The 288,358-nt window shown below is 43.7% G+C and overlaps 1 protein-coding gene and 1 pseudogene across 1 annotated transcript; one reads left to right on the top strand and one right to left on the bottom strand.

Annotated features, from left to right (window-relative positions):
* Positions 1–48,409: 48,409 nt before the first annotated feature.
* LOC103015330 (myelin expression factor 2-like) lies at positions 48,410–220,374 on the bottom strand (annotated as a pseudogene).
* Positions 220,375–237,716: 17,342 nt separating this feature from the next.
* On the top strand, positions 237,717–287,976 carry GLRA1 (glycine receptor alpha 1). The gene is made up of 9 exons (XM_057540402.1): positions 237,717–237,724; positions 237,815–237,942; positions 243,439–243,506; positions 264,648–264,871; positions 267,846–267,928; positions 269,158–269,295; positions 271,761–271,975; positions 281,429–281,575; positions 287,686–287,976. The coding sequence occupies exons 1-9, from the start codon at positions 237,717–237,719 to the stop codon at positions 287,974–287,976; spliced, it is 1,302 nt and encodes a 433-aa protein (XP_057396385.1).
* Positions 287,977–288,358: the final 382 nt, after the last annotated feature.

The following is a 288,358-nucleotide window of genomic DNA, read 5'->3' as shown; positions in this document are numbered from 1 at the left end:
TGGAGAGATCATCCAAAATGAAAATAAATAAGGAAACAGAAGCTTTAAATGACACAATAGACTAGATAGATTTAATTGATATTTATAGGACATTCCATCCAGAAACAGCAGATTACACTTTCTTCTCAAGTGCGCACAGAACATTCTCCAGGATAGATCACATCTTGGGTCACAAATCAAGCCTCAGTAAATTTAGGAAAATTGAAATCATATCAAGCAACTTTTCTGACCACAACGCTATGAGATTAGAAATGAATTACAGGGAAAAAAATGTAAAAAACACAAACACATGGAGGCTAAACAATACGTTACTAAATAACCAAGAGATCACTGAAGAAATCAAAGAGGATATCAAAAAATACCTAGAGACAAATGACAAAGAAAACATGATGATCCAAAACCTATGGGATGCAGCAAAAGCAGTTCTAAGAGGGAAGTTTATAGCTATACAAGCCTACCTCAAGAAACAAGAAAAATCTCAAATAAACAATCTAACCTTACACCTAAAGGAACTAGAGAAAGAAGAACAAACAAAACCCAAAGTTAGCAGAAGGAAAGAAATCATAAATATCAGAGCAGAAATAAATGAAATAGAAACAAAGAAAACAATAACAAAGATCAATAAAACTAAAAGCTGGTTCTTTGAGTAGATAAATAATTGATAAACCATTAGCCAGACTCATCAAGAAAAAGAGGGAGAGGACTCAAATCAATAAAACTAGAAATGAAAAAGGAGAAGTTACAACAGACACTGCAGAAATACAAAGCATCCTAAGAGACTACTACAAGCAACTCTATGCCAATAAAATGGACGACCTGGAAGAAATGGACAAATTCTTAGAAAGTTATAACCTTCCAAGACCAAACCAGGAAGAAATAGAAAATATGAACAGACCAATCTCAACTAATGAAATTGAAACTGTGATTAAAAATCTTCCAACAAACAAAAGTCCAGGACCAGATGCCTTCACAGTTGAATTCTATCAAACATTTAGAGAAGAGCTAACACCCATCCTTCTCAAACCCTTCCAAAAAATTGCAGAGGAAGGAACACTCCCAAACTCATTCTATGAGGCCACCATCACCCTGATACGAAAACCAGACAAAGATACTACAAAAAAAGAAAATTACAGACCAATATCACTGATGAATATAGACGCAAAAATCCTCAACAAAATACTAGCAAACAGAACCCAACAACATATTAAAAGGATCATGCATCATGACCAAGTGGGATTTATCCCAGGGATGCAAGGATTCTTCAATACATGCAAATCAATCAATGTGATACACCGTATTAACAAATTGAAGAATAAAAACTATATGATCATCTCAATAGATGCAGAAAAAGTTTTTGACAAAATTCAACACTCATTTATGATAAACACTCTCCAGAAAGTGGGCATAGAGGGAACCTACCTCAACATAATAAACACCATATACGACATACACGCAGCAAACCTTATTCTCAATGGTGAAAAACTGAAAGCATTTCCTCTAAGATCAGGAACAAGACAAGGATGTCCACTCTTGACACTATTATTCAACATAGTTTTTGAAGGCCTAACCACAGCAATCAGAGAAGGAAAAGAAATAAAAGGAATACAAATTGGAAAAGAAGAAGTAAAACTGTCACTGTTTGCAGATGACATGATACCATACATAGAGAATCCTAAAGATGCCACCAAAACTACTAGAGCTAATCAATGAATTTGGTAAAGTTGCAGGATACAAAATTAATGCACAGAAATCTCTTGCATTACTATACACTAATGATAAAACATCTGAAAGAGAAATTAAGGAAACACTCCCATTTCCCATTGCAACAAAAAGAATAAAATACCTAGGAATAAACCTACCTAGGGAGACAAAAGACCTGTATGCAGAAAACAATAAGACACTGATGAAAGAAATTAAAGATGATACCAACAGATGGAGAGATATACCATGTTCTTGGATGGGAAGAATCAATATTGTGAAAATGACTCTACTACACAAAGCAATCTATAGATTCAATGCAATCCCTATCAAATTACCAATGGCATTTTTTATGGAACTAGAACAAATCATCTTAAAATTTGTATGGAGACACAAAAGACCCCGAATAGCCAAAGCAGTCTTGAGGGAAAAAAATGGAGCTGGAGGAATCACACTCCCTGACTTCAGACTATACTATAAAGCTACAGTAATCAAGAAAATATGGTACTGGCACAAAAACAGAAATATAGATCAATGGAACAAGATAGAAAGCCCAGAGATAAACCCACACACCTATCGTCAACTAATCTATGACAAAGGATATACAATGGAGAAAAGACAGTCTCTTCAATAAGTGATGCTGGGGAAACTGGACAGCTACATGTAAAAGAATGAAATTAGAACACTCCCTAACACCATACACAGAAATAAACTCAAAATAGATTAAAGACCTAAATGTAAGGCCTGACACTATAAAACTCTTAGAGGAAAACATAGGCAGAACAGTCTATGGCATACATCTCAGCAAGATCCTTTTGACCCACCTCCTAGAGAAATGGAAATAAAAACAAAAATAAACAAATGGGACCTAATGAAATTTAAAAGCTTTTGCACAGCAAAGGAAAACATAAACAAGATGAAAAGACAACCCTCAGGATGGGAGAAAATGTTTGCAAATGAAGCAACTGACAAAGGATTCATCTCTAAAATATACAAGCAGCTCATGCAGCTCAATATCAAGAAAAACAAACAACCCAATCCAAAAATGGGCGGAGGACCTAAATAGACATTTCTCCAAAGATATACAGATTGCCAACCAACACATGAAAGGATGCTCAACATCACTAATCGTTAGAAAAATGCAAATCAAAACCACAACGAGGTATCACTTCACAGTCATCAGAATGGCCATCATCAAAAAATCTACAAACAATAAATGCTGGAGAGGGTGTGGAGAAAAGGGAGCCCTCTTGCACTGTGGGTGGGAATGTAAATTGATACAGCCACTATGGAGAACAGTATGGAGGTTCCTTAGAAAACTAAAAACAGAACTACCATATGACCCAGCAATTCCACTGCTGGGCATATACCCTGAGAAAACCATAATTCAAAAAGAGTCATGTACCACAATGTTCATTGCAGCACTGTTTACAATAGGCAGGACATGGAAGCAACCTAAGTGTCCATCGACAGATGAGTGGATAAAGAAGATGTGGCACATATATACAATGGAATATTACTCAGCCATAAAAAGAAACGAAACTAAGTTATTTGTAGTGAGGTGGATGGACCTAGAGTTTGCCATACATAGTGAAACAAGTTAGAAGGAGAAAAACAAATACTGTATGCTAACACATATATATGGAATCTAAAAAAGCAAAAACAAAAAACAAGGTTCTGAGGAACCTAGGGGCAGGACAGAAATAAAGACACAGATGTAGAGAATGGACTTGAGGACACAGGGAAGGGGAAGGGGAAGCTGAGACAATGTGAGAGAGTGGCATTGACATACATACACTACCAAATGTAAAATAGATAGCTAGTGGGAAGCAGCTGCATAGCACAGGGAGATCACCTCAGTGCTTTGTGACCACCTAGAGGAGTGGGATAGGGAGGGTGGGAGGGACACGCAAGATGGAGGAGATATGGGGATATATGTATATGTATAGCTGATTCACTTTGTTATACAGCAGCAACTAACACAACAATGTAAAAGAATTCTACTCCAATAAAGACGTTAAAAAAAAATAAAATGTAACCTTCTTTTCCCTGGTTACTCTCTATTAATTCCATAAACTTGTAACTTTAAGCATAAAAAATCATTGACTAGCACTAGAAGGAAGTTTTTAGAAGATAAATGATAGTGTATTGAAGCTTAGATCAGAGAGGGACTATAGCAATTTTTATCCAGACTTTTCCTTTCCCCTATAATCTCATGATCTTGAAAGGTGTTTGGTCAGTGGCCAAGAAAAAGAACAAAACTAATCTACATCTCTACCAGTTGCCTGGTGCCTTTCAGATGTCCCCTAGAGAAAGGATTGAACCAACTATTCTAGAAGCTGATGATCCAACAGTGAACAAAATAGATAAGGTTCTTGCTCTGAAATGCTTATATTCTGGTCAGAGAGACAGACAATAAATACGCAAATGAATAAATGGACAAAATAATGTCAGGTGATGTTAGGTGATGTGAAGACAATAACATAGGACAACGTGATACAGAGTATGCAGCTGGTTGAGACAGCAGCAGACTTTTGGGAGAATTTTAGATGCCTGGTTCCCACTCTGGTTTCTGACTTAGTATCAAATCTAGACAGATTTTTTATGTTTCTCCCCGTGGAATAGTGTTCAGTGTCTCCTCATGGGAAATCCCTATGACCCTGGTACCCAACCTGATTCATTTCAGAGATGAGAAACGAAGCTTGAGTTCCAGCTCCTACTTGTGACCCAGCATGTCCCCAACTCCATTTAACACCAAATCCCACTGCTCAGGGTGTAATACATATGAGGGCTGAGTTCACATATTTGACCTTGTTATGTTGCCCATTGATCTATTTACTTATTCTTTACACACCTAACTGAACCTGAGGTTAGTCTGCCAAATGTCTCTGGCAGCACACTTGGCTGTGACCCAGACCAGCAAGGAAAACAGGAGGAAGCACTGATGTCTCTGCTGTGTTGAAAAGACTCTCACGTGCTCCTGCCCCTCCATCTGCCTTGCCCAGAAAAGAAGGGTTGAGTGTATTGGGACAGAGCAGGATCTGCTCCAGGGAGAATACACAGAAATAATAGTGTTTCACCCATGAACATCACAAGCAACCCTCATCCAGAGTTCTTCACATCTTTGTTAGACAAATCTTTTGGAGAGACTATATTTATAAACATGGATTTGGACATCATACAAATTTGGGTTTGAAACCCAGCACTGCCACTTATCAGCCGTGTGACCTTAGACCATTCATTTAATTCTTTAAGCCTCAATTCGTCACCTATGCAATAGGAATAATACATATACCTGTCAAATCTATTGTGAGAATGGAATAAAATAACATATCTAAAGCACTTAGAGTGTCAGGGCACATGTGTCACTCAAGAAGAGCTTAGACTTTTGAAGCTAGAAGGAAATATACACATCATTTACTCCCATGTCCTCACTAAACAGGTAGGGAACCTGAGACCCAGAGATGGGAAGGGATTAGCCAGTGGGAGAGTCAGTGTTGGGTTGTACCCTGCAGGCCTACAAGGCCTGTGCTTGCCCAGCTTCAAGACCGAAGAAAGAGCCTGGAGTTAACAACAGAGACATCAATGGTTTAATGGATAGGGAGCTTACGTGTCTGAAGCAAGGTCCTAGAGAAACACCCCACCGTGTGTGGCAGACAGCAAACAGGACATGGTGGCAGTCTTTGCTGGGGGTGGGGGGTGCCATTTATAGGGGGAATTGAAGTCAGGTTGGCTCATCGGTTACCAGGGAAACTAGCAGAGGGGCACACCCCTCACCACCCCTTTGATAAGAACAATCACTAGCTGGGGCCTGGGGCAAGTATGTAAGAAGGTCAGTCATGCGCGTAGGGTAGAGGTACAGCAGGTCCCGGTCGGGCAGGGGGTGTACAGAGACCACGAGAACAGCCATCTTGAGTGGCCTTACCATATAGTCAGAAAGAGAACCACCAGCTCCTGGATCCTACATGTCACGCTGCCTTCCTAGGGCTTATCCACAAAGAGAGAGAGGGCCCAGTCTTGCAGGTCCTGGCTCTAGCAGCACAGATTGGACAAAGCAATCAGAGTCTGCAAGGTCAAGTTCTCGCTGTTCCATCAACTTGCTAGGTAACTTGAGTCAGGAAATGATGTTGCTCTATACTCAGGTTCTCTACTTCCTGTAGAAATGGCAAGGGACCATGGTGAGACTTGCCCCAAGACTATGAGATCTAGTTGTACATGCTGTGTAAATTCAATTCAACCACACCAATCTCTGCTGCAAGATCACTCTGAATCCTCATCATCCAAGCATTCATGTACTTGCAGGCTCAGGGCTAATGACACAGTGAGTTGAATTCCCTCTATAGAAGGAAGTTTATAAAACATCCAACACTACCAGAATTTACCTATGAATTTCTGAGACACTGAATGCCAACTTTCTTGGGATGCTGTGTCCTTCTCAGCCTTCATATTGGCCCTCTGATCCAACTTCTAACTTTTGGTAGTTGTATATATACCTCTTCTATCCCTGTTCCCCAGTCAGAACATTCTCCAGAGAATCAGAACCCTAGAGAAAGATGCCTAAGAGAGAGTGAATCACAAGGGTAGATGATGATGATGATGGCACTGGTGGTGGTGGTGACAGTAGCTAATACCTAGTGATATGTCTTCTGGGCCAGCACAGCACTCAGCACTAAGCACCACCTCATTTAATCCTCACCACAAGTCTAATGATAAAGGCATTGTTAAAACTCCCATTTTGCAGGTGATGAACTTGAGACCCAGACTAGTTAAAGTAGCTCACTCAAGGTCATTAAGTGGTAAGGCTAGGATCCCAACCCACTATGCCTAAATCCAGACTCCAGTCTCTTAATTGCCACTCTACATTTCTGGAAGAGCCTCAGAGAATCTAGTTAGACCAACATCCTCATCTTACAGAAATCAAAACTGAGACCCAGAAAAAGACAGATCATTCATTCACCCACCAAATACTTAACTGAGCACCACTGTATGCCAAGTACTACATAAGTGCCAGGGAAACATCAGTGGGGAAAGGCAGTCCTTGCCCTCAAGGAGTCTAGAGACTGACCAAGTTCACCTAACTGGTTAATGGCAAAGTCAAGACAAGAACTCCTGTTTCCAGTACTCTTGTTCCTTGCTAGGCAAGGGTATCAGTCAGGCTTCTCCAGAGAAACGAATCAATGGGGCCTGTATGTGTGCATAAAAAGATTTATTTTAAGGATTTGGCTCACACAATCACTGAGACTAGTAGGTCCTACATCCGTAGGGCAGGCCAGCAGGCTGGAAACTCAAGCAGGAGTTGAGTTGCAGTCTTGAGACAGAGTTTCATCCTCTGTGTTTTTGCTCTGGAAATGTGTTTTTGCTCTGAAGGCCTTCCACTTATTGGGTGAAGCCCATCCACATTGCCAAAGGTAACCTCCTTTCCTTAAAGTCAACTGATAGTAGATGTTAACCACATCTATAAAATACCTTCAAATATACCTTCAAATACCTAGATTAGTATTTGACTAAATAGCTGAATATTTAGCCTAGCCAAGTTGTCACAGCAAGTCGGTCCATCATCCTCTCATAATTAATTAGAGCTCTCTCCAGACTACCCCCAAAATACCTCCTCCCTCTGCGGCCTTCCTCAGTTACAAAATGAGAAAATTATTTCTCAGGTTCCTTTTAATAAATGTAAACCTGACTTACTTCTCTCCTACCAATCTGATGGAGGTAATCATTCTGATATATGTATATAGAATGAGTGATCTGTCCTTTTCTGGCACTCAGTTCCTTGTACAAACCTATTAATGGCACATCAATGATTTAAAACTTGATTAATAAAAAAATATGAAGTCAGACAAGGAGCAATATAATTTATATTATTGTCCTGGCTTGACTGTATTTTACTGCCACATAACCTCTCTTATCCTTGGTTTCCTCCTCTTAAGAACAGGGAGAGTGGGCTTCCCTGGTGGCACAGTGGTTGAGAGTCTGCCTGCCAATGCAGGGGACACGGGTTCGAGCCCTGGTCTGGGAGGATCCCACATGCCGCGGAGCAACTGGGCCCGTGAGCCACAACTACTGAGCCTGCGCGTCTGGAGCCTGTGCTCCGCAACAAGAGAGGCCGCGATAATGAGAGGCCCGCGCACCGCGATGAAGAGTGGCCCCCGCTTGCCGCAACTAGGGAAAGCCCTCGCACAGAAACGAAGACCCAACACAGCCATAAATAAATTTAAAACACCCAAAGTTTAAAAAAAAAAAAAAAAAGAACAGGGAGAGTATTTGGAATATTAGGACCTTTCCAACTCCAAATGTCAATCATTCTACACCCCATGAGATAGAAATAAAGAGGCACAAGCTCTGCCAGTGGGCAGGCAGCAAAGACAAAGCTACCCAATCTCATAACTCTGCCAGAGGCCAGCTTACCTTCTTCAATCGAGGGGCAGATTACCTAGGTTGAACAATACTTATCAAGGTTGGGTTGGTCGGTTGGTTAGACCTTAAATGCACAGAATGAGATTAATCATAATTCCTGGTCTCATCATTGGCCCTAACATGGTCTGCTTCTATGTATTTGGTAATTTTTTCAAGCTTTATTGAAGAATGATTGACAAATGTAACTGTATATATAGTTTAAATAAAAAGAAGATGATTTTATATACATAATCATTATATTATGAAATAATTACCTCAATCAATACATCCATCATATTGTATAGTTAACTCTGTGTGTGTGTATGTGTGTGATCCTCTCAGCAAATTTCAAGTGTACAATATCATATCATTAACTATAGTCACCATGCTCTACATTAGATCCTCAGATTTTATTCTGCTTATCACTGAAATTTTGTACCCTTGGACCTACAACTTCTCATTTTCCCCTTCCCCCAGCCCCCCAGCAACCACCATTCTACTCTCTATTTCTATGAAATCAGATTTTTTCCCCCCAGATTCCACATATAAGTGATACAATGCAGTATTTATCTTTCTCTGTCAGACTTATTTCACTTAGGATAATATCTTCCAGGTTCATCCATGTTGTTGTAAATGGCAGGATTTCCTTCTTTTTTATAACTGAGTAATATTCCACTGTATATACATACCACGTTTTTTTATCCATTTATCTATCAACAGACACTTAGGTTGTTTCCATATCTTGGCTATTGTGAATAACGCTGCAGTGAACATGAGTACAGATATGTCTTTGATATACTGATTTTGTTTCCTTTGGATACATACACAGAAGTGGAAATGCAAGATCATATGGTAGTTCTATTTTTAATTTTTTTAGGGACCTCCATACCGATTTTCATAGTAGCTGCACCAATTTACATTCCCTCCAACAGTGTACAAGTGTTCCCTCTTCTCCACATCCTCACCAACACCTATTGTCTCTTATCTTTTTCATAATAGCCATTCTAATAGGTATGAAGTGGTTCATTGTGGTTTTGATTTTGCATTTCCCTAATGGTTAGTGATTTGAGTGCCTTTTCATATACCTACTGGCCACTTGTATGTCTTCTTCAGAAAAATGTTTACTCAGGTGAAGATATTTGCAAACCATATATCTGATAAGGGGTTAATATCCAAAATATATAAGGAACTCACAAACGCCATAGCAAAAAAAAAAAAAAACCCACAAATAATCCAGTTTAAAAAATGACCAAAGGACATGCATTTGGTTATCTGTAATATATTTTTAATGTATTTAGTATCTCCAAACCATCACTCAAAATAAAAAATACACATTTTATATAACTTACATCTAATCACATGAACCCCATCTTATCCTGCTTCTCTTCTCCTATCTGAGATAAGCATCACCCTAAATCTTGTGTTCATAAGCCGCTTGCTTTCTTTTTTACACAGTTTTTTAATATCTACATGAATTCTTTAAAAGTATTTTATTATAGTTACTTTTATTTTATAAAATGATTATCAAGTTGCATGAAAATGTGAGTACTTGCTTTTCAAATCCTTTACATTAAGTTGCTAAGATTCATCCACACTGTTTCATGTCCCTGTACTTCATTGCTTTGACTATTGTATAAGGTTCAACTCTGTGAATATAACACCATTTATTCATACACACTCCCTCAAATGGCCATTTGGGCCATTTCCAGCTTCTTGCCATTATGAGCAGTGCTGCTGTGAACACTGTTTTACATTTCGTTCTGTTCTTCTTCTACAGAAGTGTCCTGGCTATTGTCAGCCCTTTACTGTTTCATATAAAATTTAGAATTATCTTAATCAAGCTTTGTGAGGGAAAAAAAAAAACCCGCTGTAATTTTCATTGGAAATCCACTGAAGCTGTAGAACAAGCTTAGGAGAACTGACTCTATGATATTAAGAATTCCTATCCATGAATGTGGTATATCTCTCCTAAATAAATATCTCATTTATTAAGGTATTCTTTAATATGTCTTTAATAAGTTTTACATTTTCTCTTTATAAGCCTTTCACATATTTTGTTAGATTTGTTTCTAAGCCTTTGATATTCTCTAATACAATTATAAATGGTTTCTTCTCTTTACCTATCAATTTTTGTATCTTGTAAATTTTTTATTCCAAATTCATGCAAATTATAATGACATCTTTAATACAAAGTTCCCCTCATCTACAATCAGCAAGGGAAGATTTTTAATTTTTAGCATCAGGTGAAAGGATTTGGAACTGAGACTGTGTCGGAAGGTGGATTTCATCTTTTATGATTTTTGTTCTAATCCCGGCTCTGCCATTACTGGCTCTGTGGCTAAGCCTTTGCCTTCTCTGGGCTTAATATTACCCATGGTAGGTTGTCTTAAAATGGCTACCATTAATATCTTCCCTCCCTATACACAAGTTATTTCCCCATTGAAAGATAGAATTTATTCCCTCACCCCCTTGTATTTGGACTGTTCTATTATTTCTTTGACAAATAAAAATGGTGAAATTGATATTGTGTAATTTCCAAAGACAGGTCACTAGAAACCTTGCAGCTTCTGTCTGGGTCTCTTGAAATGTTCACTCTGGGGGTCCAGCCACCATGCAAGATGAGACCAACATGTTGTGAGGAAGCCCAGTCTAGTCATATGGAGAGGCCAGGTTAAAATAGAGCTACCCAATCAACCCTTAGCTCCTTTAGCCATCCCAGCTCAAGCCAGAGATATAAAAATGAAAAAGTCTCCCAATGACTCTAGCTACAGATGCCATCTGAATGCAACTTTATGAGAGACCTCAACGAAGAAATACTCAGCTGACCCTAGTCAACATACAAAACATGAGAAATAATAATAAATTATTCTTGAAGCCACTAAAAGTTGGATCGCTTATGTATCAATCAAAAACAACAAGCAATATGTAATGGAAACTAATGTTTTTTCAGACTGTGTTTCATAGAACAGTGGAATTCAAAAACAAACAAACAAAGAAACAAACAAAAAAACCCTGCTGGGGAATAGATTGGCCTGTCAGGCTCTATGCTTTCCTCGTCACCCACTTCAGCCAGGGAAGCTCCTTTCTTATCTCTTATAATTGCAGTCCTACAAAGAATTTCTTTTGAAAAGAGGAGAAAGATAAGGAAGGGGGTTCTGCTGCTATTAGTCTGATAAACACCAGATCAGGTGATGCCTAAGTTTCCTTCTGTCATTATCTTTCTATGATAATATCACTAGATATCATCCAGAGTAAAGGCAATAAAGACAATGTCAAATCAGAAATAATAATGAGAATTAGGAATGTTTGACCTAAAGGGAAAAACAACACAGCTCAGATACTCTAACAAGGACTGGAGTTGTCTAATACTGAAGAGATGTATGCTGTGAGGAGGTATCTCCTATCCATCCACCCCACCTCATTCTTTGCTTACTATCTTCCTACACCGAACATGATTTTGGTCTAGATTACATTTCTCACACTTAACTCAAGACCCACTTTGTGTGTGTGTGATCTTCGTCATCTAATATGAACTTTAATTTGGGATGAATCCCTCACCTTCTTGGTAACTATGTACGCTTGCCATATCTTTTCGGTCTGCTCTCCTCCTGCTCAATTATCCTTCTAAAGAGAGGTCTCATTTTTTAATTCTGGGATTTTTGGCTGCCATTTGATTCTGAAAGAGTACAATAGAAAAAACAGATTTTTCATTCCTACCAACTTAAGCCTTCTCTAAACAGAGCATAGAGCACAGCTCCCCATCCTCAGGCCAGCGTGTATTCATATTCCCAGAGAATCCACTGGACTTCTGGATGCTGAGTCCATGCTGCCCATCTGGAGTCTCTCCACTTGCCATCTGTATGACAGTAACAGTGCTTTGCCTGCTACAATTTCATCATAGAAACTCCATCCAAACACCCTAGAGAAAGGCTCAAGGATGTTCAGGAAAATGTACAATAATCCTTGGCTGATTAATTTAATATCCTTTGGAGACATTCTATAGAGCACTAGGCTGCTGGAAGCCATAACCTCCACTTTTATTCTGGAAGCTATAATCTCCACTTTTAAATTTTGCCAGTACTATTATTTACTCAATATTTCCTTTAAATTAGACTGCTTTTTCATATAAATGAATTTGGAGTTGATTTTCCCCTAATACACTCCAAAGTATATGCACAATCATTAAAGTGATATTCAGCTGTAGACTAACTAAAATCACCACATTCCTCAAAACACTGGACTAGATGACCCTTTCAACTCTATGGTCAAATAGTCTTCAAAATGTATTAGCTTATTCAAAACTGCATTCATTCCAGAGGTCTGAGTCCATTTTCCCCATTTATTTCAAGGTCTTCCTCATGTCCTTTTCTTCTTCCCTAAAACTTTCACTTGCTCTCTATATTGACAAATCCCCAATGGTAAAATATTCAGTTCCCTTTAGAATAAAAAAATTATAACCTTTATTGAACACTAACTATATAGTAGGCCTTATACAGAGTGCTTTACATGAAGCCTAGATATTAATTTTTTTAAAAGCAAAATATAAGGGAACACTTATATTAGCCCAGCCTTGTGGGTTTCTTTAGTTCCCATGCCTGGTTCCTTTTTGCTCTTGGCCACATAATAACAAAGAATGATGTTTCATTACTTAATGCTCTAAATGAGATGGCTGTGAAGATCCTTATTTTGGAAAAATGTCAATCCTATCTTGCCAAAAGCTAGCCACATGGCAGCCTTATAATAAAAAAAGGGAAAAGTTCCCAGCTTAGCTTTTCCAGAATGAAATTAACTGTGAGAATTCAACTCTTTCTAAGTCTCTGGGCACTCATGCCTTTCCCCCTGAGAGTTAGTTATAAATGATTTTGCACTTTCTGTGCTGAGTAATGTGGACAAAAATTTACAGCCTGGAGAGGGGGTAGAACATTGAAATATGGCTTAAACTTCCTACTCCAGGGACTCTCTCAGGGCTACCTGGGCTGGCTCCTTCTGCTCCAAGAATCATTAATAGTCCCTGCACCCATCATTTATTAGCCTTGACCACTCACTTGAGCTTCGCATTATTTTTTACATGCCTGTACCACTGAGAGGTTATTAAAGTTGCCCACGAAAGCATCTTCTTAGCCAAATAGGCCTAAAATCTTACCTGCCTCTGTCTCTGAAACACTGCCTTCCCACATCCCAGCTAATAAGACATTCGTTTCGAGTTTGTTAATTCAACAGATATCTATCAGTTCCTACTGTGTGCTGTACATTGTATGAGATTGTGTGGGGGATACATCAGTGAATAAAATACTCTAACTTCAGAAAGCTAAAACGTATAGAACCAAAGAGTTAAAAAAGATGATAGGCTAAGCTCCCTCCCCAGCCTCCAATCACTGAAATGTTAGTATCATGAAGACAGAAATTATGTTTTACATATTATATTCCAAGCACCTAAAAGTGTGCCCAGCCCATGATAGCAGTTAATAAAATATATTTTAAATGAATAGAAAGATGATGTGAAAACTCAATGAAAAGAGAAGTTATTTTTGTGAGGGATATCAGAGAAGGTTTTTTGAAAGGAATAGCAATTGAAGTAGACCTTGAAGAAGAGACAGAAAATAAAATATGTGAAATGTCTTTTTACTTATAAAAGTAATATACATGGCAAAGGAAATCATCAACAAAATGAAAAGGCAACCTACTGAATGAGAGAAAATATTTGTAAATAATATATCTGATAAGGAGTTAATATCCAAAATATATGAAGAACTCATACAACTCAACAGCAAAACAATAAATAAATAAAAATAACCTGATTTAAAAATGGGAAGAAGATCTGAAAAACATTTTTCCAAAGAAGACATACAGATAGCCAACAGATACATAATAATATGCTCAATGTCACTAATCATTTGGGAAATGCAAGTCAAAACCACAATGAGATATAACCTCACATCTGTTAGAATGTCTACTATCAAAAAGACAAGAAATAACAAGCATTGGTGAGGATGTGGAAAAAGAGAACACTTGTGTACTGTTGGTGGGAATATAAAGTAGTGCAGCCACTAATTAGAAAACAGTGTGAAGGTGCCTCAAAAAATCGAAAAAATTATAAATATCATTTCTGGGTATTTATCCAAAGAAACCAAAAACACTAACTCAAAAAGATATTTGCATCCCCATGTTCTTTGTAAGCATTACTTATAATAGTCAAGATGTGGAAACAATCTGAGCATCTATTGATGGATAAAGAAAATGTGGTACATACACACACACACACACACACACACACACACACACACACACAAAATGAAATATTATTCAGCCATAAAAAAAAGAAGAAAATCTTGCCATTTGCAACATGGCTGGACCTTCAGGGCATAATGTTAAGTGAAACAAGTCAAACAGAAAAAGACAAATACTATAGGACCTTACTAATATGTGGAATCTAAAAAGGAAAAAAAACAAGATTATAGATACAGAGAAAAGATTGGTGGTTGCCAGAGGCAAGGGGTTAGAGTATGAATGAAATGGGTAAAGGACATCAAAAGGTACAAACTCTCAGTTATAAAATAAATAAGTCATGGGGATGTAATTTACAGCATGGTGACTATAGTTAATAATACTGTATTGCATATTTGACACTTGCTAAGAGAGTAGTTCTTGAAAGTCCTAATCACAAGAAAAAAATTTTTTGTAGCTATATATGGTGACATGTTAACTAAACTTACTGTGGTGATCATTTTAAAATATATACAAATACTGAATTATTATGTTATAAACCTGAAACTAATATAATGTTATATATCAATTATACTTCAATTTAAAAAATTAATTCATTAAAGTAATACAAGCTTATCTTGAAACACCTGGACACATACAAATGTTATTTTAATGTTTAAATTATTCATAAATAAAACAGCCAAGAAGTCTAAGTGGATATGGCAGAAAAAGTATTCCTCTAATACTTAGAAAGTACCCCAAAATTGTAAAAATCAATAAACATGTAAAAGGTACGAGTATCATCCAGGCCTGTGAGGTGGTAGGAAGGGGGAAAAGTTCTATAACCTCCCTGCCATCCTGTGAAAGAGTTTTTCTTATTTTCCTCCTTCTGATTTAAAGAATATGGAGGGGACTGATGTAAATGATTGATGGAAAGTGAGGTTGAAAACTGAGTTAACTTCCTTTTTCAGAAGAAAAGATTCAAGTTACCATGAGAAATTTGAGAAACAATTCCAGTTCCAAGAGTACATTCTGCTATCTGGCCATCATTTAAAACTCTACAGATAAATTCTAGAGAGGGTGTGGAGAAAAGAGGATCCTTGTACACTGTTGGTGAGAAGGTAAATTGATGTGGACACTGTGGAAAATAGTGTGGAGTTTCCTCAAAAAACTAAAAATACACTTACCATATGATCCAGCATTCCCACTCCTGGGCATACACCCAGACAAAGCTATAATTTGAAAAGATACACGCAAACCTATCTTCACAGCAGCACTGTTTACAATAGCCAAGATATGGAAACAACCTAAGCATCCATCAACAGATGAATGGATAAAGAAGATGTGGCACATATATACAATGGAATATTACTCAGCCATAAAAGGAAACGAAATTGAGTTATTTGTAGTGAGGTGGATGTACCTAGAGTCTGTCATACAGAGTGAAATAAGTCAGAAAGAGAAAAACAAATACCGTATGCTAACACATATATATATGGATTCTAAGAAAAAAAAATGGTCATGAAGAACCTAGAGACAGGATGGGAATTAAGACGCAGATCTACTAGAGAATGGACTTGAGGACATGAGGAGGGGGAAGGGTAAGCTGGGACAAGGTGAGAGGGTGGGCTGGACATATATACACTACCAAATGTAAAACCGATAGCTAGTGGGAAGAAGACACATAGCACAGGGAGATCTGCTTGGTGCTTTGTGACCACCTAGAGCGGTGGGATAGGGAGTGTGGGAAGGAGAAGCAAGAGGGAGGAGATATGGGGATATATGTATATGTATAGCTGATTCACTTTGTTATATAGCAGCAACTAACACAACAATGTAAAGCAATTATACTCCAATAAAGATGTTAAAAAAAAATTACTGGACCCACCACCCTTCAAAAAGGACAAATAGATTATATTTGTGGAAAATATATTCCACATGGAAAATTCATTCATGTTATATCAAGCAACTAGAAGACTAACTAGAACTTCTCCCACTAAGTATAAGCAACATTTTTAAAAATAACAAAAGAGTATGGCAAATGTACAAATATGCTATAGTAAAATATTAAAAGAATGGATGGTGGTATACAAAAGACAGTTGAAGAACCCCATCTGGAAGAAAACATGCTCTATGAAACAGGAAAATTGCCCGCAAGTGCTTCATGTGATTTAAAATTTGAATAAGACTTAAAATAAGAACTCAGATGCCAAATGATGAAAAAACAGAATGAGACTAAATGGCTGTTTATATAGCTATGGAAACAAACTAAGAGCCAAGATGCCATTATTAAAAAAACTGTTAAGTAAATTAGAAACAAAAGAAAGCAGATAAACACAACAATAAAATGAATTACTGACATGAAACAAAGGCTTAATGTAACCACAATGAATGAAAAAAGAACAAAATCAAAACAATTACAAGATAATCAACATGGAGGACAAAGGTGATCTAACTTGGGGCTAACTAGTATCCCTGAAAAGATATTCAACCATTGAAAATACCATAAAATCAAAAATTATTCCTTAAATGATGAAGTAAATCTGTATACTGAAAAAACACACAATAGTAAAACAAAAATTGATGCATACATATCAAAACCCAGGTGTTAATGTATATGTGTATATGCATATATATATTATGTAAAATATATATTACATAAAATTACATGTAATGTTATGTAATACATGTAATGTACTTTCTACTTTTTTTCTTCTATGAGACAAAAAAAAAAAAAAAGTCAAGCTCATTTAACAGTTCTCCCCAGCAACATCCATTGCCAGAAGCTAATAAATGGGTATATACAAAGTTCTAAGAAAAAAAAAAAATCAGGACCGAAGAATACTATATCCTACCAACTCATCCCTCAAGTATAAAGGCAATTGTTTTTAACATGGAAGAATTCAGGGAGTACAAAACCTGCACGTCCTTCTTAAAAAAAAAATAATGTAAGTTTAAATCCAGCCACCAATGACATGAATTGAGGCCCAATAAGACTAATGAACCATCCAAAGTCAGAAGATACTTCAGCAAGGTCCACAAAGTTCTGAGAGAGCTGAATTTAATACACATTTGTTGACTGACTGACTAACTGTCTTCACTCAGGTTAAGAACAAATAAGCAACCTTAGACGTTATCATTTGACTTGCCTTTGCAGCTGGCAAGATATTTTGACTTGTCCCTCAAGAACACGTCTCCATTCTGCTACCAAAATTTCATTTCCCAAAATATACAAAATGACCTACAGAATTGATTCCCATGTAAGGCCTATTCTTTTCCACTCCCATGATATGACTCATCTAATTCATCTTTCCCCAAATGGCTCTTATCTACATTTCCAAACCCTTCCTGTAGATTACCATTATAACCAATTCAATACTGTATTTCAACGGCTTTAAATATCTTCATATATTTTGATCCAATAAATTCTCTTCCAGATATGTGTCAAAAAAATCATCTGAGATATAGGCAAATATGTATGCTTATTATAGTATTTGTAACTACATTTGCAAAATTTTACAAGCAATATAAATGTCCCTAAAGAAATGATTAAATTATGATATATAAAAGGAATGTTAATATTTTGAAAATTGGCTGTGATATCAGAACACGAATATAATAGAATAATATCCAAAACAATGAGGGGGTCTTCCCTGGTGGTGCAGTGGTTGAGGGTCCGCCTGCCAATGCAGGGGACACGGGTTCGAGCCCTGGTCTGGGAAGATCCCACATGCCACGGAGCAACTGGGTCCGTGAGCCACAACTACTGAGACTGTGCGTCTGGAGCCTGTGCTCCACAACGAGAGAGGCCGAGATAGTGAGAGGCCCGCGCACTGCGATGAAGAGTGGCCCCCACTTGCCGCAACTAGAGAAAGCCCTCTCACAGAAACGAAGACCCATCACAGCCAAAAATTTAAAAATAAATAAATAAATAAATTTATTTTAAAAAAATGAGGGTACAACAAATGTGGGTATATAAATATATATGATAAGGTTCAAAATGTGTAAAAATATATGTTTATGAATGTAAAAGATAATGGAAGGAAACACACTCTGATTTTCCCTGGGTTGTGGTTTTAAAAAATAATTTTGTATTTAGTAATTATTATGATGAAAAATTCAAGGTGTATAGTAAAAACAAATTAAAGAAAAAATAGCTACCTAAACTCCACTATTACTATATATTATCATTAACATTAGATGAACATAATTCCAGATATTTCTATATGTATATGACTTTCTGTGTGTGTGTGTGTATATATAATATGCATAGAACATAACTTAATAAAAATGATTATAATATAGACCTATGTTTAAAATGAAGTGTAGTAAGTATAATTATACTAGAATTTAACAGAAATAATTAAGCAATTATGAGGAACTATTAAACCATAGAAAACAGATTTTTTTACTCCAAGAAATGATATCTCTTAAAATATCTTTCTTAATTGGGAAAGTATGAAAGATCATTTCGAAGTTATGATCTTTTTTTTTTTACAACCACGTTTTAATTTTGGATAGTGTCATCTGAGTCTCTATGATAAAAATGTCAGAATTCACACTCTTACGCTTTATTGTCCCCTTCCACATTCTAGTTTTTTATAGTTTCATTATTTCACATTGTCAATGTATGTAGCATTTCTATTGCAATTTATAATCACAATTTCCAGTTACTTAGTCTTCTTTCTATATTTATGCTCACCACCTGTCATTTAACCAGGGCTTCTCTATAGCCAATTCTCTTCTTTTGATTCATCATTTCATGGGCTAGATTTTATTTTTCCCAACCAGTACTTACAAATCTTGTTTCCTTTCATTCTTACATACTTAAGGTAATGAGATTGTTTGATGTATACCCAAAGAACAACTTGACTGAATATTTATTGGCTATAATTGAGTTGCATTACTGTGACTTAAAGTCTAAGACTTGTTCTCCGCTCCCTAAAATTTTTGTCCACATCTAAACCTTTTCACATACGAATTTCAGAATTTATCAAGTGAGAACTTAATTCTCTGGATTTTTCCTTTAAGGCTTGGGAAGTGTCTTTGTGTTGGGGCCAGGGATGGGACTGTATTTTAGGTACTGGGAATACAGTAGTAACCAAGATAGACAAGGTCACTTCTCTCAAAGAGTATGCATGATGAATTAGAAAATGAAAAGGACAATAATAAAAAGCAAAGCATAGACTGGCAAGGCCTATGATGGGGGTGATACATGGCTATGTTGTGAAGCAGGAATTCGGAGACCTCACTTCTAGGAAAAACTTACTGTTCATCCATGAGAAACACTTAACTTTCTCTGGGCCTTGATTTAGTTCTAAATTGAACATATTAAACTAGGTTATATCTGAGATCATTTCACTATCCCTCAAATTTCCTCCCATAATTTATTCATGTGACTATCTTCTGTCCATACAAATCCTATACTGGTCTAGTCCTACCTCTTTCTACAGGAAGGCTTGGCAAACCACTTAAGCTCACTGATGTTCTCCACTCAGTGCAATGAATGATGTCAGTTCTACTTATTGTACACTTATCATATACTTTGTCTTCTCAACCAGATATAAGTTCCCAAAAGAAGAGACCAGGTCTTAAGCTTTATATTCCCATAGCACTGAACATGTTGCCCAGAACTTCCAGTGAAGTACAACTTAAATTCACAGAGACACTGCCTGAGTAGAAGTATAGACCAGCAAGGAACATTGGTATATTAGTCCTTGGTGAGAAAACAGCTTCTATTCCTGCCTTTTTTATAAACTATTATGTTAATACCACTCTGTGATATACAAGGTGGGGTGTCACAACTTCTAACAAATGTTTATATTGCAAATATTTGAAACATGATATACTACAAATACTAAATATACTTAGAAGTTTTAAAGGTCCATATCTCATCCCTAGTCCCAGCTCTTAGTGGACCTCTAAAGAGCATGGTACAAACTCAAATGCCTAAGCAGTGTACCTGGATGAGGTAACTGAGTTTTACTGCAGTAGCATCTTAACTCATAATTTATCACACAAATTAAATATTTGCTCTTTATTTCCATAAATAATCTATGTTCTCCCATTTTTCTTGAAAATTAGCCCCTCTCAATCCATCATTCACTTTCCCACTGTGATAAAGAAATATATATAATAACTATATTCTTTTTAACTCTACTACAAAAAAAGCACATGCAAAATGATAAATGTCACTGCCACTCAACCTCAATGTTGGCAAGACCAAACTGAAGACTGAGGCCCCACCTAACCCACTCAAAAGAGGCAGCTGCTCCTTACTTCTAATGAAATGTTTCCAGTTCTATTTGTTTTGTTTTGTTCCTGCAAGAGAGGCTGGAAATCTGCATTTTTGTGTAGCATCTCCCAATTTAAAAATATTAACAACCAATTTAAATATTTTAAAATACTCTACAAACAAAACAAAAATGTCTATGAATATGTGGCCCACAGACTTAAAGTCTAAAATTTCTTTTCTAAAATTTCTCTAACTCTGACATGTAATGAATTTCTTTACTCAAGGTAGAGGTAGAGGGTAAGCTCTATGCAGGGTTATTCTGCTATTAGTGGTGTTGAAATTTCTGTTCTTACACGGCACTGCACTGTGCAGATGACCCTATCTGATCCTTCACTGAAGAAATGTGCTGTATGCATAGAACATAATAGTGGGATTCCAAAATGGTCTGTGTGGCAAAAAGAATAAAATACCTAGGAATAAACCTACCTAAGGAGGTAAAATACCTGCATGTAGAAAACTGTAAGACACTGATGAAAGAAATCAAAGATGATACAAACAGATGGAAAGATATACCATGTTCTTGGATTGGAAGAATCAACATTGTGTAAATGACTATACTACCCAGAGCAATCGAAGATTCAATGCAATCCCTATCAAATTACCAATGGCATTTTTTACAGAACTAGAACAAAAAAATTTACAATTTGTATGGAAACACAAAAGTCCCTGAATAGCAAAAACAATCTTGAGAAATAAAATTGGAGCTGGAGGAATCAGGCTCCCGGATTTCAGACTATACTATAAAGCTACAGTAATCAAGACAGTATGGTACTGGCACAAAAACAGAAATATAGATCAGTGGAACAGGATAGAAAGCTCAGAGATAAACTCACACACATATGGTCACCTTATCTATGACAAAGGAGGCAAGAATACACAATGGAGAAAAGACAGCCTCTTCAATAAGTGGTGCTGGGAAAACTGGACAGCTACATGTAAAAGAATGAAATTAGAACACTCCCTAATACCATACACAAAAATAAACTCAAAATGAATTAAAGACCTAAATGTAAGGCCAGACACTATCAAACTCTTGGAGGAAAACATAAGCAGAACACTCTATGCCATAAAATCACAGCAAGATCTTTTTTGACCCACTTCCTAAAGAAATGGAAATAAAAACAAAAATAAACAAATGGGACTTAAAAAACTCAAAAGCTTTTGCACAGCAAAGGAAACCATAAACAAGATAAAAAGATAACCCTCAGAATGGGAGAAAATATTTGCAAATGAAGAAAGAGACAAAAGATTAATCTCCAAAATAACAAGCAGCTCATGCAGCTCAATATCAAAAAAACAAAAAACCCAATCCAAAAATGAGCAGAAGACCTAAACAGACATTTCCTCGAAGAAGACATACAGATTGCCAACAAACATGAAAAGATGCTCAACATCACTAATCATTAGAGAAATGCAAATCAAAACCACAATGAGGTATCATCTCACACCAGTCAGAATGGCCATCATCAAAAAATCTAGAAACAATAAATGCTGGAGAGGGTGTGGAGAAAAGGGAACCCTCATACACTGTTGGTGGGAATGTAAATAGATACAGCCACTATGGAGAACATATGGAGGTTCCTTAAAAAACTAAAAATAGAACTACCATATGACCCAGCAATCCCACTACTGGGAATATACCCTGAGAAAACCGTAATTCAAAAAGAGTCATGCACCACAATGTTCATTACAGCTCTATTTACAATAGCCAGGACATGGAAGCAACCTAAGTGTCCATCAATAGATGAATGGATATAGAAGATGTGGCACATATATACAATGGAATATTACTCAGCCATAAAAAGAAACGAAATTGAGTTATTTATAGTGAGGTGGATGGACCTAGAGTCAGTCATACAGAGTGAAGTAAGTCAGAAAGAGAAAAACAAATACCATATGCTAACACATATATATGGAATCTAAAAAAAAAAAGGTCATGAAGAACCTGGGGCAACACGGGAATAAAGACGCAGACCTCCTAGAGAATGGACTTGAGGACACGGGGAAGGGGGAGGGTAAGCTGGGACAAAGTGAGAGAGTGGTAGTGTATATATGGACATATAAACACTACCAAATGTAAAACCGATAGCTAGGGGGAAGCAGCTGCATAGCATAGGGAGATTAGCTCAGTGCTTTGTGACCAGCTAGAAGGGTGGGATAGGGAGGGTGGGAGGGAGGGAGACGCAAGAGGGAAGAGATATGGGGATATATGTATATGTATAGCTGATTCACTTTGTTATACAGCAGAAACTAACACACCCAAAAAATAAAAATAAAAAATAATAAAAAGGGGCAAGAGGAAACTTTTTGGGTGATACATATGTTCACCTTGTACCTTGACTGAAGTAATGGTTTTATAGATGTGTACATATGGCAAAATATATCAAATTATACACTTAAAATACATAGTTTATTATATATAAATTATACTTCAGGTTTTAAACAAAAGTGTTACCACAACAAATCCACTCATAACCACAGTCCAGTAAGGGCTCGTTCTAAACAGGATAAACGCCACATATTAGGATTATTTTAAAAATGAGTTATGGCAAGTTTGCAAAAGTCATACATCAAGTCTACACCAGTGCCAAGCTGGAAAACATCTAATCCACACTCCACTTGGAGGACTGGATTGGTTTGGATATTAGCTATTGCCAATTCTTCTTATTAACATTAACACTTTCCAAAGTAAGGTTTGAATAAGACTAAACCTGCAGGTGGTTAGTAAGTGTCATGCAAAAAAAAAAAAAAAAAAGATCTGTAATCAAAAGGATGGGAAACTTTCAAACTGTATTCTCAGTATTCTCCACTACAGGACTTCCCCAACCTTTTCATATGCCAGAGTGGGTTTTAACTCTGTAAGGCCATGATGTGTATACAGTGGTTCCCAAGAGTATTTGATCCTGGTGTCCATGTTTTCAGAGACCTTTTCCCAGGAGTATCGTCCCATTGAACATTCTAGGGGCATTCTTTGAGAGCATTTCCAGGTCCTCTTTATCCTCTAGCTCCTGACTGGATAGTGCTAAATGGAGGGAGATCAGAGGTGGACATAAAATAAGGGGCAATCATATGCATACAGGCTGTTCCCAATAGTTCAAAGCATGACGATTCTGAACCCGAGAATAAACTGCTTTTGCATTTTTCATTGTTCCATTTTTCCAGGACACTAACATGAAAGATTTCTTCCCAGCATGATGGCACTCCCCTTTATGAACACAGATAATCAATCAGTAGTTGGCTGTGCTCAAAGAGTGACAGACTCAGCAGAGGAACAAAGAATGCCCATTAGGGGAGAGAGAGAAAGGAGGGGGCTTGGGAATCATCCCTGTTAAGAGAGGTGATCCCCACCGCCAACAGCTATATCTCCAGGGGCCCCATTTATTACCATAACCTCCTGTTTCAAACACGAGCTCACAGTCTGGGTCCCTCCATCCATCTTTCAGGTGACGAATGGCATCATAAATCTTCCTTTCATCTCTCAAAAGGGCCACAGCTGAGCTAGGGCACCTATTCCCCAGTCTCTCCCCACCTCCTGCCTCTTCAACCTGGGCCCCATTCTTCTGGAGCAATTAAACACAATCAAGCTTTTCCACCCAGCAGTAATAGAGCCTGACCTTCTCCTAAAGGAGCCAGGGGCTCAGCCCCAGGAGACGAGCCAGCTGGGAAGACTGAACAGTGCAGTGGGCAAAAGAAAGCGCATGAATATTCAAGCATGGCCAGGGGCACTGAGAGTCACTTACCCTAAAGGGAAGCCTGACTACCCCCTCCCACCGCATAAAGGGCTAAGAGGACCAGCCAGATAACACTGAGCCCTTCTGACTGCCAGCAGTAACCAGACAGAACTCCAATGGTCAGAGATTGCTCAGATTCAAGAATGGAGAGCAAGAAGCCCTACCCATAGCCTCCCCCTGCCCCAATTCCTTCTCCCAGGGCTTCTCTGAAGCCTAGGGTTTGAACTGCACTATCCACATCATCTTGAGTCATCCCCTGATTCTAAAAATAGAAAAATTCATGCTCAGAGAAGGGATTTCCTCAAATACACATAGTGGGTAATTGGTAAAAACCAGGGCTAGGACCTAACCACCTAACTCTACATTCATTATACATTCCACTAGATGAACTAGAGGCTTCTAAGGGCCAAAGGACCCTCTGTATAGGTAAACTTCAGAGATATGTGCATACTTCCCAGAAGAGATTCCACAGTTTTCATTACAAACTCAAGGGAGTAGATAATGAAAGTGAAGAATCATTGCCTGTAACAGGGAATAATTCACTTCCTAAAGCACAAGGAATGGCAGAAAGAAGTTGGACTCAAATAGCAGGTGCCAATTTCCGGGACAGCAGGAAAACCAAATAAAAGAAAGTATTTGGGGGAGGGGACATTGGTAGGGCTGCCCTGAAGCAACCTATGAGATGGGGGATATGGGTTTTGCCTTCTCCCATCTCCCCTTTTAGCTTGATATCCCTAATCTAGTCTTCCATATTCTTTATCCCTATCTTCATTTATCCTCCATAATCAAAAATATATCTGTACCATATCTCATGCCCTCAGGCTTCAAGTTCTTTTGAAAAGCAGTCCATACTAGAGTATTAATGACGTCCCGAGGGTTTTCTTCACATGAGTCTTTGTTGCCTTAAACAAGGGAATAGCAATGGAATATCAGACACCAGGGTAGTCTGGCTTAGGAGCCATTTGGGCAGCAAAGAAAGTCTTTCTGGGATACTCACAGATGGAGTTAATTTCTGAAGTTAGAGAAGAGAGTGAAAACAATGATTAATCAAAATTATCTTTGAAAACCCCATAAATCTCTCTTTAAATATAATATAGCAAATGTGATCTTTTATATCAACACTGGATGATAATGTGTATAGGCAGCAACCATACTATACGTAAAAATTCAAATCTTTAACCACTGGCATATCGCTTAGTGTGGCAAAGTTTACACTAAGAGAAACTGTAGAAATCAAGACCGGCTGAACCCGTGTCTCTCACATCTCCCATCTCATGTGTACTCTGGAGCATTCCATCATAGGAGGGAATGGTAGTCAGGTTGCCTTGACTATTGAAATTGTTGTTTTCTCATGTATGCCTCTATTGTTGTTGTGACTGTCGTTTTGGCTATTTTGCTTTGTTTTGGCTAAGCGTGTTTCTCAGTTTGCAAGATGGATCTCTGATGCAATTCCACATTGAGAGAGTGGATTGTATCAATAGGTTTCTGCCCACATAATGATTGGCACAAAGACTCACCTGTTTTTAAAAGTACCCTTGGGCTTCCCTGGTGGCGCAGTGGTTGAGAGTCTGCCTGCCAATGCAGGGGACACGGGTTCGGGCCCTGGTCTGGGAGGATCCCACATGCCGCGGAGCGGCTGGGCCCGTGAGCCACGGCTGCTGAGTCTGCGCGTCTGGAGCCTGTGCTCCGCAGCAGGAGAGGCCGCGGTGGTGGGAGGCCCGCGCACCGCGATGAAGGGTGGCCCCCACTTGCCGCAACTGGGGAAAGCCCTAGCACAGAAATGAAGACCCAACATAACAATCAATCAATCAATCAATAAATAAATCTAAAAATAAAAAAAAATAAAAAAATAAAAGTACCCTTTATTAGCTGTCTCATATGTGACCTTAGAAGAGAGAATTGGTCACTTCTCTTTTGCTCTCTCGTTTCTTAGGGAGGTGAATGAGTAAGGAAGTCACTGAGTCTGGAATTATCTGGACTTGGGAGCCTAAGTGAAAGAAAGCACTGGTGGATCTTTAGGAGACGTGAGTTCACAACCTAGTTCTGCCAGTGACTCACTGGGGGATGGACCTCAGAACAGCCTTACCCTTTCTACATCCCGGTATCTTCACCTACACAAGGAGGAAATGAATGCTGAGGAGCCCTAAATTTCTTGCTAGCTCTGAAATTCTGTGCTTCTGACCCAGCTCTGTCACTGGCTGGATACACTTAGCCAACAGCACACCCTACCTGGGCTCAAATTTTGTCTCTTCCACTTCTGGCTGTGTGACCTCAGATCTTACTTAACCTCTTTATGACTCAAGTCCCTCATCTGTAGAGGACGGAGTAAAGGTCCTGACTTCACAGAATTACATGAGATAATGCAAGGGAAGAACACAAGCATCACGTGCACATAGTAAGTGATGAATACACCGAAACCAGCCTTACAATAAAATGAGAGAGCTGGGCTAGGTGACCCATAAGTCTCCTCCAACCCCGCTCTTCCCCGGGTCTATTGCCCATTTTCTGGTCAGTCATGTTTGTCAGTTGTGGATCAGCATCATGTCATTGAGAATCAGTCACTTGCTCAGACTGCTGTCCAGGGCAAACAACTGTCTGTGCCAGGGGCAGCAAGGAAATTTTTGCCCTGGTGCAGAAAAGTTCACCATTATTCAAGAGCTTAGGATGACAATATTACCTATCGGGTAGAGCCCCATTGCCAAGGACTGGAGGTTGGGATTCTGGTCACTGCCCATCACAAAGTGGGACCTGGCCAATTCATTCTGGCTCTGTCATTACCTGTATAAGACCCCACCACCGATGCAATGCCTCATGAGGGGCACAGGTGAATCCCAAGTTGGGGAGGTGTGACATTTCTCTGATCCCAGCCCTCTCTGTTAGTCACTTTACAGTTTTCCACAAAGAACAAGGTGTGGGATTTGCCACGTTCACGATGTTATACCAAATCTCTGTTTGAGATGTGCTTTGCTTGATCTTTGTGTCAACCCTGCGAAGGAAGCAGTGCAGCTAATATCCCGATGGCAGATGGCTCAGGGATGTGACATGATTCACTCAGGTCACAGAGCAAATTAGTGCAGTGGCAAGAAGGCAAACCTCATTCTCTTAACTCCAAATTTAGTTCTTAAGGCACTTATTTTACTTTCCCAGATGCCAAACATAAAGGATGCTTGCCCCTCCCCATCACCACCCTTCAATCCAAAATATCTGAGGGTCTCTATGGCGACTAGAAAATGCCCTAATAACCCAAGTCATGGAGGTCACCCATTGCTGACGTCCTCAGCTCTTGCTTGATCCTTGACCTCTGCCTCATTCTGAATCATCCCAGATCTACGGGAATAATGCTCTGTCCCACCCCCACCTGCCTCCTACCCCATAAAAGAAAATGGGTTGAATGATCACACTTGCTGACCAGTTGTCCAGCTCCTGAAAGGTCACCCACCCTCTCTGTTCTGTCTGGCTCCACCTCCAGCATGAGAGCCCAGGGGACTGCCTTAGCCGCCTCTTCATTGCGACGGTCCTCTCTCGCCGTCTCCCAAACCACGCATCGCTGGGAGCGGAAGAACCAAACACTCTCTTCTGCCTCAACCAAGGGCTGCAGGGCTGCCAGATGGGGGTGAGGGGACTCAGCTCTCCGCTCGACCCCAACTGCAGCCCAGCGACCTCCATCTGCGACATCCCCGCCGCCACCCAACCCATGCGTCCTCTCCGGCGCGCACTTGCGCGGCTGACTCGCCTTGGAGCTGGGGCTGCTCAATAGCCCTCGGCGAGATGGATGGAGATCCAACCCCCTCCCTCTTCTCTGGATGGAAACTGGACTCTTGGCCATGAGGCTGGGTTGGAAAAGTATCTGTGCAGCAGGAAACCCAACTTTTCAGAGAGAAAAGTGATTCAATGCAGAAAAAGGTGTGCAACCTTAAATGAAACGCGTTCCCAGTTAAAATTGTGCAGCCGCAGATTTGACGTCAACCCCCCAGAGCCTCCGCCTTCGGTGCAAACTCTCTGCAATCCACCATGTCTTCTCCTCCCACCCAGGGACTTGATGTCTTCATGTTGTCTTCCTCTCCCTTTATCAAAGACTGCTTTCAGAAAAGGCATCTCATATCTGTCCTTTCCAGCAAAGTGAGAATGTCAGTCACCATATTTTCTCTGCTATAAATATCTTCATGTCCAGCCTCATCTCTCAGTGACGAATGGAACGTGGTCATTCTTTGGGGCCGTAGGATAGGTATGGATGAATGACCAGGGACTGACGAAGGAAGTGTAGAGTCCGGTGGGACCCCGAGTAAGATATTTCACTTCTCTGAGCCTCCACTCTCTCATCTGATGGGTGGCCAGGGTAAGATCAGACAGAGCTAGCTCATGGGGCTGTTTCATCAGTGAAGAATTTGTTGACAAGCTTCAGTGATTAGAAACCTGGGCTTCAAGTCACTCATCCCTGAGTTTAAATCCTAGCTCTAGCTGTGTGACCTAAAGCAAGTTACCTACTTTCTCTAAGGCCCAGCTTGTATATCTGTAATACCAGGGCAATTATATTTTCAATACTTCACAGGGTTGAGAGAACTAAAAAAAGACAGTGGAGCCTATATAATGTAGTGGTTAAAAGCATGGACTCTGTCATCAGATTATATGGGTTCAAGCCCAGCTCTACTCTTTACTAGCTGTGTGACATTGAAAAAATCACTTAACCTCTCTGTGCTTCAGTTTTATCATCTGTAAAATGCTAATAATAACAGTGCCTACTGCAATTGATCGTTATAAGGATTCAGTGATTAAATATATATGTAAAGTATTTACAAGGGTACCTGGCTGGCACTGGTACCTAATAAGCCTGAATAAGTATTAGCTATTATTAGTGTGGTTATTTAAGTAAACCCCTTGGTACCATTCCTGATACATATAAGTATTCAATAAATGATGGTCTTTACTATAAAGTCCAACTATATAATAGTGTCATCCTTACAGTATTATCTTTATAATGGTGACTAGCCCCGACACCCCACCATGTAAGGATGACTGTGGTCCTTAAAAATCAAGTGACAGGGTTGGTACTGAGGCAGACAGGATTTTCAGTGACTTGCAGGTCAATGCTTAAGAGGCAGTGGGTGGAATCAGTCACTTGTTCAATGTGCTGGGGGTAGAAGGAAGGAAGGGGTTTGAAAAGAGAGAAAGTAAAAGAAGCAGCTTTGTTCTCATACATAGATTCTGCAGCTGGTGTGACCCTCTGCTTGCATCTGCTTACCCGTGTGACAAAACTCTCAATAGCCCTGCCAAAGCTGCTGACCAAAAACTCATTCCTATACAATGATAGGAAATGCCTCTCCATGTCACAGAATCAGAAGTTTGTGGATTCTCTATCCAATCCCTTTACTTACACATAAGGCAGTTGAGGCCCAGAGAGGGAAAGGAGCTTACCCAAGGTCACACAGCTGATGAGGGGCAGTCAGGACTATAACCAGGATTTCCAAACCCAAGTCCAAGGTCATAGCCACTAGGCCAGGTACTTATAAATGGAAATTATGGCACAGGGACGTGACCCTCGACCCTAAAACAAGTCCTCTTACTGGGAAATGCACAGGAAAATGGTGTTTGGAATAACCAGGTGTGCACTCTTGCCTTCATCTGGGTGAGAGATATTTATTTGCCCTTTATCCTCCTTCCTGTCTTTCTTCAGCTTCCGTGCCCAAGTGCTTTGCAGACATGTCCTAAAGACTGTCTAGCCCATTGAATTATATAATGTCTCCATGTCATGCTTCCCTGAGGGGCTCCAGATGTTCATGTCATTGATATAATTGCTGCAGGGCTCACCCGGAAAGGGAGGGAGTTTCAGACATGGCTAAGAGCAAAAGAAAAAGGTTACTCTGTGGCTACCACAGATGATCTATCCCCATATTTATGATGCCTGCCTTGGCCTCTTCTTACTGGCCAGATGGTTCTGCAGTTAATGTATTTCTAACCAATAAAATACAAAAAGGAAGCAGCTATAACTGCTGCTGCTGCTGGGCCACATACGGGCTTTGCTGCAGATGATAGGGAAAGCAGCTTAAAATCTTCCGCAGAGATGACAGTCAAAATGTCCACATCAGAGCTACAGGTGGCATTGTCCAGATTCTCTACAAACCCTGTCTCTAGAGCCAAATCACTAACCCATACTTCAGCCACACTATATAGTCCAAAGAGGTATGCGGTAAATTCTCTCTGGTCCTCATGTTATGAATGCAGATAAAACCTTATCACTGAACAAGTAGTTGCCAAATATCATTACACAGGATTCCATGAGGGTTACAAAGACAGACAAAATGTAGCTCATTCTTTCAAGGAGGGAAGAGTTTGGTAGGGGAGACATAATATGTACTTATTAAAAAATCAAACAGAACTCTAAAATGCTTCTGCTTATTAGCCCCTGATGCAGTCTTTGTCAACTTCCCACTAAAATATCCGGACAATAGAGGAAAACACATAAAAATAAAAATAAAAAAACAGACTCTCGTAGGAATGTTTACTAATGGTGAGGCAACTGATTTTGCTAGAGAAAAATTTAGCAAAGTATTGCCTCAAGATACCAGGTTTCATCTCCTGAAACCCTAAAAACACATCTCCCTACTCTCTGCCCTACCCAGAGACTCGAGCAAATCACCAAACAGCCATCTCGATAGTACATGGATGCTGTCTTTTGAGGAGGCCGTAACACAGTGCTTGATACACAGCGCACACGAATTAGATATCTGCTAAATGGCTAAATGAATGAAGAAGCCCTTCCCTGATCCACCCATTCTCATACTGCTACTCCTAACGCCCTAATTCTATACGCTTTGAGAGACAGCACTTCTGTGGGCATGAAGCAGGGAGAGCTGGGAATGGTAAACTGCATCCTGGAACATATCATTTGTATATATAAAGTTATTCAATCTGGAAAAGAAAAAAAAAAGGATTTGGGGAAGCAATAGACACTGAAAATTGGATTTTACATGTGTTCCATTGATTCAGAGTATCAGAAAGAAAGATAGAGGGACTAGGATGAAATGCCACCTTAGCAGAACAGATCATAGATCTGTCATAGATCAGAGTTTCTCGATTTTGGCACTATGAACTCTTAGGGTCACATAATTCTTATTTTGTGGGGAGTATCGTATACATTATAGGGTGTTCAACAGCATCCCTGGCCTCCATTCACTAGATACACATTCCTCCCCAATTTGTAACAACCAAAAGTGTCTCCAGACATTATCAAATGTCCCTTGGGGGACAAAATCTCCCTCAGTTGAGGACCACTGTCATAGATGAATATTTAAGAAACTAGAAATCATATGATGAGCTATTCACATCACATTGCCCTCTAGCTGTAAAGCTGACCCATCACCACAGAAATACACTTGGATGAGAGCCAGAGGAAGGCTATATCCTTGAATGTTGACAAACTGAAGGTTCTGAGATACTTAGAAGGATAACTAGTGTGAAAAAAAGTTACAGGCTTCGTGGCGGAAAAAATGCAGAACAAAGGAAAAGGAAGATTATCCTAAAGACCCCAGAAATAATCTACTGCAAGATACAGAAGAAAATCTGAGAAAACTTTTATATTCTCAACGGAGAACACAAAGATATAGCATTCATGAAGTAAGCCGAAAGCCATGAGGACAGATGGCCAATATGAAAAGGTAATAAATACGATATGACCCAATAAGGTAAAAGGATAGAATGAAGTAAAAATGGGTGAGATTTTTAGAAAGTTTTAACAAAAACTAAAGATATAATCACAGAATCAAACTACACAGGAGAGGCAGTAAATAAGCATAATTGATAAAGTAGAAAATCATAACAGTAATGTGAGATGCTCTCCCACGACTGCAAAGAGAAAGGGCAAAAGATAAAAACCATGAGAAAATTGGAAGAAAGAAAATAAAAAGCTAATATGTGGATAGTTAGCATTTCTGAAAATCCCATTAGAAAAAAAGAAATATTGGCAATAACCAAAGATAACACAAAAATGAAATGTGCTCAGATAGAAAAGACTCATGAATATACATCCTGAGAAGGTCCACTGGTTTCCTGATCAATTAAAAGGCACCCTCATATAAAAAAGTGCCATCATCTTTTTAGAAATTATATGAATAAAGGGAATAATACTATATGTATGCAGTGATTTTAAAAAGAAAAAAATGGGATTTCTATAAAGGAACAAAAAATCAGGTAGTTCTCATATTTCTACTCTGGAATGAATTATAACCTAAGAATCACTCTCAGCCAATTAGTACTTGGTAGGCTAGGGCTCAGAAAAACATGCTGTGTTCACTTCTTTTAGAAAATTATTTAAAGGTATACCCCAAAGAGCAAAGAAAGGAGGAAAAAAAAAAAAGGAAGACTTCAGAAATAGAGGATTGATGGTATAAAAAGATGAACAGTAAACACTAAAATCAAATAGTGAGATCAATCTCCATAACTACAACTCTAGAACAAATAATGTGAAAATTATTATTGAAGTAGAATATAAAAATTACTAATTTAGCATGAATACTCTAGATCTAAATCCCAAGATTATATTAACAAAGAGTGAGATGTGCATGTAGGAAATCAGAAGTTTACTAAACACGTAATAAATGTTTTAAAGTAAATACAGTTTTGCTCTTGATGAAATTAGATAAATATGGATTATATATTGTTCTCACAAACATTTTAAGTAATCACAAATAGGATATAACTATTCAAAAACACTAGGAAAAAAATAGCAACATATACTCCATAAAACACAGAGAATAAAACAATGAAGTATAAAATAATATAAAATAAAAGACTGTATAATAGACATTAAAAATAAATACAAATGGGTTTACCAACTCTCTTAACTAACAACTCTCAAAGTGAGTAAACACTCACCACACACACAACTAAATTCCATCTTGTTGAAAAGCATCTCTAAAACCTACTAATATACACCCAGAAAAAGTTTTAAAACCAAAGAAATGGAGAAAGACATGATAGGCAACTTAACAAAAAAACTGGGATCACAATATTGTTACCAGAAAAGTTGAGTTCAGTGTTCAAAAAAAGAAGCCTTAAAGAAAATAAAACAAATATGTTAGAAAGAATAAAACGCATAGTGAAAAATATCAGATTTTTATGCACCAAGAAATTTCCTTGAAATAAATAACATTATATAGATATTAAGGAGAAAAATTAGTACTGAGATCATTAAATACACCTAAATCTTTGACTGGAAAAGTGAACAAAAATTAAGACAAGGACATAAATAACATAAATTAATTATGATTTAACAAAGTGGGCTTCCCTAAAATAATGGGATGCAGCTTCCTTCTAGCACTTATGAAAGAGTCATAAAAAAAGATCATTTATTAAGCCACAACGAACACCTCAATAAGCTGCAAAAACATATGTATAGATCACATTTCAGATCATAATGCAATAAACCTAGAAATTAGATTCAAGTTTTTAAAATAACAACTTAGAAATTATTAATACTCTCCTAAATGCTAGCTGTTGAGTGAAACTGAAAATGAAAATCATTATTACCAATTATTTCAAGAATAATAAAGTTTGAGACTTCTACATATCGAAGTATATGACATGTAGCCAAAGCTGTACATGTATTAAAATTTATAACTTCACATGTGTCATTATTCAACAAGAAAAAGTGGAAATAAATGGATTAAGCATTGAAGATAAGACATTAGAAAAATAATAAACTAAGGTAAGCAAAAATAATAAATCCAACAGCAAAAAGTAATGAATTTAATTGATTGATACGTTGACTTGAATAAATTATCCAAGGGACCATCCAATTTTAATAAATACTTCTATAAATCTGAGAAGAAATCTAAAGCAAATGTAAAATATTAGAAATGAGAAAGATTTTCTTTTTCAATATAAAGAACACTAATAAATTTTTAAAATCTCATTGAAATAGATTTTCTAGGAAAAGATAAATCAACAAAATTCACTCAAAAAGACATTAAAAAATAAACTTGACTATTTTAATAGCAAAGGAAGAAATTGAAATAAAAATTTGAATGGCATCTTGCATTATATGCCAAAAATAATTTGCAATGGGTTTAAGAATGAAATTTAAAATGTAGTTCTTAAGCAGAAGAAAATGTATGTGAGTTTTTTAAACTTGAGATTATATAAATACTCACGCACATAAAGAAAAAAATATCTATATAAAGAAAAAACATCTACAGATTTGACTATACTGAATTAGAATTTCAGAATGAAAAATACTTTTTAATATCAAAAGGCAAATTTTAAAATTGGAAAAAGGGGTTTCACATACATGACAGAAAAAGATATAAAACCCTTAATATAAACAAGAATAAGTAGGAAAGGGACAATCATTAACAGAGATATAAATGGCAAAAAGAAAAAGAAAAAAATGTTCAACCTCTCTAGCATGCAACAAGCAAATTCAAATAAAAATTAGCTGCATTTGCTTCTACTGAATTAGTTTTAAATGTTAATTCCCAGTTTTAACAGAGACTTAGAGAAACTGATTCTCTGCTCTCTACAGAAGACAAACATGTAAACTGTTTAATTTTTTTAAATCTTTGCAGAAGACAATTTGGCCATTTGTATCAGAAGCCTGAATATATACATATTTATTGATCCAATGATTCTACTTGTAGGAATTTATCCTAATGAAACAGGTATATAAGATAATTTATTTAGAGAGATGTTCATTTCACCATTATTCAATATATAAAATATTGTTTATACTGTAAATGTCCAATGATAAAGAATAGCTTGTGAAATATGCAAATGATAAAATGTTACATAAGCATTAATTACACAGAATACTAAATGACATAAGAAAAGCATTTTTTTGAAAGCCTATTTTTTAAGAGCATCGCAATGCCAGCTGTACTTCATAATCAACTCAAAACATGTTATACATTCAGATTCCTGGGCCTCCCCCAGAACTACTGAATGGGCCCAAGAGCAGAACCCAGGAATCTGTATTTTTACCATGCTCCATATCTAATGATCTGTATGTGATAGAGAAGTAAAGACTGAACATATTCACAACATGTTTATTTCTGGGTAGAAAAAACATAGATGATTTTTATTTGTCCTTTATGTGTATGTTTTGTACTTTCTATAATGAATACATGTATTACATTTATCAATTTAAAAATCATAAGCTATTTAACGTAAATTAACAACACAAGGTGATTTGTGGTCAGATAAATAAACCCTAAGGACCAGGGTTCTGAATAGTTTGCAGAGTAAAAATATTAAGAGAGAGAACATGAACTGGGGCCCACAAGGTACATCTGAAAACTAAACATCTTTAATCTAGATGGTGTTATGGGTTTTTTTGTTAGTTAGTTAGTTAGTTAGTTATAGCTGCGTTTGGTCTTCGTTGCTGTGCATGGGCTTTCTCTAGTTGCAGTGAGCGGGGGCTACTCTTCGTTGCAGTGCACAGGCTTCTCATTGCGGTAGCTTCTCTTGTTGCAGAGCACGGGCTCTAGGCGTGCAGGTTTCAGTAGTTGTGGTTCGCAGGCTCTAGAGCACAGGTTCAGTAGTTGTGGCGCATGGGCTTAGTTGCTCCGCAGCATGTGGGATCTTCCCGGATCAGGGCTCGAACCCATGTCCCCTGCATTGGCAGGCGGATTCTTAACCACTGAGCCACCAGGTAAGTCCCAGACAGTGTTTTAATATTTTAAAAGGGATTGTCGGGCTTCCCTGGTGGCTGCAGTGGTTGAGAATCTGCCTGCCAATGCAGGGGACACGGGTTCGAGCCCTGGTCTGGGAAGATCCCACATGCCGCGGAGCAACTGGGCCCGTGAGCCACAATTACTGAGCCTGCGCGTCTGGAGCCTGTGCTCCGCAACAAGAGAGGCCACAATAGTGAGAGGCCCACGCACCGCGATGAAGAGTGGCCCCGCTTGCTGCAACTAGAGAAAGCCCTCGCACAGAAACGAAGACCCAACACAGCCAAAACTAAAAATAAATAAATAAATTTTAAAAAAAATTTTAAAGGGATTGTCAACATTTAAAAATCGGGAGATTTCCCATAATAAATAGTGACTTTCATCTTCTCTTGAGAAAAATAAGACTTGGCCACTCTGGGCGCAGATGGCAGTAACTGATTGGAGTAGCGTGGTTCCTCCTTACATGGGTAAGGGCTCTTAAGTTTACCACTGTCCCCACCACTCCCTAATGTCCTCCCAATTGTCTTTATTATCACACTTTCACTTTGTTGTTTAAAAAAACAAAAAAGCCTACCAACTAAACTTTCTACCTGCCTGATCCCTGTAGGTATCTAAGGTCCCATGAGTAAGCAAAAACCTAGTCAACCTGTGAAAAGTGGGAGAGGCAAATGCCATTACAAACACTTTACAGCTGTGTCTCAACCCTGGCTGTACAAAACGGACTCACCCAGGGAGCTTTTAAGATGCCAAGGCCCAGACCACACACCAGACCACTTACATCAGGGTATTTGGGGTGGGACCCAGGCATCAGTGTTTTTTAAATCTCTGCCGGTGATTCCAATGTGCAGCCAAGGTTGAGAACCACTGTTTTAAGGGCAAAGATGCTGGTAGCGGGAGCTCAGACAGATTTGAGGAGGAGAAAGGAGACAATACTTTTGACTGAGAGGCAGCAAGGAGCTTGAAGACAGCCTGGATGCAAAATCTAGCTCTTCCACAATATAGCTGTGCTGACTTATCTAGCAGGCTTACTTCTCTGGCCTCCGTGTTCTCATCTCTAAAAGAAGTGTCATATTCCCTTCCTTAGAAGACTGTTATGAAGATTAAATGGGATAAGGCCTGCAAGGAGCTTAGCATAGTGTCTGGCTTATAGTAAGTGCTCGATAAATGCAAGCAATTTTGAATGTTATCACTGAAATTGTACCCAGTGCAACGGAGGGATGAAGGAGGAAGACGAGGTGTTCGTGATACTTGGGCACTTCTACCACACACTTTATGACACTATCTCATTTCTTCCCTTCAACAAACCTACCAGGAAAGTACTAGAAAGGGGTTGAGTGAGAAGATGGAGATGGAAGCGTTTTCTGAGCCATAAAGAACTTTGCTGACACAAAGATATTTAATGTCATTATTTCTCCTTTAACAGGCCTCGTGCAGAGGGTCTGCTAATATTTTATCAGCGATGTTCCCTGTCTCCCCTCTTCTGGCCTGACATTTCCCCCCTTGATCCATTTCCATTCCTCACTCATCTAAGAAGTAAATAAGTGAAATAAAAGCCTATAGCAATTGCTTTTTGACTCTCCCATCCCACTGGCAGAGCAGAAAGCGAATAGGATGAATGAGCCCACAGGAAGGTCCCTGGGTTGGGAGATTGCCCAAAGAGATTGCAGGGAAAGGAACCGCCAGAAAGTCTCGGGCAGATGGGCTCCCACCAGACGGATGCCTGCACCCTCCTCCTCTCCCCAGCCCTCTGCTCGCCCCTTCCTCCAGTTCCAGGTTGGGTCAGCTAACTCTGCACTTGGACTTGTGTCTGGAGTAGGGAGGAGGCCATTGCAGGAGGAAGGCCCCAGGCTCTAGTCTTAACTCTGCCATTAACCTTGGGCAATTCAGTTTCTTTCCGGAGCCTTCCTCCACTTCCTCATCTGTTAAATGGGAATAATAATCCCAGACCTCTCCACCCACCTCTTATAGATTTTATGAGGACTGCAGATCAATGGGAGAAAATACATGAAAATCCATTATTTCCAGACAGAGAATTTTAGGCAAGGGAAAGAACTCAGGACCAAATCCATGCAGGCACAAAAAGTGTTTTTCTGCAACATAAATACATTCGTTACACCTTAACTTAATAGTACAGGTCCATTTGGATTTGTGTGTTAGCCAAGGTGTCAGTGATAGAATTTAGACATCTACAGGATGTGAGGGAAAGTGGTACAGGGCAGAGGGACTTTGGAGGTCTCTGAAATCCCTCCACATAACTCACCCCCTATTTGCCCATTTGGGTACCTCCTCCAGGGTGGCCTGGAGTCATAGGAAATCATTAATTCACTTCCCAGTTAGAATCATCCTTATGAGTGCAGCTTACATTTTTTAAAACACTTTCCTAAAAGGCATCTTATTTTGGTAGTTGCCAAACCACCGCACAACTCTCCCCCCTCCCCCCCGCCCCCCGGGCCAAGAAACACAAGGCATGGATCTTTGTCCCTTTCATAGATGGAGGTAAAAATGCTGGGCAGTATTACACAAGGGTTGAATGAAGCCAAATTACAAAGCACTTAGCACAAACGTGGCAGAAGATAAGGGCTCCCTGAGTGGTGGTCAGGGTCAAGGTGGCCTTTAGTGCCGTTAAGCCCCGTCTCCAGGAGCACACTCACTACTTTGCTCATCCGGAGCAACTACAACAGACCCTTGTCTAGCTGCCCTACCTTCCGACTTATCCCATGAATATGTTCTCCATACTAGCAATCTTACCAATACTCAAATCTGGTCATACCACTCCTCAGTCTAAAACACTTCATTAGCTCCCCATTTGCCCAGGACCAAGTCCAAACAACTGCAAGTGGCTTACTGAGTCCTGCACCATGAGGCCACTGCCTCCCCATCACCCCCAAACTCCTTCCCTCCAAGCTCCTACGTCCCAGCCACTGCTGCTCCTCTCTCAGCTCCCCCAACATTTTGTGCTCCCTCTTGCTTCTGGGCCTTTGCACATGCTTTGTGCTACCTGCAACACTCCCACCACTCTGACTGCCCCCCTGCCCTCGCACTGACCTCAACCTCTGACACTTCCCCTAACACTTATTCATCCCCCAGTTCTCAACTGAAATGTCGCTTCCTCCAGGAGCCTGACTCTAGACTAGGACAGATACTTCTGCTGTGTGCCCTCAGAGCAACTTGCTCTTCCCATCAGAACATACGGCACTCTTAGCTACACTGCTTATTTATCTCCTTGCTCCGCTAAGATGATAAGCCATGTGTGGAGGTGAATGATACTGAATCCTAAGAACATAAGAAAGGAGAAAGAAGGATGGAGGGATGGAAAGAGAGACAGCAGGAAAGAAAGAAGAAATTGCCTAAGCTCTCCAAGATTTTCCTTATTCAGGCCTTTGCTTTGTCTTTATATTTGGGTTGATTCTACATCTGACCTCTGGGGAGAAAGGAAGGATAGGGAACCACCCCCAGCAAACTGAAATAGAAGAGCACTGCTTTAAAAAAAAGAGAAGACAGAGATTTATTCTTTAAAAGTCAATATTTATGCTTGAGAAATTTACCCATGGAAATTAAGAAAAATTCAGAATCAAGATTTAGAATGTCCTCTAAGCCAAGGGTTCCTTCTGAGAAATCTCCTTGGAATAGCCAGTTCCTCACTAAGAGAGAAACAGAGCAGCTCAAAGCCTCACTGAGATATTAACAAACCATCTCAGGGACAAGATACAATCAGCCCCTCCTTCCTTTGTGTCTCATGGTAACCGATATGGGCTTCCACCTGTACCTAGGGGTTTACACGTCCATCTCCACCTACTATGAGCAACAGTCAGGACCCAGACCTGAGCTATGTATGTCCCCAGGACTCCATACACTGCTTGGTACACAGTAGATGCTCAAGAAATGTTTTCTGCATGAATGAATGAATGATTTTTACTCGTACTCCTCTTAGAATAAGCTACCTTTATCATTCATTCTTTGAATGCATATTTATTGTGTGCCTATACAGATAACAAGACAGACGTAATTCCTCACCTGATGGAGTTTGTAATCTCTTGGAGAGGTGGACTTGAGCACATAATTCCAAGTGTGCTCAGTATTAGGAAAGAGACACACAGTGAACTGGGAGCCTATGAAATGGCTAAATTGAAACTGAGAGATCTGCTCTTGCATGGGATTTAGCCGTGCAAAGGGAGAGGAGGCGAGAGAGAAAGTTCCAGCAACCAGGAAAAGTTTATGAGAAGGTCCCAGATAGAAAAATGCAGCCACAGAGGCAGCTCTGAGAGGAGACCAGATCCTCCAAGCCTGAGAGCCCACAGTGTGGTGCAGCAGTTTCACACTCACCCTAGCAGGAGAGCCCTCTCTTCCAGCAAAATCCTCCGTGGAAGCCATTGGCGTAAAACATAAAAGCAGAGTTCCTCTGGTTGGAGCTGCAGCTGTGTTTGCCAAAGAAGGCAAATATTTTAGCTCAGGACTTCTCAGACTTCAGCATGCATACAAATCACCTGGGGATCTTGTGAAAAGACAGATTCTGACTCAGGAGGCCTGGGGGTAGCGCCTGAGAGTCTGCCTTTTTAACAGCCCCCAGGTGATGCCAGCGAACGCTGCTGGTCCACCAACATCACTCTGAGCAGCAAGATCCTAACCACTTCTCAGGCAGTTAACCAGGACCCAAGAGGAAGCAGGAGATGGGCAAACGACCTCTGCAGATCTAATGGCAGGCCTGTGTGGGATGTGCTTTCAGGGATGTGTGAGTCTGTAGGTCAAGGGGAGACCCTGTGAGTTGGGAGGCTGGACGTGCTCTTGTGATCAACGTCACTCGTGTATACATGCTCACACCTGCTTCCGTTTGAGGACGTGTGAGTGTGTGTGTCTCTTTAAGCAGTGTGTATGTGTGTGTGTGTGCACACCTCAACAAATGCTCACAAGTAGAACAAGAGTGATGGATGCTAAAAATAGTTCCTGGGAGTTATAGCAGCATAATCCAGATTTAGAAGAAAATAAATTATTTGATCTGTCATTCTGATGTCAATGGGTCACCTACAATCCACCTAACTCTTGCCCTATTATTTTAGTTCCATTGACCGGAAAGGAGTGGGGGCATGGTGTAGCTCATAAAAGAATTGTCTCTCCTCCCAAGACTTGGTTCAAAGGCCTCACTCAACTCCATGGGCATCTCAAAATGGTGCACAGTCAAAGGCACCCAAGCCTGGAGAGCAGAGGGCTCAGACCACCTCAGGATTTCAGGACTATCTGAAGATCTTCCTCGCCACCACCGGTTACAAGGCCTGAACCCATACAGTTGGGATTTGTGCTCCCGTAATCTAAAGATTTCCAACCTAAACGATTTTCACTTTTCTATATAGGATAATACTTTAAGCCTTTATCACGTAATTCTTTGGGGAGTTTGAAGACTAGTAAGTGAAAGCAAGGCCTCTGTAATGAGACCCTGGATATGAGCCACTGTTTTTTTTAAGACCGCCTAAAGAACAAATATGATCCTTGGTTGCGCTAATAAGAGGGTACAAATTAAAAGACATGGATTCCAAAGAATTCCATGTATTCAGAATCCATGGGGCAGCCAGAATGATCTTAAGAAGCAAATCTTTGTCATGCTTCTCCACCACTTAAAGCCCTTTGACTGGCCATTGCTCTTAGAATACCTAAGTCCTTCAAATGACATATGCAGTCCTGCATCACACAGCCCTAGTCACCACTCCAGCCCCATGTCCCCCACTGCTCTCCCCCTCTCACTAACAAAGCGCCATCCACGTTGGCTTGCTTTCACCTCCTGCCACATGCCAAGATCTTCTCCTCAGGACCTTTGCACATGCTGTTTCCTCTGTCTGAACTGCTCTCCTCTCCCTTGACACCTAACCAGCTCTTGCCCGCCCTGCAAAACCTCAGCTTAAAAGCTACTTCCTTAGTGAAGTAGCTTAGTGAATTCCTCAGTCTATACACCTCAGTGTCTTCTGCTCCATCAGAGTAACCAGAGCTAACATTTTTTCAGTGTTTAGAATGTGCCAAGCTTGACTTTAAGCACTTTTTTTTTGCAAATTGAATTATTTTATCCTTCAGTATTTAGAAACAGAGGGATAGATCATCAAAATAGATAAGCACTTTTTATTTATTAACTACTAATAACAACCCTAATGAAGTAGTCATTATTATGTCCCTCCATTCAACAGATGGGGAAACTGCGGACCCGAGAGGTTGAACAACTTGTCCAATGGCACGAAATGGTAAGCGGTAGAGCTGGAGTTCAAACCCAACCACCCTAACTTCGAATTCCTCACTCAACGCATGTTCTTCCTACCACATCCCAGAAGCCAGGAAGCGGGTTTTAATCTCCACTCCATCACCAACACCCAGCACAATACCTAGCATACGGTAGGCACTTAGTAAACATTACTCATTTGTTGTATGATACAAATTACTCACTTGTTGAAAGAAACTGAATAAGCAAATCAAGGTGAGGCCCAAGGAGGAAGTCTACAAATTATATCAAAAGAGAAATGGGTGAGGGTGCAGGAAATGCTCAGCTGCAAGAAAAGTCTACAGGTCTGACCTCAGAACTGAAAAAGGAAACAGATTTCTCCTGAGTGGCTGCAGAGGACAGAGCCAGAAAAAAACTGGTAAAAAATCACAGAAAGGAGATTTCAGCTCAGTAAAAGGAGCATCACTCAGTGTTACGCCAAAATACAGAGCGCTTCTCTTTGGTAGTCAAGGAAAGGCTGGATAAGCATTTGATAGGAAGGTAACTGGAGTGACTCACACTTCAGCTGGGGATCCAAACTGGATCCTCTCTGTGTGTCTCTCCAGCCCTGGTATTCTAAGGACCCGTGAGTCCCACCCACCCCTTCTACCCCACATTCCCTGAGGATCCAAAGAAAAAATTTCAGCAAGTAAGTAAACCCACAGAGGTGGTCATAATTTGCTCCTAACTGAAAATAAAAAGAAAAGGTAAACTGGAGTCAACAAACACAGCAGAACAGGAAGATTGCTCCTCCTAAGAGCCCTGTAGCCCAGGGACAGGAAAGTTGGGCTCTTAATGAAACAAGAAGGCCCTTTCCTAACCCACGAAAGGCACACTGGGTAATTCCACCACTCCACCTCCCTGCCTCTCTCAGAGCAAAGCACTGCTCTGAAGGATGGAAGGGACATCTGGGGTCCCTTGAAGCTGTGGCTGAGAGGTTTCATCTGCATGTAGTTAAATAGACAGAAGGGTACTTCTACTAGATGACCTGTAAGGGCCTTCCTCATTTATATTTTGATTTTATGAACTGAATTACATTGCATCATAGCATATGGGAACTAAAAGAAAACTTAAAGCATCCAATCCAATCCCTCTGCTTTATGGAGAAGGAAACTCAGGCACAGAGTAGGGGTGGATTGTCCAAGGCTGCACAGTAAATTGGTAGCAGAATTGGAACTCAACCACTTCTCTCTCGACCTCTCCTGTAAAGCTTATTTTTCTCCAGTTTTCTAAGACTGTTTTCTCAGAATTGGTGCTTTCTGAGATCAGGCAGGCCCTGTGTCCAGCTTCTTTTTTGTCACCCCCTCAGAGAGCCCTTAGTATGGTTCTATTCGGTGAAAGCTCCATCTGTGACCAGAAACTAACTCCCAACTCTTGAATAATCTTTTCATAAGGACCAGGTGATTTCTTTCTACTCATGAAGGCCAAAGGATCTGGAAACAGGAGCAGAACAGAAACCAGAAGGGTGGGTGCCCAAATAACTGCCCAGGACACTGTAGATGTTCTGATGTTTATTTGGGGGCTGGCTTGGTGAACTGGCTCTCACTACAGCACTGGAAAAAAGAAAGATCTAGAATGAGTAAGCTAGACATAACCTTAAAGATCTCCCAAGCCAGCGACTCCCCCAAAACTAGTGCCTCTATCTGCCATGGTGAAATAAAAAATTAAGGAAATGTTTAATAATATTTGTACATATGTACAGACACTTTCCTGAAAGAAACCTCCTTTATTCTGAGACTATGTTCTTCCTTCTTTTATAGTTATTATTTATCCCTTCTTTTATGAAATAGTGGTGGTAGCAAATGGTACTTGGTTTGGGGTTTTGTTTTGTAAGTTGACACCAATGTTGACAACCCTGTGTTTGGGTACCCCAATTTTTTGGGAATTTCAGAAATCCATGAAGTCTGGAAATTACCAATCTAAACCAGTATTCTCTTTTTATAGTTGTGGGACCAGTGGGAAAAAATTAAATGTCTCCATGTTCTCATAGTCAAAGATTACAAACCAAATGCAAAGCTTGAGAATCCATAAAACTACTCCCATCTCAGCGCTAAAGTTGCTATGTGATCCTGGGCAACTTGTTTTACTTTGGGCCTCAGTTTCCCAATCTGGAAAATGGGCACAATAATCCCTGCCCTGACTTCCTCACAGGTAGCAAAGGTCAACACATCCTTTGAATGTAAGGAGTATAACTATAATCAGCTCTGTGCAAACAGCTGCAAATTCCAATGTCTGCAGGACCAGGTAGGCAATGGAAACAAGTAAAGCAGACCAAGTGTGAGTGAACAGATAGCAGCTGCCACTCAGTCTCAGTGTTGAGGAACAGACTGAGGCCTGGTGGGGAGTGGGGAAAACTAGCAAGCCTGGCAACTGAAGGGAGGAGAGAGGCTACCCCAGCCAATTTTTACCATGCAGTGATGTGGGCTGAGTATAACCAGATATTCTCATTTTCAAAGACACTGGAACTTTACATTTTTATTAGCTATCTTTTGATTTTTAAATGTTGACCACAAATTCAAATTTTAAAAATTGAGAGAGACAACAAACAACCCAATCAAAACAATGGACAGGGGACTTCCCTGGTGGCACAGTGGTTAAGAATCTGCCTGCCAATGCAGGGGACACGGGTTCGATCCCTGGTCCAGGAAGATCCCACATGCCGCAGAGCAACTAAGCCCATGCACCACAACTACTGAGCCTGCGCTCTAGGGCCTGCATGCTGCAACTACTGAGCCTGCATGCTGCAACTACTGAAGCCCGTGTGCCTAGAGCCCATGTTCCACAACAAGAGAAGCCACCACAATGAGAAGCCCATACACCACAACGAAGAGTAGCCCCCGCTCACGGCAACTAGAGAAAGCTTGCACGCAGCAACAAAGACCCAAAACACAGCCAAAAATAAATAAATAAATAAAGAGTAGTATTTAAAAAAAAAATGGACAGAGGGCCTAAATAGACATTTCTCTAAAGAAGGCATACACATGGCCAACAGCAACATGAAAAGATGTTTAACATAGCTAATTATTAGAGAAATGCAAATCAAAACTACAATGAGATATCACCTCACACGAGACAAAAAATCTACAAGCAATAAATGCTGGAGAGGGTGTAGAGAAAAGGAAACCCTCTTACACTGTTGGTGGGAATGTAAATTGGTACAGCCACTATGGAGAATAGTATGGAGGTTCCTTAAAAAACTAAAAATAGAGCTACCATATGATCCAGCAATCTTACTCCTGGGCATATATCCAGAGAAAAACATGGTTCGAAAGGATACGTGCACCCCAATGTTCATAGCAGCACTATTCACAATAGCCAAGACATGGAAGCAACCTAAATGTCCCCTGACAGATAGATGGATAAAGAAGATGTGGTACATATATACAATGGAATACTACTCAGCCATTAAAAAGAATGAAATAATGTTATTTGCAGCAACATGGATAGACATGGAGATTATCATACTAAAGTGAAGTAAGTCAGACAGAGAAAGACAAGTATCATATGATATCGCTTATATGCAGAATCTCAAAAAAATGATACAAATGTACTTATTTACAAAACTGACACACACTCACAGACTTAGAAAACAAACTTATGGTTACCAAAGGGGAAAGCTGGGGGGGAGGGATATATTGGGAGCTTGGGATTGACATATACACACTACGTATATAAAATAGATAACCAACAAGGACCTACTGTATATTACAGGGAACTCTGCTCAATATTCTGTAATAACCTAAATGGGAAAAGAATTTGAAAAAGAATAGATACATGTATATGTATAACTGAATCACTTTGCTGTACACCTGAAACTAACACAACAGCTAATCAACTAAACTCCAATATAAAATAAAAAAATTTTTTGATAAATATTAGTGTTATTTATGTACATATGAACTCTGGCAAACCAGTAACAAAATTAACAACCAACTGCAATTCCAATATCAACATATAAGCATGCAATAAACATGCTACTTGAAGTTCTTTTAATTAACATTTTAAGAAAAAAATTCTAAAGTAAGTTTTCAATTACAATATTAAGAGCAGTTACATTTACTTTTATTTTTAAACTTCCCTCTATTTCTGTTTCCCAAAATGAATATGTTTATGAAAAATGTTGAACTGACATCAGATTGAACAGAAGTATTAAACTGGGACCATAAAGTTAGAAAGACTCAAGCAGAATCCTATTTTGTTTTCCTCAGATTTATGATTTCCCAAAGAAAACACTAAACTAAGGTCTGTCACTAAAGTGGGACTTTAAAAATGCATACCATGTTAACACATTTACAGCTTAAAAACAGCTAGAAATAATTTGCTTAAATCTGACCTCTTTAGGAAATATTTTTAAAAAGTAAAAGAGAAAATGACCAATCTCATTAGCGTATTTTAAGCAACAGCCTTGATAACAGTGGACATCCAAAACTTCTGTAAGCATAGCAGGTAGGGAAATTACTCCTTGGTAGAATTTTGTGTATCAGATAACAATATCTGCCATTAAAAATCTGTGCTACTTGGGTTACCAATTCACCAATATTATTTAAATATTTTGCTAGCTACAATCTAAGTAAGTACATATTGGTTCTGAAATCTAAATATGCCTATTTTCTTTTTCAGGAAAGAAATATCTGAAATATCTGCAGAGAACAGTTAGTGAATCTATAAGATTTGGAACTTGTAATATCTATGTTTATTACAGGGGAAACATTAGAAATTCCAGATACAGTAATGGGTCTTACTTTATTAGCAGCAGGAACAAGCATACCAGACATGATCGCAAGTGTGTTTGTTCTAAGAAAAGGTAAGAAGTAGGTCCGTCAAGCTGCAATGCCCATTCTTAAAAGCCTGGCTGAAATACACTGAGCAAAGGTACCTTAAAAATATTTATTTCCTCAGTAACATACTTTGAAGAAAAAAAAAGGAGTGACTCAAGAGGAAGGATTTACTATTTAATAGCAGATTAATTTCACTGAATCTAAACCCCCAAATAATATTCATCTGAAATGTGCAGTAAATCATAATTAACCATGTTACGATGAAAAGCAACAAGTAATCTACATACTTTATTGAAAAATGGTTTAATAAATAATTATTGGATAAATAAATGTTAAGACTTCAAACACTAACCCCCCCCCAAATTCAAAAATACAAATTCAGTAACTTTTGCTCTAATACAACAATTTTCCAAAACAAACAGAAGAAGTATCCAGTGTTTTTTCTTATGAAGCTTATAAATAATAAAGTACAGTATTGGTATGCATATTTTAACAACATGCTTTTTTTGCAGGCAAAGGAGATATGGCTATGTCTAACATTGTGGGATCCAACGTGTTCCATATGCTGTGCCTAGGTGTCCCATGGTTTATTAAAACTGCATTTATAAATGCATCCACTCCTGTAGAAGTGAACAGTAGAGGACTAACTTACATAACCATCTTTCTCAACATTTCAATTATTTTTCTTTTCTTAGCAGTCCACCTTAATGGCTGGAAACTAGACAGAAAGTTGGGAGTAGTCTGCCTATTATTATACTTGGGGATTGCAACATTATCAGTTCTATATGAACTTGGAATTATTGGAAATAATAAAATAAGGGGCTGTGGAGGTTAATGTTAATAGTGTTATGTGGAAAATGTGAATGATGGGGAAGGCCAGAGAAGGAAAACTCCATTTCTTCATTTAAGTCAAATAAAAAATATTCTGAACTTTAGAATCTAAAACTTAACAATAATTCTTTATCACCAACAAAAAAGTAATTTAAAAGCAACCAAAATCATATCCTAATTTGTCTGAACCCTTTCTTTTCAAGGACAATTACATATATTAAGCAGAAGTTTTGAAAAAAACCATCTATGTTTTACCTTACAATATGTTGATAAAAGCTGGGGACACTTGAACAAACAAATCCCACTACGTAGAACTGAAAACAACATGAAAATGGCTTATTTCATTAAAAACAGCATAACCATTCATTTAAACTGAATGACCAGACTTGCTGTCTTTAAAAATCCAAACCTGAGATTAACAAAAATCAGAGTATATTTAACACTATACTGTTAAAAGCTGGTGGGAGTTTTTAAAGTACATTTTTACAACTTTTGTAAGCATACAGTATTACTTTAAAAAATGACTTTTACTAGGAGATTCAGCAAAACAGACGTAAGAATGTTCCAACTGTGGTTTCAAATTATGCATTATGATCCAAGCGAACATCAATTTCTCTGCCAGTGATTTTTATGTCATTCATTATTCTGCAGCCTTTTTCAGCTGATCCTGGGGAATCAGATCTGACTGTTCCACAACCTTTTGACTTTCCATTCTCCATTTTTATTTCTGCAAACATTACATGACATTTCTGACAAATATCTGGTTGCCTTTGGAGCCTATTCTGTCTCTCATTCCACTTCCCATCAGACCTGATAAAAATCCTCGATCCATATTGATAGTCCTTTCCAGGATAGCTCCTATACCTGGTCCCATTCTATCAAAGCTGGAACTCATCCAATCCAGTCCCATCCCCATTCCTCCAGTCATGCTGTTCATGCCACCCATTCCACCACCAAGTCTACCAAAGGGATCTCCAAAGCCTCGATTTATTCCAATATCACCACGTCCAAAATCTCTCTGCATGCTACTAGTCATCGCACCACGGTATAGCTCTCTCATTTGACCAACTCCTCCAAATCCTCCCATGTTATTCATTGCTTCCAGACCACCAAACCCAATTCCTCCTCCAATTCTATTCATTGCTCCAAAACCTGGACCATCCATTCCCATACCACTTGGACCTAAATTTCCCATTCCACCACCTATGTTCAACTGGCTGGCACTAATAGGCTGTCCACATGGACCAAGTCCCATTCCAATGCCTCCAAGACCACGTGGTAATTGTGGTGTTTTACTATCATGTGAATGGTAGTCTTCATGAGGGACAGACTTGTCATCCATTTTCACATGCATAGGTCTATCAAAGAAAACCTGCCCCTTGAACATAGAAATGGCTTGAACTGCTTCAATTGCCTGTTCAAAAGTGACTGTGCCCATTCTTCTGCTCTTGCCATCTTTGTCTTCTTTAATATCTGCCTGATTTACAGTTCCAGCTACGCCGAACACTTCCTTTGGCTCCTTCCAACCAACTTTGAAGTCACGATTAGCAACAAAAATTGTGGAACCAAGTCTATCAGCCTGCAAATTACTGATAACCTCAGGAGGAACGTTTGGATTATTGAGAATGGAAGGTGGTAAATTCGTCAATCCCGATTCCACGTCGGGTACCTGTCCTCCTGGAAATGATCCTCCTGTTGGTTGCAATGTCCTACGAGCATTTTCTCCATCAGGATCCTCTTTGATATTCAAGGGTCTTCCACTAAGATCATATTTGTTCATAGTTTCTAGTGCTTTCTTGACAAATTCTTCATCTTTGAATTCAACCACACCACAACCCCTTGATTTTCCTTCCACATCCTTAAAGAGCTCCACGTATGTAACCTGACCCAACTTTTCCTCTCATTAGATCTTCAATGGTTTGCCATTTCATGTCATATGGGATGTTGCTAATAAAAACTCTGTTATGATTTGGACCCTTCTTTTCTCCAGTGCCTAAATTCTTGTCTTTTGAATGAGGATGAAATCCATTGGCCCTCTTATTTCCTACAGATTTTTCTTTTAATTCAGGTTTCTCTTCTTTGATTCACCATTCTCCATTTTAACGCCATTGGAGCTGCCGTTTTGCTGCGGCGGCTGCTTCTCCTGCGCGGCTGGGAGAGGTTTTCCCCGGTGGCTCCACGGGCTGTGGATGCGGGCTGTCGTCGCCAGCGGCCCTAAGCACCTTGGGCTTGTCGCGTCGGCCATCCCACTGCCAAGGCCTCCGCCTCTGCCGCCTGTGTTGAGGGGCCCTGAGTGCTACAGTAGTGGCAGCGGTGGGCTAAAATTTTTTTAAAAAAGAAAAATTTCCTCAAGTCCATTCTCTAGTAGGTCTGTGTCTTTATTCCCATCATGCGGGTGGCATGGACATATATACACTACTAAACGTAAAATAGATAGCTAGTGGGAAGCAACTGCATAGCACAGGGAGATCAGCTCGGTGCTTTGTGACGACCTAAAGGGGTGGGGTAGGGAGGGTGGGAGGAAGGGAGACGCAAGAGGGAAGAGATATGGGGATATACGTATATGTATAGCTGATTCACTTAGTTACAAAGCAGAAACTAACACACCATTATAAAGCAATTATACTCCAATAAAGATGTTAAAAAAATTTCCATTGTCAATTCGTTTTTGAAAACAAAGAAAATTCGAAATTTTAAATTTAAGAAAAATGGAGAGAAACAAGCAAAATAATGCCATATGTGGGCTGCCCATATGTGAGCCAGAGGTGCCCCTATCACCTATGGTCTCAGTGATTCCACTTTGCTCTTGTTCTGGAAGCCCCACGGGCAGGTCAGATCAGTAAGCACCAAAGTGCCCTTTATTGCCTAACGACAGGAACACAGCTCAGACCAACCTGAACAGTACAAACATGCAGTAAAGATCAGCCCCTGAGGATCTGTACAGATATTTCAGAGTTGGGCAAGGGATAACGCTGGTTGACAAAACTCTTCATGAATTAAGATGGCACTCTCTGTAAAGGCTCTCCTCTATATTTTAACACTCGGAATCATCTCTCTGAATGCTCTAACCAGCTTGCAATGCAATTTTCTCATCCTAAAAAATGGGACCAATTATACAAGTCTTGCCTACTTAAGAGATTGTATATAATTTGAGTACAACAAGGATGGTAAATATATGGCAAGATTATGTACCTGATAGTGAAGGTGATGATGATGATGATGATGATAACAGTGTGCGAGGCACTGTTGTATATTAGGAATATTAATTTAATCCTCTGACAACCCAGTGAGGAAGATACTATTATCATTGGCATTTTATAAATATGAAAACTAAGGCACAGAAAAGTTAAGTAACTGCCCAGTGCTACATGGCTGAAAAGTGGCAGAGCTGGGAGCATTCCTGCTGAGCCTCAGAATGCTTGTCCCTAGAGTGATCCAAGAAGCCCCTACCAATTGATCAAGTTGGCATGCAGATTAAAATCTATTATCCCAACTCTAGCCTAATTCAATGCCTGGCACAAAAGAGGTCCTTTTACCCTGATTAAGTATCAGCTCCCTTTCATCCAGCTTCATGATGTGTTACAAAGATCAAATCACCAGATGGGTATGGGCAGTGGAGCTCAAGCTTCGCCCTAGTGGCATTTGGGGCTGGATCATTCTTTGCTGTGGAGGCTGCCCTGTGCTCTTTATGGTATTTAGCAGCATCCCTTGTCTCTCCCCACGAGATACCAGTAGCACACTCATACCATTCCCCTTTGCCAGCTGTGACAACAAAAAGTCTAAGTCCATTGCCAATGTCACCTGGGCGGGGGGGGAGGGACTGTCCCCGGTTGAGACCCACTGGTGTAAGGGATGATTAGTCAGATTCCTCCTCCTGGGCCCAAGGTGATGCACCCCGGTTTCTCACAGTGGATGGAACTCTCATTGTGGAATGGAACATGGAACACAGCGGATGGAACTCCCAATATAGAACAAAATATGGAACATGGTGGGTGGAAATCCCATAATAAAACGGAACACGGAACACGGCGGGTGGAACTCCCATTATGCAACGGAACATGGAACATGGCGGGTGGAACACCAATTGTGGAACGGAACATGGAACACAGCGGAAGGAACTCCCATTGTGGAACGTAACATAGAACATGGTGGATGGAACTCCCCTTATGGAATGGAACATGGAACACAGCGGAAGGAACTCCCATTGTGGACCGTAACATAGAACATGCTGGATGGAACTCCCCTTGTGGAACGGAACATGGAACACAGTGGATGGAACTCCCATTGTGGAACATAACATGGAAAACGGCGGAAGGAACTCCCATTGTGGAACAGAACATGGAACATGGCGGATGGAATTCCCACTGTTGGACAGAACATGGAACACGGCAGGTGGAACTCCCATTGTGGAACGGAACATGGAACATGGAGGGTGGAACTCCAATTGTGGAACGGAACATGGAAAACGGCACATGGAACTCTCATAGTGGAACGGAACATGGAACAATGCAGATGGAACTCTCATTGTGGAACGGAACATGGAACACACACAGCGATGGAACTCTCAATGTGGAACGGAACATGGAACACAGCGGATGGAACTATCATTGTGGCACAAAATATAGAACACACACGGTGGATGGAACTCTCACTGTGGAATGGAACATGGAACACGGCAGATGGAACTCTCATTGTGGAAAGCAAAATGGAACACACACGGCGGATGGAACTCTCATTGTGGAATGGAACATGGAACACGGCAGGTGGAACTCCCATTGTGGAACGGAACATGGAACATGGCGGGTGGAACTCCAATTGTGGAACGGAACATGGAAAACGGCACATGGAACTCTCATAGTGGAACGGAACATGGAACAATGCGGATGGAACTCTCATTGTGGAACGGAACATGGAATACGGCGCATGGAACTCTTATCGTGGAACGGAATGTGGAACACACACGGTGGATGGAGCTCTCATTGTGGAACGGAACATGGAACACACACAGCGATGGAACTCTCATTGTGGAACGGAACATGGAACACAGCGGATGGAACTATCATTGTGGCACAGAACATAGAACACACACGGTGGATGGAACTCTCATTGTGGAATGGAACATGGAACACGGCAGATGGAACTCTCATTGTGGAAAGCAAAATGGAACACACACGGTGGATGGAACTCTCATTGTGGAACGGAACATGGAACACGGCGGGTGGAACTCCCATTGTGGAACGGAACATGGAACATGGCGGGTGGAAATCCAATTGTGGAACGGAACATGGAAAACGGCACATGGAACTCTCATAGTGGAACGGAACATGGAACAATGCGGATGGAACTCTCATTGTGGAACGGAACATGGAACACGGCGCATGGAACTCTTATCGTGGAACGGAATGTGGAACACATATGGTGGATGGAGCTCTCATTGTGGAACGGAACATGGAACACACACAGCGATGGAACTCTCAATGTGGAACGGAACATGGAACACAGCGGATGGAACTATCATTGTGGCACAAAATATAGAACACACACGGTGGATGGAACTCTCACTGTGGAACGGAACATGGAACACGGCAGATGGAACTCTCATTGTGGAAAGCAAAATGGAACACACACGGCGGATGGAACTCTCATTGTGGAATGGAACATGGAACACGGCAGGTGGAACTCCCATTGTGGAACGGAACATGGAACACGGCGGGTGGAACTCCCATTGTGGAACGGAACATGGAACATGGCGGGTGGAAATCCAATTGTGGAACGGAACATGGAAAACGGCACATGGAACTCTCATAGTGGAACGGAACATGGAACAATGCGGATGGAACTCTCATTGTGGAACGGAACATGGAACACGGCGCATGGAACTCTTATCGTGGAACGGAATGTGGAACACACACGGTGGATGGAGCTCTCATTGTGGAACGGAAAATGGAACACACACAGCGATGGAACTCTAATTGTGGCACGCAACATGGAACATGGGGGGTGGAACTCCCATAATAGAATGGAACATGGAAAACGGTGGGTGGAACTCCCATTATGGAAGGAAACATGGAACACGGCGGGTGGAACTCTCATTGTGAAATGGAACATGGAAAACGGCGGGTGGAACTCTCATTGCGCAACGCAATATGGAACACGGCAGGTGGTACTCTCATTGTGGAACGGAACATGCAACACGGTGGGTGGAACTCTCATTGTGGAATGGAACTTGGAACACGGCGGGTGGAATTATTCTGGAACGGAACATGGAACAAGCTGGGTGAATTTCCTGTACTAGAACGGATCATGCAACATGGCGGGTGAAAATCCCATAGTAGAACGGAACGTGGCCACCGCGGGTGGAACTCCCAGTATGGAACGGAACATGGAACACAGCAGATGGAACTCCTATTGGGGAATGAAATATGGAACACAATGGATGGAACACCCATTGTGGAACGGAACATGGAACACGGCGGGTGGAGCTCTCATTGTGGAACTGAACATGGAATATGGAGGGTGGAACTCTCATTGTGGAACGCAACATGGAACACTGTGGGTGGTACTCTCCTTGTGGAACGGAACATGGAACATGGCGAGGGGAACTCTCATTGTAGAACGGAACATGGAACATGATAGGTGGAACTCTCATTGTGGAACGGAACATGGAACACGGAGAGTGGAATTCTCATTGTGGAACGGAACATGGAACAAGGTTGGTGAAACCCCTATAATAGAACGGAACATGAAATACGGCGGGTGGAACTCCCATAATAGAAAGAAATATGGAACACGGCGGGTGGGAATCACATACTGGAACAGAACATGGAGCACGGGAGGGGGAACTTCTATTATGGAATGGAACATGGAACACGGTGGGGGGAACTCCAACTGTGGAACGTAACATAGAACACGGCGGACGGAACTCCCATTGTGGAATGGAACAAGGAACAAACACGGCGGATGGAACCCTCATTATGAAACGGAACATGGAACACGGCGGATGGAACTCTCATTGTGGAACGGAACATGGAGCACACACGGTGGATGGAACACTCATTGTGGAACGGAACATCAAACACGTTGAATGGAACTCTCATTGTGGAACGTAACAAGGAACACGGCGGGAGGAACACCAATAATGAAAAAGAATATGGAACACAGCAGGAGAAACTCCTATTATGGAATGGAACATGGAAAATGGTGGGGGGAACTCCCACCGTGGAACAGAACATGGAACATGGCGGATGGAACACCCATCGGGAACGGAACATGCAACACGGTGGGTGGAACTCTCATTGTGGAACGGAACATGGAACACGGCGGATGGAACTCTCATTCTGGAAAGGAACATGGAACACACACGGCCGATGGAACTCTCATTGTCGAACGGAACATGGAAAAAGGTTGGTGAAACTCCTATAATAGAACGGAACATGGAATACGGGGGGTGAAACTCCCATAATAAAACGGAACATGGAACACAGTGGATGGAACTTCCATTATGGAACAGAACATGAAACACGGCGGGTGGCACTCCCATTGCGGAACGGAACATGGAACTCGGCACGTGGAACTCCAATTCAGGAACAGAACATAGAAAATGGCGGGTAGAACTCCCATTGTGGAACAAAACATGGAATACGGCCGATGGAACTCTCATTGTGGAATGGAACATGGAACACACAAGGCAGATGGAACTCTCATTGTGGAATGAAAAATGGAACACACACGGCAGATGTAACTCTCATTGTGGAACACAACATGGAACACACACGGCGTACGGAACCCACTTTGTGTAATGGAACAAGGAACACTGTGGATGGAAACTTCATTGTGGAACGGAACATGGAACACGGCGGGTGGAACTCTCATTTTGGAAGGAAACATGGAACACGGCGGGTGGAACTCTCATTGTAGAAGGGAACATGAAACAAGCTGGGTGAATTTCCTATAACAGAACGGAACATGCAACTCGGTGGGTGGAAATCCCATATTAGAACGGAACATGGCCACGGCGGGTGGAACTCCCATTGTGGAATGGAACATGGAACACACACGGAGGATGGAACTCTCACTGTGGGACGGAACATGGAACACAACGGAGGGAACTCTCATTGTGGAACGGAACATGGAACACACACGGAGAATGGAACTCTCATTGTGGAACGGAACATGGAACACGGCAGATGGAACTCGCATTGTGGAAAGCAACATGGAACACACATGGCGGATGGAACTCTCACTGTGGGACGGAACATGGAACACACACGGCGGATGGAACTCTCATTGTGGAATCGAACATGGAACACACACGGAGAAACATGGAACACACACGGAGGATGGAACTCTCACTGTGGAACGGAACATGGAACATGGCGGATGGAACTCTCATTGTGGAAAGGAACATTGAACATGGCGGATGAAACAATCATTGTGGAAACTAACATGGAACAAACACGGCGGATGGAACTCTCATTGTGGAACGGAACATGGAACACGACAGATGGAACTCTCATTGTGGAACGGAATATGGAACACACACGGCAGATGGAACTCACATTGTGGAACGGAACATGGAACACAGCGGATGGAACTCCTATTGTGGAACGGAACATGCAACAAACACGGTGGATGGAATTCTCATTGTGGAACGGAACATGGAACATGGGGGATGGAACACCCATTGTGGAACAGAACATGGAACATGGCGGGTGGAACTCTCATTGTAGAATGGAACATGGAACACGAAGGGTGGAACTCGCATTGTGCAACGCAATATGGAACACGGCGGGCGGTAATCTCATTGTGGAAAGGAACATGGAACACGGCGGGTAGAATTCTCATTGTGGAAAGGAATGTGGAACACGGCGGGTGAAACTCCCATAATAGAATGGAAAATGGAACATGGCGGGTGGAACTCCCATTATGGAACGGAACATGGAATACGGCCAATGGAACTCTCATTGTGGAACGGAACATGGAACACACAAGGCGGATGGAACTCTCATTGTGGAACACAATATGGAACACACACGGCGTACGGAACCCACTTTGTGTAACGGAACACGGAACACTGTGGGTGGAACCCTCATTGTGGAACGGAACATAGAACACGGCGGGTGGAACTCTCATTTTGGAAGGAAACATGGAACACGGCGGGTGGAACTCTCATTGTGGAAGGGAACATGAAACAAGCTGGGTGAATTTCCTATAATAGAATGGAACATGCAACTCGGCGGGTGGAAATCCCATATTAGAACGGAACATGGACACGGAGGGTGGAACTCCCATTGCGGAATGGAACATGGAACACGGCAGATGGAACTCCCATTCTGGAATGGAACATGGAACATGGCGAGTGGAACTCCCATTGTGGAACAGAACATGGAACACGGCGGGTGAAACTCTCATTGTGGAATGGAACAGGGAACACGGCAGATGGAACTCTCATAGTGGAACAAAACATGGAATATGGCGGATGGAACTCTAAACATAGAACGGAACATGGAACACCGTGTATGTAACTCTCATTGTGGAACGGAACATGGAACACGGCAAATGGAACTCTCAATGTGGAACGGAACATGGAACACACACGGCGGATGGAACTCTCATTGTGGAACGGAATATGGAACACAGTGGATGGAACTCTCATTACGGAACGGAACATGGAACATGGCGAATGGAACTCCCATTGCGGAACGGAACATGGAACACGGCGGATGGAACTCCCATTGCGGAACGGAACATGGAACATGGCAGATGGAACTCACATTGTGGAACGGAACATGGAACATGGCAGATGGAACTCTCATTGTGAAACAGAATATGGAGCACGGTGGATGGAAGTCACATTGTGGAATGGAACATGGAACACGGCGGGTGGAACTCCCATAATAGAACAGAACGTGGAAAACGGCAGGTGGATCTCCCATTATGGAACGGAACATGGAACAGGGCAGGGGGAACTCCCACTATGGAACAGAACATGGAACACGGCGGGGGGAACTCCCAATGTGGAACGGAATATATAACACGGTGGATAGAACTCCCATTGTGGAATGGAACATGGAACACGGTGGATGGTATTCCAATTGTGGAATGGAACATGGAACACCGCAGATGGAACTCCCATTGTGGAATGGATTATGGAACACGGCGGATGGAACACCCATTGTGGAATGGAACATGGAACACCGTGGATGAAACTCTCATTGTGGAACGGAAGATGAAACACGGCGGCTGGAACTCTCATTGTAGAACGGAAAATGGAACATGGCGGGTGGAACTCTCATTGTGGAACGGAACATGGAACACGGCGGGTGGAACTCCCATAATAGAACAGAACATGGAAAACGGCAGGTGGATCTCCCATTATGGAACGGAACATGGAACAGGGCAGGGGGAACTCCCACTATGGCACGGAACATGGAACATGGCAGGGGGAACTCCCACTGTGGAACGGAATATGTAACATGGCGGATGGAACTCCCATTGTGGAACGGAACATGGAACATGGCAGATGGTACTCCCATTGTGCAACGGAACATGGAACAGCGCAGATGGAACTCCCATTGTGGAATGAATTATGGAACACGGCGGATGGAACACGCATTGCGGAACAGAACATGGAACACCGCGGGTGGAACTCTCATTGTGAAACAGAAGATGGAACACGGCGGATGGAACTCTCATTGTAGAACGGAAAATGGAACATGGCGGGTGGAACTCTCATTGTGGAACGCAAAATAGAACACCACGGGTGGTACTCTCATTGTGAAACGGAACATGGAACACAGCGAGGGGAACTCTCATTGTGGAAAAGAACATGGAACAAACATGGCAGATGACACTCTCATTGAGGAACGGAACATTGAACACACACGGCTGATGGAACTCTCATTGTGCAACAGAACATGGCACACGGCGGATGGAGCTCTCATTGTGGAATGGAACAAGGAACACTCACGGAGGATGAAACTCTCATTGTAGAATGGAACATTTAACACACAAGGCGGATGGAACTGTCACTGTGGAATGGAACATGGAACAAACACGGCGCATGGAACTCTCATTATGGAACGGAACATGGAACACGGTGGATGGAACTCTCATTGTGGAACGGAACATGGAACACAGCGGATGGAACTCCCATTGCAGAACGGAACGTGGAACACGGTGGATGGAACTCCCATTGAGGAACGGAACATGGAACACGGCAGATGGAACTCTCATTGTGAAACAGAACATGGAGCACGGTGGATGGAAGTCACATTGTGGAATGGAACATGGAACACGGTGGGTGGAACTCTCATTGTGGAATGCAACATGGAACACTGCAGGTGGAACTCTCATTGTGGAATGCAACATGGAACACGGCAGGTGGAACTCTCATTGTGGAATGGAACATGGAAAACAGCAGATGGAACTCCCATTATGGAAGGAAACATGGAAAACGGCGGGTGGAACTCTCATTGTGCAATGCAATATGGAACACGGCAGGTGGTACTCTCATTGTGGAATGGAACATGAAACACGGTGGGTGGAACTCTCATTGTGGAACGCAACATGGAACACGCCGGGTGGAACTCTCATTGTGGAACGGAACTTGGAACACGGCGGGTGGAATTCTCATTCTGGAACGGAACATGGAACAAGCTGGGTGAATTTCCTGTACTAGAACGGATCATGCAACACGGCGGGTGAAAATCCCATAATAGAATGGAACGTGGCCACGGCAGGTGGAACTCCAATTATGGAACGGAACATGGAACACAGCAGATGGAACTCCTATTGGGGAATGAAATATAGAACACAATGGATGGAACAACCATTGTGGAACGGAACATGGAACACGGCGGGTGGAACTCTCATAGTGAAACGGGACATGGAACACGGCGGGTGGCACTCCCATTGTGGAACAAATCATGGAACACGACAGATGGAACTCCCATTGCAGAACGGAACATGGAACACAGCGGATGGAACTCCCATTGTGGAACAAAACATGGAATACGGCCGATGGAACTCTCATTGTGGAATGGAACATGGAACACACAAGGCAGATGGAACTCTCATTGTGGAATGAAAAATGGAACACACACGGCAGATGTAACTCTCATTGTGGAACACAACATGGAACACACACGGCGTACGGAACCCACTTTGTGTAATGGAACAAGGAACACTGTGGATGGAAACTTCATTGTGGAACGGAACATGGAACACGGCGGGTGGAACTCTCATTTTGGAAGGAAACATGGAACACGGCGGGTGGAACTCTCATTGTAGAAGGGAACATGAAACAAGCTGGGTGAATTTCCTATAACAGAACGGAACATGCAACTCGGTGGGTGGAAATCCCATATTAGAACGGAACATGGCCACGGCGGGTGGAACTCCCATTGTGGAATGGAACATGGAACACACACGGAGGATGGAACTCTCACTGTGGGACGGAACATGGAACACAACGGAGGGAACTCTCATTGTGGAACGGAACATGGAACACACACGGAGAATGGAACTCTCATTGTGGAACGGAACATGGAACACGGCAGATGGAACTCGCATTGTGGAAAGCAACATGGAACACACATGGCGGATGGAACTCTCACTGTGGGACGGAACATGGAACACACACGGCGGATGGAACTCTCATTGTGGAATCGAACATGGAACACACACGGAGAAACATGGAACACACACGGAGGATGGAACTCTCACTGTGGAACGGAACATGGAACATGGCGGATGGAACTCTCATTGTGGAAAGGAACATTGAACATGGCGGATGAAACAATCATTGTGGAAACTAACATGGAACAAACACGGCGGATGGAACTCTCATTGTGGAACGGAACATGGAACACGACAGATGGAACTCTCATTGTGGAACGGAATATGGAACACACACGGCAGATGGAACTCACATTGTGGAACGGAACATGGAACACAGCGGATGGAACTCCTATTGTGGAACGGAACATGCAACAAACACGGTGGATGGAATTCTCATTGTGGAACGGAACATGGAACATGGGGGATGGAACACCCATTGTGGAACAGAACATGGAACATGGCGGGTGGAACTCTCATTGTAGAATGGAACATGGAACACGAAGGGTGGAACTCGCATTGTGCAACGCAATATGGAACACGGCGGGCGGTAATCTCATTGTGGAAAGGAACATGGAACACGGCGGGTAGAATTCTCATTGTGGAAAGGAATGTGGAACACGGCGGGTGAAACTCCCATAATAGAATGGAAAATGGAACATGGCGGGTGGAACTCCCATTATGGAACGGAACATGGAATACGGCCAATGGAACTCTCATTGTGGAACGGAACATGGAACACACAAGGCGGATGGAACTCTCATTGTGGAACACAATATGGAACACACACGGCGTACGGAACCCACTTTGTGTAACGGAACACGGAACACTGTGGGTGGAACCCTCATTGTGGAACGGAACATAGAACACGGCGGGTGGAACTCTCATTTTGGAAGGAAACATGGAACACGGCGGGTGGAACTCTCATTGTGGAAGGGAACATGAAACAAGCTGGGTGAATTTCCTATAATAGAATGGAACATGCAACTCGGCGGGTGGAAATCCCATATTAGAACGGAACATGGACACGGAGGGTGGAACTCCCATTGCGGAATGGAACATGGAACACGGCAGATGGAACTCCCATTCTGGAATGGAACATGGAACATGGCGAGTGGAACTCCCATTGTGGAACAGAACATGGAACACGGCGGGTGAAACTCTCATTGTGGAATGGAACAGGGAACACGGCAGATGGAACTCTCATAGTGGAACAAAACATGGAATATGGCGGATGGAACTCTAAACATAGAACGGAACATGGAACACCGTGTATGTAACTCTCATTGTGGAACGGAACATGGAACACGGCAAATGGAACTCTCAATGTGGAACGGAACATGGAACACACACGGCGGATGGAACTCTCATTGTGGAACGGAATATGGAACACAGTGGATGGAACTCTCATTACGGAACGGAACATGGAACATGGCGAATGGAACTCCCATTGCGGAACGGAACATGGAACACGGCGGATGGAACTCCCATTGCGGAACGGAACATGGAACATGGCAGATGGAACTCACATTGTGGAACGGAACATGGAACATGGCAGATGGAACTCTCATTGTGAAACAGAATATGGAGCACGGTGGATGGAAGTCACATTGTGGAATGGAACATGGAACACGGCGGGTGGAACTCCCATAATAGAACAGAACGTGGAAAACGGCAGGTGGATCTCCCATTATGGAACGGAACATGGAACAGGGCAGGGGGAACTCCCACTATGGAACAGAACATGGAACACGGCGGGGGGAACTCCCAATGTGGAACGGAATATATAACACGGTGGATAGAACTCCCATTGTGGAATGGAACATGGAACACGGTGGATGGTATTCCAATTGTGGAATGGAACATGGAACACCGCAGATGGAACTCCCATTGTGGAATGGATTATGGAACACGGCGGATGGAACACCCATTGTGGAATGGAACATGGAACACCGTGGATGAAACTCTCATTGTGGAACGGAAGATGAAACACGGCGGCTGGAACTCTCATTGTAGAACGGAAAATGGAACATGGCGGGTGGAACTCTCATTGTGGAACGGAACATGGAACACGGCGGGTGGAACTCCCATAATAGAACAGAACATGGAAAACGGCAGGTGGATCTCCCATTATGGAACGGAACATGGAACAGGGCAGGGGGAACTCCCACTATGGCACGGAACATGGAACATGGCAGGGGGAACTCCCACTGTGGAACGGAATATGTAACATGGCGGATGGAACTCCCATTGTGGAACGGAACATGGAACATGGCAGATGGTACTCCCATTGTGCAACGGAACATGGAACAGCGCAGATGGAACTCCCATTGTGGAATGAATTATGGAACACGGCGGATGGAACACGCATTGCGGAACAGAACATGGAACACCGCGGGTGGAACTCTCATTGTGAAACAGAAGATGGAACACGGCGGATGGAACTCTCATTGTAGAACGGAAAATGGAACATGGCGGGTGGAACTCTCATTGTGGAACGCAAAATAGAACACCACGGGTGGTACTCTCATTGTGAAACGGAACATGGAACACAGCGAGGGGAACTCTCATTGTGGAAAAGAACATGGAACAAACATGGCAGATGACACTCTCATTGAGGAACGGAACATTGAACACACACGGCTGATGGAACTCTCATTGTGCAACAGAACATGGCACACGGCGGATGGAGCTCTCATTGTGGAATGGAACAAGGAACACTCACGGAGGATGAAACTCTCATTGTAGAATGGAACATTTAACACACAAGGCGGATGGAACTGTCACTGTGGAATGGAACATGGAACAAACACGGCGCATGGAACTCTCATTATGGAACGGAACATGGAACACGGTGGATGGAACTCTCATTGTGGAACGGAACATGGAACACAGCGGATGGAACTCCCATTGCAGAACGGAACGTGGAACACGGTGGATGGAACTCCCATTGAGGAACGGAACATGGAACACGGCAGATGGAACTCTCATTGTGAAACAGAACATGGAGCACGGTGGATGGAAGTCACATTGTGGAATGGAACATGGAACACGGTGGGTGGAACTCTCATTGTGGAATGCAACATGGAACACTGCAGGTGGAACTCTCATTGTGGAATGCAACATGGAACACGGCAGGTGGAACTCTCATTGTGGAATGGAACATGGAAAACAGCAGATGGAACTCCCATTATGGAAGGAAACATGGAAAACGGCGGGTGGAACTCTCATTGTGCAATGCAATATGGAACACGGCAGGTGGTACTCTCATTGTGGAATGGAACATGAAACACGGTGGGTGGAACTCTCATTGTGGAACGCAACATGGAACACGCCGGGTGGAACTCTCATTGTGGAACGGAACTTGGAACACGGCGGGTGGAATTCTCATTCTGGAACGGAACATGGAACAAGCTGGGTGAATTTCCTGTACTAGAACGGATCATGCAACACGGCGGGTGAAAATCCCATAATAGAATGGAACGTGGCCACGGCAGGTGGAACTCCAATTATGGAACGGAACATGGAACACAGCAGATGGAACTCCTATTGGGGAATGAAATATAGAACACAATGGATGGAACAACCATTGTGGAACGGAACATGGAACACGGCGGGTGGAACTCTCATAGTGAAACGGGACATGGAACACGGCGGGTGGCACTCCCATTGTGGAACAAATCATGGAACACGACAGATGGAACTCCCATTGCAGAACGGAACATGGAACACAGCGGATGGAACTCCCATTGTGGAACAAAACATGGAATACGGCCGATGGAACTCTCATTGTGGAATGGAACATGGAACACACAAGGCAGATGGAACTCTCATTGTGGAATGAAAAATGGAACACACACGGCAGATGTAACTCTCATTGTGGAACACAACATGGAACACACACGGCGTACGGAACCCACTTTGTGTAATGGAACAAGGAACACTGTGGATGGAAACTTCATTGTGGAACGGAACATGGAACACGGCGGGTGGAACTCTCATTTTGGAAGGAAACATGGAACACGGCGGGTGGAACTCTCATTGTAGAAGGGAACATGAAACAAGCTGGGTGAATTTCCTATAACAGAACGGAACATGCAACTCGGTGGGTGGAAATCCCATATTAGAACGGAACATGGCCACGGCGGGTGGAACTCCCATTGTGGAATGGAACATGGAACACACACGGAGGATGGAACTCTCACTGTGGGATGGAACATGGAACACAACGGAGGGAACTCTCATTGTGGAACGGAACATGGAACACACACGGAGAATGGAACTCTCATTGTGGAACGGAACATGGAACACACACGGCGGATGGAACTCTCATTGTGGAATCGAACATGGAACACACACGGAGAAACATGGAACACACATGGAGGATGGAACTCTCACTGTGGAACGGAACATGGAACATGGCGGATGGAACTCTCATTGTGGAAAGGAACATTGAACATGGCGGATGAAACAATCATTGTGGAAACTAACATGGAACAAACACGGCGGATGGAACTCTCATTGTGGAACGGAACATGGAACACGACAGATGGAACTCTCATTGTGGAACGGAATATGGAACACAGCGGATGGAACTCCTATTGTGGAAGGGAACATGCAACAAACACGGTGGATGGAATTCTCATTGTGGAACGGAACATGGAACATGGGGGATGGAACACCCATTGTGGAACAGAACATGGAACATGGCGGGTGGAACTCTCATTGTAGAATGGAACATGGAACACGAAGGGTGGAACTCGCATTGTGCAACGCAATATGGAACACGGTGGGCGGTAATCTCATTGTGGAAAGGAACATGGAACACGGCGGGTAGAATTCTCATTGTGGAAAGGAATGTGGAACACGGCGGGTGAAACTCCCATAATAGAACGGAAAATGGAACATGGCGGGTGGAACTCCCATTATGGAACGGAACATGGAATACGGCCAATGGAACTCTCATTGTGGAACGGAACATGGAACACACAAGGCGGATGGAACTCTCATTGTGGAACACAATATGGAACACACACGGCGTACGGAACCCACTTTGTGTAACGGAACACGGAACACTGTGGGTGGAACCCTCATTGTGGAACGGAACATAGAACACGGTGGGTGGAACTCTCATTTTGGAAGGAAACATGGAACACGGCGGGTGGAACTCTCATTGTGGAAGGGAACATGAAACAAGCTGGGTGAATTTCCTATAATAGAATGGAACATGCAACTCGGCGGGTGGAAATCCCATATTAGAACGGAACATGGACACGGAGGGTGGAACTCCCATTGCGGAATGGAACATGGAACACGGCGGAGGGAACTCCCATTGCGAAACGGAACATGGAACACGGCAGATGGAACTCCCATTCTGGAATGGAACATGGAACATGGCGAGTGGAACTCCCATTGTGGAACAGAACATGGAACACGGCGGGTGAAACTCTCATTGTGGAATGGAACAGGGAACACGGCAGATGGAACTCTCATAGTGGAACAAAACATGGAATATGGCGGATGGAACTCTAAACATAGAACGGAACATGGAACACCGTGTATGTAACTCTCATTGTGGAACGGAACATGGAACACGCCAAATGGAACTCTCAATGTGGAACGGAACATGGAACACACACGGCGGATGGAACTCTCATTGTGGAACAGAATATGGAACACAGTGGATGGAACTCTCATTACGGAACGGAACATGGAACATGGCGAATGGAACTCCCATTGCGGAACGGAACATGGAACACGGCGGATGGAACTCCCATTGCGGAACGGAACATGGAACATGGCAGATGGAACTCACATTGTGGAACGGAACATGGAACATGGCAGATGGAACTCTCATTGTGAAACAGAATATGGAGCACGGTGGATGGAAGTCACATTGTGGAATAGAACATGGAACACGGCGGGTGGAACTCCCATAATAGAACAGAACGTGGAAAACGGCAGGTGGATCTCCCATTATGGAACGGAACATGGAACAGGGCAGGGGGAACTCCCACTATGGAACAGAACATGGAACACGGCGGGGGGAACTCCCAATGTGGAACGGAATATATAACATGGTGGATAGAACTCCCATTGTGGAATGGAACATGGAACACGGTGGATGGTATTCCAATTGTGGAATGGAACATGGAACACCGCAGATGGAACTCCCATTGTGGAATGGATTATGGAACACGGCGGATGGAACACCCATTGTGGAATGGAACATGGAACACCGTGGATGAAACTCTCATTGTGGAACGGAAGATGAAACACGGCGGCTGGAACTCTGATTGTAGAACGGAAAATGGAACATGGCGGGTGGAACTCTCATTGTGGAACGGAACATGGAACACGGCGGGTGGAACTCCCATAATAGAACAGAACATGGAAAACGGCAGGTGGATCTCCCATTATGGAACGGAACATGGAACAGGGCAGGGGGAACTCCCACTATGGCACGGAACATGGAACATGGCAGGGGGAACTCCCACTGTGGAACGGAATATGTAACATGGCGGACGGAACTCCCATTGTGGAACGGAACATGGAACATGGCAGATGGTACTCCCATTGTGCAACGGAACATGGAACAGCGCAGATGGAACTCCCATTGTGGAATGAATTATGGAACACGGCGGATGGAACACGCATTGCGGAACAGAACATGGAACACCGCAGGTGGAACTCTCATTGTGAAACAGAAGATGGAACACGGCGGATGGAACTCTCATTGTAGAACGGAAAATGGAACATGGCGGGTGGAACTCTCATTGTGGAACGCAAAATAGAACACCACGGGTGGTACTCTCATTGTGAAACGGAACATGGAACACAGCGAGGGGAACTCTCATTGTGGAAAAGAACATGGAACAAACATGGCAGATGACAATCTCATTGAGGAACGGAACATTGAACACACACGGCTGATGGAACTCTCATTGTGCAACGGAACATGGCACACGGCGGATGGAGCTCTCATTGTGGAATGGAACAAGGAACACTCACAGAGGATGAAACTCTCATTGTAGAATGGAACATTTAACACACAAGGCGGATGGAACTGTCACTGTGGAATGGAACATGGAACAAACACGGCGCATGGAACTCTCATTATGGAACGGAACATGGAACACGGTGGATGGAACTCTCATTGTGGAACGGAACATGGAACACAGCGGATGGAACTCCCATTGCAGAACGGAACGTGGAACACGGTGGATGGAACTCCCATTGAGGAACGGAACATGGAACACGGCAGATGGAACTCTCATTGTGAAACAGAACATGGAGCACGGTGGATGGAAGTCACATTGTGGAATGGAACATGGAACACGGTGGGTGGAAGTCTCATTATGGAACAGAACGTGAAACACGGCGGATTGAACTCTCATTGTGGAATGGAACATGGAACATACACGGTGCATGGAACTCTCATTGTGGAATGGAACATGGAACAAGGTAGGTGAATCTGTCATAGAACGGAATATGCAACATGGCAGGTGGAACTCCCATAATAGAATGGAACATGGAACATGGCAGGTGGAACTCCCTTTATGAAACGGAACATGGAACATGGTGGATGGAACTCCCATTGCGGAACAGAACATGGAACACACACGGCGGATGGAAGTCTCATTGTGCAACGGAACATGGAACACGGTGGATGGAACTCTCATTGTGGAATGCAATATGTAAGACAGCGCATGGTACTCTCATTGTGGAATGGAAAATGGAACACGACGGGTGGAACTCTCATTGTGGAATGGAATATGGAACAAGGTGGGTGAATCTCCTATCATAGAATGAAATATGCAACATGGTGGGTGGAACTCCCATAATACAACGGAACATGGAACACGGCGGGTGGAACTCCCATTGTGGAACGGAACATGGAACACAGTGGGTGGAACTCTCATTGTGAAACGGAACATGTCAAAAAACAAGACTCAGGTGGGTGGAGAAGATGGTGGAAGAGTAACACGTGGAGATCACCTTCCTTCCCACAGATACAGTAGAAATACATGTACACGTGGGACTGCTCCTACAGAACACACACTGAATGCTGGCAGAAAACGTCAGACCTCCCAAAAGGCAAGAAACTCCCCCTGTACTTGGGTAGGGCAAAAGAAAAAAGAAATAACAGAGACAAAAGAATAGGGACAGCACCTGCACCAGTGGGAGGGAGCTGTGGAGGAGGAAAGATTTCCATGCACTAGGAAGCCCCTTCTCGGGCAGAGACTGCGGGGGGCAGGGGGGGAAGCTTCGGAGCCACGGAGGAGAGCACGGCCACAGGGGTGCGGAGGGCAAAGCGGAGAGATTCCCGCACGGAGGATCAGTGCCGAGCAGCACTCACCAGCCCGAGAGGCTTGTCTGCTCACCCGCCGGGGCGGGCGGGGCTGGGAGCTGAGGCTCAGCTTCGGTCGGATCGCAGGGAGAGGACTGGGGTTGGCGGCGTGAACACAGCCTGAAGGGGTTAGTGCACCACAGCTGGCTGGGAGGGAGACCGGGAAAAAGTCTGCAGCTGCCGAAGAGGCAAGAGACTTTTTCTTGCCTCTTTGTTTCGCGGCGCGCAAGGAGAGGGGATTCAGAGCGCCGCCTAAACGAACTCCAGAGACGGGAGCAAGCCGCGGTGATCAGCGCGGACCCCAGAGACGGGCGTGAGAGGCTGGGGCTGCTGCTGCCGCCTCCAAAAATCCTGTGTGCGAGCACAGGTCACTCTCCACACCGCCCCTCCCGGGAGCCTGTGCCGCCCGCCACTGCCAGGGTCCCGTGATCCAGGGACAACTTCCCCGGGAGAACGCACCGCGCGCCTCAGGCTGCTGCAACATCACGCCGGCCTCTGACGCCGCAGGCTCGCCCCGCCTCCTCTGTACCCCTCCCTCCCCGCGGCCTGGGTGAGCCAGAGCCCCCGAAGCAGCTGCTCCTTTAACCCCGTCCTGTCTGGGCGGGGAACAGACGCCCTCAGGCCACCTACACGCAGAGGCGGGTCCAAATCCAAAGCTGATCCCCAGGAGCTGTGCGAACAGAGAAGAGAAGGGGAAGTCTCTCCCAGCAGCCTCAGAAGCAGCGGATTAAAACTCCACAAACAACTTGATGTGATGCATCTGTTGAATACCTGAATAGACAACGAATCATCCCAAATTCAGGAGGTGGACTTTGGGAGCAGGATATATTAATTTTTCCCCTTTTCCCTTTTTTGTGAGTGTATAGGTGTACACTTCTGGGTGAGATTTTGTCTGTATAGCTTTGCTTTATAATAGCTTTATTTTACTTCACTATATTATAGCCTCTTTCTTTCTTTCTTTCTTTCTTTCTTTCTATTGTTTCTCCCTTTTACTCTGAGCCGTGTGGACGAAAGGCTCTTGGTGCTCCAGCCAGGCATCAGGGCCGTACCTCTGAGGTGGGAGAGCCAACTTCAGGACACTGGTCCACAAGAGACCTCCCAGCTCCACGTAATACCAAACGGCAAAAATCTCTCAGAGATCTCCATCTCAACATCAAGACCCAGCATCACTCAATGACCAGCAAACTACAGTGCTGAACACCCTATGCCAAACAACTAGCAAGACAGGAACACAGCCCCATCCATTAGCAGAGAGGCTGCCTAAAATCATAATAAGCCCACAGACACCCCAAAATACACCACCAGACGTGGACGTGCCCACCAGAAAGACAAGATCCAGCCTCATCCACCAGAACTCAGGCACTAGTTCCCTCCACCAGGAAGCCTACACAACCCACTGAACCAACCTTAGCCACTGGGGACAGATACCAAAAACAACGGGAACTACGAACCTGCAGCCTGTGAAAAGGAGACCCCAAACACAGTAAGATAAGCAAAATGAGACGACAGAAAAACACACAGCAGATGAAGGAGCAGGGTCAAAACACACCGGACTTAACAAATGAAGAGGAAATAGGTAGTCTACCGGAAAAAGAATCCAGAATAATGATAGTAAGGATGATCCAAAATCTAGGAAATAGAATAGACAAAATGCAAGAAACATTTAACAAGGACGTAGAAGAACTAAAGAGGAACCAAGCAACGATGAAAAACACAAGAAATGAAATTAAAAATACTCTAGATGGGATCAATAGCAGAATAACTGAGGCAGAAGAACGGATAAGTGACCTGGAAGATAAAATAGTGGAAATAACTACTGCAGAGCAGGATAAAGAAAAAAGAATGAAAAGAACTGAGGACAGTCTCAGAGACCTCTGGGACAACATTAAACGCACCAACATTCGAATTATAGGGGTCCCAGAAGAAGAAGAGAAAAAGAAAGGGACTGAGAAAATATTTGAAGAGATTATAGTTGAAAACTTCCCTAATATGGGAAAGGAAATAGTTAATCAAGTCCTGGAAGCACAGAGAGTCCCATACAGGATAAACCCAAGGAGAAACACGCCAAGACACATGTTAATCAAACTGTCAAAAATTAAATATAAGGAAACCATATTAAAAGCAGCAAGGGAAAAACAACAAATAACACACAAGGGAATCCCCATAAGGTTAACATCTGATCTTTCAGCAGAAACTCTGCAAGCCAGAAGGGAGTGGCAGGATATACTTAAAGTGATGAAGGAGAAAAACCTACAACCAAGATTACTCTACCCAGCAAGGATCTCATTCAGATGTGATGGAGAAATTAAAATCTTTACAGACAAGCAAAAGCTGAGAGAGTTCAGCACCACCAAACCAGCTTTACAACAAATGCTAAAGGAACTTCTCTAGGCAAGAAACACAAGAGAAGGAAAACACCTACAATAACAAACCCAAAACATTTAAGAAAATGGGAATGGGAACATACATATCGATAATTACCTTGAATGTAAATGGATTAAATGCTCCCACCAAAACACACAGGCTGGCTGAATGGATACAAAAACAAGACCCATATATATGCTGTCTACAAGAGACCCACTTCAGACCTAGAGACACATACAGACTGAAAGTGAGGGCATGGAAAAAGATATTCCATGCAAATGGAAATCAAAAGAAAGCTGGAGTAGCAATTCTCATATCAGACAAAATAGACTTTAAAATAAAGACTATTACAAGAGACAAAGAAGGACACTATATAATGATCAAGGGATCGATCCAAGAGGAAGGTATAACAATTGTAAATATTTATGCACCCAACATAGGAGCACCTCAATACATAAGGCAAATACTCAATACATAAGGCAAATACTAACTAATAGGAGCACCTCAATACATAAGGCAAATTTCCCCATAACAGGGGAAATCGACAGCAACACAATCATAGTAGGGGACTTTAACACCCCACTTTCACCAATGGACAGATCATCCAAAATGAAAATAAATAAGGAAACACAAGCTTTAAATGATACATTAAACAAGATGGACTTAATTGATATTTATAGGACATTCCACCCAAAAACAACAGAATACACATTCTTCTCAAGTGCTCATGGAACATTCTCCAGGATAGATCATATCTTGGGTCACAAATCAAGCCTTGGTAAATTTAAGAAAATTGAAATCGTATCAAGTATCTTTTCCGACCACAACGCTATGAGACTAGATATCAATTACAGGAAAAGATCTGTAAAAAATACAAACACATGGAGGCTACACAATACACTACTTAATAACGAAGTGATCACTGAAGAAATCAAAGGGGAAATCAAAAAATACCTAGAAACAAATGACAATGGAGATACGACGACCCAAAACCTATGGGACGCAGCAAAAGCAGGGCTAAGAGGGAAGTTTATAGCAATACAAGCCTACCTCAAGAAACAGGAAACATCTCGAATAAACAACCTAACCTTGCACCTAAAGCAATTAGAGAAAGAAGAACAAAAAAACCCCAAAGCCAGCAGAAGGAAAGAAATCATAAAGATTAGGTCAGAAATAAATGAAAAAGAAATGAAGGAAACAATAGCAGAAATCAATGAAACTAAAAGCTGGTTCTTTGAGAAGATAAACAAAATTGATAAACCATTAGCCAGACTCATCAAGAGAAAAAGGGAGAAGACTCAAATCAATAGAATTAGAAATGAAAAAGGAGAAGTAACCACTGACACTGCAGAAATACAAACGATCATGAGAGATTACTACAAGCAACTCTATGCCAATAAAATGGACAACCTGGAAGAAATGGACAGATTCTTAGAAATGCACAACCTGCCGAGACTGAACCAGGAAGAAATAGAAAATATGAACAGACCAATCACAAGCACTGAAATTGAAACTGTGATTAAAAACCTTCCAACAAACAAAAGCCCAGGACCAGATGGCTTCACAGGCGAATTCTATCAAACATTTAGAGAAGAGCTAACACCTATCCTTCTCAAACTCTTCCAAAATATTGCAGAGGGAGGAACACTCCCCAACTCATTCTACGAGGCCACCATCACACTGATACCAAAACCAGACAAAGATGTCACAAAGAAAGAAAACTACAGGCCAATATCACTGATGAGCATAGATGCAAAAATCCTCAACAAAATACTAGCAAACAGAATCCAACAGCACATTAAAAGGATCATACACCATGATCAAGTGGGGTTTATCCCAGGAATGCAAGGATTCTTCAATATACGCAAATCAATCAATGTGATACACCATATTAACAAATTGAAGGAGAAAAACCATATGATCATCTCAATAGATGCAGAGAAAGTTTTCGACAAAATTCAACACCCATTTATGATAAAAGCCCTGCAGAAAGTAGGCATAGAGGGAACTTTCCTCAACATAATAAAGGCCATATATGACAAACCCACAGCCAACATTGTCCTCAATGGTGAAAAACTGAAACCATTTCCACTAAGATCAGGAACAAGACAAGGTTGCCCACTCTCACCACTATTATTCAACATAGTTTTGGAAGTGTTAGCCACAGCAATCAGAGAAGACAAAGAAATAAAAGGAATCCAAATCGGAAAAGAAGAAGTAAAGCTGTCACTATTTGCAGATGACATGATACTATACATAGAGAATCCTAAAGATGCTACCAGAAAACTACTAGAGCTAATCAATGAATTTGGTAAAGTAGCAGGATACAAAATTAATGCACAGAAATCTCTTGCATTTCTATACACTAATGACGAAAAATCTGAAAGTGAAATTAAGAAAACACTCCCGTTTACCATTGCAACAAAAAGAATAAAATATCTAGGAATAAACCTACCTAAGGAGACAAAAGACCTGTATGCAGAAAATTATAGGACACTGATGAAAGAAATTAAAGATGATACAAATAGATGGAGAGATATACCATGTTCCTGGATTGGAAGAATCAACATTGTGAAAATGACTCTACTACCCAAAGCAATCTACAGATTCAATGCAATCCCTATCAAACTACCACTGGCATTTTTCACAGAACTAGAACAAAAAATTTCACAATTTGTATGGAAACACAAAAGACCCCGAATAGCCAAAGCAATCTTGAGAACGAACAATGGAGCTGGGCGAATCAGGCTCCCTGACTTCAGACTATATTACAAAGCTTCAGTAATCAAGACAGTTTGGTACTGGCACAAAAACAGAAATATAGATCAATGGAACAGGATAGAAAGCCCAGAGATAAACCCACACACATATGGTCACCTTTTCTTTGATAAAGGAGGCAAGCATATACAGTGGAGAAAAGACAGCCTCTTCAATAAGTGGTGCTGGGAAAATTGGACAGGTACATGTAAAAGTATGAAATTAGAACACTCCCTGACACCATGCACAAAAATAAACTCAAAATGGATTAAAGACCTAAGTGTAAGGCCAGACACTATCAAACTCTTAGAGGAAAACATGGGCACAACACTCTATGACATACATCACAGCAAGATTCTTTTTGACCCAGCTCCCAGAGAAATGGAAATAAGAACACAAATAACAAATGGGACCTAAGGAAACTTAAAAGCTTTTGCACAGCAAAGGAAACCATAAACAAGACCAAAAGACAACCATCAGAATGGGAGAAAATATTTGCAAATGAAGCAACTGACAAAGGATTAATCTCCAAGATTTACAAGCAGCTCATGCAGCTCAATAACAAAAAAACGAACAACCCAATCCAAAAATGGGCAGAAGACCTAAATAGACATTTCTCCAAAGAAGATATACAGATGGCCTACAGACACATGAAAGAATGCTCAACATCATTAATCATTAGAGAAATGCAAATCAAAACTACAATGAGATATCATCTCACACCGGTCAGAATGGCCATCATCAAAAAATCTAGAAACAATAAATGCTGGAGAGGGTGTGGAGGAAAGGGAACACTCTTGCACTGTTGGTGGGAATGTAAATTGATACAGCCACTATGGAGAACAGGATGGAGGTTCCTTAAAAAACTACAAATAGAACTACCATACGACCCAGCAATCCCACTACTGGGCATATACCCTGAGAAAACCATAGGTCAAAAAGAGTCATGTACCAAAATGTTCATTGCAGCTCTATTTACAATAGCCAGGACATGGAAGCAACCTAAATGTCCATCGACAGATGAATGGATAAAGAAGATGTGGCACATATATACAATGGAATATTACTCAGCCATAAAAAGAAATGAAATGGAGGTATTTGTAATGAGGTGGATGGAGTTAGAGTCTGTCATACAGAGTGAAGTAAGTCAGAAAGAGAAAAACAAATACAGTATGCTAACACATATATACGGAATCTAAGGGGGGGAAAAAAGGCCATGAAGAACCTAGTGGCAAGACGGGAATAAAGACACACACCTACTAGAGAATGGAATTGAGGATATGGGGAGGGGGTGGGGTGAGATGTGACAGGGTAAGAGAGTGTCATGGACATATATACACTACCAAATGTAAAATAGATAGCTAGTGGGAAGCAGCCGCATAGCACAGGGAGATCAGCTTGGTGCTTTGTGACCACCTAGAGGGGTGGGATGGGGAGGGTGGGAGGGAGGGAGATGCAAGAGGGAAGAGAAATGGGAACATATTGTATATGTATAACTGATTCACTTTGTTACAAAGCAGAAGCTAACACACCATTGTAAGGCAATTATACTTCAATAAAGATGTTTAAAAAAAAAAGAAACGGAACATGGAACACAGCAGGTGGAACTCGCATTGTGCAACGCAATATGGAACACGGCAGGTGGTACTCTCATTGTGGAACGGAACATGCAACACAGTGGGTGGAACTCTCATCGTGGAACGCAACATGGAACACGCCGGGTGGAACTCTCATTGTGGAATGGAACTTGGAACACGGAGGGTGGAATTCTCATTCTGGAACGGAACATGGAACAAGCTGGGTGAATTTCCTGTACTAGAACGGATCATGCAACACGGGTTAAACTCCCATTATGGAACGGAACATGGAACACAGCAGATGGAACTCCTATTGGGGAACGGAATATGGAACACAATGGATGGAACAACCATTGTGGAACGGAACATGGAACACGGCGGGTGGAACTCTCATTGTGGAATGGAACATGGAACACGGAGGGTGGAACTCTCATTGTGGAATGGAACATGGAACACGGAGGGTGGAACTCTCATTGTGGAATGCAACATGGAACACTGCGGGTGGTACTCTCCTTGTGGAACGGAACATGGAACACGGCAGATGGAACTCTCATTGTGCAAAGCAAAATGGAACACACACGGCGGATGGAACTCTCATTGTGGAACGGAACATGGAACATGGTGGGTGGAACTCCAATTGTGGAACGGAACATGGAAAACGGCACATGGAACTCTCATAGTGGAACGGAACATGGAACAATGCGGATGGAACTCTCATTGTGGAACGGAACATGGAACACGGCGCATGGAACTCTTATCGTGGAACGGAATGTGGAACACACACGGTGGATGGAGCTCTCATTGTGGAACGGAAAATGGAACACACACAGCGATGGAACTCTAATTGTGGCATGCAACATGGAACACGGGGGGTGGAACTCCCATAATAGAATGGAACATGGAAAACGGTGGGTGGAACTCCCATTATGGAAGGAAACATGGAACACGGCGGGTGGAACTCTCATTGTGAAATGGAACATGGAAAACAGCGGGGGGAACTCTCATTGTGCAACGCAATATGGAACACAGCAGGTGGTACTCTCATTGTGGAACGGAACATGCAACACGGTGGGTGGAACTCTCATTGTGGAATGGAACTTGGAACACGGCGGGTGGAATTCTCATTCTGGAACCGAACATGGAACAAGCTGGGTGAATTACCTGTACTAGAACGGATCATGCAACATGGCGGGTGAAAATCCCATAATAGAACGGAACGTGGCCACCGAGGGTGGAACTCCCAGTATGGAACGGAACATGGAACACAGCAGATGGAACTCCTATTGGGGAATGAAATATGGAACACAATGGATGGAACACCCATTGTGGAACGGAACATGGAACACGGCGGGTGGAGCTCTCATTGTGGAACGGAACATGGAATATGTCGGGTGGAACTCTCATTGTAGAAGATTAAATGGAACACAGCAGGTGGAACTCTCATTGTGGAATGGAAAATGGAACATGGCGGGTGGAACTCTCATTGTGGAACGCAAAATAGAACACCACGGGTGGTACTCTCATTGTGAAACGGAACATGGAACACAGCGAGGGGAACTCTCATTGTGGAAAAGAACATAGAACAAACACGGCAGATGACACTCTCATTGAGGAACGGAACATTGAACACACACGGCTGATGGAACTCTCATTGTGCAACGGAACATGGCACACGGCGGATGGAGCTCTCATTGTGGAACGGAACAAGGAACACTCACGGAGGATGAAACTCTCATTGTAGAATGGAACATTTAACACACAAGGCGGATGGAACTGTCACTGTGGAATGGAACATGGAACAAACACGGCGCATGGAACTCTCATTATGGAACGGAACATGGAACAAGGTGGATGGAACTCTCATTGTGGAACGGAACATGGAACACAGCGGATGGAACTCCCATTGCGGAACGGAACGTGGAACACGGTGGATGGAACTCCCATTGCGGAACGGAACATGGAACACGGCAGATGGAACTCTCATTGTGAAACAGAACATGGAGCACGGTGGATGGAAGTCACATTGTGGAATGGAACATGGAACACGGCGGGTGGAAGTCTCATTATGGAACAGAACGTGAAACACGGCGGATTGAACTCTCATTGTGGAATGGAACATGGAACATACACGGCGCATGGAACTCTCATTGTGGAACGGAACATGGAACAAGGTAGGTGAATCTATCATAGAACGGAATATGCAACATGGCGGGTGGAACTCCCATAATAGAATGGAACATGGAACACGGCAGGTGGAACTCCCTTTACGAAACGGAACACGGAACATGGCGGGTGGCACTCCCATTGTGGAACGGAACTTGGAACACTGTGGATGGAACTCCCATTGTGAAACGGAACGTGGAACATGGCGGATGGAACTCCCATTGCGGAACAGAACATGGAACACACACGGCGGATGGAAGTCTCATTGTGGAACGGAACATGGAACACGGTGGATGGAACTCTCATTGTGGAATGCAATATGTAAGACAGCGCGTGGTACTCTCATTGTGGAATGGAAAATGGAACACGACGGGTGGAACTCTCATTGTGGAATGGAACATGGAACAAGGTGGGTGAATCTCCTATCATAGAACGGAATATGCAACATGGTGGGTGGAACTCCCATAATACAACAGAACATGGAACACAGCGGGTGGAACTCTCGTGAAACGGAACATGTCAAAAAACAAGACTCAGGTGGGTGGAGAAGATGGCGGAAGAGTAACACGTGGAGATCACCTTCCTTCCCACAGATACAGTACAAATACATCTACACGTGGGACTGCTCCTACAGAACACCCACTGAATGCTGGCAGAAAACGTCAGACCTCCCAAAAGGCAAGAAACTCCCCCCGTACTTGGGTAGGGCAAAAGAAAAAAGAAATAACAGAGACAAAAGAATAGGGACGGCACCTGCACCAGTGGGAGGGAGCTGTGAAGGAGGAAGGATTTCCATGCACTAGGAAGCCCCTTCTCGGGCAGAGACTGCGGGGGGCAGAGGGGGGAAGCTTCGGAGCCACGGAGGAGAGCACGGCCACAGGGGTGCGGAGGGCAAAGCGGAGAGATTCCCGCACGGAGGATCAGTGCCGAGCAGCACTCACCAGCCCGAGAGGCTTGTCTGCTCACCCGCCGGGGCGGGCGGGGCTGGGAGCTGAGGCTCAGCTTCGGTCGGATCGCAGGGAGAGGACTGGGGTTGGCGGCGTGAACACAGCCTGAAGGGGTTAGTGCACCACAGCTGGCTGGGAGGGAGACCGGGAAAAAGTATGCAGCTGCAGAAGAGGCAAGAGACTTTTTCTTGCCTCTTTGTTTCACGGCGCGCAAGGAGAGGGGATTCAGAGCGCCGCCTAAACGAACTCCAGAGACGGGAGCAAGCCGCGGTGATCAGCGCGGACCCCAGAGACGGGCGTGAGAGGCTGGGGCTGCTGCTGCCGCCTCCAAAAATCCTGTGTGCGAGCACAGGTCACTCTCCACACCGCCCCTCCCGGGAGCCTGTGCCGCCCGCCACTGCCAGGGTCCCGTGATCCAGGGACAACTTCCCCGGGAGAACGCACCGCGCGCCTCAGGCTGCTGCAACATCACGCCGGCCTCTGACGCCGCAGGCTCGCCCCGCCTCCTCTGTACCCCTCCCTCCCCGCGGCCTGGGTGAGCCAGAGCCCCCGAAGCAGCTGCTCCTTTAACCCTGTCCTGTCTGGGCGGGGGACAGACGCCCTCAGGCCACCTACACGCAGAGGCGGGTCCAAATCCAAAGCTGATCCCCAGGAGCTGTGCGAACAGAGAAGAGAAGGGGAAGTCTCTCCCAGCAGCCTCAGAAGCAGCGGATTAAAACTCCACAAACAACTTGATGTGATGCATCTGTTGAATACCTGAATAGACAACGAATCATCCCAAATTCAGGAGGTGGACTTTGGGAGCAGGATATATTAATTTTTCCCCTTTTCCCTTTTTTGTGAGTGTATAGGTGTACACTTCTGGGTGAGATTTTGTCTGTATAGCTTTGCTTTATAATAGCCTTATTTTACTTCACTATATTATAGCCTCTTTCTTTCTTTCTTTCTTTCTTTCTATTGTTTCTCCCTTTTACTCTGAGCCGTGTGGACGAAAGGCTCTTGGTGCTCCAGCCAGGCATCAGGGCCGTACCTCTGAGGTGGGAGAGCCAACTTCAGGACACTGGTCCACAAGAGACCTCCCAGCTCCACGTAATACCAAACGGCAAAAATCTCTCAGAGATCTCCATCTCAACATCAAGACCCAGCATCACTCAATGACCAGCAAACTACAGTGCTGAACACCCTATGCCAAACAACTAGCAAGACAGGAACACAGCCCCATCCATTAGCAGAGAGGCTGCCTAAAATCATAATAAGCCCACAGACACCACAAAATACACCACCAGATGTGGACGTGCCCACCAGAAAGACAAGATCCAGCCTCATCCACCAGAACTCAGGCACTAGTTCCCTCCACCAGGAAGCCTACACAACCCACTGAACCAACCTTAGCCACTGGGGACAGATACCAAAAACAACGGGAACTACGAACCTGCAGCCTGTGAAAAGGAGACCCCAAACACAGTAAGATAAGCAAAATGAGACGACAGAAAAACACACAGCAGATGAAGGAGCAGGGTCAAAACACACCGGACTTAACAAATGAAGAGGAAATAGGTAGTCTACCGGAAAAAGAATCCAGAATAATGATAGTAAGGATGATCCAAAATCTAGGAAATAGAATAGACAAAATGCAAGAAACATTTAACAAGGACGTAGAAGAACTAAAGAGGAACCAAGCAACGATGAAAAACACAAGAAATGAAATTAAAAATACTCTAGATGGGATCAATAGCAGAATAACTGAGGCAGAAGAACGGATAAGTGACCTGGAAGATAAAATAGTGGAAATAACTACTGCAGAGCAGGATAAAGAAAAAAGAATGAAAAGAACTGAGGACAGTCTCAGAGACCTCTGGGACAACATTAAACGCACCAACATTCGAATTATAGGGGTCCCAGAAGAAGAAGAGAAAAAGAAAGGGACTGAGAAAATATTTGAAGAGATTATAGTTGAAAACTTCCCTAATATGGGAAAGGAAATAGTTAATCAAGTCCTGGAAGCACAGAGAGTCCCATACAGGATAAACCCAAGGAGAAACACGCCAAGACACATGTTAATCAAACTGTCAAAAATTAAATATAAGGAAACCATATTAAAAGCAGCAAGGGAAAAACAACAAATAACACACAAGGGAATCCCCATAAGGTTAACATCTGATCTTTCAGCAGAAACTCTGCAAGCCAGAAGGGAGTGGCAGGATATACTTAAAGTGATGAAGGAGAAAAACCTACAACCAAGATTACTCTACCCAGCAAGGATCTCATTCAGATGTGATGGAGAAATTAAAATCTTTACAGACAAGCAAAAGCTGAGAGAGTTCAGCACCACCAAACCAGCTTTACAACAAATGCTAAAGGAACTTCTCTAGGCAAGAAACACAAGAGAAGGAAAACACCTACAATAACAAACCCAAAACATTTAAGAAAATGGGAATGGGAACATACATATCGATAATTACCTTGAATGTAAATGGATTAAATGCTCCCACCAAAACACACACGCTGGCTGAATGGATACAAAAACAAGACCCATATATATGCTGTCTACAAGAGACCCACTTCAGACCTAGAGACACATACAGACTGAAAGTGAGGGCATGGAAAAAGATATTCCATGCAAATGGAAATCAAAAGAAAGCTGGAGTAGCAATTCTCATATCAGACAAAATAGACTTTAAAATAAAGACTATTACAAGAGACAAAGAAGGACACTATATAATGATCAAGGGATCGATCCAAGAGGAAGGTATAACAATTGTAAATATTTATGCACCCAACATAGGAGCACCTCAATACATAAGGCAAATACTCAATACATAAGGCAAATACTAACTAATAGGAGCACCTCAATACATAAGGCAAATTTCCCCATAACAGGGGAAATCGACAGCAACACAATCATAGTAGGGGACTTTAACACCCCACTTTCACCAATGGACAGATCATCCAAAATGAAAATAAATAAGGAAACACAAGCTTTAAATGATACATTAAACAAGATGGACTTAATTGATATTTATAGGACATTCCACCCAAAAACAACAGAATACACATTCTTCTCAAGTGCTCATGGAACATTCTCCAGGATAGATCATATCTTGGGTCACAAATCAAGCCTTGGTAAATTTAAGAAAATTGAAATCGTATCAAGTATCTTTTCCGACCACAACGCTATGAGACTAGATATCAATTACAGGAAAAGATCTGTAAAAAATACAAACACATGGAGGCTACACAATACACTACTTAATAACGAAGTGATCACTGAAGAAATCAAAGGGGAAATCAAAAAATACCTAGAAACAAATGACAATGGAGATACGACGACCCAAAACCTATGGGACGCAGCAAAAGCAGGGCTAAGAGGGAAGTTTATAGCAATACAAGCCTACCTCAAGAAACAGGAAACATCTCGAATAAACAACCTAACCTTGCACCTAAAGCAATTAGAGAAAGAAGAACAAAAAAACCCCAAAGCCAGCAGAAGGAAAGAAATCATAAAGATTAGGTCAGAAATAAATGAAAAAGAAATGAAGGAAACAATAGCAGAAATCAATGAAACTAAAAGCTGGTTCTTTGAGAAGATAAACAAAATTGATAAACCATTAGCCAGACTCATCAAGAGAAAAAGGGAGAAGACTCAAATCAATAGAATTAGAAATGAAAAAGGAGAAGTAACCACTGACACTGCAGAAATACAAACGATCATGAGAGATTACTACAAGCAACTCTATGCCAATAAAATGGACAACCTGGAAGAAATGGACAGATTCTTAGAAATGCACAACCTGCCGAGACTGAACCAGGAAGAAATAGAAAATATGAACAGACCAATCACAAGCACTGAAATTGAAACTGTGATTAAAAACCTTCCAACAAACAAAAGCCCAGGACCAGATGGCTTCACAGGCGAATTCTATCAAACATTTAGAGAAGAGCTAACACCTATCCTTCTCAAACTCTTCCAAAATATTGCAGAGGGAGGAACACTCCCCAACTCATTCTACGAGGCCACCATCACACTGATACCAAAACCAGACAAAGATGTCACAAAGAAAGAAAACTACAGGCCAATATCACTGATGAGCATAGATGCAAAAATCCTCAACAAAATACTAGCAAACAGAATCCAACAGCACATTAAAAGGATCATACACCATGATCAAGTGGGGTTTATCCCAGGAATGCAAGGATTCTTCAATATACGCAAATCAATCAATGTGATACACCATATTAACAAATTGAAGGAGAAAAACCATATGATCATCTCAATAGATGCAGAGAAAGTTTTCGACAAAATTCAACACCCATTTATGATAAAAGCCCTGCAGAAAGTAGGCATAGAGGGAACTTTCCTCAACATAATAAAGGCCATATATGACAAACCCACAGCCAACATTGTCCTCAATGGTGAAAAACTGAAACCATTTCCACTAAGATCAGGAACAAGACAAGGTTGCCCACTCTCACCACTATTATTCAACATAGTTTTGGAAGTGTTAGCCACAGCAATCAGAGAAGACAAAGAAATAAAAGGAATCCAAATCGGAAAAGAAGAAGTAAAGCTGTCACTATTTGCAGATGACATGATACTATACATAGAGAATCCTAAAGATGCTACCAGAAAACTACTAGAGCTAATCAATGAATTTGGTAAAGTAGCAGGATACAAAATTAATGCACAGAAATCTCTTGCATTTCTATACACTAATGACGAAAAATCTGAAAGTGAAATTAAGAAAACACTCCCGTTTACCATTGCAACAAAAAGAATAAAATATCTAGGAATAAACCTACCTAAGGAGACAAAAGACCTGTATGCAGAAAATTATAGGACACTGATGAAAGAAATTAAAGATGATACAAATAGATGGAGAGATATACCATGTTCCTGGATTGGAAGAATCAACATTGTGAAAATGACTCTACTACCCAAAGCAATCTACAGATTCAATGCAATCCCTATCAAACTACCACTGGCATTTTTCACAGAACTAGAACAAAAAATTTCACAATTTGTATGGAAACACAAAAGACCCCGAATAGCCAAAGCAATCTTGAGAACGAACAATGGAGCTGGGCGAATCAGGCTCCCTGACTTCAGACTATATTACAAAGCTTCAGTAATCAAGACAGTTTGGTACTGGCACAAAAACAGAAATATAGATCAATGGAACAGGATAGAAAGCCCAGAGATAAACCCACACACATATGGTCACCTTTTCTTTGATAAAGGAGGCAAGCATATACAGTGGAGAAAAGACAGCCTCTTCAATAAGTGGTGCTGGGAAAATTGGACAGGTACATGTAAAAGTATGAAATTAGAACACTCCCTGACACCATGCACAAAAATAAACTCAAAATGGATTAAAGACCTAAGTGTAAGGCCAGACACTATCAAACTCTTAGAGGAAAACATAGGCACAACACTCTATGACATACATCACAGCAAGATTCTTTTTGACCCAGCTCCCAGAGAAATGGAAATAAGAACACAAATAACAAATGGGACCTAAGGAAACTTAAAAGCTTTTGCACAGCAAAGGAAACCATAAACAAGACCAAAAGACAACCATCAGAATGGGAGAAAATATTTGCAAATGAAGCAACTGACAAAGGATTAATCTCCAAGATTTACAAGCAGCTCATGCAGCTCAATAACAAAAAAACGAACAACCCAATCCAAAAATGGGCAGAAGACCTAAATAGACATTTCTCCAAAGAAGATATACAGATGGCCTACAGACACATGAAAGAATGCTCAACATCATTAATCATTAGAGAAATGCAAATCAAAACTACAATGAGATATCATCTCACACCGGTCAGAATGGCCATCATCAAAAAATCTAGAAACAATAAATGCTGGAGAGGGTGTGGAGGAAAGGGAACACTCTTGCACTGTTGGTGGGAATGTAAATTGATACAGCCACTATGGAGAACAGGATGGAGGTTCCTTAAAAAACTACAAATAGAACTACCATACGACCCAGCAATCCCACTACTGGGCATATACCCTGAGAAAACCATAGGTCAAAAAGAGTCATGTACCAAAATGTTCATTGCAGCTCTATTTACAATAGCCAGGACATGGAAGCAACCTAAATGTCCATCGACAGATGAATGGATAAAGAAGATGTGGCACATATATACAATGGAATATTACTCAGCCATAAAAAGAAATGAAATGGAGGTATTTGTAATGAGGTGGATGGAGTTAGAGTCTGTCATACAGAGTGAAGTAAGTCAGAAAGAGAAAAACAAATACAGTATGCTAACACATATATACGGAATCTAAGGGGGGGAAAAAAGGCCATGAAGAACCTAGTGGCAAGACGGGAATAAAGACACACACCTACTAGAGAATGGAATTGAGGATATGGGGAGGGGGTGGGGTGAGATGTGACAGGGTAAGAGAGTGTCATGGACATATATACACTACCAAATGTAAAATAGATAGCTAGTGGGAAGCAGCCGCATAGCACAGGGAGATCAGCTTGGTGCTTTGTGACCACCTAGAGGGGTGGGATGGGGAGGGTGGGAGGGAGGGAGATGCAAGAGGGAAGAGAAATGGGAACATATTGTATATGTATAACTGATTCACTTTGTTACAAAGCAGAAGCTAACACACCATTGTAAGGCAATTATACTTCAATAAAGATGTTTAAAAAAAAAAGAAACGGAACATGGAACACAGCAGGTGGAACTCGCATTGTGCAACGCAATATGGAACACGGCAGGTGGTACTCTCATTGTGGAACGGAACATGCAACACAGTGGGTGGAACTCTCATCGTGGAACGCAACATGGAACACGCCGGGTGGAACTCTCATTGTGGAATGGAACTTGGAACACGGAGGGTGGAATTCTCATTCTGGAACGGAACATGGAACAAGCTGGGTGAATTTCCTGTACTAGAACGGATCATGCAACACGGGTTAAACTCCCATTATGGAACGGAACATGGAACACAGCAGATGGAACTCCTATTGGGGAACGGAATATGGAACACAATGGATGGAACAACCATTGTGGAACGGAACATGGAACACGGCGGGTGGAACTCTCATTGTGGAATGGAACATGGAACACGGAGGGTGGAACTCTCATTGTGGAATGGAACATGGAACACGGAGGGTGGAACTCTCATTGTGGAATGCAACATGGAACACTGCGGGTGGTACTCTCCTTGTGGAACGGAACATGGAACACGGCAGATGGAACTCTCATTGTGCAAAGCAAAATGGAACACACACGGCGGATGGAACTCTCATTGTGGAACGGAACATGGAACATGGTGGGTGGAACTCCAATTGTGGAACGGAACATGGAAAACGGCACATGGAACTCTCATAGTGGAACGGAACATGGAACAATGCGGATGGAACTCTCATTGTGGAACGGAACATGGAACACGGCGCATGGAACTCTTATCGTGGAACGGAATGTGGAACACACACGGTGGATGGAGCTCTCATTGTGGAACGGAAAATGGAACACACACAGCGATGGAACTCTAATTGTGGCATGCAACATGGAACACGGGGGGTGGAACTCCCATAATAGAATGGAACATGGAAAACGGTGGGTGGAACTCCCATTATGGAAGGAAACATGGAACACGGCGGGTGGAACTCTCATTGTGAAATGGAACATGGAAAACAGCGGGGGGAACTCTCATTGTGCAACGCAATATGGAACACAGCAGGTGGTACTCTCATTGTGGAACGGAACATGCAACACGGTGGGTGGAACTCTCATTGTGGAATGGAACTTGGAACACGGCGGGTGGAATTCTCATTCTGGAACGGAACATGGAACAAGCTGGGTGAATTACCTGTACTAGAACGGATCATGCAACATGGCGGGTGAAAATCCCATAATAGAACGGAACGTGGCCACCGAGGGTGGAACTCCCAGTATGGAACGGAACATGGAACACAGCAGATGGAACTCCTATTGGGGAATGAAATATGGAACACAATGGATGGAACACCCATTGTGGAACGGAACATGGAACACGGCGGGTGGAGCTCTCATTGTGGAACGGAACATGGAATATGTCGGGTGGAACTCTCATTGTAGAAGATTAAATGGAACACAGCAGGTGGAACTCTCATTGTGGAATGGAAAATGGAACATGGCGGGTGGAACTCTCATTGTGGAACGCAAAATAGAACACCACGGGTGGTACTCTCATTGTGAAACGGAACATGGAACACAGCGAGGGGAACTCTCATTGTGGAAAAGAACATAGAACAAACACGGCAGATGACACTCTCATTGAGGAACGGAACATTGAACACACACGGCTGATGGAACTCTCATTGTGCAACGGAACATGGCACACGGCGGATGGAGCTCTCATTGTGGAACGGAACAAGGAACACTCACGGAGGATGAAACTCTCATTGTAGAATGGAACATTTAACACACAAGGCGGATGGAACTGTCACTGTGGAATGGAACATGGAACAAACACGGCGCATGGAACTCTCATTATGGAACGGAACATGGAACAAGGTGGATGGAACTCTCATTGTGGAACGGAACATGGAACACAGCGGATGGAACTCCCATTGCGGAACGGAACGTGGAACACGGTGGATGGAACTCCCATTGCGGAACGGAACATGGAACACGGCAGATGGAACTCTCATTGTGAAACAGAACATGGAGCACGGTGGATGGAAGTCACATTGTGGAATGGAACATGGAACACGGCGGGTGGAAGTCTCATTATGGAACAGAACGTGAAACACGGCGGATTGAACTCTCATTGTGGAATGGAACATGGAACATACACGGCGCATGGAACTCTCATTGTGGAACGGAACATGGAACAAGGTAGGTGAATCTATCATAGAACGGAATATGCAACATGGCGGGTGGAACTCCCATAATAGAATGGAACATGGAACACGGCAGGTGGAACTCCCTTTACGAAACGGAACACGGAACATGGCGGGTGGCACTCCCATTGTGGAACGGAACTTGGAACACTGTGGATGGAACTCCCATTGTGAAACGGAACGTGGAACATGGCGGATGGAACTCCCATTGCGGAACAGAACATGGAACACACACGGCGGATGGAAGTCTCATTGTGGAACGGAACATGGAACACGGTGGATGGAACTCTCATTGTGGAATGCAATATGTAAGACAGCGCGTGGTACTCTCATTGTGGAATGGAAAATGGAACACGACGGGTGGAACTCTCATTGTGGAATGGAACATGGAACAAGGTGGGTGAATCTCCTATCATAGAACGGAATATGCAACATGGTGGGTGGAACTCCCATAATACAACAGAACATGGAACACGGCGGGTGGAACTCTCGTGAAACGGAACATGTCAAAAAACAAGACTCAGGTGGGTGGAGAAGATGGCGGAAGAGTAACACGTGGAGATCACCTTCCTTCCCACAGATACAGTACAAATACATCTACACGTGGGACTGCTCCTACAGAACACCCACTGAATGCTGGCAGAAAACGTCAGACCTCCCAAAAGGCAAGAAACTCCCCCCGTACTTGGGTAGGGCAAAAGAAAAAAGAAATAACAGAGACAAAAGAATAGGGACGGCACCTGCACCAGTGGGAGGGAGCTGTGAAGGAGGAAGGATTTCCATGCACTAGGAAGCCCCTTCTCGGGCAGAGACTGCGGGGGGCAGAGGGGGGAAGCTTCGGAGCCACGGAGGAGAGCACGGCCACAGGGGTGCGGAGGGCAAAGTGGAGAGATTCCCGCACGGAGGATCAGTGCCGAGCAGCACTCACCAGCCCGAGAGGCTTGTCTGCTCACCCGCCGGGGCGGGCGGGGCTGGGAGCTGAGGCTCAGCTTCGGTCGGATCGCAGGGAGAGGACTGGGGTTGGCGGCGTGAACACAGCCTGAAGGGGTTAGTGCACCACAGCTGGCTGGGAGGGAGACCGGGAAAAAGTATGCAGCTGCAGAAGAGGCAAGAGACTTTTTCTTGCCTCTTTGTTTCACGGCGCGCAAGGAGAGGGGATTCAGAGCGCCGCCTAAACGAACTCCAGAGACGGGAGCAAGCCGCGGTGATCAGCGCGGACCCCAGAGACGGGCGTGAGAGGCTGGGGCTGCTGCTGCCGCCTCCAAAAATCCTGTGTGCGAGCACAGGTCACTCTCCACACCGCCCCTCCCGGGAGCCTGTGCCGCCCGCCACTGCCAGGGTCCCGTGATCCAGGGACAACTTCCCCGGGAGAACGCACCGCGCGCCTCAGGCTGCTGCAACATCACGCCGGCCTCTGACGCCGCAGGCTCGCCCCGCCTCCTCTGTACCCCTCCCTCCCCGCGGCCTGGGTGAGCCAGAGCCCCCGAAGCAGCTGCTCCTTTAACCCTGTCCTGTCTGGGCGGGGGACAGACGCCCTCAGGCCACCTACACGCAGAGGCGGGTCCAAATCCAAAGCTGATCCCCAGGAGCTGTGCGAACAGAGAAGAGAAGGGGAAGTCTCTCCCAGCAGCCTCAGAAGCAGCGGATTAAAACTCCACAAACAACTTGATGTGATGCATCTGTTGAATACCTGAATAGACAACGAATCATCCCAAATTCAGGAGGTGGACTTTGGGAGCAGGATATATTAATTTTTCCCCTTTTCCCTTTTTTGTGAGTGTATAGGTGTACACTTCTGGGTGAGATTTTGTCTGTATAGCTTTGCTTTATAATAGCCTTATTTTACTTCACTATATTATAGCCTCTTTCTTTCTTTCTTTCTTTCTTTCTATTGTTTCTCCCTTTTACTCTGAGCCGTGTGGACGAAAGGCTCTTGGTGCTCCAGCCAGGCATCAGGGCCGTACCTCTGAGGTGGGAGAGCCAACTTCAGGACACTGGTCCACAAGAGACCTCCCAGCTCCACGTAATACCAAACGGCAAAAATCTCTCAGAGATCTCCATCTCAACATCAAGACCCAGCATCACTCAATGACCAGCAAACTACAGTGCTGAACACCCTATGCCAAACAACTAGCAAGACAGGAACACAGCCCCATCCATTAGCAGAGAGGCTGCCTAAAATCATAATAAGCCCACAGACACCACAAAATACACCACCAGATGTGGACGTGCCCACCAGAAAGACAAGATCCAGCCTCATCCACCAGAACTCAGGCACTAGTTCCCTCCACCAGGAAGCCTACACAACCCACTGAACCAACCTTAGCCACTGGGGACAGATACCAAAAACAACGGGAACTACGAACCTGCAGCCTGTGAAAAGGAGACCCCAAACACAGTAAGATAAGCAAAATGAGACGACAGAAAAACACACAGCAGATGAAGGAGCAGGGTCAAAACACACCGGACTTAACAAATGAAGAGGAAATAGGTAGTCTACCGGAAAAAGAATCCAGAATAATGATAGTAAGGATGATCCAAAATCTAGGAAATAGAATAGACAAAATGCAAGAAACATTTAACAAGGACGTAGAAGAACTAAAGAGGAACCAAGCAACGATGAAAAACACAAGAAATGAAATTAAAAATACTCTAGATGGGATCAATAGCAGAATAACTGAGGCAGAAGAACGGATAAGTGACCTGGAAGATAAAATAGTGGAAATAACTACTGCAGAGCAGGATAAAGAAAAAAGAATGAAAAGAACTGAGGACAGTCTCAGAGACCTCTGGGACAACATTAAACGCACCAACATTCGAATTATAGGGGTCCCAGAAGAAGAAGAGAAAAAGAAAGGGACTGAGAAAATATTTGAAGAGATTATAGTTGAAAACTTCCCTAATATGGGAAAGGAAATAGTTAATCAAGTCCTGGAAGCACAGAGAGTCCCATACAGGATAAACCCAAGGAGAAACACGCCAAGACACATGTTAATCAAACTGTCAAAAATTAAATATAAGGAAACCATATTAAAAGCAGCAAGGGAAAAACAACAAATAACACACAAGGGAATCCCCATAAGGTTAACATCTGATCTCTCAGCAGAAACTCTGCAAGCCAGAAGGGAGTGGCAGGATATACTTAAAGTCATGAAGGAGAAAAACTTACAACCAAGATTACTCTACCCAGCAAGGATCTCATTCAGATGTGATGGAGAAATTAAAATCTTTACAGACAAGCAAAAGCTGAGAGAGTTCAGCACCACCAAACCAGCTTTACAACAAATGCTAAAGGAACTTCTCTAGGCAAGAAACACAAGAGAAGGAAAACACCTACAATAACAAACCCAAAACATTTAAGAAAATGGGAATAGGAACATACATATCGATAATTACCTTGAATGTAAATGGATTAAATGCTCCCACCAAAACACACAGGCTGGCTGAATGGATACAAAAACAAGACCCATATATATGCTGTCTACAAGAGACCCACTTCAGACCTAGAGACACATACAGACTGAAAGTGAGGGCATGGAAAAAGATATTCCATGCAAATGGAAATCAAAAGAAAGCTGGAGTAGCAATTCTCATATCAGACAAAATAGACTTTAAAATAAAGACTATTACAAGAGACAAAGAAGGACACTATATAATGATCAAGGGATCGATCCAAGAGGAAGGTATAACAATTGTAAATATTTATGCACCCAACATAGGAGCACCTCAATACATAAGGCAAATACTCAATACATAAGGCAAATACTAACTAATAGGAGCACCTCAATACATAAGGCAAATTTCCCCATAACAGGGGAAATTGACAGCAACACAATCATAGTAGGGGACTTTAACACTCCACTTTCACCAATGGACAGATCATCCAAAATGAAAATAAATAAGGAAACACAAGCTTTAAATGATACATTAAACAAGATGGACTTAATTGATATTTATAGGACATTCCACCCAAAAACAACAGAATACACATTCTTCTCAAGTGCTCATGGAACATTCTCCAGGATAGATCATATCTTGGGTCACAAATCAAGCCTTGGTAAATTTAAGAAAATTGAAATCGTATCAAGTATCTTTTCCGACCACAACGCTATGAGACTAGATATCAATTACAGGAAAAGATCTGTAAAAAATACAAACACATGGAGGCTACACAATACACTACTTAATAACGAAGTGATCACTGAAGAAATCAAAGGGGAAATCAAAAAATACCTAGAAACAAATGACAATGGAGATACGACGACCCAAAACCTATGGGACGCAGCAAAAGCAGGGCTAAGAGGGAAGTTTATAGCAATACAAGCCTACCTCAAGAAACAGGAAACATCTCGAATAAACAACCTAACCTTGCACCTAAAGCAATTAGAGAAAGAAGAACAAAAAAACCCCAAAGCCAGCAGAAGGAAAGAAATCATAAAGATTAGGTCAGAAATAAATGAAAAAGAAATGAAGGAAACAATAGCAGAAATCAATGAAACTAAAAGCTGGTTCTTTGAGAAGATAAACAAAATTGATAAACCATTAGCCAGACTCATCAAGAGAAAAAGGGAGAAGACTCAAATCAATAGAATTAGAAATGAAAAAGGAGAAGTAACCACTGACACTGCAGAAATACAAACGATCATGAGAGATTACTACAAGCAACTCTATGCCAATAAAATGGACAACCTGGAAGAAATGGACAGATTCTTAGAAATGCACAACCTGCCGAGACTGAACCAGGAAGAAATAGAAAATATGAACAGACCAATCACAAGCACTGAAATTGAAACTGTGATTAAAAACCTTCCAACAAACAAAAGCCCAGGACCAGATGGCTTCACAGGCGAATTCTATCAAACATTTAGAGAAGAGCTAACACCTATCCTTCTCAAACTCTTCCAAAATATTGCAGAGGGAGGAACACTCCCCAACTCATTCTACGAGGCCACCATCACACTGATACCAAAACCAGACAAAGATGTCACAAAGAAAGAAAACTACAGGCCAATATCACTGATGAGCATAGATGCAAAAATCCTCAACAAAATACTAGCAAACAGAATCCAACAGCACATTAAAAGGATCATACACCATGATCAAGTGGGGTTTATCCCAGGAATGCAAGGATTCTTCAATATACGCAAATCAATCAATGTGATACACCATATTAACAAATTGAAGGAGAAAAACCATATGATCATCTCAATAGATGCAGAGAAAGTTTTCGACAAAATTCAACACCCATTTATGATAAAAGCCCTGCAGAAAGTAGGCATAGAGGGAACTTTCCTCAACATAATAAAGGCCATATATGACAAACCCACAGCCAACATTGTCCTCAATGGTGAAAAACTGAAACCATTTCCACTAAGATCAGGAACAAGACAAGGTTGCCCACTCTCACCACTATTATTCAACATAGTTTTGGAAGTGTTAGCCACAGCAATCAGAGAAGACAAAGAAATAAAAGGAATCCAAATCGGAAAAGAAGAAGTAAAGCTGTCACTATTTGCAGATGACATGATACTATACATAGAGAATCCTAAAGATGCTACCAGAAAACTACTAGAGCTAATCAATGAATTTGGTAAAGTAGCAGGATACAAAATTAATGCACAGAAATCTCTTGCATTTCTATACACTAATGACGAAAAATCTGAAAGTGAAATTAAGAAAACACTCCCGTTTACCATTGCAACAAAAAGAATAAAATATCTAGGAATAAACCTACCTAAGGAGACAAAAGACCTGTATGCAGAAAATTATAGGACACTGATGAAAGAAATTAAAGATGATACAAATAGATGGAGAGATATACCATGTTCCTGGATTGGAAGAATCAACATTGTGAAAATGACTCTACTACCCAAAGCAATCTACAGATTCAATGCAATCCCTATCAAACTACCACTGGCATTTTTCACAGAACTAGAACAAAAAATTTCACAATTTGTATGGAAACACAAAAGACCCCGAATAGCCAAAGCAATCTTGAGAACGAACAATGGAGCTGGGCGAATCAGGCTCCCTGACTTCAGACTATATTACAAAGCTTCAGTAATCAAGACAGTTTGGTACTGGCACAAAAACAGAAATATAGATCAATGGAACAGGATAGAAAGCCCAGAGATAAACCCACACACATATGGTCACCTTTTCTTTGATAAAGGAGGCAAGCATATACAGTGGAGAAAAGACAGCCTCTTCAATAAGTGGTGCTGGGAAAATTGGACAGGTACATGTAAAAGTATGAAATTAGAACACTCCCTGACACCATGCACAAAAATAAACTCAAAATGGATTAAAGACCTAAGTGTAAGGCCAGACACTATCAAACTCTTAGAGGAAAACATAGGCACAACACTCTATGACATACATCACAGCAAGATTCTTTTTGACCCAGCTCCCAGAGAAATGGAAATAAGAACACAAATAACAAATGGGACCTAAGGAAACTTAAAAGCTTTTGCACAGCAAAGGAAACCATAAACAAGACCAAAAGACAACCATCAGAATGGGAGAAAATATTTGCAAATGAAGCAACTGACAAAGGATTAATCTCCAAGATTTACAAGCAGCTCATGCAGCTCAATAACAAAAAAACGAACAACCCAATCCAAAAATGGGCAGAAGACCTAAATAGACATTTCTCCAAAGAAGATATACAGATGGCCTACAGACACATGAAAGAATGCTCAACATCATTAATCATTAGAGAAATGCAAATCAAAACTACAATGAGATATCATCTCACACCGGTCAGAATGGCCATCATCAAAAAATCTAGAAACAATAAATGCTGGAGAGGGTGTGGAGGAAAGGGAACACTCTTGCACTGTTGGTGGGAATGTAAATTGATACAGCCACTATGGAGAACAGGATGGAGGTTCCTTAAAAAACTACAAATAGAACTACCATACGACCCAGCAATCCCACTACTGGGCATATACCCTGAGAAAACCATAGGTCAAAAAGAGTCATGTACCAAAATGTTCATTGCAGCTCTATTTACAATAGCCAGGACATGGAAGCAACCTAAATGTCCATCGACAGATGAATGGATAAAGAAGATGTGGCACATATATACAATGGAATATTACTCAGCCATAAAAAGAAATGAAATGGAGGTATTTGTAATGAGGTGGATGGAGTTAGAGTCTGTCATACAGAGTGAAGTAAGTCAGAAAGAGAAAAACAAATACAGTATGCTAACACATATATACGGAATCTAAGGGGGGAAAAAAAGGCCATGAAGAACCTAGTGGCAAGACGGGAATAAAGACACACACCTACTAGAGAATGGAATTGAGGATATGGGGAGGGGGTGGGGTGAGATGTGACAGGGTAAGAGAGTGTCATGGACATATATACACTACCAAATGTAAAATAGATAGCTAGTGGGAAGCAGCCGCATAGCACAGGGAGATCAGCTTGGTGCTTTGTGACCACCTAGAGGGGTGGGATGGGGAGGGTGGGAGGGAGGGAGATGCAAGAGGGAAGAGAAATGGGAACATATTGTATATGTATAACTGATTCACTTTGTTACAAAGCAGAAGCTAACACACCATTGTAAGGCAATTATACTTCAATAAAGATGTTTAAAAAAAAAAGAAACGGAACATGGAACACAGCAGGTGGAACTCGCATTGTGCAACGCAATATGGAACACGGCAGGTGGTACTCTCATTGTGGAACGGAACATGCAACACAGTGGGTAAAACTCTCATCGTGGAACGCAACATGGAACACGCCGGGTGGAACTCTCATTGTGGAATGGAACTTGGAACACGGAGGGTGGAATTCTCATTCTGGAACGGAACATGGAACAAGCTGGGTGAATTTCCTGTACTAGAACGGATCATGCAACACGGGTTAAACTCCCATTATGGAACGGAACATGGAACACAGCAGATGGAACTCCTATTGGGGAACGGAATATGGAACACAATGGATGGAACAACCATTGTGGAACGGAACATGGAACACGGCGGGTGGAACTCTCATTGTGGAATGGAACATGGAACACGGAGGGTGGAACTCTCATTGTGGAATGCAACATGGAACACTGCGGGTGGTACTCTCCTTGTGGAACGGAACATGGAACACGGCAGATGGAACTCTCATTGTGCAAAGCAAAATGGAACACACACGGCGGATGGAACTCTCATTGTGGAACGGAACATGGAACATGGTGGGTGGAACTCCAATTGTGGAACGGAACATGGAAAACGGCACATGGAACTCTCATAGTGGAACGGAACATGGAACAATGCGGATGGAACTCTCATTGTGGAACGGAACATGGAACACGGCGCATGGAACTCTTATCGTGGAACGGAATGTGGAACACACACGGTGGATGGAGCTCTCATTGTGGAACGGAAAATGGAACACACACAGCGATGGAACTCTAATTGTGGCATGCAACATGGAACACGGTGGGTGGAACTCCCATAATAGAATGGAACATGGAAAACGGTGGGTGGAACTCCCATTATGGAAGGAAACATGGAACACGGCGGGTGGAACTCTCATTGTGAAATGGAACATGGAAAACAGCGGGGGGAACTCTCATTGTGCAACGCAATATGGAACACAGCAGGTGGTACTCTCATTGTGGAACGGAACATGCAACACGGTGGGTGGAACTCTCATTGTGGAATGGAACTTGGAACACGGCGGGTGGAATTCTCATTCTGGAACGGAACATGGAACAAGCTGGGTGAATTTCCTGTACTAGAACGGATCATGCAACATGGCGGGTGAAAATCCCATAATAGAACGGAACGTGGCCACCGAGGGTGGAACTCCCAGTATGGAACGGAACATGGAACACAGCAGATGGAACTCCTATTGGGGAATGAAATATGGAACACAATGGATGGAACACCCATTGTGGAACGGAACATGGAACACAGCGGGTGGAGCTCTCATTGTGGAACGGAACATGGAATATGTCGGGTGGAACTCTCATTGTAGAAGATTAAATGGAACACAGCAGGTGGAACTCTCATTGTGGAATGGAAAATGGAACATGGCGGGTGGAACTCTCATTGTGGAACGCAAAATAGAACACCACGGGTGGTACTCTCATTGTGAAACGGAACATGGAACACAGCGAGGGGAACTCTCATTGTGGAAAAGAACATAGAACAAACACGGCAGATGACACTCTCATTGAGGAACGGAACATTGAACACACACGGCTGATGGAACTCTCATTGTGCAACGGAACATGGCACACGGCGGATGGAGCTCTCATTGTGGAACGGAACAAGGAACACTCACGGAGGATGAAACTCTCATTGTAGAATGGAACATTTAACACACAAGGCGGATGGAACTGTCACTGTGGAATGGAACATGGAACAAACACGGCGCATGGAACTCTCATTATGGAACGGAACATGGAACAAGGTGGATGGAACTCTCATTGTGGAACGGAACATGGAACACAGCGGATGGAACTCCCATTGCGGAACGGAACGTGGAACACGGTGGATGGAACTCCCATTGCGGAACGGAACATGGAACACGGCAGATGGAACTCTCATTGTGAAACAGAACATGGAGCACGGTGGATGGAAGTCACATTGTGGAATGGAACATGGAACACGGCGGGTGGAAGTCTCATTATGGAACAGAACGTGAAACACGGCGGATTGAACTCTCATTGTGGAATGGAACATGGAACATACACGGCGCATGGAACTCTCATTGTGGAACGGAACATGGAACAAGGTAGGTGAATCTATCATAGAACGGAATATGCAACATGGCAGGTGGAACTCCCATAATAGAATGGAACATGGAACACGGCAGGTGGAACTCCCTTTACGAAACGGAACACGGAACATGGCGGGTGGCACTCCCATTGTGGAACGGAACTTGGAACACTGTGGATGGAACTCCCATTGTGAAATGGAACGTGGAACATGGCGGATGGAACTCCCATTGCGGAACAGAACATGGAACACACACGGCGGATGGAAGTCTCATTGTGGAACGGAACATGGAACACGGTGGATGGAACTCTCATTGTGGAATGCAATATGTAAGACAGCGCGTGGTACTCTCATTGTGGAATGGAAAATGGAACACGACGGGTGGAACTCTCATTGTGGAATGGAACATGGAACAAGGTGGGTGAATCTCCTATCATAGAACGGAATATGCAACATGGTGGGTGGAACTCCCATAATACAACAGAACATGGAACACAGCGGGTGGAACTCTCATGAAACGGAACATGTCAAAAAACAAGACTCAGGTGGGTGGAGAAGATGGCGGAAGAGTAACACGTGGAGATCACCTTCCTTCCCACAGATACAGTACAAATACATCTACACGTGGGACTGCTCCTACAGAACACCCACTGAATGCTGGCAGAAAACATCAGACCTCCCAAAAGGCAAGAAACTCCCCCCGTACTTGGGTAGGGCAAAAGAAAAAAGAAATAACAGAGACAAAAGAATAGGGACGGCACCTGCACCAGTGGGAGGGAGCTGTGAAGGAGGAAGGATTTCCATGCACTAGGAAGCCCCTTCTCGGGCAGAGACTGCGGGGGGCAGAGGGGGGAAGCTTCGGAGCCACGGAGGAGAGCACGGCCACAGGGGTGCGGAGGGCAAAGCGGAGAGATTCCCGCACGGAGGATCAGTGCCGAGCAGCACTCACCAGCCCGAGAGGCTTGTCTGCTCACCCGCCGGGGCGGGCGGGGCTGGGAGCTGAGGCTCAGCTTCGGTCGGATCGCAGGGAGAGGACTGGGGTTGGCGGCGTGAACACAGCCTGAAGGGGTTAGTGCACCACAGCTGGCTGGGAGGGAGACCGGGAAAAAGTCTGCAGCTGCCGAAGAGGCAAGAGACTTTTTCTTGCCTCTTTGTTTCGCGGCGCGCAAGGAGAGGGGATTCAGAGCGCCGCCTAAACGAACTCCAGAGACGGGAGCAAGCCGCGGTGATCAGCGCGGACCCCAGAGACGGGCGTGAGAGGCTGGGGCTGCTGCTGCCGCCTCCAAAAATCCTGTGTGCGAGCACAGGTCACTCTCCACACCGCCCCTCCCGGGAGCCTGTGCCGCCCGCCACTGCCAGGGTCCCGTGATCCAGGGACAACTTCCCCGGGAGAACGCACCGCGCGCCTCAGGCTGCTGCAACATCACGCCGGCCTCTGACGCCGCAGGCTCGCCCCGCCTCCTCTGTACCCCTCCCTCCCCGCGGCCTGGGTGAGCCAGAGCCCCCGAAGCAGCTGCTCCTTTAACCCCGTCCTGTCTGGGCAGGGAACAGACGCCCTCAGGCCACCTACACGCAGAGGCGGGTCCAAATCCAAAGCTGATCCCCAGGAGCTGTGCGAACAGAGAAGAGAAGGGGAAGTCTCTCCCAGCAGCCTCAGAAGCAGCGGATTAAAACTCCACAAACAACTTGATGTGATGCATCTGTTGAATACCTGAATAGACAACGAATCATCCCAAATTCAGGAGGTGGACTTTGGGAGCAGGATATATTAATTTTTCCCCTTTTCCCTTTTTTGTGAGTGTATAGGTGTACACTTCTGGGTGAGATTTTGTCTGTATAGCTTTGCTTTATAATAGCTTTATTTTACTTCACTATATTATAGCCTCTTTCTTTCTTTCTTTCTTTCTTTCTATTGTTTCTCCCTTTTACTCTGAGCCGTGTGGACGAAAGGCTCTTGGTGCTCCAGCCAGGCATCAGGGCCGTACCTCTGAGGTGGGAGAGCCAACTTCAGGACACTGGTCCACAAGAGACCTCCCAGCTCCACGTAATACCAAACGGCAAAAATCTCTCAGAGATCTCCATCTCAACATCAAGACCCAGCATCACTCAATGACCAGCAAACTACAGTGCTGAACACCCTATGCCAAACAACTAGCAAGACAGGAACACAGCCCCATCCATTAGCAGAGAGGCTGCCTAAAATCATAATAAGCCCACAGACACCCCAAAATACACCACCAGACGTGGACGTGCCCACCAGAAAGACAAGATCCAGCCTCATCCACCAGAACTCAGGCACTAGTTCCCTCCACCAGGAAGCCTACACAACCCACTGAACCAACCTTAGCCACTGGGGACAGATACCAAAAACAACGGGAACTACGAACCTGCAGCCTGTGAAAAGGAGACCCCAAACACAGTAAGATAAGCAAAATGAGACGACAGAAAAACACACAGCAGATGAAGGAGCAGGGTCAAAACACACCGGACTTAACAAATGAAGAGGAAATAGGTAGTCTACCGGAAAAAGAATCCAGAATAATGATAGTAAGGATGATCCAAAATCTAGGAAATAGAATAGACAAAATGCAAGAAACATTTAACAAGGACGTAGAAGAACTAAAGAGGAACCAAGCAACGATGAAAAACACAAGAAATGAAATTAAAAATACTCTAGATGGGATCAATAGCAGAATAACTGAGGCAGAAGAACGGATAAGTGACCTGGAAGATAAAATAGTGGAAATAACTACTGCAGAGCAGGATAAAGAAAAAAGAATGAAAAGAACTGAGGACAGTCTCAGAGACCTCTGGGACAACATTAAACGCACCAACATTCGAATTATAGGGGTCCCAGAAGAAGAAGAGAAAAAGAAAGGGACTGAGAAAATATTTGAAGAGATTATAGTTGAAAACTTCCCTAATATGGGAAAGGAAATAGTTAATCAAGTCCTGGAAGCACAGAGAGTCCCATACAGGATAAACCCAAGGAGAAACACGCCAAGACACATGTTAATCAAACTGTCAAAAATTAAATATAAGGAAACCATATTAAAAGCAGCAAGGGAAAAACAACAAATAACACACAAGGGAATCCCCATAAGGTTAACATCTGATCTTTCAGCAGAAACTCTGCAAGCCAGAAGGGAGTGGCAGGATATACTTAAAGTGATGAAGGAGAAAAACCTACAACCAAGATTACTCTACCCAGCAAGGATCTCATTCAGATGTGATGGAGAAATTAAAATCTTTACAGACAAGCAAAAGCTGAGAGAGTTCAGCACCACCAAACCAGCTTTACAACAAATGCTAAAGGAACTTCTCTAGGCAAGAAACACAAGAGAAGGAAAACACCTACAATAACAAACCCAAAACATTTAAGAAAATGGGAATGGGAACATACATATCGATAATTACCTTGAATGTAAATGGATTAAATGCTCCCACCAAAACACACAGGCTGGCTGAATGGATACAAAAACAAGACCCATATATATGCTGTCTACAAGAGACCCACTTCAGACCTAGAGACACATACAGACTGAAAGTGAGGGCATGGAAAAAGATATTCCATGCAAATGGAAATCAAAAGAAAGCTGGAGTAGCAATTCTCATATCAGACAAAATAGACTTTAAAATAAAGACTATTACAAGAGACAAAGAAGGACACTATATAATGATCAAGGGATCGATCCAAGAGGAAGGTATAACAATTGTAAATATTTATGCACCCAACATAGGAGCACCTCAATACATAAGGCAAATACTCAATACATAAGGCAAATACTAACTAATAGGAGCACCTCAATACATAAGGCAAATTTCCCCATAACAGGGGAAATCGACAGCAACACAATCATAGTAGGGGACTTTAACACCCCACTTTCACCAATGGACAGATCATCCAAAATGAAAATAAATAAGGAAACACAAGCTTTAAATGATACATTAAACAAGATGGACTTAATTGATATTTATAGGACATTCCACCCAAAAACAACAGAATACACATTCTTCTCAAGTGCTCATGGAACATTCTCCAGGATAGATCATATCTTGGGTCACAAATCAAGCCTTGGTAAATTTAAGAAAATTGAAATCGTATCAAGTATCTTTTCCGACCACAACGCTATGAGACTAGATATCAATTACAGGAAAAGATCTGTAAAAAATACAAACACATGGAGGCTACACAATACACTACTTAATAACGAAGTGATCACTGAAGAAATCAAAGGGGAAATCAAAAAATACCTAGAAACAAATGACAATGGAGATACGACGACCCAAAACCTATGGGACGCAGCAAAAGCAGGGCTAAGAGGGAAGTTTATAGCAATACAAGCCTACCTCAAGAAACAGGAAACATCTCGAATAAACAACCTAACCTTGCACCTAAAGCAATTAGAGAAAGAAGAACAAAAAAACCCCAAAGCCAGCAGAAGGAAAGAAATCATAAAGATTAGGTCAGAAATAAATGAAAAAGAAATGAAGGAAACAATAGCAGAAATCAATGAAACTAAAAGCTGGTTCTTTGAGAAGATAAACAACATTGATAAACCATTAGCCAGACTCATCAAGAGAAAAAGGGAGAAGACTCAAATCAATAGAATTAGAAATGAAAAAGGAGAAGCAACCACTGACACTGCAGAAATACAAACGATCATGAGAGATTACTACAAGCAACTCTATGCCAATAAAATGGACAACCTGGAAGAAATGGACAGATTCTTAGAAATGCACAACCTGCCGAGACTGAACCAGGAAGAAATAGAAAATATGAACAGACCAATCACAAGCACTGAAATTGAAACTGTGATTAAAAACCTTCCAACAAACAAAAGCCCAGGACCAGATGGCTTCACAGGCGAATTCTATCAAACATTTAGAGAAGAGCTAACACCTATCCTTCTCAAACTCTTCCAAAATATTGCAGAGGGAGGAACACTCCCCAACTCATTCTACGAGGCCACCATCACACTGATACCAAAACCAGACAAAGATGTCACAAAGAAAGAAAACTACAGGCCAATATCACTGATGAGCATAGATGCAAAAATCCTCAACAAAATACTAGCAAACAGAATCCAACAGCACATTAAAAGGATCATACACCATGATCAAGTGGGGTTTATCCCAGGAATGCAAGGATTCTTCAATATACGCAAATCAATCAATGTGATACACCATATTAACAAATTGAAGGAGAAAAACCATATGATCATCTCAATAGATGCAGAGAAAGTTTTCGACAAAATTCAACACCCATTTATGATAAAAGCCCTGCAGAAAGTAGGCATAGAGGGAACTTTCCTCAACATAATAAAGGCCATATATGACAAACCCACAGCCAACATTGTCCTCAATGGTGAAAAACTGAAACCATTTCCACTAAGATCAGGAACAAGACAAGGTTGCCCACTCTCACCACTATTATTCAACATAGTTTTGGAAGTGTTAGCCACAGCAATCAGAGAAGACAAAGAAATAAAAGGAATCCAAATCGGAAAAGAAGAAGTAAAGCTGTCACTATTTGCAGATGACATGATACTATACATAGAGAATCCTAAAGATGCTACCAGAAAACTACTAGAGCTAATCAATGAATTTGGTAAAGTAGCAGGATACAAAATTAATGCACAGAAATCTCTTGCATTTCTATACACTAATGACGAAAAATCTGAAAGTGAAATTAAGAAAACACTCCCGTTTACCATTGCAACAAAAAGAATAAAATATCTAGGAATAAACCTACCTAAGGAGACAAAAGACCTGTATGCAGAAAATTATAGGACACTGATGAAAGAAATTAAAGATGATACAAATAGATGGAGAGATATACCATGTTCCTGGATTGGAAGAATCAACATTGTGAAAATGACTCTACTACCCAAAGCAATCTACAGATTCAATGCAATCCCTATCAAACTACCACTGGCATTTTTCACAGAACTAGAACAAAAAATTTCACAATTTGTATGGAAACACAAAAGACCCCGAATAGCCAAAGCAATCTTGAGAACGAACAATGGAGCTGGGCGAATCAGGCTCCCTGACTTCAGACTATATTACAAAGCTTCAGTAATCAAGACAGTTTGGTACTGGCACAAAAACAGAAATATAGATCAATGGAACAGGATAGAAAGCCCAGAGATAAACCCACACACATATGGTCACCTTTTCTTTGATAAAGGAGGCAAGCATATACAGTGGAGAAAAGACAGCCTCTTCAATAAGTGGTGCTGGGAAAATTGGACAGGTACATGTAAAAGTATGAAATTAGAACACTCCCTGACACCATGCACAAAAATAAACTCAAAATGGATTAAAGACCTAAGTGTAAGGCCAGACACTATCAAACTCTTAGAGGAAAACATAGGCACAACACTCTATGACATACATCACAGCAAGATTCTTTTTGACCCAGCTCCCAGAGAAATGGAAATAAGAACACAAATAACAAATGGGACCTAAGGAAACTTAAAAGCTTTTGCACAGCAAAGGAAACCATAAACAAGACCAAAAGACAACCATCAGAATGGGAGAAAATATTTGCAAATGAAGCAACTGACAAAGGATTAATCTCCAAGATTTACAAGCAGCTCATGCAGCTCAATAACAAAAAAACGAACAACCCAATCCAAAAATGGGCAGAAGACCTAAATAGACATTTCTCCAAAGAAGATATACAGATGGCCTACAGACACATGAAAGAATGCTCAACATCATTAATCATTAGAGAAATGCAAATCAAAACTACAATGAGATATCATCTCACACCGGTCAGAATGGCCATCATCAAAAAATCTAGAAACAATAAATGCTGGAGAGGGTGTGGAGGAAAGGGAACACTCTTGCACTGTTGGTGGGAATGTAAATTGATACAGCCACTATGGAGAACAGGATGGAGGTTCCTTAAAAAACTACAAATAGAACTACCATACGACCCAGCAATCCCACTACTGGGCATATACCCTGAGAAAACCATAGGTCAAAAAGAGTCATGTACCAAAATGTTCATTGCAGCTCTATTTACAATAGCCAGGACATGGAAGCAACCTAAATGTCCATCGACAGATGAATGGATAAAGAAGATGTGGCACATATATACAATGGAATATTACTCAGCCATAAAAAGAAATGAAATGGAGGTATTTGTAATGAGGTGGATGGAGTTAGAGTCTGTCATACAGAGTGAAGTAAGTCAGAAAGAGAAAAACAAATACAGTATGCTAACACATATATACGGAATCTAAGGGGGGAAAAAAAGGCCATGAAGAACCTAGTGGCAAGACGGGAATAAAGACACACACCTACTAGAGAATGGAATTGAGGATATGGGGAGGGGGTGGGGTGAGATGTGACAGGGTAAGAGAGTGTCATGGACATATATACACTACCAAATGTAAAATAGATAGCTAGTGGGAAGCAGCCGCATAGCACAGGGAGATCAGCTTGGTGCTTTGTGACCACCTAGAGGGGTGGGATGGGGAGGGTGGGAGGGAGGGAGATGCAAGAGGGAAGAGAAATGGGAACATATTGTATATGTATAACTGATTCACTTTGTTACAAAGCAGAAGCTAACACACCATTGTAAGGCAATTATACTTCAATAAAGATGTTTAAAAAAAAAAGAAACGGAACATGGAACACAGCAGGTGGAACTCGCATTGTGCAACGCAATATGGAACACGGCAGGTGGTACTCTCATTGTGGAACGGAACATGCAACACAGTGGGTAAAACTCTCATCGTGGAACGCAACATGGAACACGCCGGGTGGAACTCTCATTGTGGAATGGAACTTGGAACACGGAGGGTGGAATTCTCATTCTGGAACGGAACATGGAACAAGCTGGGTGAATTTCCTGTACTAGAACGGATCATGCAACACGGGTTAAACTCCCATTATGGAACGGAACATGGAACACAGCAGATGGAACTCCTATTGGGGAACGGAATATGGAACACAATGGATGGAACAACCATTGTGGAACGGAACATGGAACACGGCGGGTGGAACTCTCATTGTGGAATGGAACATGGAACACGGAGGGTGGAACTCTCATTGTGGAATGGAACATGGAACACGGAGGGTGGAACTCTCATTGTGGAATGCAACATGGAACACTGCGGGTGGTACTCTCCTTGTGGAACGGAACATGGAACACGGCAGATGGAACTCTCATTGTGCAAAGCAAAATGGAACACACACGGCGGATGGAACTCTCATTGTGGAACGGAACATGGAACATGGTGGGTGGAACTCCAATTGTGGAACGGAACATGGAAAACGGCACATGGAACTCTCATAGTGGAACGGAACATGGAACAATGCGGATGGAACTCTCATTGTGGAACGGAACATGGAACACGGCGCATGGAACTCTTATCGTGGAACGGAATGTGGAACACACACGGTGGATGGAGCTCTCATTGTGGAACGGAAAATGGAACACACACAGCGATGGAACTCTAATTGTGGCATGCAACATGGAACACGGGGGGTGGAACTCCCATAATAGAATGGAACATGGAAAACGGTGGGTGGAACTCCCATTATGGAAGGAAACATGGAACACGGCGGGTGGAACTCTCATTGTGAAATGGAACATGGAAAACAGCGGGGGGAACTCTCATTGTGCAACGCAATATGGAACACAGCAGGTGGTACTCTCATTGTGGAACGGAACATGCAACACGGTGGGTGGAACTCTCATTGTGGAATGGAACTTGGAACACGGCGGGTGGAATTCTCATTCTGGAACGGAACATGGAACAAGCTGGGTGAATTTCCTGTACTAGAACGGATCATGCAACATGGCGGGTGAAAATCCCATAATAGAACGGAACGTGGCCACCGAGGGTGGAACTCCCAGTATGGAACGGAACATGGAACACAGCAGATGGAACTCCTATTGGGGAATGAAACATGGAACACAATGGATGGAACACCCATTGTGGAACGGAACATGGAACACGGCGGGTGGAGCTCTCATTGTGGAACGGAACATGGAATATGTCGGGTGGAACTCTCATTGTAGAAGATTAAATGGAACACAGCAGGTGGAACTCTCATTGTGGAATGGAAAATGGAACATGGCGGGTGGAACTCTCATTGTGGAACGCAAAATAGAACACCACGGGTGGTACTCTCATTGTGAAACGGAACATGGAACACAGCGAGGGGAACTCTCATTGTGGAAAAGAACATAGAACAAACACGGCAGATGACACTCTCATTGAGGAACGGAACATTGAACACACACGGCTGATGGAACTCTCATTGTGCAACGGAACATGGCACACGGCGGATGGAGCTCTCATTGTGGAACGGAACAAGGAACACTCACGGAGGATGAAACTCTCATTGTAGAATGGAACATTTAACACACAAGGCGGATGGAACTGTCACTGTGGAATGGAACATGGAACAAACACGGCGCATGGAACTCTCATTATGGAACGGAACATGGAACAAGGTGGATGGAACTCTCATTGTGGAACGGAACATGGAACACAGCGGATGGAACTCCCATTGCGGAACGGAACGTGGAACACGGTGGATGGAACTCCCATTGCGGAACGGAACATGGAACACGGCAGATGGAACTCTCATTGTGAAACAGAACATGGAGCACGGTGGATGGAAGTCACATTGTGGAATGGAACATGGAACACGGCGGGTGGAAGTCTCATTATGGAACAGAACGTGAAACACGGCGGATTGAACTCTCATTGTGGAATGGAACATGGAACATACACGGCGCATGGAACTCTCATTGTGGAACGGAACATGGAACAAGGTAGGTGAATCTATCATAGAACGGAATATGCAACATGGCGGGTGGAACTCCCATAATAGAATGGAACATGGAACACGGCAGGTGGAACTCCCTTTACGAAACGGAACACGGAACATGGCGGGTGGCACTCCCATTGTGGAACGGAACTTGGAACACTGTGGATGGAACTCCCATTGTGAAACGGAACGTGGAACATGGCGGATGGAACTCCCATTGCGGAACAGAACATGGAACACACACGGCGGATGGAAGTCTCATTGTGGAACGGAACATGGAACAGGGTGGATGGAACTCTCATTGTGGAATGCAATATGTAAGACAGCGCGTGGTACTCTCATTGTGGAATGGAAAATGGAACACGACGGGTGGAACTCTCATTGTGGAATGGAACATGGAACAAGGTGGGTGAATCTCCTATCATAGAACGGAATATGCAACATGGTGGGTGGAACTCCCATAATACAACAGAACATGGAACACAGCGGGTGGAACTCTCGTGAAACGGAACATGTCAAAAAACAAGACTCAGGTGGGTGGAGAAGATGGCGGAAGAGTAACACGTGGAGATCACCTTCCTTCCCACAGATACAGTACAAATACATCTACACGTGGGACTGCTCCTACAGAACACCCACTGAATGCTGGCAGAAAACGTCAGACCTCCCAAAAGGCAAGAAACTCCCCCCGTACTTGGGTAGGGCAAAAGAAAAAAGAAATAACAGAGACAAAAGAATAGGGACGGCACCTGCACCAGTGGGAGGGAGCTGTGAAGGAGGAAGGATTTCCATGCACTAGGAAGCCCCTTCTCGGGCAGAGACTGCGGGGGGCAGAGGGGGGAAGCTTCGGAGCCACGGAGGAGAGCACGGCCACAGGGGTGCGGAGGGCAAAGCGGAGAGATTCCCGCACGGAGGATCAGTGCCGAGCAGCACTCACCAGCCCGAGAGGCTTGTCTGCTCACCCGCCGGGGCGGGCGGGGCTGGGAGCTGAGGCTCAGCTTCGGTCGGATCGCAGGGAGAGGACTGGGGTTGGCGGCGTGAACACAGCCTGAAGGGGTTAGTGCACCACAGCTGGCTGGGAGGGAGACCGGGAAAAAGTCTGCAGCTGCCGAAGAGGCAAGAGACTTTTTCTTGCCTCTTTGTTTCGCGGCGCGCAAGGAGAGGGGATTCAGAGCGCCGCCTAAACGAACTCCAGAGACGGGAGCAAGCCGCGGTGATCAGCGCGGACCCCAGAGACGGGCGTGAGAGGCTGGGGCTGCTGCTGCCGCCTCCAAAAATCCTGTGTGCGAGCACAGGTCACTCTCCACACCGCCCCTCCCGGGAGCCTGTGCCGCCCGCCACTGCCAGGGTCCTGTGATCCAGGGACAACTTCCCCGGGAGAACGCACCGCGCGCCTCAGGCTGCTGCAACATCACGCCGGCCTCTGACGCCGCAGGCTCGCCCCGCCTCCTCTGTACCCCTCCCTCCCCGCGGCCTGGGTGAGCCAGAGCCCCCGAAGCAGCTGCTCCTTTAACCCCGTCCTGTCTGGGCGGGGAACAGACGCCCTCAGGCCACCTACACGCAGAGGCGGGTCCAAATCCAAAGCTGATCCCCAGGAGCTGTGCGAACAGAGAAGAGAAGGGGAAGTCTCTCCCAGCAGCCTCAGAAGCAGCGGATTAAAACTCCACAAACAACTTGATGTGATGCATCTGTTGAATACCTGAATAGACAACGAATCATCCCAAATTCAGGAGGTGGACTTTGGGAGCAGGATATATTAATTTTTCCCCTTTTCCCTTTTTTGTGAGTGTATAGGTGTACACTTCTGGGTGAGATTTTGTCTGTATAGCTTTGCTTTATAATAGCTTTATTTTACTTCACTATATTATAGCCTCTTTCTTTCTTTCTTTCTTTCTTTCTTTCTATTGTTTCTCCCTTTTACTCTGAGCCGTGTGGACGAAAGGCTCTTGGTGCTCCAGCCAGGCATCAGGGCCGTACCTCTGAGGTGGGAGAGCCAACTTCAGGACACTGGTCCACAAGAGACCTCCCAGCTCCACGTAATACCAAACGGCAAAAATCTCTCAGAGATCTCCATCTCAACATCAAGACCCAGCATCACTCAATGACCAGCAAACTACAGTGCTGAACACCCTATGCCAAACAACTAGCAAGACAGGAACACAGCCCCATCCATTAGCAGAGAGGCTGCCTAAAATCATAATAAGCCCACAGACACCCCAAAATACACCACCAGACGTGGACGTGCCCACCAGAAAGACAAGATCCAGCCTCATCCACCAGAACTCAGGCACTAGTTCCCTCCACCAGGAAGCCTACACAACCCACTGAACCAACCTTAGCCACTGGGGACAGATACCAAAAACAACGGGAACTACGAACCTGCAGCCTGTGAAAAGGAGACCCCAAACACAGTAAGATAAGCAAAATGAGACGACAGAAAAACACACAGCAGATGAAGGAGCAGGGTCAAAACACACCGGACTTAACAAATGAAGAGGAAATAGGTAGTCTACCGGAAAAAGAATCCAGAATAATGATAGTAAGGATGATCCAAAATCTAGGAAATAGAATAGACAAAATGCAAGAAACATTTAACAAGGACGTAGAAGAACTAAAGAGGAACCAAGCAACGATGAAAAACACAAGAAATGAAATTAAAAATACTCTAGATGGGATCAATAGCAGAATAACTGAGGCAGAAGAACGGATAAGTGACCTGGAAGATAAAATAGTGGAAATAACTACTGCAGAGCAGGATAAAGAAAAAAGAATGAAAAGAACTGAGGACAGTCTCAGAGACCTCTGGGACAACATTAAACGCACCAACATTCGAATTATAGGGGTCCCAGAAGAAGAAGAGAAAAAGAAAGGGACTGAGAAAATATTTGAAGAGATTATAGTTGAAAACTTCCCTAATATGGGAAAGGAAATAGTTAATCAAGTCCTGGAAGCACAGAGAGTCCCATACAGGATAAACCCAAGGAGAAACACGCCAAGACACATGTTAATCAAACTGTCAAAAATTAAATATAAGGAAACCATATTAAAAGCAGCAAGGGAAAAACAACAAATAACACACAAGGGAATCCCCATAAGGTTAACATCTGATCTTTCAGCAGAAACTCTGCAAGCCAGAAGGGAGTGGCAGGATATACTTAAAGTGATGAAGGAGAAAAACCTACAACCAAGATTACTCTACCCAGCAAGGATCTCATTCAGATGTGATGGAGAAATTAAAATCTTTACAGACAAGCAAAAGCTGAGAGAGTTCAGCACCACCAAACCAGCTTTACAACAAATGCTAAAGGAACTTCTCTAGGCAAGAAACACAAGAGAAGGAAAACACCTACAATAACAAACCCAAAACATTTAAGAAAATGGGAATAGGAACATACATATCGATAATTACCTTGAATGTAAATGGATTAAATGCTCCCACCAAAACACACAGGCTGGCTGAATGGATACAAAAACAAGACCCATATATATGCTGTCTACAAGAGACCCACTTCAGACCTAGAGACACATACAGACTGAAAGTGAGGGCATGGAAAAAGATATTCCATGCAAATGGAAATCAAAAGAAAGCTGGAGTAGCAATTCTCATATCAGACAAAATAGACTTTAAAATAAAGACTATTACAAGAGACAAAGAAGGACACTATATAATGATCAAGGGATCGATCCAAGAGGAAGGTATAACAATTGTAAATATTTATGCACCCAACATAGGAGCACCTCAATACATAAGGCAAATACTCAATACATAAGGCAAATACTAACTAATAGGAGCACCTCAATACATAAGGCAAATTTCCCCATAACAGGGGAAATCGACAGCAACACAATCATAGTAGGGGACTTTAACACCCCACTTTCACCAATGGACAGATCATCCAAAATGAAAATAAATAAGGAAACACAAGCTTTAAATGATACATTAAACAAGATGGACTTAATTGATATTTATAGGACATTCCACCCAAAAACAACAGAATACACATTCTTCTCAAGTGCTCATGGAACATTCTCCAGGATAGATCATATCTTGGGTCACAAATCAAGCCTTGGTAAATTTAAGAAAATTGAAATCGTATCAAGTATCTTTTCCGACCACAACGCTATGAGACTAGATATCAATTACAGGAAAAGATCTGTAAAAAATACAAACACATGGAGGCTACACAATACACTACTTAATAACGAAGTGATCACTGAAGAAATCAAAGGGGAAATCAAAAAATACCTAGAAACAAATGACAATGGAGATACGACGACCCAAAACCTATGGGACGCAGCAAAAGCAGGGCTAAGAGGGAAGTTTATAGCAATACAAGCCTACCTCAAGAAACAGGAAACATCTCGAATAAACAACCTAACCTTGCACCTAAAGCAATTAGAGAAAGAAGAACAAAAAAACCCCAAAGCCAGCAGAAGGAAAGAAATCATAAAGATTAGGTCAGAAATAAATGAAAAAGAAATGAAGGAAACAATAGCAGAAATCAATGAAACTAAAAGCTGGTTCTTTGAGAAGATAAACAACATTGATAAACCATTAGCCAGACTCATCAAGAGAAAAAGGGAGAAGACTCAAATCAATAGAATTAGAAATGAAAAAGGAGAAGCAACCACTGACACTGCAGAAATACAAACGATCATGAGAGATTACTACAAGCAACTCTATGCCAATAAAATGGACAACCTGGAAGAAATGGACAGATTCTTAGAAATGCACAACCTGCCGAGACTGAACCAGGAAGAAATAGAAAATATGAACAGACCAATCACAAGCACTGAAATTGAAACTGTGATTAAAAACCTTCCAACAAACAAAAGCCCAGGACCAGATGGCTTCACAGGCGAATTCTATCAAACATTTAGAGAAGAGCTAACACCTATCCTTCTCAAACTCTTCCAAAATATTGCAGAGGGAGGAACACTCCCCAACTCATTCTACGAGGCCACCATCACACTGATACCAAAACCAGACAAAGATGTCACAAAGAAAGAAAACTACAGGCCAATATCACTGATGAGCATAGATGCAAAAATCCTCAACAAAATACTAGCAAACAGAATCCAACAGCACATTAAAAGGATCATACACCATGATCAAGTGGGGTTTATCCCAGGAATGCAAGGATTCTTCAATATACGCAAATCAATCAATGTGATACACCATATTAACAAATTGAAGGAGAAAAACCATATGATCATCTCAATAGATGCAGAGAAAGTTTTCGACAAAATTCAACACCCATTTATGATAAAAGCCCTGCAGAAAGTAGGCATAGAGGGAACTTTCCTCAACATAATAAAGGCCATATATGACAAACCCACAGCCAACATTGTCCTCAATGGTGAAAAACTGAAACCATTTCCACTAAGATCAGGAACAAGACAAGGTTGCCCACTCTCACCACTATTATTCAACATAGTTTTGGAAGTGTTAGCCACAGCAATCAGAGAAGACAAAGAAATAAAAGGAATCCAAATCGGAAAAGAAGAAGTAAAGCTGTCACTATTTGCAGATGACATGATACTATACATAGAGAATCCTAAAGATGCTACCAGAAAACTACTAGAGCTAATCAATGAATTTGGTAAAGTAGCAGGATACAAAATTAATGCACAGAAATCTCTTGCATTTCTATACACTAATGACGAAAAATCTGAAAGTGAAATTAAGAAAACACTCCCGTTTACCATTGCAACAAAAAGAATAAAATATCTAGGAATAAACCTACCTAAGGAGACAAAAGACCTGTATGCAGAAAATTATAGGACACTGATGAAAGAAATTAAAGATGATACAAATAGATGGAGAGATATACCATGTTCCTGGATTGGAAGAATCAACATTGTGAAAATGACTCTACTACCCAAAGCAATCTACAGATTCAATGCAATCCCTATCAAACTACCACTGGCATTTTTCACAGAACTAGAACAAAAAATTTCACAATTTGTATGGAAACACAAAAGACCCCGAATAGCCAAAGCAATCTTGAGAACGAACAATGGAGCTGGGCGAATCAGGCTCCCTGACTTCAGACTATATTACAAAGCTTCAGTAATCAAGACAGTTTGGTACTGGCACAAAAACAGAAATATAGATCAATGGAACAGGATAGAAAGCCCAGAGATAAACCCACACACATATGGTCACCTTTTCTTTGATAAAGGAGGCAAGCATATACAGTGGAGAAAAGACAGCCTCTTCAATAAGTGGTGCTGGGAAAATTGGACAGGTACATGTAAAAGTATGAAATTAGAACACTCCCTGACACCATGCACAAAAATAAACTCAAAATGGATTAAAGACCTAAGTGTAAGGCCAGACACTATCAAACTCTTAGAGGAAAACATAGGCACAACACTCTATGACATACATCACAGCAAGATTCTTTTTGACCCAGCTCCCAGAGAAATGGAAATAAGAACACAAATAACAAATGGGACCTAAGGAAACTTAAAAGCTTTTGCACAGCAAAGGAAACCATAAACAAGACCAAAAGACAACCATCAGAATGGGAGAAAATATTTGCAAATGAAGCAACTGACAAAGGATTAATCTCCAAGATTTACAAGCAGCTCATGCAGCTCAATAACAAAAAAACGAACAACCCAATCCAAAAATGGGCAGAAGACCTAAATAGACATTTCTCCAAAGAAGATATACAGATGGCCTACAGACACATGAAAGAATGCTCAACATCATTAATCATTAGAGAAATGCAAATCAAAACTACAATGAGATATCATCTCACACCGGTCAGAATGGCCATCATCAAAAAATCTAGAAACAATAAATGCTGGAGAGGGTGTGGAGGAAAGGGAACACTCTTGCACTGTTGGTGGGAATGTAAATTGATACAGCCACTATGGAGAACAGGATGGAGGTTCCTTAAAAAACTACAAATAGAACTACCATACGACCCAGCAATCCCACTACTGGGCATATACCCTGAGAAAACCATAGGTCAAAAAGAGTCATGTACCAAAATGTTCATTGCAGCTCTATTTACAATAGCCAGGACATGGAAGCAACCTAAATGTCCATCGACAGATGAATGGATAAAGAAGATGTGGCACATATATACAATGGAATATTACTCAGCCATAAAAAGAAATGAAATGGAGGTATTTGTAATGAGGTGGATGGAGTTAGAGTCTGTCATACAGAGTGAAGTAAGTCAGAAAGAGAAAAACAAATACAGTATGCTAACACATATATACGGAATCTAAGGGGGGAAAAAAAGGCCATGAAGAACCTAGTGGCAAGACGGGAATAAAGACACACACCTACTAGAGAATGGAATTGAGGATATGGGGAGGGGGTGGGGTGAGATGTGACAGGGTAAGAGAGTGTCATGGACATATATACACTACCAAATGTAAAATAGATAGCTAGTGGGAAGCAGCCGCATAGCACAGGGAGATCAGCTTGGTGCTTTGTGACCACCTAGAGGGGTGGGATGGGGAGGGTGGGAGGGAGGGAGATGCAAGAGGGAAGAGAAATGGGAACATATTGTATATGTATAACTGATTCACTTTGTTACAAAGCAGAAGCTAACACACCATTGTAAGGCAATTATACTTCAATAAAGATGTTTAAAAAAAAAAGAAACGGAACATGGAACACAGCAGGTGGAACTCGCATTGTGCAACGCAATATGGAACACGGCAGGTGGTACTCTCATTGTGGAACGGAACATGCAACACAGTGGGTAAAACTCTCATCGTGGAACGCAACATGGAACACGCCGGGTGGAACTCTCATTGTGGAATGGAACTTGGAACACGGAGGGTGGAATTCTCATTCTGGAACGGAACATGGAACAAGCTGGGTGAATTTCCTGTACTAGAACGGATCATGCAACACGGGTTAAACTCCCATTATGGAACGGAACATGGAACACAGCAGATGGAACTCCTATTGGGGAACGGAATATGGAACACAATGGATGGAACAACCATTGTGGAACGGAACATGGAACACGGCGGGTGGAACTCTCATTGTGGAATGGAACATGGAACACGGAGGGTGGAACTCTCATTGTGGAATGGAACATGGAACACGGAGGGTGGAACTCTCATTGTGGAATGCAACATGGAACACTGCGGGTGGTACTCTCCTTGTGGAACGGAACATGGAACACGGCAGATGGAACTCTCATTGTGCAAAGCAAAATGGAACACACACGGCGGATGGAACTCTCATTGTGGAACGGAACATGGAACATGGTGGGTGGAACTCCAATTGTGGAACGGAACATGGAAAACGGCACATGGAACTCTCATAGTGGAACGGAACATGGAACAATGCGGATGGAACTCTCATTGTGGAACGGAACATGGAACACGGCGCATGGAACTCTTATCGTGGAACGGAATGTGGAACACACACGGTGGATGGAGCTCTCATTGTGGAACGGAAAATGGAACACACACAGCGATGGAACTCTAATTGTGGCATGCAACATGGAACACGGGGGGTGGAACTCCCATAATAGAATGGAACATGGAAAACGGTGGGTGGAACTCCCATTATGGAAGGAAACATGGAACACGGCGGGTGGAACTCTCATTGTGAAATGGAACATGGAAAACAGCGGGGGGAACTCTCATTGTGCAACGCAATATGGAACACAGCAGGTGGTACTCTCATTGTGGAACGGAACATGCAACACGGTGGGTGGAACTCTCATTGTGGAATGGAACTTGGAACACGGCGGGTGGAATTCTCATTCTGGAACGGAACATGGAACAAGCTGGGTGAATTTCCTGTACTAGAATGGATCATGCAACATGGCGGGTGAAAATCCCATAATAGAACGGAACGTGGCCACCGAGGGTGGAACTCCCAGTATGGAACGGAACATGGAACACAGCAGATGGAACTCCTATTGGGGAATGAAACATGGAACACAATGGATGGAACACCCATTGTGGAACGGAACATGGAACACGGCGGGTGGAGCTCTCATTGTGGAACGGAACATGGAATATGTCGGGTGGAACTCTCATTGTAGAAGATTAAATGGAACACAGCAGGTGGAACTCTCATTGTGGAATGGAAAATGGAACATGGCGGGTGGAACTCTCATTGTGGAACGCAAAATAGAACACCACGGGTGGTACTCTCATTGTGAAACGGAACATGGAACACAGCGAGGGGAACTCTCATTGTGGAAAAGAACATAGAACAAACACGGCAGATGACACTCTCATTGAGGAACGGAACATTGAACACACACGGCTGATGGAACTCTCATTGTGCAACGGAACATGGCACACGGCGGATGGAGCTCTCATTGTGGAACGGAACAAGGAACACTCACGGAGGATGAAACTCTCATTGTAGAATGGAACATTTAACACACAAGGCGGATGGAACTGTCACTGTGGAATGGAACATGGAACAAACACGGCGCATGGAACTCTCATTATGGAACGGAACATGGAACAAGGTGGATGGAACTCTCATTGTGGAACGGAACATGGAACACAGCGGATGGAACTCCCATTGCGGAACGGAACGTGGAACACGGTGGATGGAACTCCCATTGCGGAACGGAACATGGAACACGGCAGATGGAACTCTCATTGTGAAACAGAACATGGAGCACGGTGGATGGAAGTCACATTGTGGAATGGAACATGGAACACGGCGGGTGGAAGTCTCATTATGGAACAGAACGTGAAACACGGCGGATTGAACTCTCATTGTGGAATGGAACATGGAACATACACGGCGCATGGAACTCTCATTGTGGAACGGAACATGGAACAAGGTAGGTGAATCTATCATAGAACGGAATATGCAACATGGCGGGTGGAACTCCCATAATAGAATGGAACATGGAACACGGCAGGTGGAACTCCCTTTACGAAACGGAACACGGAACATGGCGGGTGGCACTCCCATTGTGGAACGGAACTTGGAACACTGTGGATGGAACTCCCATTGTGAAACGGAACGTGGAACATGGCGGATGGAACTCCCATTGCGGAACAGAACATGGAACACACACGGCGGATGGAAGTCTCATTGTGGAACGGAACATGGAACAGGGTGGATGGAACTCTCATTGTGGAATGCAATATGTAAGACAGCGCGTGGTACTCTCATTGTGGAATGGAAAATGGAACACGACGGGTGGAACTCTCATTGTGGAATGGAACATGGAACAAGGTGGGTGAATCTCCTATCATAGAATGGAATATGCAACATGGTGGGTGGAACTCCCATAATACAACAGAACATGGAACACAGCGGGTGGAACTCTCGTGAAACGGAACATGTCAAAAAACAAGACTCAGGTGGGTGGAGAAGATGGCGGAAGAGTAACACGTGGAGATCACCTTCCTTCCCACAGATACAGTACAAATACATCTACACGTGGGACTGCTCCTACAGAACACCCACTGAATGCTGGCAGAAAACGTCAGACCTCCCAAAAGGCAAGAAACTCCCCCCGTACTTGGGTAGGGCAAAAGAAAAAAGAAATAACAGAGACAAAAGAATAGGGACGGCACCTGCACCAGTGGGAGGGAGCTGTGAAGGAGGAAGGATTTCCATGCACTAGGAAGCCCCTTCTCGGGCAGAGACTGCGGGGGGCAGAGGGGGGAAGCTTCGGAGCCACGGAGGAGAGCACGGCCACAGGGGTGCGGAGGGCAAAGCGGAGAGATTCCCGCACGGAGGATCAGTGCCGAGCAGCACTCACCAGCCCGAGAGGCTTGTCTGCTCACCCGCCGGGGCGGGCGGGGCTGGGAGCTGAGGCTCAGCTTCGGTCGGATCGCAGGGAGAGGACTGGGGTTGGCGGCGTGAACACAGCCTGAAGGGGTTAGTGCACCACAGCTGGCTGGGAGGGAGACCGGGAAAAAGTCTGCAGCTGCCGAAGAGGCAAGAGACTTTTTCTTGCCTCTTTGTTTCGCGGCGCGCAAGGAGAGGGGATTCAGAGCGCCGCCTAAACGAACTCCAGAGACGGGAGCAAGCCGCGGTGATCAGCGCGGACCCCAGAGACGGGCGTGAGAGGCTGGGGCTGCTGCTGCCGCCTCCAAAAATCCTGTGTGCGAGCACAGGTCACTCTCCACACCGCCCCTCCCGGGAGCCTGTGCCGCCCGCCACTGCCAGGGTCCCGTGATCCAGGGACAACTTCCCCGGGAGAACGCACCGCGCGCCTCAGGCTGCTGCAACATCACGCCGGCCTCTGACGCCGCAGGCTCGCCCCGCCTCCTCTGTACCCCTCCCTCCCCGCGGCCTGGGTGAGCCAGAGCCCCCGAAGCAGCTGCTCCTTTAACCCCGTCCTGTCTGGGCGGGGAACAGACGCCCTCAGGCCACCTACACGCAGAGGCGGGTCCAAATCCAAAGCTGATCCCCAGGAGCTGTGCGAACAGAGAAGAGAAGGGGAAGTCTCTCCCAGCAGCCTCAGAAGCAGCGGATTAAAACTCCACAAACAACTTGATGTGATGCATCTGTTGAATACCTGAATAGACAACGAATCATCCCAAATTCAGGAGGTGGACTTTGGGAGCAGGATATATTAATTTTTCCCCTTTTCCCTTTTTTGTGAGTGTATAGGTGTACACTTCTGGGTGAGATTTTGTCTGTATAGCTTTGCTTTATAATAGCTTTATTTTACTTCACTATATTATAGCCTCTTTCTTTCTTTCTTTCTTTCTTTCTTTCTATTTTTTCTCCCTTTTACTCTGAGTCGTGTGGACGAAAGGCTCTTGGTGCTCCAGCCAGGCATCAGGGCCGTACCTCTGAGGTGGGAGAGCCAACTTCAGGACACTGGTCCACAAGAGACCTCCCAGCTCCACGTAATACCAAACGGCAAAAATCTCTCAGAGATCTCCATCTCAACATCAAGACCCAGCATCACTCAATGACCAGCAAACTACAGTGCTGAACACCCTATGCCAAACAACTAGCAAGACAGGAACACAGCCCCATCCATTAGCAGAGAGGCTGCCTAAAATCATAATAAGCCCACAGACACCCCAAAATACACCACCAGACGTGGACGTGCCCACCAGAAAGACAAGATCCAGCCTCATCCACCAGAACTCAGGCACTAGTTCCCTCCACCAGGAAGCCTACACAACCCACTGAACCAACCTTAGCCACTGGGGACAGATACCAAAAACAACGGGAACTACGAACCTGCAGCCTGTGAAAAGGAGACCCCAAACACAGTAAGATAAGCAAAATGAGACGACAGAAAAACACACAGCAGATGAAGGAGCAGGGTCAAAACACACCGGACTTAACAAATGAAGAGGAAATAGGTAGTCTACCGGAAAAAGAATCCAGAATAATGATAGTAAGGATGATCCAAAATCTAGGAAATAGAATAGACAAAATGCAAGAAACATTTAACAAGGACGTAGAAGAACTAAAGAGGAACCAAGCAACGATGAAAAACACAAGAAATGAAATTAAAAATACTCTAGATGGGATCAATAGCAGAATAACTGAGGCAGAAGAACGGATAAGTGACCTGGAAGATAAAATAGTGGAAATAACTACTGCAGAGCAGGATAAAGAAAAAAGAATGAAAAGAACTGAGGACAGTCTCAGAGACCTCTGGGACAACATTAAACGCACCAACATTCGAATTATAGGGGTCCCAGAAGAAGAAGAGAAAAAGAAAGGGACTGAGAAAATATTTGAAGAGATTATAGTTGAAAACTTCCCTAATATGGGAAAGGAAATAGTTAATCAAGTCCTGGAAGCACAGAGAGTCCCATACAGGATAAACCCAAGGAGAAACACGCCAAGACACATGTTAATCAAACTGTCAAAAATTAAATATAAGGAAACCATATTAAAAGCAGCAAGGGAAAAACAACAAATAACACACAAGGGAATCCCCATAAGGTTAACATCTGATCTTTCAGCAGAAACTCTGCAAGCCAGAAGGGAGTGGCAGGATATACTTAAAGTGATGAAGGAGAAAAACCTACAACCAAGATTACTCTACCCAGCAAGGATCTCATTCAGATGTGATGGAGAAATTAAAATCTTTACAGACAAGCAAAAGCTGAGAGAGTTCAGCACCACCAAACCAGCTTTACAACAAATGCTAAAGGAACTTCTCTAGGCAAGAAACACAAGAGAAGGAAAACACCTACAATAACAAACCCAAAACATTTAAGAAAATGGGAATGGGAACATACATATCGATAATTACCTTGAATGTAAATGGATTAAATGCTCCCACCAAAACACACAGGCTGGCTGAATGGATACAAAAACAAGACCCATATATATGCTGTCTACAAGAGACCCACTTCAGACCTAGAGACACATACAGACTGAAAGTGAGGGCATGGAAAAAGATATTCCATGCAAATGGAAATCAAAAGAAAGCTGGAGTAGCAATTCTCATATCAGACAAAATAGACTTTAAAATAAAGACTATTACAAGAGACAAAGAAGGACACTATATAATGATCAAGGGATCGATCCAAGAGGAAGGTATAACAATTGTAAATATTTATGCACCCAACATAGGAGCACCTCAATACATAAGGCAAATACTCAATACATAAGGCAAATACTAACTAATAGGAGCACCTCAATACATAAGGCAAATTTCCCCATAACAGGGGAAATCGACAGCAACACAATCATAGTAGGGGACTTTAACACCCCACTTTCACCAATGGACAGATCATCCAAAATGAAAATAAATAAGGAAACACAAGCTTTAAATGATACATTAAACAAGATGGACTTAATTGATATTTATAGGACATTCCACCCAAAAACAACAGAATACACATTCTTCTCAAGTGCTCATGGAACATTCTCCAGGATAGATCATATCTTGGGTCACAAATCAAGCCTTGGTAAATTTAAGAAAATTGAAATCGTATCAAGTATCTTTTCCGACCACAACGCTATGAGACTAGATATCAATTACAGGAAAAGATCTGTAAAAAATACAAACACATGGAGGCTACACAATACACTACTTAATAACGAAGTGATCACTGAAGAAATCAAAGGGGAAATCAAAAAATACCTAGAAACAAATGACAATGGAGATACGACGACCCAAAACCTATGGGACGCAGCAAAAGCAGGGCTAAGAGGGAAGTTTATAGCAATACAAGCCTACCTCAAGAAACAGGAAACATCTCGAATAAACAACCTAACCTTGCACCTAAAGCAATTAGAGAAAGAAGAACAAAAAAAACCCAAAGCCAGCAGAAGGAAAGAAATCATAAAGATTAGGTCAGAAATAAATGAAAAAGAAATGAAGGAAACAATAGCAGAAATCAATGAAACTAAAAGCTGGTTCTTTGAGAAGATAAACAAAATTGATAAACCATTAGCCAGACTCATCAAGAGAAAAAGGGAGAAGACTCAAATCAATAGAATTAGAAATGAAAAAGGAGAAGTAACCACTGACACTGCAGAAATACAAACGATCATGAGAGATTACTACAAGCAACTCTATGCCAATAAAATGGACAACCTGGAAGAAATGGACAGAGTCTTAGAAATGCACAACCTGCCGAGACTGAACCAGGAAGAAATAGAAAATATGAACAGACCAATCACAAGCACTGAAATTGAAACTGTGATTAAAAACCTTCCAACAAACAAAAGCCCAGGACCAGATGGCTTCACAGGCGAATTCTATCAAACATTTAGAGAAGAGCTAACACCTATCCTTCTCAAACTCTTCCAAAATATTGCAGAGGGAGGAACACTCCCCAACTCATTCTACGAGGCCACCATCACACTGATACCAAAACCAGACAAAGATGTCACAAAGAAAGAAAACTACAGGCCAATATCACTGATGAGCATAGATGCAAAAATCCTCAACAAAATACTAGCAAACAGAATCCAACAGCACATTAAAAGGATCATACACCATGATCAAGTGGGGTTTATCCCAGGAATGCAAGGATTCTTCAATATACGCAAATCAATCAATGTGATACACCATATTAACAAATTGAAGGAGAAAAACCATATGATCATCTCAATAGATGCAGAGAAAGTTTTCGACAAAATTCAACACCCATTTATGATAAAAGCCCTGCAGAAAGTAGGCATAGAGGGAACTTTCCTCAACATAATAAAGGCCATATATGACAAACCCACAGCCAACATTGTCCTCAATGGTGAAAAACTGAAACCATTTCCACTAAGATCAGGAACAAGACAAGGTTGCCCACTCTCACCACTATTATTCAACATAGTTTTGGAAGTGTTAGCCACAGCAATCAGAGAAGACAAAGAAATAAAAGGAATCCAAATCGGAAAAGAAGAAGTAAAGCTGTCACTATTTGCAGATGACATGATACTATACATAGAGAATCCTAAAGATGCTACCAGAAAACTACTAGAGCTAATCAATGAATTTGGTAAAGTAGCAGGATACAAAATTAATGCACAGAAATCTCTTGCATTTCTATACACTAATGACGAAAAATCTGAAAGTGAAATTAAGAAAACACTCCCGTTTACCATTGCAACAAAAAGAATAAAATATCTAGGAATAAACCTACCTAAGGAGACAAAAGACCTGTATGCAGAAAATTATAGGACACTGATGAAAGAAATTAAAGATGATACAAATAGATGGAGAGATATACCATGTTCCTGGATTGGAAGAATCAACATTGTGAAAATGACTCTACTACCCAAAGCAATCTACAGATTCAATGCAATCCCTATCAAACTACCACTGGCATTTTTCACAGAACTAGAACAAAAAATTTCACAATTTGTATGGAAACACAAAAGACCCCGAATAGCCAAAGCAATCTTGAGAACGAACAATGGAGCTGGGCGAATCAGGCTCCCTGACTTCAGACTATATTACAAAGCTTCAGTAATCAAGACAGTTTGGTACTGGCACAAAAACAGAAATATAGATCAATGGAACAGGATAGAAAGCCCAGAGATAAACCCACACACATATGGTCACCTTTTCTTTGATAAAGGAGGCAAGCATATACAGTGGAGAAAAGACAGCCTCTTCAATAAGTGGTGCTGGGAAAATTGGACAGGTACATGTAAAAGTATGAAATTAGAACACTCCCTGACACCATGCACAAAAATAAACTCAAAATGGATTAAAGACCTAAGTGTAAGGCCAGACACTATCAAACTCTTAGAGGAAAACATACGCACAACACTCTATGACATACATCACAGCAAGATTCTTTTTGACCCAGCTCCCAGAGAAATGGAAATAAGAACACAAATAACAAATGGGACCTAAGGAAACTTAAAAGCTTTTGCACAGCAAAGGAAACCATAAACAAGACCAAAAGACAACCATCAGAATGGGAGAAAATATTTGCAAATGAAGCAACTGACAAAGGATTAATCTCCAAGATTTACAAGCAGCTCATGCAGCTCAATAACAAAAAAACGAACAACCCAATCCAAAAATGGGCAGAAGACCTAAATAGACATTTCTCCAAAGAAGATATACAGATGGCCTACAGACACATGAAAGAATGCTCAACATCATTAATCATTAGAGAAATGCAAATCAAAACTACAATGAGATATCATCTCACACCGGTCAGAATGGCCATCATCAAAAAATCTAGAAACAATAAATGCTGGAGAGGGTGTGGAGGAAAGGGAACACTCTTGCACTGTTGGTGGGAATGTAAATTGATACAGCCACTATGGAGAACAGGATGGAGGTTCCTTAAAAAACTACAAATAGAACTACCATACGACCCAGCAATCCCACTACTGGGCATATACCCTGAGAAAACCATAGGTGAAAAAGAGTCATGTACCAAAATGTTCATTGCAGCTCTATTTACAATAGCCAGGACATGGAAGCAACCTAAATGTCCATCGACAGATGAATGGATAAAGAAGATGTGGCACATATATACAATGGAATATTACTCAGCCATAAAAAGAAATGAAATGGAGGTATTTGTAATGAGGTGGATGGAGTTAGAGTCTGTCATACAGAGTGAAGTAAGTCAGAAAGAGAAAAACAAATACAGTATGCTAACACATATATACGGAATCTAAGGGGGGAAAAAAAGGCCATGAAGAACCTAGTGGCAAGACGGGAATAAAGACACACACCTACTAGAGAATGGAATTGAGGATATGGGGAGGGGGTGGGGTGAGATGTGACAGGGTAAGAGAGTGTCATGGACATATATACACTACCAAATGTAAAATAGATAGCTAGTGGGAAGCAGCCGCATAGCACAGGGAGATCAGCTTGGTGCTTTGTGACCACCTAGAGGGGTGGGATGGGGAGGGTGGGAGGGAGGGAGATGCAAGAGGGAAGAGAAATGGGAACATATTGTATATGTATAACTGATTCACTTTGTTACAAAGCAGAAGCTAACACACCATTGTAAGGCAATTATACTTCAATAAAGATGTTTAAAAAAAAAAGAAACGGAACATGGAACACAGCAGGTGGAACTCGCATTGTGCAACGCAATATGGAACACGGCAGGTGGTACTCTCATTGTGGAACGGAACATGCAACACAGTGGGTAAAACTCTCATCGTGGAACGCAACATGGAACACGCCGGGTGGAACTCTCATTGTGGAATGGAACTTGGAACACGGAGGGTGGAATTCTCATTCTGGAACGGAACATGGAACAAGCTGGGTGAATTTCCTGTACTAGAACGGATCATGCAACACGGGTTAAACTCCCATTATGGAACGGAACATGGAACACAGCAGATGGAACTCCTATTGGGGAACGGAATATGGAACACAATGGATGGAACAACCATTGTGGAACGGAACATGGAACACGGCGGGTGGAACTCTCATTGTGGAATGGAACATGGAACACGGAGGGTGGAACTCTCATTGTGGAATGCAACATGGAACACTGCGGGTGGTACTCTCCTTGTGGAACGGAACATGGAACACGGCAGATGGAACTCTCATTGTGCAAAGCAAAATGGAACACACACGGCGGATGGAACTCTCATTGTGGAACGGAACATGGAACATGGTGGGTGGAACTCCAATTGTGGAACGGAACATGGAAAACGGCACATGGAACTCTCATAGTGGAACGGAACATGGAACAATGCGGATGGAACTCTCATTGTGGAACGGAACATGGAACACGGCGCATGGAACTCTTATCGTGGAACGGAATGTGGAACACACACGGTGGATGGAGCTCTCATTGTGGAACGGAAAATGGAACACACACAGCGATGGAACTCTAATTGTGGCATGCAACATGGAACACGGGGGGTGGAACTCCCATAATAGAATGGAACATGGAAAACGGTGGGTGGAACTCCCATTATGGAAGGAAACATGGAACACGGCGGGTGGAACTCTCATTGTGAAATGGAACATGGAAAACAGCGGGGGGAACTCTCATTGTGCAACGCAATATGGAACACAGCAGGTGGTACTCTCATTGTGGAACGGAACATGCAACACGGTGGGTGGAACTCTCATTGTGGAATGGAACTTGGAACACGGCGGGTGGAATTCTCATTCTGGAACGGAACATGGAACAAGCTGGGTGAATTTCCTGTACTAGAACGGATCATGCAACATGGCGGGTGAAAATCCCATAATAGAACGGAACGTGGCCACCGAGGGTGGAACTCCCAGTATGGAACGGAACATGGAACACAGCAGATGGAACTCCTATTGGGGAATGAAACATGGAACACAATGGATGGAACACCCATTGTGGAACGGAACATGGAACACGGCGGGTGGAGCTCTCATTGTGGAACGGAACATGGAATATGTCGGGTGGAACTCTCATTGTAGAAGATTAAATGGAACACAGCAGGTGGAACTCTCATTGTGGAATGGAAAATGGAACATGGCGGGTGGAACTCTCATTGTGGAACGCAAAATAGAACACCACGGGTGGTACTCTCATTGTGAAACGGAACATGGAACACAGCGAGGGGAACTCTCATTGTGGAAAAGAACATAGAACAAACACGGCAGATGACACTCTCATTGAGGAACGGAACATTGAACACACACGGCTGATGGAACTCTCATTGTGCAACGGAACATGGCACACGGCGGATGGAGCTCTCATTGTGGAACGGAACAAGGAACACTCACGGAGGATGAAACTCTCATTGTAGAATGGAACATTTAACACACAAGGCGGATGGAACTGTCACTGTGGAATGGAACATGGAACAAACACGGCGCATGGAACTCTCATTATGGAACGGAACATGGAACAAGGTGGATGGAACTCTCATTGTGGAACGGAACATGGAACACAGCGGATGGAACTCCCATTGCGGAACGGAACGTGGAACACGGTGGATGGAACTCCCATTGCGGAACGGAACATGGAACACGGCAGATGGAACTCTCATTGTGAAACAGAACATGGAGCACGGTGGATGGAAGTCACATTGTGGAATGGAACATGGAACACGGCGGGTGGAAGTCTCATTATGGAACAGAACGTGAAACACGGCGGATTGAACTCTCATTGTGGAATGGAACATGGAACATACACGGCGCATGGAACTCTCATTGTGGAACGGAACATGGAACAAGGTAGGTGAATCTATCATAGAACGGAATATGCAACATGGCGGGTGGAACTCCCATAATAGAATGGAACATGGAACACGGCAGGTGGAACTCCCTTTACGAAACGGAACACGGAACATGGCGGGTGGCACTCCCATTGTGGAACGGAACTTGGAACACTGTGGATGGAACTCCCATTGTGAAACGGAACGTGGAACATGGCGGATGGAACTCCCATTGCGGAACAGAACATGGAACACACACGGCGGATGGAAGTCTCATTGTGGAACGGAACATGGAACAGGGTGGATGGAACTCTCATTGTGGAATGCAATATGTAAGACAGCGCGTGGTACTCTCATTGTGGAATGGAAAATGGAACACGACGGGTGGAACTCTCATTGTGGAATGGAACATGGAACAAGGTGGGTGAATCTCCTATCATAGAACGGAATATGCAACATGGTGGGTGGAACTCCCATAATACAACAGAACATGGAACACAGCGGGTGGAACTCTCGTGAAACGGAACATGTCAAAAAACAAGACTCAGGTGGGTGGAGAAGATGGCGGAAGAGTAACACGTGGAGATCACCTTCCTTCCCACAGATACAGTACAAATACATCTACACGTGGGACTGCTCCTACAGAACACCCACTGAATGCTGGCAGAAAACGTCAGACCTCCCAAAAGGCAAGAAACTCCCCCCGTACTTGGGTAGGGCAAAAGAAAAAAGAAATAACAGAGACAAAAGAATAGGGACGGCACCTGCACCAGTGGGAGGGAGCTGTGAAGGAGGAAGGATTTCCATGCACTAGGAAGCCCCTTCTCGGGCAGAGACTGCGGGGGGCAGAGGGGGGAAGCTTCGGAGCCACGGAGGAGAGCACGGCCACAGGGGTGCGGAGGGCAAAGCGGAGAGATTCCCGCACGGAGGATCAGTGCCGAGCAGCACTCACCAGCCCGAGAGGCTTGTCTGCTCACCCGCCGGGGCGGGCGGGGCTGGGAGCTGAGGCTCAGCTTCGGTCGGATCGCAGGGAGAGGACTGGGGTTGGCGGCGTGAACACAGCCTGAAGGGGTTAGTGCACCACAGCTGGCTGGGAGGGAGACCGGGAAAAAGTCTGCAGCTGCCGAAGAGGCAAGAGACTTTTTCTTGCCTCTTTGTTTCACGGCGCGCAAGGAGAGGGGATTCAGAGCGCCGCCTAAACGAACTCCAGAGACGGGAGCAAGCCGCGGTGATCAGCGCGGACCCCAGAGACGGGCGTGAGAGGCTGGGGCTGCTGCTGCCGCCTCCAAAAATCCTGTGTGCGAGCACAGGTCACTCTCCACACCGCCCCTCCCGGGAGCCTGTGCCGCCCGCCACTGCCAGGGTCCCGTGATCCAGGGACAACTTCCCCGGGAGAACGCACCGCGCGCCTCAGGCTGCTGCAACATCACGCCGGCCTCTGACGCCGCAGGCTCGCCCCGCCTCCTCTGTACCCCTCCCTCCCCGCGGCCTGGGTGAGCCAGAGCCCCCGAAGCAGCTGCTCCTTTAACCCCGTCCTGTCTGGGCAGGGAACAGACGCCCTCAGGCCACCTACACGCAGAGGCGGGTCCAAATCCAAAGCTGATCCCCAGGAGCTGTGCGAACAGAGAAGAGAAGGGGAAGTCTCTCCCAGCAGCCTCAGAAGCAGCGGATTAAAACTCCACAAACAACTTGATGTGATGCATCTGTTGAATACCTGAATAGACAACGAATCATCCCAAATTCAGGAGGTGGACTTTGGGAGCAGGATATATTAATTTTTCCCCTTTTCCCTTTTTTGTGAGTGTATAGGTGTACACTTCTGGGTGAGATTTTGTCTGTATAGCTTTGCTTTATAATAGCTTTATTTTACTTCACTATATTATAGCCTCTTTCTTTCTTTCTTTCTTTCTTTCTATTGTTTCTCCCTTTTACTCTGAGCCGTGTGGACGAAAGGCTCTTGGTGCTCCAGCCAGGCATCAGGGCCGTACCTCTGAGGTGGGAGAGCCAACTTCAGGACACTGGTCCACAAGAGACCTCCCAGCTCCACGTAATACCAAACGGCAAAAATCTCTCAGAGATCTCCATCTCAACATCAAGACCCAGCATCACTCAATGACCAGCAAACTACAGTGCTGAACACCCTATGCCAAACAACTAGCAAGACAGGAACACAGCCCCATCCATTAGCAGAGAGGCTGCCTAAAATCATAATAAGCCCACAGACACCCCAAAATACACCACCAGACGTGGACGTGCCCACCAGAAAGACAAGATCCAGCCTCATCCACCAGAACTCAGGCACTAGTTCCCTCCACCAGGAAGCCTACACAACCCACTGAACCAACCTTAGCCACTGGGGACAGATACCAAAAACAACGGGAACTACGAACCTGCAGCCTGTGAAAAGGAGACCCCAAACACAGTAAGATAAGCAAAATGAGACGACAGAAAAACACACAGCAGATGAAGGAGCAGGGTCAAAACACACCGGACTTAACAAATGAAGAGGAAATAGGTAGTCTACCGGAAAAAGAATCCAGAATAATGATAGTAAGGATGATCCAAAATCTAGGAAATAGAATAGACAAAATGCAAGAAACATTTAACAAGGACGTAGAAGAACTAAAGAGGAACCAAGCAACGATGAAAAACACAAGAAATGAAATTAAAAATACTCTAGATGGGATCAATAGCAGAATAACTGAGGCAGAAGAACGGATAAGTGACCTGGAAGATAAAATAGTGGAAATAACTACTGCAGAGCAGGATAAAGAAAAAAGAATGAAAAGAACTGAGGACAGTCTCAGAGACCTCTGGGACAACATTAAACGCACCAACATTCGAATTATAGGGGTCCCAGAAGAAGAAGAGAAAAAGAAAGGGACTGAGAAAATATTTGAAGAGATTATAGTTGAAAACTTCCCTAATATGGGAAAGGAAATAGTTAATCAAGTCCTGGAAGCACAGAGAGTCCCATACAGGATAAACCCAAGGAGAAACACGCCAAGACACATGTTAATCAAACTGTCAAAAATTAAATATAAGGAAACCATATTAAAAGCAGCAAGGGAAAAACAACAAATAACACACAAGGGAATCCCCATAAGGTTAACATCTGATCTTTCAGCAGAAACTCTGCAAGCCAGAAGGGAGTGGCAGGATATACTTAAAGTGATGAAGGAGAAAAACCTACAACCAAGATTACTCTACCCAGCAAGGATCTCATTCAGATGTGATGGAGAAATTAAAATCTTTACAGACAAGCAAAAGCTGAGAGAGTTCAGCACCACCAAACCAGCTTTACAACAAATGCTAAAGGAACTTCTCTAGGCAAGAAACACAAGAGAAGGAAAACACCTACAATAACAAACCCAAAACATTTAAGAAAATGGGAATAGGAACATACATATCGATAATTACCTTGAATGTAAATGGATTAAATGCTCCCACCAAAACACACAGGCTGGCTGAATGGATACAAAAACAAGACCCATATATATGCTGTCTACAAGAGACCCACTTCAGACCTAGAGACACATACAGACTGAAAGTGAGGGCATGGAAAAAGATATTCCATGCAAATGGAAATCAAAAGAAAGCTGGAGTAGCAATTCTCATATCAGACAAAATAGACTTTAAAATAAAGACTATTACAAGAGACAAAGAAGGACACTATATAATGATCAAGGGATCGATCCAAGAGGAAGGTATAACAATTGTAAATATTTATGCACCCAACATAGGAGCACCTCAATACATAAGGCAAATACTCAATACATAAGGCAAATACTAACTAATAGGAGCACCTCAATACATAAGGCAAATTTCCCCATAACAGGGGAAATCGACAGCAACACAATCATAGTAGGGGACTTTAACACCCCACTTTCACCAATGGACAGATCATCCAAAATGAAAATAAATAAGGAAACACAAGCTTTAAATGATACATTAAACAAGATGGACTTAATTGATATTTATAGGACATTCCACCCAAAAACAACAGAATACACATTCTTCTCAAGTGCTCATGGAACATTCTCCAGGATAGATCATATCTTGGGTCACAAATCAAGCCTTGGTAAATTTAAGAAAATTGAAATCGTATCAAGTATCTTTTCCGACCACAACGCTATGAGACTAGATATCAATTACAGGAAAAGATCTGTAAAAAATACAAACACATGGAGGCTACACAATACACTACTTAATAACGAAGTGATCACTGAAGAAATCAAAGGGGAAATCAAAAAATACCTAGAAACAAATGACAATGGAGATACGACGACCCAAAACCTATGGGACGCAGCAAAAGCAGGGCTAAGAGGGAAGTTTATAGCAATACAAGCCTACCTCAAGAAACAGGAAACATCTCGAATAAACAACCTAACCTTGCACCTAAAGCAATTAGAGAAAGAAGAACAAAAAAAACCCAAAGCCAGCAGAAGGAAAGAAATCATAAAGATTAGGTCAGAAATAAATGAAAAAGAAATGAAGGAAACAATAGCAGAAATCAATGAAACTAAAAGCTGGTTCTTTGAGAAGATAAACAAAATTGATAAACCATTAGCCAGACTCATCAAGAGAAAAAGGGAGAAGACTCAAATCAATAGAATTAGAAATGAAAAAGGAGAAGTAACCACTGACACTGCAGAAATACAAACGATCATGAGAGATTACTACAAGCAACTCTATGCCAATAAAATGGACAACCTGGAAGAAATGGACAGAGTCTTAGAAATGCACAACCTGCCGAGACTGAACCAGGAAGAAATAGAAAATATGAACAGACCAATCACAAGCACTGAAATTGAAACTGTGATTAAAAACCTTCCAACAAACAAAAGCCCAGGACCAGATGGCTTCACAGGCGAATTCTATCAAACATTTAGAGAAGAGCTAACACCTATCCTTCTCAAACTCTTCCAAAATATTGCAGAGGGAGGAACACTCCCCAACTCATTCTACGAGGCCACCATCACACTGATACCAAAACCAGACAAAGATGTCACAAAGAAAGAAAACTACAGGCCAATATCACTGATGAGCATAGATGCAAAAATCCTCAACAAAATACTAGCAAACAGAATCCAACAGCACATTAAAAGGATCATACACCATGATCAAGTGGGGTTTATCCCAGGAATGCAAGGATTCTTCAATATACGCAAATCAATCAATGTGATACACCATATTAACAAATTGAAGGAGAAAAACCATATGATCATCTCAATAGATGCAGAGAAAGTTTTCGACAAAATTCAACACCCATTTATGATAAAAGCCCTGCAGAAAGTAGGCATAGAGGGAACTTTCCTCAACATAATAAAGGCCATATATGACAAACCCACAGCCAACATTGTCCTCAATGGTGAAAAACTGAAACCATTTCCACTAAGATCAGGAACAAGACAAGGTTGCCCACTCTCACCACTATTATTCAACATAGTTTTGGAAGTGTTAGCCACAGCAATCAGAGAAGACAAAGAAATAAAAGGAATCCAAATCGGAAAAGAAGAAGTAAAGCTGTCACTATTTGCAGATGACATGATACTATACATAGAGAATCCTAAAGATGCTACCAGAAAACTACTAGAGCTAATCAATGAATTTGGTAAAGTAGCAGGATACAAAATTAATGCACAGAAATCTCTTGCATTTCTATACACTAATGACGAAAAATCTGAAAGTGAAATTAAGAAAACACTCCCGTTTACCATTGCAACAAAAAGAATAAAATATCTAGGAATAAACCTACCTAAGGAGACAAAAGACCTGTATGCAGAAAATTATAGGACACTGATGAAAGAAATTAAAGATGATACAAATAGATGGAGAGATATACCATGTTCCTGGATTGGAAGAATCAACATTGTGAAAATGACTCTACTACCCAAAGCAATCTACAGATTCAATGCAATCCCTATCAAACTACCACTGGCATTTTTCACAGAACTAGAACAAAAAATTTCACAATTTGTATGGAAACACAAAAGACCCCGAATAGCCAAAGCAATCTTGAGAACGAACAATGGAGCTGGGCGAATCAGGCTCCCTGACTTCAGACTATATTACAAAGCTTCAGTAATCAAGACAGTTTGGTACTGGCACAAAAACAGAAATATAGATCAATGGAACAGGATAGAAAGCCCAGAGATAAACCCACACACATATGGTCACCTTTTCTTTGATAAAGGAGGCAAGCATATACAGTGGAGAAAAGACAGCCTCTTCAATAAGTGGTGCTGGGAAAATTGGACAGGTACATGTAAAAGTATGAAATTAGAACACTCCCTGACACCATGCACAAAAATAAACTCAAAATGGATTAAAGACCTAAGTGTAAGGCCAGACACTATCAAACTCTTAGAGGAAAACATAGGCACAACACTCTATGACATACATCACAGCAAGATTCTTTTTGACCCAGCTCCCAGAGAAATGGAAATAAGAACACAAATAACAAATGGGACCTAAGGAAACTTAAAAGCTTTTGCACAGCAAAGGAAACCATAAACAAGACCAAAAGACAACCATCAGAATGGGAGAAAATATTTGCAAATGAAGCAACTGACAAAGGATTAATCTCCAAGATTTACAAGCAGCTCATGCAGCTCAATAACAAAAAAACGAACAACCCAATCCAAAAATGGGCAGAAGACCTAAATAGACATTTCTCCAAAGAAGATATACAGATGGCCTACAGACACATGAAAGAATGCTCAACATCATTAATCATTAGAGAAATGCAAATCAAAACTACAATGAGATATCATCTCACACCGGTCAGAATGGCCATCATCAAAAAATCTAGAAACAATAAATGCTGGAGAGGGTGTGGAGGAAAGGGAACACTCTTGCACTGTTGGTGGGAATGTAAATTGATACAGCCACTATGGAGAACAGGATGGAGGTTCCTTAAAAAACTACAAATAGAACTACCATACGACCCAGCAATCCCACTACTGGGCATATACCCTGAGAAAACCATAGGTCAAAAAGAGTCATGTACCAAAATGTTCATTGCAGCTCTATTTACAATAGCCAGGACATGGAAGCAACCTAAATGTCCATCGACAGATGAATGGATAAAGAAGATGTGGCACATATATACAATGGAATATTACTCAGCCATAAAAAGAAATGAAATGGAGGTATTTGTAATGAGGTGGATGGAGTTAGAGTCTGTCATACAGAGTGAAGTAAGTCAGAAAGAGAAAAACAAATACAGTATGCTAACACATATATACGGAATCTAAGGGGGGGAAAAAGGCCATGAAGAACCTAGTGGCAAGACGGGAATAAAGACACACACCTACTAGAGAATGGAATTGAGGATATGGGGAGGGGGTGGGGTGAGATGTGACAGGGTAAGAGAGTGTCATGGACATATATACACTACCAAATGTAAAATAGATAGCTAGTGGGAAGCAGCCGCATAGCACAGGGAGATCAGCTTGGTGCTTTGTGACCACCTAGAGGGGTGGGATGGGGAGGGTGGGAGGGAGGGAGATGCAAGAGGGAAGAGAAATGGGAACATATTGTATATGTATAACTGATTCACTTTGTTACAAAGCAGAAGCTAACACACCATTGTAAGGCAATTATACTTCAATAAAGATGTTTAAAAAAAAAAAGAAACGGAACATGGAACACAGCAGGTGGAACTTGCATTGTGCAACGCAATATGGAACACGGCAGGTGGTACTCTCATTGTGGAACGGAACATGCAACACAGTGGGTAAAACTCTCATCGTGGAACGCAACATGGAACACGCCGGGTGGAACTCTCATTGTGGAATGGAACTTGGAACACGGAGGGTGGAATTCTCATTCTGGAACGGAACATGGAACAAGCTGGGTGAATTTCCTGTACTAGAACGGATCATGCAACACGGGTTAAACTCCCATTATGGAACGGAACATGGAACACAGCAGATGGAACTCCTATTGGGGAACGGAATATGGAACACAATGGATGGAACAACCATTGTGGAACGGAACATGGAACACGGCGGGTGGAACTCTCATTGTGGAATGGAACATGGAACACGGAGGGTGGAACTCTCATTGTGGAATGGAACATGGAACACGGAGGGTGGAACTCTCATTGTGGAATGCAACATGGAACACTGCGGGTGGTACTCTCCTTGTGGAACGGAACATGGAACACGGCAGATGGAACTCTCATAGTGGAACGGAACATGGAACAATGCGGATGGAACTCTCATTGTGGAACGGAACATGGAACACGGCGCATGGAACTCTTATCGTGGAACGGAATGTGGAACACACACGGTGGATGGAGCTCTCATTGTGGAACGGAAAATGGAACACACACAGCGATGGAACTCTAATTGTGGCATGCAACATGGAACACGGGGGGTGGAACTCCCATAATAGAATGGAACATGGAAAACGGTGGGTGGAACTCCCATTATGGAAGGAAACATGGAACACGGCGGGTGGAACTCTCATTGTGAAATGGAACATGGAAAACAGCGGGGGGAACTCTCATTGTGCAACGCAATATGGAACACAGCAGGTGGTACTCTCATTGTGGAACGGAACATGCAACACGGTGGGTGGAACTCTCATTGTGGAATGGAACTTGGAACACGGCGGGTGGAATTCTCATTCTGGAACGGAACATGGAACAAGCTGGGTGAATTTCCTGTACTAGAACGGATCATGCAACATGGCGGGTGAAAATCCCATAATAGAACGGAACGTGGCCACCGAGGGTGGAACTCCCAGTATGGAACGGAACATGGAACACAGCAGATGGAACTCCTATTGGGGAATGAAATATGGAACACAATGGATGGAACACCCATTGTGGAATGGAACATGGAACACGGCGGGTGGAGCTCTCATTGTGGAACGGAACATGGAATATGTCGGGTGGAACTCTCATTGTAGAAGATTAAATGGAACACAGCAGGTGGAACTCTCATTGTGGAATGGAAAATGGAACATAGCGGGTGGAACTCTCATTGTGGAACGCAAAATAGAACACCACGGGTGGTACTCTCATTGTGAAACGGAACATGGAACACAGCGAGGGGAACTCTCATTGTGGAATGGAAAATGAAACACGGCGTGTGGAACTCTATTTCCAGAACGGAACATTGAACACGGCAGGTGGAACTCTCATTGTGGAATGGAACAGGGAACACGGCAGATGGAACTCTCATAGTGGAACGAAACATGGAATATGGCGGATGGAACTCTAAACATAGAACGGAACATGGAACACCGTGTATGTAACTCTCATTGTGGAACGGAACATGGAACACGGCAAATGGAACTCTCAATGTGGAACGGAACATGGAACACACACGGCGGATGGAACTCTCATTGTGGAATGGAACATGGAACACACATGGCAGATGGAACTCTCATTGTGGAACGGAATATGGAACACGGTGGATGGAACTCTCATTGCGGAACGGAACATGGAACACGGCGGATGGAACTCCCATTGCAGAACGGAACATGGAACACGGCGGATGGAACTCCCATTGCGGAACGGAACATGGAACACGGCAGATGGAACTCACATTGTGGAACGGAACATGGAACACGGCGGGTGGAGCTCTCATTGTGGAACGGAACATGGAATATGGCGGGTGGAACTCTCATTGTAGAAGATTAAATGGAACACAGCGGGTGGAACTCTCATTGTGGAATGGAAAATGAAACACGGCGTGTGGAACTCTATTTCCAGAACGGAACATTGAACACGGCAGGTGGAACTCTCATTGTGGAACAGAACATGGAACACGGCGGGTGGAACTCTCATTGTGGAACGGAACTTGGAACACGGCGGGTGGAAATCTCATTGTGGAACGGAACATAGAACAAGCTGGGTGAATTTCCTGTACTAGAACGAATCATGCAACACAGCGTGTGAAAATCCCATAATAGAATGGAACATGGCCACGGTGAGTGGAACTCCCATTATGGAACGGAACATGGAACACAGCAGAGGGAACTGCTATTGGGGGACGGAATATGGAACAGTGTGGATGGAACACCCATTGTGGAACGGAACATGGAACACGGCGGGTGGAACTCTCATTGTGGAATGGAACACGGAACACGGCGGATGGAACTCTCATTGTGAAATGGAACATGGAACACGGCGGATGGAACTCTCATTGTGGAAGGGAACATGAAACAAGCTGGGTGAATTTCCTATAACAGAACGGAACATGCAACTCGGCGGGTGGAAATCCCATATTAGAACGGAACATGGCCACGGCGGGTGGAACTCCCATTGTGGAATGGAACATGGAACACACACGGAGGATGGAACTCTCACTGTGGGACGGAACATGGAACACAACGGAGGGAACTCTCATTGTGGAACGGAACATGGAACACACACGGAGAATGGAACTCTCATTGTGGAACAGAACATGGAACACGGAAGATGGAACTTGCATTGTGGAAAGCAACATGGAACACACACAGCGGATGTAACTCTCACTGTGGGACGAAACATGGAACACACATGGCGGATGGAACTCTCATTGTGGAACGGAACATGGAACACGACAGATGGAACTCTCATTGTGGAACGGAATATGGAACACACACGGCAGATGGAACTCACATCGTGGAACGGAACATGGAACACGGCGGATGGAACTCCTATTGTAGAACGGAACATGCAACAAACACGGTGGATGGAATTCTCATTGTGGAACGGAACATGGAACATGGTGGATGGAACACCCATTGTGGAACAGAATATGGAACACGGCGGGTGGAACTCTCATTGTGGAATGGAACATGGAACACGAAGGGTGGAACTCGCATTGTGCAACGCAGTATGGAACACGGCGGGCGGTACTCTCATTGTGGAAAGGAACATGGAACACGGCGGGTGGAATTCTCATTGTGGAAAGGAATGTGGAACACGGCGGGTGAAACTCCCATAATAGAACGGAAAATGGAACACGGCGGGTGGAACTCCCATTATGGAACGGAACATGGAATACGGCCAATGGAACTCTCATTGTGGAATGGAACATGGAACACACAAGGCAGATGGAACTCTCATTGTGGAATGAAAAATGGAACACACACGGCAGATGTAACTCTCATTGTGGAACACAACATGGAACACACACGGCGTACGGAACCCACTTTGTGTAACGGAACACGGAACACTGTGGGTGGAACCCTCATTGTGGAACGGAACATGGAACACGGTGGGTGGAACTCTCATTTTGGAAGGAAACATGGAACACGGCGGGTGGAACTCTCATTGTGGAAGGGAACATGAAACAAGCTGGGTGAATTTCCTATAATAGAATGGAACATGCAACTCGGCGGGTGGAAATCTCATATTAGAACGGAACATGGACACGGAGGGTGGAACTCCCATTGCGGAATGGAACATGGAACACGGCGGATGGAACTCCCATTGCGAAACGGAACATGGAACACGGCAGATGGAACTCCCATTCTGGAATGGAACATGGAACATGGCGAGTGGAACTCCCATTGTGGAACAGAACATGGAACACGGCGGGTGAAACTCTCATTGTGGAATGGAACAGGGAACACGGCAGATGGAACTCTCATAGTGGAACGAAACATGGAATACGGCAGATGGAACTCTAAACATAGAACGGAACATGGAACACCGTGTATGTAACTCTCATTGTGGAACGGAACATGGAACACGGCAAATGGAACTCTCAATGTGGAACGGAACATGGAACACACACGGCGGATGGAACTCTCATTGTGGAATGGAACATGGAACACACATGGCAGATGGAACTCTCATTGTGGAACGGAATATGGAACACGGTGGATGGAACTCTCATTGCGGAACGGAACATGGAACACGGCGGATGGAACTCCCATTGCAGAACGGAACATGGAACACGGCGGATGGAACTCCCATTGCGGAACGGAACATGGAACACGGCAGATGGAACTCACATTGTGGAACGGAACATGGAACACGGCAGATGGAACTCTCATTGTGAAACAGAATATGGAGCACGGTGGATGGAAGTCACATTGTGGAATGGAACATGGAACACGGCGGGTGGAACTCCCATAATAGAACAGAACATGGAAAACGGCAGGTGGATCTCCCATTATGGAATGGAACATGGAACAGGGCAGGGGGAACTCCCACTCTGGAACAGAACATGGAACACGGCGGGGGGAACTCCCAATGTGGAACGGAATATGTAACACGGTGGATAGAACTCCCATTGTGGAACGGAACATGGAACACGGTGGATGGTACTCCCATTGTGGAATGGAACATGGAACACCGCAGATGGAACTCCCATTGTGGAATGGATTATGGAACACGGCGGATGGAACACCCATTGTGGAACGGAACATGGAACACGGTGAATGGTACTCCCATTGTGGAACGGAACATGGAACACCGCAGATGGAACTCCCATTGTGGAATGGATTATGGAACACGGCGGATGGAACACCCATTGTGGAATGGAACATGGAACAGTGCGGATGAAACTCTCATTGTGGAACGGTAGATGAAACACGGCGGCTGGAACTCTCATTGTAGAACGGAAAATGGAACATGGCGGGTGGAACTCTCATTGTGGAACGGAACATGGAACACGGCGGGTGGAACTCCCATAATAGAACAGAACATGGAAAACGGCAGGTGGATCTCCCATTATGGAACGGAACATGGAACAGGGCAGGGGGAATTCCCACTATGGCACGGAACATGGAACACGGCAGGGGGAACTCTCACTGTGGAACGGAATATGTAACATGGCGGATGGAACACCCATTGTGGAACGGAACATGGAACACGGTGAATGGTACTCCCATTGTGGAACAGAACATGGAACACCGCAGATGGAACTCCCATTGTGGAATGGATTATGGAACACGGCGGATGGAACACCCATTGTGGAACAGAACATGGAACACCGCGGGTGGAACTCTCATTGTGGAACAGAAGATGGAACACGGCGGATGGAACTCCCATTGTAGAACGGAAAATGGAACATGGCGGGTGGAACTCTCATTGTGGAACGCAAAATAGAACACCACGGGTGGTACTCTCATTGTGAAACGGAACATGGAACACAGCGAGGGGAACTCTCATTGTGGAAAAGAACATAGAACAAACACGGCAGATGACACTCTCATTGAGGAACGGAACATTGAACACACACGGCTGATGGAACTCTCATTGTGCAACGGAACATGGCACACGGCGGATGGAGCTCTCATTGTGGAACGGAACAAGGAACACTCACGGAGGATGAAACTCTCATTGTAGAATGGAACATTTAACACACAAGGCGGATGGAACTGTCACTGTGGAATGGAACATGGAACAAACACGGCGCATGGAACTCTCATTATGGAACGGAACATGGAACAAGGTGGATGGAACTCTCATTGTGGAACGGAACATGGAACACAGCGGATGGAACTCCCATTGCGGAACGGAACGTGGAACACGGTGGATGGAACTCCCATTGCGGAACGGAACATGGAACACGGCAGATGGAACTCTCATTGTGAAACAGAACATGGAGCACGGTGGATGGAAGTCACATTGTGGAATGGAACATGGAACACGGCGGGTGGAAGTCTCATTATGGAACAGAACGTGAAACACGGCGGATTGAACTCTCATTGTGGAATGGAACATGGAACATACACGGCACATGGAACTCTCATTGTGGAACGGAACATGGAACAAGGTAGGTGAATCTATCATAGAACGGAATATGCAACATGGCGGGTGGAACTCCCATAATAGAATGGAACATGGAACACGGCAGGTGGAACTCCCTTTACGAAACGGAACACGGAACATGGCGGGTGGCACTCCCATTGTGGAACGGAACTTGGAACACTGTGGATGGAACTCCCATTGTGAAACGGAACGTGGAACATGGCGGATGGAACTCCCATTGCGGAACAGAACATGGAACACACACGGCGGATGGAAGTCTCATTGTGGAACGGAACATGGAACAGGGTGGATGGAACTCTCATTGTGGAATGCAATATGTAAGACAGCGCGTGGTACTCTCATTGTGGAATGGAAAATGGAACACGACGGGTGGAACTCTCATTGTGGAATGGAACATGGAACAAGGTGGGTGAATCTCCTATCATAGAACGGAATATGCAACATGGTGGGTGGAACTCCCATAATACAACAGAACATGGAACACGGTGGGTGGAACTCTCGTGAAACGGAACATGTCAAAAAACAAGACTCAGGTGGGTGGAGAAGATGGCGGAAGAGTAACACGTGGAGATCACCTTCCTTCCCACAGATACAGTACAAATACATCTACACGTGGGACTGCTCCTACAGAACACCCACTGAATGCTGGCAGAAAACGTCAGACCTCCCAAAAGGCAAGAAACTCCCCCCGTACTTGGGTAGGGCAAAAGAAAAAAGAAATAACAGAGACAAAAGAATAGGGACGGCACCTGCACCAGTGGGAGGGAGCTGTGAAGGAGGAAGGATTTCCATGCACTAGGAAGCCCCTTCTCGGGCAGAGACTGCGGGGGGCAGAGGGGGGAAGCTTCGGAGCCACGGAGGAGAGCACGGCCACAGGGGTGCGGAGGGCAAAGCGGAGAGATTCCCGCACGGAGGATCAGTGCCGAGCAGCACTCACCAGCCGGAGAGGCTTGTCTGCTCACCCGCCGGGGCGGGCGGGGCTGGGAGCTGAGGCTCAGCTTCGGTCGGATCGCAGGGAGAGGACTGGGGTTGGCGGCGTGAACACAGCCTGAAGGGGTTAGTGCACCACAGCTGGCTGGGAGGGAGACCGGGAAAAAGTCTGCAGCTGCCGAAGAGGCAAGAGACTTTTTCTTGCCTCTTTGTTTCGCGGCGCGCAAGGAGAGGGGATTCAGAGCGCCGCCTAAACGAACTCCAGAGACGGGAGCAAGCCGCGGTGATCAGCGCGGACCCCAGAGACGGGCGTGAGAGGCTGGGGCTGCTGCTGCCGCCTCCAAAAATCCTGTGTGCGAGCACAGGTCACTCTCCACACCGCCCCTCCTGGGAGCCTGTGCCGCCCGCCACTGCCAGGGTCCCGTGATCCAGGGACAACTTCCCCGGGAGAACGCACCGCGCGCCTCAGGCTGCTGCAACATCACGCCGGCCTCTGACGCCGCAGGCTCGCCCCGCCTCCTCTGTACCCCTCCCTCCCCGCGGCCTGGGTGAGCCAGAGCCCCCGAAGCAGCTGCTCCTTTAACCCCGTCCTGTCTGGGCAGGGAACAGACGCCCTCAGGCCACCTACACGCAGAGGCGGGTCCAAATCCAAAGCTGATCCCCAGGAGCTGTGCGAACAGAGAAGAGAAGGGGAAGTCTCTCCCAGCAGCCTCAGAAGCAGCGGATTAAAACTCCACAAACAACTTGATGTGATGCATCTGTTGAATACCTGAATAGACAACGAATCATCCCAAATTCAGGAGGTGGACTTTGGGAGCAGGATATATTAATTTTTCCCCTTTTCCCTTTTTTGTGAGTGTATAGGTGTACACTTCTGGGTGAGATTTTGTCTGTATAGCTTTGCTTTATAATAGCTTTATTTTACTTCACTATATTATAGCCTCTTTCTTTCTTTCTTTCTTTCTTTCTTTCTATTGTTTCTCCCTTTTACTCTGAGCCGTGTGGACGAAAGGCTCTTGGTGCTCCAGCCAGGCATCAGGGCCGTACCTCTGAGGTGGGAGAGCCAACTTCAGGACACTGGTCCACAAGAGACCTCCCAGCTCCACGTAATACCAAACGGCAAAAATCTCTCAGAGATCTCCATCTCAACATCAAGACCCAGCATCACTCAATGACCAGCAAACTACAGTGCTGAACACCCTATGCCAAACAACTAGCAAGACAGGAACACAGCCCCATCCATTAGCAGAGAGGCTGCCTAAAATCATAATAAGCCCACAGACACCCCAAAATACACCACCAGACGTGGACGTGCCCACCAGAAAGACAAGATCCAGCCTCATCCACCAGAACTCAGGCACTAGTTCCCTCCACCAGGAAGCCTACACAACCCACTGAACCAACCTTAGCCACTGGGGACAGATACCAAAAACAACGGGAACTACGAACCTGCAGCCTGTGAAAAGGAGACCCCAAACACAGTAAGATAAGCAAAATGAGACGACAGAAAAACACACAGCAGATGAAGGAGCAGGGTCAAAACACACCGGACTTAACAAATGAAGAGGAAATAGGTAGTCTACCGGAAAAAGAATCCAGAATAATGATAGTAAGGATGATCCAAAATCTAGGAAATAGAATAGACAAAATGCAAGAAACATTTAACAAGGACGTAGAAGAACTAAAGAGGAACCAAGCAACGATGAAAAACACAAGAAATGAAATTAAAAATACTCTAGATGGGATCAATAGCAGAATAACTGAGGCAGAAGAACGGATAAGTGACCTGGAAGATAAAATAGTGGAAATAACTACTGCAGAGCAGGATAAAGAAAAAAGAATGAAAAGAACTGAGGACAGTCTCAGAGACCTCTGGGACAACATTAAACGCACCAACATTCGAATTATAGGGGTCCCAGAAGAAGAAGAGAAAAAGAAAGGGACTGAGAAAATATTTGAAGAGATTATAGTTGAAAACTTCCCTAATATGGGAAAGGAAATAGTTAATCAAGTCCTGGAAGCACAGAGAGTCCCATACAGGATAAACCCAAGGAGAAACACGCCAAGACACATGTTAATCAAACTGTCAAAAATTAAATATAAGGAAACCATATTAAAAGCAGCAAGGGAAAAACAACAAATAACACACAAGGGAATCCCCATAAGGTTAACATCTGATCTTTCAGCAGAAACTCTGCAAGCCAGAAGGGAGTGGCAGGATATACTTAAAGTGATGAAGGAGAAAAACCTACAACCAAGATTACTCTACCCAGCAAGGATCTCATTCAGATGTGATGGAGAAATTAAAATCTTTACAGACAAGCAAAAGCTGAGAGAGTTCAGCACCACCAAACCAGCTTTACAACAAATGCTAAAGGAACTTCTCTAGGCAAGAAACACAAGAGAAGGAAAACACCTACAATAACAAACCCAAAACATTTAAGAAAATGGGAATGGGAACATACATATCGATAATTACCTTGAATGTAAATGGATTAAATGCTCCCACCAAAACACACAGGCTGGCTGAATGGATACAAAAACAAGACCCATATATATGCTGTCTACAAGAGACCCACTTCAGACCTAGAGACACATACAGACTGAAAGTGAGGGCATGGAAAAAGATATTCCATGCAAATGGAAATCAAAAGAAAGCTGGAGTAGCAATTCTCATATCAGACAAAATAGACTTTAAAATAAAGACTATTACAAGAGACAAAGAAGGACACTATATAATGATCAAGGGATCGATCCAAGAGGAAGGTATAACAATTGTAAATATTTATGCACCCAACATAGGAGCACCTCAATACATAAGGCAAATACTCAATACATAAGGCAAATACTAACTAATAGGAGCACCTCAATACATAAGGCAAATTTCCCCATAACAGGGGAAATCGACAGCAACACAATCATAGTAGGGGACTTTAACACCCCACTTTCACCAATGGACAGATCATCCAAAATGAAAATAAATAAGGAAACACAAGCTTTAAATGATACATTAAACAAGATGGACTTAATTGATATTTATAGGACATTCCACCCAAAAACAACAGAATACACATTCTTCTCAAGTGCTCATGGAACATTCTCCAGGATAGATCATATCTTGGGTCACAAATCAAGCCTTGGTAAATTTAAGAAAATTGAAATCGTATCAAGTATCTTTTCCGACCACAACGCTATGAGACTAGATATCAATTACAGGAAAAGATCTGTAAAAAATACAAACACATGGAGGCTACACAATACACTACTTAATAACGAAGTGATCACTGAAGAAATCAAAGGGGAAATCAAAAAATACCTAGAAACAAATGACAATGGAGATACGACGACCCAAAACCTATGGGACGCAGCAAAAGCAGGGCTAAGAGGGAAGTTTATAGCAATACAAGCCTACCTCAAGAAACAGGAAACATCTCGAATAAACAACCTAACCTTGCACCTAAAGCAATTAGAGAAAGAAGAACAAAAAAAACCCAAAGCCAGCAGAAGGAAAGAAATCATAAAGATTAGGTCAGAAATAAATGAAAAAGAAATGAAGGAAACAATAGCAGAAATCAATGAAACTAAAAGCTGGTTCTTTGAGAAGATAAACAAAATTGATAAACCATTAGCCAGACTCATCAAGAGAAAAAGGGAGAAGACTCAAATCAATAGAATTAGAAATGAAAAAGGAGAAGTAACCACTGACACTGCAGAAATACAAACGATCATGAGAGATTACTACAAGCAACTCTATGCCAATAAAATGGACAACCTGGAAGAAATGGACAGAGTCTTAGAAATGCACAACCTGCCGAGACTGAACCAGGAAGAAATAGAAAATATGAACAGACCAATCACAAGCACTGAAATTGAAACTGTGATTAAAAACCTTCCAACAAACAAAAGCCCAGGACCAGATGGCTTCACAGGCGAATTCTATCAAACATTTAGAGAAGAGCTAACACCTATCCTTCTCAAACTCTTCCAAAGTATTGCAGAGGGAGGAACACTCCCCAACTCATTCTACGAGGCCACCATCACACTGATACCAAAACCAGACAAAGATGTCACAAAGAAAGAAAACTACAGGCCAATATCACTGATGAGCATAGATGCAAAAATCCTCAACAAAATACTAGCAAACAGAATCCAACAGCACATTAAAAGGATCATACACCATGATCAAGTGGGGTTTATCCCAGGAATGCAAGGATTCTTCAATATACGCAAATCAATCAATGTGATACACCATATTAACAAATTGAAGGAGAAAAACCATATGATCATCTCAATAGATGCAGAGAAAGTTTTCGACAAAATTCAACACCCATTTATGATAAAAGCCCTGCAGGAAGTAGGCATAGAGGGAACTTTCCTCAACATAATAAAGGCCATATATGACAAACCCACAGCCAACATTGTCCTCAATGGTGAAAAACTGAAACCATTTCCACTAAGATCAGGAACAAGACAAGGTTGCCCACTCTCACCACTATTATTCAACATAGTTTTGGAAGTGTTAGCCACAGAAATCAGAGAAGACAAAGAAATAAAAGGAATCCAAATCGGAAAAGAAGAAGTAAAGCTGTCACTATTTGCAGATGACATGATACTATACATAGAGAATCCTAAAGATGCTACCAGAAAACTACTAGAGCTAATCAATGAATTTGGTAAAGTAGCAGGATACAAAATTAATGCACAGAAATCTCTTGCATTTCTATACACTAATGACGAAAAATCTGAAAGTGAAATTAAGAAAACACTCCCGTTTACCATTGCAACAAAAAGAATAAAATATCTAGGAATAAACCTACCTAAGGAGACAAAAGACCTGTATGCAGAAAATTATAGGACACTGATGAAAGAAATTAAAGATGATACAAATAGATGGAGAGATATACCATGTTCCTGGATTGGAAGAATCAACATTGTGAAAATGACTCTACTACCCAAAGCAATCTACAGATTCAATGCAATCCCTATCAAACTACCACTGGCATTTTTCACAGAACTAGAACAAAAAATTTCACAATTTGTATGGAAACACAAAAGACCCCGAATAGCCAAAGCAATCTTGAGAACGAACAATGGAGCTGGGCGAATCAGGCTCCCTGACTTCAGACTATATTACAAAGCTTCAGTAATCAAGACAGTTTGGTACTGGCACAAAAACAGAAATATAGATCAATGGAACAGGATAGAAAGCCCAGAGATAAACCCACACACATATGGTCACCTTTTCTTTGATAAAGGAGGCAAGCATATACAGTGGAGAAAAGACAGCCTCTTCAATAAGTGGTGCTGGGAAAATTGGACAGGTACATGTAAAAGTATGAAATTAGAACACTCCCTGACACCATGCACAAAAATAAACTCAAAATGGATTAAAGACCTAAGTGTAAGGCCAGACACTATCAAACTCTTAGAGGAAAACATAGGCACAACACTCTATGACATACATCACAGCAAGATTCTTTTTGACCCAGCTCCCAGAGAAATGGAAATAAGAACACAAATAACAAATGGGACCTAAGGAAACTTAAAAGCTTTTGCACAGCAAAGGAAACCATAAACAAGACCAAAAGACAACCATCAGAATGGGAGAAAATATTTGCAAATGAAGCAACTGACAAAGGATTAATCTCCAAGATTTACAAGCAGCTCATGCAGCTCAATAACAAAAAAACGAACAACCCAATCCAAAAATGGGCAGAAGACCTAAATAGACATTTCTCCAAAGAAGATATACAGATGGCCTACAGACACATGAAAGAATGCTCAACATCATTAATCATTAGAGAAATGCAAATCAAAACTACAATGAGATATCATCTCACACCGGTCAGAATGGCCATCATCAAAAAATCTAGAAACAATAAATGCTGGAGAGGGTGTGGAGGAAAGGGAACACTCTTGCACTGTTGGTGGGAATGTAAATTGATACAGCCACTATGGAGAACAGGATGGAGGTTCCTTAAAAAACTACAAATAGAACTACCATACGACCCAGCAATCCCACTACTGGGCATATACCCTGAGAAAACCATAGGTCAAAAAGAGTCATGTACCAAAATGTTCATTGCAGCTCTATTTACAATAGCCAGGACATGGAAGCAACCTAAATGTCCATCGACAGATGAATGGATAAAGAAGATGTGGCACATATATACAATGGAATATTACTCAGCCATAAAAAGAAATGAAATGGAGGTATTTGTAATGAGGTGGATGGAGTTAGAGTCTGTCATACAGAGTGAAGTAAGTCAGAAAGAGAAAAACAAATACAGTATGCTAACACATATATACGGAATCTAAGGGGGGAAAAAAAGGCCATGAAGAACCTAGTGGCAAGACGGGAATAAAGACACACACCTACTAGAGAATGGAATTGAGGATATGGGGAGGGGGTGGGGTGAGATGTGACAGGGTAAGAGAGTGTCATGGACATATATACACTACCAAATGTAAAATAGATAGCTAGTGGGAAGCAGCCGCATAGCACAGGGAGATCAGCTTGGTGCTTTGTGACCACCTAGAGGGGTGGGATGGGGAGGGTGGGAGGGAGGGAGATGCAAGAGGGAAGAGAAATGGGAACATATTGTATATGTATAACTGATACACTTTGTTAAAAAGCAGAAGCTAACACACCATTGTAAGGCAATTATACTTCAATAAAGATGTTTAAAAAAAAAAAGAAACAGAACATGGAACACAGCAGGTGGAACTCGCATTGTGCAACGCAATATGGAACACAGCAGGTGGTACTCTCATTGTGGAACGGAACATGCAACACAGTGGGTGGAACTCTCATCGTGGAACGCAACATGGAACACGCCGGGTGGAACTCTCATTGTGGAATGGAACTTGGAACACGGAGGGTGGAATTCTCATTCTGGAATGGAACATGGAACAAGCTGGGTGAATTTCCTGTACTAGAACGGATCATGCCACATGGGTCAAACTCCCATCATGGAACGGAACATGGAACACAGCAGATGGAACTCCTATTGGGGAACGGAATATGGAACACAATGGATGGAACAACCATTGTGGAACGGAACATGGAACACGGCAGGTGGAACTCTAATTGTGGAATGGAACATGGAACACGGAGGGTGGAACTCTCATTGTGGAATGGAACATGGAACACTGCGGGTGGTACTCTCCTTGTGGAACAGAACGTGGAACACGGCAGATGGAACTCTCATTGTGGAAAGCAAAATCGAACACACACGGCGGATGGAACTCTCATTGTGGAACGGAACATGGAACACGGCGGGTGGAACTCCCATTGTGGAACGGAACATGGAACATGGCGGGTGGAACTCTCATAGTGGAACGGAACATGGAACAATGCAGATGGAACTCTCATTGGGGAACGGAACACGGAACACGGCGCATGGAACTCTTATCGTGGAATGGAATGTGGACCACACTCGGTGGATGGAGCTCTCATTGTGGAACGGAACATGGAACACACACAACGATGGAACTCTAATTGTGGCACGCAACATGGAACACGGTGGGTGGAACTCCCATAATAGAATAGAACATGGAAAACGGTGGGTGGAACTCCCATTATGGAAGGAAACATGGAACACGGCGGGTGGAACTCTCATTGTGAAATGGAACATGGAAAACGGCAGGTGGAACTCTCACTGCGCAACGCAATATGGAACACGGCAGGTGGTACTCTCATTGTGGAACGGAACATGCAACACGGTGGGTGGAACTCTCATTGTGGAATGGAACTTGGAACACGGCGGGTGGAATTCTCATTCTGGAACGGAACATGGAACAAGCTGGGTGAATTTCCTGTACTAGAACGGATCATGCAACATGGCGGGTGAAAATCCCATAGTAGAACGGAACGTGGCCACCGCGGGTGGAACTCCCAGTATGGAACGGAACATGGAACACAGCAGATGGAACTCCTATTGGGGAATGAAATATGGAAAACAATGGATGGAACACCCATTGTGGAACGGAACATGGAACACGGCGGGTGGAGCTCTCATTGTGGAACGGAACATGGAATATGGCGGGTGGAACTCTCATTGTGGAACGCAACATGGAACACTGTGGGTGGTACTCTCCTTGTGGAACGGAACATGGAACACGGAGGGTGGAATTCTCATTGTGGAACGGAACATGGAACAAGGTTGGTGAAACCCCTATAATAGAACGGAACATAGAATACGGCGGGTGGAACTCCCATAATAGAAAGAAATATGGAACACGGCAGGTGGGAATCACATACTGGAACAGAACATGGAGCACGGGAGGGGGAACTTCTATTATGGAATGGTACATGGAACACGGTGGGGGGAACTCCAACTGTGGAACGGAACATAGAACAAGGCGGACGGAACTCCCATTGTGGAATGGAACATGGAACAAACACGGTGGACGGAACTCCCATTATGAAACGGAACATGGAACACGGCGGATGGAACTCTCATTGTGGAATGGAACATGGAACACACACGGCGGATGGAACTCTCATTGTGGAATGGAACATGGAGCACACATGGTGGATGGAACACTCATTGTGGAACGGAACATCAAACACGTTGAATGGAACTCTCATTGTGGAACGTAACAAGGAACACGGTGGGTGGAACACCAATAATGAAAAAGAATATGGAACACAGCAGGAGAAACTCCTATTATGGAACGGAACATGGAAAATGGTGGGGGGAACTCCCACCGTGGAACAGAACATGGAACACGGCGGATGGAACACCCATCGGGAACGGAACATGCAACACGGTGGGTGGAACTCTCATTGTGGAATGGAACATGGAACACGGCGGATGGAACTCTCATTCTGGAAAGGAACATGGAACACACACGGCGGATGGAACTCTCATTTTCGAACGGAACATGGAAAAAGGTTGGTGGAACTCCTATAATAGAACGGAACATGGAATACGGTGGGTGGAACTCCCATAATAGAACGGAACATGGAACACATCGGATGGAACTCCCATTATGGAACGGAACATGAAACACGGCGGGTGGCACTCCCATTGTGGAACGGAACATGGAACACGGCGGATGGAACTCCCATTGTGAAACGGAACATGGAACACGGCAGACGGAACTCCCATTGCGGAACGGAACATGGAACTCGGTGGATGGAACTCCCATTGTGGAACGGAACATGGAACATGGCCGGTGGAACTCCAATTCAGGAACAGAACATAGAAAATGGCGGGAGGAACTCCCATTGTGGAACGGAACATGGAACAAACACGGCGGATGGAACTCTTATTGAGGAATGGAACATGGAACACACACGGCTGATGGAACTCTCTTTGTGGAACGGAACATGGAAAACGGCGGATAGAAAACCCATGGTGGAACGTAACATGGAACACGGCGAGTGGAACTCTCATTGTCGAACGGAACATGGAACACGGCGGAAGCAACTCTCATAGTGGAACAGAACATGGAACATGGCAGATAGAACTCTAATAGTGGAACAGAACATGCAACACAGCGGATGGAACTCTCATTGTGGAACGGAACATGGAACACGGCGGGTGGAATTCTCATTGTGGAATGGAACATGGAACAAGAGGGGTGAATCTCCTATAATAGAACGGAACGTGCAACACGGCGGGTGGCACTCCCATTCTGGAATGGAACACGGAACACTGTGGATGGAACTGCCATTGTGAAACGGAACATGAAGCACAGCGGATGGAACTCCCATTGTGGAATGGAACATGGAACACGGCGGATGGAACTCCCTTTGTGGAACGGAACATGGAATACGGCACGTGGAACTCCCATTCTGGAATGATACATGGAACACGGCAGGTGGAACTCCCATTCTGGAACGGAACATGGAACACGGCGGGTGGAACTCTCATTGTCGAACGGAACATGGAACACGGCGGATGCAACTCTCACAGTGGAATGGAACATGGAATATGGCAGATGGAACTCTAATAGTGGAACGGAACATGGAACACAGCGGATGAAACTCTCATTGTGGAACGGAACATGGAAAACGGTGGTTGGAACTCTCATTGTGGAACAGAACATGGAACAAGGTGGGTGAAACTCCAATAATAGAACGGAACATGGAAAATGCCGATTGGAACTCCCATAATAGAACGAAACATGGAACACGGCGGGTGGAACTCCCATTACGGAATGGAACATGGAACATGGTGGGTGGCACTCCCATTGTGGAACGGAACATGGAACACAGCGGATGGAACTCCCATTGTGAAATGGAACATGGAACTCGGCGGATGGAACACCCATTGCGGAAAGGAACATGGAACACTGCGGATGGAACTCACATTGAGGAACGGAACATGGAACACGGAAGGTGGAACACCCATTCTGGAACAGAACGTAGAAAACGGCAGGTGGAACTCCCATAATATAATGGAACATGGAACACACACGGCAGATGGAACTCTCATTGTGGAACGGATCATGGAACACGGCGGAAGGAACTCTCATTGTGGAAAGGAACATGGAACACAGCGGATGGAACTCTAATAGTGGACCGGAACATGGAACATGGCAGATGGAACTCTTATTGTGGATCGGAACATAGAACATGGTAGATGGAAATCTCACTGAGTAATGGAACATGAAACACACACGGCGGATGGAACTCTCATTGTGCAACGGAGCATGGCACACGGGGGATGGAACTCTCATTGTGGAACGGAACATGGAACACACATGGAGGATGGAACTCACATTGTAGAACGGAACATGGAACACACACGGCGTATGGAACTCTCATTGGGGAATGGAACATGGAACACACACGGCGGATGGAACTCTCATTGGGGAATGGAACATGGAACACACACAGCGGATGGAACTCTCATTGTGGAATGGAACACGGAGCACGGGGGATGAAACTCTTATTGTGGAACGGAACATGGAGCACACACAGCGGATGGAACACTCATTGTGGAACGGAACATCAAACACGTCGAATGGAAGTCTCATTGTGGAACGTAACAAGGAACACGGCGGGTAGAACTCCCATAATGGAACAGAACATGGAACACAGCAGGGGAAACTCCTATTATGGAACGGAACATGGAAAACGGCGGATGGAACACACATCGTGGAACGGAACCTGCAACACAGTGGGTGGAACTCTCATTGTGGAACAGAACATGGAACACAGCGGGTGGAACTCTCATTGTGGAACGCAATATGTAAGACAGCACGTGGTACTCTCATTGTGGAACGGAAAATGGAACACGGCAGGTGGAATTCTCATTGTGGAACGGAACATGGAACAAGGTGGGTGAATCTCCTATCATAGAACGGAATATGCAACATGGCAGGTGGAACTCCCATAATAGAATGAAACATGGAACATGTCGGATGGAACTCCCTTTAAGGAACGGAACATGGAACACGGCGGGTGGAACTCCCATTGTGGAACGGAACATGGAACACTGTGGATGGAACTCCCATTGTGAAATGGAACGTAGAACACGGTGGATGGAAATCCCATTGCGGAACGGAACATGGAACACACACGGCGGATGGAAGTCTCATTGTGGAAAGCAACATGGAACAGGGCGGGTGGAACTCCCACTGTGGAACAGAACATGGAACACGGCGGGTTAAACTCTCATTGTGGAATGGAACATGGAACACGGCAGATGGAACTCTCATAGTAGAACGGAACATGGAACACGGCAGGTGGAACTCCCATTCTGAATCAGAACATGGAACACGGCGGATGGAACTCTCATTATGAAATGGAACATGGAACACGGCGGGGGGAACTCCCACTGTTGAACGGAATATGGATAACGACGAATGGAACTCTCATTTTGGAACGGAACATGGAACACGGTGGATGGAACTCCAAATGTGGAACGGAACATCGAACACGCAGGGTGCAAATCTCAATGTGGAACGGAACATGAAACACGGCGGGAGGAACTCCTATTGTTGTACGGAACATGAAACACGGCGGGTGAAACTCTCATTGTGGAATGGGACATGGAACACGGTGGATGGAACTCCAATTGTGGAACGGAACATGGAACATGGTGGATGGAACTCTCATTGTGGAACGCAACATGGAACACTGCGGGTGGTACTCTCATTGTGGAACGGGACATGGAACACGGCAAGTGGAACTCCCATTCTGAAATGAAACATAGAACACGGCGGGTGGAACTCCCACTGTGGAACAGAACATGGAACAGAGCGGGTTAAACTCTCATTGTGGAATGGAACATGGAACACGGCAGATGTAACTCTCATAGTAGAACGGAACACGGAACACGGCAGGTGGAACTCCCATTCTGAAACGGAACATGGAACACGGTGGATGGAACTCTCATTATGAAACGGAACATGGAATACGGCGGATGGAAGTCTCATTGTGTAACGGAACATGGAACACGGTGGGTGGAACGCTCATTGTGGAACGGATCATGGAACACGGTGGGTGGAACTCTCATTGTGGGAGGAAACATGGAACACGGAGGGTGGAACTCTCATTGTGGAAGGGAACATGGAAGAAGCTGGGTGAATTTCCTATAATAGAACGTAACATGCAACACGGCAGGTGGAAATCCCAAAATAGAATGGAACATGGACACGGCGGGTGGAACTCTCATTATGGAACGGAACATGGAACACGGCAGATGGAACTCCAATTGCGAAACGGAACATGAAACATTGCAGATGGAACTCCCATTGCGGAATGGAACATGGAACACGGCAGATGGAACTCTCATTCTGGAAAGGAACATGGAACACACACGGCAGATGGAACTCTCATTGTCGAACGGAACATGGAAAAAGGTTGGTGAAACTCCTATAATAGAACGGAACATGGAATACGGTGGGTGGAACTCCCATAATAGAACGGAACATGGAACACAGCGGATGGAACTCCCATTATGGAACAGAACATGAAACACAGCGGGTGGCACTCCCATTGTGGAACGGAACATGGAACATGGCGGATGGAACTCCCATTGTGAAACGGAACATGGAACACGGCAGATGGAACTCCCATTGCGGAACGGAACATGGAATTCGGTGGATGGAAGTCCCATTGTGGAACGGAACATGGAACACAGCAGGAGGAATGCCAATTCAGGAACAGAACATAGAAAATGGCGGGTGGAACTCCCATTGTGGAACGGAACATGGAACACGGTGGGTGGAACTCTCATTGTGGAACAGAACATGGAACATGGTGGATGGAAGTCTCATAGTGGAATACAACATGGAACACAGCGGATGGGACTCTAATAGTGGACCGGAACATGGAACATGGCAGATGGAACTCTTATTGTGGATCGGAACATAGAACACGGTAGATGGAAATCTCATTGAGTAACGGAACATGAAACACACACGGCGGATGGAACTCTCATTGTGCAACGGAGCATGGCACACGGGGGATGGAACTCTCATTGTGGAACGGAACATGGAACACAACAGGTGGAACTCCCATTCTGGAATGGAACATGGAACACGGCGGGTGGAACTCCCTTTAAGGAACGGAACATGGAACACGGCGGGTGGCACTCCCATTGTGGAACGGAACATGGAACACTGTGGATGGAACTCCCATTGTGAAATGGAACGTAGAACATGGCAGATGGAAATCCCATTGCGGAATGGAACATGGAACACACACGGCAGATGGAAGTCTCATTGTGGAATGCAACATGGAACAGGTCGGGTGGAACTCTCATTGTGGAACGGAACATGGAACACGGTTGGTGGAACTCCCATAACAGAACGGAACATGGCACACGGCGGGTGGAACTCCCATAATATAACGGAACATGGAACTCTCACGGCAGATGGAACTCTCATTGTGGACGGAACATGGAACACTCAAGGCAGATGGAAATCTCATTGTAGAACGGATCATGGAACACGGTTGAAGGAACTCTCATTGTGGAAAGGAACATGGAACATGGTGGATGGAACTATCATTGTGGAAAGAAATATGGAACACGGCGGATGGAACTCTCGTTGTGGAACGGAACATGGAACACGACGGATGGAAGTCTCATTGTAGACGAGAACATGTACCATGGCATGTTGAACTCTCATTGTAGAAGAGAAAATGGAACACATTGGGTGGAACTCTCAATGTGGAATGGAAAATGAAACACAGCGTGTGGAACTCTATTTCCAGAACGGAACATGGAACACAGCGGATGGAACTCCCTTTGTGGAACGGAACATGGAATACGGCGGGTGGAAATTCCAAAATACAACAGAATATGGAACACGGCGGGTGGAACTCCCATTATGGAAGGAAACATGGAACACGGCAGTTGGAACTCCCATTGCGGGACGGAACATGGAACATGGCGGGTGGAATTGTCATTGTGGAACAGAACATGGAACACGGCAGGAGGAACTCCCATTGTGGAACGGAACATGGAACATGGCGGGTGGAACTCTCATTGTGGAACGGAACATGGAACACAACAGGTGGAACTCCCATTCTGGAATGGAACATGGAACACGGCGGGTGGAACTCTCATTGTGGAACGGAACATGAAACATGACGGGAGGATCTCCCATGGTGGAACGGAATGTGGAACACGGCAGGTGCAACTCTCATTGCGGGACGGAACAGGGAACACTGCGGGTGGTAATCTCATTGTGGAACGGGACATGGAACACGGCGGGTGGCACTCCCATTGTGGAACGGAACATGGAACATGGCAGATGGAACTCCCATTGCGGAACGGAACATGGAACTCGGCAGGTGGAACTCCAATTCAAGAACAGAACATAGAAAATGGCGGGTGGAACTCCCACTGTGGAACGGAACATGGAACACCGCAGGTGGAACTCTCATTGTGGAACGGAACATGGCACACGGCGGATGGAGCTCTCATTGTGGAACGGAACAAAGAACACTCACGGAGGATGAAACTCTCATTGTAGAATGGAACATTTAACACACAAGGCGGATGGAACTGTCACTGTGGAATGGAACATGGAACAAACACGGCGGATGGAACTCTCATTACGGAACGGAACATGGAACACAGTGGATGGAGCTCTCATTGTGAAACAGAACATGGAGCACGGTGGATGGAAGTCACATTGTGGAATGGAACATGGAACACGGCGGGTGGAACTCCCATAATAGAACAGAACATGGAAAACGGCAGGTGGCTCTCCCATTATGGAACGGAACATGGAACAGGGCAGGGGGAACACCCATTGTGGAACGGAACATGGAACACGGTGGATGGTACTCCCATTGTGGAACGGAACATGGAACACCGCAGATGGAACTCACATTATGGAATGGATTATGGAACACTGCGGATGGAACACCCGTTGTGGAACGGAACATGGAACACCGCGGGTGGAACACTCATTGTGGAACAGAAGATGGAACACGGCGGATGGAACTCTCATTGTGGAACGGAACATGGAACACGGCGGGTGGAACTCCCATAATAGAACAGAACATGGAAAACGGCAGGGTGATCTCCCATTATGAAACGGAACATGGAACAGGGCAGGGGGAACTCCCACTACGGAACGGAACATGGAACACGGCGGGGGGAACTCCCACTGTGGAACGGAATATGTAACACGGCGGATGGAACTCCCATTGTGGAACGGAACATGGAACACAGTGGATGGTACTCCCATTGTGGAACGGAACATGGAACACCACAGATGGAACTCCCATTGTGGAATGGATTATGGAACACGGCAGATGGAACACCCATTGTGGAACAGAACATGGAACATGGCGGGTGGAACTCTCATTGTGGAACGGAACATGGAACACTCACGGAGGATGGAACTCTCATTGTAGAACGGAACATGGAACACAGCGGGTGGAACTCTCATTGCAGAATGGAACATGGAACACGGCGGATGGAAGTCTCATTGTAGAAGAGAACATGGAACACGGCGTGTGGAACTCTCATTGTAGAAGAGAACACGGAACACAGCGGGTGGAACTCTCATTGCGGAACGGAACATGGAACACGGTGAGGGGAACTCTCATTGTGGAACGGAACATGGAACACGGCAGGTGGAACTCCCATTCTGGAATGGAACATGGAACATGGCGGGTGGAACTCTCATTGTGGACACAACATGGAACACAGCAGGTGGAACTCTCATTGTGGAACGGAACATGGAACACGGCGAGTGGAACTCTCATTGTGGACACAACATGGAACACGGCAGGTGGAACTCTCATTGTGGATACAACATGGAACACGGCAGGTGGAACTCTCATTGTGGAATGGAACATGGAACACGGCGGGTGGAACTCTTTTTGTGGAATGGAACATGGAACACACACGGCGGATGGAACTCTCATTGTGGAATGGAACATGGAACACTCACGGCGGATGGAACTCTCATTGTGGAATGGAACATGGAACACGGCAGAAGGAACTCTCATTGTGGAACGGAACATGGAACACGGCCGGTGGAACTCTCCTAGAAGAGAACATGGAACACGGCGGGTGGAATTCTCATTGTAGAAGAGAACATGGAACACGGTGGTTGGAACTCTCATTGTGGAATGGAACATGGAACATGGCGGTTGGAACTCTCATTGAGGAACGGAACATGGAACACAGCAGATGGAACTCTCATTATAGAACAGAACATGGAACACAGCGGATGGAACTCTCATTAGAGAACAGAACATGGAACACCAACCTTTGGTTCTCACAGCTGCGAAGTCCCACCCTGTATTGTTAGATGCCTCTGCCCCTGACTGTGTGGAATAAGAGGCAACTCCCCAGGAACCGCCTCTGCTGTTCTGAAACAGATCCCTAATAACTTTCCATTTTAAGGGTGTCACTGCTTAATCCGATAGGAATGGATGGGTGTGGAAAGCAACAAACAAGACAGGTATCGGGAAATAACACAAGTTGCAGAGCTCTCCTGACAGTAGACACATATTATAATACCTACCTCCCAGGGTTTTATGGAGGACTCAGCAAAGGCCTGGCATCCGGGAAGCACTCAGGTAAATAACCACTATCAACAGTAACAACCTGAACTTGTTATCACTTCATTTAAGAAATACTCTTTCCATACCTTCTAGTTACCAGCAATGGTGTAATGGCTTTACTTAGATCATCCTACCCATAATACTTACAAGGAAGAAACTATTAGCACATGGACAGTTTATAAGTTTAAAAAACTGAGCTTCAGTGAAATTCAAATACTTGCCAAGGGCAGGCTACACAGCAGAAGAACAGGATTCAAACCTGCAGCCGCTGCAGCAAAGGAAACGCAGCTCGGTACACTGGGAAGAGTTTCACACCCCAGCATCTCTGCTATTTACCCTTTGGTGGCCAGGAGCCCATAATTCAACCTCCCTGAGGCCCGAGTTCCTCATATAAGATGAGGGGGCTAGAGGAGAGTATGTCTGGCTCTAAAATTCCAGAACCCTCATTTGTTATCCCCTCTGCAACCTTCCTCCAAGACAAGTGGTGGTGATTCGTCATTACCTTAAGATTTTTTTTAATGTTATTTAAGAAAAAAAGAAAGGACTTCCCTGGTAGTCCAGTGGTTAAGACTCCCCGCTTCCAACGCAGGGGGTGTGGGTTGGATCCCTGGTTGGGGAACTAAGATCCCACATGCCGCGCAGCGTGGCCAAAAAATAAAAATTAAAAAAAAAAGAGAGAAAAAGAAGATTACCTCTCAAACTGAGTGTTTCCCATTATAAAACCCCATTTTCTCGCTAAATACCGGATTAATGTTGTTTAAATTGCGTTGCTGGAATGAGAGGGGGGAGAGGAGAAGTAGTGAACTTCTACTAAGCAAAAAATGCTCATCAGCTGGGGAAACAGATACAAATTAATGAGGAAGACACGCTAAAAAACAATCACGTCAGGCCAGCTTTCTCTAAAATTATGTTATTAACACAACACAGTGAAACAGCAACTGGTTGCAAGTGGAGAACAAAGGAGAACAATGAAGGAGAAAAAGCAGTGGTCTGTTTACTCATAGAATCCCAAGAATGAGGAGCGGAAAGGAAACCCGGCCAGCAGAACATCCTCCATAAGTAACCAAAATAATAGGAACAGCAACTGTTAAGGGTTTTCCATATATTAGCTCATTTAATCCTCACAACCCAGGAATTTAGACACTATCTCCATTTTATTGCTAAGGAAACTACATCTAGAGAGGTTTGCTTCCTTGCCCACACAGTAAATGACAGTGTCAGGATCTGAACCCAGATCTGACATCAAATCTTGTCCTCACAACCTCCACATCATCCTGTGTCACTCTGACCGGCCTCTGGTACACGCTACCTCAGAATGTGGCCCAATTCCATGGTAGATGTCTTTTTGCTACAAGGTGTCTTTTTGCTACAAGGTATCTTTTTAAATTGAACTGAATATGCCTTCTTGAAAACTTTGTGCAAAAAGCACTGACTCTGCCTTTTCCCCACCCCCCAACCCTGTGACCCTGGTGTCCCACAGAACCAAACATCTCCCTCTTCCCCAAGGCAGCCCTTCAGGGATTTAAATGGATCACGCTGACACTTGTCTTCTCCAGGATAAAAATCTCCCATCCTTGTCCTTGTTCCCCATTTGGCAAGGTCTCCAGACCCTTCCTATCTTAATCACCGTCTTCAGGACACACTTAAGTTTGACAATGAGACTCTTAGAGAACGGAACCCAGATTTCTAAGTGTATCCCAGACATCTTCTCCTTCACTGTAGGCTTGCTGCTTCTCTTAATGCACTCCAAGAGCCCATTATCTGTATTGGCAGCCCGGTCACACATTGGCTTCTGATAGGCTTGCTCCCAGAAAACTAAGACCTCTCTAAGTTTTTTTCAAAGTGGACTTCTTTAGCCAGTGTATGACTCAGCTCCACTGTTCAACAATTGGTTGTTTTATGGCCAAATGCAACCAAACAGAACCCACAGACAAAACCCAAGGAAACTTATGTGTTCTGTCCCATTCCAAATTCTTCTTTCTTTGTGAGGTAACTAATTGTTATCAGTTGGTCCAATAGGAAGAGACATCCTGTTAGCCAATAAAATAATCATCATCTCTCATAATCCCTTAGGTCTTTATTTCATAAAACATTCTCCTATCAATAACACAAAGTAGGACTTCCTTGGTGGTGCAGTGGTTAAGAATCTGCCTGCCACTGCAAGGGAAATGGGTTCAAGCCCTGGTCTGGGAAGATCCCACGTGCCACAGAGCAACTAAGCCCGTGCACCACAACTACTGAGCCTGCGTGCCACAACTACTGACGCCCGCGCACCTAGCACCCATGCTCTGCAATAAGAGAAGCCACTGCAATGAGAAGCCCATGCACCACAATGAACAGCAGCCCCCGCTCACCACAACTAGAGAAAGCCCGAGCGCAGCAACGAAGACCCAATGCAGCCATAAATAAATTTAATTAATTAATTAATTTTTAAAAAATAATAATAACACAAACTATTATTTTGAGCACCTATTATAAGACAGGCACCAGGCAAATAGATGATCCTAACCCTTATGATAATCCTGCAAGTTGGCATTATTATTTCCTTTTTCTAGATGAAGAAACTGAGGTACAGAGGAGTTTAGTAACCAGCCCAAGGTTTCACAACTACCTCAACACTTTCTTTCCCATAAGCACCAGGTCTGAGATTCAAATCCAGGTCTGCTAGATCCAAAGCTTATACTTTTTCTACCACAGCACAATGGCTTCTGAGTCACTGGTGCATTGGTGCATCCTGGGCTGCTGAGTTTCTATCTACTTACCCAATTTCTGTTGACTGAAATAAAAACACACAACATGAGAACTGTGAGTTTCGGTTTTCTCTGGGGACTTACTGAGGACTATAGCCAGGGAGACAGTCTCTCAGATAGCCTTGAGGAACTGTTCCAAAGAGGTAAGGAGGGAGGTCAGCATAGATGTGATTTTGGAGAAGGGGTACGTGCAATCAAGCACACACCTTGGTAGGAGGTTACTGCTAGTCATGATGAACAGGTATCTCAGTTGATGATTTTAGTGCCTTTCTAAGTATGGGAAGATGCAAGAAATTGGGTTCATAAAATTTTCTCTTGAAAATATCTAACTATCTGAAGACCTGTTCTGCCAGTTTTCCCAGAGCGCAGAGTGCCTCATTCCTGATCTCTTCCCTGAACTCCTTTCAGGGTGTGTTAAACGTCAGCAAGTGCAGTGGCCAGTGACTTGATCCTTTTAGAGCCAGATGGTGAGTGACATTCATTGATTATCAAAAATATCCTAGGATCCCAGGGAGGGAGAGACCAAGGGACTTGTCCAAGGTCCCAAATACTGGCCTTCTTTCTGAATCTTCAGAAGCTATTCTCTCCTGGTCCTAGATCCAGGCACAGAGGACCCCTCCTCCTGCCTTGCTAATCCATGCTCTTGTTTCTGGCTGAGGCTCCCAGAGCTCAGAGGACCTCTGCAGGTCAGAGGGTTGGAGACGGCCAAGCCACATCCCCTGCAGAGAAAACCAGTCAATCTCATGTTGACCCACCTGTTCTCCAAAAGAGCAGCTGATCAGCCATGGCCGATGAGAGGGAGGTAATTTAAAGGTCAAGTGAAGGCTGGATGTCTATCTGCCCTTCTTTCATGGTAAATGTGTCTGAGATGTGAGCACAGGAAGATGGTGATATTTTAAGATGAGTAGCGTATTGGGAACACTGAATTCACCCAGCCTGTGGCAGCCCCATTTTATAAAATGCAGTGTCCAGGAGTTTCAAAAGGCAGAACAATGGAGTGAAAGCAGTGGAGCCCTGGAAGGTAGGGAACCTAGGACACAAGTTGAGTCTTGGCATCAGCTGCTGGTCTTTGGACTTTGCTGCTCGAGCCCTTTGCTTTGAGTCTCATTTTGCTCATCTTTTTTTTTGGGGGGGGGGGTCATTTTTTTTAATTGAATTCTAATTGATTTACAATGTTGTGTTAGTTTCAGGTGTACAGCAAAGTGACTCATTTATCTATATTTATATTAATATATATATTCACCTTCATATTCATATATATTCTTTACAGATTCTTTTCCCTTATAGGTTACTATAAAATATTGAGTAGATTTCCCTGTGCTGCACAGTAGGTCCTTGTTGGTTCTCTGCTTTATATATAGTAGTTTGTACATGTTAATCCCAAACTCCTAATTTATCCCTCCCCTCCTTCCCCTCACTTTACTCATCTTTAAAATGAGGACGCTGTGTGAGCTGTCATCGTAATGATGCTGTGACAAGAACACAGAACTGCCCCCTGGATTTCTAATCCCATGCTGTAAAGTGCTAGAGTTGCAAGAATCCTTAGAAAGCAACTAGCAGAGCAGGTTATAAGTAGCGGACCCTATTCTCAAAAGGAATCTTGTGTAGTATTCCAACATACCAAACTGATCAAATCCCAACTACTGTCTTGGTTGTCATAGAATCGGGGGCACAGAGCAATCACCAGACCTCTTTGAAGCCTGGGTGTACCAGGGAACAGTCCAAAGACCATCCACCTAAGAGCCCATTTTACAAATGAGGAAACTGAGGCCCAGAGGAACGAAGTAACTCCAAGTCTCAAAGTGAGTTTAGGCCAGAATCCAGGCTAGCATTCAGGACTCACAGGTTCTAGTTGAGGGCACTTTCTACTACAACACACTGGGACGCTCAATCTTTTGTCTCTGTGTAACTATACATGCGTGATATAAAATATAGTGTTCTAGAAGGTAACCTCTCATACCTTGGCTTCGATCAAAGCCAATCTTCATGCCTGTTAATAGCCTCAGCTAATATTTATTGAGCACTATCTATCAGGCACCATGCTAAGCATTTTCCTGTGCATCATGATCTCATTTAATACTCCCAATGAGCCTGTACGGTAGCTGTTATTTTTATTCCCATTTTAGACATGAGGAAACTGGCAGTTAATTAAGTAACTTGCTCAAAGCCATACAGCCAGCAAGAAGTAGAGCCAGAGTCACATCCTCAGGGCCTAAACTGGCAACCCCCATGTTCTCCCACCTAAGCACAATTCTTTAGGAAGAAAGGGACTCTCAGCCCACCTATCATTTCTTTTCTTTTCTTTTTTTTTTTTTTCAGTCCAGAAGGCCCTGCTCTGAGATGGAGAATCAACACCTTGGCTTCTTTTCTCCCCAAGCTCCTCACCTTGTGTCTTAGGTGGGTGAGTCAGCAAACGGGTCAAACTTTTCCCGGAAGTGAAGTGGATGGCCTTTTGCATGGCCGCCAGGTGAGGGTCTCAGCAAAACTGTGTCCTCCACCGGCCTGACACAGACTAATGACCTGACAGGTCTCCCACTATCACTGAGGCCACCAGCAAGTCCATTCAGGGCTCCTCAGAGCCCAAAGCACAGGGAGGTTACTGCAGCCAACTCCGTGTTTCCCTCCCCTCCCCCATTTCACCTGCAGCTCTTTCATCTGCAGCAGTTCTGCAAGGTGCACGAGACAGCTGCATCCTTGGTGTGCACACAACTTCTCTGGAGTTTCACTAGGTTATCATCAAGCCCGAAACCCAACCTCAGCTTTGGAAGAAGCTACTTTCCACCAACCAATTCCTGCAGCTTTCACTTGTCCCTGATCTTTCCTGCCTTGACCCCAAAAACGCCAGCTCTGCACAAGGCTGCTGAGATAAAGGCTATATATATAAATGCCAGGGCCCTGGCATTCCTATTTCAGAAGCAGTCGATACATTCCTGCTTAAAGGTCTCACTCAACTCCCCAAGCCTGCTGGGGACCAGAGTGACTGGGTCCCATTAAAAAGGACCCAAAAAGGAAATGCAAGGCAGACACTGTCTACTCTGAAACACAAGTTAACAGGAACAGCTGGGACCGCAGACCCCAATGCCAGTTCAGTCAGTGCTGTTCCCCGCTCCTAAGGGAACTCAGGTATCAGCTGAATCATCCTACAACCACATAACAAAATACAGTCCCGAGAAGGATAGTGTAGGATGATACTTAACAGCAAGGAATAATGTTCATGATTGTCAAGTGGAAAAACCCTGTACCAAGAAAATAGCACATTTCATTTTTATGCTTTCAAAGCATATATATTTGTGCATCTACGAACAGAAGAGACATTTAAAAATTAAAAATAAGATGTTATTGTATGAACTGTGTTCTATCATGGTCTTTTGTTTTTTACTTAAAGTAGCATAAACGTCTTTCTGCACACGTGTGCGCGTGAACTTCCACGTTAGATTACTAGTGATTTTGCTCTTTCTTACTTCCATATTTTTGGTGGACAGCTGTTGACTTTGGCACACTCACATTCTACTTCTCCTGTGGGGAACACCCATCCTACCCACACTGCCGTGGCAGGACAGCCATAGTGCTCCTGTCCCTGCCTCCCTCACTGTCACTCACCCCAGAGACTGGCACATGCCCCAGGCTAGCCAGGCAAAGTTCTCTGCTCCTCTGCACAGAGTAGATGGTTCCGAGAGAGCCCCGGCCCCGTCTGAGCCTCTAAAACTTAATATCTGAATGTTGCCAGAGAGAGCGCCTTGCTCTTCCTCTGGAATTTCAAGCTGAAAAGATCATAATAAGCCAAGAATCGTTGGGAGATTTATTATGTTGCTTCCCCTATATAGAGAAATCCTGCCTTAGAATGAAGGCGAGACAGCATGGAAAATAGAGCCAAAAAATGGAGAAAGAGCCCAAATCATTGAGATCCTGGATCCAGTCATGCCTGAAGCTGGAGTGATCCTAAAATTCCTCATCTTGTGATCCAACAGATCCCTTCTTAAACTCATTGAATTGGATTTCTATAACAGACCTAACACGTGTGTTTGCTAATTAGCAACTACATGTGGGTGTGTAACACTTTTTGTGAACAATGGTAAATAACCCCAATCATTCTTGAAGGTCTCAGTGTATTCCTCAAAGCTCTCTTCTCTCACTTTATAGCACCAATTTTGTACTCCATATTCCCAAATATTGTTAATTAGTTCATTTTTCATATGTCAATTCAATTTAAAAACAGAGGAACTAAATAAACATTTCTCCAAAGAAGACATCCAAACGGCCAAAAAGTGCATGAAAAGATGTTCAACATCACTAATTATAAGAGAAATACAAATGAAAACCACAATGAGATATCACCTCATACCTGTTACAATGGCTATCATCAAAAAGACAAAAGATAAGTTTGGGCAAGGATGTGGAAAAAAAGGGAATTCTTGTACACTGTTAGTGGGAATGTAAATTGGTGCAGCCACTATGGAAAATGATACGTAGGTGCCTCAAAAAATTAAAAATAAATCTACCCTATGATCTAGCAATTCCACTTCTGGATATATACCCAAAGGAAATGACAACAGAATATTGAAGAGTTCTTATGCTCCCCCATGTCTATTGCAGCATTATTACAATAGCCAAATTATGGAAACAACCTAAGTGTGTGTCAAAGGACGAACAGGTAAAGAAGATGTGGTGTGTATGTGTATGTGTGTATATATAGATATATACATACATAAACATAATGGGACATTATTCAGCCATAAGACAGACAGACATCTGACATTTGCGACAACACGGATGGACCTTGTAGACATTATGTTAAGTGAGATAAGTCAGACAGAGAAAGACAAATACTGTATGCTATCACCTATATGTGGAATCTAAAAAAGCCAAACTCATAAAAACAGAGAGTAAAATGATGATTACCAGGAGCTGGGGGTAGGGGAATTGGGGAGATATTGTTTAAGGGTACAAACTTGCAATGAGTCATAAAAAAAAAAGTCCTAGAGATTTAATGCAGAGTAGAGTGAATATAGGCAGCAATACTGTATGATAATCATCAAACTTACTAAAAGACTAGATCCTATTTATTCCAACCATTAAAAACAAATGATCATTATGTGATGTGATAAAGGTGCTAACTATCGCTACAGTGGCAATCATATTACCACATACAAATGTAACAAATCAAAGTCCTGTACACCTTAAATCTTTTATATGTCTAATATATTTCAAGTTTTCAAAAAAAGAACCTCCCCAAATAAAAGGTAAGTCCTTGAAAAAAAGGAGCTATGTCTGCCTGACTCCATGATGCCTGGTAGCCGACATGTTGTTCAAAGTAGGAACTCAGAAAGCCTGCCTCGCCCTACCTATCAGCAGCAGCAGACGTGCATTTAGTTTAGATTTCTACTAGGGGGGATAAGCGGCCTTACAGCATTCTCACTCTCTCATTAAGTTTATAAGAGGAGTGCTGCCAGGATTTGAGAGTCCGTGGTCATGTACAGAAGGATCAAACCCAGAATCACTGAACGTTAGGGTGGGAAGAATCTCTAGCTATCAGTGGTTCTCAAACCAGCTCTGCAAAGACCTCAGGCTGTGTGTGGATGTCAGCAGCAGGAGTCCCAAAATCTGATGAGAGAAGCAAGTGGTTATGCCGAGTGTGCTGATTCCATATCCCTGTTTCTACCAGAACAGCCCCCATTTAATCCATTTAAATATCGAGAGTGCAAAAAGAGTCTCTGCTTTAAAAAATTAGATCACAGATCCAGTCAACGCTGTTATTTTACACAAGGGCAAGTAAGGGCTGAGAAGGAGAAGGGCTTGCCGAGGATCCCTCAGGGGTCAATGACAGAGCTGGGTTAGAACTCAGTCTCTTAATCTCCAGGTCGGTACCTGCTCCATACTACTGTCTGCTTTTCTAGACGCCTTTGAGTCTCCCATCTCCCAAGGCTTTTGAGGGCCCATTACAGTGACTCTCTAAGGTCCATGACCTTCATACACCAAAATCAGCTGGGAGCTTATTAGAAATGCTAACTGCCGGTTTCCACCCCAAACCTACTAAAACCTACTGTCGGGCGTGGGATCCCAGAATGGTATTTTTTAACAAGCATGCACTAAAGTTTAGGCAGCACAACTCTAGAATCCATCCAGAAATTGAGCCTCTTGCCATTCTTATCTGGAAATCCTATCCATCTCTACCAGCTCCTTGCCTGGCTAACCCCTGCCCTCCTAGGGAGTGGTAATTGAATGTCACATGTTGAGAATAATCTTAGAAAAATCCTCTGTCATCGTGCTCAAGTCCCAACAGCTCAGAGTAATTAGATCTAGACTGGGGAGAGGCACAAAGGAATCACATATTAATGCAATTTGAAGTTTCTGAGGTTGATGCAATGAGGGAGACCAGGAGCAGCAAAAGAAAGCACAGCCACAAAGTCCAAGTGAGGGGCAGCACGGGGGAGCCACAATAACCCTGGAACATTCCAAGTTCATTTCCGCTTCTCTCACCCTTGCTGTCCCCAATCTGGTGGCCCATCAAACAAGGACATGCATACATGGTGGCAAACTTTGTCCTTTGCAATGGTAAGCAGTGATGGATTTAAAAGCTCCACTTCCCTGGACTGGCTACATTTTAGCAACTTGATTTAAAAACTAAGAACACTTCCTGATCCTTCTCCTGACCTCTTAAGTCTGAAACCCCAAGAGTGGAACCCTGGGATCTGTATTTTTATAAAGATCCCCATTGATTTTTACATAGCCAGCCCAACTCCAAACTATTGGAACCCCCATATATGTTCACATTTGAAGGTTGCTGGATACTATTTAAAAAAAAAAAAAAAGATTAGGGTAGGAAAAGCATAAAAAACAGGGCCTGGAAAGAATGAAAGAATTAGAAAATCACCATCTTGCAACCACTAAGGAGAAGATGATCTGGACAAGATCAGTGGATGCTAAACCCATTAGGTAAAAAGTTGATGGAGAACTTTGTCGTGGTGAGACCAGGCTGACATCATGGAACTTAGGATAGCCTGACATTACATGCCCAGGATGTGGTAGAAAAGGAAGAACCCACTCACCATACCTGCCTACAGTGTCATCTAGCCAAAAATACTGACACTGAATATAATCACATTCTAGACCTAATACCACTTTACAGGAAATACTGGGGATAGAAGAACAACTAAAATAACACCAGGAAGAAGTAATCAACTAAATCCGTAATGTGTGATCATCAACAAAAGAACCCAATTTCTCAAACAGGTCAGTGGTATTAAAAGGTGGGGAGAATGAAATATAGACTTAAAAGACATAATTACCAAACATAATGTGGGAACCTTGCTTAAATTCTGATATCAACAAATCAACTATTAAAAGGCAGTTTTTGAAACAATCTGGGAAATTTAAACATGACGGGTAACAGATGATATTAAAGCGTTATGATAAATATTGCTAGACACAATAATTTTTAAGTCTTTATCAGTTAAGCTAGTTAGGAAGTAGTTACAACTAAAATGACATGATTCTGCATTTACTTTAAAATGCTCCAGTTTAAAAAAAAAAGTGGAGGGATAGTTAAAACAAGATTAGGAAAATGACAATAACTGCTAAAACTGGGTGATAAGTTTGTTATATCATTCTCTACTATTTTTTGTACTTTTAAACAGCTCCACTGCAAAAAAAAAACTTTAATTCCTGGCACTATTACTCATCCCTAGTAGGAAATAAGTCCTAGTCGGAAATGGTGAGTGGGTGGGTAAGAGTGAAAAAACAAACAAGCAAAAATATAATTGATTAAAGCATGAGGGGCTAACTGAGCTCCTGTTCGCCGTTGCCGGATATAAACAATGAAAATATCTCTTTAGACATCCATTCATTTTTGCCTCAAACTGTACTTCCAGACTGATATTTCAATCCTGTGAGGTGAAAAGTACTGCGGGGGGGATTAGCATCTAGTACGGTGACCAAAATTAAGGCAAAATAGAAAATACAGAATAATAATTAAGAAAAGCTAACTTGATTGAGCTCTTACTCTAGGAACTGTGCACTTAATATTATCTTATTTAATCTCACAGCACCTTCAAAGGTAGCTACTATTACCCCCATTTAAAAAGAAATTGAGTCTCAATAAATTCAGGTAACTCACCTGAAGTCATGCAGGTTGTGAGTTGGGCGCGGGGCCAGGGAGCTGGGCCATCATAGGGCAGAGGGAGAAAATGTGCTTGGGAAGATGGAACCATTTCTTGCTTGTTCCTCTCAGAAACAAGTTTAATAATGGAGAAGTTAATGTCCTTGCTTTGAACAACTGGGCAGCCTAGAAGGCCCAGGGGGCATTTAGAAGGTTATATTGTTACGAGTCTTCTTTTGTCTCCGGAATAGGAAGCAAGTTTGACACATTTAGGAAAGTGCAAACTTCTGGAGAGGCTCAACCCATGAAACTATTTCCTCCTTGACTCTGCCTACTCTTCACATTCAGTTCCAACCAGAAGAGTCAAGTCTTTGGGGATTGAGGCCTTGGAGTCAAACAGACGTGGGGCTTGGTCTTAGCTCCGCCCACCACTTAGCAGCTGGTGACCTGGCAGGGAGGGTTCTTAGACTCTCTGAGCCTCTCTGGGGTCTACGCGTGAAGTGGGATGATGACTGTCCCTCCTTCACAGGGTGATAACGAGGTTTCCACATCATGTGTTTAACCCCATGCAGGTGTTGAATAAATATAAGTGGCTACTGGGATGATGAAACTTGGCAGCCCGCTGACATTTTTCCTTCTTCCAGACCCCTCGAGCTCATTGACCAGTGAACTTCAACCATAATAAACCAATGCCTGGCATACAGTAGGCAGCCAATGAACACTTACCCTATGTATTAATATGCTCCCTGGTGCCGTTTCTCCCACAGGCCTACTGACTTACTGACTTGTGAAAATGCACCTCAACCAGAATGCAAGAATGGAAGGTCAAACTGGTCTTTCAATTCCATATCCCCCATTGCATGCAGCAGGGCATTAGAGATTCAACAAATGCTTCCTGAAAGACCTAAGTGAATAGCAAAGCATCGGCTGTGTCTATGGGACAGAGTGACCAGGGCCGCAGGCGTGTCCATGGCACAGCCTCCAGCCGAGTCCATTCGTAAAAGAAACACTGCGAAACCTAATGAGTCCAGTGGGGTGATTCAAGCCCCAGGTGACCAGAAGCAATTTCTCCCGACTCTGCAACACCCACCTTCTCTCTCCGCTCTGCCAGGCCAGGGGGTGGACACTTCCCTCCCGATGATTTGCGATGCCTCCACTGGGACGGAGGGAATGCAGCAGCGGCGACGGTGTCTTCACGGGGACGCATGCAGCAGGCTGTCCTGCTGGAGAGATGCAGACTGGCCACGGAGCTGAGCACGGGTTCCCCTGGGCACGGCGTGCTGCCACGCTGACCACAACAATTCATCATGTGTAAAACCCTGCCCACAGGAGGGGCCCTGAAAGGAAGCAGGGGAACCGAAGCTGCAGGTTCTCAGGGAAATTCAGGGCTGTGATCTTTTTTCTTTTTTTTTCTTTTTCACCAGGCCTAAAAGGACGGTGAGAAACATCCAATCCGCAGGATGCTGGGAGCAGGATCCAAGGAGGAATCCTCATTCTGGACTAAACAAAACAATCTAAGAAAGCTCGACCTCACCCAGGAGACAAATTCCCTTTTTCCTGCAAAGTGTCTCCTCCTGTCCCAACCCTGTCCTTCTGCTTTAGACACCATCCTCCGTGCCAAAAGGAGAGCTCAGTTTTGAGACCCAAGTGGTCTAGCCCGGCCACTGTGTGACCTTGGGCAAGTCACTTCTGCCCTCTTGACCTCAGCTTCCTCGTCTCTAAGGAGAAAGGGGTGAGCTAGATCAGGGTGCACAAATTTAAGTGATTGGGGGGAGGCAGTTTACGTGTATATATAAATATCTAAAACGAGTGGGCAGATGGCAATGGTGCTAAGCTGCTTAGCTGTAGGTCACTGTCACCTGACTAAAACCCTGGAAGGGTATAACAAAAAACACAGCAAAACAAAACTCTCACAAGTCTACTTGTTTGTAACCCACATTAAAGAGCTCCTTAGGACCTTTCCAATTCTATGGAATTCTCCTTCACATTCTTTCAACAGCATCTACAATGTTCTCCTATGGCAAAATCTCCTTGGTGCCCTACCAGAGTTGGCAGCAAGATGCACTCCTGGGAAGCAGCACTGGAGCCAGGCAAGAGGTTCCTCCTCCCAAAGAGCGAGCAGAGAGAGGTGAGGAGAAGGAGGGGCGGGGGGCAGGAGGGAGAGAGGCAGGGGGATGGAGGGAGAGAAAAAGATATCTCTTCCTTTAAATCGTTTCTCAATATGCCTACAAGTGAGAAAAGTGAAACTCAAGGGGGTTGAATAATTTAGCCCCAAGTCCCTCTGTGTGGATCAAAGCTAGGATTCAAACCCAGGCCTGTCTCAATGAGAAGACCTTGCTCTCTTCCTTTTCCACCTTTCCCCCAAAATGCGCTCAGGGAGAGCCTGGCCCTCACTGAGAAAGACAAAAAAGCACCCGCCACACACACATGTGGGATCCAGAAAAAAAAAGATACATTCAACAACTTAGCATTTCAGAAGTAGATTTCCCCCTAAGTTACCTTACTCTCTCCAACATCTGTTTTTAGCACTTGCCTGCATTCTTCCCTTTGCCTAGAATTTCCCCATCCCTAGCCAGGCTCTAAGGACCAGTTAAAGCCTTCCTCCTCCAGGAAGTCTTGCTGATTAATCCCTCTCTGCCAGCCCTTGAAGTTTCCCCTCTACACAGTTTGCAGCCCACATTACCAGTAATAAAAATATGAATACAAGTCACAGCAGTAATAGTTTTGACTGAATTCTAATTCTATGTCAAGCTCTGTTCTCAATGCCTGATCCTTACAACAGCCCTGTGAGGTGAGTGCTGTGACCTTCTTCCTCCAGCAGTAAAGTTAGGTAACTTGTCCCAGGTCACAAGCTCAGAAGCCACAGGGACAGAATTCAAACCCAGGCAGGTCTGTCCCAGCCAGAGCCTTCATCCCTAACCACCCCCCTGCACTGCCTCATGTTTCCATGCTTCTTTACAAATAGCCTCCTCATTTTTCATCTCGTGTTCAGGCTCATGACAAACTTCAAGTGTAAAAAGAGAGGGATCTTAAAAGAGGGCATCAAAGCTGTTCAGTTAGGAAACTTGCCAAAGGAGCACACTCGGTGCATGATCATTCTGGGGATCCAGGTCTCACGGACCCCCACCCACACCCCCAGCACCAGGCTTGTAATTAAGTCTTGCAACCAACACCGGAATGTCTCCCAGAGGTGGCACAGCTGGTACCAAAGATCCATAGTTATGAGACATTACCAGGGATCAGGGAGGAGACCAAGGTGTGGCCACAGACAATATTCAGGATCCAGGGAAGAGGAGGTGACAGGTCCCAGGGAGCAAATGCTGACAATTCTGTTCCCTCCGGCAGAAGTCGTGAGGCTGCTGTGCTTAGCCCAAGGCTGTACACTCTATATATCCAGTGAAGGATTAGAGACTCAGTGCGTGTGTGTTTCTCTTTTTCAGGGACTATATGATCTACAAAAGTCAGCAGCGTCATCGCCTTCTTAGAGGAAATTAAACTAAGGCTCAGAGAGAGGAAGGGCTGGACCAAGACAAGAGAGTAAATTGGCACAAAGAACGAAACCCAGGGCTTCTCCCTTTATTCTCTCTTGACCAGACAGACACGTCCCCTGCAGCACCCAACAGGCCCAGACAGGGGACCATCACTCACTGGACAGGCAGCTGGGAAATCCCAACCATCTGGCTTCTGCCCCGGCACGTCTCCAGCCTCTGCAGCAAACACACTACGTGCAAGAAGGTTGGGTGCCACCATCTGCACAGAGCCTTAATGAGAGGCCTGTGCTTTCTTGGTGTCTTTGGTTGCACTGTTTGCCGGTCCCAGCAAGTGAGCACCCTTGGGCTAACCTAACACAGACTTTTAGCCCCTGCACAGCCTAAATAAATACAAAACAAGATTTTGAAATGCCCAATCTCCTGGAGTCCCTTTGCTGTGGAAGCTAGGGATGGTAACCCCACTCCAAGAGTCTGTGCTGAGATGTCCAGGGGGGATAAGGAAGGCATTGAGGAAAGCAGAGAAGGAAGGCAATTCTCACATCAGTGAAAGCCCACTAACAATTAATGTCCTTTGTCAATGGAATGGCTTGGCTCCACAGGACAAGCAGTCAAAGGGAGGCTGAACCTGTTGGGGACCCTGTAGCACAGGGGTCCCCAAGCCCCGGGCCACAGACCAGTACCAGTCCATGGCCTGTTAGGAACTGGGCCGCACAGCAGGAGGTGAGCGACAGGCGAGTGAGCAAAGTTTCATCTCTACTTACAGCCGCTCCCCATCGCTCACATTACCGCTTGAGTGCCGCCTCCTGTCGGCATTTTGGTGAGTTGCATAATTATTTCATTATATATTACAATGTAATAATAATAGAAATAAAGTGCACAATAAATGTAATGCTCTTGAATCATCCCGAAACCATCCCCCCAGCCCCCCGGTCCATGGAAAAATTGTCTTCCACAAAACCGGTCCCTGGTGCCAAAAAGGTTGGGGACTGCTGCTGTAGCAGATCCTTTGTGGGTAGAATTAAGTAGAGGCCTTGAAGGCCCTTCCAAATCTTGGGTTCTGTTCCCATGATTCTTGGAGGGCAGCAGTTCAAATAGCACAGATTTTACAATCAGGACAATGCAGTTCAGTACCGGCTCTGCTACTTAGAGGCTGTATGACCTTGGGGGAAGTGTTTCTGATCTGTAAACTGTGGCTGACTCTTCCTCTTCTCTTTGGGTTATCAGTGGGGGTGAAAATGGGGGGGGGGGTGTGACTTGCACCCTGCAGGCACATTGGTCCTCAGCAAGTATTAGTTCCCTCCCTCCCTCTAAGGGAGCACACAGAATTCCAAGATCGCCTGATCCTAAGACTCATAAAATTTTTTCAAGTCTGATTCCAACAGAAATAGGACAAACAAAACATTGATATGGAACCTCCTTTCCTGTCTCTCAAGAGCACTGAGGCGATCTTCTCCCCAACCTTTGAGATAATGCCCATGTTGATTTTTATTTCCAAACTTTCAACTTGGCAACCTGCTCTAAGCATTTTTTTCCCCTCTTTTTCTTCAAGTGACTTTAGCCTGAGCTGTTACTTGAGCTTAAAAAAAAAAAAAAAAACAGGCTGAATTCTGTACCCTTCCCTCCAGAAGATAAATTATGTTGGTTTTTGCAATGAGTGAATTGGGGCAGGAGAGAGATTTCACTAGAATAAAATGTTCTGGCTGAAGAGGTGACTTGAAGTAGATCTGCTTTGTTTGCAGAGGTTCCCAGACCCCCTTGATTTCCTGGGATTGCCATCCACCTCCAGGCCATCCAGCGTGGCCTGGGGTGAGCCCTGAAGACTTGGAGCATAAGTGACCCTGGATGGAAGGGTCCCGACCATTGGCAGCTTGTCCCCTGTCCCCTCCCCTCTCTTGGGAACAGAGCTGTAAGTGGAGACAGGAAGAAATAAACCATTCTGTTTCTTTTCAGAAGGAAGATAGCCTTTAGCAGTATTGTCTAAGATATCACACCCGAGGAGAGAGAAGGCCTAATTCCACTGATTCAGCATTTTCCAATCAGTGCAACACTCGCTTCCTGCGGTACAGGATATGATTTTAGGTAAGACTCAGACACAACATTAAATCACATTCAGTCACTTCGTGAGGAAGTTATTTCCTCTCCAACTCTCCCTAAAACCTTCTCATTTTGAAGAAGAAAGCCTCTGTTTGGTACTAGTGTGTCTTTAACACTCTTCTACCACTTCTTAATTATCCTTTTCAACAAAAAAAGCAGGCCCTGGCCGAGGTCCCTTAGGCAAGAATATCTGCAAGAATGTAATTACTTTTTCTATTTTTGTTATATTTACTTTCACATTACCTACTTTTTGAAGCAAGTGGTAATGGCTTCCCATTTATTGTAGTGTTATAAAGATCCTTTTAAAATAAATATACATATTTTTTTAAAGGGGACTGATTTTTTTTTTAAATATTAAGTAAATAATGTAGTTGGTTCCCAGATATGGCAACAAGCAAAAAGCTAGAATACAAAACACTAAAATTGAAGAAATATTGGATTAATGGGAAAGAAACACATGGAGTGCAACTTTTTTACCTCCTTTCTCAAATTAAACAATATATTTTGTTGCCTTGTTTTTCCAGCTGAAATGAAAACTGGGGCTCTTCCACTTCCTTTTTCCTTTGTTTTCCCAAGGCTTCCTTAGCAGCAGAGGACTTTGCATGAAATATGACTGTATCATCTTCCTTTCCCTTAGACTCTAGGTGAATGCTTTGAGCTATATAAATGCTCATTATACTCATTTATTTATTCATCCATTTGATAAACATTTGCAGATACCCACTCCCTATCAGTCCTGTGCCCAATACAGCAAAGAACAGGAAAGGCCAGGTCCCTGCCTTCCTCAGGCTTCTAGGCTAGCTGGGGAGACTGACTAACTACACAGGCAACTGCAATGCAGGGCCACAAAGACTGGGATGGGGGAACCACATGACACTCAGAGGACCAGTAGGGGGTCAGGGAGAACTTGCTGGGCAAGGGTAGCTGTACAGTTGACCCTTGAATAACATGGGTTTGAACTGCATGGGTCCACTTATTTGCAGATTTTTTTCAATAGTAAATACTACAGTACTACACAATCCGGGACTGGTTGAATCCACCAATATGGAACTGTGGATACAGAGGAAACTGGTAGATGAACAGCTGTATATAATTTATACACAGAATTTCAACTGTGTAGAGGGTCAGCTCCCCTAACCCCCATGTTCAAGGGTCAACTGTATATTGTTACTGTTAAGCCTACCAGTTCTAGTGTAATCAGACATGGACACAAGTCCCAGCACCATCCCTTTCCTGCTAGGAGATCATGGGCAAGTCACTTCAACCTCAGTTCCAGTTTCCCAGTCTATTAAGTAGGGATAATAATGTTATCTTCCTCTTAATGCTATTGAGAGGATTAAATGAGACAATGAACGCAAAATCCTTTAGCACAGTTCCCAGCACGTAGTAAATGCTTAATAACTGCCAAATAATTTCTTTCAGCATCTTTCGTCCAAATACTATCTCTTACACACACACATACACACGCACACAATTTCATGCAAATATCCCTGCCTGAGCAAATTCTATATGAAAAGGCAAAGAGAAGTTAAGGATGTTCTTAGAGAACACAGCAGATCTAGGACGATACCAAGGAGAAATACTTTCTTGCTTCAGATCTGATAGTATTTTCCTTAAGCACAATTTGGTCTGGAAAGAATCCTGAGTTAGGGACAGAGTTGATTACCGTGGTCAAGATGAGGAAGTTCAAAAGAAAAAGGGGGGAGGAAGTGCTTCTTAATTACCAGTGAGAGAAAAATAAAAAACCTGAAATAGTGGAATATAGTGAGATAATAAATGTTAGAAGCAGAAAAAAAGAGAAAAAATAATCTCTCCTTAGCTTAAAGACAGAAGACCTCCAGATTCCATTAGAAATGTATGAGGAACTGGGCTTCCCTGGTGGTGCAGTGGTTGAGAATCTGCCTGCCAATGCAGGGGACACGGGTTCGAGCCCTGGTCTGGGAAGATCCCACATGCCGCGGAGCAACTAGGCCCATGAGCCACAATTACTGAGCCTGCGCATCTGGAGCCTGTGCTCCGCAACAAGAGAGGCCGCGATAATGAGAGGCCCGCGCACCGCGATGAAGAGTGGACCCCACTTGCCGCAACTAGAGAAAGCCCTCGCACAGAAACGAAGACCCAACACAGCCAAAAGTAAATAAAGAAATAAATAAATAATAAAAAAATAAAGGAATTCCTTTAAAAAAAAAAAAGGAAGTATAAGGAACTGAAGCAGGTATTTATGAGTATACACTGTCTTTCACAAAAGTTAGGACTATTGAGGGAAATCAAAATACCTTGTTTTTATAATGCTTTCATGTTTATAAAGTAGGTTCACATGCATCCAGTCATCACAATGGCCCTAGGAGGTAGGTACTATCAATAACGCCATTTATAAATGGAAAAACTGAAGGTGGGAGAATGGGCTTGATTTGCCCAAGGTCACCTGGTAACTAAGTAGAAGTTCCAGGGGTCCACGCCAGGCCTCCTGACTCCAAGCCCAGTGACCCTCTAGAACAAGGGTCTGCAAACTTTTTCTGCAAAGGGCCAGACGGTAAACACTTTAGGCATGTGGGCTGTGCCATCTTTGTCACAGCTGCTCAGTTCTGCCCTTGTGGCATGAAAGCAGCCGTAGACTTATATAAACAAACAGGAGTGGCTGTGTTTACAACAGAACTGAAATATAAATTTCACATAACTTTCATGTGTCATGAAATATTATTCTTTTGATTTTTTTTCCAACCTTTGAAAAAAATGTAAGAACCATTCCTAGCTGGTGGGCCACACAAAAGCAGGCAGTGGACCAGATTTGGCCTAGGGATGGTAGCTTGCCAATTCCTGTCCTAGAATATCTTAGTGATGAATGAGGCATAACCCCTTACCCTCCGAGACTTGAGAGAAGAGGAGGCATAACCAATTCTACTCCTACAGAATTAGTTTCAGTTAAATTTCACTCACTGTGGTACAACTTCCACAATACTTGCCTCATCTGCAGGAAACTTCTATTATTTAATCCTTTTTTTCTCCATCAACTCATTTTTCTTACTTCCATGAGTTTCTTTTTTAATGTTGTAACACTTTTATAAACAGAAAATCCGTATTACTAGCCAAAAGTATAAGATGAACCTAATCAAAAACCATAAAATTAAATGAGTGCTATTAAATTCTAGCTATCTACAATCACTCTGGGACTGAGGCCTGCTCTGTCCTCGGCCCTTATTTGAAAAAAAGAAACTGGCAAGTGGCAAAAAAGTGTTAAAAGTCATAGCGGCACCAACAGGAGACCTTCTTCTTGGTATAGTCAGAAATACTGAAGAGGAAACAACTTCCTCACCATGTACCTCACTTCCACATCTTTGCCCATGACTTTGTCCGCGACTTACCAGACACCAGGCCCACAGGTCCACATTCTGGAAACTGCTGTCACACAAACCAAGTGCCCTAGGTTTGTACAAACAAGAGAGAACCAACCAGACGGAGGGCAGGAAAAACTGTAGAAAGGATGTGGCCTTTTTCAGCAGGACTTTGAATAATGTCTAGGATTTCATTAGACATAAAATTCAGGAAGAGTATTCCAGACTGACTGAGAAAAGGAGTGAATGGAGATGGGACGAAAAAGAGGTGTGGCTTCTAAGTTGCGAATGGCCTGGAATAGCACGCTGAGGGCTGTGGATACAAACCTTGTTGTTTTCTCAATGTTCCCCAAGTCAGTGGGTGCTCAAGGCTATATTTTTAGGTTCTTCTCTGAGAAGGAGATAAAGAGATGTGGACCAGGGTCTCTAGAGAAGGCCCTTGGGGACAGAGAGAAGAATTAGGACTGGTGGCCCTGGACTTTTGTACCACTGAAGACCCATTTGTCATTTACCCTCATGCATTCCTGGCTTCAAAATAGCTCAGTCATTTAAGTCCTGCATGATTTAAGTCTCAGTGATTGTCCTTCTATTTGCTTAACCAATGATATACATTCTTGCCAGTTACTGTGAGAGACTGGTATTGACCATACTGAGTTGCTCAAATTCCAGCCAAACTGAAGGAGGAGCTCTGACCGGGGAATTAGTTGAGGTGGTCTCATTTGGGTGACTGTAGTGAGGAACTCTGTCTGGCTCCAAATTAAGTGCTCTCAACGCTGGACCCCACTACCCTGCTCTGAACCCACACACAGAATATGGATTCAGGGCCAGCTCTCCAGGGCCACCAAATGTATTACACCGCACAGGAGCGGCACGAGAATGGAGCAGCATTGATGGTAATTTTTAAAGAGAAAGAAAGAAGAGAGCATCAAATGCTCAATTGCTTGCTCTCACTTTCATTTGGAAACCCATGCATAAATATGGGAACTGTTCTCCTTTACAGACTGCAATGTAATCACAGAGAAGCAAATGCAGTTTGCAGGAGCTGCCTCCCACCTGCAGGGCTCCCGGAGTGTTCGATAACTCGATAACCTCATAATTGGCCAGTGGAATAACAGTGTAAAGCAATGTGGCTGCAATGCAGCTGCAGAAAATGCCCAGCAGGGCCTCTCCCAGGAGCTCCTATGGAAGCAGCAGGACTGGCCCTCGGCAGAATCGTCAGAGATACACAGCCCATCCTGTGCCCCCTTAGACATAGTCACCCCACAGTGCACACAGGGCTTTGAGGCTTGTGGAGGGCTTACCATATCTCATTCCATGCTCACTATCTCCTGGGAGAGAAGTGGGGCAAGACAGCTATGGAAGCAGCAGGACTGGCCCTCGGCAGAATCATCAGAGATACACGGCCCATCCTGTGCCCCCTTAGACATAGTCACCCCACAGTGCACACAGGGCTTTGAGGCTTGTGGAGGGCTTACCATATCTCTTTCCATGCTCACTATCTCCTGGGAGAGAAGTGGGGCAAGACAGCTGAGACCCAGTGTCTGATGGGAGACGACCCCGAACTCCCACTCCCTAAAATGATCTCTCCCGACCCTGCTCACCTACCTGACATTCAGAGCCTCCCCTCTGGCAAGGAAGATCGTCTCAAAAGAATCAAAATTGGTTCAAATTCATCATTGCCTTCCCACGTTCTAGCAAACACTTTCTGTGTATGCAAGCTCCCACATTCCCAAGTCTGTGTTAATTTCTAACTCAGTTTTGCCTAGCTTACCTTCGCCCTCCTTAAGCTGCTCTTCTGCATTTTTGCAGCTTGGTCTTCACTTTGCTCTTCAGCTTTATTCCCCACTGCTCTCCTCCAAACCCTCTGCTGATACCCACAGGCCATCTCCTAAGGGAGTTCTGCCTCCACCGCTGGCCCTAGCTAAGCTTACTCTCTAGAATGCCCTCCTCTCATTGATCTACCATTTACCCATCTCCAAAGTCTGAATTCCACCTCCTCCAGGAGACAAGTCCCTCTGGAGCGTGCTCACAGCTCCCACGCTGCCCACTTCATGGCCCTCATCCTCCCTCCCCACGTTATAGGAGTCCAGTTCCCAGATGATGGATTCCTTATGGGCAGCAACTGTGCCATCTTCGCCACTGCGTTCCCAGCACTAGATCCAGTATCTCTCCCAGTGGAAATGCTGCCTGACTGAATAAATCACTCCTCAAATTAGAGAGTGAACACAGGCTTGGGAAGCAGATATCACTGGCTTCAAACCTTGACTCTGCTGGCCCATAGTCTTTAGAGTAGCCCATGTGACCATGAATGGCTCACTTAAACTCTCCAAACCTCACTTCATCATCTGTAACATCGGTAAGAGAGCCAGAATACCCTCCTCAGGGGTACTGGGAGGATTAAATGACATAATACACACTGAACTCTTAGCACATGCCTGGAGCAAGAAAATCATTTAAGATGATACCCACAGATACAGACCTAGAACCTCAACTTTAAGCCAGTTCCTGAAGAAGGCACTGGAGATTCTATAGTTGTTGAAATAGAGTCCCTGCTTTGTATCTGAATTATTCTAGTAAGTCTTATCTACCCAATTAATGGTGCTGCCATTTATTTAGCACTTACTATAGTAACAAAAGAATGCATGCCTGTGCTAAACAGTTTATATTAATTACCTCCTGTGATCTTCACAATAACCCTATAAATTGGACACATTTACTAGATTAGGAAACAAGGCTGGAAAGACTTAACTAACTTGCCTACAGTCACACAGCTAACAAGGGGCCACACAGACACTCGAACACACATTATCTGACTCCAAAGACTGATCTCATAACCTCAATCTCAAGCTCTCTCCTTTGTCTCTAAGAACTTGTTGACTTTTTCCCATCCTCACAGTGACCTCTGTTACACAGGGATAACACTTTAGGTTATCATAAACTTAAATGTGTATCTATAAAACCAGATGTGTTTATGAGCTCTGAGGTCCCTGAGGGGTAGGATAGGTTCCAGTAAATAGGTTTGGGAGAGAGATAAGGAGTGGGGAAGTGAGGGGTAGAGCAGAATAACTGGTTTTCAGGTAAACTCTTCTCTCAGCAGCTACCTGGCGTACAGTGTGTGGACCGAATGAATGACTGGGAAGGGGAGGCCCAAGAAAGCACCAGACTGGAGACCCTGAGTGGTCAAAAGAAATTTAATGACTCAAGGGATTGGGAAATTGAGCAAAACAAAATATGAAGCAGAGGAGAACCAGAGCTGAGCTTTGCGTACATCAGAAGAGCTGGTTCCCACCTGCCCATCAGTCTCCTTGTCTGACATGAGGCAAACCTGTCATTACTAAAACAGGGTATTGAAATCCTGTTCTGCCAAACTTGGAGAGACCCCACAAAGATCCCTTAAAGTGCTTTGAAAAAGTTAAAGAAGGTATATTCTGAGGGTGATTTTTAAAAAGTTATTTGTTGGAGGGCTACAACTGTGATGTGATGGAAAATGCACCACCCAATGGTTTAGGAAGCAGTTTTTGCATCCTGCTTTGCTTCTTTGGGCAATTTTGCTAGCTTGAGAAAACTCCTTCACTTCCTGGAGTCTGTTTTTTCCTACCTATAAATCAAGGATAGGAACATCGATGTCGCAGGGTTGGCCTGAGTGGTAAACATGAACATGTATATGTCAGCTCATTGCATGTATATGTTATCGTGTCTGACGTTTCTACAACTGTTTTGTTAATTTGCTAAATTTATTATATAAATACTAAGTCATCCCCTATAGCCCTCCTAACAGAAGACAGCATGATTCACCATAAATGATCCAAGTTTTGGGGGCCAGATTTGTAGTCTCGACTCTATCCCTTACTAACTGGGTGGGATGAGTTACTGTGCCTCTGTGTTTCTTTATGTTTAAAGCAGAAGTGAAAACACTACCTCATTCCTCTTCTTTAAAATGGAGATGATATTATATAGATAAAACATTTATTAAGCACCTACCATATGTAATAATTTCTTATCAAGGAGCTTATATAAAAGAAGAACTATATAAGAGTCTTTGAGTCAAGTTTGTTCCACCCTTATTAAATCTCAAACCGCTCAGGACAGAGAATTACTCTGGGAGCAACTTTGCTCTCAACCAAAGGATGAGCTGGGGACTTGAGATCTCCTCTTGCCACTTTCTAAATGACCAAAGGACAAGTATGGATTTTCTAATCCCAGAGTACATGTTTTGTTGATGCACTAATAACCCAGGCACTGGAAATTCAGGTCAGGGATTTGGAGGGAAACTGAAGAAACCGTCATCAGCCTTTTGGGAACCCAATGTTAGATGCAAAGCTTTTAAAACAAAAAAGGACCCCTTGCTTCTGAAATTCAGGAAAAAACTGCCTTTAATTAGTGATGGCAACCAGGATCCCAGGAGAGAGTACAGAAATGATACTGTGTTTTTATCTTGCATTGTTGGCTTTGGAAAGTGGCTGGAGGCCTCAAAGACTCAGATCCCCAGTCTCACAGTCAGCTGTCAACTAACTGCTCAGAGGCACAAGCTCTGGGACTTCTGGGGGCCCTGCCTGGACCTCTTCTGCCTGAAGCCTGAGGTGCTACCAGGAGGAAGGATGGACACAGCCCCCAGGAAGTTCAGGACACACTCACAGGCTAGGGATCATGGCGGGAGAGGGAGAGTGGTGGTAATAAAAACGATAATAATAATTGGGCACTTTCTCTGTGCCAGGCTGTTTTTTTCTGCATGACTACACAATATCCCAGTGAGGTGGGTATTATTATCATCACCATTTTACAGATCAGGAAACTGAGGTTCAGAGCTGTTAAGTAGCTTTGCCAAGGTCACACGTTAGCAAGTAGCAAAGCCAGAACTTAAACCCCAAAGCCCACATTCCTAGTCATTGTGACCACCATCTACATGTATATAAAATGAGTGAGGATTTACCTTTTGAGTATAAGTTTTTCTCCCAAGAGCATTCCACAACAAACCACACTGAAGATCTCTTGAATACTACTGTGTGAGTAGGAAGGGAGCCTAGAAGCCCAGTCCCTCCTAAGATGCTGGAATGTCCTCTGCACTATCCTTGTCATCATCCAATACCTGCTTTCATACTTTCAATGACACCTGCATTAACTACCTTATAAGACAGACCCATCACCTTTCAAGAGTTTGGCTATAGGAAATACTATATTGAGCTGAACATAGGGACATCCTATGTCCCCTGAAATGTCTACCCACTGGGCTTACTTCTGCCCTTTGGGATGGCACAGAACAAATTCAACCCTTCTTCCACCTAACAGTCCTCCGGGTACTTTGGAAACAATTCTGGTCCCTTCAGATATACCACCCTCCCACTTGCCACCCCTGCAAACAACAACAACAAAAAAATTAAGGCATTTATTTACTTGTTCACACTCTCAATAAACATTGCCTGAATACCTACTACAGATCAAACACTCTGCTATCTATGTGCTGAGGGGACAGCGGAGCTTAAATTCTCAGAAAGAAGATGAAAAGATACACAAATGATTATATTACAAGGTAAAAAGTTACAAAACCATAGGAATACCTGGTAGAGTCCCTTACAGGTTCCGACAAGAGATCTTTTCCAGCTGGGTCATATGTGAAGACAGCCTAGAAGAGATGTCATTGGAGCCTGGTCTTGAAGAATGACAAGTATTACCAACCGTCTGCTGTTGCAAAGACCTGGGTGGTCAGAGTGTCCTGGCGTGGTGTAAGAATGAGAGCACTGGTCTTGGAATGGATCTGCTGCCCTGTAGCTGTATCTCTCTGCACCTTCTTTTCCTCATCTGTAAATTGGAACGAATAACACCTGCCCTGACTCTCCCCACATTGCCTTAAGGATCAGGTACCAGGGTTTTGAAATAAGATGATAATGAGGGGAAACTGCCTTGGGTGTGCAAGGAATTGATAAACCCTATTTTCCTATTTGAGGATTCCTCTGACCTTTCTACAACTTGGTGAGAACTGGAGGAATCGGAAGACACAAGCTTTGGTGAGAATGCCATTGAAGGGTTTCTATTCCAGCACCAACAAAAGGAGGAGAAAGAAAACTGAAATGCCAGAGTGAAGCAACATGGCCTAATCGTAAGCAAGACAACCAAATAACAGCCCCAGTTCCTCGACTGTTCCATCTCATTGCAGAATAATCCTATAAGGGTGATCAAAGAAAGGATCAACAGCTCAAACATATTATCAGCCACCTAAGCCTTTAGAGGAGAAGGCCTACTGAGAGATTAAGACACTCAGGACATGTCTGAGAGGTTTTCAGGCAGTTAGGGTTTCACTAATTGATATCCAAGCATCAGCAAATGCTCCATCTGACTCACTATTACCACCACCTGAGAAAGGAGAGCCCGCCCTCACACAGAGTCAAGGAGAGAGCAGAGGAAGGTGCATGGTGAGATTTTCTGCAAGGTCACTCAAGACACCCTTCTGCCTCTAGTCAGGCTACATGGATGCACTCTTGGGTTAGGTACAAGTTGCATGTCCACATAGCCAATCAACCATCAATAGGCATTTATGGAGAACTATATGAATCAGGGCTCTTTCAGGTGTAAAGGGAAGAGAAATCCAACTAAAACTGGCTTAAGCACAAAATAAATGGATTGATCCATTTAACTAAAAAGGCCAGAGGAGATCACGGTTTGAGGCTGGCTAGATGCAGGTGCTCAAACAATATCATTGGGAATCCAGCTTCTCTCCAACTCGCCACTCAGTACTGGCTTCATCCTTTTTGTTTCTTTTTAATGGGGGTGGAGGGGGCTGGTGAGGGGAGTGGGCTCTCCTATTTACATCCTCAAAGCACTAAGTTTAATTCATTGTAATTGGATAGATTTGGGTCATTTGTTTATTCCTGAGCAAGTCGCTGTTCAGGGGCTGGAGTATATTGATTACGTAGTCCTGTGTCAGGGCCTCCCACCCCTGGATCTTGGGCTAACTCCACCCAAACCATCTGGAGTGACAGTGGGTGAGGTGAGGGGAGTTCCTCAAGGAAAATCCAGGTACTGTTACCAGAAGAGCGACGAATGGATGCTGGTTGGGCAAAAACAGCAGATACCTATTCTCAAAACTCCTCTGGTGCAAATCCACAACACAACCACATTTTTGTCATCAAGGAAACTATTATTTAGTTGAGAGGAAGTTGCCACATGTAAAATTAATAGAAAACCTAATTGATTATAACAAATAACCTGAAGTATACAGTACAGATCATAAGTCTAAAAAATGAAGTTAGGGGTTAAAAGTGCAGGCTTGGGGGACTTCCCTGGTGGCACAGTGGTTAAGAATCTGCCTACCAATGCAGGGGACAGGGGTTTGAGCCCTGGTCCAGGAAGATCTCACATGCTGCAGAGCAACTAAGCCCGTGTGCCACAACTACTGAGCCCACGTGCCACAACTACTGAAGCCCACATGCCTAGAGCCCGTGCTCCACAACAAGAGAGGCCACCGCAATGAGAAGCCCGCGCACCGCAACGAATAGTAGACCCTGCTCGCCGCAACTAGAGAAAGCCCGCGCACAGCAACGAAGACCCAATGCAGCCAAAGATAAATAAATTTTTTTTTAAAAGTGCAGGCTTGGGACCAAATCCCAGCACCACCAGTACCTGCTATAACTGAACAAAACACTTGATCCCTCTGTGCCTTAAACATTATTCCTCTGTAAAATGAGGGCAATAATCGACTCTATAGGGTTATTGTGATAATTTAATGACAGAGTTCATCAGGAGAACAAATACAGTGTGTGTCATATAATAAAGAAATCTTATAGGATTTCATTCATTCATTTAATGCTTATTATGTGCCAAGAGTTACTGTAGGCACTGGCAATACAGTGGAGAAGAAAGTTCCTATTATTGTGCTGCTTATATTTTAAAATGAAAAAGTAAATATGTAACTGAGTAAAAAAATTTTAGATGAGGATAATAACTATGAAGAAAACAATGAATGATAATGATGGGGGGAGAGGGACTTCAGAGAGGATGGTTAGGGAAGGCTTTATTGAGAAGGTAACATTTTAAATGAAACATGAATGATGAAACAACTAATTGTGTGAAGGTCTGAGCTCAAAGACAAGTGGAAAAAACATCTGTAGCTTGCTGAGATAAGGGGAGAGAGGCATGAGGTGTGATCGGAGAGGGAGATCAGGGCTGATCATGTAAGTCCATGGTGAGGAACTGTGTTTCATTCTAAGAGCAAATGGGATTCAATGCAAAGATTTAATATTTTAAAGAGTACTCCGCTACTGTGTAAACAATGGACTATGAGTTGGGTGTAAGAGTAGAAATAAGAGCTAGTAAAGAAAAACTGCTTGAGGGAAGAAAAGAAGTAGAAAAGTTACAGCTCATCCCTAAGGAAAGCATCAGGTGAGAAAGACAGAAAGATGGGCCAAAAGCGAGCCAGTTGAGGGAAGCCATGCACATAATGCAGAGTAGTTGTGGGAAGCCGTCAGTGGCTCCCCATTTGCCTCCTGGCTATGAAGCAGTAATCTGTATCTGACAAACCCTCCTACTGAGAACAACTATAAAAACTGGATCAAAAATAAAATCAGGAGCCTGAAGGCAATGGGGAGCAACAAGACAGCTGTGAATTGAAGGGCCAGAGGAAAGGAAAACATACTGAAGTTGGTCCTAAATTGGTGCTTTCTCCACTCGACGTATTTTCTGATTCTCATTGCAGGACAAAAAAGCAAAACAAAAAACAGGGGCCTAGCAGTTCCACTGGGCTGGAAGGACAAAAAAATGAGTTACAAGCAGCCAGAAATTGAAGGGCCGATATCCTAGAGAAAAAGGAACGACAGAAAAGTGAGCTTAATATTTTGCATGAAGTTTCTCCGGGCACTTGCCAAATTCTCAGATGCACACGTATGTGTTGAGAGTCTGAGACGCCAAACAAACCTAACTGATAACCTCTTCTAGGAGGTGGAGCTCATTTCCCAATCCTTGAGTAAGAGATGGACTTAATGACTTACTTCCGAAGAACAGAGAATGGGAATGGAAAAAGAGTAACTCTACAGTGGAGGAAACTGCCAGACAGTACCTTACCCAAATGCTCAAGGTTAACACCCACAGTGATAAATCATGGTGATATCATGGACCTGCTGATATCATGTGACAGGAAGGGCACTTCACCACTCTGATATTCTTCCAAAAACTCATAACCTCAGTCTAAACATGAGAAAAAAATTCAGTCAAACTCAAATTGAGTAACATTCTCCAAAATACCTGACCAGGATTCTTCAAAACTGTTAAGGTCAGGAAAAACAAGGAAAGACTGAGAATCTGTCACACTTCACAGGAAACTAAAGAGACGTGATGACTAAATGTGATGTGGTATCCTGGATTGGATCCTGGGACAGTAAATGGACAATCAGGAAAAAAAAAAAAAAAAAGGGAGAAATCCAAATAAAGTCTATAGTTTAGTTAATAGTAATGTACCAATATTTATTCCTTAGTTCTGACAAATGTACCATGATATGTAAAATGTTAACATTAGGGAAAACTGAGTGAAGCGTATATGGGAATTTCTGTAAATCTAAACATAAAACAAAATGAATGATAGTGATGGGGGATACTTTAGGGAGGATGGTCAGGGAAGGCTTCGTTACAAAATAAAATTAAAAGATTGTTTTTGAAAAAGCAGCTGCAAAGAGGTTAAAAAAAAAAGCTAAGCAATAATGTTAGCAATCCCATAGATTTGGGGAAACAAAAGTTGGAGTTTATGGCCCACCAAAGAGAAGGTACTGGTTTTCAGTTGAGACCCTGATAGGCTATGCCCAAGGATAAAGGGAATCAGAAATAGACACCCCTCACAAAGCCTGAAACACAGCTTCAAATCATCTCAACCCATGGTTGGATCAAGGTGAGCTGTCCAAACTCTCCCAGCCACAAGGAAATTTAATCCTTTCTAGAAGATAACATGATTCAAAGCCACTATAATTTTTAAATTTTTAGACAATTTAAGGTGTTCACTGAAAAAATACCAGGCATGACAGTATACAGGCACAAATGACCTAAATCCAATTTTTTAAATATCAAGCAATAGAAAACCCAGATTCTAGAATTATCAGACAGGAACTGTAAAAAATAATTATGACTAATATGTTCCAGAAAATAGATGAAAAGATGGAGAATTTCTTCTGAGAACTGGAGTCTATTTAAAAAAAAAAAAAAAAAGAAGCAAGTGGAAATGCCAACCTGAATATTAAAACAATTTAAATTAATTCAATAGATAAGTGAAAAACCAGATTAAACACAACAATGAGAAGATTAATCAAAAGAGTAGAAAAGATCCAGATTGATGCAGAGAGAGAGGGAAAAAGAATAGAAAATGTGGAAATAAGCATAAGCAACATAAGGCACATAATGAAAAGGTCTAACGTGTGAAATTGAGATTCTAGATGGAAAGGAGAGACTAAAGCAGCAATAATTAAAGAAATACTGACTATTGATGAAATACATCAAGACACAAATTCAGAAGGCTCTGAGCTCCAAGCAGTGTATTCATAAAGAAAACCTGGAGAGGGTGTGGAGAAAAGAGAACCCTCCTACACTGTTAGTGGAAATGTAAATTGGTGCAGCCACTATGGAAAACAGTATGGATGTTCTTTAAAAAACTAAAAATGGAGTTTTCATATGATCCAGCAATCCCACTCCTGGACATATACCCAAAGAAAACTGTGATTCGAAAAGATACATGCAACCCTATGTTCATAGCAGCACTATTTACAATAGCCAAGACATGGAACAACCTAAATGTCCATCGGCAGAAGAATGGATAAAGAAGATATGGAACATATTTACAATGGAATATTACTCAGCCATAAAAAAAGAATGAAATAATGCCATTTACAGCAACATGGATGGACCTAGAGCTTATCATACTAAGTGAAATAAGTTAGAAAGAGAAAGACAAATACCATGTGATATCACTTATATGAGGAATCTAAAATATGACACAGATATGAACTTATTTACAAAACAGACAGACTCACAGACATAGGAAACAAACTTATGGTTACCAAGGGGGGAAGCAGGGGGAGGGATATATTAGGAGTTTGGCATTAGCAGATACAAACTGCTATATATAAAACAGATAAACAACAGGTCATATAAGCACAGGGAACTATATTCAATATCTCGTGATAAACCATAATGGAAAAGAATATGAAAAAGAATATATATATGATTATATATATATAATATATATTTATATATAATATATATTATATATATATATAAAACTGAATCAATTTGCTGTATACCAGAAACACAACATTGTAAATCAATTATAATTCAATGAAAGAAAGAAGAGAGGAAGGAAGGAAGGAAGGAAGGAAGGAAGGAAGGAAGGAAGGAAGGAAAGAAAGAAAGAAAGAAAGAAAGAAAGAAAGAAAGAAAGAAAGAAAGAAAGAGAGAAAACAAAACCTAGGCAGTCATTGTGGACTGAAGCAGATTGAGGCTGCAGCAGAGGGAGATGCCGTCCCAGTATTAAAAGGACAAGCCAGTGAGTAGCTCACACACAGGCATGATAAAGGATCTAGGCACATGTCTGTTTCAGTTGCACTGTGTGCTCAATGAAAGGAAGTACACTGAGAAGTACTTGGGAAGTACCTTGTTTGAAGGAAGGAAACTGCAAAACTTTGAAATACCCATTTTTCAAATGTAAAAGATCAATTTTGGATGCCAAATCAAGATTCAGAGGAAGAAAAGGATGTTGATACCACTGTGTTCAAAATAAGATAAGAACAACAAAGGATTTTCTCTGGTTATTAAAACAAAGAAGCCAAAATAGGAAACATGGTTATTGCTACATCTATGTGTTTGGACTAGTTTTTTCCTCCATGGAGCACTGGAGAAAATGGATGAATTCTGTTTTTCAGTATGAATAAATTATTCTCTTGCTCTAAGTTATTTTTAGAAGAAAAATTTAATTGAACAAGTATGGGCTAAGAGCATGATAGATGTGTTTTGAAAATTATTCTAAAGCACAAAGAATAAAAAGACTGTTATTTTCAAACTTGACTCTTCAACCAACTGATACAATTTGTACATCTTTGTGAATATTATGATGGGCACTGCTGGGACTGATACAATCAATAACTTGCAGCCTGGTGAGAAAATGTCTATTGGGAAATTTTAGGATAAAACTTTTGTTTATTCAATCTGTTCTATTTAGTCCTAAAATAAATTGTGTTTGACTCCTCAGGAAAAAGAAAAAGAAAACCAAATGTAGGCATGGCATATAAAACTAATAAAAACTGGAGAAATCATGCTGCTGACTTCAGACTATACTACAAAGCTACAGTCATCAAAACAGTATGGTACTGGAACAAAAACAGACACATAGATCAGTAGAACAGAATAGAGAGCCCAGAAATAAACCTACACACTTATGGTCAATTAATCTACAACAAAGGAGACAAAATATACAATGGAGAGAAGACAGTCTCTTCAATAAGTGGTGCTGGGAAAACTAGACAGCTACATGTAAAACAATGAGATTAGAACATTCTCTACCACCATAAACAAAAATAAACTAAAAATGGATTAAAGACCTAAATGTAAGACCTGAAACCCTAAAACTCCTAGAAGAAAATACAGGCAGTACACTCTGTGATATATTGTCTTAGCAATATATTTTCAGATCTGTCTCCTCAAGCAAGGGAAACAAAAGCAAAAATAATTAAATGGGACCTAATTAAACTTAGAAGCTTTTGCACAGCAAAGGAACCATTGACAAAATGAAAAGACAACCTCCTGATAGAAGAAAATATTTGCAAATGATATAACCCATAGGGGTTAATACCCAAAATATATAAACAGCTCATACAACTCAACCTCAAAAAAACAAACAACCCAGTTTTAAAATGAGCAGAAGACCTGAACAGACATTTTTCCAAAGAAGACACACAGATGGCTAACAGGCACATGAAAAGATGCTCAACATTGCTAATCATCAGAGAAATGTAAAGCAAAACCACAAAGAGGTATCACCTCACACCTGTCAGGATGGCCATCATCAAAAAGACTACAAATAATAAATGCTAGTGAGGATATGGAGAAAAGGGAACCCTTGTACACTGTTGGTAGGAATGTAATTTGATGCAGCCACTGTGGAAAACAGTATGGAGTTTCTCAAAGAACTAAAAATAGAACTACTATATGACCCAGCAATTCTACTCCTGGGTATATATCTGAAAAAAAAGTGAAAACACTAACTCAAAAAGATACATGTACCCCAATGTTTATAGTAGCATTATTTACAATTGCAAAGATATGGTATCAACCTAAGTGTCCATCAACAGATGAATGGATAAATAAGATGTGGTGTATATATTCAATTGAGTATTACTTAGCCATAAAAAAGAATGAAATTTTGCCACATGTAACAACATGGATGGACTTGGAGGGTATTATGCTAAGTGAAATAAGTCAGACAGAGAAAGACAAATACTGTATGATATCACTTATATGTGGAATCTAAAAACAAACTAATGAATATAATAAAAAAGAAACAGACTCACAGATATAGAAAATAAACTAGTGGTTACCAGGAAGGAGAGGAAAGGGTGGAGGGGCAAGATAGGAGTAGGAGATTAAGAGGCACAAACTATTGTGTATAAATAAGCTAAAAGTAAGCTGTATATTGTACAATACAGGGAATATAGCCAATATTTTATAATAACTATAAATGGAGTATAACCTTTAAAAATTATGAATCACTATGTTGTACACTTGAAACTTATATAATATTGTACATCAACTATAACTCAATTTTAAAAAATCTGATAAAAACCAAAGACAGTAAAATATTAAAAATCACCAGGAAAAAATGATGCATTATCTTTAAAAAATCAAAAATAAGACTTTTAGCTGACTTTCCAAACACACGATGTAAGGCAGAAAAAAAATGGAATTATATCATTGAACAGTACACTTCCAAATACCTCTAAGGATTTAATATTTTAACTAGAAAATATTTTGAACTGAATAATATTGAAAATATAACAATTTGTGAGATGTACCTAAAGTAAAGCTCAGGAGAAAATACGAAGTTATATGTATATAAAATAAGAAAAGTTAAAAATAATTATCTAAGCATCCATTTTTAAGAAGCCAGAAAAACAAGCAAATTAACGCCCCCCCCCCAAAAAATGCATAAGTTGAGAGGGGAAAAAAACGAAATAGAAAACAAATTTATAATACAGAAAAAAATTAAAGCTGGTTATTTGAAGGAACAAATAAAATGGCTAATCCCCTAGAAAGAATAATCAAGAAAAAAGAGAGAAAGCACAAATTACCAATATAACAACAACAACAAAAAAAGACATCACTACAGATTCTATAGACTAACAAGATAAGAGGGTGATAGAAATTTTATGCAATTAAATGTGAAAATTTATCTAAAATGGACAAATGCCTAGGAAAATACAACTTATTAAAATAGACACAAGAAGAAATATACAGTCTTAACGGTCTTACATCTACTAAATGTGTAAATTAAAACCTTCCACTAAGAAACCACCAGGCCCAAATGGCTTCACCAATGAACACTTCCAAACACTTTTAAAGAGAAATAACACCAATCTTATATAAACATTTCTAAAGAAGAGAAAGGAGGAAATATTCACAGCTTGTTGATGAAGCCACCACAATCTTTATACCAAAACCTGAAGACATTTTTAAAAAGGAAAGTTACAAGTCAATCCCTATTGTGAACAAAGACGATTATAATCAGACAAAAACAAGCCAATCAGAAGTAATAGAATGTGGAATAGTAGATCCCTTTGGCAGATAATGACTGGGAGGGGATATGAGGCAGGCTTCTAAAGGGCTGGTAATGTTCTCTGTCATGATACAGATAACTTCCATTTTGGAAATAATTTATGCACTTTATATATGTGTATTTCCATATTAAATGGTTTTTAAATATGCAGTACAAGAATCTCTTTTCATCACTTCCTCCCTTCAAGCAACACTGTTTAAGCTATTCTTGTTTTACCATTTGTCATAGTTCCTAGCACTGAGAAGGTACTTAAATGTTTGTTAAAAACTGAACAGAGAGACCTTCAAGATGGCAGAAGAGTAAGACGTGGAGATCACCTTCCTCCCCACAAACACATCAGAAATACATCTACACGTGGAACAACTCCTACAGAACACCTACTGAACGCTGGCAGAAGACTTCAGAGTTCCCAAATGGCAAGAAACTCCCCACGTACCTGGGTAGGGAAAAAGAAAAAAGAAAAAACAGAGACAGAAGAATAGGGATGGGACCTGCACCTCTGGGAGGTGAAGGAGGAAAAGTTTCCACACACTAGGAAGCCCCTTCACTGGCAGAGATGGGGGGTGGGCAGGGGGGAAACTTTGGAGCCACGGAGGAGAGTGCAGCAAGAGGGGTGTGGAGGGCAAAGCAGAGAGACTCCTTCCGCACAGAGGATCGCACAGAGGATCGGTGCCGACCAGCACTCACCAGCCCAAGAGACTTGTCTGTTCACCTGCTGGGACAGGTGGGGGCTGGGCGCTGAGGCTCCGGCTTTGGAGGTCAGATCCCAGGGAGAGGACTGGGGTTGGCTGCATGAACACAGCCTGAAGGGGGCTAGTGTGCCACAGCTAGCCAGGAGGGAGTCCAGGAAAAAGTCTAGAACTGCCTAAGGGGCAAGAGACCATTGTTTCAGGGTGCATGACGAGAGGGGATTCAGAGCACCACCTAAACGAGCTCCACAGACGGGCACAGGCCGCAGCTATCAGCGCGGACCCCAGAGAAGGGAATGAAACGCTAAGGCTGCTGCTGCAGCCACCAAGAATCCTGTGTGCAAGCACAGGTCACTATCCACACCTCCCCTCCCGGGAGCCTGTGTAGCCCGCCACTGCCAGGGTCCCGTGATCCAGGGACAACTTCCCCGGGAGAACACACGGCGCACCTCAGGCTGTTGCAACATCACGCCGGCCTCTGCCGCCGCAGTCTCGCCCCGCATTCCGTACCCCTCCCTCCCCCCAGCCTGAGTGAGCCAGGGCCCCCTAATCAGCTGCTCCTCTAACCCCATCCTGTCTGAGCAAAGAACAGACGCCCTCAGGCGACCTACAGGCAGAGGCGGGGCCAAATCCAAAGCTGAACCCCAGGAGCTGTGCGAACAAAGAAGAGAAAGGGAAATCTCTCCCAGCAGCCTCAGGAGCAGCAGATTAAATCTCCACAATCAACTTGATGTACCCTGCAACTGCGGAATACCTGAATAGACAACGAATCATCCCAAAATTGAGGCAGTGGACTTTGGGAGCAACGATATATATATTTTTTCCTTTTACTCTTTTTGTGAGTGTGTATATGTATGCTTCTTTGTGTGATTTTGTCTGTATAGCTTTGCTTTTACCATTTGTCCTAGGGTTCTGTGTGTTTTTTTGTTTGTTTGTTTGTTTGTTTTTAGTGCTTGTTGTCATTGGTGGATTTGTTTTTTGGTTTGGTTGCTCTTTTCTTTCTTTCTTTTTCTTTCTTTTTTTCTTACTTTTTATTTTTTTTATTTTTAATAATTATTTTTTATTTTCATAACTTTTTTTTTTTAATTTTATTTTATTTTATTATTTTTCTTTCTTTCTTTCTTTCTTTCTTTTTTTCTCCCTTTTCTTCTGAGCCATGTGGCTGACAGGGTATTGGTGTTCCGGCCGGGTGTCAGGCCTGTACCTCTGAGGTGAGAGAAGCTAGCTCAGGACATTGGTGCACCAGAGACCTCCCAGCACTATGTAATATCAAATGGCAAACGTTCTCCCAGAGATCTCCATCTCAACACTAAGACCCAGCTCCACTCAACAACCAGCAAGCTACAGTGCTGGACACCCTATGCCAAACAACTAACAAGACAGGAACACAACCCCCCCCCCATTAGCAGAGAGGCTGCCTAAAATCATAATAAGGTCACAGACACCCCAAAACACACCACCGGACACGGTTCTGCCCACCAGAAAGACAAGATCCAGCCTCATCCTCCAGAACACAGGTACCAGTCGTCTCCACCAGGAAGCCTACACAACCCACTGAACCAACTTTAGCCACTGGGGGCAGACACCAAAAACAATGGGAGCTATGAACTTGCAGCCTGCAAAAAGGAGACCCAAACACAATAAGTTAAGCAGAATGAGAAGACAGAGAAACACACAGCAGATGAAGGAGCAAGGTAAAAACCCACCACACCAAACAAATGAAGAGGAAATAGGCAGTCTACCTTAAAAAGAATTCACAGTAATGATAGTAAAGATGATCCAAAACCTTGGAAATAGAAAGGAGAAAAAACAAGAAATGTTTAACAAGGACCTAGAACTGAAGAGCAAACAAACAATGATGAACAACACAATAAATGAAATTAAAAATTCTCTAGAAGGAATCAATGGCAGAATATCTGGGGCAGAGGAACGGATAAGTGACCTGGAAGATAAAATAGTGGAAATAACTACTGCAGAGCAGAGTAAAGAAAAGAGAATGAGAAGAATTGAGGACATTCTCAGAGACCTCTGGGACAACATTAAATGCATCAACCTTCGAATTATAGGGGTCCCAGAAGATGAAGAGAAAAAGAAAGGGACTGAGAAGATATTTGAAGCGATTAGAGATGAAGGCTTCCCTAATATGGGAAAGGAAATAGTTAATCAAGTCCAGGAATCGCAGAGAGTCCCATACAGGATAAATCTAAAGAGAAACACGCCAAGACACATATTAATCAAACTAACAGAAATGAAATACAAAGAAAAAATATTAAAAGCAGCAAGGGAAAAACAACAAATAACATATAAGAGAATCCCCATAAGGTTAACAGCTGATCTTTAAGCAGAAACCCTGCAAGCCAGAAGGGACTGGCAGGACATATTTAAAGTGATGAAAGGGAAAAACCTACAGGCAACATTACTCTACCCAGCAAGGATCTCATTCAGATTCGATGGAGAAATTAAAACCTTTACAAACAGGCAAAAGCTAAGAGAATTCAGCACCACCACACCAGCTTTACCACAAGTGCTAAAGGAACTTCTCTAGGCAGGAATCATGGGAGAGGGAAAAGACCTACAATAACAAACCCCAAATAATTGGCAGGATGGTAATGGGAACATACATATCGATAATTACCTTAAATGTAAATGGATTAAATGCATCAACCAAAAGACACAGACTGGCTGAATGGATACAAAAACAAGACCCATATATGTGCTGTCTATGGGAGACCCACTTTAGACCTAGGGACACATTCAGACTGAAAGTGAGGGGATGGAAGGGGATGTTCCATGCAGGTGGAAGTCAAACAAGAGCTGGAGTAGCAGTTCTCATATCAGACAAAATAGACCTTAAAATAAAGACTATTACAAGAGACAGGGAAGGATAGTGCATAGTGATCGAGGAATCAATCCAAGAAGTAGATATAACAATTGTAAATATTTAAGCACCCAACGTGGGAGCACCTCAATACATGGGGCAGATGCTAACGGCCCTAAAGGGGGAAATTGACAGTAACACAATCATAGTAGGGGACCTTAACACCCCACTTTCACCAAGGGACAGATCATCCAAAATGAAAATAAATAAGGAAACACAAGCTTTAAATGATACATTAAACAAGATGGACTTAATTGATATTTTTAGGACATTACATCCAAAAACAAGAGAATACACTTTCTTCTCAAGTGCTCATGGAACCCTCTCCAGGATAGATCATATCTTGGGTCACAAATCAAGCCTTGGTAAATTCAAGAAAATTGAAATTGTATCAAGTATCTTTTCCAACCACAATGCTATGAGACTACATATCAATTACAGGAAAAAATCAGTAAAAAATACAAACACATGGAGGCTAAACAATACACTACTTAATAACCAAAAAATCAAAATCAAAAAATACCTAGAAACAAATAACAATGAAAACACGACAACCCAAAACCTATGGGATGCAGCAAAAGCAGCTCTAAGAGGTAAGTTTAAAGCAATACAATCCTACCTCAAGAAACAAGAAACATCTCAAATAAACAACCTAACCTGACACCTAAAGCAATTAGAGAAAGAAGAACAAAAAACCCCCAAAGTTAGCAGAAGGAAAGAAATCATAAAGATCAGATCAAAAATAAATGAAAAAGGGATGAAGGAAACAGTAACAAAGATCAATAAAACTAAAAGCTGGTTCTTTGAGGAGATAAACAAAATTGATAAACCATTAGCCAGATTCAGCAAGAAAAAAAGGGAGAAGAAATGAAAAAGGAGAAGTAACAACTGACACTGCAGAAATACAGAGGATCATGAGAGATTACTACAAGCAACTCTATGCCAATAAAATGGACAACCTGGAAGAAATGGGCAAATTCTTAGAAAAGCACAACCTTCCGAGGATGAACCAGGAAGAAATAGAAAATATAAAGAGACCAATCACAAGCACTGAAATTGAAACTGTGTTTAAAAATCTTCCAACAAACAAAAGCCCAGGACCACATGGCTTCACAGGCGAATTCTATCAAACATTTAGAGAAGAGCTAACACCTATCCTTCTCAAACTCTTCCAAAATATAGCAGAGGGAGGAACACTCCCCAACTCATTCTACGAGGCCACCATCACCCTGATACCAAAACCAGACAAAGATGTCACAAAGAAAGAAAACTACAGGCCAATATCACTGATGAATATAGATGCAAAAATCCTCAACAAAATACTAGCAAACAGAATCCAACAGCACATTAAAAGGATCATACACCATCATCAAGTGGGGTTTATCCCAGGAATGCAAGGATTCTTCAATATATGCAAATCAGTCAATGTGATACACCATATTAACAAATTAAAGAATAAAAACCATATGATCATCTCAGTAGATGCAGAAAAAGCTTTTGACAAAATTCAACACCCATTTATGATAAAAACCCTCCAGAAAGTAGGTATAGAGGGAACTTACCTCAACATAATAAAGCCCATATATGACAAACCCACAGCCAACATCATCGTCAATGGTGAACAACTGAAACCATTTCCACTAAGATCAGGAAAAAGACAAGCTTGCCCACTCTCATCACTATTATTCAACATCGTTTTGGAAGTTTTAGCCACAGCAATCAGAGAAGAAAAAGAAATAAAAGGAATCCAAATCAGAAAAGAAGAAGTAAAGCTGTCACTGTTTGCAGATGACATGATACTATACATAGAGAATCTTAAAGATGCTGCCAGAAAACTACTAGAGCTAATCAATGAATTTGGTAAAGGAGCAGGATACAAAATTAATGCACAGAAATCTCTTGCATTCCTATACACTAATGATGAAAAATCTGAAAGTGAAATTCAGGAAACACTCCCATTTACCATTGCAACAAAAAGAATAAAATACCTAGGAATAAACCTACCTAGGGAGACAAAAGACCTGTATGCAGAAAACTATAAGACACTGATGAAAGAAATTAAAGATGATACAAATAGATGGAGAGATATACCATGTTCTTGGATTGGAAGAAACAACATTGTGAAAATGACTACACTACCCAAAGCAATCTACAGATTCAATGCAACCCCTATCAAACTACCACTGGCATTTTTCACAGCACTAGAACAAAAAATTTCACAACTTGTATGGAAACACAAAAGACCCCAAATAGCCAAAGCAACTTTGAGAAAGATAAACGGAGCTGGAGGAATCAGACTTCAGACTATAGTACAAAGCTACAGTAATCAAGACAGCATGGTACTGGCACAAAAACAGAAATATAGATCAGTGGAACAGGATAGAAAGCCCAGAGATAAACCCACGCACATATGGTCACCTTACTTTTGATAAAGGAGGCAAGAATATACAATGGAGCAAAGACAGCCTCTTCAATAAGTGGTGCTGGGAAAACTTGACAGCTACATGTAAAAGAATGAAATTAGAACATTCCCTAACACCATACACAAAAATAAACTCAAAATGGATTAAAGACCTAAATCTAAGGCCAGACACTATCAAACTCTTAGAGGAAAACATAGGCAGAACACTCTATGACATAAATCACAGCAAGATCCTTTTTGACCCGCCTCCTAGAGAAATGGAAATAAAAACAAAAATAAACAAATGGGACCTAATGAAACTTAAAAGCTTTTGCACAGCAAAGGAAACCATAAACAAGACCAAAAGACAACCATCAGAATGGGAGAAAATATTTGCAAATGAAGCAACTGACAAAGGATTAATCTCCAAAATTTACAAGCAGCTCATGCAGCTCAATATCAAAAAAGCAAACAACCCAATCCAAAAATGGGCAGAAGACCTAAATAGACATTTCTCCAAAGAAGATATACAGATGGCCAACAAACACATGAAAGAATGCTAAACATCACTAATCATTAGAGAAATGCATATCAAAACTACAATGAGGTATCACCTCACACCAGTTAAAATGGGCATCATCAGAAAATCTACAAACAACAAATGCTGGTGAGGGTGTGGGGAAAAGGGAACCCTCTTGCACTGTTGGTGGGAATGTAAATTGATACAGCCACTATGGAGAACAGTATGGAGGTTCCTTAAAAAACTAAAAATAGAACTACCATATGACCCAGCAATCCCACTACTGGGCATATACCCAGAGAAAACCATAATTCAAAAAGACACATGCACCCCAGTGTTCATTGCAGCACTATTTACAATAGCCAGGTGGTGGAAGCAACCTAAAGGCCCATCGACAGATGAATGGATAAAGAAGATGTGGTACATATATACAATGGAATATTACTCAGCCATAAAAGGGAATGAAATTGGGTCATTTGTAGAGACGTGGATGGATCTAGTGACTGTCATACAGAGTGAAGTAAGTCAGAAAGAGAAAAACAAATATTGCATATTAACGCATATATGTGGAACCTAGAAAAATGGTACAGATGAACCAGTTTGCAGGGCAGAAATTGAGACACAGATGTAGAGAACAAACGTATGGACACCAAGGGGGGAAAGTGGCGGGGGTGTGGGGCTGGTGGTGTGATGAACTGGGCGATTGGGATTGACATGTATACACTGATGTGTATAAAATGGATGACTAATAAGAACCTGCTGTATAAAAAAATAAATTAAATTAAATTCAAAAGTAAATAAATAAATAAAGCAGAAACTAACACACCACTGTAAACCAATTATACTCCAATAAAGATGCTAAAAATGTATATATATAAAAAATTTTTTAAATAAACTGAATGAACAAATTTTTTGCTAGACATGTAAAACCTCAGCACCGTGTCAGACACACAGCCAGTATTCAAAATACATGTCCTTTTTAAACAAATGAATGAACCACTGAGTGAAAACTCAGAAAAAATTGTGTATCCTCTGCCAAAACTTCTTGATGCCAAAAGTCCTTGCAGAGGCAGTAGAATATGAGAGACGCAATAAGAGGAACAGACTGAAGAAACATGAAATCAGAGTTAAGGGCAGACTGAGCAGAAAGCAGGAAAAAAAGAGGCAGAGATGGCTTGAGGGAAAGAAAGAAGAAAATGAAGCACTAGGAGGTTATAAAATGTCTCACATGGATGTCAAGCTACTAGAACACAGGGTACAAGTACAGACCTGGCAGAGAAAGAAAATCCAGGAGTCTTCAGGCAGAAATCCAGGGTCTGATCAGCCGTGATATGAAGCTTTTGTCCTCTCTCATCTTACCTTCTCTTCTTTTATTTTAGGTCTCTGAGTGAAGGAGTTGGGAGCTACAACTTGAAAGATAGGAATCTTGAGTTCTAGATTCAACTTTGTGGTGATACATTAAGCCAGTCACATCACTTTCCTGGCCCCTGGGTGACTAGTCTGTAAAATGGGAGGAACGGTCTCTCAGTATTTTATCATCTACTCCTTATGACTAAAAATTCTCTGGTGCCACTGAGATTTCCTAAGTAGCTCTGAGTTCCCTTCTTTAAAGCACAAAGAACAGACTATTGGTTTGCAATTAAAATAAAAAAAAATAGCAAGTTCATTTTCTAAGTTGGGTTAGGAAAGGCTGGCAGGAAGCCATCAGCTCCTTGGAGGAAAGGCTCTTCCAGAGTCCCATTTTCAGACCCATATTCATCATAATACTTCAGCACAATTAGGCAAGCTGCTTAGTTGCTCCAAATATCCATCTCTCTTTACAAAGTATCACTGGAGCCTGTCAAAGCAGTGTTGAAGCTTCAAGCACTCTCCTCTGTGAATGTCATTTTGGACAGAGGCTTGCCATTGTGTTAATTACATTAGCTGGCTCAAGACAACATAATCTCACCTGATTAACACCATTCCTTCCTTTTCTTTTCCTCCCTTCAGGCCCTCTGCCTGAATTTTTTTGTTATGCTTTCATTTATTCACTCATTTATCCCTGCAAGAAAGTTACTGAGCACCTGCTATATGCCAGGCACTAGGTGTGCCAAGTGCTAGGTATATATCAGAAACAAGCCAGGTAAAGTTCTTCCCTTGTAGATTTCCTTAAACTTTATCTTAGTTGGAGCAAAAAACAGTGGAAAGATCCTTTAGCCATAATTACAGTACCTGTATTCTTATCCCAAGTCTGCTACTAGTTTAAGGGGTAAGTTGTTTAACCTCTCTGGAGTGGAACAAGAGCAGCCTCTAAGAATGTCACATAGATTTTTTTTTTTTCAGTTAGCTCCTAACTAGTCTCCAGCTTTCATTTTGCCCCTCTCCTCCCCATACATTTATTCTAAACACAGTAGCCAGACTAATCTTGTTAAAATGTTGTCAGATACCGTTAATGCTTTGCTCAAAACCTTCCAGTGGGTCTCATTCAACATACAACCCAAAGTCCTTGCTATGCCTTGGAGGTAGAACACGATCTAGCCCCTAACTACTTCTTAACCTCTTTCCTGGCACCCTCCCCTTAACTCACTCCATCCAGGCACACTGGCCTCCTTGCTGTTTCTTGCACACTCTAAGCATACTCCCCTCTCAGGGCCTTTGCATTTTCTTTTCTACTGCCTGGAAAGCTCTTCCTCCCCTCCCTGAGGCTCACAAGGCTCATTCCCTCACTTCCTTCAGTCATTTTTTCAAATGTCTCCTTTTCAGAAAGCAGTCCCTGATCTGACCACCCTGTATAAACTAGCATCTCTGTGTTAGTCTCTGCCTTTTACCCAGGTTTACCCTGCTTTTTTCTTTTTAATCCTTATGATTGCCTAATACATCATAATTTGTTTATCTTCTGCCTCCATCTGCTAGAAGATATACTTCAATAGAAGAGGGATCTTTACCCGTTTTGTTCTCTGCTATATCCCCAGTGCCTAGAGCAGCGCCTGACACATAGTAAATGTTCAATAAATGTTTGCTGAGTTAATGAAAGAATGAGTCTCCTCTAGTAATAAAATAACTATCAGTGCATGTCATAATTTAGTCATACTTAGGAGGATTCACATCTGGCTACTGGGGCCTATAAGGGACCAATCAAGTATTGGAATTAGGCTACAAAGATTGCTTACCACTAGAAATGGACCACCAGAGGAAGCCAATCCATTCCACTCCATTAAGAGTTCTGTTTCATAGCATGGTAGTCACCCTAAGATTAGATCTGAATGCCATTGCTTCTCTACAGCTTCTTGTGGGGAGAAGAGTGGGCGTGACTATCTTCGTTTGACTTAGGCCAGAGAGGTTTGGTCATTTATCCCATGTCAGCCAGGTTTTTTGAGGCAGAGAGAAAATAAGAACATAAATCCCTGACCTCCAAGTCTATGGTTGTTTATTTTCAAAAGTGACCTATACAACACAGGAAGATCTGGGTATACTGTTTATAGGCATAAGAGATATGTGAGGTACAAGGTAAAACATGAGGAACTTTTCCCACTGAACCTCTGAAGTGACCGCATGTTCCAGAGGTTCAAGTTATTGTTTATCTTGCGTATTGTCATATCCCCAACGCTTGGCACATGCTCAGTTCATGTGTGCCGGCTAAATAAAAGTAGCACCCTCAGATTAAACGCCTACTAGAAAACGGGTAATAATTAGTCTCATCTCCTGCACAGGCCACAGCCTTAGAGCCATTCACACCCACAAACAGCAACACCACACATATACACACATGCGCACGCACACACATACACAGCATCTCTTAAAGGAGAAGAAAACCCAACTCTACACACTGCATCCACACCCACGTACACAGGTGCTTCCTAGCCAGGTGAGGAGGAAAAACAAAGTTGTCAGCTCGCACTTTACTTCAGTACCTCTAGGGGCACATCAGTGACACACATAGATGCATACATATATGCCTATGTGGGCAGAAACCCATTTACAACCCCAAATGTACAAATACACATATGTACTTCACATTCACTTCAGAATTAGTCAGGTGTGGCAAGTGAATTTATATACACAGAAATATGTGTGTTTGTCTTTCCCGAGCAAACTCACAAATGTGCACATACATAAGTATACAAACACATTCACAAAGATAATATTTACCTCAAGGTATGACTATAAGAAGTAAATGAGATTATAGGAAGTGCACAATAGTGCCTGGTACATTGAAGACATGTTAATAAGGGTTAGTGATAGATAGATAGATAGATAGATAGATAGATAGATAGATAGATAGATAGATAGATAATAGATTGACAATATAAATTTGTGTCAAACTCGTGTGAATAGTCACTTTCAAAGCAAAATTTCCTTCTCAGTCACTACTCAGAATCTCATGGAAATGCTAAGCAACCTCTCACTGCTCTGGTGTGTGGGAGCCAACGAAAAAGGAAGTAATGTAGGGTGTGCTGTAACAGTGTAGTGGGTAGGGGGTGAATCTATGCTGATAGGAGGCTAGTGAACAAAGATTTCCAGACTTCTTTCCTGGGAAGAAAGCCTGGGCTTGGAGAGAATTGAGCTGTCAAGAACTATTCTAGGGAGAACCAGACTCCAAAAACTCAAAAGAAGGAATTCGTAAATCTACTGGGTGAGAGGGAGGGGTTATCCCCTTTCAGTAGGCTGGGAGAGAGAGACCCCACTGTCCCAGTCAGTTCAAATCAGCCAGAAAATCCTGCAGAGGCTATTAATCCACTAAAGTCCAGTAGCTTGGAGAAAATCTGATTAACTCCACCTCCCCAGCTGGGCTCTAGAGTGAAACGTATAGTTGTTTTCTGAGATTCAAATAAGCTGGGAAAACAGAGAAGCAGGAGGAAGAAAAAACAGAGGGGAGTTGGTAAGTACTGGATACCTGTATGTACAGGTTGGCACTACCATTATTTTGTAGCAAGCCACAGCTCTCTGAGGCTCTGTTTCCCAAACCTGTGAATGTAAATAAAACTGTCTCCTGTCCAGTTAAAAGAGGGCATATCTTCCTTATCTCCCCAAAGAGTGCCAACAGTGAGGCCAGGGCTGCTCTCTCTTGACCCTGAAAACTGCTCAAGGAGTTTCTCCTGTATTTTCCTGCCGCTGCGGCCCTGGGGAGGGAGAGGCGGGAATCTTCCTTTACAGATCAGACTTCTTTTTGAAACCTCTCCGTTTTTTTTCTGGAGCCAAATATTACTACTTCAGAGCTCTAAAGAAACTCAGGCATCTGGTTCAATGCTTCCCTTTTAAGATGATACACTGAGCCAAAAAGCACGTCTGAACTGGAACCCGTGGTGTTTGTTTTTCTCACATACAACTACATTCTTTAAAAATAAAGGCAATAGTTTGAGAGACCTCGGGAGATTAACTCCATAACCTCCTCCACTCCACCGCCAGCCTGCAGTGGAGAGGGGAGACACGGATCTCCTCCAGCGCTCTAAGCGTTAAACTCAACCCAGAGTCTAATACTCGATTGGCCGAACACCGGGAAAAGATCTGGTTTTCGCAGCCGCGGGCCAATGAACACCTCGAGTGGGAGGGTTTGAAGATACTAAGGAGTTTTTCCCCCCTTTTTTTCCTCTCCACCCCCTCCCGTCGGCCATCGCCCGCCCCCCCCCAATCCCCCTTGCCACCAGTTTGTTAAATTAATGCAGTAAGAAAGTCTGAAGATCTAAGGGAGTCCTGGCCAAAGGAAAATGGGCGAGCTCAGAAAACCGAGATGCATCTGAAGCCTTGGGCTCCTGAGCCCCGTGGGGTTGCCATGGGCCCCGGCAGCCCCTGAAACTTGCCCTGAGCTCTCTCACGCCTGCAGCCCCGAGCAATGGGACACCTTTCCTGCAGCGATCATAACTTATTCGGCGAGGACCAGAGAACAGGGATCGCAAGGCAACAGCAGACGGGTACGCAGGCAGGGGAATGAGATTCCGGGACTCTGTCGCGATGCGCCAGCCTGGCACATTCTCTGGGATTTAACTGAAGGCAGCACCATCCATCGCTTCCCCTCGCCCGTAAACCCCTCAGGCCAGCCCAGGGGCATAAAGCCCTGCTCTCCCTACCCAGGATGCTTGCCCAATCTAACGGTCCGAGGCCAGCGCTCTGATCTCCACAGATTTTTCTCTTTTTTTCCCTTCACGGGGCTGGCCGTTTAAACAGAAAAACAGGGGTAAAAAAGAAAATATACCCGCCCCCAGACGTGCCTCCCCAGCGCCGCAGGGAGTCAACAGACACGCTGGAGTTTCACGAACAGCAATACTCTTCGCGCTCCTGAAAAGCAGGGCTGGACTCTCTCCGTGGTGCTGAAACGCTTCGAGGCTGTCTCTGCCCGTGGTACCTAGAGCCCCCTCGCTCCAATTTCCCCTGGGGCTCTCCCTCCGCGCCCCTGTTCCCCACCTCCCATTAGGATTTGGATTATTTTTTTCAACAGCGCTCAGTTTTGTAAGTGCCAATTTGAAACATTTTTGCCCCCATAACTCGTGGACTACAAAGCACAAGGACCTGAAAAATGTACAGCTTCGATACTCTTCGCCTCTACCTTTGGGAGACCATTGTATTCTTCAGGTATGCAATTTTCTACTGACCACATCGCTCTGATGGAAATGGGGAAAAGGAGCACGGAGGCTGAATCTGTCCGTGGTCCCCTCTTTTCGGGGGAGGAGGGTGCTGTATACCGCTGCAATCGGGTCCTTCCATCCCCGTTCCCTCCCTCCCCCCTCCCCACCCCCCCCCCACCCCCGCCCGCAGGGTGTCTGGCTTGTGCGTGGAGGTCTGAGACAGTCGCTACCCTGGCAGCTGTTTGCCTGTTTCTTGTGATTTGTTTGTCCTTCTGCCTGCTATACCCCCGCCCCATCACTGGCCCCCAACCCCCCTGCATATCGGCTCTCGCTCGGCTGAGGACTTTAAGGGGAAGCTTTAGGAGTTACTCAGTTTAATTAGGACTGCATTCTCTCTAACCGCAGTGCCGAAAACCTCAGCTCTCCCGTCTGGGAGCCAAGTGACAACTAGCGGTGACGGGGAAGGTTGCACTCGAACTCGCTGGACACAGAAAAATCATTTTCTCTCCTTTTTTGTTGTTTTCTTTCCCTGCGGGGTGGGGGTGGGAGTGTTGCTGAGGCTCAGTGCTTGGAAACAACAGCGTTATGACCTCAGGCTGGAAAGCCCGGAACTTGCGGGCAGAGTGGATCTACTCAGGAACAGATTCCGGGAAACATTTCTCTTTTGAAACTTTGACTCCCTCCTCTCCCCCATTCACCTTTCCAAACTCTACTTGCTAGCTGCAGATCCTGAACTGATGGACAAGTCTCGTTTGCTTTGTTTTTTTAATTTATGTCTATCTGCAACTCAGTAGCTGAGTTCCCCCACCCATGGTCTCCCAGGTTAAATTTTTCTGCCTATAGGCTTAGCATTCTTATGACAGCACAAGTGAAAAATCACCTCTTCAGGAAGCATTGAAATATACAGTCTTTTTGTAAGTGGGTGAATCATGCCATCTTCAGAGATTGTTATGATAAATTCCATTTATATGAATTGAAAAAAATTAGTCTTCTTCTATGACCTGCAGGGATCATTAATCTTCTTCATTTTAGATGTCTGACTCTCATGTTTTACCATGGCATTGGATTAACAGTCATTTGAAAAACCCACTCTAGGTTGTTTTTAAAAATAAGTAACCAACAAATATTAGTCTCTCCCATCATAAACCAGCAAACAATTCTTGTTGTTGTTGTTTTTTTCTTTTTTACATTATAGAGAACTCTGCATATGAATTATTGGTTTGACTAATCCAGTGGTTGGTTTAATTAAATGAATGACAACTCTCTCCAGATCGTAAGGGTCTATATGTGAGCCTCTCTTCATGTCTTTCTCTTGAGATGAAGACAAGACCTCTCTCCTTCTCTGAGATACCCAATGCTAAAGCTTCTAATCTCCAGTTCAAATAATTCTTTGATAGGCCATAGTCCTGCCCACTACTCAGAATACAAATAGCCAAGGAGTCAGATAGAACAAAAAAAGTGCAACAATCCAGGGCCTTGTGAAATATAGCTACTTTATTGGCAAGAGGGCAGGAAGTATCCTCTTAACAATATCAAATCATTTCTCCTCTACATACATAGTAGAACTGTAAAATGCTGTGGAGGTGGGATACTTAGTAACATTTGTATGCAAATTGATTCTCTGTTTGGCTTTGGCTTTCTGAGACAGAACTGAACCAGAGAGATTAAAGAGCAAATTAATAGGACCAAGCACATCCTCCCCCCCAACTCCTTTTTTCTTGATGAACAGTATGTAATGCTTGATTTTCTTCTCCCAGACATTGTCTTTCGCAACAGGGAGACAGTCTAAAAGGTTTGCATCGTAGTCATTTTGATAAGGTTATGAATCCACCGTGTTAATTCTTTAAGTTACTGGTGGTGGCCTATCAGGAAGCATCACTCCACATCTCCTTCCCCTACATACGTCAAGGCAGACATGGGCTGCAATGGATATGGGATATAATGCCATGAGTTTATAAGAAGAGTCATGACTATGGAGACCTGGAAAAGGGATGGTACTGTTGCACTTTCAAAATGTAGAAATGGCTACATCATTTGGGGAATAAATGTTGTTTTAGAACATGAAACATAAAATAATAAAAAGAATTGAACTAGGGAAATACCCTCAGCAATTTTTCAGAGAGACGAGAAAAAAAAAGGTCACAGAGAGGGAAAGTATTGTCTTTGTCTAATTGGCATTTTCATTACTAACGCTCTCATTTTTTTAAGTTTAGGTGAAAATACAGAAGCATTAAAATCTGGGGGCTCAATAGAGTGTATGTGGGGGTAAATGAAGACTGGCTCCCTAGCAGGTTCCATGTGAATAACCCCTTCTCCCCCAAGGGACAGGCACCGTGTTGGAACGAGCCAATCCCATCATCTCAGGCACCCAGGTACTCCTTAGGTTAAATGATGCCAGCTGCTCACCTTGTTGGGGAAATCTGGAGGCTAGAAAGGGAAAGGCTCTCGATAACAGAAGTGCTGCTGCATCAGCACATAACCAGCAAAATGACAATAATGACAGCAAAACAAACAAAACAACAATTGAAGTGAGTAAGGGAGAAATCTCATACAGTGCCAACAAAGAGAATGAATTGAGGCCTTAGGAAGCACTGAGGGGGAGAGAGAAAGAGGGTACGGGGGGACAAACAGCACTGCAGTGCTCACCAACTGTGTCCCCATAAGTAAAATGAGGTGATTTGGCTGAAGTTCTTGCTCTGATATTTTAAAAGCCTGTGGTTCTAAAATTCTATGAGTGATATTCAAGTATTCAATAAACTAAATTTTGTCTCTTTGTTTTCAATTGGGGATGGGGCTTTATATCCAGACCGGTTAAAAAATAATAGGCAAAGATATGGTTTTTTATGGAAGCATATTCCTTTCAAACCTCCTTTCAAGTCAAAGGGAACTTGATTTGATTCCCAGAGCCCTTACACTGGCTTATGGCTGGGAAGGGTTCAGGGTGACCCCCAAATTTTCTCACCTTCTGAGTAACTCAGATAGACCCATGGTATATAACCATGTTTCTCAATCTTGGCACTACTGACATTTTGAACATTTTGGAAAATTCTGTGTTATGAGGGCTGAACTGTGCATTTTAAGATGTTTATCAGAATCCTTGGTACCAATAACCGCCCCCCTCAGTCATGACAGTCAAAAATGTCTCCAAACGCTGCCAGAAATCTGGGATGGGGTTGGTGGGGCACAAAATTGCCCACAGTTGGGAACCACTGGTATAGAATGACCAAATATTTAACCCGGGGCTCTGATGAACCAATTGTAATGAGGAGGAAAGTCTAGTTTCCTTGAGGAAATGCCCCCATGGAACACACAAAGCACCAGAGTGAAGCAAACAGAGACCTAGCTTGTGCTTGAGAAGGGAATAAAGGCAGAGGAGATAAACCAAGTCTAACCCACGGGTGGTTTTCCAAAAGATGATCTTTATGTGCTTTTCTTTCGGTGTCATTTCCATCTGCCAACCCAGTAGATGTTTCCTTGAACAGGGTTTTGTACTGAACATGGTACTCACTTGTTAAGAAAGGTCATCAAAACCTTGAAGGAAAGATGTCTCTACCCACATTAGGGTCAAAAGGAGCATGGCAAGTAGATTGCTTCATATCTCAGTCCTGAAAAACCACCCAGCTGAAAGGTAAATGAGCCTTCTTCTGAGGTTGCCCTTCTGGCTTCCCATTCTCCAAGCTTGCCAAGAGGAGCAAATGACCGCCTGGATCTTTTCCTCCTGGTAGCATACCTGTATTCTTCCTCAAATCTTACCCGTTGCATTTTGGGCACTGCAGAAAGTGTCTAGGAGCTTCTGGAGTGGGCCAAGGACTTTTTCCTAAGGAAAGATGCCCCTTGGGCAAGTTCACATTAGGGCCAATCAAAATGTCAAGTCTACCCTCTTTGGGGGGCTTAGGAAACTTGAGACAGAGAAAAGAAAATGTCATGTTTTTGTTCCCGAGGGACATCTTGGACAAGAACCTTAGGCTGGTAAATGGAGTTATGAATCAGCACATAACTTCTGCATATTTGCAAAACTGGTAATGAACTATCAAGGGAAATGTAGGGAATTTATTTTTGAGACCACTTTATGAAAGAGGTTGCAACCAAGCAGTGCCGTGGAAAGAGCAGTTAGGCTATGACTTGAGAGCCTTCCTTGTAGAGTCAGCTCTGCTCTTACCCTGCAGCACAGCTTTGGCGAATCTCTTTCCTTCATGGGGACTCAGTTTTCTTTCCAATCAACTCAAATAACTGACTCCAACACCCCTAAGTTCCCCCCAGTCTCAGATAAGGTGTTCATGAAAGACAGAGGCCCATACCCATGAAGGCTCAGGCTGAATTTACATCAGTGCTGATATTGCCTTCATTTCTACACCACGCATTTATTTATCATGTGTTCACGTGTCCAGTCCAAAACTAGGCACTCTGCAGGGGAGACAGAGGTAACAGATGCCACAGTCCCTGTCCTTGCAGAAAGGGGAGACACTGCTCCCTTTAAAGCTACATTAAAAACCTTTTTCCTTCTTCAGAGGGCCCGCAGAGCTCCCCTCCAGACAGTGAGCACGGCCTGCGACAGCATCACATTTATGTGGGCGTCATTAACTTTATTTCCTTCATCAGCTGGCAGAAGCCAGAATGATTTTTAAGATGGATGGCACTGTCTCCTGCCTGGTCATCTTGACACTGTTCTGCAGGTTTTCTGCTGCTTTAGGCAAAGTGGCCTTGGCACCAAGGGCACAAGACCTAGGATCCAGAATTTAGCTAGTGGCATGCCCTTGAGAGGGTTTCATGACCTTTCTGGCCTCAGTTTCCTCAGCTATAACATAAAGAGAATTGACAAATCACTGTCCCTAAAATCATTTTTACCTCTGCCAGTCAAGGATTATTACCTCCCAATCTCCTTCATGATAGAACAGTTTTGGTTACAGCTATTGCAGTATATTTCATATACTGCAATTTCATATACAGTATATTTCATATACTGCAATATATAGAATTATAGATACTGCAATATATAGAATTCATATATAGAATTATATTCAGGCTCAAAGATCTAAAAGAATTGAGGGCCTCAATAAACAATTTCACTCCCTGGAGATTTATCCCAATCTGGACACAATTACTGACAGATCCCATAAATATGTCAGTTTCCCCAGGAAATGCTTTGTATGATGAGAAAACATGATGTCTGGTCAATATCCTCATAGATCTGAAGAGGGGCCTGAGAAAAAGACCAAAGGTTTCTATACTTTTATCAGTGACTCTGTTTGGTTTTTTCCTCCCCTATAAGGCTATGTTTTTAAAATTCTGTTTACCAAACCCCATTCCCCATTAACTTGTTTTCCCCATCTTTATCAACCAAAGGCATACATAACTGCCAGAAATACTGAACATCATGGGATAAGCAATGTCACCACGCTGAGCTAACCTAAGAAAGAACAAAAGAAAAGGTGTAATGCTTTTTTGTTAGCCCATAGAGCCTTGTCAGAAATAAACATGCAATTTGTTAGCCTCTGAAATGTTTAAAATGGATTCTGAGTCCTCACTACTATTTCATGAACTCCCTAGGTACCCAGGGACCCCATTTGGGAAACATTAGATTTGATTTATTCTATATGGCTCCAAGAGAAGAACGGCAGATAAATAGATAAATATATTTTTAATGTGCACACACAAATTCTGTTTTAATGTAATTCGGAACCTTCTGATAGATCTGTCAAATGTGCACCAGCTGCCTCAGTGGCAGTGAGGGTCCCTGTCAGTGGAGGTGTGCAAGCAGAGACTGGAAATCCACCTCCCAGGAGGGATGCAGAAGGAATTCAAGCTACTTTTGTGCATTGAGATTTGCAATTTGCAGCAGAAAAGTAAATGAAATGCAGGTCAGAGACAAATCTTCATGATACTTATGCTCCCCCCCTTTCCTGATCCCCAAATTACCCATCTGATCTTCATAAGCTCTCTGAGTCATGCCATAAACACACACTCACTCACGCCTTTTCCTTCTCTAAAATGGATTGGATAATAAATAAATTGGGCAATGAACACGCACGCAAACACACAAACTCACGATGCGACAAAGGATTATTAAAAGGAAATCACCTTAGTGAAGTAAGAATCTGGTCTTAAGAAATGAGAAGGACCTCAGAATAAGAAAACGTCAGAACCAGAAAGACCACCAGAAAATGCACTGGTCCACGGACAAGTCCTCAGGCACAGATGGTGTTCACAGGACTGATGGCCTGTATGGCTAAAGGCCTCTCAGCCCTGAACTCCAGCTGTCTCTCCTGAACAAACTCCCTGTTAAGCCTGACACACAACTGAAAACACCATCGGGCCAGCCAGGAAATTCATTCAGAAAGCACATTAGGAGGGACCAGTGCTCTGAGATGCTGAGGAGAGGGGCTTATGGGCACAGTGCCTACGCTTTGTAATGCAAGCCCTAATGAGGGGTGCTGAGGCCCCAACGCTTTTGAAACTCCTTATAAAGGATCCCTTTGTGGTTTTCTGAAGTTGATATTGTCTGAGTCTCCCAAGGCTAATTCAGTGCAATTAGATTACCACTCCCTGCCTTTGAATTCAGCTGTTTTTCAGTGTCCGTTGCTAAACGAGTTTACCGTCTTAAAGGGGAGCTGCTGACAGTCATTAATCCCAGCTGTGAAATGGGTGGCGTTCTCTCTTGCCTCATACACTGGGCAGCCCCAGACACCTAGAGAACAAGTCTCCTTGCTCGCAAGGTCCTTTCTCCATCTCCCACGCATTCACCCACAGAGAATCGCACTTTCTTTCAGGGGGTCTTAAGTACCAACAGAATCATGGAGACTTAGGGCAGTTCTATAATTCAACAGCTCTCAAATCTAGCTGTGAGGGGCTTATCAAACATACAGCTTCCCACCATCATACTAGACTACTGAAACAGAATCTTTCAGGATGGGGACCCAGAAACCTCTAAAGGTAACAAGAGTCTCTAAGTCAGTGCTTTTCAAACTTCAGTGTGTGTATGAATCACCTGAGGATCTCATTAAGATGCTAGTTCAGACTCAGGAGGTCTGGGGTGGGGCCTGAGAGTCTGCATTTCTAGCAGCCGCCACGTGATGCTGATGCTTCTGTGGACCAAATGTTTGAGTACCAGGGTTCTGAATCATTCTGACTGGGGACCCCGGACATAGATCAACCCTTTTATTTCGCAGATCAGGAGAGGAGAAATGACTTCCTCAAGATTACAGAGTGAATGTCAGCGCTCCCAAAGCCCTACACAACTGTGCTCATCCCCCAGACTCATTCCCCTACAGCCCATGTGCCCTGAACTCTGCCACTGTGCTTTCCTTCCTTCAGCCCTTTCACACACTGTGCTCCCTCATAAACATAAACATGCACCTCAAGAAGCGTTCCTCAGGGAGCTATCCCCGTCCCCACACTGAGGGGAGTCTTGGTGGACCAAAAAGTTCTCATTCACACAGCTGGAAACTACATTGTGTGACATCTGGATAAAGAGAAGGGGCAAATGAGGAACTGGCTTTGAATCCTGGCACCAAGGGGCCCTGGGACACAGCAGTGAGAGCCTATGGGGATTGATGGAAGAGGCAGAGCAAAGGGGATCAGAAGGAGGGAATCTGTGGTTTCTTTCTCCAAGGATGATCTCACTGACCAGTCTTCCTGTGCACATTGTACTATCAACTCTGCATAACTGGAGGCTTACTTAGGACTCTCATGTTCAGAGAATGCCGCCCCATTCTGCCATCTGTCTGACCTCAGAACCATGTCCTTCCTTCCTCTCTCCCCCTCTGACCTGTCATTCTTTCCAGAAAGTATATTAGTATCTTATACATCAAATAGAGTGACTGTCATGATCTTCAGCCTTTGAGAGCTCCGTGTTTATTGCTGTGCACTCAGTTCTACAACAGTCCCCAGCTCCAGAGGAATGCAGCAAGGTTGCTGCAACCCCGGTTGCCAGGCAGACTTGCAGAATTCTCTTACAAGAGCACTTTACAGTTTATAGAGTATTTCACAGCCGCAATCTCATATGAGCTTCCCAATCACCTTAAAAAATGGATACAAGGCAGTGGTTACTATCCCCATTTTAGAGTTGAGAAAACTGAGACTTGGAGAAGAAAAGTGACTTCCCTAAGACAATGCTGTTAATCTCAGGGTAAAGTCAAGATTCAAATACAAATCTCCTTCCTCCTAGCTCACCACACTGCCTCTTTCCTTTTAAAGCTGGCATATATCTATATTCCTAAGCTACAGCTGGAATATATACATCCCTAAATATATAGATGATTGATAGATAGATAGATAGATAGATAGAGACATAGATATAGATAGATAGGTACAGGTATTCCTCTTTTATATATTCTTCTCAAAGCTGCAACCACTGTGAGCTGATGTAGATATCCGGCTAATAGCCCTCACCCTCTACCAGTGGGCCACGGGGGTAGAAAAAAGCCTATGAGCTGGGAATTTCCCATCAGGGTTTTGGTTTGACAAAGTCATAGTCTTCCAATTCTTAGCCAGATAGGTATTTCCTTCTCTCTTCTTGATCGCTTTTAATTGTACAATATATGCATACATTCTCTTTTTAAAAAACTCTGATACTAGACTTAAACCTAAAATCCCCTTTGATGATGATCTCCAGGTCCCTCCCTGCTTTTATTTCTTTAAGGGGTATCCTACTTGATCATTTTTATTGAGATATATATATATATATATATATATATATATATATATATATAAATGCACATATCAAATGATAGTATGTATATTTCAATAGTTATACACACATATGTTGAAATAAATATTGAAATCTATTGAACTATATATACTATCTATTGAAATATATATACTATCATTTCATGGAATCAAATTGCCCATGTGATTCTGCAACTTATTCTGTTCGCATATCAACATGTCTTGGAAAGCTTTAACTGTCGAGGCATACATCTCCACCTCATTCTTTTAACTACGGCAATACATTTTATGTTATGGATATCCTGTTGTTTTCCAGCCATTCCTGTATTGATGGGCATTTCTACTTGTTTCTGATTTTTCCACTGAAATCAGTGCTGCAATAACCACAGTGTACCTACATCTTTGTGAACGAACACAAGACATTTTTCCAGGCAGACAACAGGAACAGAAATGGACTAGCTGGGTCACAGAGCACGCGCAGCTTCTATGTTAACAGACACTGCAGGCAGACATGCCTTTCTTCCTTCCCTTATGATTCTCCATCTCAGCCTTGACTGCAACAACTCAACAATAATCGTTACTATTTATTGAGTGTTTATTGAATGCTAGGTACTGTGCTAACATCACATGCCTCATGTCATAAACCCTTAGACAAAAGTACTATTATAATTCCATTTTACAGGTGGCAAAACTGAGGCATAAATAGGTTATATAGTTTGCCCAAGGTAAGACAACTCATAAGAGGCAGAGCCATGATTCAAAAATAAGTCTGACTGCAGAAAACATTCTTTTAACCATTGTACTGCCACTATTACTCCAAGAATGAACCCAGGAGGAGGAGGAGGGAGGAGACTGAACTGGATGAGGAAGATGGAGGCAAAAAAGGGAGGAGTTTGCCTCTTCAAGAAACCAAGGACTCATCTCCTGCAGGTGGTTCTAGATAATAGTAAAGTTAACACACATCCATAAATAGATGTGAATTTTTAATCTCCATCCTTCACAGAGGAGGGAAATTGCACTACCTTCCACCCCTGGAAGAGAGTATGTGGTTAGAGCTCTGTCTCAGGGTAGAGACAGGTCCCTGCAGCACATCTTTTCTTCTTCATCCCCAAATCACTCCATCGAAAGAGCTATCGGGGATTATGGGAGAGAATGTCTGATTGAGTGGGGATGCAAGGAAGAAAGGCAGCATAATCTCTGGCCCGTTTTTAAATTGTTTTTCATTGCGGATCCCTAGTACTCAGACCAAAGACCTTCTCAAGCCTCACACTCTAACCCCCAGACACACAGGACTGAGGGTACCCAGTTTCCCTTCATCTTCTGTATGGGAGATTGGAGAGGCAGCCCGATCTCCAGCATCGGAGATCTCACCACAAGCTCTAGAATTGCTGCTCCCAAAGCAGACCTAAAGGACTTCTCAGAACATCTCTAGGCCAGGAAAACATACCCAGTCCATATGAGGGCAGGGGAGCAGCATGCAGAGAAGCAGCAAGGACTGGGCTAGTTCTCCTTTATAATCAGGAGCATCACTCCAGACAAGGCCTGTGGGGAACCTAAACAACATTGTCTCCGACACCTGTTTCCAACAGCTATCTGAGTGACACCAGAGACATTTCTGAATGTGTCGCTAGCAGGCCTGTTGCTAGTAGGAGAAAAGATACAATAGAAATAAAGTCTCCTAATGTCAACTTTTGAAATAAACTTGCTGGTTTGTTTGTTTGCATTATAAACATTATTCATTCACCATAAAATATTTAAACCACGTAGGGAGATATGTTTAAAACCAAAAGGCACAGAAATCCTACTCCCTAAGGGAAATCACTTAACAATTCAATATTCATCTTTCCAAATAATTTTAATAACATAATAATGGCAAGAATGCTTACTGTGTGCCTGACCCCTTTCTCAAAGTTGAATATGTGTTAACCCATGTAATCTTCAGAACAATCTTGCAAGGATATACTATTATGCATCCCATTGTATAGATGAGGCTACAGATGAGGAAACAGAGAAGTTAAATAATTTTCCTAGGGTTGCCATCTTGGAAATGGCAGTGCCAGATTGAAATCCAAGCAGTCCAGCATCAGAGAGTCTTTAACTGCTGTGCTGCAGGCGTAAGCTGTTCCTATTTTACAAAAATGGGGTTATACTAAACACCAAGCTCTGTGGCGTCCCTTTTTCCCCCTCAGCAATACTGTGTCAGTGCACGTACAGATGGATCTCGTTCGTTTGTGCGTTTGTGCGGCCCTTCGCTGAGAACACGGGGCTTTAGTGGGCTCTCGCTCTCAGCTTTGCCACAATGTAACCCCACCTCCACCTCCAGCTCCTTCCCTTCACACAAACCAAATTCCACCTCAGATGAATTTCTTATTGGTCTGCTACATGCCCACTGTGCTCCGCTCTGTACTTTTCTCACACTGGTCCCTCTCCCTCCACGTATCTAGAAAAACCCCTCCCCTCATTTCTGCCCTGAAAGGCACACCCACCAACTCTGGATTCAAGCTCAGGTGATTTTTGAATCCTACCTCTGTCACTTCCTTGCTGTATTATCATGACAGTTTGCTCAAACTTTCTGAGCCTCAAGTTCCTCATCTTAAAAAATGGAGATAACACCTTTACCGATAGATAAATGCAGTCACCTTTAAGCCCTTTTTCTGAGCAAAGCGCAAGCCCTGAGTGAATTCCCTCTCCACTTCTCTGAGATCCCATCCACGCCTCAAGAGGCCCTGCTAGCAACACTTCCTCCACGAGGCAACCCCAGACTGCCACCATCACTACCCCCAACTGGGCATGGATTCGCCTTCCTAAACCCCCTGGGAAATGTAGGCATTAACCCTCAGCAGTCAGTTTGCTCAATGTGGCCTTACATACATTTGGGTGCCCTTCTAACCTTCCTGCTGGATTGTAAGCCCTTCAAAGGCTAGGAACTTAATGGATTTCTTGGTTCATGTGAAAGGCCAACACAAAGACAAGGGACACATCCCCTGGTGCATCCCAGAGTTTTCAACTTGCTCCATTTCCCCTCATAGATAGTATCACCCAGTGGTTCATGTACTGTATGTTAGATATTCAGTGCTTATTTAATTGAATTGTTTTTCCCCAATATGCCTGCTCCCATCCTTCTTTTATTGACTCTGCAGAGGCCCAGGACTGGAGGCTTCCAACCAGCCAACCCAAAGCACTGCTATGTCTCACCATGACCCCTTTTTGCTCCAAGAAATGAGTCACAGTGAGAGTGAGCTAGACATGCAGCTCAGCCCTGGCTCAGGAGCTGTTGCAGTGAGTTGTTCAGCCTTATCCTTGCTGTCTGGCCGAGCATGTCCAAACTCTGGGCCTCTCAAAACATCTAAGCCATTGCAGATAAGGCTGCTTCCCACTATGACCTGGGTCTGCAGAGAGGCCCCTTCCATAGGACAAGGCAAACTTTCTAAAATGGTTTTCAATCGTGCAGAAAACATGGACCTCTTTGGAGATAGTTTTCTTGATGTGACCTAAAACAACTAGTAGAAAAGAAAAACTCTTCACAGGAGCCAAGAAAAGACTGCATCATGCCCAGAGAGAAGGGGCTTCGAGGAATTCATTGAAAATGCCTTGAAATATGAAAAGCTACACTTCCTGACAAAGAAGGCAACAAGGTTTAGTAAAAGAGTCAATCCCCATTCTACCTCAAAATTGGACAGCCTAGAGATTAGAAAAGATCTTCCTCTCCTTTCAGGCGCTGCTCTGACTTTGTAACTGAGTCACAGTTCTTCCATCCCTAAAATAAGATTGGACTACATAAAGACTCCACGTCTTTCCAGCTGTCATTGCATAATTCTTAAATTAAGTTGGCTCATAGAAGACCCAGAAGTTAAAAACTCTGGCTTGGGAATCTGTCAAATATGTTCTGGAATCCTGGTAATACCACTTGCTATGGTATACTGCTTTATGCCTTGGAGCAAGATTGTTTTTAAGATTTCTAAGCCTCAATTTTCCTCGTCTTTAATATGGCAATAGGGACTTCCCTGGTGGTGCAGTGGTTAAGAATCCACCTGCCAATGCAGGGGACACGGGTTCGAGCCCTGGTCCAGGAAGATCCCACATGCCGCGGAGCAACTAAGCTCATGCGCCACAACTACTGAGCCCATGTGCCACAACTACTGAGCCCGCGAGCCACAACTTGCCACAACTACTGAAGCCCGTGCGCCTAGAGCCCATGCTCCGCAACAAAGAGGAGCCACCGCAATGAGAAGCCCGCGCACCACCATGAAGAGTAGCCCCTGCTTGCCACAACTAGAGAAAGCCCACGCGCAGCAACAAAGACCCAACGCAGCCAAAAATAAATAAATAAATTTATTTAAATAAATAAAATGGCAACAATAATTATCCTTCCCTGACAAATCACCCTAAGAATTCAATATGAGAAGGCATGTGGAGTGTTAGCACTGCTTATGGCACATAGCAATTGTGCAAAGCGGGAAAACCATGATTACTATTATTAAAAAGGGATAGGTACAAAGCATTGTGGGAGCATAAAGAAGAGTCTGACTAACTCTGCCTGGAGGTGGGGGGACAGTACAAAGTTGAAGACAATTTTAATAGGAGTCAGGACACTTAAACTGGGCCATAAAGAATGACTAATTCAGCAGGTGGCAAAGAGTGCCAAGAGAGGATGATGCAGGCAAAGGAAAAGGGCTTACAGAACAGGCAAGCTGGATGATGTGGAGTTCAAGGACACTGATGGGCCAGCTGTCCACTGTTGCCTAGGCTCAGCCCAGTCCTGCTCAGCCTTGTTCTCTCCCAATGGGTCTTTTATCAACTGGAAGCCTGGCTAAGAGTGGATAATTTATTCACTATCGAAAAAATATTTATTGACTTCCTACTATAAGCCAGTAATCTTTCCACATTCTGGGGACAGATACAGCGACGAGCAGAAGAGATGCGGTCCTTGCTCTCACACAGCTTAACTTCTATAGGTGGGGACAAACAAAGAAACAACTTGGGAAACTACAGAATTTCAGGCCATGGTCAGTGCTCCAAACCCAGCCAAACAGGAGTATGGGACAGAGAATGGTTCCCTGGACTCCATCACAGGATGCCTACACTTTCACACATGCCCACTATCTCCCTGAAAGCTTATATCACATGGAGGTGAGCAGGTGGCAAAGGACTGTTTCCTTTTACCGATGAGGAAACTGAAATTCTGAGAGGAGCAGTGATTCATCTAAAGTCTCACAGCCAGTAAGTGCCAAAGGCAGATGACCTCATTCCATACAGAAAAGTCAAAAATACTGAGGATGAAAGATTAAATAGGGGAAAAAAGCAAGTAGCAAAATAGTATGTATAGTAGGATCCTGTTTTTATTTTTTTGATGTTTTATTGTTCTCATATGGGGAAAAAAGTCTAGAGAAATGGACCCAAAACTGTTTATAGTTGTTATTATCTCTTGAGAATGAGACTATGGGGGACTTTTTATTTCCCACATTACATATTTTAGTAATGCTTGGATGTTTTACAACAATGTATATTACTTTTGAAAGCTGGAAAGTAGTTTTGGGTTTTTTTTCAAAAACAAAAAGAGGATATCAGAAAGCATGGGCACAAAATCAAACTTGGAGGCAGAGCACAGCGGGGACAAGGTCACCAACGAGTGTCTATTTAAGCTACATTCATAGTTTTCCATTCCCTTCTTTTTTTGGCCACACCGTGTGGCATGCGGGATCTTCGTTTCCCCCACCAGGGATCGAACCCGTGCCCCTTGCAGTGGGCTCAGAACACGGATTCCTAACCACTAGACTGCCAGAGAAGTCCCCTCCATTCCCTTTTCATGTGAGAATGACATCTGTGACTCCCAACCCTGTGCCTGACAGACAGGAATTCCTCTAAATAATAATATTTATAATTAACAATATTATACATAACATGTATTTAGAACCTACCAATAGGTTGCCAGGAACTTCTCTAAAAGCGCCATATGCATTAACTATTTAATCTTTTTAGCAACGCTATGAAGTAGGCACTGTTATCATACCCCTTTTGTGGATGAGGAAACTGAGGTAGGGATCTTCCCAATCTGGGATGCCTGTAGGCCACCGTGCCAATCCAGCTCAAAGTCTTCATATGCAGAAAGACATTGTACAAACCTCTCCAAAGATGTGGCGGGGCAGGGTAGAGGGAATAGAGTCTTTGAGGAAGAAAACTGAGAGGATCACTCCAAACCACAGCCTTTCCCAGTGAGAGAGGTGAGGAGAACCTGACAACACACTTCCCCTCAGTTCTGCTACCCAAGGTCCTGATTTCCTTTCCATCTATCACCATGGGGTTTATGAAGACACTACAGAAAATAAGAAATAATACTGGGCAAGAAATAAAAGGGGGGAAAAGACAAGAAGGGGGAGAAAAGAGGGAGACATGCAGAATAATAAAGAGGAAAGACCACTCAACACAGGTCTACTCTGGGTTCAGCCAAGAACTCACTGTGGGAGTCTCTTTCCCTCCCTGGACCACAGTATTCTCATCTGTAAAATGGATGGGTAGACTGTACTAGATGACTTTTAAGATCTCTCTCAACTCCATCATTCTAGGATTCAGAAACAAATGAAGGGAAAGGAAGAAGGTAGAGGACCAGAAGGGGAGAAAAATGTTGGTGGGAAGAAGCAAATGTTAAGGAGGAATAATGAAAGGAGGAGGAAAAAGGAAGGCATCTCCCAAAGCAGGTGGAATCTGCTTATTTTGTTGAAAGAGGAGAAGGAAGGACTTTCACATCAAAAATTACAACAAAAAAAGCTTTATTCTCAGGCAGCCAACTCCATGTCTCATCAGTGAGAGCCATGGCTGATTTTGGTGAGGGCCACGGCTGATGTTGGTGGGGGCAGTGGCTGATATTGGTGAGGGCCATGACTGATGTTGGTGGGGGCCATGGCTGATGTTGGTGAGGGCCATGGCTGATATTGGTGAGGGTCATGGCCGATGTTGGTGGGGAGCATAGCTGATATTGGTGAGGGCCGTGGCTGATATTGGTGAGGACCATGGCCGATGTTGGTGAGGTGAGGGCCATGGCCAATGTTGGTGGGGGCCATGGCCGATATTGGTGAGGGCCATGGCTGATGTTGGTAGGGGCCATGGCTGATATTGGTGAGGGCCATGGCTGATGTTGGTGGGGGCCATAGCCGATATTGGTGAGGACCATGGCCGATGTTGGTGAGGGCCATGGCTGATGTTGGTGGGGGCCATAGCCGATATTGGTGAGGACCATGGCCGATGTTGGTGGGGGCCATGGCCGATATTGGTGAGGGCCATGGCTGATGTTGGTAGGGGCCATGGCCGATGCTGGTGGGGGCCATGGCCGATGCTGGTGGGGGGTCATGGTTGATTTTTGTGGGGGGTCATGGTTGATTTTTGTGGGGGGCCATGGCTGATGCTGGTGGGGGGTCATGGTTGATGTTTGTGGGGGGCCATGGCTGATGCTGGTGGGGGGTCATGGTTGATGTTTGTGGGGGGCCATGGTTGATGTTGGTGAGAGGCATGGCTGATGTTGGCTGGGGGCATGGCTGATGTCTAAGGAACAGGGGCCTGAAGGGAACTGTGGAAGGAGGGAGGACGTTGCCTTGTTCTCTGGCCTGAGAAAGAAGACAGCCCCTTCCTGACAATGGGCAAAAATGATTAGCATATTCCCAGGTTCTGGGAGATGTCCTAGGGAAATGACTAGAAAATATGCCCAAGGGAGTTACGACTGCAACATTACCACACTGTGCCTGCGAGGATGCAATCCTGAGAACCATAAAACTGAGAAAATCCCCCAGGCCAGAAAGAAATCTTCCAAGGTCATTTCTTTCCAACCTCCTGCCTCTAAGCAGCCCTTCCCTAACTGCCCTGTGCCAAAGGACTTAGCACAGAATGACACTCAGTCCTATTCTCTAATCTTTTCATAGTTGTCTGAGGCATCCCAGGCATTGAGGCCCTTGAAGACAATGAGAATGCTTCCAACGGATTGAATATACCCTTAATCCACGTGGCAGGTGCTGGGCACACAGTGGGCTTTTCACACCCATCTGATAATTGATAATAGAATAAAATGGTTCTAATTTCTCGCTCTCTCAATAATATCTATTCTGTTGCTTAACATTACAGTCCAAACATCCTTCCTTTTGCTTACTCCACTGCCCCTGTTCCAAAGTCCAACCTGTCATTTGCCTGAGGGGACAGAGCCTGGCAGATACCCGCCTCTGCAGAAGTGAGCTAGAATACCCACTCTGCAGGTGACATCTCCAAATCTGGGATTGACCTCAAGGAAGAAATAAATAGATAGGACCACCCTATAAAATGAGAAGCACAGGTACAAATAAATTTAAAAGACCACAGATAATTGTTCACTTAACATATAATGAGCAACTTCTGTATACCAGGTTCTTGGCTAAGCAATTTACCTGAATCTTTTACTCCTCCAACAGACCTAAAATTAGAATTAAGTATTCCTAGTTTACAGATGAAGAAACTGAGGCTCAGAGAGGTTAAGCAACTTTCAAGGTCATACAAGTAAGTAGCAAATTCATGATTCTAATCTACTCCTCAGGTGATTCGTCCTTACAATATGATACTAAGAGTTCAGCCTGTATGTGAACACTTCCAGAGACAAGAAACTCACCATCTCCTTAGGCAGCCTCTCCTATTACCGGGTAGCTCTAATGGGTAAAATATTCTTTCCTCACATGTATCAGGCAGCCACCTCCCTATATGAGAGGGATACATGTGCCTTCCCTGGTCACTTGGAACAAGTGAGTGGGCTATAGAAGGTACCTAAACTGTGGAATCAGAAAGATCTCGTTCTATTCCTCCCCTACCACCTACTAGCCATGTAACTTCCACCATCTGTGCCTTATTTGCTTCAGCTGGACAACAGTAACACAAATATGTACCTCGCATAGTCTTTTGGAGAAGAAGAAATAAATAGTATTTGCAAAGGGCTTAGTTCAGTGCCTGGCAATTAGTAAATATTCAAGAATATTATTTTACTAATTTGAGTCCCTCTTCCCATGATACCCTACAGAGATTTGTTAAAAATGATCTGTCTATGTTTTCTCTGAGCCAAATTATTCCTTACAGGTCAATTTCAAGTTTGTTTACCAGCCTAGCTGTTCCTTTCTGGACCTGCTCCAACCTATTAATGCCCCTCTTAAGATGCAGAACCTATGATGGAAAGTGATAAATTAGCCAAGATTTGAAGTACAGCCCACATCCAGTATTTCCTGCCATACCTGCTTCTTTTAGTCTTCAGGTTTTTCTGAAGTTCTTCAGAATCATCAGGTATAACGTGGACTGGCGTAAAATTTTAGTGAAGAATATTTGAATCTTATGAACAGAAATTTTTATTTTTTTTATTTGTAATAATGGCTAAGATACTAAGTGGTTTCTATCCATCACTGCACCAACACTTGATTCTCTCCTGTAACTCCAGCAATCCTAAGAGCACTATCATTACCCTTATTTTACTGATAAAAAATTAATAAAACAGATGTGAAGAGGCTAAGTGACTTGCCCAAGATCACACAGCGATGTGGCAGAATCAGATTTAAGTTCACCCATCTATCCTGCCTCCCGTTTCAAGCGTGTATGGGATACTTACTATATACACGCACTTGCAGGGATGAAAGGAACATGACACAGGGAGAAGACATAGGCAGGGCAATTTAATAGAAAAGGAAGTGTATAGCACCAAGCTACACTGGACTTCTGAACTACACTGTCACAAAGATCTCCCCTTCTCCCCTCCAGCACATTCCAGTGTCTATGGCTTCTTGGGCAATGTGAGTTAAAGGAGAAAAAAAGAAAAAAGAAGCGGTCTTCTCTCTTCTTCAGCTTTCACTTACTCACCACTGCCTTCAGCCCTGGCCCCTAGCAGACTCCGCCTGGTGAAGAATTCATTTTCAAAAAGGAGCCAAGCTGCTGGTCCTGCGGTGGGGAGGGGCCCCTTTACACTGGTAGAGTCTTTCTGCCTTAGAAATATTCATACCCTTTGACTCAGCAATTTTGCTTCCAGGGCATGGACAGAGGTTTGTGACCAAGGGGGTTTTTCACAGCATAGATTATAATAGCTTAAAATTGGAAATCATGTAAATGGCCATCAAAGAGGGATGGCTAAATGAATGCTAATACAGCCACACACTGGCATATGCAGTCATTTAAAATTGTGTTTCTAAAGGTTTAATAACAAGAGAAAATAAAATTCTCCTTAGAATCTTCAGTAAAAAACCAGGAAACAGAACTGATTATAATCTATAGAGAAAAAAAAAAACCTAGAGGAAATTTACTAATATGTTAACAGTAGGTTTCTAGATAATGGGATTTCCAGGTGGGTTTTATTTTTTTTCTTTGAACCGCATTGTATTTTTTCCAATGTGTGTTCATTGCTTTTATCATCAGAGGAAAATGTTATTTTTTAAAGGATTGAAAGAATCTGGTCTGAGGGCTGCCAGCCAGCTTGTGAAGAACAGTTTTTGTCACTGGACAGTTTCCATCTGTGCAGCAGCAATTACTACTCCGTTATCATCAGATCATCTTAATCCTATTGATTGAAATGTCAAAGTAATTCTATTAATTTACTACTTAAGAGATAAATTACTAAGAACAGAGCAGGAGAATTACCAGAAAGTGCTGTGGTACTCCTCTAGGTGTGAGTGTGGGTGGTCCTTGTAGATTCAAGCATAAAATGCAAAGAAACCTCTGGAAGTTCATATATTCATTCCTTGTCATAGAGCTTAGATCAACCAATGAAAATCTGAATCAATAAAGATTGTCTTGAACATTTACAATGTTCCAGGCACCAAAGAAACACTGCAGAAGAATTATTTATTCTTTACCACAACCCTGTGAGCAGCAACAACTATTACCCATTTTACAGATGCAGAAACAAAGACGGACAGGATAAGTAACTTGTCCGAAGCCACACAGCTAGTAAACAGCAGAGCCTGGCAGAATTCATGTGCTTAACCCTGGACCATGCTCCTGTTTCAATCCAGAAATGAGTTCTTATTTGTGTAGTATCTTATGCTCTCTTCAACATGATTTCTTTTTTTTTTCCCTTGGCCATACCGCACATCATGTGGGATCTTAGTTCCCCGACCAGGGATCGAACCCGCACCCTCTGCAGTGCAAGTGTGGATTCTTAACCACTGGACCACCAGGGAAGTCCCACATGATTTCAAATAGTGATTTATAAGTTCGGATAGGAGGGATCTACACTCTATGGATGAGGAAAGTGATGCTTCAATATACTAAAGGACATGCTCACAATCACAGAAGAAAGAATCGAAACAGGTAGCAGCCAAACCTAGGACTTCTGACTCTACAGACACAGCTTGTCCCATTTGCCTCTGAGCCGTGCAACAAGAAACAGAGGGCAGTGGAATTTGGGGCCCCGGTTTTGTCCTCCTATGAGCTACAGGGAGGTGACTCTGCTGGAGGATCCTGAAGGTACAGGGTAGAAAGAAAGGAAATCCCAGAAGGAAAAGAAGTCTCAGTAATGACCCTTGCCATCCTTTCACCATTAGTCCTCCTTCCTCCTAAAACCAAGAAGGGGCCCTAGCCACGGCACCTTGTCCTTCCCTCATCGTCCACCTCCTTGCTTTCAGCTCATTGAGTCCCACAGGCTTCACTGACACGTCTTCTCCTCAACACTCCTCAGTAAATATTCCTTATAGAAGAAGCTTATACTAAACCACAGAGGAGCGGGAACTTAAAACAATGCATATATTAAAGTTGAGTGAGCTGTATTAGCACATTTGAACAGCTGCTCCAAAACATATGGCAAAATTCCACCTCAATTAGACTCGTATATCAACTCAGCCACCAAATTACCTTGATTACGTCATTTAAACTTTCCAAGCCTCGGTTTCCTCAAGTGAAAACTAGAGGAGAAAATGGTTTCCCCCTCATAGAGTGGTTGGGTGGATTAGGAAGCATGTGTGGGAAAGTTCTTAGCACTGTGCATGGCACCCAGAAAGCATTTGAACATTGGTAGCCATTGCTATCATTGTTAGTTAATCTGAGTCAATTTCCTCACCTATAAACGAAGATGATCATCCCTACTGACATTGCAGAGCCTTAATATACAGTCGTTGATTTATAGCAGGTGCTCAAAAAACATCTTTTCTTAATGCACAAGATGTCCCCGGTCCCATAATTGTATGACTCTTCTTCCCACTTCTTCCCCAAGATGTTGGAACCTGCTGAGTGAGACAAAGAAGTTCCACCCCGCTGAGCATAGCTGCAGCTCTCTATCTTAGAGGATACAGGGGAATCAAGGAGGGCTATTTAGAGCGTTGTTAGAGCCCGGGAGCTTCTGTAAACAAATACCCACTTCAACTAAATCCTCTCAACTCACAGTAAAGTATTCTCTTTCTGAAGACCAGTCACTCAGTTTATTAAAGGCAGATGCAGATTTTAATCCAAGTTGGTTTTTCTACAATATAAGGTCATTTCTTCCTCAGTGCCCAGTGAAGATTATTTACTATTTTCTCAACATCCTCCTTTGAATCACAGTCTCTTGGATGCTTGAAGACCACACACATCCAAGCTTCACTCTTATGAAAACCTCTTTTTTCTCTGGGACAAACAGATCCCTTTTGCTGATGCATTTCTTATGGGTTCATTGCACCTTGGCTTATTTTCCGCTATAAGTTTGAACTAGTATAGCTCTCGGAGGGAGAAGTGATATATTTTTCTAATAGGCTCAGATATTCAAGTACTTATTTGTCTTCACACTGTATTAATTTGGGAGTTCTTGGAAAACAAGGGCTATGGCATATCTATTACTGAGATACTTTTAAGAGAAGACTCCAGGGTCAGGTGTATCTAGGTAAGTTATTTAACCTCTATCAACCTCAATTTCCTCATGAGTAACATGGGGGTAATGATATCCAACCCAAAGGATTATATTCAGGATTAAATATTGCAGACAAAGCTCTTTGTGTAAGGCCTGGTACTTTATAACCACTCAATAAGGGCTGTTATATTTTTATTATTTATATTCTGCTCAGTCACCTAGCACAGTCTCTGACATACAGTAGGCACTTCCTAATTATTTGATAAATAAGTAAATAAGTGAAGTAATAAATTAATGCCATCTCAAACGAGATGATTATCTCAAAGTACCTACTGAATGAAAAAAGTTCACTGACCTAAGAAGGGAAAGAGTTTATGCCCACAGCATCTTTAAGCACCATGGCCTTTTGCCATTCAAATGACACCTGCAGTTGATAAAGGCAGGTGGTATTTTAAAGATGGGTGAAACTGAGACAGAGAAAAATAAAATGAAAGACAAGTTGACTACAGAGAAATTGAGTGACAATTTAATTAATCGTAAAGAAGGGTTTATCCATCCCCTTCCCATCTTTTGGGACTGGCCAAATAGTCAAGCAGAAGATGCCCCAGACCCTGGTCCTGTTAGGTCTCTGCCATCTGAGACTCTGAGAAGGTCTCTTAACCTTTCGGTTGATCCTCAATGTCATCACCTGTACATGGAGATGCTGTCATGGGGGTGGGATCAAATGAATTGGAAGTGCCAAGTAAACCGAAAGTGTTATTTGTGTGAAAGTAATCACACTTTCACACAAATAACATATTTTTCTCAATCCATAATTTCCAATTCCCAGAGCTCCATGAATTCTCACTCATAGTTCCAAAGAATCATACAAGCATTTCTATTATAAACAAGAGCAGTTCCTCAGAGGGACTCTGCAAATCTCTATCATTTGGGAGAGTCAACAGAGTACTGTGGGCTTTAGAGACCAGCAGACTGTTGGGCTCTGACACTTATAAGCTATACGACCTCTGCTAAATTTCTGAAAATGCAAGCATCAGTTTCCCCATCCACAAAAAGGAGGTAATGCTGTCATCATCATAGGATTGTTGAGAAGATTAAATACGGTAACATATGTAAAGGACCCAGCACATAGTAAGTACTTAGTGAGTAGTAGCTATTACTATCATTAGCTAATATCACTTCTTTATCTGTTTTTATCATATTACTATTTCTCCTCAATATTTATACTCCTGGGTCTTTGCAACATCAAATGACCATTACTTGCTGATCAATGCACTCTTTTTTCCCAAAACTTTTTGTCTAGAATCCCTGAGCTCCATTCTCTGCAAAGACATACTTTTCCAGGGAGATTTATCTGATTAAAAAAAAACTGCATTGAAGGTAATGAGAGCCATTTGCTCTCCTGTCCGATTTGTGGGATGCATGCTGATTACCCAAGGCCTGATAAGAGCTTCGACTCAGGCAGAGTAAGCCCCACAGGCCTGTTCTTCAGCACTCAAGCCTCTGAAGAATCCACCCCCTCAAGCCCCGAATTCCTCTCATTGTAACTCATCTGGGAGGCTACTTTATGCCCACAGCCCTAAGCCAAGAATTCTTTAACCATGGAACCAGATTGCAGAATGACACTGAAGGTCAGAGGCACAGGAAAACTTCCCTAAGTGAGATACACAGGGACAGTCAGGGCAAAGTGAGATGGTTGTTGTAGAATTATAATTAGTGACCTAAGGGAGGAGATATTCGCAGACATAGGTTTGACCTTGGACACTGATCTGAGTCATTCTGTGGGAGGGCTGTAGATGCTCCTAAAAGAAAATGGGATGGCTTCTTCTATTTTCTTGCCTTGGATTTTCCCAGAGGACATCAGGGTTTTCCCCAGGGACTGATTAAAGATTTCAGGGCTTTTTGACTCCAGTCAAATCACATCATTGATCCCAAGTACCCGCACAGCTAAATTCCACTTCCTCTGAAGTGCCAGGTGTATAATCATCCATTTAACAAATATTTACTGAGCCCTGACCATGTGCCAGGCTCTGTACTTCATGAAAACCACACGGAAGAAGCTTGCCTAAGTCATGCTCTTGGGGTCTTATCTACATAACACCTGATTGCCCCAATTTGGGGGAAAGGAAGGTTAGAGAGCTGAAGGTTGAGCTTGAACCAGAATACACCAAGGGCTGCCATGATTCCAGCCTTGAAACATGCACAGGGGGTAAGAAGAAGGGAAGTGAGAAAAGAGAAAACATCGACATAGTTTAAGCAAATGCAGTGCGGTACGCCAGAGTTAGACAATCAAGCCACATGTTCCTTAAGCCTTAATTTTCAATGGAGACAGACATCCCTACCTCTCAGGTTGTTGAAAGGATAAACTGTGATAAAATATGTAATGTTGTTTTTGGCCACTGGACAAGAAAAATTAAAACGAAGCTTTCTGAAAATAAAATGAGATGCTGTGAGCGGTGGACACTCCCTCTCCAGAACACACTTGATTATCTACAGGAAACGCTACCCTAGATAGACTGGGTTTAAGGAGCTATGATGCTCTAGGAGGACCAGCACTGGGGTGAAGCAAGTGAGGCACCCAGGGCACAAAGTTTAAGGAGGCGCTCACTCTCAGGTCTCCGCAAGTGCAGGGTTGGAACGTACACAACCCTGAGAGTGAGCGCCTCCTTAAATTTTGCCAGGAGCCTCATTCGTCTCACCCTGGTTCATGGGGATACTTAAATAAAGCAGAAGAGTTTGTGGAGGGAAGGCTATGGAGAAGAACACACTGGAAACAATGATAAGGAATAAGAGACATCCCTAGAGAATCAGACTTCCCTAGGGGCAGGGGAAGAACCAGATGGAATCTCAAGGTTCCTTTCAGCTCCAAAGATCCAAGACTTTATCTTACTGCAGAGAGAATCATGTTCAAATACTTGTGCTTCTTACCCAGATAACGGTTCCTTAAAAGAGGCAGATACAGCTGTAGGAGGTGGGACAGGAAGGGAGAAGGGTGTCTTGTTCCGAAAGACCTTGGGGAGAAGTGGGCTCAGGGCATGCCAACTGTGTCATTCTGCTCCCAGGGGTGCTTAGCAGATCATGAAGTGAGACTAATAAAATGTCAAGCACTCCCGGGCCAGCCTAAGCCCCTGACTGCAATCAAATAAAATCAGAATTGCACAGCTGGCCAGGGGAAGCCAGCTGTTGACCTGAGGATGCAACCCAGGCAAAGCTGACGGTGACCAGCAAGGCCCAAGCTCCCGGTGTCAGAGCCACGGACAGGAAACTAGTTCAGCCCATAAGGCCAGAGAGCGCCAGCCTCACTCAGCCCCACTCCTTCCCAGGAGTCTAGGACACCCAGCCCTCCCACCATCTCTCCATTCCTCTCCAAGGACAGCCTACAGGCAGAAGAAAGCTTTCTCCCCCAAAATACACAACGTGGACATTGACAAATGTCAGGTCTTTCCAACAGTGCACAGAGGCAAAAATTCATAAAACTCAGAAAAATTCTGATTCCTGTCCCCACCTGCCCCCAAATACTGCCTTCCTCCTCTGAAGCACTATGGCACTCCAATTATGCCCCTAGGCTAGGTGGCAACCTCTTATGATTGTTTATACGTACCTAGCCTAGTCTATCTGCTGAACTATAAACAACAAGAGGACAAAAGCTATTCATCAACAAATGAGCATTGGGTATTCCCTGGCGGTCCAGTGGTTAGGATTCCGTGCTTTCACTGCTGAGGGTCTGGGTTCAGTCCCTGGTCGGGGAACTAAAATGCCACAAGCCTCACTGCACGGGCAAGAAGAAAAGAAGATATGATCATTGATTGCTACTACCTGCCAGGCACTGAATGAGACAGACACAAACCCAGTCCACATGGAGGGCCTTGTCTGTGGGCAGTGACATATTGATCTGCCTCTCCTCCACAGTGCTTTATTCAGATAGTGGGTGTGTAATAAATTAAAAGGATGAGAGGACTGTAGAGCAAGAGGACCCCTAGAAATCAGAGGAGCCCCCTACTCCACAATCTAGTCCCTTGAAAGAGACTGATAATCCATCCTGCTACCCTTCCCAGCTGGGTCAGGCCCCAGAACCCATCTCTGAGCAATCACTTAAAGTAAAACTGTTTACCATGCCTGATCTAATCCAAAACTTCCATTTCACAGATGAAGAAACTGGGAACCATCTAAGAAAAGAAAAAGAATTAGCCCATGACCAGAGAGAAAGTTAGATACAGAGCCGAGACTATATCCCGGTTTCCCAGCCCAACCTTCATGTTTTTCCCTCTATTCCACAGTGACCTTTATAATTGTGTCTTAAGTAAATGCTCATGGAAGAATAGACCTTCAGACAACATCCAACTAGTTGACTTGGTACAATACTTTCGGCACGGAATAAATACCAGCTCATTAGATTACCTCCCTGCCAAGGCAAAGGGGATGTTCTGGCCCAAGTCAGAGGACACACTGCCTGGAAACCAAGTTGGACACCCACCATTTGGAGGTGTCTTTGGAGAGTGCATTTCCCAAGCTTGGCCAGGCCACAAGTCAATGTAACCAGAGAACAGCTGAGAAATCCAGATGGATTATTCTTCCTGTAAAGGCACTGAGGAGGGACAATCTTCATTAACTTTCAGATGCACCATATGGACATAGAACAGAGGGTCAAACCCTGGCTACTCCCAACCTTGCAGACTCAGTGTTCCATCCTCATCTCTCATCTTTGTCCTTTCTCTCTCTCTCCTTCTCTCCCTTTTTCTCTCTCTCCTTCACTCACCCTTCACTTCCTCACACGCACACTAAACTCCTCTTAATTCTCCAAGTCCTCACTCACCTCTAGACTTTACACGTGCTGTTCCTTCTACTCAAAACACTCTCCTTCCCTATTTCTTCCAGGCCAATTCCATACCCAACCTTCAAGTTTTACTGTAAAAGCCACTTTCTCCACAAAGCTTCTTGGAAACCACCCCACTCCCGCCAAGTGCAGTTGGGTGCCGGTCCTCTGTGCTCACAGACTTCCTCGGTTATAGTACTGGCCACACCTCAGACACCTCCACTTGCCTCTTCCTCTCTCCTTCCCGCCTCCCTTCTCTTCTCTCTCTGCACCTCCGACTCCCTCCCCCAGCCCTATGCATCCCTCCCTTGGCTATCCTCAGCCTCGGAGTCCCTCTTGTGCCCCTCACTTCGTCCTTCCTCCCTTGTTCCCACCCCTGACCTCCTGACTTCTCTGCCCATGGTGAACTCAGGAGATGGAGTCTGCTGGGGGGACCCCCACGGCTAACCCAGAGTGGTCCTCGGGTGCGTGGTGGCACGAAGGGTCTAACTGAAACTGTTTCTCCCCAGCCTCACTGCCAACCCCAGCTCATTTGAAATTCAGATTGACAGCTGCATATTGATTCCCTATTTCCAAACGATGCTGCAACTAGAGAATGAGAATCTGAGCATTGATCTGGCCGGTCTTCCAGCAAATCCCTGAGAAATGAGCTGTCCCACTGGAGAGAAATGTGGAGACTGCGTGGGGAGGAAGCAAGACATGAACACAATCATACTCCGCCAAAGGGGTCCAGACAAACTCAAGTCCCAAGACCAGATGCGTAAAGAAGAAAAAAAAACGAGAGGGAATATTAACGGTTACTAGAATGATGGTGTAGAGCCAGAAGGACTCTTAGAGATTATTCTAATCCCCTCATTTCAGAGCTTGGGAAACTGAAAGCTGAAAAGGGAAGTGATTTACCAAAGGTCTCGAAGCTCTCACTGCACCCTGTCACCTTGCCTCCAGTGCCACTGTGGAACCGGCCCCTGGACTTTTCCACAGTCTCTGTCATTAGGAGTGAAAGCTGATGGTCCTTTAAGTGCCAAAATCTCCTAGTGTGACAAATGCCCCCACTAAAAGGCGACAGACAGTTCAAGGCTCTGTCCAGTCAGTGCAGCCATTGCCATAAGCCCTCTCAGCGAGGGACACAATGCTTGGTCCCGGGAGACCTTACGGTCCTTCCGAAAATAACTAGTAATCAAATCTGTCTAAATCGAGTCTGATTCACCACATTACATTTCAGTAATCCCTGAAACAATTTGCATCATTTCCAAATACTTTTATAGGGTCAGCAAATTCTAACAATCACGCGTTTCATTGCTCGGACTCATTCCCAGCTTCTGTGCCCAGTACCTTACTGTGTATAAGCAAAGTCTTCAGCTCACCAGAGGCAGTGGCTCCAAATGTGCATGAAGGGCCCCTGGATGCATATTTTCTCTGCACAAAGGTGCAAAGCACAGATCTACTTGAGAGGGCCTTAGAAATAATTCTGTGCAAAATGTGCTGTCTAAATATAGCCAGAAATGTACAATGATCATCAAGTAGAAAGGCATGGCTATTTTGACATTCAAATGGAGGATTTATCTGAAAAAGAATTAGAGAAACTTTGGACTAGGGCAGTAAGGGATGGGGGGATGATTTTAGGTCGTTCAACACATAATAACATAGAACGATTATTTCAGTCCTTCTCATTATCTCAGGAAGAAAAGTCTCAGTTAGGTGTTACTATGTCTCTAACACCTTTCCTACAGTAGCTGATCTTCCTTTGGAACTGAGGGGAGGCCTCAGGCTCGGGACTTCAGCCAGAAACAGTATATAACTAGGATTTTTAAACACTTCTCTTTCTGTTTGGTTTTCACTGTACTCACTGTTATGGCTGTCCTCTATTACGGCAAGTAATACTGGTTTTTCGTTTGTGAAGAGTGAAGTAAGTTTCTTTTTTTTAAAGAAGTGAGACAATTCAATGAAAACTTTTAAGTGACTAATAGTAGAAGTGGTACAAGAAACAGGGCGAAAATTGTGAACGTGATATCCAAGAAACCACTGGTCCATGTTACGTGGGAGAGGCTAGACTAGAGAATCTCAAAATTTCCAAGAATTCTGCTGTGAATCACCTGACAAAACAGAGGACCATTCGACTTCTTCTTCAACTACTTCTTCCCCATTTTTAAATGTGGTAAATTCAGAGTTGTGTATGTCGGGATTGTCGGCAGTCAGATACATGTTTTGATTTTCTTGGATAACAATACAACGAGCTTCACAAACAAGTAGTAATAATAGCTACTGTCATGACCTATACCCTTCACAAGTTATAAAAGTTTTTTCCCATACATTGTAGCATTTGGATGAGGCAGGACATGAAAATTTGAGTTCTAATCCTTTCATTAAAGTGCTGTGTGATCTGAGGCCAGTTACTTAACCTCTCGGAGTCTCCATTCCCACCACTTCAGATCCCCATGCAAGGGTTGTTAGTGAGGCAATGGCCAGGTGATCAGACTGTAAACACCTTGCTGCAGATGTGTGAGCTAGAATAACCAGAGGACGCTTCAGCTTTGTGGAGTATTCAGATATTAAATGGCATATTTTGCTAATAGCAAAGGGCAGCAGATAATTTGGGGTGAATTCATTCTCTCACTGTACTGCCTAATGGGATTCAGGCTTATTAAAGAGGCCTAAGGGCCAGAGATGGCTGTGCTGTAGTAATTGCTGGGAGGGAGTACCACGTTCCCAAATCTTATTATCTGAGAGGAGGGGCTTAGAGAGAACAGGAGCTTATGAAAGCTTCATAACTGCCACTCCAGAGTGGTTTGAGAAGTGAATCATAGCAGCAGCAAAGTCATAAATCACCAGTTGCGTGCCTGTGGTCCCCTTTGCCACACCAGAGCCACACAGCGGCCATGGGTGTGGTGCTGAATGGAGAAAAGGCTGGGACTGTGGTACCAACCGTGGGCCATGGAAGGCATCTGGCAGGACTTCCCTGTCATGTGGGGACTATGGTGCAGCTGAAAGCAGCAGTGAGACCAGAAGAACCTCCAGCCTGAATCTCAACTGCTACACACACACACACACGCACACACACACATGCACACACACACACGGCGAACCATCCTTGGCATTTGTTACCTGTGCTATCTCAGTTACTACTTGTGCAAAACTTCTTTGACATATCAGGCAACTGAAGTTCAGAGAGGTTACGTAATTTTCCCATGGTCACACAGCTAGTAAATGACTGAGACAGGATTGATTCCAAATCACCTGTTCTTTCCACTCTTTTTGAAGTATTCTCCATTACATGTGACAGTACGTTTCAGTAACACACACGTAATATACCCACCACATACACACAGCCACGAAAGCATTTGACACTTTCACACTCTATACCCCATGTCCACATACATGCCACATGTACACACAAAAATGCCCACACTAAAGCAGCCGCATAGCACAGGGAGATCAGCTCGGTGCTTTGTGACCGCCTTGGGGGGTGGGATGGGGAGGGTGGGAGGGAGGGAGATGCGGGAGGGAGGAGATATGGGAACGTGTGTATATGTGTAGCTGATTCACTTTGTTATAAAGCAGAAACTAACACACCACTGTGAAGCAATTATACTTCAATAAAGATGTTTTAAAAAAAACAAAAACAAAAACAAAAACAAAAATGCCCACACTAAATACCACGCTTAACAACACATTTTGACAGGAACACAGGTCTTCACACTTTTGCATATCCGAATCTCTGTAACACAATCCACTGTACATCCACAGATGCCCCCATGCATGCTCTAGTCCCCACACACATCCATACACATCCATCCATTTATTCACATAACATGCATACACATCACACCTAGAAACCTACCCACATCACACAAACTCACAAATATCCATATTCACACCTACAAAAACAGGAAAATGCATTTGTCCCTCATTCTGTTCATCAAAACAAGCCCTTCAGGATGTAAATAAGGAATGTTCAGATTACTAAGCGTGAGTGTCTAAATCATCCTGGAATACCTCTGAACCTTCAAAGGAATAACAGATTATTTTCACTATTTTTCATTAGTGGGTATAATGGTCTAATTATTTTAAAATTGTTAGTCCATGCATGCATATTTATGAATACTTCTACTGACCAGGACATTTGATTAATTAAAGTAGCCTATTACTCATCTGTTCATTCACTGTGCAATTACTGAGCGCATTATGTGGGAGACACACTGTGGTAGACACAGTAGGAGATTAAATAAACAAACAATAAATACAACCACCATGATTGCTGGTCTCGGAACACAAACACAAGTAACTGCCTGACAAGGTAGCATGGCCATGACATGTGCAAGACAGGAAAGGCCCCCTTGAGTGAGGGGACGCAAGAGGAGAGGGGACACAGAGACTAGGCGGCTCTGAAGCGTCTAGTCCTAGAGAATGGGAAGACGACGTCGGTGCCACCTGGGCATCTGTGGTGTGGAGAAACAAGTTTGGGAGGAAGCTGCGGCATTTGGTTTGGAATGAACTTGAGGCCTGGCAGGACATCGAGATGGACACGCCCCCCCCCCGGGCGTTTGCAAATGAAGAAAGGGGGCTTAAGGGAGAGGCCAGGGTGGAGAGATTTGAGAGCCACCCATTAGAGGGGATCACTTAAACAGTTACGACTCTGAGATCAGAAAAGGAACCGAGGCAAAGAACAAGAGAGGCAGTACAAACCCTTGGGGGACACGACGTCCTGCTTGGCTAGGTGACAGAAGCTCTCATTTTATGCGACACACACAGGCATCTCTCTATACATGCACTTCCTCCAACGTACCAGCCCTACAGCACGCACAGCGGGGCTGCACTAGCTTCCAGCTCTCTCCTGGGTATAATTTCAGGACAGGGAAGCTCAGTTGCCCAAAGCAACAGAAATAATTGATCCTCAACCCTTAAGCTTCCAGTCTTGCCGGTTCTAAGAATCTGCATGCCTCTGAGTGTGGCAGGGGAAGGGCTGCCGTTCTCAGACATCAGTACTTCTTACTGTGGCACGAATGAAGACCTAAAACTACTTTGTTGGGGGGAGTGGGGGGGGGAGGGGTGACAGAAACAATGTGTAGCATCCCCAGCAGTTGGATTTCAAATCCCCCAACTCTTGATACACTGAGGCAAGCTGCCACTGATCGACTCTGGGACCTATGTCAGTTCCCTCACTAGCTGTGCCTCAGTTTTCCCAACTGAGCATTTTTGAAAGTATATGAGATAGTCCCATAAGTACAGGATCTAGGCTTGTTGCAGGTTCTGAGAACACCCGAGGTAAAGATGCCTGATTCAATTTGTGTTCCCAAATGCATTTGACTTTGGCATCTTTTTTTAGAAAATTAGTAACTGATTCTGAAGAGAAACTTTGGGGAAAGGCTGGACTATTTGATCTCTAACATTCTTTCTGGCTGCACTGTTCCACGGACCTATGAAAGTGGAGGCACCTAAAGCACAGGGCTGGGCCTAGTGGGAGGTGAACCCTTCAATCTCCTCTCCCAGGGAAACCGGCAGCCAAGTGTGACTGCCCTAAACCTTAGAGATGCAGCCTTAAAAGAGTCAGCAGCTTCTCAGCATCAATCAGACACTCGGCTGCCTGCCAGGATCCCACGCTGGCTAATACTTAAGCTGGGTAAACAAGGTAGCGAGGGCCTTACCTCCTTAAGGACTCCTATTACCTATTTCTCTAGCGGCTCTTATGGTTGGGTAAGCGACAGGGGCTGAGCAAGACTGGGATCTGATCACGGTGTGAGAAAGGGCCGTCATTAACCCTCTGCTTTGTCTCTCCTTTCTTAGCCTTGCTGCTTCTAAGGAGGCTGAAGCTGCCCGTTCCGCATCCAAGCCTATGTCACCCTCGGATTTCCTGGATAAGCTAATGGGGAGGACCTCTGGATACGATGCCAGGATCAGGCCCAATTTTAAAGGTAGATAAACTTGCCTTTCAGAGCCCCAGGGATCTGCTTTCCTAGATTGTGGCAGCGAGCCGCATGGAATTGTATGCAGATGGTATATACAGGGTATGAATTCCATGACTCTTTCCTCTACCCGAGGCAGATACTGTTAGTCAATTCACAGAGACCAAACAAAGGCTCGGAGAGCCCAACTCAACAGTATCTCTGGTTACCAGAGTCAGTACGTGAATTAAACTTACTTGCTTAGCTCCGGTATAATGGACAAAAGATTAATGTGGAATGTGGAAAAATGGGTTCAAGTTTTGCTTCAGGCACAAAATTACTCTCTGAGCTTAGATAAGCCTCTTGCTTTCGCCGGGCCTCAGTCTCCTCTTCTCTGCAGGCATGGAGTTGGCTGTCTCTGTGGTTTTTAAACTATGCTTCATCGAGTTCTGGGGCTTTTACCCTGTGTCCCAAAAGGGAGAAACAGAGGATGGGATGAGCAAGCCCACCCTTGCTTCTCCCCCAAGCAGCTGCACTTGTATTCGTCTTACATGAGAAGCTTCCAACTACCATTCATCCACTGATAGCTTCCCCTGGATTAACAAATAATTTTGGAACTCTCTTGCCTAATCAGAGTCTCAATCTCAAATGCCTAATAAGGCGATAGGGAGAGACTATGGAGAAATAGAGGAGCAGTCCCCTCGAAAGTGGGCGGCCCCTCCTGAGCCCCAGCGCGTAGTTACCCTACAGGAATGTGGGTCCCGTGCTGCCAGACCACCCAAAAGTCCAAGGAGAGCCAGAAATCAAGATTTACGTGAAACTTCTTGAATCCTAAAACATGTAAATTCAAACAAAACACGTTTGGGAGCCAGATATGCCCTGTGGGTAGCCAGTTTACAAACCATAACTGAAGTGATTTGAGAAGTTTCTTTCAGCTCACAATCCTATGAGATCTTAATGTCTTACATCAAGAGTGGACCAGTTCCCTTTGTCCACTGATGCCTTAGGAGGCTCTAACCATCTCTAACTGCTGGCCAGGTTTTCTGCAGGCACAGTCTTAAGGACCTCCTTGGGAGTCTGTGACCCTGACCTTCCTCCCAGCACCCCTGCAAAAATCTTATTTCAAAGACCCACAGCCAACCTCCTAATCAATTCTTGATTCCAGATGCCCTTCCTCACTGTTCCTTTTGGCTCAAGTCCAAGACCAAACAAGGGCTGCGACAGCTGGTAATGGCTTCCTAGTATCTGCTCACTCTGTCCCCCACCTTCTAAGTCCCCTTCTCAGAGCGCTCTGCAAACAGAAAACAGTCTGGGAAATGCACTGAGGTTTGTTTGGGGGCCCACCTCCCACCCCTGTTTACCTCAAGGTGCCTTGCTCCTGAGGCTGTTATCCTCCAGGATCGTTAGCATAACCTTTCTTCCCTCAAGGACAGGTAAGTCGGCACCCAAGCCCTTCACCAGGGTCACAATCTCAAACACCCCAAACACCCAGAGGGGCCCGGCAGATATGGTACATGATTGAAGCGGGTTGGGGATAAGCAGAGAAAACCAGAAAGCACAGGCCCCTCTAAGGGCTGCCACTTCTCAGCTCCTGCCCAGAGCTGCCAGACAGGAATGCAGGCCCTAGGCATCGGACCTTCCAAGATAAGACTTAAGTCTGGGGATTTATGTGAAATCTTCCAAGTTCGCAGCTAAATCACACCTTTGAAACACCATTGGCCAAATCGAACACATCAGAGAACTGACCACCAGGTTGCATCCGCAGCAGTTTTCAGGAATTCCATCCCACTGCGCCCCCTGGTGGGATCTCTTGGAACTCCAGCCTGAGTAGAAGTGCCTTGGTCTTGCTGGTTTGCTGAACGTGGGTGCATCCAGGGTTCATGTGTTAGTTATCCTTTGTGCATACCACTGTGTTTGGCACAAAGAAGGCCCTCAATAAGCCTGTCATAAATCAATGAATGAACGAATGACCCCACAAATATGCTAAGTAGAGCTGTTAAGTGACTTTCCCAAGTCACACTGCCAAGACTGGGGACTTTAACCCAGCTAGCTGCTCTGACTCAATTCTCTGTCCAATGCTAGTGATTTATTTATTTGCTTATCTCCTGAGTCGTTTATTTATTTACTTACTTACTTAGCAGTGAACATGTTTAAGAAATAAAATTTCACCCAGACTGTAAGACCGTTGAATCGCGGCCCTTCCCCTCCTCGCTTTGAAAACCTTATTCCAAGCACGTGGGCCCAAAATATACAGGACTAGATAATCTCTTAGGCCTCTCGCAACCCTGCGCTGTCTCTAACCCCTACAATCCCCTCGACGATGTGGGCTTTGAGCAACAAATGCAGCTTCTTGGAACCTCACGCCAGGAGACAGGGAGCAAGATTTCTCTACTCTCCCTGCGGTAAGGGCTGAAACATTGGTTGCAGGGGATCCCCTGCCCCTGAGTCCCATGGCCTCGTTCACGCTTCCACCCAGGCACACGTGAGATTCCCAAAAGCCCCCCGCAAACTACAGAGCTCCTGAAAAGGCCAGGCCAAGTAGGCCCAGTGACCCCGACACAACAGGAAGAGGCCTGCCTGCTTTGAAAACTCCTCAGAGTGATTAATCACACAGCAGGTTCCTTCAAGCACTGGAAATTGTGCCTGCTCCTGACTCTCTTGAAGATAGGGGTGCCGGGGAGAGCAGCCTCGGTCTGCAGAACATAGTGGCAATGCAACTCGTAATACTGAAGCAAAGAGCTCAAAAATTGGATTCTAACCCTCCCACTATTTACCTGATATCTGTGACCCAGAGTAAATCACTTAACACATCTGGGCCTCTGTTTCTGCACCTGTACAATGGTCCAGTAGGACCAGGCCCTGTCAGCCTCGGTATTCTATATCTTCGCTAAGACTTTGCATATCACAATGGCTCCCAGGATCAGGGGCACAGCCCAATGCAAACATATACACAGAAGCAAAATTAAACTATAATATTTAATGAAATATATACATTATGCTGCTGCCAAAGGCAGCCAGACTGTAATTTTCTTGGGGATAATTTAATTTCAGATTTATTTCAATGAACCACACCTCCCCATGGGATCATTTTGGCTGGCGTCCTCTTGCACACATAAATCAGGATCTAATTTATATGGGAGTCACAGCACCAGACACTTGCAGGGCCTGGGTGGGAACTCTGTGCATGTCATTTCAAGGCACAGGCAGTAACTCTTTGGGGCATCTTAATGGTATGAAGCTAAATGAAAAGAAAAACCTGGATCTGAGTCTAAATGAGGGGAAAAAAACCCTAGTGGGCCTTTGTTTGGGTGAAAGTGACCAAGGAGGCAGATTCCCGCTCAGCATAAGGACAAAGTTTTTAGCAAGCAGAGCCATCCGACTATGGAAAGGGCTGCTCGAGACGAAATGAGTTCCCCACTGCTGGAGGTGATCAAGCGCTAAGCCTTGAATGGGTAGCAGCAGTTCCTAAACCTGGCTCTGCATGAGGATCACCCAGGTGGCTCGTTAAACAATAAACTCTGGGCTAATCCTCACACGTTTGGGTTCACTGGGTCTGGGTCTGGGCTGAGGAATCTGTAGTTTAACAAGTTTCCCAGATGATGCTACAGCAGACAATCCCGTCTGCACCTCAGTTTGGAAAGCAATAGATTAGGTGACTTTTAAGAGACCTTCCAAAGCACCGAGTGACCAACTAGAGGGGTGACGCAAGAGGGAAGAGATATGTGGATATATGTATAGGTATAGCTGATTCACTTTGTTATAAAGCAGAAACTAACACACCATTGTAAAGCAATTATACTCCAATAAAGATGTTAAAAAAAAAAAAAAGAAAGAGAGACCTTCCAGCCCTGAAATTCTATACAGTAACATCATAATTCAAATGGGTAGCTTCCATAAGGGAATTCCAACCCCATGGAGCTGAGAATGACTGCCCAGATCAAGATCTACTCTACCAAATTGTTGGGGAAATTGCAACCCAGAAAAGGGAAGGGGCGTGTCTCAGGGCAAACGGCCAGGGAGAGCTTGGGGCTATGTCTAAAACCCAGGAATCCTGGCAATCCCTTGGAAGGAAAACCTGGATTCTCACAGCAGGATTGAGTCCCTTTCTATACACCAGGATTTCTGAAAAGAAGGAAGTCTTGGCTGAGTTTGGGTGAAACGCTTGGGCTACTTTTTCAAGAGGAACAGAGAGGAGTGGGTATCAGGAAACTTGGGTTTGAGTCCTGGCTCCACCACTTGCTGGGTAAATAAGCCCAGGTGAGTTACTAAAACTCTCTGTGCTCCACTTACGAAGCTGGGACAGTAACTTTGCCCTGCCAACCTCAGGACCTCATGCGGATCAACAAGAAAGTGGACCTGAAAAAATTCACAAATGGCATGTCACAATCTTCAAGTGAAGGATTATGACCTATTATCCAAGTCCTACCCACCTTCAAGGTCAGCTCAAGGTCATCACCTTCATGACGTCTTCCCTAATGCCTCACTCTTCAGAACCTCTCTCACATCTGGACTCCTACTGCTTCTATGACCCTTACCCACGGTCTCACATTCCTCCCTGGTTATTTTATGCCAGTCCTCTTATCTGCACATGTGGAAGCCCAGTGCTTAAAATCCTGGATTCTGCCACTCTGTGACCTTGAGCATAACCCCTTCCTTTCTCTGAACCTCTTTCAAAAAGTATAGCCATTAAGACCACTAGCTATGGAATTAGATCAATCTGAGCTCAAGCTTGACCATTTACTAGCTGTGTAGCCGTGGACAAATAACCTCTCTGAGCCTCTGTGTGCTCATCTGTAAATTAGAGGGAATAACCATGTCTTCTCATGGAGTTGTTGAGAGGATAGAATGAGATAATGTTAGTAATACTCTCAGCACAACAGCAAAACTTGCTCAGTAAATGGTAGCTGCTGTAATTAATAGTATAAAATGAAGAGACTGGGCTTCAATTGGACAGAGGTCCCTCTAGCAATGAGATTCCGAAGAGCAAATATTCCTCCACTTCCTTCCTGCCCTTGCAGTAGTATTCAAAAAGCTTGCCTGGAAAGTATTTAACAAAGACTTATGGACTTCCTTTGAGGGTCCCTCTGGATGCCTCAGCTGGTAATTCCCATCAGTGTCCATTCTTGGTTCATAAGTTCAAGGCAAGGAACTTGCTGTTCCTTGCGATTCCCAAGATGGCCTCCAAATGTTGTAGCTGTAACCTTTCGGCCACAAATTAGAAGGCAGCCGATGGGGTTTGGGGAAGGGATTTCAACCATATGGCAGGACGATGAGTTATCCTGTTAATGAAAGTACATCCCGGCTCAGCCTCTGGTGTTCTATAACTGGTGCTCACTCGGGGACCAGGGAATCTGGCACAGCAATGCGGCTGGGAGTCCCCGCTGCTCGGGGGTGGGGTGCAGGGCAAGCAAGGGTCTCCTCCACCAAGGGGGATCCATCCCTGAAGTCAAAATCCCACAAACTGGTCCTATCCTGGGGATTTCTTTGTGGCCTTGGAACTAAGCAGGAATCTCTCTTGATTGGCAGGTCCCCCGGTGAACGTGAGCTGCAACATTTTCATCAACAGCTTCGGTTCCATTGCGGAGACAACTATGGTGAGTGAGTCAAAACACAAGCTGCTATTTCCTGCTCGGGATATCTCTCTCCCTGAAATATCTACCCTCTGCGCTGATCTTCCCCAGGGAAGTGGAAAATCTGGTGTTTTTTCAGCTCTTCAGTGGTATACTGTGGGATTTGGACATTTTTACTGTCCTAGTCAATGTTTTGGGTGAAGACATACATCTGAAAATGGCCAAAGAGCTAGCAGGGCTAGCACATGCTCAACACTCAGGATTACAAAAGCAAAATTCTATCAACAGGTGAAAGTTTTAGATTAAAGCAAATGTAAAGACCTGCTTTTAAGTTTAAAATTCAACTGCGGAATAGCAGAAGACTGGTTACAGAAGCTGAAATGGGTATATTGATTCTTCTCTCTACTTTTGTATGTATTTTTAAATTCCCATAGTAAAAAGTTTAAAGTAAATCAGTTACTCTAGAAAAAAAGACTAGAAGGAAAAATACCAAAATGTTAACGGCAGTTATCCCTGGATCGTAGACTTATGCATGATTTCATATCCTTCAGTATTTCTATGTTTTTCTAATCTCTACAAAGAGTAAATCATACATTACTAATTATAAATAAATGTAATGCTACTTTCAATTCCTTTTTCTCAATCCTTACAAAACAAAAAATCAATTATACTTGTTTTGAAGGGAGCAATCTAGCCTGTGAGAAAATAATTGAGGCAGTTTCAATCATCTCTTCATGAGCAGAGGCAGAAGCAGCCAGTCAATCACCAAGCCCTGTAGATGTTACTGCCTTGAAATTCTCTAAACCACCCATCCCCAAATGTCCACCTGACCCTGGTCCAGCTCAGGCTTCCATGGTGCCTGGCCCATATTACTGCAAAGCGTCCCAAGACTTGCATCTTGCCCGCCTCCCATCCATTCTTCCTCACACCGTGGTCTTTCTAAGATACAAACCTAACTACGCCAGTCCCCTGCATTAACGCCTCCCTGTGGACCCCCCTCCCCTTCAGCATTAAGCTTGGAAGGCCCCTCTGATTCTGCTCGGCTGCATCTCTTCCCTTTCGCTTCCCATTCTGGATAAGTGGAATTGTCCGGCGTTCTCCACACGGGCCGTGCTCGCCCTCTGGTTTTCAGCCTTCTCTTGATGCTGCTGAGGTCTCTGCCCAGAGCACCCACTCCAGCCTCCTTTCCATTGCCAACCTCCAGGCTCCCTTAACTCTCTGCTTAGAATGACCTGCACAGGGGGACATATAGTTTTCAAGGGCAGGAGCCCTCTGTGTCCCCCTTTGCCTGGCAAAGCAATAAAGCTATTCTTTAAAAAAAAAAAAAAAGAATGGCCTCCACAGGAAGCCTTCACACTCTAACACGTGTGTACACGTGTGTGAGTTCATGTGTGCGCTTGACCTAAGCCTGCGATGGGTCACTTCTACCCATTCTCGTGACACGTGCTACAATTCCCATAACAGCACTGACCACCTGCACTTACATTCTCACAGTCTGCTCATGTGTCCCTCCTCTCACTATAATGTCAGTTCTCTGGGGGCCAGAATCTCGTCTCATTTCCTGGGGTAATCTCGGCAGCTGGCACAGTGATCTAATAACAGGTCTCAGTCATTTTCTAAAATAAATAAGCCAAATCAGATATATTGTCTGTTGATTCAAACCATTATTTGGTCCTAAACATTTATGGAGATTAGATCTAACCTTCTAGTCCCAGACTGGCAAAAATCACTGAGCTCTGTATGTCATGGGGCAAATGGTCCAAAATCTATTCTCCTGCAGAGAGGCCTGTCTTAATATGGTCAAGAGACCCTGCCCACATCCAAAGGAAAAGCGATCAAATTCCTAAAACTCATAGGACTTTTATCTCCATATGGAGATGGTCTTACCTGTCGGCTAGGAACCAGCGTGGCTGCTTTTCACTGGGCCTCCAGGTTCGAAAGCCAAGTCTTTCCACTCTGTGAATGGATATCTTATTAGAGCTTCTAATGAACTTCTCTGCTTTTCTTCTTCTCCCTCCTAAATCAGAAGTGCACTGACATCTGCATTATTCATAGTCTCTGTGCGGTAGGTGTTGACACTTCCTCTCTTCTTCTGAAACAGTAAAGAGTTATCACACCAAGTCAGGCGCCACCCGGTTATGTTGAGAACTTGGTTATCTGAGGACAGGTGTACATATCTGCACTCCAACACCACCCCCACCTGTTTCCCTGTAATGGTCACACAGAGATCTATTTCCTTGTTACAGATTACTAACGGTGTAGTGGTTGGCCCTTATTTTGTGTAGTGGTTAAAAGCCGAGACTCTGAAGTGACGTAGACCTGGGTTCACTCACTATATGTAAGAAGCTGATTTGGTTCGTATCTTTAAGCCTCAGCTTCATTGTATGTAAAATCCCAGGGGTGATTAACATCATACTACTTCACCAAGTTTTTGTTTTTTTTTACCTCCTCAAGTTATTATGGATGGAAATTATGTGCAGGGAAGTGTTTATCACAGTAAATGCTTCGTTAAGTGCTCTTAATGTTTTCGATGATGATGGTGATGATGGTGGCGATGATGGAGGCTCTGGGCACTGAAGCCCCGAAGCCACCACTGATTAGCTGTGTGATCCTGAGCAATTTCTAGACTTCTCTGAGCCTTACCCTTCTCTGGTATCTCTTTGTCTACCTTTCCAGACTCCATTCCTGCTGCATACTGCTTTCTACAGAGACAGTATAGCGATTAGGACACAGTCTTCCATGCCCAGACAAAATCTGAGGCTCAGCTCTGTGGCTTTGGACAAGGTAGCCTAAGTTAGCCTCCTCATCTGCAGAAGCAGGGGACCAACAGCATCCACCTTGTGACCTGTTGTGAGGATTAGGAGATAAGGCACCAGAAGTGCTAAGTGCAGGGTCTGACACATAGTACACACACAATGAATGTCAGTTATTATTATTAAATGCCGCTTGTAATTTTCAACACATTTTCACACTCATTCTCTCACTTGATTCCTTCACCAAATACTTACTGTAACGACCACTCTACAAAGTAGACATGGCAGACACAATGTTCCCCAATTTACAGCTGAGGAAACCGAGATTTGGTGACATCACATCCCAGAACTAGTTATTGACCGAGCAGGGATTAAGATCCAATCCTTGCAACTGCCAGAACATTGAAGAGCACAGACAGGGGAAATTGAGGGACCCCAGGCCCACAAAGCACACTTAAGCAACAACCTAAGCCTTATCAAAAGTGGAAATCCAACCTCAAATCATGCTAGGCTCAGCATGCCTCAGGAGAAAATAGTAAGTAATCAAAATGGAGATAACCCACAAGGGGAGCGCAGAGAGATGGCCCCCTGGAGTGGAGATCAATAATGTTTAGACAGAACATAAAGGATTGGCGATGAGGTGCTTCTTTGGGAATGGTCCACAGCTGACACAGTTTTGTCCTTATTAACTAAAGTTAATCAAAAGTAGGAGTTGTCATTTTCCTGCTTCCATATTCCATAATATGTGATTTTTTTCTACTGGGTTCTTAATTATCTATATGTGTTTAATTTACATTGCAGACGATTTAGGGGAAAAAACTAAAATCTCAGAGCTAGAAAAAACCTTAAGAAACTATCTAAGTCAGCCTTTACCTTACTAAGAGGGAATCTGGTGGCTAGAGAGGTGACGTCGCCTGAGCAAAGTCACACAGCATGGAACAGGTGTGACAGAAACCCAGGTCCAGTGCTCTTTGCAGTGGCCAAAGTTCCCCTCCCCCTCAGCTTCTTTCTCCCCTAAATCCCACCAACGAAACCCTCTGGACCACTTTCCCATTCAAGCCTGTTTCCTTGTCACTCAGAATACGCTTAGAGAGCAAGAGTGGACTCGCATTAATGTAGTAACAAGGGCAACAACCACACATTAAATGCTACTGTGTGGCAGGCAGTATGCAGAGCACTTCCACGTGTTTCATCTCATTTAGACCTCACAACAACCCCCATGAGCCAGGACATGTTATCCCCATTTTACAGATAAGTAAACTGAGGCTCAGAAAGGTTAGGGCACTTGCATAAGGACATGCAGCTAATCGGTAGCAGAAGTGGGAATTGAATTCAGATCTATACCACCCCAAACCCCACGTTCTCCTGAGCCAAATGTAAACATTTAATTTCCGGATGTTTGGGATTACCCAGCCGTTGCTTGTTTCTTTTCATCATAAAGAAGTTAGAGCTAAAGGGGAACTTCATTGAACAGACATGCTCAGGCCCCCGGACTTTCATCCCAGGGCTCTGCCTCACCAGCCATGCAAAGAGCTGGTCGTGCACCCTGGGTCCATGGTAATATGGACGTAGTCCCAATGTCAGAAACTTTCCAGGCTGTGTCTGTTCTCTAAGAGCAACGGGAGTGCAGAGCCACTCTGTAAACAGCTGGAGTCCCCAGGCCTGACTGTCTGCCTCTCAGAGCCTGGCTTTATTCACCAGAGCTGAGAGCAGAGAAGGCAGCCAGCAAAGCAGCAGGGGTCTCTATCCGTTCCTGATGAGGGGAGGGCTGAGGCTGGCTGGCCTTCATCTGACCTTTCCAGCGACTCTCTCTGAGTCTATGCAGTGAGATGAAGGTAGAAGCAGGGACAGGAATGGACGAGGGAGAAGAGGGAAGGGAGTCCTGGCCTAGAGCAGCACCTTCGGCACTCTACAAGAGAAAGATCTGGAGCTAGGACCTAGAGGGAACCATCCAGCTTGTCTGGACACGTGTGCTTACGAGTGCGCCTAAGTGTGTGCTCTGCAGCATCTATACGTCATGGAGCATGTGTGTGCATGTGTATATTGTGGGACCATGTGTTTGTGCAAATATACACATCGGCCTGTGTATATGTGTATGCTAGTTTGAACAGATTTAGACAGGTAACCTCAGAGAGAGATGTATCTGACCATGTACAGGTATGAACATAAGTATGTGTACTTCTGTGGTTATAAATGCACATGTGAATACATGTAGTGAGGATGTGCATGTATCTGCGTACATATGTAAGAATACGTGAAAGTGCTTAAGAGTGAGAACACATGAAGGGTATTATTTTCACATAGGTAATTGTGTGTGGATATTTGTGAAGCACATGTTTAAGTATGTAGCAGCATTTGAGCCAGCAATATGTCTGTATGCATGTGCATGTGAATGTGCGTAAATACAAAAACACGTGAATAAGTGAAAGAATATTTAATGCGTAACAGTATGTGTGTACGAGTATGTCGATACATGTGTGCAGGTGTACATGTGAGTGTGCACACGTGGGAACATGCACACAGCTGGAATTCATGTGGAACTAAATGTCAACAGATGTGAGACAGAGACAGAGTGTGTGCATGTGTGTGTGAGTCTGTGTGTGGGTCCTGACGTCCTTTGGGCATGAATCTCAGCATTTCCATTATGAGGACATGTGCTCCAGCCTCTCTTGCCAAGGGCTGGGCTAGCCTGGCACAGAGACAGGCACACTGTGGCCAGGACCCCTGGCGATTGGCAATGGCCTATGCAACTACCGTCCACACGTTTGGCCTTATTTGTCGATATTAGGGGGGCAATGGACAGAGCCCTGAACCAGGAAACAAGAGACCAAGGTTTGAGCTCTACCTCTGCCACTGTTTAATACCACTGAGACTCAGTTCCCCCTTGGCACCTGGCTCTAAGAATGGTGTGTAGGAATACACAAGAAGTGGGTATGAGAGCTCTTTATGAATGCTACAGAAACGTAAAGGATTATTAACTATTGAACTAATCAGCCAAGGACTCCAACACATAAGCCTAAGGAAATGTCTTTCTAGTTTTTTTTTTTCCTCCTGTTCCCTATTTATTCATTTATTGTTTCCACCTCCGTTTTTAAGGTCCTATACTGTATGTGCTGAATAGGCTGTAAGGATATAGATCAGTTTTACTCATATTAGGCTAGGCTTTCCTGCAGCAACAAACAACCCCTGAAATCCCAGGGTCTTAGAACAGCAAAGACTGATGCATCACTCACCTAAAGTCTGCTACAGATCTGGGGGACTCTCCAGGACTACTGTCCTCCACATCGTGGCTGAGCCTTGCATTTCCACATCAACATGCGATTTCACATTTGCCATGAGGGGAAGAAGGCACTAAAGGGGGGCACACTGGCAAGTAAGTGCTTTCCACCCAGAAGTGACATATACCACTTCTGCTCACATTTCACTATCCAAAGGAAGCCACATGGCCCTACCCGAAGAAAAGTAAAATCCTCCCATGTCCCCAGAAGTAAACAGGAGCCAGGTAGGTCTCTGCTTTCAAGGAGTCTATTGGAGAAGGTGGACGAGGAAACCAAAGAGAATACCACAGTATGATGAGTGAGATTACAGAGGTATGCACAAGATGCCATGGAACACAGAGAATAACAGCGACCAACAGCAATATTAGGCAACACTTACTGAACATGTATTATGTGCCAGGTGCTGTGAAAATGCTGTTGTGTGGTTTTGAGTAATTTTTCTGAAGTAGAAATCTGATCATGGTTCTCTGCATGTTAAAACCTTCCAGGAGTCTGTCATAGAGAGTAAAGTAAGTCAGAAAGAGAAAAACAAATACCATATGCTAACACATATATATGGAATCTAAAAAAAAATGGTTCTGAAGAACCTAGGGGCAGGACAGGAATAAAGACGCAGAGGTAGAGAATGGACTTGAGGACACGGGGAGGGGGAAGGGTAAGCTGGGATGAAGTGAGAGAGTGGCATGGACATATATACACTACCAACTGTAAAACAGATAGCTAGTGGGAAGCAGCTGCATAGCACAGGGAGATCAGCTCAGTGCTTTGTGACCACCTAGAGGGGTGGGATAGGGAGGGTGGGAGGGAGACGCAAGAAGGAAGAGATATGGGGATATATGTATATGTATAGCTGATTCACTTTGTTATACAGCAGAGACTAACACACCATTGTAAAGCAATTATACTCCAATAAAGATGTTAAAAATAAATAAATAAATAAAATAAAACCTTCCAGGAGAGAATGCCGTTGTAGAATGACCCAGAGAGGAGAGGGGTTTTAAAAGCTGGTGTGTGTTCAACAGCAGTAAAAGAGGAGACAAGTCAAGTAAGAAAAGGGAATCGCATCCAATGGGTTTGGCAATGGAGGATGGGGGAGGGGAGCGTGTATGAAATTAGGGAATGCGATTCAGGGGCACGACGAAAGCACAAGACAAAAGGAAGTGAAGACAGTTGGAAGATAATTCTTTCAAAAAGCTCTGCTATAAAGAGAAGGTGAGGTGGTGGTGGCGTCATTTGTCATTTATTGAGCACTGTTCTAAACACCAGGCATCCGTGGTTAGCAAAGTACGGGGATCATTTCATATAACACAACAATCCCATTTTATAGATGAGGAAACTGAAGCTCAGAGAGGCTTAATTCACCCAAGCTTTTCTAGCCAATAAACACCATCACCAGTTATTACCCCCAGGCTGCCTGAAACCTGGTGCCCTGCTCTTGGCCTAGGCCACCTTCTGAGTGTGGGGCAAGAGGAGAGGCTGCAGAGCCAAGGGGATGTCAGGGTCATGGGAGGACAGGACTTCATCCTGGTCTCCTGCACTCTGGTTCGGCTAACAAGTAGGATCTGTGCAATTCTATCAGAACTGGTATTGAGAGTAGCCGTTGGCTATCCATCCCTGTGGATATTTGCAAATAAGACCTCAAGATCTATGAAAACAGCTACCGTGCGAGGAGGTTAAATGCCCCTTATGTCCAACCATAAAAGTTAACACATTGTTTAGGAAGCAGTCACTTCTGAAGGCCAGCCTACTTCTGGGATCAATTGACTAAATCGAATCAACTGATTGAATGAATTGGGATCAGTTGATTGAATGAATTGATTTTGAATCATAGAAGATAAAACTTAAATCCACCTACTTCTTTCCAACTCTGCTGCTGTCAACTCTAGTTCAACTTGGCACCATCTCTATCCTGCTTGACTGAAACAGCCTCCTAACTGGCCTCCCCGCCTCCCTTCCTCCCCTTCTCTACCACTTCCCATAGTGCCTTTTAAACCCTAAATCACATCACAGCATTCCCCTGCTTCAAATCCTGCAACTGCTTAATCCTTTTACTACGCTCAGCTCCTTCTGCCCAGAAAAATCTTTGCATGAATGGCTCCTTCTCATCCTTCAGGTCTCAGCTCAGATATTTCTTCAGAAGGTCCTTCCCCGACTCCCTATCTAAAAATGTCCCCCCTTACAGTCACTGTCGCATCATGTACTATTATCTTCGGAGTAATACCTAAAAAGTAAAAGGTATTGCTTGTTAGTTTGTTGTTTTGTTTGCTTTTTTATTGAGAGTGGGGACCCTGTCTCTCTCAATCATCCCTATATTTCCAGTGCCCAGTACTTTGCCTGGACATAGGAGCTCAATCAATATTTGTAGAGAGAATTAACTAACATTGGAGGTTCTCCAGTTTGAACCCCCATCTGTTGTCAGAACCTCTGCCACAAATGTTGTAGTTTCTGCTTGCACACCTCCAGTGATGGGTACCCCTGCACCTCCCCAGGCAGCCCACTTCATCTTAGGACACCTCTGACATCTCCATTTGCTCATGGATTTCATTCTGATCCTGGGGCCACAGAGAACCAATCTCTGCACCTGACAGCCCTTTCAATAACTGAGGTCAGTCCTCTCGCTCCCTTGGCCATGCCTGGCTCCCTTGGCCATTCTCCCCGGTTCTCAGTCCCTTTCCCATCCAGGGTACTCTCCGAGTAAAGCCAGCATGTCAATTTCCACCTTGAGCTGAAAGGCCAAGCAATGAACCCAGACCCGCAGGAGTGCTTAGAGTGGAGCGCACCAGGGCCATGCTCATCCTTACTCTGGGTTAGTGGGCTTCAAAGCATTGTTTTTAACAGCAGCCCACCACCACAGTCCATTTTTAAGGTGAATCTTATGCAGCATTTTAACACACTGATTTTTGAAAAAGGGCTGTTCTGGAGGAAGTGGAACAGAAGCCAGGATCTCAATGCCTTGGCCTTTTCCTCAATCGGCTTCCCCAAGGTAGCTCTGGGGACCTCGTCAGAACCCTAAAATCATTTCTACACACACCACCTCAAAGACATTTCAGTTTAGTGACTTCCCTGGCAATCCAGTGGTTAAGAATCTGAGCTTCCACTGCCGAGGGCATGGGTTCGATCCCTGGTCAGGGAACTAGGTGCAGCCAAAAAAAAAAAAGACAGTTTAGGTAACAAGTCACAATGTTGACTGACACTATGCTCATGGACAGCAAAACTCTGGAACTTTTTTTAAAGTATATGAGCAACAGATGAAAACAAGTTTTGTAGTAAGTCCAGTAAAAAAGAGGAGAGAGAGAGAAACAGGAATGCCCCTGCTTTGCCCTCTCCCCCTGGCCCATCTGAGTTAACCACTGCAGAAAACACTTTAGTGTATGTCTTACTGGTCTTCTTTCCTTGAATGTAGCGATACATCCCTTCGTTATTACACATCTTTCTCTAAATAGGATTGTGCAATACAATTTGCTTTTTTCACTTCACCGTGTCTTGGAATCTTTCCACATCACTACATACAGGTCTACCTCATTCTCAACGTTCTACACACCCTCAAATTTGGAAACATAACAATGGTTTATTATTATTACATTCAGTATGTGACAAAATGATTTTAATCAGTATTTCCAGATTCACGGCCCGCCTGTAAAATTCCATGCTCTGGACATAACATCACTTCATGGTATTTAACCACTTGTCTCCTGATGGGCCTGTAGGTTTATGCAGCTTTCACTATTACAAACAAGTGCCGCAATGAATAGTCTTGGACATGACTCTTTGTGTGCTTCCTTAGGATATATTACAGAAGTGGAATTACTTTATCAAAGGACCTGCACTATTTTGACAAATATAATTGCCCAACTTGCTCCCAAAGAAGCTTCAATAATTGTTCCCACAACAGCGTTTTTATCCTTGCCAACTCAAGATGTTATCAAGCTTTTTAATTTTACCAAATGGGATTTTTTAAATGGTACTTCATTGTCATTTTTAATTTTCACTCCAGATTCCTAGTGAATTTGAGTATCTTTGCTTTTTTTCTTTCTTTTTTTGCATAATGGGCATTTTGAATAATATTATAAGTTTCTTCTTTTACATATACCTCCATAATCCATTTGGAGTTTAGTTTGCTGTAAAGTATTTGGTGATGGTTTAACTCTATTTTTCTCTGATTAGATAGTAATTTTCCAGCATTATTCTTAAGTAGCCATTATTTCTCCACTGATTAGAATGCTACCTTTCTCATAAACTAAATCTACATATATATATATATATATATATATATATATCCACACACATATATACATATATCTTTTTCTAGTCTCACTTTATTGTCCCATTGCTCTATTATCTGTTTCCACTCTATTTTAATTACTATGGCTTAACACTGTATTTCTATATCTGGTAGAGAAAGTCCTCTGTTTTCTTCTTTAATAAGGTTTTCTTGTCATTTCCAGTCCATTTTCTCTTCCATACGAACAGTAAAATCAGCTTGTTGATGCCTATAAAAATTGCCTCAGATTTTGATTGAGGTTGCATTGAATTTATAGATTCACTTGTAGAGAACTGACATCTTAACAATATTATGTAAATGTGGTATGTCTCTCCATTTATATAGGTATTCCTTTATGCCTTTCAGTAAAGCTTTATTTATTTTTTTTTAATTTTATTTATTTATCTATTTATTTATTTATTTTTGGCTGAGTTGGGTCTTTTGTTGCTGCGCACTGGCTTTCTCTAGTTGCAGCGAGCGGGGGCTACTCTTCGTTGTGTTGCGCGGGCTTCTCATTGCGGTGGCTTCTCTTGTTGTGGAGCACGGGCTCTAGGCACGTGGGCTTCAGTAGTTGTGGCATGTGGGCTCAGTAGTTGTGGCTCATGGGCTCTACAGCGCAGGCTCAGTAGTTGTGGCGCACGGGCTTAGTTGCTCCGCGGCATGTGGGATCTTCCCAGAGCAGGGCTCGAACCCGTGTCCCCTGCATTAGCAGGCGGATTCTTAACCACTGCGCCACCAGGGAAGCCCTCAGTAAAGCTTTAGAATCATTTCGTTGTGTGTGTATGTGTGTGTGTATATATATATATATATATACACACACAAGTCACACATTTCTCATTAGGTTTATTACTGAATATTGTGTGAGGTTGGTTAGTATTGTGGATGAGATCCTTGTTTGTTGTTGCTTTTTCCATTACACGTTCAGTCTGTGTACACAGCTAATGATGGCCATTTACACTCTGGGATTTGGGAAATCCAAGAAAAAGTCTACTAAGTGCCATCCAGTTAGACATATCTCGACACTCCACAAAGCCTTGGTAAACTGAAGACCGAGAGGAAGCCAAGGAGAGAGCCCTCACACATGCTATAGAGTCTGTTAAGAGGCAGAAAATGGGGTTATAGGCAGTCTTGGTATCGTCTGCTGGATGACTCTCTCCAAAACACCACCATGGGAAGCATCACAGTCGTGACTTTATGGCATCCCAGGGTTGGCTCTCCATCAGATCAGATTCAGGAAGGCTGACTAATGACAATCAAAGCCCCAAAAGACTGAAGTGGGTAAATAAGACTGTCAAGTTATTTTAATTTATAATGGGGTTTTCCATTCCAATAACAGCATGCTTGTGTCCTCCATGAAAGCACTCCCTTGCCATCTGCCGAATACCAGGGAAGCAAATCAAAAGTTGCTTTTGACATACCAAATTGGAGGAAAAGAAGGTAGACAGTCTTGAGGAAAATCTCATCCAGGCCAGAGAGAGGTCTAAGAAACCATCCCTGCCTCATCACACAGAAATCCTCTTTTCAGACACAAAAAAAGTTGGTGTTCCCCCAAGCAGTGTGACCCTGTCCTTCAGATGATGCTAGACTACCAATTGCCAAATTCCTGCTCATCAAACTGCGCTTTCTTATACTACCGAATGAATGTCTCCAATATGTTTATAAAATAGTTCTCTAAACAAGACACAATAGGGACTTCCCTGGTGGCGCAGTGGTTAAGACTCCACGCTCCCAATGCAGGGGGCCCGGGTTCGATCCCTAGTCAGGGAACTAGATCCCACGTGCATGCCACAACTAAGAGTTCACATGCCACAACTAAGGAGCCGGCCACCCACAACAAAGAAACCCATGAGCCACAACTAAGGAGCCCTCAAGTCGCAACTAAGGAGCCTGCCTGCCGCAACTAAGACCCAGGGCAACCAAAATAAATAAATAAATAATTTTTTTTAAAAAAAACAAAGCTCCAAAGCTGCAAAAATCCTTAAAAAAAGAAAAGACATAATATAATAAATTAGGGTTCCACTTAATAAATTACAAGCACAGGCCTGTTCTAAATCATTGAGATTACACATGGGTCATTGTGATTGATGCTGAGCCTTGCCAAATTTCTCTGCTGCATGTTCATCTGTTAGTTTAACTCGCAGAGGTCAAACTTATTTTCCATATTTCCAAGTTCGCTAGTGGCATGTCTCACTTTTATGCCCTGTACTGCCAATACTGTCCTCTTTCCTCTTTTCAGGTTAATATCCATGCTTCAATTTGCATCCTTTGGCAACCAGTTACAAATCCACCTCAGTTTAGCATCACAATACAAAGTTCTCCATCTGATACTGACTATGAGGATATGTATGAGCCAACCTGTCACACGGGCTCAGTGAGATCCCAGTATACTATGTCTACTATGTTTCTTTCACCTACCCATCTAGGAACTTGGTTTTCAAAAAAAGGAAACAGAGGGAATTCCCTGGTGGTCCAGTGGTTAGGACTCCGCACTTCCACTGCAGGGGACATGGGTTCAATTCCCAGTTGGGGAACTAAGATCCCGCATGCCTCACAGCGTGGCCAAAAAAAAAGGAAATAGGCAGCATGCAATTGTCAAAAGAATGTGAAATTGGGAGCCAGACAGTCGTGGATTCATATTCCTGCTCTAGCACCTACTAGCTATGGGACTCTGGGCAAGACTCTTAACCTCTGCTTAACCTCTCTGAATTTCAGTTTCCTCTCCTGTAAAATGAGTATAATAATATTCAGTGTGCTAGGTTGATGAAAAGTTTAGAGATACAATGCATATAAAATTCTAGCAAATGTTAGACATCCAATAAAAGTGGCTGCAATTAGCATTTTTACGTAATTATTAAACTCACGCTGGGCTTTAGTGATCCCCTGAAGATAAACAAAGAGGCTCCGCTCCACTGGTCCAAACCATCAGCAGTTCTTCACAACAAATGTAGCCCTGATTATGTGCGATCCAAATGAGAATGCAACAGGCAGGGTGGCGACTCAGGAGAGGTTGAAGGCATGGAGCAGGCAACTGGAGCCAAGGAGGCAATGGTCAGGATCTGGGGAGTCTGCCAGCTCTGTACTTGAGTGTAGAGCAGACAATGGGTCAAATCTGAGGGGCAGGGACTTCCCTGGTGGTCCAGTGGTTAAGACTCTGTGCTTCCAATGCAAGGGGTGCAGGTTCAATCCCTGGTCAGGGAACTAAGATCTCACATGCTGTGTGACGTGACCAAAAAAAAAAAAAAAATTCAAGGGGCAAATCAGGAATGATGTAGGAGCACTAGTAGACTGCTGGACCTGGGGCAGAAGCCTTTTGTCCTTTGCCCATTTTTATTTTTTATTTTTTTTAAATTTTTATTGGAGTATAGTTGCTTTACAATGTTGTATTAGTCTCCACTGTACAACAAAGTGAATCAGCTATACGTATATATATATCCCCTCTTTTTTGGATTTCCTTCCCATTTAGGTCACCACAGAGCATTGAGTAGAGTTTCCTGTGCTATATAGTAGGTTCTCATTAGTTATCTATTTTATACATAGTATCAATAGTGTATATATGTCCAGCCCAGTCTCCCAATTCATCCCACCCCCCTCCTTTGCCCTTTTTTAATACTTCCTGCTAATTGTGGGTATCTACAAACCCACAGGAACATAACAGCAGCCAGAGGCAGTAGCTGATGGCACTGAGGTATCACAAAACTGTCACTCAGTACAAATCTGGGAGATTCTGGATGGTGTAGTCTAGTAGCTAAATGCTTGGGCTCTGGCATTAACATCTTGGGTTCAAATCCCAGCTTTGCCACTTACTAGCTGTGTGACGTCAGGAACAGTACTTTAACTTCTGCATGCCTTAATTTGCCTAACTGTAAAATGAGAACAATAGGACCTACATCACAGGATTATTGTGAATATAAAATAGCACACATAAAGAACTTAGCATCATCCCTTGCATGTGGTAACATCTCAATGTATTATGTGCTTTGTTATTATCAATTCTGCGTCTGCCAGTAACTAGTGCTGGGAACTTGAGCTTTTAGGGCTTTAGTGTCCGCGTCTATCCAACGGAGATAAGAATCTGCCCTTTCACGCCAAACTTCATAGAACAAAACTAATGTGAGGGTGCTTTGTAAAGTAAAAAGCAGTTAATAAGTATGAGACGTTATTAATAAAAGGAACTGACACAAAAGAGAAAAAAAAAAAAAGAAAGAAAGAAAGGAAGAAGCGAACACAGTGTACTACTTAAAGGCACAGGACTTTGGAGTCAGCCAGTCATGGATTCGAGCCTCAGCTCTGTCACTAACTTTAGAAAAAGCATTAAGTATCCCCAGGCTCAGTTGATCCATAAAATGGTATCCCTGTGAGAATCTGGGGAGAGGGATCATTAAAGCGCTTAGCACTGCGCCTGGCACTCAGTCAAGATTCAGTAAACTCTCCATGTGCCGGTAAGCCAGGTCCATACTCTCGCAGGACAGTGAGGAGACTTGGGGCTGACTCTTCTCACATTTGAAGGCAACGTCTTTGACCCTGATTCCACAGTGCTTCTCAGAGGTCTTCTCAAAGTGCTTGAGAAGCAACAGCAGCTCATAAACCAAGCCTGGGACCCTCCACTCTGAATGCCCCCTGGTCCCTGGCTCTCAGCAGACTGCTCCAGCTCTCACATATCTTAATCCCAAATCCTGTCAGAGCTAAGTTAGAGTTTCTCCAAGGAGAGCAGAGCCTGCCTGATAGCAGAGTCAGCTAGGTTCTCCTCCTCCTGCGCTTAAAGGTGTACAAGTGATTAGGAAAAGTAGTGGGAAAGGGGTCAAGATTTCTGTATGCAAGTCCCACCTTAGTCACTGAATTGCTGTGTGGCCTGAGAAAAGTCTCTTTCCCTCTCTGGGCTGTGTGTAAAAGGAAGGAGTTGAGACAGACGTCTACCTGTAATATTGGTGATGAAAATGATGAAGAATAAGATGATGATGACAAAGAACAATGATTCTCTCCTCTGCCCCACTCTCCATCCCTACTATCTTAGTTTAGCTCCTCCTTATCTTTCATTGAACTGTCACAGTGGCCTCAAAATAAGTCTCCCTGGTCCCGTTTTCTCTCACTTCAGCATTTCATGGTCACGCCTCCCACGCTGATCTTCCTGAAGTCAAACTGGGATATTGCTCCAATGCTTAAGACTTCAGTGGTGCCCAACTGGCTACAGAATAAGATCCAAACACCTTGGTTAGGCAGTTGAGGATACCCACAGTTTCAAATCCATCCATTCTACAGCCTCATCCCAGCAGAGTGGTTAAGAGCACGCGCTTTATATAATTAGACAAACCAGATTTGAATTCCAAGCCCATTATTTACTGTGTGAATTTGGACTAATTACTTAATCTCCCTGAGCCTTCTTCATCTATAAAATTAAGGTGAAACCACCTATAATCATAGGATTGTTTTAAACATAAAATGAGCGGAAGTTTGTGGCATGCTTAGCACAATGCCTGGCACTTAGTAGGTCCTCAGTAAGAGGGACTTTTATTACTTATGCAGCTGACGGTTGAGCTAAACTGAACTGTTTGAATGCCCCTGCCTGTACACCTTTGCTTGTGCTATTCCTTCCACATGAAATTCCTTTGACAACCTGCCTCCCACCGCCGCCAACTCTACAGATCCTAATCCTAAATACACCAAGGCCGAAGCCCTGGTCCTCACGTCCTGTCCTGCTCCACACCTGTATTCCTCACCTCTGTCCTTCCTCCTCACACATCACTGGCCTCCTTTCCAGCCAAAATCAGATACTATTCATATCTCAGAACAACACCAGATCTAGAGATGCTAACTTCAGGAGGATGAAACAACCTGATAGGGGCCATTTCAAATGCCACCTTCTCCCCCAAATCACTTCCAGATTCACCCAACCTGCCTGGAAGTAATCTCAACGACTTGAAAGCAATATCTAATAGCAGCTTGTTAGAACCCCTTCTGACCCTTATCACTTTCAGTTTTGTATGTTAGATTTGTGTCCATACCTTGCCTTGCTTGCTAGATAATCTGAGCTCTGTGAGGGTAGAAGCCAAGACCTGAGCCTCTGCTCTCACCGTTCTCCCACTGGGCCTCATAAGTGTTTATAGAGTTGAATCAAGTTTAGAGAAGAAACATCCCTTTAACGGCTGGAAGGCTGAGACTTAGGAAGGTATAAGAATCTGATTCTTCATCCTCCTCTTGGGTGATGGCTCTTGGTTCTGACTGCTGTGGGCACACATCTTGCCCTCCACGTCCTCTTCCCACCAACACACCCACCAAGCTCTTAGCTCTTTCCTACTAAAGCACCTCATGCTTCCTATTTCACCACAATACTGAGTTTAGAGGAGTTTGTTGGGAGAGGTTAGAGTCTGAAATTAGACATAACCGGGGCGGGGAGACGGGGGGGGCGGTGCACACAGGAAGCCTTCCATACATGTTTGTTCAATGATAGAACGAACGAATGAATGAGTTAATACTCTACCTTGGTTTTGCAAGCATGGAAGCTGCCCAGTTTCCAGAAATCAAGCCATTAGGGAATCTCAGAGGCAAGAGTAGAGAGACTGGGTGCTAGAGCCTGCTGAGCCAGAGCTCTGCCAGTCCCGCCCCCTCGGACTTAGAAGATGGGCCACCTTGAGGGTCAAGGCCTGGAAGCCAACTACCAGAGGTGGGACCTGAGGTTCTCAGCTGGAGAACTCCAGGGCTGCTCTTCCAGCCTCTGAACCTGAACGTGGACCCCCAGCAGGTCGAACACTGACCAGAGTGACTGTAGAGCCAAGTAAGCAAAACGGCATTTAGCTTTCAGCCTGTTACAACAGTTACATTGGTCCCTTCCAAACAGCATTTCCCGCTGCTGTTTACCAACCGGGGAGGAGAAAATCGATGCAGCAGGTCGTCTGGGGAGCAGGTGCTGAGGGGAGAAGGGGGCACTGGGAGAAGGGGACAAGTTGCCTGAGGACACCAGACACAGTCTCCACAGCTCTTACCCTCACTTCTCATGAATCGCTTCAAAGCAAGACCTTATGGTTTTCATTTTGTTTTTCTCCTTTTGGGTGACGTATGTTTCTATTTTTTTATAATCGACATGCATTACTTCTGTGATAAGAAAAATAAAGTATTTTTAAATATCAGTAGTAAAATGCAACGGTAACAATGTCCTTCCCTACTTAAAATTCTTCGAAGACTCCACATTAGTCCCAGGATGGAGTCCGCATTCCCCAGGACAGCTTGCTTGGCGCTGCATGCTTCCCCCCCACTCCTGCCCTCACTCATCTACTTGCTCTTCTGTCCAAAGCACCGTGCTCTTGCTTTGTCTCTAGGCCTTCACAGGTGCAGTTTCAACTGCCCAAAATGCTTTTCCTTTTTGGCTCTGCCATATTTGGTCTCACCTTAAATATCACGTCTTCCTGGCACCTTCCCTGACCGCCACCTCCAAGTCTAGATGGGGAGCCTGACTTCTGTATCTCCTGAGTGCCCTGTACCTAATCCCCAGCAGAGCCCAATCGCTGTGTGGTGTAAGCGCTACACCACTGTAGGCTCTGTGACAGCATAAACATGTCTTTCTTGTTCTCAGCGTGTTCTCCAGTGCCGAGAACAGTGCCTGGCACTTAGATGCTCCATTAAATGTCGCTGGAAAACATAAAACTAATAACGATCACCTATTAGATTTGGAAGGGTTCTTAGAGACCATCTAGCCTAACTCCTCCTTCTAACAGTGGGGCCCGGAGAAGTAAATCCAGATTTTAATCCCAGGTCTTTTCTGAATTGCTATGTGACCTTGGACAATGCCTCCTCTCTCTGATCCTCAGTCTCTCCAGCTATAAAATGGGGAAAGCTCTTCCTACTCCAACTTCTTCCGGCTCTGCCTCCCCCTGCTCCTCCTCCTCCTTCTCCTGGGTGTTGGGTAGCTCCAGGTACACGGACTGGGTGAGTAGGTAGGATGGTGCAAGAGAAACATAAGGTCAGGTTTATCCTCTCAAATTGTTGCCCATCAAGCTGAGGAGATAAGACACACACAGCGAGGTAGTGCTAAATTAAACGTTTCTGGCGATTCCGTTTTGCTAGGAGATCAGAAAAGGAAGAAATCAGGGAAGCCTGGGGGCATCAAGCCTCCTGCAGGAGATAAGGCTTAAACTGAGCAGGCAGTGGGGGTGAGAGAAGAGACTCCCCAGCACAGAACCGGCCATCCACAGCCAGGGGACGTAATCAACAAGTGCTCACTAGAAGGTTGGGCTGATGTGGATTCAGATTCCAGCTCTGCTGCTTCCTAGCTCAACCTTTCCAAACCTCAGTTTCCTTAACCTCACTATGAGAATCTGAATGTCTAGCTTGCAGGCGTTTTGTAAGGATTAAATGTATGTGACAGTATCTACAACAGTGCCTGGTGCCTAACAGGCCATTTTAAGAAATGCCACTTTCTTTTCTTCTTTCCAGCCACATAAACTGGCTTGACATGTTGCTGGCAAGAACATCAGAAGTACAGCTGGGGTTTGGGGACTGAAGGCTTTTTCTGTCCAACCATTCATAGTCTGTTTACTCTGACATGACTCCTAGTGCCTCATCTCTCCCTCCCTCCCTCCCTCCCTCCCTCCTTCCCTCCCTCTCTCTCTCTCTCACACACACACACACACACACAAACACATGCACTTCATGTAAAATCCACAGGACAAACAGAGGCTGTTTCTAATCCCTGATGAGATGGGGCCAGGTTGGGAGCTATTACAATCAACAGGAAAAACAAAGAATCAACCTCCAGTCTGGCCTGAAGTTTTCCGTCCACCGTGGGACTTGTAAGATAGGAAATTCTTTTTTTTAACATCTCTGTTGGAGCATAATTGCTTTACAATGTTGTCTTAGTTTCTGTTGTATAACAAAGTGAATCAGCTATACATATACATATATCCCCATATCTCCTCCCTCTTGCATCTCCCTCCCACCCTCCCTATTCCACCCCTCTAGGTGGTCACAAAGCACCGACCTGATCTCCCTGTGCTATGCGGCTGCTTCCCACTAGCTATCTATTTTACATTTGGTGGTGTATATATGTCCATGCCACTCTTTCACTTTGTCCCAGTTTACCCTTCCCCCTCCCCGTGTCCTCAAGTCCATTCTCTACGTCTGCGTCTTTATTCCTGATTACGAGACCAAATGTCATTTTCTATGGGGCTGGAGGGAGAGGCTTCAACTAAGTTATAGAACAGTCCCATAAGACGTCTTGGAACATTTCAGGAAGCTACTAATATTCCTGTAGGCAAACAGAATGTGGGAGGAAGTGGCAGGGTGGGGAGTGTGGGGGGCAGAAGGGCTGTTTGCTTCAGTCCATTCTTGCTGATGACAGATCGAGGGTGATCAGGATTTAGGGGCAGCACCCCAAAAGAAAATATAGCATAACCTCCTTTATCCTGCACCTTCAGAGAAAAAGCAGCAGCAGGTGCTTCCGAGCAGAGATTATTCCCTGAAGGAGAACATTTAAAGTTGGACTTCAACTGAGGTTATTAATCTTCTAGGGAACTATAAACCCTCTTGGGAATCCAACAGAAAGAGCTATACCCTTCTTCATAGGAAAACACAAATACACCCCAAATTCTACTTGCAATGGAATATTCACGGGCCCCAAGTTTACAATGTCTCTCTAACAAAATTTAAAACTTTTCTTAATGGAAATATTTCTTAACTTCATTACCCAGTTTCCCACCATGGAGACCTACCACAAATTGCTTCTCAGGTTGTGAATGGGAACTAAATGGATTCTTTAAGTCCCTCTAAGACCCAATGAACAAATCCTCAGCTAGGAGTCAAGGCACCTGGGCTTCAAAATCAACTCTGCTCTGCCTTTTCAGAGAGACACAGCCAGTCTCAACTCTCTCTAGATTTCAGTTTCCTCACCTGGAAAAAAAAAAAGGTGGGGAAGGGGGTAGTTTTGACTAGGACAGCAATTTCTAACCCACATTCTGTAGAAGATGAGCATCATGCACAAAATAAAAGAGTTCTATGGCCAAAATAAATCAAGGAAATGTTGCATAGTCTATTCCCCTCTTGGAGATGCACACAACTCCTTAGCATATTAAGGTCTCTGAGAAGTCCTGCCATAAAGAAATCTGATACATTTGGTTTAATCAAACATTTCCCTACTTGGTTTGATAGTGATTTTTTTGTCCCATCAGAGAGCATTTAACTTAGCGCTGGGTTCCAGTAAGATGTGGCATCTATTAGTCCTCCCCAAACAAACAGATCAACACGTTATAGAAGGTAACAGAAGGCCGGTATTAAAACAGAGTGGTGTGAACCCTAAGACCAGCAGAACACTATAAAATCCTTCCACCCAACTTTCCTTCACTGCTTGGGAATTGGGCAAAATAGTGTGAATGCTCAGGCATCAGCTTTTAGACTTTTCTTTTGTTCCTTCAATCTGTCTAGAATAGTGACTCTCAAACCTTAGTGGACATAAGAATTACTGCACTGATGGGGTTGATAATAAAAGGGGGACTTCAGCTTTATCTGTGATGTATTATTTCTCTTATCTAATAAAAACTGAAGCAAACACAACAAAATGTTCACAGGATGATAAACAGGTGTTTATTACATCAGTATGAACTTCATTTTTTAAATGTTTCAGAAGAAAGAATAACATTTAAATAATCTCAGTTCAAAGTTGAATATACTTAATAGGGCATCTAGAGAATTTTCAGGGCTAATTATGACTGCCCTGATTTTTGCCTGATGCACAGACTTTACGTCTCATCCCCATGTAAGATGCAACCACACTCTGATAGCATCCCCCAGAAGGGGCTTTGGGAAGCGCGGACCGAAAGCACCTGGGCCCTCCAAGATGTGACATCCCAGGGCCTAACTCTGAGTCCACCTCCTTATCTCCTGGCTGTAGGACTATAGGGTCAACATCTTCCTACGGCAGCAGTGGAACGACCCCCGGCTGGCCTACAACGAATACCCGGATGACTCTCTGGACCTGGACCCATCCATGTTGGACTCCATCTGGAAACCTGACCTGTTCTTTGCCAATGAGAAGGGGGCCCACTTCCACGAGATCACCACGGACAACAAACTGCTGAGGATCTCCCGGAATGGGAACGTCCTCTACAGCATCAGGTGAGTTCTGTACAGGCTCATCCCCTCCATCCTCAGGACACACCTTGTGGGGGCAGACACTCAGAGGAGGGCCAAACAGAGGTGAACAGGCCCTGGCAACTGGGCACCTTTACAGAATAGGCAGAGCCAGCTCTGCAGCTTACACTCAGCAAGTAAGAATAAAATACCACGGGAACTCCTAGAAGCGAGTAGTTCATCATAACCGGGGGGACCAAGGAAGCATCCTAGAGAGGGAAAGTTAAAGTTAGGCCCCCAAGCTTACCCAAAATTTCAATAAAACAAGATGGGAAAAGAATATTCAAAGACAATGCTGACCCCAGGAACGTTCGGTTACTCAAGATGAATAAATTCCAGAGAGCTGCTGTACAACAATACTCTACAGTTAACAATACTCTACTGTACATTTAAACACTTATTAAGAGGGTGGATCTCATGTTAAATGTTTTTATCATAATTTTTAAAAATAGCCGAGCAAAGGCGCAAAGTGTGAAAAATCACAGCAACTTCAACATAAATGGCCTGCCAGGTGGACGGTGCTGCTCACAGGTATAAGCCAGGGCTGCTCCTTCCCTTCTATAAAGCCTTTCTATCCTCTACTCCTTGCACTGAGTCTGCTGGGACTCCCTTCCCCAGTTGGGGGATATCCTGCATACACTGGTTATGGGCAAACTTTCAGAGCTTCCTGCCACACTCTGCGCCCCTCCCAACCCACCTAATTCTCAGTCTCCTCCCCCAAGGCATGGAGAGAAGGACCAATGTCCATGTTATATCCTTACTATGTACCATTCACTGGGAATTTACCTACTAGGCTCAGACTTTATATGTATTATTTATACTCCTCCTAACAACCCTATGAAGTAGGCTTTATTATGCCCACTTTGCAGATCAGACAAGCGAGGATCTGAAAGTTTAAGCAACTTGCCAGAGTTCCCACAGCTACATAGTAGCAGAACCTAGATTCTAATCTGTTAGTGCGCACCTAATGCCCACTCAGAGCCTGGAAGAACAGTGCAGAGCATTCAATAGGCACTCAAATATTTGATGAATGAATGAATATGTTTTTATTTCAAAGAGCTTAAAGGGACACTGGTCCTACTACTACTGTGTAGGACAGGGAACTCTGCTCAATGTTATGTGGCAGCCTGGATGGAAGGGGAGTTTGGGGGAGAATGGATACATGTATATGTATGGCTGAGTCGCTCTGCTGGGCACCTGAAACTATCACAACATTGTTCATCGGCTATACGCCAATATAAAATTAAAAGTTTAAAAAAAAAAAAAGGGGGAGACACTGGTCCTAAATGACTCTCCTGCCCCTCCAGTCCCTCAGGGGAATATATCTTTTTATTTCCATTAGGAGATGAGCTTTACGTGTCCAAGCCCACTGGAGAGGCCGCACAGATCCTAATCCCCAAAGGTGACTGGATTCAGAGTCTCCCCTGAGAGCAGGCTGGGTGGGAGAGGGGACTCAGGGACCTCAGCAGGTAAAGGAGGCACCATGGAAGGGCAGACTGGGAGGAATCCGAGGCCAACATGGCCTTGCTCACCCATTGCCCGCCCCACCCAGCGCGCATCCAGACTGGAAGGGTGACGGGCTCAGGATGGCCACCGAGGCCCTGGCTGGCTTGGATTCTGCTGCAGCCAGGCTCAGTTTCATATCTCCAGGAAGCTAAGCCCCAGTGCAGCATGACAGAAGGACAAATCAGCAGAAAGTGATGTTCCAAGGTCATTCAACTTCAGGAAATTCACCCAGTGTGACGGCTGCCCCACTTTGGAGCTTTTATCTCCAGAAATTCAACTGCGTGCACTTTCCCTTCCCTTCCCCCTCCTTCTCCCGCTCCCTCTTTCCCCTCTTCTTCCCCTCCCTCTCCCTGCCCTTTCCCTCCCTGCTTCTGCCTTGTGCTTAAAGGGCCCGCATCCACAGCCGTGGGTGAGAGCTGGAGGGGGAAGCTCGCGCCAGGCCGTGGGCCTCGCCACGTGGGGCCGAGGTGCCAGCAGCTAAGCCCCACAAGACCACCAGTTAGGGGTCTTCGGGTACTGAGGTAGGCTTTTCAGGATAGCAGGGCTAGAAAGCCCGCCAGCAAACACACGAGCTCAAAATCCAAAGGCCAGGAGACGTGGTTTTGAACCCTGGCTGAGCCATCAGCTGGCTGTGTGACCTGACATGCCTCCCCACCTAGCCTTCTCTGCATCCCAGTTTTCTCACCTGTCCAGTGCAGGAGTTGGCCTGATGATCTAAGTCTCTTTGGCCTCCACGAGCCTTTCTTCTCTGTTCCCTGCAGCAGGGGCTCAGATGCTGGCAAAGCCTTTCAAGCTGAAGCCTTGCATCGCAGCTGAGCTGCAGACCTTGGATTCTGTTAAGGGGACTCCCTCTGGTTCTGAGGCTGCAGTCTCGGCCAGGGCTGAACAACCCAAAATAAACAGCCAGCCCAGAAGCCTGGAGCAACCACCACTCCCCAACTGACCCCAGCAGGAGCCCGTAGACGCGAGTCAGCTGTGTTGGACACCCAACATGCAGGGAGCCTCTTGGAAATCACTTTTGATGAGCCCAGTGTGTGAAGGGAGAAGCCAAGAACCACCTGCGCACCTGCTACATTCAGGTGCACCTGGGGATACCTGAGGCCTGGTGGTGCTCAATTTAAAATTCAGGCTCTGCCCTACCTGAGGGCTCTACAGAAGAGAAGGGATGGAGGTAGCCCATGGCCTACAGGCCTTCAGGCAACTTGCTAAAGGCAAGTTTCTAGAAGCCAGACAGACGCCAAAGAAGCCCAGAAGTTCCACTGACTCTGTGTGACTTCAGGCAACCTACTTTCTCTCTCCGATGTGGAAATATACATATATTATTTCAATAAACACTGGTTCCCTAGCCTCCTTGGCCTTTCCTAGATAACTGATTTTCCAGTAGTAACTGGAACAGAGGCACAGCTTCTCTGGTTTGTGGATCCAGCATCATACGACTCCTTTCTCTTCCCAGAATCACCCTGACACTGGCCTGCCCCATGGACTTGAAGAATTTCCCCATGGACGTCCAGACGTGCATTATGCAACTGGAAAGCTGTGAGTCCCTTGCATGAGGCCTCTAAAAGAACCAGACTCTCCTATCCCCATGGGACCAGCAGAAATTCCCACACAGCTGCTCCTAACCATTGAACCCCAGGAGATTACTGTAATAGCCCAAAATACCAGATGAGGGGCTTTGCTCTTAGAAAACGCATTAGAAATATAACGTCCCTAACATTGTCTGACTGAAGTTCAGCTCTGGAGCCAGCGGCATTCTCCAAAGAGGCACTGTTCCATGTCCCCCGGGAGCATGCTCGCCAGGAATGGAGGAGCAATAGCTTAAATAAGTCATGGTCCTTGAACTCACAGGGATGCTCACTCCAGCAGGGGAGAGAGAGGTCTTCCGCACAAATAACTCTAAGGCAGGCAGCGAGTGGTAAGTGTGTGGTTAGACGTACAAAATGCTGTGGCCTCAAGGCAGAAAGTGCACTTCCTTCTGACTGGGAAGGAGACAGGGTATGGGGAAGGCTTTATGGAGGAGATCACAGGTGAACCAAGATTTTAACAGATGGGGTAGCTCACTTCTTTGATTGCAAACACAGAAACCAATCTGACTCATGTAAAGAATAAAGTGGAAGGACATAGGGGTTCCACATGGACTTGAAAGAAAAGCTAAAGTACAAGAACCAGGCCAGAGCATTTAGGCAACAGGAACTAACAGACCACCCCCTTGGAGCACCACCTCTGAGGAGAGTCTGCACCAGCCAACTCTGAACCCTTCTGAGTCACTTTACTCAACAGTCAAAGTCCCGGGGCAGAGAGTCTGATTGGCCTAGTTGAGTCACCATCTCACACCTTGGCCCCCAACTGATAGCCCCACCAGGACAGCATACCATACAGTCATTCCCCAGAGGGAAATCTGCTGGGGGCACAAGAGGGGGCTTGCAAGGATGGTGCACAGGCAAAAATAGCGGAGGGCAGCTGAATCTGACCATGGGACTGAGGCGTGAGGGCAAGAGGACAAGCTAAGGTGGGAGGCTTGGAGGGGGGCGGTAAGAGAGGTGGAAGGGCTGTGGGGTAGATGTCAACGGCGAAACCAGCTTTAACCTCTCGTGCGGGGAGAAAAAAACAGCAGCAGCAACATAGTCTCATGAGTTCCACTGAGTGTCTGATGCCTCTCTGCTTCTAACGTGCTTCATGCTAGACGCCCTTCCTGAAGCACCCCTGACATGCTTCAGATAAGAGCTTCCGGGCGGTGACTGCTCCTTCTTCTGATCCCATCCCAGTTGGATACACCATGAATGACCTCATCTTTGAGTGGCAGGAGCAGGGGGCTGTGCAGGTGGCAGATGGACTGACTCTGCCCCAGTTTATCCTGAAGGAGGAGAAGGACTTGAGATACTGCACCAAGCATTACAACACAGGTACGTGCGAGGGCCCACCTCAACCCAGCCAGGGCCAGAGGTCATTGCAAACATTCATTCAGTCACTGATCCAACAGATCTTCCGAGGTACCCGTGGTGGATCTATCTCCGTATTTATTACCTAGTGGTTAAGAGAATGTCCCTTGAAACCAAACAGTGGCTCCCACGCTTTCTTCCTGTGAGTCCTGGGACAAGTAACTTGAGCGTGGGCCACATCTCATTACAAGGGGAGCTGGGAGATACAGTCTCTTTTCCAGGTAGCAGTATGTCCAGCTCAGGACGGACCCTGTTCCTAAGGCAGAAGGGAGAGCTGACAGTGGGAGGACATCTAGCAATGTCTATCACAGAGGGACTGGCATTTCTATTTTTTTTTTAAAGATTTTTTTTTTTTGATGTGGAACATTTTAAAGTCTTTACTGAATTTGTTACAATATTGCTTCTGGTTTTGGTTTTTTTTGGCCACGAGGCATGTGGGATTTTAGCTCCCCGAGCAGGGATCGAACCTGTACTCCCTGCATTGGAAGGTGAAGTCTTAACCACTGGACCGCTGGGGAAGTCCCGGGACTGGCATTTCTGAGAGGGCAAAAGCACAGAGAATGTTCACATTAGACCTCAGTGGGGAGCTGGGAGCTGGCACTGAGGATTAGTAAACAGTGAAGTTGGAAAGGGTCCCCTGGACTGAGCTATGAGGAGGGAACCCCACTTTTTAGCTCAGCTCTCTATCTCCCATGCCTAGCCCAGCATTTGTTGGAAGGTTGAACACAGGGATGAAGTGGGGCCGGATCAAGACTGGCTTTGCCTGCCCTGTTTAAGGCTGGGAAGGAGCTCGTGGAACATTGAGGACAAAAGGCAGTCAGTTAGTATGCCACGCTGGGGAGCTGGGCCGGGGGCTGCTGTCTGAACACAGCTGAGTGGAGTGGAGGCACATGACAGGCTGGGACAGGGGCCCAGGAGAAGAGGAGGTGAAGGCGAGGGGTTCAGAGAAACCACTGTGGGTTCTGATGCAAGTAAAAGGCCCAGAAAAAAAGCAGGCAGCCTGGGTGCCGGTCTGTTTAGGACAGCTGTCTCTTTCCAGTGACCTCGGAGATATCTTAGAACCTTCAAAAATACTCTCTTCATCCCTGGGCAAGCTGAGACTCAGAGACAATATCCAAGGGGAACTGGTTCCAGGACCCGCCAAATTACCGAATTCCAGGGATGCTCAAGACCATAGTTGGCCCTCCTCACTGAAGGATGCAGGGCCCACAGATACGGAGGGCCAACTGTACTCTCATTAGCAGTGAGTCCCCATGAATCAAATAATCGCAACAGACTCTCACATACCACGGCCCTTTACTGTTTACACAGCGTTTTCTCATACATCATCTCAGTTGCCCTTCACTATTCACATTTAAGTGAGAGCTGAGTTCTGGGCTAGCTCTGTGGATTCAAGGAGAGAAGACTGGCAAGGCCCTGTCCACATGGAAGGTGCTGTCCAGGGAGCTGTAGAAAATCCCCTGGTAACTGTGCATCAGTGGACTGGAGCTAAGACGCCACCATGGGATGGGCCAGCCCAGTTCCAGGGATTCACAGATTGGGAGGAGAAGAGCTGTCCACAGTCTGGTGCAGAGGACAGAGAGAGAGAGAGTGAGATCAACTTGCCTACTGACTCAGTGTACTATGCCCTAAAGGCTCTGATGATCACGTGAAGAGAGCTGAAGGGACACAGGAAAAACAGGGCACTCCGCCTAGGGGAGACTTCACAGTTAAACTGCCATAAAGGAGAGGGAGGATTTCTTTGGCTGGTTGTGGGGCGGAAGAAGGGCCTTCCGGGCAGAGGGATTATCAGGCTCAAAAACTCAGAAGTGTGAAGATACAGAGGATGATCAAGGCAAGGGATGGAGTGTAGGGGGTCATGAGTAGAGTAAAGAAACAAGGGAAATGGGGTGGAAACAGGCTAGAGCTCGACCGTGAAGGGCAGACTAAAGAGTTTGAACTTTTCCCTGTAGGTAATGGGGACTTTCTTGTATGGGGAGAGGTGGAAGGAGAGAAAGGTTCTACAAGAGGAAGTAACAGAAATGAGTCACTTCTGGGGAACATAACTGGCAGAAGGATAGAGAATGATCCACTTGGGCCCACTCTTAGCAACAAAATAGTGTTGACGGGATGATGGCAAATGACATGCTGAGCATTAACGGTTTGTGAGGACTGTGCTAAGTTCTTTATAGGCATCATCTCATTTTACCATCACAGTAACCATGAGTGACCATATGAGGTTGGTATTATTATTATCATTACTATTATCATCATTATCATTATCCCCAATTTACCAAAGATGAGGAAACTGAGACACAGAAAGATTCAAACCCTCACCTAAGGACACAGCTAGTGTGAGGCTGAACCAGGACTCCAGTCGAGGCTGCTGTGACCTCAAAGCCTTGCTCCTATCCAAGGCTACCTGGCCTTCCCACTATCATTTCTTGCAGGCAAATTCACCTGCATCGAGGCCCGGTTCCACCTGGAGCGACAGATGGGCTACTACCTGATCCAGATGTACATTCCCAGCCTGCTCATTGTCATCCTCTCGTGGATTTCCTTCTGGATCAACATGGATGCCGCCCCAGCCCGCGTGGGCCTGGGCATCACCACCGTGCTCACCATGACCACCCAGAGCTCAGGCTCCCGAGCATCCCTGCCCAAGGTAAGTCCTACCGCCCAAGAGCACAGAACACCAGGACAGATACGGAGGACACACCTCTCCCTTCCCTGCCTGAGATAAGGCGAGCACAAGGAATTAGTCACTATTTCTCTTTTTTTTTTTATCATCTTTATTGGAGCATAATTGCTTTACAATGGTGTGTTAGTTTCTGCTTTATAACAAAGTGAATCAGCTACACATATACATACATCCCTATATCTCCTCCTTTTTTTTTAATTTTTAAAATATCTTTATTGGAGTAAAATTGCTTTACAATGGTGTGTTAGTTTCTGCTTTATAACAAAGTGAATCAGCTACACATATACATACATCCCTATATCTCCTCCTTTTTTTTTAATTTTTAAAATATCTTTATTGGAGTATAATTGCTTTACAATGTTGTGCTAGTTTCTGCTGTACAACAAAGTGAATCAGCTATATGTATACAGATATCCCCATATCTCCTCCCTCTTGAGCCTCCCTCCCACCCTCCCTATCCCACCCCTCTAGGTGGACACAAAGCACGGAGCTGATCTCCCTGTGCTATGCGGCTGCTTCCCACTAGCTATCTATTTTACATTTGGTAGTGTATATATGTCCATGACACTCTCTCACTTCGTCCCAGCTTACCCTTCCCCCTCCCCGTGTCCTCAAGTCCATTCTCTATGTCTGTGTCTTTATTCCTGTCCTGCCCCTAGGTCCTTCAGAACCATGTTTTTTTTTTTTTAGATTCCATATATATGTGTTAGCATACGGTATTTGTTTTTCTCTTCCTGACTTACTTCACTCTGTATGACAGTCTCTAGGTCCATCCATCTGACTACAAATAACTCAATTTCATTTCTTTTTATGGCTGAGTAATATTCCATTGTATATATGTGCCACATCTTCCTTATCCATTCATCTGTCGATGGACACTTAGGTTGCATCCATGTCCTGGCTATTGTAAATAGAGCTGCAATGAACATTGTGGTACATGACTCTTTGAATTATGGTTTTCTAAGGGTATATGTCCAGTAGTGGGATTGCTGGATCATATGGTAGTTCTATTTTTAGTTTTTTGAGGAACCTCCATACTGTTCTCCACAGTGGCTGTATCAATTTACACTCCCACCAACAGTGCAAGAGGGTTCCCTTTTCTCCACACCCTCTCCAGCGTTTATTGTTTGTAGATTTTTTGATAATGGCCATTCTGACTGGTGTGAGGTGATACCTCATTGTAGTTTTGATTTGCATTTGCATCTCTAATGATTAGTGATGTTGAGCATCCTTTCATGTGTTTGTTGGCAATCTGTATATCTTCTTTGTAGAAATGTCTATTTAGGTCTTCTGCCCATTTTTGGATTGGGTTGTTTGCTTTTTGATATTGAGCTACATGAGCTGCTTGTATATTTTGGAGATTAATCCTTTGTCAGTTGCTTCGTTTGCAAATATCTTCTCCCATTCTGAGGGTTGTCTTCTCGTCTTGTTTATAGTTTCCTTTGCTGTGCACAAGCTTTTAAGTTTCATTAGGTCCCATTTGTTTATTTTTGTTTTTATTTCCATTTCTCTAGGAGGTGGGTCAAAAAGGGTCTTGCTTGTGATTTATGTCATGGAGTGTTCTACCTATGTTTTCCTCTAAGAGTTTTATAGTGTCTGGCCTTACATTTAGGTCTTTAATCCATTTTGAATTTATTTTTGTGTATGATGTTAGGGAGTGTTCTAATTTCATTCTTTTACATGTAGCTGGTCCAGTTTTCCCAGCACTTCACTTATTGAAGAGGCTGTCTTTTCTCCACTGTATATTCTTTTTTTTTTTTAAAGAATTCCCACATTTGAAGTTTTTTTAAAGGCTTTTTAAATTTATTTATTTATTTATTTATTTATTTATGGCTGTGTTGGGTCTTCGTTTCTGTGCGAAGGCTTTATCTAGTTGCAGCAAGCAGGGGCCACTCTTCATCGCGGTGTGTGGGCCTCTCACTATCGTGGCCTCTCTTGTTGTGGAGCACAGGCTCCAGATGCGCAGGCTCAGTAGTTGTGGCTCACGGGCCTAGTTGCTCCACGGCATGTGGGATCTTCCCAGACCAGGGCTCAAACCCGTGTCCCCTGCATTGGCAGGCAGATTCTCAACCACTGTGCCACCAGGGAAGTCCTCCACTGTATATTCTTGCCTCCTTTATCAAAGATAAGGTGACCATATGTGCGTGGATTTATCTCTGGGCTTTCTACTCTGTTCCACTGATCTATATTTCTGTTTTTGTGCCAGTACCATACTGTCTTGATTACTGTAGTTTTGTAGTATAGTCTGAAGTCCGGGAGCCTGATTCCTCCAGCTCCGTTTTTCTTTCTCAAAATTGCTTTGGCTGTTCGGGGTCTTTTGTGTTTCCATACAAATTGTGAAATTTTTTGTTCTAGTTCTGTGAAAAATGCCATTGGTAGTTTGATAGGGATTGCACTGAATCTGTAGATTGCTTTGGGTAGTATAGTCATTTTCACAATGTTGATTCTTCCAATCCAAGAACATGGTATATCTCTCCATTTGTTTGTATCATCTTTAATTTCTTTGATCAGTGTCTTATAGTTTTTTGCATACAGGTCTTTTGTCTCCTTAGGTAGGTTTATTCCTAGGTATTTTATTCTTTTTGTTACAATGGGAAATGGGAGTGTTTCCTTAATTTTTCTTTCAGATTTTTCATCATTAGTGTATAGGAATTCAATTCAAGAGATTTCTGTCATATGAACGCTTGATGCCTCATTCTGCTTTACTCTCCTTTAATGCTAGGTGCTGTGTTCCACTACATTCACTACAGTCGCTGGAGCCACATTCCCCACTACTCACTCATCACCAGACACAACAGTCTGCTCTACTGTTAATACCAGATGCCATACTCTGCTCCCTTCAGCCTCATATTAAGTGCAACATTCTGCACCATTTCCAATGCAGTACTGCACTTAACATTGTTTTGATACAGAAAAAGTTGAAAGAATATACAACGAACACCCTAAAAGCCTTCACCTCGATGCCAATTGTTATCATTTTGCCACATTTACTTTATCTCTATTTATAGGTAGGTAGGTAGGTAAGTAGATAGATGCAACTTTTGCTGCATCATTTGAAGGTTACAGACATGACAATTCACCTCTAAAAAAGGAATAAGGATCAAAATGATATTATCACATCTAAAAAATTAAGATTAATTGAATAAGTATTAATGAATTTGAAATAATTCCATAATTTCATCTAATATTGAACCTTTAAATTTTCCCAATTGTCCAAAAACTGTCATCAATGGACATGGATCCAATAAACATTCATACTGCATACAGTTGCTCTTTTAATCTAGAACAGTCTCCCCACTGTTTTTTGTTTTTCATGACATCACTCTTCCATTAACTCTTTTTTTTTTTTTTTTTTTTTTTGGCTGCATTGGGTCTTTGCTGCTGTGCATGGGCTTTCTCTAGTTGTGGTGAGCGGGGTCTACTCTTCCTTTTGGTGCACCGGCTTCCCATTGTGGTGGCTTCTCTTTGTTGCAGAGTATGGGCTCTAGGCATGTGGGCTTCAGTAGTTGTGGCACACGGGCTCAGTACTTGTGGCTTGTGGGCTCTAGAGCACAGGCTCAGTAGTTGTGGTGCACGGGTTTAGTTGCCCCATGGCATGTGGGATCTTCCCGGACCAGGGCTCGAGCCTGTGTCCCCTGCATTGGCAGGCGGATTCTTAACCACTGCACCACCAGGAAAGTCCCTCTAACTTTTTTTTTTTTAATTATTTATTTATTATTTATGGCTGTGTTGGGTCTTCGTTTCTGTGCGAGGGCTTTCTCCAGTTGCGGCAAGCGGGGGCCACTCTTCATCGCCGTGCGCGGGCCTCTCACCATCGCGGCCTCCCTCATTGCGGAGCACAGGCTCCAGACGCGCAGGCTCAGCAATTGTGGCTCACGAGCCTAGCTGCTCCGCGGCATATGGGATCCTCCCAGACCAGGGCTCGAACCCGCGTCCCCTGCATTGGCAGGCAGACTCCCAACCACTGCGCCACCAGGGAAGCCCCTACCATTAACTTTTAATGTGAGACATGACATTCTACTCCACTTGCCATCTACACTAGACACCACTCTCTCCTCTATTCATCCTCACAAGAAAACTCAACAATCTGCCCTTTGCACTATTAACGCTAGACTTTGCATTCTGCTACATTTACTGTAAAAGCTTGAAACCAAATTCTGTTTACTGTTACCAACTGACAACACTTTCTGCTCTGTTCATTTGCAACAGCAGGAGTAATATTCTGCTTCCTGTTCCTTATGTTAGGCTCAACATGCTGCTCCACTCTCTATTAATAGTTGATGCCACGTTCCCCCTCACTAGACTCAACATTCTACTCCACTCATTGTTAACACTAGACTTGATACTGGGCTCCGTTTACTATTACACTCAACATGACATTCTTCCCCCTTCGCTTTTTTTAAAGTACAAAATTCAGTGGCATTTAATATATTCACAAAGTTGTACACCCTCAGTGCTAATTCCAGAACATTTTCATCACCCCACAAAGAAACTCCCATATTCATCAACAGTCACTCCTTGTTCCCCACTCCCACCAGCCCCTGGCAACCACTAATCCACTTTCTACCTCTATGAATTTGCCTATCCTAGACATTTCAGCTAAGGGGAATCACACAATATGTGCACGTTTATGACTGGCTTCTTTCATTTAGCATAATATTTTCAAGGTTCATTTATGTTGTAGAACGTATCACTACTTCATTTCTTTTTATGGCTGAATAATATTCTATTGTATGGATATTTCACATTTTGTTTATCTATTCATCAGTTGATGGATATTTGGGTTATGCCACTTTTTGCCTATTTTAAATAATGCTGCTATGAACATCTGTGTGCAAGTCTTTGTGTGGACATACGTTTTCAACCCTTGTAAGTATATACCTAAGAGTGGAATTGTTGGGTCATAGGTAATTATATGCTAAAGTTTTTGAGGAACTGCCAAACTATTTTCCAGCGTGGCTACACCATTTTATAATCCTGCCAAAGTTCCAATTTCTCCACATTCTCGTTAACGCTTGTTATTCTATCTCTTTGATTATAAATATCTTAATAGAAGTGAAGTGGTATCTCACCGTAGTTTTGATTTGCATTTTCTGAATAACTAATAATGTTGAGCATCTTTTCATGTGCTTATTGACCACTTCTGTATCTTCTTTGGAGAATCTATTCAAATCTCTTGCCCCACTTTTTAATTGGGGTATTTCCCTTTTAATTGTTGCGTTGTAATAGCTCTTTGTGTATTGTGGATTTAAAACCCTTATGAGATATGTGATTTGAATATATTTTCTCCCATTCTATGGGTTGTCTTTTTACTTAATTGATAGTGTTCTTTATGCACGGAAGTTTATAATTTTGATGAAGTCTAATTTATATTTTCTGTTGTTGCTTGTGCTTTTGGCATCGTACTTAAGAAACTAATACCTAATCCAAAATCATGAAGATTTACACATACATTTTTTTCTAAGAGTTTTATAGTTTAGCTCTAAATATAGGGTTTCGATCCATTTTTGCTTATTTTTGTATATGGTATATGGAGGGATATTATCCTTTTGCATGTGGATATCCAGTTATCCCAGCACCATTTGTTGACAAGACTATTCTTTCCCTCCACTGAATTTATATTCTTCTCAAAAATCAATTGGCCATAGATGTATAGATTTATTTCCGGACTCTCAATTCTATTCCATTGATAAGTACATTTATCTTTATGTCAGTATCACTCTCCTGATTACCATAGCTTTATAGTGAGTTTTGAAGTTGGGGAGTGTGAGTCCTCCAACTTTGCTCTTTTTAAAGATTGATTTGGCTATTCTGGGTCACTTGCATTTCCATATGAACACAAATATAAATTTTAAGATCAGCTTGTCAATTTCTGCAACAACAGTAAAAAGGAATTTTAGTTAAAAATGCATTGAGTCTATATAGGAATTTGGGGAGTATTGCCATCTTAATAATATTAAATCTTTCAACCCATGAACACAGGATGTCTTCCCATTTATTTAGGTCATCTTTAATTTCATCCCACTGCTTTCTAGACCCCATGGTTTCTAAAGAGAAATCAGCTGTTAATCTTATTGAGGATACCTTGTACATGATGAGTTGCTTCTCTCTTTCTGCTTTCAATATTCTTTTTCTTTGGCTTCTGACAGTTTGATTATGGTATGTCTAGGTGTGAATCTCTTTGAGTTTATCTTGCTTGGAGTATATTGTGTTTCTTAGATGTGTACATTAGTGTTTTTCATCAAATTTGGGGAAATATTTGCCATTATTTCTTCAAATATTCTGCCTCTTTCTCTCTCCTCTTTTTCAGAAATACCCATCAAACATACATTGGTGCACTTGATGGTTCCCCGCATGTCTCTGAGGCTCTGTTCATTTTTCTTCATTCTGTTCCTCAAACAGGATAACCTCAAGTTCATTGATTCTTCTTCCAATTCACTAATTCTTTCTTCTGTCTACTCAGATATGCTGTTACCCTCTCTAGTAAAATTTTCAGTTCAGTTATTTTACTTTTTAACTCCAGAATTTCTATTTGGTACTTTTTTGTAACTTCTATTTCATGCTCTACTTGGTGAGACTTTGTTCTCACACTTTTTTTTTTTTTTTTTTTTGGCCAGGCTGCCCAGCTTGTGGGATCTTAGTTCCCTGGCCACGGATTGAACCCGTGGCCCCTGCAATGGAAACGCAGAGTCCTAACCACTGGACGGTCAGGGAATTCCCTCCCATACGTTAGTTGTGTAGACAAGGTTTCTTTCAGTTGTTTGAACATATTAAAAATGTAACTGATTTAAAGTCTTTGTCTGGTAAGTCCAACATCTGGGTTTCCTCAGGCACATTTTTTTTTAATTTTTGGCTGTGTTGGGTCTCGTTTCTGTGAGAGGGCTTTCTCTAGTTGCGGCAAGCGGGGGCCACTCTTCATCGCGGTGCGTGGGCCTCTCACTATCACGGCCTCTCTTGTTGCAGAGCACAGGCTCCAGAAGTGCAGGCTCGGTAGTTGTGGCTCACGGGCCCAGTTGCTCCGCGGCATGTGGGATCCTCCCAGACCAGGGCTCGAACCCGTGTCCCCTACATTGGCAGGCAGATTCTCAACCACTGCACCACCAGGGAAGCCAAGGCACAGCTTCTTTTGACTGCTTTTTTTCCTATGTATGGGCCTGACTTAGTCAGTCCAGGCTTCTATAACAAAGTACCATAGACTGGGTGGCTCATAAACAACATAAATTTATTTCTCACAGTTCTGGAGGCTTGAAGTCTGAGATCAGAGTGTCAGCATAGTCTGGTTCTGGTGAGGATCCTCTTCCAGTTGCAAACTGCTGACTTACTGTTGTATCCTCACATGGCGGAAAGAGAGTATGCTAGCTCTCTGGACTCTTTTTATAAAGGCACTAATCCCATTCATGAGGGCTCCACTCTCATGACCTAATTACTTCCCAATGGCTTCATCGTCAAATACCATCGCATTGGGATTAGGATTTCAACATATGAATTTTGGGAGGACACAAACATTCAGTCCATTGCATTCGCCGTATTTTCTTGTTTCTTTGTATGTCTTAGATTTGTTGTTGAAAATTACACATTTTACATTATACAATGTGGCATTTCTGGAAATCAGATTCTCCTCCCTCCTCAGGATTTGTTGTTGTTTGTTTGTCTAATAACTTTACAGAACTAATTCTGTAATGTCTGTATTCTTTGCTGTGTGGGGCCACTGAAGTCTCTACAGTTAGCTTAGTGGTTAGCTAAGAATTTAAGAGATTTCCTTAAATGCCTGAACCCAATAAATCTCCCAGCCTTTGCCTAGGGGCTCTGTGTGTGTTAGGATATACTTTCAACACTCAGCCAAGCAGTTTACAACTTTGCCTTAGCCTTTACTTCCTGTTTATTCAGAGTTGAGTGCTAAGAGCCTTCTCGGGTCTTCTCTGAGCATACACACAGGCCTAAGAATGTGCATAGATTCCCAGGAATATATCATAGCTTCCTAAAGCTCTCTATGGACAGCTCATTCCCCAGATTTTCCTTTTATACTTTTTGCTCAACCTATTGTTTGCCTCAACTGTTACCAACTGCCTGGGGCTGATGTAATGTTCAACACTTGCCAATGATTGCTTTCAACAAATGCCCTCAAGGAAAAAGCTGTTCACACTGGACCAGCTCCAAGTCAGGTCAAATAAAGACAGCCTTGTGAGTGGGATCTTTCAGAGAACCACAAAACTGGTCAAATAACAATTCCCTGAGAATGCAGCTTTAAAGAAGCGCCTACTCTGTTCTGCCCCATGCAGTGGCTGTCAGGATACTCGTGTTCACCATGCTTGCAGGCTGTTGGATTTCAAAGCTAGCACAGAGCTGGGGATGAGAGGACAGGAATAGGGCAACTTAAAACACCACAAAGCCCCAAGGGAAATAAAAACATACATCCGCACAAAAGCTTACACACCGATGTCCACAGCAGCTTTACTCATAATAACCAAAAGGTAGAAACAGCCAAAATTGTCCATCAACTGGTAAATGGATCAACAATATGTGTTATATCCATACAATGGAATATTATTTGGCCATAAAAAAGAATAAAATACTGACACATGCTACCAGATGGATGAATCTTGAAAACATTATGCTAAGTGAAAGAACCCAGTCATAAAAGGCCACAAATTGTATGATTCCATTCATATGAAATGTCCAGGACTGCAGGAAGACAACTGGGGGAATAAGGAAATGATAGCTAAAAGATAGCAGGTTTCTTTTTGAGGTGATGAAGACGTTCTAAAATTGACTGTGATGATGATTGCACATATCTGTGAATGTATAAAACCATTGAATTGTACACTTTAAATGTGTATGATATGTGAATTATGTCTCAATAAAGCTGGGGGTTTTTTAATGCCATGAAGCTTGATGTTCTTACTGAGATCCAGCTGATTTTCTTAAATAAATGCTTACAGGATTGCTGTTAGACTTTGATTACTTAACAGAGTTCTGAAAAAAAGTTGGTTCTGACCATTTTTGATAGTTGCTTTTATGGGGAGAGAGAGTTTTTGAAGATCTTACTCTGCCATTCGCACTGACATCCTCCACTTACTTTTAACCCTAGGTACAAATTCTGTTCCTATTTAGAGCTTTAGTCTAAATACCACATTCCGTTCCACCGAACAATAATGCTAGACACACCATCCCCCTCTCTTTAGTGCTCTTCTAGGCACCGTGTTCTTTTTCTTCCCCAATATTCTGTCCTGTCTTCTTGATGCATTTCTCTTCTGTTTCCCTCTGCACCCTCCACCCTAAAATCCCAGCTGAGAGGGGACAGCAGTGAGTGAGTGATGGGGGAGGGGGTCCTAAGGAGCAGAAAACATTCCTCGGTACTCAAGACTTCTCTCTGCTCTCTCCTCACTTCCCTGTGCTCTTCCCCCACCTCCGCCCCAGGTGTCCTATGTGAAAGCCATTGACATTTGGATGGCCGTGTGCCTGCTCTTCGTGTTCTCAGCCCTGCTCGAGTACGCCGCTGTCAACTTTGTGTCTCGGCAGCACAAAGAGCTGCTCCGATTCAGGAGGAAGCGAAGACATCACAAGGTAGGCCTTTGGCTCGCTGCTGGCGGCAAATGGAAGAGTGCCAGGCAGCCCTGTCTTGTGATACTTGTTTCACTGGACCATCCTTCTCAGTGGGTAAAGCAGGCACAAAACAGGGGTCAAAGTTCTGGAAGTCCTAGCTTCCCCTCCCATAAACAATGCCCTGATTGGATCTATAGGCAGATAGTAACACTAACTATCAGGTTACACCTGAAGACAGAACTGATGGAGCAAACACTGACCGTGTCAAGATAGAAACTAGCTGTAAACCCAAAGCATGGCAGGCAGAGGGGGTGTCTGTTGGTGTTTTCTACAGGGTGGAAAACATTTCAATTATTTCAATGGGCCTGATTCCAGAAGGGATTTGCACCACAAAAGGTGAGATCTTAGAGTAGAATGTCCAGTTTCCAGGCCTTTGTTTCCTACTTCCAAGAAAAGGGCATCCAGCAAGATTCTCCCCCAGAGTGGATCCTCTCACCTTATGAGGAATTGAATAAAGAAATACTTGGCACACCACCTCTGAAAAGTCACCAACCTCTGTTAACTCAGAGGTTGTGTGGGTCCCAACCAACAAGCGCCACTGGGGAGCATGCAGCCTGTGGGAGAAAACTGGCTCCACATCCTGGTCCGTAACTACTTCCCCAGGAGACCTTTCTCCTGCGGATCAGAGAAGCTGCTTTTCTCTCCAACCTCATCTTCACATCACTTCCTCCTTTGCCCTCTGAGCACCATCTACACTGGCTTTTTTCATAGTTCCTCAAGCACACGCACAGGACGTTAGGCGTCTGGTTCTCTCCTCCTGGGTTGCTCTTCCGGTGCACTTTGCCTGCTATGAACCCACTCATTTTCCAGTTCTCGGCTGAGGCATCTTTCCTTGATATCCTAGTCAAGGTTAGGTCCTGTACTGAGGTGCGTATGCCAGGCTGTTAAGTATGGTCGTGCAGGTTGTATCCTACAAGGGCCCCCAGCCAAGGAGGTGCTCTTCTCTAAATCCTGCCCTGGCGTGGACTCTATCAGCCAGAGGAAGGGATCTCGATTCATACACCCCAAGAGGCGATGCCTGTCTTCTAATTTGCACAAAGACAGTTTATACCAGCAAAGACCATACTCTAGTTGAACTTGGTTTCTTTCCTTCTGAACATTTATCTTGGGTTATAATTATGCATTCAATAATGTGATTGTTTAATGCGCATCTTCCACTGAATGATAAGCTCCCTCAGGGCAGAGACCCTGTCTCCTCTTGCTCAGTGCTACATCCCTGGTGCTTAACACAAGGCCTGATAGACAGTAAACATGCAATAGGCATTTGTTGAACAAATGGACAAAGGGATAAAAAACCTAATGACAAAAGAGGAGACCTGCCAGTCAGAGAGGTTACCTGCAAGTGTTTCCAGCAATGCATAAGGACAACCAGGGGCTCATACACTCTGACCTGTCAGGCCACACCACATACCTGCCACACACCAAGGCCCTAGCTGCTTTAGGTTGACCTACTGAAAATAGCTGTCTACCGAGTTACAAGGTGCTGTGACAAAGGACTCTGCCTCTTTGGTATGTGATTTTCAGCTAGCCTCTTTTGGGGCCCAGCTTCTCCATCTGTAAAATGGACTAAGTGGGTATCATGAGGGACTGTGGTGAAGATGAAATCAGATGCCAAAGTAGCTTTAAGTTTTGTTCCTGCCACACAAGTGCCAGGGATTAAAATGATTCCATAGGCACAGATTACCCGCAGTATGTTTCTTAAACATCAGCAATCTGATTCAATTAACTTCTAGCAGTTAACCACAAGCAGCAGGCAGACGTTCCGAGACAGAAGATGCCCGTGGGAGTTAGGATATAACCTGCGCTGGAAGAGGAAACCATCTTGGGTGCAGCGAGCCAGACAGGACTTCTTGAAAGACCCTAGTTTTAGTCCTTCCATTACTGTCCACCAGATACCTAGCCTCTGTCTCTTAACATAGTCTAAACAAGGAATTGACCAAACACAACTATCTCTGGGATTTACTTTTTATTTTCCCTTTCTCCCCCATAGGCTAGCGTTTTCTGCATTTCCCTCTGCTAAAAGAAGTTCAAAAATTTGTTGCAGAGACAGTTATTTGGGAAGATTACGTCCAAAATATTTGACTGGCACCAGCCCACTAGACTGTGCCCTGCACAACTCCAGGGGGCAGCATTTACAGAGATGAAAATGTGAATGAAGCTCCTTGCAGATATGTAATATGCAGGGCCTACAGTACTTCCAAAGGCTGCCTTCACCCTTGCCAAATGCCTACCAGTTTCATACACTAGAGGAAAACAAAAGCTTTGTTTTACCTCTGGCCAGGTAAAGTGTGCCTAAGGCCACTATGCAGATTTGATCAGATTCCTCTGCTCGGGTTCCTTCCTCATTCTCTCACAGCAAGTTGGTGCTGGAAGAGCTCTCAGAGAGCATCCCCATCCACTCCTCCTGTGAGGTGACAACAAAGGAGGGGCAAGTTACCAGGATCCTGGAGACACTGATGGCAAAGGCAAGGTGGCCTTCCAAGACCCATGGCTATTCTCAAAACACTGACCATATACCACCAGCTGCTGCTTATCTGTTCATCAATGTTTCCATCCTGAAGCAGATAAAAATAGTCCTGCATTTATTAGATCTTAAATAGGAACTAAGATTTATCCCAAGGCAGAGGTCAAAAACTGGTAGCTAGAAGGTCAAATTTGCCACGCAAATATCTTTAAGTTTTTAAGCAGTGTCTTAAAAATCTGGAAGGAAGTGCCAGCATTCAAAAGTCACACTTCTAGTTTCAGTCAAAACATGGCAGCCTCTGGTCCCACTGGATTCACAATCCCACGTGGTACAAGTGCACTGCAAATGCCTTTAGGTAGGGAATGCATTCCACAGCCCCAGGCTCACTTCATCACTCATTTCTCCCGCCTGGCCCCTGGTGTGCATCTGAATTAGCGTGACCTTCCTTGTGCCCATGGGCTCTGAATTTGGCACAAATGTCAGAAACTACAAGGACGCAGAATAGGGCTCACCATAAAGAAGAGGTTCCTTGGAGTAAGGCCCTCTGGATGCGGCTTGTACACTGGTAGTGTACAAGCTAGAACCGCAGGGCCCTAGGGGGTTTTAAGCCCCAGATGGTGAGTGAAGAGGAACTAGCTATATGCCCAAGTTTCTCGGAGCCTGAGCTCTTGGCCAGGCTCCTCAACTCCCACCATCCTCCCATGTTACCTCATTTGCTGGGCAGAAAGCATCTGGTCCTCGAATTTCCTGGCCAGCCTCATTAGTCAGATTATTAGGAAACCTCTGTAAGCCTCACTGGGCAGGCACACTACCAACCTCCCTGGGCTCTAGAGTATCAGATTTCCCCTGCTCCAGCCCCACGCAGCTCCAGGTGCAGTTGGGCATTCATTTCCTGCCATCTGCTGGCTCAAATAGGAATAGCAAGCTTTTGTCCAGTCACTTCTAGGGAATTTCCTTTCTCCTGGATACAATGTGAAATTCATCATCTTCTTACCAGATGAGGCCTCCACACCTCCATCCCATCCCCTCTCATGCTTAATAGATGAAGAAGGCAGAGAATAATTTCCCAAAGCTATACAGAGAGTTAACTTGGGCCTCCCCCTGCATAACTGGAGCCCTGCGAGAAAACATTTTCAAGCACCCACTCCCACCCACCCCACCACAGCGGGGGGGGCCGATTTATACTGATAAGCAACAGAGTCGGAGCCAGCCCACTTCCAGGCACAGGGCCCAGTGACTTGGCCAGCCTCCCCCAACTCCTCTCCTCGGCTCTGGCACAAACCCTCTAGTTGTCCTGCCCATTGACAAATATTTGTTGAGCACCGATCTGCCAGGCACTGGAGCCCATCTTCTTTCCCTCACTTCTGCAACATGGGTGTTGGACCAGATTCAGTCATTTGCAAAAGATTTCTTGAGCATTCATCATATGTGTCAAATCCTCCTGGTGCTAGCAAACGTATGGATACCAAGGGGGGAAGGTTGGGAGTGGGATGAATTGGGAGATTGGGATTGACATACACACACTACTATGTATAAAATAGATAGCTAATGAGAACCTATTGTACAGTACAGGGAACTCTACTCTATGCTCTGTGGTGACCTGAATGGGAAGGAAATCCAAAAAAGAGGGACTATATGTATTTGTATAGCTGATTCACTTTGCTGTACAGCAGAAACTAACACAACACTGTAAAGCAACTATACTCCAATTAAAAAAAAAATCCTCCTGGTGCTAGGAATACAACCGCATTTAAATTTTAAAAAAAGGTTGGTGGGTGGGGAAGCTGGGATTGGAGAGGATATACAAGTAAACGTTTAGTCAACAAACATTTGCAGAGTTTTGAACTTCTGCCCAGGAAATATATTCATGACAGACTTTGCCTCTGACTTCATGGAGTTTACAGTCTAATGGAAGAGACAGACATTAATCAAGGAAAACAATGGGATAAGGGCTTTAAAATACAAAAAAGGAAAAAGAGGGAGGGATGTAGAGGAAGCTTATGGAGCACACAGCAGGGACACCTAGCCTATCCTAGGGCTCAGGGAAGGCCTCTGAGTAGGAATTAGTTCAGGGAAAGAGAAGGAGATGGAAGCAGGGGTGCGGCTGGGAGAGTGTTCCAGCAGAGAGACCCGCCTTCCCAGAGGCCAGAGTGAAAGAGGAGTGCAGCACTTTCCAACAGATGGAAATATCACAGGGTGGCTGGAGCACAGAATGCCAGACGGAGATACGCAGACAGGACTGCCCAAATCGTCTAAGGCCTTGTCACCATGTAAAAGTTTTAATTATCCTCAAGTCAGTGGCAGCCTATTAAAAAGTTCTAAGCAAAAGATGACCAATAAGATTTATGTCGTAACAACCCAGATGGGTTGGAGGGGGCTCGGGGGGAGATGGGAGGCAGGAGGGAAACTAGGCTAGACGTCATCACAACAAGCCCAGATGGGGAGCCAGGATGGAGTGGCAGGAGCAGAGCTGGACAGGCACTGGGGCCCCTGGACTCCGCCTCCTGTTCTCTGCCGGCCCTGCCCCTCACAGGAACAAGGAGGAGACAGGGAGGCTACCCGAAGAGCTCTTGCTCTCTAGGATGGCAGAGTGAGCCGATAAAACCCCCCAGAGCCACACACTGAACCAGCAGCCCAGCTGAGACTCTCAGCGTGCCTCAGAGCTCACAAGGAAGGACCACAAAGCCGGACATGATGAGAGCAGACAAGAGTGTCTCCACGATCCAGATGAGGAAAAGAAAAAGCGAGGCGGGTCAGGGAAGCAGACATTTGGGTAGTGAGCATGAGGCAGGGAGGGGGGAACATGCAACACAACAGGCAGGGGTGCAGAGCATAGGGTGGGGGAGAGGGGGAAATCTGCAAAGGTAAGTCGGAGCCAAATGATGAAGGGCTTGAATGATAACTGGATAAAAATCCAGAGGTATGTCTGAGGTCACACCTGCCAGGGATACAGGAACATGGAGGTAAGAAGCAGCTGTGGTGCCCTGGCTTGTGAGTGGAGGTGAGGCCCACAGCCCTTGCTCCCTCCTGGGCCGTTCACTCCCTCCCCCAACCTACGCACAGAAGACATTAACTGGGGAATGGGGTGGGGGGAAGAGGGCAAGGAGGCAACAGAGGCAAAGCAGGGGATCTCTCCAAACTGTCCCCTGGATTTCTAACAAAACAGCGTTCAGAGTATCCGCTCATCTATAACCTCTGATGGTCGAAAAACACCTTGAAATAGTGGAGTGAATCTTATCCCCACTTAAAGGAAAAAACGAAATTAAAAAACTCTTTGAGAGTCACAGAAGGAAGTCTTCCAAGGAAGTGACTTGCATAAGGTCACACAGCCAGCAAGTGATGGAGCAGAGACCTGAACACAGGTCTCCAGACTCCACGCCGCACGCCTATCCCCTGGTTTGCATCTGTTTCGGCACGTGAGTGGCGCCCCTCTATAAGGCATAACTCCCCAGCCAGCCAAAGAGCCTTCAGGAGCCTGGAATGGTGCCGTCCGGGAGGCAGGGAAAGCCAGATGGGCATGGCCTGGCCCCCCGGGGGAGTGCCTTGCAGGGAGGGTGCCCAGCCCCTGTCTTATTTTAAGTAGAGCCCCATGTTGAATCTGTTTCAGGAGGATGAGGCCGGAGAGGGCCGCTTCAACTTCTCTGCCTATGGGATGGGCCCGGCCTGCCTTCAGGCCAAGGATGGCATCTCGGTCAAGGGCGCCAACAACACCACCACCACCAACCCACCTCCTGCGCCATCTAAGTCCCCGGAGGAGATGCGAAAACTCTTCATCCAGAGGGCCAAGAAGATTGACAAAATCTCCCGCATCGGCTTCCCCATGGCCTTCCTCATCTTCAACATGTTCTACTGGATCATCTACAAGATCGTCCGCAGGGAGGATGTCCATAACCAGTGACGGGTCTGGGATGGGGGGAGGCTGGGAGAGGGCAGAGTGGGAAGAGCACAGGAATCTGAGGGCCGAAGAGGAGGGGACGAGAGGGAGGGGGCGCACACACAACCGTCTCCTTCTCTGCAATGTGTGCAATCCCAAATGCGGCGATGCATGACTCTTAGAATGTGGCACTATCTATTTAACCTCGGGTGGCTGGTGGGAGCGGGGAGGGAGGGGCTTTTCTAATACAGGAACTGAGGGGCCAGGGAGGAAGGGGAGGGTTCGGGGTGGGTCCAGGGGAGTGGGAGAAAACAGCTTTCAAAAATTTGAGTCCGTGGGCTGTGCAGTTTTCCTGTTTGGAAGGAGCGTGCAGTCTGCCCCAGAGCAGAAGGGAAGCAATATAATA

The sequence above is a fragment of the Balaenoptera acutorostrata genome, chromosome 2, assembly GCF_949987535.1.
Source record: "Balaenoptera acutorostrata chromosome 2, mBalAcu1.1, whole genome shotgun sequence".
Classification (NCBI taxonomy): domain Eukaryota; kingdom Metazoa; phylum Chordata; class Mammalia; order Artiodactyla; family Balaenopteridae; genus Balaenoptera; species Balaenoptera acutorostrata.
This window is presented reverse-complemented; position numbering and strand designations above follow the sequence as displayed.

Excerpts from the sequence above, each read along its gene's own strand:
- GLRA1 (XM_057540402.1), top strand. Across the intron at positions 264,872-267,845 it reads AACGTCCTCTACAGCATCAG|AATCACCCTGACACTGGCCT; the intron begins GTGAGTTCTGTA and ends TTCTCTTCCCAG. Across the intron at positions 269,296-271,760 it reads CACCAAGCATTACAACACAG|GCAAATTCACCTGCATCGAG; the intron begins GTACGTGCGAGG and ends CATTTCTTGCAG.